Source organism: Pyrus communis, chromosome 11 (genome assembly GCF_041283825.1).
Source record: "Pyrus communis isolate YQ-2024b chromosome 11, ASM4128382v1, whole genome shotgun sequence".
NCBI lineage: Eukaryota > Viridiplantae > Streptophyta > Magnoliopsida > Rosales > Rosaceae > Pyrus > Pyrus communis.
Window position 1 is genome coordinate 10,188,850 of NC_142575.1, and position 254,278 is coordinate 10,443,127.

Sequence of the window (254,278 nt, forward strand, 5' to 3'; positions counted from 1 at the left end):
ATGTCATTCTTTGAAATTGCATTTCAGAATCTTCAAAATTAATTCATATTTCAAGTTCATTCTTCCTTCCATCAGATCAACTTTATTCGAAAATTAAGTTTTTTATTTTCTCACTACAAAGATAGAGATTCAAGCTCTAAACTCTGAAAAATAGATTCAAGCTTGAGTGCATAGGAGTAAGTACATTATTCTGGCCAACCAACCCAATTCATGTTTGAGAAAAATAAAGTGAATTTAGCTTTAGACAATGTTTTGGTATTTGAAATGGAAGCGATTTTTGTCAAGGCCCAGATGCTAAGCTCGGATCCTCAATAAAAGCATTAGAAGTTAAGCCCAAAACAAGCTCATTGCTTAAATATTTTTTAATAAATACTATTATCTACACTAAGGGAAGAGTGATGTTTAACCTCACAATGAACTAGTAATAATATAGTTTAAATTCTCCTTTGACGAGAATCAAATCTAAGACCTCTCACTTACAAATGAAGAAAAATACCACTAAACCGTAGTACTAAGTAGCCTATTCCTTAAACATAAGCGTTACACTCTTCACAAATATGCACGTCTCTTTGAAAAATGTAAAACTACTCCTTATTTTTCAGGCTAACTACATTTTAAACCTCCAAGTTTGAAGTGGTTTTCTAAATGGCCCATGAGATATCAATTTTTTCACATTGCACTCTAAAGTTTTAAAATTGTATCAATTTATGTGATTTATCTAATGAATTACTTGAATTTTCATTAAATTGGCGAAATGCTGAGATGGAATCATAATTTAATTGATATGTAACCCAGGTTTCCACCATATTGACCATAAGTTGTACAGACGCTAATATTTTGGTTCACCTTCAAAGTTATGCTAAAATGGTTGAGTATTACTAGTTGACAAAATGTCAGTGTAGTCTAAGTTTAATTAGGGGCAAAAGAAAATGTTAATATCAAATGTGGGATGTGTATGAAAGTACCCGATTTAAAAATTTTAAATAAAATAAAATAAAAACGCAGAGCAAAGATGTACAGAATTCGAATTCATTGTCGGATAGAAGAGAAGTGAGAAGGCAAAGCAAAACAGGAACACAACTATACAAGTTTGTCATGTAAAATTCTATATAACTTGTTGATCAATCGAGAACGATTAATCGATTTATAAGTATAATTGTGTAAATAAAATGACTGATTAATTCTTCAATTACCAAAACCCTAATTCTCGACTTTGTTCTTGATCTGCGCTAATTTTTCAACCTAGAAACAGTAAATACTTATATATTTTGTGTGTTTGATAATTTTGCAGACAAGAGTCGTATTGTAGCCATAGAAGTAGAAAGCACTTTCGGGAATGAAAACGCTTTTCGTTACGATTTGTGAGGGAGAAAATTTTCGCCTCAAATTGAATTGACGAAAACCTACAGACACAAAAAAAAGAGACATACGGAGTTAGATTAACACCGCTATGGTGTTAGCCAAACGGCCTCCAATGCCTAAGTTAAAATGGCTATAGGAAGTAATAAGAGTGTGGTAAGAGTTCTTGATTACCAAAATAAAGTGGTTGACCTTTGGCTATTTAAAGAGAACTGAGGAGTTAACCCTACTCCAGGTTCATTAAACTTGTTAGCAAAGTGTCACCTGTAAGTTTGTGAGTGTCAGGGAGAATGACTTCTTGTTCTCGACAAACTTATAACCCAGGTTATGAGTTATCATGTTGAGAAAATCACGTTCTTACTTGGCTAAGATTAAGAGCATAATAACATGCAATTATACTCGATGAGCCTTATTATGTTTTGACAAGAGTTCAATACCAAGTAGGACTATATCGAAACCCTAATTAATATAAAATATCTGGGTATCAGTTGATAGGCCTGATATCAAGGATGAATGACTATATATTAGGAGGTCCCTGCACTCAAAGCACCTATCCCTTTCAAGCAAAACCTTATTCTAAGCTGGAACTTTTTGGCTGTTGAGGGTAGAAGACCCTCTTCTCATTTCCTGCAGTAATGGCGAGTTCTTCTTTAGGTAAGCATACTTCCTTCACGTATGCATGTTGTAATATATATATATATATATATATATATATATATATATATATAGATGTGTGTGTGCGTGTGTGTGTGTGTGGGGTTCTATGCATGTAGTGTTTTAACGGCTTACATGTGGTATCAGAGCACACATTGTTGTGTTTAGAATTGTTATAAGCACAAGAATATAATTAACAAGTTTTTTTTATCCTGATAAAAGACTTCCGCATTTTTAAACTGATATAATTGTTGCCTATTACAAATATACACCATGTTATTAAACTAACATCTTAAACACACATATATTTATATGTATACATATACATGTTCTGCAAAAAATTTCTTCAGGAAAGCGAAGGAGTATCTCCAGACCTTGGAGAACCAAAACCAAATGATTTGTTGTCACTAAATGACTTGACAGACAAATCTATTTTGTGAATCATGATCAATTTCAACTCAAAAATGTTTGTATCATGTTTTTAATTTATCTGTTCAAGTTGAACATAATGATTAAACTGATGTTGAATATATATATTGAGATAATTGTAAAGAATTCTTATATTTAGTCATGTTTAAATTGGTGTATAAGTGAGATGCAAAATTAATATTGATGCAATTTTATCTGCTCAAAAGTGTTAAAATTGTGTCGCATATATGAAACTTTGTATTTCAGTTGTGCAAATCCTAATATAATCAGTCTTCGATCCAAATATGTGACTGAAATTATATGATTTTGATACCATTAATTGTTCATATTTTGGAATTTTAATGATGAACTTATGAGAATAAATAACGAACATTATGGTTGATGCAACTATGACTTCTCTTAACTTCTCCAACATTGAAACCCTAACTGGTTCCAACTATAAGAAGTGGAAAGAATACCTGGAGATAGCTCTTGGCATGATGGATTTTGACTTGGCCTTAAGAGAAGACAAACCTGCTGCAATAACTGATACAAGCACAGCAGAAGAAAGATTGAAGTTTGCTTAATGGGAAAAGGTAAACAGAATGACTCTTACGATTATGAGGACGGCCATGACAAGCAGTGTGAAAGGTGGCATTCCAAAGAGTGACAGTGCATAAGAATTTTTTGATGTAGTGGGAAACAAATTCAAGGAATCAGAGAAAGCTGAAACTAGAAATTTTCTCACAAAACTGACATCTATGAAGTTTGATGGTGTTGGTAGTGTGAGAGAACGCATTCTAAAAATGTCAAACATAGCACAAAAGCTGAAAAACTTGGAACATCCATTGATAAACCAGTTTTTAGTGCATATGGCGTTAAATTCCTTACCTGCATAGTAACACTCAAAAGAAAAAAAAAAACCTGGGACATCAATGATTTAATTTCCATGTGTGCAAAGAAAGAGTTGAGGCTGCGAACTGATAAAGTGGAGACTGTGAACCTTGTTCACACTGCAAAGGGCAAACATGTTGTAGTTGATCAGTCATATGTAGCTGTTGGTAAGCATAAGAAAAACTCAAAATTTTCTTCTTTTAAAAATACTAACCCCCTTAAACGATCTCAAAAGTTTAAAGTCACTCCTGAAGCATCAAAGCCATCGTTATTTCTGCAAAGAAGTTGGTCACCTAAGGAAAGATTGCACTGGTTTTAAAAATTGGCTTGTTAAGAAAGGTAATGAAATCAATGTTTATGTTTGTTTTGAGTCAAATTTAATTTATGTTCCTTCTTTTAGTTGGTGGTTTGATATAGGTTGCTCAATTCACATTACAAATACCTTGAAGGGCTTCTCAAAACTGAGGGAGAGAAATAATGAAGTGTACAATGTTTTTGTTGGGAATGGGAGCAAAGTAGCAGTTGAGTCCATTGGCAGTGTTTCTTTCAAGCTTTCTTCTGGTTTCATTTTGTTTTTTAAGTCCAATACTCTAAGTTAGTTAAATATGGTTATACTTTTATTAGAGACAATGAAAGTGTAAGACTTTTCATTCGAATAAATTGGATACTTTGCTTCATTATGCTTCCCTTCATGTTGATATGTGGCAATTACAATGTGATTATTTACATGACTGCTTTACAGTTTGTCATATTAGTTCCAAGAGACTATTTCAAAATGGAAACTCTCCTACAATTTCGCATAAAAGACTTGGCCACAAATCCAACAAAAGATTCGTGATTTTAACAAAACAAAATCTCATACCAAATTTTGATTTTTAAAAGCTCCCAACTTGCATTGATTGTTTCAAAGGGAAAATGACCAATACCAGAAAATTAGGATCCACAAGAAGCAACCAACTTTTAGAGATAATACATACAGACATGTGTGGCCCCTTCCCAAACAAAATAATATGTGGAAATTCGTATTTTGTCACCTTCATTGACGATTTTTCAAGATATTGTTGTGTTCCCTACATCTGAAAAGTTTGTTGTTCTTGATTGTTTTAAAACATACAAAACTAAAGTTGAAAACCAACTTGAAAAGAACATTAAAATAGTGAGATTGGATAGGGGTGGTGAGTATTTTGGCAGGTTTACGAAGCCTGGACAACATAAGGGAGCCTTTGCATCTTACCTTGAAGCATTAGGAATTATTGCTCAATATACTACTCCAAGGACTCCACATCATAATGGAGTGGTAGAAATAAAAAATAGGACCTTGAAGGACATGATTCGATCCATGTTTTCAAGGTCTAAACTTCCAATTTTTCTGTGGGGAGAAGCACTCAAAATAGCCAACTATACACTATGTAGGGTTCCAAGCAAATATGTCAAAGTTATACCTTTTGAAGCTTGGACAGTAGGAGGCCAAGTTTCAATCACTTCCATGTCTAAGGATGTAGGGCTAAGGCACATTGTTACAACCTTCAAGAGAGGAAGTTGGATCCAAGAACTTTAAGTTGCCAGTTTATTGGATATGCTGACAAATCCAAAGGTTTTAAATTCTATTGTCCTGATTTTCACACTAGAATTCAAGAGACCAACAATGCAAAATTCATTGAAGATCTAGAAGAAGAAATAGTGCAACACAGCAACTCAATTTTTGAAGAAATTGGAAGTGATCTCGAACAGCCTCCTGCAACATATGATGCATCTTTTCTTGTGAATCAAGAAACTTAGTTTCACCCCCCCCCCCCCAATTGTTCTCCAAGATGTTCAGCCAATGAATACTACATTGTTTCCAGAACCAATTCATGATCGCAACCCTAAACAACAAGTTCCTGAGCACCAATAAACATATTTTGCCATTTGGTTTGTAGAAATAATCATTTTTCATTAACGACATCATATTGATCATATATCGATGTCACAAAGATGATATAATAACGACTTATCATTTATACAACAAAATGTCAAAATATGTTTGTTGCTACTAGTTTCCCAATGTCATATATGATGTATGTGCCTGCCTGACTATTTTGATAGTCCGTTTTAATATGTGGTCATGGAGGTGGCGATGTCAAATTTTGGATGTTTTAATTCTTTCAACCCTGAGTTCAATGAGTTTTGGCCCTTCTGGGATCTAGTTCAAATTGTGGATTTTTATGCCTCTATCTGGAAGGAATGTGTAATGCCTAGTTCTAAAACATGATGTGCACTTTGTTTGGAGGCCGAATTTTTCATTGTTTTATTTTCATGCAATAATGTAAATGTACAGAATTTTTCTTCTTCTTTGTGATACAACAGCCTCTGTACTCTGTTGGTTTATTTTGGAAGACAACTTCTTCTTATGATGATAATGTTTCGTTGTTTGAAACTTTCAGAGAACTTTCTTCGCAGATGCATGATTCTAAGAATTACTATTTATTCCATAACCATTGGTACTTTGGACCTTTGGAATACTAACTCTTACAAGGGTTGCAAGGTAAGAATTTACCTAAATCATAATATATATATATATATATGCATACATACATACATATATATATATATATATATATTTATATTGTTGATGTTCGCACTATGTATGCATTATGTGTGCATAGATACACTATTTAATTGGACCCCCTATGATGTGACTGTAGTAAAAGGCTACATGCGGCTAAATCTAGGCTCCCCAACACATATCTTGCTTCAAATCAGTACAAAGTAGCAAAGTGCGTTTCCAGCTACCTAGTGTTTTAATTGTTGTCATTTGTTTTGCTGCAATGGAAAATGGAATAATGGGATCGTTAGTATTTTTTTTTTTTCCATCTATGCTTTTGATATATGTTCAGGTCATAATTGTAGGATAACAAGCACGTTTTGGTTATCTTTATTTTTCTTGCATATTGTGTATGTCTGATCACGCGCATGTACTATGTCCTTCCTAGTATCCCTCGTGGAAAATTTGCTAATTTTATTCAAAATCATGTTGGGGAAGTTAGAATTCATACAGGCGATCCTATGTTTGTCTATTTCAACAACACTAAACCTCCCACTGGCGAGCAGGGCTACAATTCATTTTTGTTTCAGTCATAACAATACTCATCTTGATTCCAAATGTAGTTTTACTAACTCTTCTTCTTGCCCTGTTACATGGACCTTGAAGTTCAATGTTGATGATGAGTACTCAGTAGATGCAATGATATGTTACAATTAAGAATCTTAGTGAATTAGATACGTTTACTATTTAGCAATGTTTTAAAAATGCACCCTGACGTGTGTCTAGGCGGCTTTGGAGGCAGGGCGGGAGTGATAACACCTCTGCCCAATGGGAGTAGGCTAAAACTCACCTAGATGTGGTCGAGGTACACCTAAAGGCAGTTGACTGGTGTTCCCAGATCCATTAGCAACCTGAAATTGAAGTCGAAGGCTCTATTGGTTGGGCTTAGGGTTGCAATGTGTGGTGGCGTCTTCACAAAGAAGAAGAGGAAATTATTATGTTGTATTTCTAAAGACTCTAGCCCAAAATGGCATCGTTTTGGCCAAGTCTTTTTTTTTTTAAACCCACAACAGTTGCCTGTTCTTTTTTCAATAACCTACCACTATCTTTTTCTTTTAACAGCCCGTAGTGGTCCTTGTTTTTTTTATAACTCACAGCAGTCCCCAATTATTTAGGTGCAATAAGGTTTTGCCTCATGTGTTAAGACTTTCACCTAAGCAAGTTATCCATGAAATGCCTCGTCTATGCCTTCGCCTTTTAAAACATTTCTTCCTGGTTATTCAATAGACATTACTTTTATTGTAATTTGAGCCCATGTGTAGTGCAGGTGAGTATGAAGGATCCAAGCAGTGACATGCTTGACATTTACATGAAGAAGTTAGTTCCCGATTATCTTTTGCTTTTAGTTTTCTTGATTTTTATTGCCATAATTGAATAGGTGTCCCCTCTTTCGCGTATGCTTTTGGTATATTAAAAAAAGAGAAACAAAAAAAGATATACAACTTCTTATAGATGAAGGGGTTCTCACAAAGATTTATTGCATATCCTGTGTTTGTGACTGCAGATACCTTCTCCATGATAATATGCTTCTAAGAGAACTTATGGATTTTATTCAGGAGCATATTGAGGTGAAGGAAAGAAGACCTTGGAAAAAGGCTTTGTTTTTCTATTTCTGTTTCAACAAAAAATTTTTAGGTTGCAATTGACATAATGATATCCATCCATCTTGTTCCTAAATTGTTTTAATAACTCTAACTCTTCCAATATTATTACACAAAAGTACATTGGTGCCTATTGAATTTCAAGCTTTGTATATTGATCATAAACTTTACAAGAGAGAGAACAAAGCTCTTATAAAGAGCTGGAGAATAGATTACAAATTTAGTAGACATCAGCCACTACCTACTACATGGTTTCTGCCCTAAAGAACCTAACACAACAAGGGTTAAACAAATAACAATATACAAATAAGGAAATCCCAGATTTTAGGGAGAAACATTGACAAAAAGAGAAGTATGGTTGAACAAGAAGTGAGATGACAAGATAGAAGGTTGTTGCCATCACTTTAACCCATAACTTAGCTATAGTGATAATTACAACCCATACCTATGATTTACTTGTGATTTTGATTTATTCCACCACTCCCCCTCAAGCTTGGATCGAGGAGATTGATTGATCCAAGCTTGGACAAAAGACCTTGAAACACGGCAGTCGCCAATGGCTTAGTGAAGAGATCAGCAAATTGACGAGAACTCGGGGTGTAACGAGTTGGTATGATCTTTGATTGAACCTTTTCATGGATGTAATGGCAGTCAACCTCGATATGCTTGGTCCTCTCATGGAAAACAGGATTAGAAGCTATATGCATGGCTGTTTGGTTATCACACATAAGAGTTATTGGTTGAGAGCTAGGAAACCCTAAATCAGAAAGAAGGCCCTTGAGCCAGAATAATTCACAAGAAGTAGTTATCATAGCCCTATACTCGGCCTCAGCACTAGATCGAGCAATCACACTTTGTTTCTTACTTTTCCAACTTACCAAATTACCTTCAACAAAAATACAGAAACCAGTAGTTAACTTGCGATCCAAGGAGTTACCTGCCCAATCTGCATCAGTGTAACCAAGGACGTGAGTGTAAGCATTGTTTTGCATCAGAAGACCACGTCCCACAAAACCTTTCAAGTATCCCAGTATTCTCTTAACAACTTGTAAATGATCCATTGTTAGAGAATGCATAAATTGACTCACAAGGCTAACATCAAAGGCAATGGTTGGCCTTGTTATTGTAAGATAAATAAGTTTCCCAACTAACCTTTGGTAGTAACTGATGTCAGTGAGTGTTTCTCCATCCATGGTCATTTTGTGTTTGCAGTCAAGGGGTGTAGAGGCAGGCTTACAATCCACAATATCAGCTTCTTGAAACAAATCAAGAATATACTTCCGTTGATTCAAAAACATTCCTCCTTAGAAGTTGCCATTTCAATGCCAAGGAAATATTTGAGTGTTCCAAGATCTTTGATGGCAAACTTCTGCTTGAGGGTGTTCTTTAGTAACACAATTTCACTAGCATTATCACCAGTGACAATGAGATCATCCATATAAATAAGAACCACTAGGGTCCCACTAGGACGAATTCGAACAAAGAGAGATGAATCTGCATTGCTTCTCTTGAAGCCAACTTCTTCAAGAACTGAGCTCAACTTTGAATACCAAGCACGAGGGGATTGTTTTAATCCGTAAATGGATTTGTGCAGCTTGCAAACTAACTTGGGGTCACTGGATTGAGGATGACTAGGAAGAAGTTTCATGTAAATTTCTTCTTCAAGTTCACCATTCAGAAATGTATATTTGACATCCATTTGATATAGAGGCCATGCATGGTTAATTGCAACAGATAACAACACTCGAATTGTGTTCATCTTAGCTACAGGAGCAAAAGTCTCCTTGTAATCTATCCCAAAAGTTTGAGTAAAACCATAAGCTACTAGTCTAGCCTTGCGTCTTTCCAAGGTGCCATCAGAATGGAACTTGGTTTTGTAAACTCATCTACTTCTCACTACCTTTTTTCCTGGTGGTAGCTTGATAACACTCGAAGTTTTATTGTCATCCAAGGCTTTCAACTCTTCCTTCATAGCTTTCTTCCACTCATCTTGCTACATTGCCTCCTGAAAACTTCTTGGTTCAAAAGCATTTGATATGGAATTAAGAAATGCAGCAAGCTTTGGTGCCACCCTTTAGTATGAAAGGTACTCAGCAACATGATACCTTGCATTGTAAGTTACATAATCCAGCAGCCTTGAATGAGGGTGACAATCATAAGAAGGGTTTTTTCTTCCTTGAGGCTAGACAAGTGATGGTTCTGGTTCATCAAGAGATGAGTGGGATGTAGGTGCCTGAATTGATGGTTCCAGTAAGGTTTCTTCTTCATGACTTGGAGAATTCTCATGTTCTCTGTCAGTGGACATGAATATATTTTCCTCACTGGTTGTTGGACTTGGTAAAGGGAACATTTCAAAGGCATTCTCCCCCTGACTCAAACCCTCCGCTGATTGTTTAAAGAAAGGTGTAGTTTCGTCAAACTTTACATCCCTTGAGACAATGATTTTCCTTGAAGATGGATTGTAACACTTGTAACCTTTTTGTGTTGAAGAACATCCCAAGAAAACATATTTGCTAGCTCTTGGATCAAGCTTGTCATGGTGTATTGAAGCAACATGAACATAACAAGTACAACCAAAAATTTTCAAATGAGACAAGTCAATCTTTCTTCCTTCAGGGTGATTTTTTATCCAACACCCTACTAGGCAGTCTATTGATCAAATAGGTAGTAGAAAAGCACCCCTTGAGACCAAACCTTCTTGGTAACATTCATATGTAACATTAAGGCTTTAGTCTTCTCAAGTAAATCCCTATGCTTCCTCTCGGCCACTCCATTTTGTTGAGGAGTGCCAACACAACTTGTTTGATGAAATATCCCATGGGAACTTAAGTATTGAGACATGTTATTTGACATGTACTTAGTGCCATTGTTAGACCTTAAGGTGTGAATATGACAACCAAAATGAGTTGTTACAAGTTTATGAAAATCTTTAAACACATTCATGACTTCACTCTTGCACTTTAAAATGTATAACCAAGTAATCCTTGAATAATCATCCGCAAATGTTACAAAATATTTATAACCATCAAAACATTCAATTGTAGGTCCCCAGATATCTGAATGAACAAGTTCAAACAATTTACTAGCTTTAGACACTGAGGAATTGAAGGGTAACCTAGTAGATTTGGAGAAGTGACAAGTATCACACTCCAAACTACTTTTACACATTGTGGGAAACAAAATGGACAAAACATGGTTTGAGGGATGAGCAAGACGATGATGCCAAAGTAGTTATTCCTAAGAAGGGCTTGAGCTGACTTGAAGACTCTTAGGTTTTGGAAGATCTCTTGAAAGATAATACAACCCATTTAGGAAGAAACCTTCACCAATCTTCCTCTTGGTGACTATATCTTGAAAGATGACCTGATCAGAAGAAAAAAATGCATGACAATTTAGTTGTCTTGCGATTTTTCATACTGATAAAAGGTGAAATGGAAAGGAATAAACATACAAAGTTGTTGACTCTACTTGATCAGAGATCAACTTAATTTTCTCTTTTCCAACAATTGAGACACCCTTACCATTTACTACTGACACTTGTGAATAGTTTTTCATTTTTTCGAAGTCATGTAAATGTGAGATTTATTTGTCATATGGTATGTGGCTCCTGAGTCTATTATCCAATAATCTTGCACAAGACTAACATTTAAAGCAGTGGAGAAAGCTTTCAATATACCTGGAATCTGTTTACTTAAGCCTTCATGATCAGAATCAGTAAGAAACCCAGTAAATTTGCTCAGCAAGGCAGTAGGTTTTTCAATTTCAGTTCCAATTGTGTTCTCTAGATCTCCACTTCTTTGTCTTCCTTGTAAATAGACAGCAAACTCGTTGATCAAGTTCACTGGATTGGAAGTGAAGTCAAGCAAAACTTTACCTTGAGGAAGAAGAAGCAGCTAAAGCTACATGATTAGCTTTGTACAAGGGTGGTTGTGAGTTTCTCTGGAACCCCTTGTTCTTCTAGAAGTTTGGCTTGAGCTCAGGATGTAGAATCCAATATTTATCAATAGTGTGTCCACCATAGTTGCAATGTTTGCACTTCATGTCAAACCTTCTACCCTTGTCTCTTCTATCATCCGAGAACTTGTGGTTTGAAAAATATGCCTTAGACTCAAGTAAGCTATTTTTGGTTTCAAGATTCATCACTTTCCTTCGAGTTTCTTCACGTTGAATAATGGCACATACACTTGAGAAGAAAGGCAACTCACTGTCGGAATGTGACTAAGTAGATCTTCATAGTCTGAGCTAAGACTAGCCAAGAGTTGAAAAATCTTATCTTCTTCAGCTCTTTTCAAAAGCACGGAAACATCTGTGGTGTGAGGCCTGTATACATCAAGCTCATTTCACATACTCTTGATATCACCCAAGTGTTGAACAAAGCCTTACTTTCTTGTTGCAAACCTGCAAGCTCCCTTTTCAGTTGAAATATCCGACCAGCATTGTTTTGATTTCCATACATATCGCAGACATTTTTTCAGAGATGGGAAGAAGACTCTGAGTAGCTAAAGATCGCAGCTAGCTTCCTCTCCATGGAGTTGAGAAGCCACGACATGACAAGTTAATCCTTGCATAGCCATGTCTCATATAAATGCGATGAGATTTCAGGTGCCTAAATGGTTCCATTCATTTAACCATGCTTTGATCTTCCACCGAGAGCAAGTAAAACTGCTCGAGACCATGGAAGATAGTTAAACTCAATCAGCAAAACTGAACTGAGTCTTTGATTTGGATTAACTTCTACTTCGGTAGAATTTGAAGTGGGTGAAACACTAGAGCTCGCAGTGTCAGGACTGGGAGGATTTTCCTCATCCATTTGAACCAGCTATGGAAAACAAAGAGGTTAAAGAAGATATGCAGAGACAGGCCACTGTGGTCACTGCTCTGATACCATATTGAATTTCAAGCTTTGTATATTGATCATAAACTTTACAGGAGAGAGAACAAAGCTCTTACAAAGAGCCGAAGAACAAATTACAAATATAGTGGATATCAACCACTACCTACCACATGGTTTCTGCCATAAAGAACCGAACACAACAAGGGCTAAACAAATAACAATATACAAGCAAGGAAATCCCAAATTTTAGGGAGAAACATTGACAAAAAGAGAAGTATGGTTGAACAAGAAGTGAGATGACAAGATGGAAGGTTGTAGCTATCTCTTTAACCCATAATTTAGTTATAGTGATGATTACAACCCATACTTGTGATTTTGATCTATTCCAACAATGCATGTAACCGATAAGGAAATGATGACGGATTTCCTAACATCACCTACACTGGACAAGAGAAATGAGGCTGGACAAATTAAGAGCTAGGAGTCAGTGATGTGACCTACTTAAAGGATAGTGTATAGTTCAGGACTTACTTATACCGAGACTAATGACATTGCGTTGGACTTTAAATGCATCGAGTTGAAATGTTTTTATCCTGTTATTATTTGTCTAACTTTTCGATAATATTATCTGAACTATTTTCAGTTTACATCAAGTGGATTTGAACTCGGGTTTAAGAAAGCAGGCACAATGGCGTAGCCAACTGTCCTAAACCACTTTGCTAAACTTGCTCCTTATTTTTATATAAGTTGGACCATGTGCTAATAGTTGGCCTCACCTTAAAATTCACACTAAAAAGGTCTTGAAAGAGTCGTGAGTAGTCAAACATTCCTATCACCTAATGTAAATAATCAAATAATCATACAATTACATTAATGCACTCCTGAATCTGATCGTATATATCCTAAGAAAGTAATTTACAGCACAGATCATTCATTCACACTATTTTAAAGTTCCTAGTTGTATGGATTCTCCATTCATTCCTCCTCAACTGAAAAATCAGGCTCCGCTGGCTTCTGCAATGAGCCAACGACCCCAGAATGCTTATTGGCACCACGTCTGGTGCTTGCAGCGAGCCTTGCAGCGTAAGTAACCAAGTCCGACACAGGTGGAAGTTTTGCAGGCTCATTTTCTGTGTGGTTTTCTTTAGCCTTGAGTTCGGCTGCTTCCCTTCTTTTCTTACATCGACGCCATGCTGCCTGTATAAAACATGCAGACCATAATCTCCATTGATGTGAATAGAACCGGAACTTGTGTCTAAGTTGCTTGCTGTGAAGTCTTCTGAACTGGGATGCTACGAATTTCAAGTCCTCTGCTACTAGAGCAAATGCTTCTACTTCAGAGATGGATTTGACTGTGCGCGTTGAAGATGGCAGGATGACACTTGGACGAGGGTCCAAAGCCCATGTCAGCAGTTCCTCGCCACAGAAGTCACCCGGGCCAATACCGCATGAGTTGAAAAATCCAGTTCGACCACCATTTGTGGTGTAAGAATCAAGGTGGCCTCGAATTATGAAGAGCATTTCATTGACAGGGTCTCCTTCGCGGACTAGAAATGTGCCTTCGGTACACAAGGCAGGTTTAAGCCTCTCACATATTGCATCCAGCATCCTTTCATCCATTTGATCGAACAAAGGAACCTGTTCACCAAATAAAAAAAAAATACACAAAAATTCGTAATGGTTACAATTACGATTATGCAGTAGTATAAAAAAAATTTATTTGTAGTTACAGATTATCACTTACTCGTCGAACAAGGTCAAGGCAAAGGTGGCGCTTGATGTCCCTTCGAAGATCCATGGGTAGGCCTTTGAGAAGAGCTTCCTCATCAACTCCTCGAGTAGCCAACCACTTGTATTGATCATACTTCCGTACAGACTGTCTTAGCTCTGGAGGCAGTTGCCTATGACGCATCCATTGTTCTGTGTCAGTTCTCTTTATCCTCCACTCTTCTAGTCTCACAGTTGTGGATTGGAGGTATGTCTGCAATTATAAAGGGTGATCGAAACTTTAAAATATGAACTTCGAAAAATATAATGAGTTGTTTAGTAAAAGCCAATTTAAAGTACTGAGAAGTCACTGATCAACGACTTACTTGCATATTACCAATCAGCAATGCGAAGAGAACCAGACCAAGAGTCGCGATAATTATAGCAAACATTATCTCTCCAACGTAAGTACTTGTTGAAAGATTTTGTCCCAAAGAACTGCACAAATTTCAACTAAAATTACTTATCCAGAAAACCTAAGCTTTTCATGCACTAAACATTGTTAATCCCTTCGCAAACACATCTGATGAAGAAGATTTAAAAAAAGTTACAGATATAGGTTGCTCAAAATTCTACAAAGAACATAAGTTGGTAATCTACTTATCTTAAATTATCAATCAGAAATGAGTGAACGCACATCATAAACAGATATTTGTAGAAACAATAGCTTACCTGAGGTTTCTTAGACCCCACCAGAGACAGTAAAAGTATTTGTTGAAGAACGAAGAGGTTGTAACATCATATGTCACCGCATCACCATATATACCAAACTTATAATCATCTGGAGTACAGAGATTTGTGATATTACTCGACTGATACCAGGACTTCCTGTTAGGGTCTTGAGCCCAACGACAGTCAAAGTAATCATATCTGCAAGACGTATTTGCAAGACCACAAACACTTCTCCAACAAGATTCTTGCCGCTCAATTGAAAGAAGGTACCAACAAGCTCCTAAAACCTTTTCACAGAGAAAAATAAAAAATCAGCAAGGCACATCAGTTTTACATTTTGCTTACATATTTAATTGTTCAATGTACAAGAAAGGTGAGAAACCATCAAATGTCTGTTCGACAGTCAGGACGATGAGCGTGCCAGTTTAATTCAATACAAGAATAGGAATTGAGGAATTTTGATTTTGGTCGTTATAAGTAGAGTAATGACAGATGATCGTTTCAGGTTTCGACAAATCATTTAAGTCTTGGACCAAAAATAAACAATCTGTTTCCGAAATACTTTTAACTGCAACACATTTTGCAAAAACCATGTAGGTTTGTAATTATTCCTTCTTTTGTGTTTCTATATGCTGGAGAAAGATAAGGTTTAGTGAAAATCATTAGGTTTAGCCACTCGGTCTACCCATTCACTATATGCCATAAAGTGTTACTTGTGATCAAGCTGTAGATGCACAACTATCTATCTTTTTCAAAGTTCCGAAAAGAGAAGCAACAAGCTTTTTTATACTTACATGACTTGCCAACATGTATAGCATCAGATTATATGCAGCCCCTGCCCAAGCTGTCTCTGTCACAACGCCAGTGGCCTTAACTATTTGTGATGAGAGCGGATATATAAGAAAGAGCCTTGGTATGTATTGAAAGATTATGATGAATCGAAGGACGTTTTTTGTGTTTGTCACTGTCGAACCGCTAAGGGTTGGGATTACAATCCAAATCAGGACCTTAAAAAAAAAAAAAAAAAATTTAGGACTAAATTTAGTGCATATTAGATTTGTCTCAATAGGGCTAGTACAAGAAGTGTTCAAGTAACATACCTGAGGAAGGGGCAGGGCAGCAATGAGGTCTATCCAGAAATCCAGGCGTAGGTACCTCAATGCGATCTTTGAAGGTTCTATTACAAGCTCTCCTCTCCCAAATACACGAGAGGAAGGTGCAATATAAGCTTTACGAAAGTTAATAAAAATTTGGATTATGTAAAAAACATCAGCCACTGATCGAACAAATGTCAGAACAACTTCAAGTGGTTCTCCAATACTAATGCAGAATTCATCTCTCGCCGATGGCAAGTAAAAGAATAGAGGGTCCACGAACAAAGAAACTAAACAAGTTACTAAGAAAATCTTGTTCCAACGGCGAACAGTCTGTCCTCGAGGATCTAATATTTTCTTCTGCACTCTCTCATAGTCCTCGGAAAAGACCCTGGACAGAACTTTAGCCTTTAACGATTTTCCAGTCTTCCGGGACACCTCCTTTTCGAAGGGCTCTGCTACTTGTGCCCCATCAATCTTATACTTAAGCTTTGCCACACCAACCCCATTGACTGAAGGTAGCTTTGCTAGTTCAACATCATCTTGAAATCTGAAAATTTCAAAATTCATATGTGAATGAAAAAAATTTTAAAAAAAATTAGAAGCCAGCTTATCATGCTAAGATCTATGATTAGACTACAAAACTCATAACAAAAACAGAAATCCAATTGCAAAATATCGTTTAGAACACAATAACGTAAACTAAGATGACCTAAAATAATATTTGCTTGAAACCGAAACAGAAATCGGAAAAAAGATGTACCTTATAGATTTTGAATTACCATAACCCATGATAATCTTCTAAGAATACCACTTTGTCTTCAGTTAACAGAATTAATCTGTAGTAAAACACACTGGATAATCGAACATATATTAGGCCATGAATCAACTGTATCCAAATATCAAGGCTCTTCAAAATAAAAACCGAAAATGACACGGCATGAACTCAAAGCCACAAGAACAGGGAAGATGTTGCAGCCATGGAAACTCATTCACCAGGAATCATGTGAAACATGTGAAATAAAGATGTCAACTTGGAGATGAAGCTGTAAAGACTCTAACCCCCAAAGTGCAAGTCAAACATGTGACTTATACTGCATTCAGATTTTTGTGCATACGCATTGAGGAGGGGAAAAAAAGATTATTCTATGATTAATAAAAAATAAAAATAATTAGGCCTCCTAAAATTCCTTTATAAATATTGTGTTGAAGCAATTGAATGTGTCAGAATTGTAGAGCGCCCTGAACTTGCAAAAACTAAATAGAAATATTAAACCAAAATAAATTAAAACAAGTAAATACAGTTGAAAACTAAACACCCTATCAATATTCAAATCAAGATTAAATAAATAAATAAATGCAACAGGTTCAGCATTCTGGGAATCTGGCAAATAATTTTTACTAAAATATTATGCAAAACTAAAACTCACAAGAATCTTGAGAGAGAGAGAGAGAGAAACTTACAAGCTTTTCTGTCTTCCATGGCCAAGCTTCAATAAACTATGAAATCACTCTTTCAGGATTCTTACCGATTTCAGCTCAAAACCCAATTGGTATTACTCCAAAAAAAATATTGGGCAAAGAAAATAATAAGAAATGAGCTCAAAAATGGAAAATCTAAAATATGGGTGCTGAGTTTTTAGACTTGAAAAGCCCCAGCGTTGTTCTTCCCGCATAGAATACTTTTGGAATTTTGAGAAAATGACTGAAGTATTAACCTATTTAAGCAAAGAAATAATTATTTTAATTTTCATTAGCGTATTGGATTCCAAAATATAAAAATAGGGTTAGTAGTATATTTTCCATTGCCAATGGATACAAGACAGCCAGAGATCAAGAGAAGGTTGAGAAAAGACAGGAAGATGCTTCCGTTGCCTTGTTTATGCAATTTTGTTTTTAATCTAATGGTCAGATGTTGCTGTAGTTTTACTATATTATTACTCGTCTTTTTTGTAAAGATCCCGGGAGGAGTTGACTACGCTAGATATGCATGCTTTTGGAATCTTGACACGTGTTCTTCCTGTGTCTTGTAGCGTGGTTTTTAAGTTGGGATTGAGGGGAGTATTTACCTTTAGACCGTTGAATATGTTATTAAACTCCTAATCTGAATTATTTAGATGAGATTGTGAATATACAATTGCATGATTTGGGAAATACTTTAAAATGAGATAATTTCTTAATCTTAGAACAGAAATAGAACAAACCGGTCATGCACAAGCCATGCACACCATGCACAAAACTGAAATTACTAAAATACCCACATAAATACTACAAATCATCAGCCCATTGCATCAATGTTCTCATTTGGAAGAGAGGATGTCGAAGAGCTCTGTGAGTTCTGGGTTTCTGAGTTGAGCTCTGATTTCGAAGAGAGGGAAGTCCAAAGAGAGGCGAGAAGAGCTGGGTTTTAGGTTGACCTCATACCTTTGATTTCGAGGAAAGGGATGGGAGAGAAAGGTGAAAAGAGTGAGCTGGGTTTTGCACCATATTTTCTATTTTGGCTGGAAAGTTCCATTTTTTTCCCGACGACTAAAGGTTTGGCAGACATAGCAAAGTAGGGTGTTTAGTTTCAAGTTCCTTCATCAATGATTTATAGAATAAATGAGTTGTTTGTAAGATGAATTAATACTTAGAAGTTAAATTAGGGTTTGTGTTTCATGTTAGGGCATATGGGTTGTGGAATAAATTTCAAGTTTGGATGTGCTACAAAACTAGGATGGAATAATTTCTAGTTAAGTGTTCAATTGCAGAAATTTGTGAAAATTTTTCTATAATGTGCATGTGTTGTGCATATGGTGTGCATGTCTACATCTTAATATAAGAAGCGAGACTATTCACTAGTTATGATGCACGTATGTTGTGCCCTGAAATTTAGCGAGTATGACCACAACCTAGTTGGCTTCAGTGAACGAAATGAAGAAAAAATTTAGAGGACATTAAGGGTCATGCGTGTCCATGAAATAACGACAATGAGCATCATGGCTTCCACGTGCACGGTTAAGCGGTGGTTGATATACATAACAAGACTTTTCAAACTGCCACTATAACCTTATATACGTAACAATTATGTTTTAATTGTATCCACTATACCAATATGTTGCCGTTTAAGTTTCTCTCATTCTGTGCATATCATGTGCATGTATTGTACATATCATGTGCATGTGGTGTGCATATATTGTATATGGTGCAATTTACATCTTTGATACTCTTCGCATTAACGTAACTTGCTACTTTTTCCTTTGATTCAAAGGTAGGCCCTGTAAATATGAAAAAAGCGAAGGAGTTCGTGAAACAATTTCCTTTGATTTAGTTGGGTTCTTTCGTGCCCATGCAAGCTGCAATTTTCAAATCTTTGAAATATTTGAACCCAATCAAATTTGATACCAAATTCAAACTAATGAATCTTAGATTCTTTATATAAAGTTTAGGGTCATTTTTCTAATTTCGAAGAGAGAGCTGTGAGCTATAGGTTTTTGGATTGAGCTCAGATCTATGAGTATAACATGCGCATGTCGTGTACATACAGTGTATGAGCGAACTTAATACGAAAAGAACGAACGAGTACGCGAAACAATTTCGTCCATATCCTTCTCTTTTCCTTCTTTCCACTCTAATTTCTCTCTTTTCCCTCAAATTTATCTCTTCTCCAAAAGGCAACTAACCTTTAATACATTTTTTTTTTTTCATTTAATTGCAACAAAAACCAAAACCTATTTTAGTGCTTGTAAATTTGGATCGAGAGAGGGAGCAAAGGGAGGGAGAGGACAGAAGAAATGAAAACCCACATATAAATAAGAGAAATGATAAAATAAATAAATAATCAAACATCAAAATTTGAGGATTTGAGTCTCCTCCAAGAAACACTAAACCAATCACTTCAACTCCAAAAATCCATCAATCAAAAAGTAAAATTAAGCAAACCCAGTTCACAAAACCTACAAATGAAAAGGTAAAAAATCGAAGAAGATGGATGGGTTAGAGAAAGAGCTCTTGTGCATATTCGAAATGTTGAGAGAGAGAAAGAAAGAGAGAGAGCTTGGATGAAGAAGATGGGTGGGTTAAGGTTCTTTGAACTGAATTGGGCGAGAGAGATTCTCTCTCTCTCTCCTCTCTGTTTCTCTCTCTACAAAATGAGAAATGAGGGTTGGAATTTCTACACAACCGATTTATATGGGAGGACAATTTGGTCATTTCAAGGTGTAAGAAAAATTATATTTATGTCCGATTATTGTGCATAACGTGTGCATATTAAAAATGTCCTATTTATGTCCTAAGATTAAGAAATTATCCTATATCTGGGTATTTCCTATTAATTTAACATAACAAGTTGAGCTTTGTACAATAACAATGGACGGAGAAAAAGGAACTGATTACACTTTGAACTCCTTGGTTCAAGACTAGTAACAGTTTGATTCGCATATTTTAAAGACAAAATTAATAACCCTTAAAAGTTATAAGTTGTTACAACCTTTATTTGTTTGTTCATCTAATTATCAAGGTAACGGTATTTTTAGACGTCGTTACGTGAAAATCAATGAGGGTGTTTTTAATGACTTGAGCTCAAGATTGGTGAGTCACATGATTCATTTGTGAACAATTTATACATCTAGGAGGTTAGAGTTTTCTTTGACAAAAAGTTCATATTGTTTGTATTTATGGCATTCATGAATCCACGTGCCAAAAATTAGCGCCAGTAAAAGTAAAAAATAAGTTCAACGAGTGTCACATCATAAAATAGGAGTTAACTTGATAGTTAACCCGGCAAAGAGTCCAATAGTCTAATAATTTGTAGCTTTAAGAATAGATGTTGCCAATTTCAAAAAGATACAATCAAACTGTTGCTGATCACATATCACATAGATGCAACATATGAATGTGGAGAAATTTTAATTCGAAATATCGAGAATTAATCCATAGCAATCGAGTTAAGAGTATTCATGGAGAAACAAAATAATTGTTAAGAGTATTCATGGAGAAAAAAAAAATATTTAATTGTTACTGTCATTGTATTTTCTAATTATGAAAAAGATCTTAAGTTCGATTCTAATGCACTATCTGCTATGGAAAAAACATGAAATAAAAGTCTCTATGACTAAATCAAGTGAGTATTGAAAAACCTCATGGATGTCTCACCATAGTCTAAAAAGAAAAATAGAAATGCACTTCAAATTTCATTTATGTTTGCATTCAACAACACACAACTTTATCCAAGAGTTGTATTAGTACCAATTGCCAGCTTGTTTGACAATAAAGAGAAAAACCCTCCACTTCTTAGTGCTCTATGAATCTATATTTTCTTGTATATATTTGTCCCATGGCCCACGCGGCATTACGTACGGCACCGAAATATTTAAGATTTGAGGTTGGAATGAGGATTTTCTTTCAATTCTCTTTACCAGGATTTTGGAAATCTTTCAATTATATCTGTTTATTATACATTGTTTGATCAGTTTTCGTCAAGAATTATTATATTTTATTTTAAATAAAAATTTTACAATGATTTCTACTGCATGATAAACAATAAACGAATATGCTTAAAGGATCTTTAATATCTTTACAAACAATATCCGAAGTGGATGCTCATTCTTAAGGTTGATGAATATATGGCCCCCTTGACCCACTTGACGGTGACCCATTTATTGACTTTTTGACATTCGGCTTTCAATTTTATGAACTTGGACTAAATCAATTCAAAGAATCCGCCCTTAATTTCTACATTGTGAGGAAAAAAGTTGAGGCTTCGATGGCTTTGTGTGTCCTTTACGGGAGCAACTTGTATGAGATGCGTATATAGTCAAATTAACATTTTGTGGAATCATACAAAGATAACAAACAAAAAAAATTATATTATTTGTAAAAAATCCCACTATAACAGTGTATTTTTACCATATGCAAGTCCTTGTCTTTACGTGCCCAGCCACCAACCACAATTGACTTTGGCACTTTTGTTAATTTTTCAGGCTATATCAATCCCATCAATTATATATAGTTAATCAGTATTGCTTTATTTTTATTTTGTTTTTTATTATTATTTTTTTTGCTTTATTTTTATTATTATTATTTTTTGTTTTGTTTTGTTTTAACTAGTTAAGAAAATAAGATTGACTCTAGGGAAAGAGAACTGCATTTGGGTTTGGTTGGTGGTACAAATACGTACGTACTCGACTCGTCTCTAAATCCTAAACCCTCATCCATTTATAGTATGGAATGAAAGTAACAGATGGTCAGAAGCCGCAACGAAACTACCATAGGAAAGCCCATACCTGTTAGCAACATAGAAAGAAATCTATTCCTGGATAGCAATAGTAGTGGTCAAGTTCTAGTAATTAAGCCCAAAAATCAAGGGTATGTATTGAGGAAAACCGCCCCTGTTACTTATTGAGTGGATAACTAGGGTTTAAGGCAGACACTGATTTAGGCAAATTGATTTGAGCAATATGCTCCATCACCACCCCCCCCCCCCCCCCCCCCCCCCCCCCCCCCCCAAAAGGACCAAACCAAAAACCTTTCTTCCTCGCGTTGCAGTGATCAAGTCTTTGATAAAAATCAAAGATGATTAGTAAAGATGATACTCCTCGCCACAAATGATGGTCAAATATCTACATCAATCTCTAGGAAATTGGCTTGCCTCATATATTACAAGATACAACCTTTCTCGGTAAGCAAGTTTTTGTTCCAACATCACGCGTGCTTGACCATCCAATATCCTTCAACAATACTTGGAATTAACTTTAATTTTGCATTGCAAAACATGTCACTTCCATTCACAAACTTAGCCTTTGACAAAATAAGATAACACAAACACACATCTAGTATTATAATATCGTAAGGTGTATTTTCATGTGGATAATAAATAATATATATAAGTGATCGATATATGTAAATTTCACTCGTACCTACTTAAGGCAAAAGAAATAATATACGTTTTTACACAGTGTAGTACCGTTAAGTTTCACAAACAGTGTAGTAAGTTTCATAAACAGTGTAGTACCGTAGTACCATTAAGTTTCATAAATAATGTAGTACCGTTAAGGTTCATAAACAGTGTAGTATTGTTAAGTTTCATAAACAATGTCATAAGTTTCATAAATAGTGTTGTACTGTTAAGTTTTATAAACAGTGTAGTAAGTTTCATAAATAGTATGTGTGAGGACGCACGGGTCTTGAGCGCTAGTTTTATTTTTTAATTTTTTTTTAAATATTAAAATTATGTCTTTTTCATTAAAATTTAAGTTCTTTTATCCTTTTTATTCAAATTTAAGAGTTTTTCATTAAAATTTAAGTCTTTTTTATTAAATAAAGTTATAACATGATTTTTAGTTAAAATAAATTTAGTCCAAACTCTTTTCATAAAAATTTCCTTAGAACTATGCTAAAAATATTTTTATTTTTTCAGTCGTTTTTCAGGTTTTAAATCACCACAGCATAACTCGATAATTAAATTTAATATTAAATATAAATGGGTAGAAGCGCGAGACCAGGTTACTATTATTGAGCCAATGGTAAGTGGAAAGGCGGATATCAGGCCAGCCCACAACTTGGCCACGTCTTCCTGTCCTTGACTGTATATTATACATTGCGGGAGGGGTATATTCATAAATTCAAACAACTCTTTGGGTTAATTTAAAAAGGTAAAAATATTTGTTTAATGACGGATGAACAATTCCTTAATAAATAATAAATAAATAAAAATAAGATTATCAAGACTAATCCGACAAGCCAGCTAGATCTCGACCCCTCCCACATGCTGGCATGTAGCAGAAGGCCCTGCACCTTACCACCCAACATTGGAATTAAACATGCTTTTGTTTTTATTTTTAATAAATTAAGATGTATTTATTATTTAATTTCATGTGGCCAATCGTGATTTCGGTATTAACCGACAATGATAAATGATAAATATGTCTATGGATCTTGCGAACATTGAAAGTACAGTAAGTACAAATTTGAAAAAGTATGGGACTACAATAAAGCAAGTTATGTTAATATTTGCTCTTATTTGTTTATTTTCTTGGGATAGATGATGAGATTAGTTAATCCATCACATTGATGTGTTTAAAGCTAGCTAATAAGGTGCATCAAATCATTATTAAAATATGTTAGCACATGCATGACACTATCACACTAATTAAGTCGCGTTAAGGAACTCAAGGGACTAATAGTTTAAGGGATTATGAACACTTATTATTAGGTAAGTCGCGTTAAGGAACGCGAGGGACTAATAGTTCAAGGGATTATGAACACTTATTATTAGGGATGTAATATCTACACATCCTATTTTATTTCTCACACATCTTTTGAATTTTTGACCGTCAGATCGGATGAATTGAAGAAGATCAACGAACAGAAACTATCAAAGGGTGTGTGAGAAGTAAAATACCCTGTTATTATACCTAATCACGGTTTAAGTTTCACACCTCTTGATATCACTTGTATAAAAACTTATTAAAGAAAAAATCTAGCTTAAAGGGATAAGGGTGCATTACTGCATTATTATATGGTTTGACCTATCTCTTTTTCGGTAATTCATATGGTTTCAAATTTTGTACCAAATTAAACAGAAACCAGGTGAGTATTGGACACCAATGAATCTGAATTTTGTGTCAAATATAACTTACATGTAATATTGCTGACATGTAAAATATTTATTATGAAAGTCTGATGTAGAAAATGTCAAGGGACGTACATCAAAAATTAAAAATCAATGAGGTTTGAGTCAATGAATATTAGTGGTTAAGAACCAAAACCGAATTTCTCAGTTCAAAAACGCGGTTAGGTTCATTTAAAACATCTTTCATGTATATGTGTCACTCGAATAAAAATGTACTTTTTGATTAAGAGGTTTAAATCAAGAGCTACATCCATGTTTTTGGTTTTTTTTTTTTTTTAACAAACGATATTATCTACACTTAGGGGGTGGGATGTGGGTTAAGCTCCATACACTTAGGAGCTGGGCTAGTCATGATAATGTGGTTCAAATTCGTCTTTGGCGAGAATCAAACATAAAGCTTCTCATGTATAAGTGAAAAGAAATACTACTAAATCGTAGTACTAAGGTACAAAGATACATCCATATTAGAATGGTTGCTTATCCAATTCCGAAGGTTATCCTTGTAGAGGAACTAACATACTAATATCATAATTTTCCCTTAATCATTATTTTAGTTATTTCTACTTTTGTCCGTTTTGTTAAAAGAGATATCAAGCTTGAGTCCCTTTCTTATAATATAAAAGAAAGACACATTGACTTTATTTATGGATTGATAAAGCAATAATCTATTCATTGCACAAATCAAAATACTAGCATCGGAAGTCGTCGTGTTTTCTTGATCATCTAGTAATTAATGATACATGATCATACACTATGGAATTTAATATAAAAAAAATTGAAAATAAAACATTAAAAGCGTATCTATTTATTTCCCGCTCTTGATTCAAACCCCTAAATTAGTGATCATATATTTTTTGATCACCAAATGACGAAGAGAACATTTTGACGGTGACCGTGAACAAGCCTTGTGCTTACATTAATCAATCATAACTACTCATTGGGTGTACATGTCCTTCATGTTGGAATGCCCATTCGTTAATGAACAGACTGGAACTGAACAGCAATGGACCCCAAACAAAGGACTGGAGTCTCCACCGCAGACGTGTGCCCGACCCGCTGGAACTGAAGAACCAATATAACATAAAACATGCACGGTTAATCGTTTATCTTTTTGCTTGAGATTTTGTTTAAAGTGATCAGTATTTAAGCGGATATTTCATATGGTTACTCGACATGTCATAGAATAAGTATAGGGTCATAAAAAAACATATCATTTCTCCACTTATTTTATGACATATGGAGTATCGCTTGAATACCCAACACTTGAAAAAATCTCTCCGGCCCTTAATTTTCAACCACAAAATCTTCATTTTTTTTTCAATTGTTGCATAATAATTTGTACTAAATTATTGGATTGGGTCACTGGTTTTGTAACAATAAGTGCAAACTAAAGTTTTTGTTGATTTAAATTCCGATGAGGAAGCAATTGATCAATCAGATACTGGTTTTGTTTTGGGCTGTTGGAAGTATAGGGTTTTGTAACGCCTTTAGTAAACCCAACATAAAGAGGGAGTTGTTAGACATGCCTTCCAGTTCTCCCTACTGAAAGAGAGAGGAGTGCTTGATGACAATTTTTTCGATGTCAAGAATTTAAGACATGTTTGGAGAAAAAAGGGAGAAAAGATATGTAGTAAAGGTCAAATTTAGGATTACTGAACAATTTTGCTTGCAACTTACAAGCAAAACTAACGATAAAAAATCGACAAAAAATTATCCAACTCTTCCAAGATAGAGAATCAAGTCCTTGCAAAGTTGCAAGCCTCCATTCTTCCAAGGTAGAATTACCGGTTACATCCCTCCACGCATGCCCTCATGTTTCTTCCAAGGTCGAATTAGTCCCTTTCAAGCATGCCCTCATGATCACCGCAAGCTTTGCACAGGCATCCAGGCATATTTGCATTCCCTACTTGCAAAAACTATGTTAGTATCGTAAGCTGCATCCATCTTTGTCAAACCGTATCAGAAATATGTTACCCCTCAGACTGGCCTATTGAAATGAGCTTCCTACGGATTTTAGTGTATTCCGAGGATATTAGTGAATCAAGTGTCAAAGAGTTGCGTGAAATCGACCTAGAAAACATATTTTGACAGTATAACCACCCCGTTGACAAGAGTTTTGTCAACTAAAAATATCGAAACTGACATGTAGCATGCAACAGCCAACCAAACAAGATCTTAAAGATGAACTTGCATGATTGCTTAGTGCTACTTTTTACCATTCTCCCAGCTAGAAATAACGATCAGAAGTTCTTTGATCAAACAACATATGATACTACAAAGAATAAATCAGCTATCTGTCGTACCTCATTCACTTTTGGGGTTGACCATTCCCCAGTAATAGTTAGTTGAGTGACCTCGTAGCGAGAAGGCATACAAGTCAGCATTAAGCTTCCATCTTGGTAGCTTTCCTCCTCCAAAATAGGATCGATGACAAGGTTCTTTCCGAGACAAGACTGAACACCAAAAACAGAATAACCATAAGTGACGACAATCGAAGTGGACGGAAACAACTTTGATATGGACGTCACTACAACACACTTCATTTGTAAACCTAAAGACAAACCTATGAACTTCCATAAATTTGTGCTAAATGACAGCTGATAGCACAACATACTATTTACAGCCTCCGTGCCATAAACATTTTAGTGGCAAATTATTTTTCTTACACGCATGAGTGTAAGAGTCAGTTTAGCAGACTTCAAACCGTCTAGTACCAGAAAGAAGAAAACATCTTCCAAGAAACCAAGAAATTAATGCTTAATAAGGCCAAGGTATATACTCGCCAGCAATTTAGTATGTTAGATATCTAACAAAGTGACAGATGCCAACTTGATATTTAAGCAGATAATGCCATAAATATAAATCATAAGAATTCTTCTCCAAAATAAATACTTACAGTACTGTACTATATGAACATAAACAAAAGGGGAAAACTTAGCAGTAATCTTGCTATTTAGTGGAATAGCCATAAGAATAGAATAAATACAAAGTGATGATCAGGGATCGAATTTTGTGATCAGTACTGTGCCACGTGCTCAAGTTTTACAATTCTCAATTCTTCCATATTCTGTACCGGGCAATTTGTGCATAAATATGATGATTGCGCAATAGTAAATGAAATTAAAAATAAAAACAAATGTTGAGCAAGGTAAGAGATTCAGTAACAAAATATTTTTGATTTAAACTTGATTATGAAGAAAAAGTATAGAAGGCCCCATGTCTAGGCCAGGTGCATACCACAGAAACCGAAGCAACAAGGTCATACATCATTATCCCAGCATCTGCTAGGGCAAGGCTAGCACATGATATGATTACAGGAAAATCACCTGCAACCAAAATGAAAAAGCTTATAATCATGCACAACAAACTGAACGGCACAAATGAAGACACAACCAAATGATCAGTGGCAGAAATGCACCGATGATATAACAACGTAAAAATCATTCTTATATCTCGATTCTGGTCGCAAATGACCTGTCTATAATTCTAATTGCTTATCAATTATACATCTTTATCAACATAATGACACTATCAAACTCATACAAGCAGTCAATTACATGTCAGCTCGTGAGCTAAGTAAGAGGTAATTTCAAACAATTATAATTTTTCCCCAAGCAAAAACCTTAGTGTGCCAAACTTGAGTCCAAGGCACTGAAAACCGCAAGTCATGGCCAGCACCTTTACATTCAAATGGTGAGATTCTTTTATGTAGGAGAAATAAACAAAAAAAAGTACACGCATTCAGAAGTTTACATGTTATTGACATACACATAAACATCTACATTGACGTAGCAGGAGTATAATCTTATTTGTTCCACTTCAAATTCTCTACTCTGTTATTTCTGTTCATTCCTTTTCTACATATTAATTATAATTTGTCCTCAACCTAAACATACAATGGCAGAAAGAACAGAAGTTTAAATGTTAAAAACCAATCGAAAACTTACTGCCTCCAGATTCCAACACCAATGCAAAAACATCCACAGTAGTCTTGGGGAAAGTTTCCAATATTATTGCACCCTCTAAAGCTTTATGAAGCATTGAAGAAAATTCTTTGTGGTCCGACCCCTAGAAAATCAGGAGTTCAAATATTAGTAAAGTGGTTTAAAAAAGAGTGGTTGAAAAGAGGATTAGAAGATACATTAACACAAACATATATACCTGTCCACGAACTGGGGTAGCAAAAGTTGTATAGCTGACATCGCAATTTAAGCGTCCTATATCACTGTACATCATTGCCTTCTTACTCTCTCTTGGCCCAAATCTAAACCAACCAAGACAAATAAAATATCACACACGATTCATCGTCTCTCTTTGCATTTTAAATCATATCGTGTTGCACTTACTCTCATGAAAAAAAAGAAGTAAAAACAGTGAACTTATGATAGAAATGTAATTAGTAGAGCTAAAAGCCAGCCAGATTATGTATTTATAAATTAGATACACTCACACAGAAACAATGACCTTGGTATTTCCAAACTCTGCATAAGCTGATCCTGAAGCACAATTTACAGCACCAGTCTTGAAAACTGTAGATTACCAACTTGTTAGAGGAGTCCTATTCTGTTTCTCTCCTAATCCACATGACTCGGGCAGACTACACATGCGCTTGTCGTAGCTTCAGCAAATCAAACAGGCATCCATCCCACATTACATCAAATTCAAACATGTCAAAAAATTTCATGTCTTTCAAGGTAGCCAACATACATTTGTACCTCCCCATTCAGTCAAAGAACCGAAGAGTATTTGGAACCCCGAAAATGGATTAACACGAATGAATATCACAACCAATCAATACAACAGAGCCAACAAAATCCCAACAGCATCGAGCAGTATACCGAAAGAAAGAAGACACTGTACAGATTGATTATTCAAGTTAAACCAAACTAAACCACATTCATTAAAAAGTAAAATCCCGCTTAAGCTGATTAACCAATTCAATAACTCCATATTTGGACATGCAAAAGCAATAAAACAACAACAACCCACAACAGAAAATCCATGAAAATCATCCACAAAATTAAAAATAAACGAGTAAAGGAATTAAGTTTATGTGAAAAAAAGGGGGAAGTAATAAAAGGCTTACATGCAGGTCGGCATTGGTGGAATTCACGGCCGTCGGAGCGGACCCAATCAACGTCGTCGTTTCCGAAAATTAGGGATTTGGTCTTCTGGGTCGTCGGAGACGGCGCGTAAGTGCTTGGGGTTGCTCCTCCTTTCCCGGCCATTCTCGTGTTACTGTGCGCGCTGCCACTTCGAGCCTTTTCGTTTGTCCTTCTCCTCAAACGGTACGTTTTGATCTCTGTGGTTGGTTTACCAGTGGGTGGGTCGGACTTTGCCCCTGTTTATTACTCTTTAGGGCTTTTATTAAGGCCTATTAGAGGAATTGAATATGCACCTAAACCTGCGGTTTTTCTTCGGGGCAACCCAAGACACCTGACGTAGGGTTCATCAAGTTCACAGCCATGCCCACCCACGAATGATGCCACCCACACCCACACACACTCTCTCATTCCCCACAACTCTTTCTGGTAATATTTTTGCTTACTACCCTCAAGTGATTGTAAGTTCAATATCACCACTCTATCTATAATTGTTCAATGAGTTTAAATTTTGAGATCAGTGTAGTAAATAGACACAAATCTCAAAATTTAAACTCAACCATAAAGAATAAATAGGACGGTGAACATTACCACTACTTGAACGTAGTAAGCAAAAATGCACTTCTCTCACCCACCCCCACACCGCCCCCCCCCGCGGGAACCCCCCCCCCCCCCCCCCCCCCCCAAAAACCAGTGATGTAACCTAAGCAACCCCATATTCTCAAACGGCTGCCCATTCGCCTAAACGCAAAGTCTACAATCATTTGCAAGTTGCAGCCAATCCAATCGCCACTATTTTTTTAGGCAGTTGGGGTTGGCTGATGGATGGTTATGTGACATTCAAATCTAACTGTCATTAATCTGTCATTAATTGGTACCAAAGAGTGCGTTTATTTCACCTTCTTAGGTGAGAGTGTGTGAACTTCGGGACTCATTAAGCAATCTCTAATAAAGAAGGTTAAAGGTTCAAAAGTAAAAAAAAATGGCCTAATTTGTCAAAAAATTCATCTTCAACTAATGGCTGAACTATAATTCTATAGAGCCCACTAGGCTATTATTTGGCCAAATAGGCATCAAGCTAGCCAAATGTAACCCTCTGGTGCCTAGCTTCTTAGTTGCAATAATTGATTCAAACTCAACGGCTAGATTTGAAAGCATCCAATAATAGTTTAATTAAATGAACCAATAAATTTAAAATATAAAGTTAAAATAGTAAATTATCAACGGGGCTATGTTTAGTCCTTTCAGTTGGAAACAGTATATGAATATGACCTGACATTGTTCATTTAAAAATAATTTTTTACAGGATTACAATCTACACAAATATTCTTAAAAAATTAGACCCTCTAATTCGATCTCCAAAGATGTTTGAATGTACAAAGTGTATGTTTTATCAAGGATGTAGAGGATTGATTTAATCAAATGAGTTCACAAAGTATGTTTTGTGATGAACTACCATTTTTTTTTTTTTTTTGTGGTATCCAAACTATTGTCACAAAAGGCAAGTGACCACTTACCACAGTGGTGGAAAGATGTTGAGTTATTGCATGACGGCGTGGGTTCAAACCCTGTTGATGGCTAATCTAACATCTAATCTAACAAAATTTATTGTTTGACATAATAAAAACCCATTGTCACAAAAGTGATAATTGTTGTGTCAATGGTTATTTTTTGTGGTATCCGAGTCTAGTTCATTTTTTGTGGTATCTGAGCCATTGTCACAAACGAGTACAGTGCTTATTTTTTGTGATTAAAAAGAAACCGAACACAGTAAAAATGGTAAAGTTTATTAGTTACAAATTAGTAGAGAAATAAAACTAAATAAAAAAAATAGAGATTCATGAACACCTATAGCCACATTGGAATAGTTTAGATCTAGCAAATATTTCAGTCTACCAATTACACAAAACAGTTCATAATTTCATACAAAGTAGGGTCATAAGAAAATGTAGCACTATGGTGGAGGCGGGCCAGGCTCAAACAGTGGAGGGCAGCAGCATTTAAATATACCACAGCAGCACAGAATCCACAAACTGCATAATCAAAACCAAAATTTAAAACAAAAAATGCAGTAGCATTGTATATGCAGAAATTCTCCAATGCGGATAAATTAATCTTGCGGGATGCGACCATTTGTATTGGGTTGGCAGCTGGTTTATGCTCAAATTCCGCTAGATTTATCCCGCATTAGAGAAAATAACTCCCATTCTACATGATGTAGACCAACAATTTTGAAGTGAAAAGATCTTACCAGAATTCCAAGCATCCTGGTTGGTGATAGGGAGGAGGAGCAGTGGCTAGCAGCGGCGTGCTTGGTGGCGGCGGATCCATATCTGTAGAGGGTATTGGCAGGTGATGAGGAACTACGAAGTCCAAAGAAAAACGTTATACATATGTATATGATCCAACAAACCATGCTACCTATCGCCAAGTCAGACATTCTTCCAACTACCATTCAAAGGAAAAACTTCCAAGTCATTTGCATAATGTTTGCTCAACTAACACCACTTGGCAGTTAAATTCAAAAATGGATGTGCATCTGAACAACTACTACTCTCTAAACTTAAGAGAACCACGAAAAACATTGCATAGTACAAAAAGCACCAGCGGGTGGCTTCGTCGCAGCAATCCATCATTTTGAAGGCCAGAAAGACTTACTAATTGGAATCATTAAACTGTCTAGTCTAGAACTTTTTCAAGGAAATTGACACAATTTATCACATTGAATAATTTGTTCTAATTGTGCTTTATCAATGAAACTATTGCCATTTCAAATATATATATATATATATATATATATATATAATAAATAAAAAGAAAAAGAAAAAGAAAAAAAAGAAAGAGTTGTTATAAAAATATATTTCATCTTTTGGGACAGTGACCCACATAAGCAAGTAACTCTTAGCATTGATGTAAAGTATTAGAAGTTTATAACATTAGATTTCTCTCATTATGGATATATATATATATATATATATACACATATATATATATATAATAGAGAGAGAGAGATGAAGCCTTTAAGGGAAGGTATTCTTATTTTTATAAATAAATATATATATAGAGAGAGAGAGAGAGAGAGAGAGAGAGAGAGAGAGAGAGAGAGAGAGAGAGAGAGAGAGAGAGAGAGAGAGAGAGAGAGAGAGAGAGAGAGAGAGAGAGAGAGAGAGAGAGAAGCCTTTAAATGGATCCCTATTTTTTTTTAATAAAAATGAGGATTAGTTATGGGGTCCACATCACATCGAACTTTAATGATCTGAACCGTCTATTTTTCAAGTTGTATCTCATAGATCATCCTTGCAAAATATTAGCCAAATCGAAAATATTTAAGACATCTAATTGAGTTCAAAAAAATTAACGCATACTTTGTTATATAAAAAAAAATAAAATTTTATCTTGATAATTAAATGGGCAAATGATTTCTAATTTGAATTGAATTTTTGCAAGAATAATCTATGAATCGGGACTTACAAAATAGACGGTTCAGATCGTTGAAGTTTGATGTGAAGTAGACTCTATACCTAATCCCTATCTTTTGAAGAAAAAAAATGAGAATCCATTTACATAAAGGACCTGTATATATATATATATATATTTAATTGCTTGGGGGCAGTAGCTCATGCTCACGTCCCTTAAGGCAACTTAAATCTAAAGGGAAATTTAAATGATGACCTTTAAGATTAGAAAACTAGAATTCACTAGAAAGTAATAAAAAAATTCTCACAATTTATGATTGAATACATGAAAGAAAAGAACCCTAAGACCACATAAATATGGTTATATACCCTACATCAAGTAAATAAGAGGTGTAATTTATGGTTAGCATTTTGAGCTGTTACTTGGCCAGACTGCAACAATTATGTGCAACTGTATGCCACGGGAATAGAAAAATGTCTAGTGACCATGTGAGAGCAGTTATGGGTTTGACTTCTTATCTTTTACAAGACTATATTTTACGCTACTTTAATTTATAGAAATGTGCCTTCAAACATAGGTGCAGACATACAGGCAAACTATCATAGCTAACTGGCATAATCAGCCCGCATTTGTGGCCAGACGACTGTTATCTCAAGCATTACATATGTTTTCTTCTTGAAAGTTTTAACAAAAAGCCTACGGTACTATTTATTTTAACGAAAAACCACATTTTTACACTAAAATGTCAATCTTAGTACTATTCACTTTACCCTTTATTTTGTCCTTATCATCAAAACTCAAAATTTTCAAGCCCTTTTCATTGATTTTCCTTTTCTTCTTTGCGTTGCTCCGGGATAAATGAGATATTAGGGAACCAGCTCCTTGGTAAGAAAAATAATTGCTGGTTATATGAAAATATGCAGGAGCAAAAATGCTTTAAAAACTATCTTTTTGCATTTACTGAATTACAAGTAGCATACCATCCTTTTCATCTCCTAACATATTTTGAAGCTATGATTTCTGTACAACAACCAAACAAATACACAACTATGATTTTCTTCAAAGAAAAAAGTATAGAGGAACAAATCTTCAGAAACCCGCTGCTTCCTCGTGATTTCTTTGAGCAACCAACCACAAACAAGTATCTGAAATAAGCTTAGCATCTGGTTTCCTTCCTATCCGTTTGCTTCAAGTTTGCTCTGGTCATGGGGGCTTACCATTTGTTACGCAAAAAGACTCCAACCTGGGCTCAGTTAAATCCACTGTCTCAATATCGTTGGCACGACAACTCCTGGCATTTGAAGTCAAGAGGATCAATCTCTCCATATTATCTGAAACAGAATGCGTGTCTCTTTCAGCACATAGGTTACGGTCAATGTCCAGTGGCAGTGAACACCGAACTGAACCTTTACTGGATTTCGCTCGCCTTATCTCCTCAGCATCTTTATGGCCATCCATGCCTATGTGCTGTCCAGAAGAATACTCAGATCAAGTCTTTATACGCATTGCTCAAATCATACAATATGACCTCCAGACGACATATGAAAAGTTAAAAAATGACATCAACCACATAGGTGCGTAAAAGCAAGATTTCGATGTACGATAATTACCTGAAAAAGATTTACAGAAAAGTTTTTCCTTTTAGATCTCTCTGGTGAAATAGTTGAAAGGATTTGGACAACCTCACTCATGTTTGGTCTAGCATCAGGATCCAACAGTAGACATTCTTTTGCCAAGTAAGCCATTATCTGCATCTCCTCTTCTGGAAAGTTTCCATTTAAATCTGGATCCGCCAACTCTGTGATTACTCGCCTACTATCCAGTAAACGAGGCATAGCCTACAACAAAGACAAAAACGTTCACATGCTACATCAATTTTTATTAACCCATAGATGTATTTCTGAACTGCTTATCTACAATAAATTCATGTTAATCAGCAGCACCATGGTAATAAAACGGAAATTCATGCAAAATAAATGATGGATATGTGTTCCTAGTAATAAAGTTGGCAATTTTCTATACCCATATGACAAGGCTTTCTTCTCCCTTAGTGGTTGATTTATGGATGGGCTTCCGACCAGTGATAAGCTCAAGAAGAACTACGCCAAAACTGAAAACGTCTGACTCAAGAGATGCTCTTCCAGCAATAGCATATTCCGGTGCAAAATAACCAAAAGTCCCCTGCATTCTTGCTGGAGAACTAGATGTGCTAGGGACACCATCAGCTTTTAAACGTTTCGCCATACCAAGATCAGTTATCTGCACATATATAACAAATATAAGAAATATAAGAAATGCGTGCGAAATATCAGCTTCAAACTAGGCTATCTTTCAGTTCCAAAAGAGAAATGTAAACCGTGTTCGTGGCCAAATATCCGCTTCAAACTAGCCTATTATTATTTCCCTTGTTTCAAATAATAACATCTTACTTTTGCTTGCCAATTTTCATCCAGAAGAATGTTTGTGGATTTGACATCTCGATGCAGAATTCTTGGAGCAGCTGCTTCATGGAGATATTCCAAACCCCTTGCAGCTCCAATGGCAATTGAAACTCGAGTGACCCAATCCATGTTTTTGCCTTCATCCCCATCCAAACAATCTCTCAGGTTACCGTTATCCATGTACTCAAATATCAATAACCTCTCAACATTTTTTCCATGGGTTTCAAAGCAGTAGCCAAGCAAAGGCACCACATTAAAATGATTAAGTCTGGCTAACATTTCAATCTGAGAAAAGAACAGATTGATTAAGTTATTTCTTCTGTTAAGAAACAAATAAAAAGGATGTTGATGTATATCGACAAACGCACAGAAAGATGAGGTATTACCTCTGTTAAAAAGACAGAGTCCATGTCTGGCCCTTTCAAAGCTTTTAGACGCTTAACTGCCACAACTTCGCCGTCATTGAGCTGGCCACGATAGACATAGCTGCTTCCACCAAGTCCTATTAGATTGGAATCTGAAAACTTATTGGTTGCACTTTCCAGTTCAAAATATGAAAATTGAACAATTGCTCCAGGTGTAGCTCGGGGTTTGCTCCTCAATATGCAAGAGGTAAAGCAGCCTGTTAAATGAAACAGAATAGTTATAGCAGTTCCTGTACGGAGAAAAATATACAAAAAAAAGTTATCAGGTTTAAAGGAGTACTATGAAATGAACAGGCTGAAAAGATGAGCTGGTTTTTATAGACTAAGAAACAAACTCTGCTAAAACACTCCGTAGATCAAATTACCTGTGCCTTTACTGATGGGGGAATCCATATTTATTTTGGTCTCAAACAATGAGGAACTCTTATAGCTAATTAAGTTGGAAGCACTATTGCAACTTGATTCCTTATCAGGCGAAAATATTGGCGCTTGAATAGAGCACTTAGCCCTTCGGCAGAAGTAGCATGCCACCGAGGAAATAAAAGCCAGGGTTGTGAGTATGACACATGCTAAAAGAATAATCACAACAACTTTGCTCGAAAAATGATTTTTTGAAGGCTGTGCTGCATTGAGAGATCCTGTTAAGAAGAAACACAGAACAAGTCACAATCAAATGACTTCAGAATTCAGATAAAGAATTAATGTTGAAGATATAACAAAGTCTATCTAACTTGTAAATCAAAGATATAACAAAATGTCAGATGTATGTAAAAAAACATATCTGGAAATTCTTTGTGGGATAAATTATGGGTGCGTCAATACATATACGTCAAAGATGGGATGTCCGTAAACAGGATTCTCACAGTAAATCAAAATCCATGGTTCCATAAAGCAATCAGCTTTAAAAAACAACATGATTTATCATTGTTCTATGTAAAGTGGATCGGTTGACTGATTTGTGTGTGTGTGTGTGTGTGTGTGTAAGAGAGAGAGAGAGAGAGAGAGAGAGAGAGAGAGAGAGAGAGAGAGAGAGAAAGTACCATAAGTGCAGTTGCAGGCTGTAAAACAATTAGGATCATGACCGTCAGCTGCGACTTTAGGAAGCCCATTGGCAGCACATATGCATGTCCATGTAGTATTACTTCCAGCATCTGAATCAGAGGCATTCAGTTTATATTGTCATACATCATGTAGTATATACAAGAAAAATGGGTACAAAAGAATATTCCAGTCACAAAATAAGGGATAGTTCTTAATCAATGCAATGAACGCACAAACATACAAGGATTTAACTGAAGCATTTTTTATATATGAATTTTATAGAGCTTCCACCTAAACATTGAGTGAACAACATTTAAAGAATATGCGTAAAAAAAATGAGCAAGTGCATTCAAGAATATATTTGACTTAATATTGTAATATCTATTGACCAGAAACTGTTATTTCAATCCGTTCTGTCCGATATTTTTTTTAGAAGAAACTATAACAGTTTATTAAAAAAGAAAAGTGAAATACACAGAAGTGGATAAGAAATCCACCAAGAACAGAACAAGAAAATCTCTCAAGAGGATCTGATTACAAGTAGGAAAACCTCAACCAAAATCACTTTACAACTGCTACCATATCCCACAGTATGTGAGAAAGAGAGTAATTCTTAAAATCATTCGAAACTGAAGCCCAGAGGGCTGCCCAATATCTTACTCTTCCCCATAGATCTGCTACCCCCACACCAGTATAATCCTCAAAAATTCTTTTGTTACGCTCCAACCAAATGTTCCAAAAAACTGCCGACACCAGACAACCCCACAAAGCTTTAGCTTTCCTCCCAATTCCTAGAGCCTCAAAATTGGTGCTTAGAAGCTCGAAACAACCCTTTGGAATGACCCAACTAACTCTATAAATATAAACAGAAACAAATATAAAGAGATGACGAAAGGAACAACTGTTAAAAGTTTATCGGCAAATAATGGTGTATCAAAAGAAGTGTAAAGCTTTTGGGTGATTGTAGCATTAAGATCAGCAGCATACCCTGACTGCAATTACAGGATGCTGAACAGTAAGGTTCTAGAGTGTAGCTCACGTTTCCTTGATATGAGCATCTACATGTCCAGTCAGTCGCATTCCATGAACCGGAAACCTCATCTGCTACGACAAATCATGAAAAGAAGATTTCCATATATTATTTAAATCATACTGAGACTACGAAGAAGTTTGATGGGTAACCCTTCTAATATGGAAGCTCAAGACTCTATAAAAGGGGAACAATATGTGCAGGTTATTTGGATGTTGGAAAAATATAAGTTTCGCATATCACCAAGCAACATACTTAATTCCAGATTTGAAGGCAAGCAAGGCGTGTCTTGGATTTCCCATATTGCAATATCAATAAATCTTTTCATAAACATATCGGCAATGAGAAATCAATACTAACCGCAAACACCTTGCCGAATCACGATCAAGGTTATGACACAGGCAAGGGCAACCTTCACTTGGAACTTCATTTATCCTAACCTGAACAGTATAACAACAGCATATTGAATCCATAACGAAAATGAATATTACATAAGTAAAATAATAAAAACTGATTTGGATACACTTTCTACTCCTGATGGCAAACATAGCGCAACAATTATGTAAGAATCAAGTAAATGTTTTCCCTAAAATGCTGTGAAATACAAAAAGAAATAAGTGACTTCATAACAACGTATTGTTAGAAAACTAACGTCATAGAGATCTCGATATAAAACAAACTGGAAATATATCGTATTAAAAAAAACCTTCATTGGGTTAGTAAGAAACTTCAGACTTCTGTGGTCTCAATCCTTAAGCCTACACTGATTATTGATGTAGATTATATCAATTCAGGCATAAACACAATTTACAGAGCCAAATAGCTTATCAAAACAATTTAATAAAACTTTCTTTTTCTTACAAGAAAAAAAATTCCCTAGTGATAACACTATGAAGTTTTATTTTAGATAAATAAGTTGAGTGGAACAAGCACAAAGGTGTAAACAACTAACCGTCCCACCCGTTTGATTCAAATCCTTTACAGTGCAGATAGTAAGTTCCAAAAGACTCAAGGAAAAGGAAAAGAAAATTAAAATCAGATGTAATACTCTCATAAATCCGGAATCAAACAATAGAAAGTTAGGCAAGCATGTAGAAGAAAATATGACAGGCAGGTGTTGTTAAATTCATGGTTGGCCAACAAATTGGAAGCTAACTGTTAGAGAAACCAGTCCAGATTCATCACCTTGATTTCTCCACCATGGTTTTCTGCACTTGTAATTATCATTACCCTAATTATAAATAATAGCACAATTAAGCACTAGACTTAATACATTTAATCATCATTGTATATAACCTAGGATTGTAAACTCAATCATTTAATCATCATTGTATATAACCTAGGATTGTAAATGCAACCCACTTTGCTGTGCATTCAAGCAAAATATTTAGTACAACATGAAGTTCGACTATGTGGTATTGTCAACACACAATTTTGGCGAAAACAAGTTTACAAAATTATTGTTGACCCATGGTTACGGATTGTTATACCCAGTCTCATAATTACACACAACTAAAAACACAAATGAAGAAGTGACCATTAAAACAACCACATTGGCTTAGTCATTAAAATCTGTAACTGTGGTCGAGTTGCATCAAATAAGAAAAGACTGTAAAATTCAAGGCTTGCCAGTTGGGGATCAAGTGGAAATTGGCCCAACAAATGAGCGCCTGCCCCCGTCTATCATCAATGCATTACTGCTTTTAGCAGTCCCACATTCTTTAAACTATTTAAACTGCCTCCCCAAACAGCATACAAGAACTTCAAAAGCAAAAGATTCCTACAAACAAAAATATACTTTCTTCCCAGTAACTCCACAAGACTTTACAACAAGTGACATTGCTTCCAAACAGATAGAAAGTATAAAGCTTTTAGAGAATTAAGGAAAATCAGCACACCTGAATAAGTAAAGAACCGCAGCAGAAACAGAAATAGGAACTTTACCTTGACTTACAAAATACAAAGTGAAAAGTAACAAGCATTGAGCTCAAATTACTCAAAACAATCGCAACTCCCTCCTTCAGAGTTCAAACATGAGTACAAGTACACAAACTGGAGCACAGCAAACCCAATATAACAAAGACCAGAAAGGTCTAACATACGCAATCCCGTCACAAATGATGGAGTAAATCTAGAAAATGGACAATGCCGAAAGGACATGTGACACAAATAGCGTGGAAAGAGACAAATGGGGCTCATGAAAACATGGATTGGAAAATGGTAAACTCAAAACAAACCCATCAGCCACCTCTCTGAAAGCTGCCATTTTCCATATCAGAAAGTGACCCCTCAGCTGCACCTAAAATCTAATCCAATATTACCGAACGAAACCCCACAATCTGTTTACTTTTCACAACCGTGGCTCAATACTCAAATATTAACTGGCCTTTCTAAAATTTTTCAAATGGGAAATTTTCAGACACCCCAACGGTTGAAAATTTAAAAAAGCTTTCCTATTTTTGTATTCACATTGGGAAGTAACGGTTATAATTCATCAAAGACTTTTACTTAGCTTCAAAGACAGACAATCAGACATACACGTACTGCTGCTCGGTCCGTAAAGCGAGCAAAGATTGAGCTCACACTGGGCCTTACCAATCTGTCGGCTGTGGAAAGTGGGCCCAATATTGGGGTCATAGTGGGCCCTGCTTATTCAGCCAACGTGAATGGGTGAAAGGATGACATAATAAAACCACGGTTGAGAAAATACTACACAAACCCTACTCACCAACCAAACTTTTCCAAGAGACCTATACTTTTTTTTTTTTTTTTTTTGGTTGACAACGGGTGCATAAGCCGATAAGAAAAGGAAGATTACAATAGAATATCACGAGGCTACGAGACCTCAATTATATGTGCAATTAGTAACCGATGACAAGAAGGAGGAGCTTGCTCAGAAAACACTGGACCCAAACTGCAAAAGACCTGTACTTTTTTGTCAAAATTATAGTCACCAACCGAGCCTATTATATTAGCTTTCATCATTTGTTAAATTAAATTAAATCAAGTTTCTAAATTTCTAAATTCGTGTATACAACAAATGAAATTCAAAATTTTAGGATTTGATTTGTTGGGGAATCTTCTACTACTTTGTTGTTTCAAAATTAAAAACTTTGTTCCAAAAAGATCAAAGTTGTTTTCTTTGTGACAAAGAAGTATTTATCCTTCGGAATTCGAACTTGGCTGCAAAGATACGGATACTGCTATACTGCTATAACCAACTAACCTAACCCAACGACAGTGTAGAAAAAATCAAACCTTAGAAAATGGGAGGCAAAGTAGGGACGTGGCATCCACTTCATCTATGAAGTTAATAGATTTCTTAGTAGTAACATATACTTAATTACTAAAACACCCAAGAGAATGATCTTAAATACATTTGTGTCCAATAACCAGAGTTAATTCCCTCTTCCGCCACAAGCTGAAATGGGTCCACCGGATCCGTGCAGAAAGGAAAAAAAAAATCGAAAAGCAAAAATGGCATGGCATTCAATTAACAAACGCAGGAAGTGATTTTTACCTTGCGAAAGAAGTGATTCTGAAATACGGCGGCTTCTGCGATTTTGTGGTGCCTCCTTTGGTGCTAAAGAAGTCGGAAAATGGCGTCTGAAGAAGCGCTTTTGAGAAACCGAATCCACTTTCTGAGCTCAGGCATATCGGATCTGATAATCCAACGATGATATAGGAGAAATGTAGAGAGAGAGAGAGAGAGAGTGAATGACAGTCAGAGCGTCTCCATTTTTAAGTGCTCAATTTTTAAGTGCGAGAAGAAGCTGCCGTTGGATGCCGCTGCTTCTTCAGCTGAAGATAGACAGTGAGAGTGTGAAAGTGAAAGTGGGAAGGTTTTGCAGAGAGAGGCCCATAATAATGAGCTGCGCTGAGGTAGCTCGGTCTCGCTTTCCGAGGTGGTCCCACTTCATTATACATTTCGTGAGAGCATTTTTTTCTTGTAATCCTAAACTTTTGTGTATGTTCACTGTACATTTAATTATGTATTACGTGTTCTCTAACTAATTTTGGTTACTTTTTTTATTCAAATTAAAAAAAGTAACTTATAATCTGAAAGTTAACTAGAATTAGGTGAAATGACATATGACAAATGATTAGGTATATGACTATCAAGGTTCTAAAAAACGCTAAACGCTAATTTGATGGCGGGCTAGGACTTAGCATCTAGGCGGAAGCCTTAGGAAGATTTAAGTATATTTATTATATACCGTATAATTATGTTTTATTTATACTTATAAAAATACATAATTGTATTGAGATACATATATTACAAAATAAAATGACATAGATTATAAAATATTAGAGCATATTGAAAACATGTGAAACAAACATATAATGAGTGTTCATCCAAGTATTCAACAAGTCTCATACATTTTATTGAAAAAAAAATAGAATGTCAAATGAAAATTATTGATTTTTTGTCTAAGTGAGAGTCGTGACGTAGGTGGGTCTAGGCGGGCTAGGTGGACGCCTAAGTAGATCTAGGCACACACATAAGCAGGTCTAGGCACCCTTTCTTAATTTTCAAATGCCTAGGAATTAATTAGGGCGTCGCCATAACAGTGATGGTAAGCATACACCATAATTAGGGTGGTGAGCAAAAATGCTCTAAATGTATGTCCTTAGGGTGGCATTTCATGTACATCGGTGGAGCATTTTTAGAGGCTTTTCAGTGTGACGATCATAATCCACATAGTTATAGCTAGGAAAAATATTAGGAAGATCGTATTTAGGAGTTCTACTTTCATGCTATGGAACATTAAAACCCACAATAAAAGTAATATTTCAAAGAAATCAGTTCACCTAATACTCATAGTATTTAATGCTATGAAGCATGAAAAAAAAAATTCTCATATTTAGGTGCCATTTGATTAACTATTTCGTTTTTATTTTTCAATTTTTTTTTTCAATTTTTTTTTTTGAATGAAATCTTGTTTGGTAACTAATTTTAATTTTCAGAAAATGAAAGTTGAAAACTACTTTATTTGGTTTTCAAAAATTGGCTAAAAGTTTTCACTTTTCGATTTTTCAATTTGAAAAATGAAAGTAATTACCAAACAAGATTTCAATTTTCGAAAATGTAAAAACTAAAAAACTAAAAACTAAAAATTAAAAATGATTATCAAATAGACCTTTAGTATGATATATTAATCATCTTTCTAATAAAGGTACGATGTATTATATTATGAATTTTAAAAAAGTAATTTTAATTTAGATGTAGTCTATCAAATATAATCTTCTTAGCATCACCCTCTAACAAGTCATTTGAGATGTCGTAATTTAAGATGTCATAATGATTAATTTGGCCTATTTTCCAACAGAAATAAGGTTGTCAAAGGAAATAAACCCTGGACGAAAGATGACAAAAATTTTAGATATTCCGACCAAAAGTTGATGATAGGAGTACTCACTATTTATAAGATTCGAACCTAAAATTTTTTATTTATATATGAAAAAAAATATCATTAGACCGTAATACTAATTGCATCATATACCCGAAATTTGAGTATGAAGAGAAGAAAAGAAAAAAAAAAGCATATAAAATGTTCAAACGGCTTTTTAGGGTATAGTTATTTCAAATACATATCAAATGTATTGCATCTAGTTATTCAATCCAAATAAAAGTACCCTCATGTTTTATAGTTTATGTTGCAAATTATAAAATCCAAATCCACTTTCAAATCCCTCCACCCAACCAGAGGTTTCAATTACTTCACTCAATTGAACATGTGACATCCCGTCCCGGAACTTTCGAAACGCACGTGTGAATTCACGATATTGCCCCTAGTTCGTTTTTGGCACGTTGTGGGTTGTTTGTGTGGGGTGGCAGGTGTTGGACAACTCACACACACACTGCTACACTCTCCCTCTCCCTCTGCCTCTGTCCCGTGTCTCCCTCTCTCTCTTCCTTTCTTCTTCTTCTCCCTTCGACGTACGGACAAACATAAAAAACACTCAAACCACCACAGATCGAAAGAAGCAACTACACCATTCGACTCGTGAGGTCGAGGCGAGCTCAGCCATACCGTTTTCAGGTGAGAAACACATCGTTTTCACGTCGATTCGACGACGTCCGTTTAGAGTACTGTTCATGCAAAAATTATACATTGAGTTTTTGGGCTTTTGAAGCTTGTAGATGTGTTTGTGAGGTCCCAAGGAGCCTCGGAGTGCTTCGTTGGACAAAATTGGACGTCGGGATCGTCCTGTTCGAAGTTGGCCGGGTTTGGAGAATTTGCACAGGTATAATCTCTTAGTTTTAGCCCTTAAAACTTGTTGGGACATGTTCTACTAGTCTAGGGCTTTCATTTGGTCCAAGAATCACGAAAAACGGATGAAAAATGAGCGAGAAAACCTAAGTTGCAGGTTTTCCCAGTTTCCGGCGCCGGCGACGTCGCCGGCGATCGAATGAAGAAGGCGACGGAATATTCCGTCAATTCTGACGGAATATTCCTAACGCCGTTAACGGATTCGGTTAGATTTAACGGAATATTCCGTCAATTTGATGGAATATTCCTGACGGCGTCTGTTGACACCGTCAGTGTGCCTGGCACGTGGCCGCGCGTGGGGGGCGCGTAGGTCCGTGCCTGTGCTGGCGCGTGGGGGCGCGTGTGGGGTCCAAAAATTTTTCTAAAAATTTGGTTGTGATCCTGAGGTTGTGTAGAGCACGTTGGTATATTCATTTGTCCATTTTGAGCAATGTATGAGAAGTTATTACGGGAAACGGGTTATGTGCTTTAAAGTTAACGTTTTTATAGTTGTTTCGCATTTAGGTGACACGTACCCAGAGGACGAGCGTGCACACGCGAGACAGGGGGGCTACGACCCTTCTACATACCAGTGAGTGGGCTTTTGTTTTCCGTATATACCTATATACATATTAATTCCCAGAAATTAGTATAAATGCTTCGTTATATGCCATTTCTTTTATATAATTGGTGGTCATGCATGAGTAGTGGCATATACGTTTAATTACATATTCAATTATGCATATGTCATATATATTTATATGTTGGTGCTGTGGAGGCATAGGTAAGTGCCAGGTAAGCGTTATTTAACGATTGCATTAAATAGTGGTTAGAGATGCTTAGAGAGCTCATAACCTGCACCCCCGGTGTTAGTGCTCCCGCCCAGAGTAGGGCACAGTCCTTCACGTGATGTTCACCTCCCGCACCACACGCTCAGCTTGGATCCAAGTTAGGTGCATAGGCCTGTCGTACAGACCACATTAGGTGGTTCCGACTCGTAGGTGACCCGCGACTATTCGCACAGCCTTCACGTGATCGTAGCACTAGAGCGTATATATATGCATTACACCCAGGCCTGTCGTACAGACCACTTTAGGTGGTTCCGACTCGTGGGCAGGTTCAGTTTTAGAGTTGAGATTTGAGCTCTAGATGCAGCCGTACAGGTCACGTTAGGTGACTCCGGCTGCCAGATGTTATGATGTTGATATGATTTGTACCTGGGCACTTACATTCATATTGTGGCTTTGGCATGGCATATCTTGAGCATGTTTGGCATACCCTTGAGCATGTTGTGCAAGTTTATACATACGTACATATGTTTATTTTCTGGGAGGTATACAGGTTTTACGGCGAGGGGTTAGTTGGTATTTTTGCTAAATGGTTTTCAAAGAGCTTGTTTTTGCCCACTCACGCTTTTGTTTTGCGCCCCTCCAGGTTCTAGTTGCTTAGCCGTTGCGGTGGTTTCCCTTGAGAGCTTTTCGGCGTTCTGACAGACACTCCACATTGTAGGGTCGCCTTCGGGCGTACTACTGTTATCGTTTTATTTGGACTGCTATAGACCTGCTCTGAATTTATATCGCACTTACTAGCACTTATTCTAGTACTTGTATGCTAGTTTTTAATTATTCGTACTTTTATTTCTACTTTACTAGCTTCCGCACGTGCACATGGTTACGTCACCTTGGTGTGACGGCCAGCACGCTCCGATCTCGGTCGGGGTGTGTCAGAACAAGTTAGAAAGAAGATTTGTTAATTATTGGTTCAAAATTTAAAAGCTATAATAACTTGGTGAAAAGAATGAGGAGTAGATATACCATTGTCATAAATTCTTCAAGTGAATAATTCACCCCAAAGTATCCCACAATTACAAGGCTATACCCCTTCTAATGAAACCATTTAAAAAAAAAAAAAAAAATCCCCTTCACATGTACATCACGCAAGGTCGCACCACATAGCCCCTAACTCCCACCTGCTCATTTTTCACAATTGATCTGAGCCCCAATTACTCACATTTACCCAGTTCTTATTCATATACATGAGATAACAACCAAATATACTCCCCCAAAGTTAAATCACCCAATATTCATCGGTCTCCCAGTCATATCCCTGACTCCCCGAACCACAAAGCAAACGAATAAGAACGAAACAAAAAGGTCTATTGATGAAGAACATACGTAAGGTGAAGCGAATGCTACTTTTGAGGATTATCGCGGCTAGATTTGGCCGGAAATGACTGAGCACTGCTGAGGGCTCGTCGTGGTGATGGGTTCCCTAACAACATGGTTTGTGAACGTGTCACCATGTCTGTCATCGATGGGGTTTGGTAAGATTGCACAAGGCTAGTGCTATCTGTGGAATCACCTCGAGCAGTTGCCCTCTGCCATGAGTGCGAGCTCAATCCTGATAAAACGTATGCTCTTCCTGATTCCTCATATGCACGACGGTTTCCCATCCTTTCTTGCATCTCCTTCAACTCAGCGGAAAGTGAGACACACAGGCGGTCACCAGCTCGTGCAGAGGCAGTTTCAGACAATGCCCTACGACAGCTTTCCAGGAGGGAGACTGCACCAACCAAATCACCGTTCTCAGCAGCCACTCTAGCCTCGGCCATTGCTTCTGCTGCATGAAGCCTATTCAACTGCCTGTCTACTTCCATTGACACTATTAGTTGTCCTACTACTTCAGGCCTTTGGATCGTGACTTCACTGCCTTCTTCCAAATTCACCAAATCTTTCGTTATGGGATCTCTGTAAACACATCTAACCTTTACCAGCGACATGTCATTACCGGACACATCATCAGGAATATTGATTGTCACTAAAAAATCCCTTTCCTCTTCAGCATACAGGTCGCCAACATCAATAGAACCCATTCTTGCAGCAGCAGTCATGCTGGTTCTGTAACTCCCTGCCTTTATTGAACCAAGTTGCAAACTCGGGTGAATGCACTCAATTCTGACCTTTAGTTCTTGCACTACCACACTTAAAAGGCCGCCAATACACTGTGCAAATGCATCCTGAATCACACTCTCAGCTTCTATGAAAGAAAATGTCCCACCAGAAGTTTCCGAGATTGAATGCATCGAGGCAGCATCATGATCTGCACCAAATCCAAATGCATGAACTGGAATCTGCAAGCCAGCTGCATTATTGCGACGGATAGAGATTGGGATAAGTGATTGGTAATCTGTTCGTGGATGGATCCCACTAGGACTATTGACAGTGTATGTATCCTGCCCATCAGATAGTAGTATGATACTGCAAACTGGGTTCTTCCACTTGCGGTCTACTAACACCTTGGTACCTTTCCGAAGAGCCTCAGCAATGTTTGTTCCACCATTTGAAACCAGAGAGTTTACAGCCTGCAATGCATGTTGCCTCCCAGCATCAGTCATCCGACGAAGGGGAAAAAGCCGGCGGGCTGTAGAGGAGAAGGCAATTACAGACAGCCGATCAGATGGACCAAGGTTCTGTACCACAAACCCCATTGCCCGTTTCATCAAAGCAAGCTTTGTACCTGCCATGCTTCCACTGACATCAAGCACTGTCACAAGATCTACTGGAGCACGAGAATTTTGAGATACTGGTGTCTGATTTCTGCTGCTAATATGTCTTTCACTTGTAAGAGGAGCCTTAAGATGGATTAGAACAGTGAAGTTATCATGAGAGGCTGATCTTTGAACAGCCATAACTTCAGGATATGTTTTGACCTCTATTGTTCCAATAGAATTGTTATCATAAGCATCTTCGACAGATGCACTTGTGTTGGAAATCTCAGGTTGTTGATCTAAGCTTTCATCATCGTCAAATATAACTGGTTCGGGAGTGTGAAAGAGTGAAGAAACCGGTCGGCTTGCATCCAGGCGTGGGGGAGGAATTTGTCGTAAAACAGCCATCCATGCATCATCTTGGGGCCAACCAACAGGGTTAATTCTAGAAGCACTGCATGAAAGATCAGGAGCGGGGTTCTGAAAGGGGATTTCTTTCCACTTTGCTCTGCATACTGGACAAATTTGGTTTCCATGTTTTACATTAGAAGTAATACAGTGGAAGTGGAAAGAGTGGGAGCACTCTGCAGTGAAAATGGCATGGCCCTGTCCTGTCTTCATGGTCGTCAAGCATATTGCACAGGTCCTCTACAGTCAAGAACAACCTAGTTAGAACAATTTAGGCTGGTACCACATTCAGAAATACCAACGGAAAATGTCAAAAAGGCACACAGGAAAAATTTACTAAAGTTACGGAAGCATGCACTTCCGTCAATAAAAGTGATCCTTAAATTGACCACAGAAGGCACCTCATATAACCTAACAATGAAGGAGAAATGTAGGATAAATTCTAAAAACCAACTCTAGTTTATTTCCTGATTAACATCTCATTCAGAACACATAAAAATAAATTTATATCAGAAAGGCGTAATAATTTCGCAAACTAGGGTTTCACAGAATTGGCTAGAAAAATACTTAAATGCTGCAGTGCTTGATTTTTTTTTTTTCATCTGGATCATACTATGTTTCATATATCTTTCTTCACAATATATTACAACTGATTAGAAATCTCTTCTTCAAGAATTCCATTCATCATGTAGTTATTGCAGTTTATAAAGAAAACAATCCATGCAGAACTTTATATTTTTAAAAGTTAATCACTTGCTGAAAAGACTGTATTTCCACAAGTCTCAAAATCAAGATTAAGGAACGATTTGATTTTACACATAAAACTTGATGGGATAACTTTTATTAGATTTACTTGAACATAAGCTTCTACATGTGGGCTTGAAACCGATAACTCTACAAGAAAATTATTAAGCTATCACTGCAAGCTATGAAGATCAGTAATTTAAGTACCTAAAAAATGAATGTGCAATATGGATTTACAAGAATTATACATGCATGTCCGTGTCTAAGTGAACAATGAGCAGGCACTTTTCCAATCAAATAATAATAACAAAATAAGCACCCATTTAAACATCTAGATTTCGTTTTGGGGACATGAATTCTTAGTTTTCAGGTACCATGGATTATTAAAACAGTACCTCACAGCTTTAACTCAAAATCCACTATTGGCATTTGGATACTTGAATCCAAATCCAACACTTTAATTTAGAGAATCTTAACCTTGGCTTATAATATCATTCAGAATTCTTTGATGCATGTGAATATCTGGAAGGGTCAACACTACACAGTTTCATATTAAAGCCTTAACCATGCACCCCCACTTGTGCATAAAAAGATGAATTAGATTTCACCATATCTACAGTACAGTAACAGTCGGCAATTTCGAGATACTTTTATCCAATTAATAAACCCTTTTTTTGGGTCAATAATACAATTAATTAACTATGATCAAAGGGGTCCCTAGTTTAATCAGCTTGCCTACAAAAGAAACAAGTCAATGACAAATGATCAAAAAAAATGGTGGTGGAGGACACAACGGGAAATTCCATCGATCAAGGGGATGATTCTTCAAAACAAAGAATAATAAAGCAAACTGCAGACTAATAAACCATTCAAGTTGGTAAGAAAAAAAAAAAATTGAAGCTCATCAAAAGAAGAATGATGAACTGCTTCTCTCAATTCCCTCTTCAATTCGGAATAAGATTCTCTCCCCTCCTATTCTCATCTTCTTCCCTTCCCTCCTCTCACACTTTGATTTTTTGTCTTTTTGTCTATAGAAAATCAATATAAAATATTGACGTGATTTAATAGTAACCATTGAAGCATGAACTTTAAAAAAGATTAAGAGAGAAGAGAATATTCAATTATCCTTTGGTTGCTTTTGCTGATGCTCATTGCAGGAAAGCTCACCTCAACCAAGGGGTCCACAATCTTGAGAGAGAGAGAGAGAGAGAGGTGTGTGTGTCTGTATGCGGAATAGTGCACTTATGCTGACCAGACAAAGCACTTCCCCTTGGAGGAAGGGAAAGGTACAGGAGGGACTCAGTGAGTGAAGTGGGTTCCTTTTCTGATGAAATGTTAGCCAAAAGAAGGGGATTAGTCCACTTTCTCTATCCCCACAACCACAACCCTTCCTCATCTCTCTCTCTCCGCAAATAGCTGAAAACAACCTGACAACCAATACCCCATGTTCACAAATCTCACATTATCACCACCACCCCCACCCCACCAACCCCACCAGCATCACCAACATATACCCCACACCATGAGATACACAAAAGAAATAAGAAAAAAAATTCAATCATGATCAGGAGTTAGCATCACCAGTAAATTATTATAAAAGTATCATAAATATGTTTTACTTATACGATCTTTTTTTTTACATAATATTTGTTTGTGAAAGTGATATTGGGAGACTGGAATTCAAAATCGAGGCTTCGAGTACAAGAGATGCTGTTCTTAACCAACCTAACAAATATCATGTTGCTTATACCTTCTCCTTTTATAGAGTGCATGTAAATAAACGAAATTACTGGTCAAAGAAAACATTTAGTTAATTTCATTCACTGTTCACGAAGAATCTACCATGGATATTCAACAAATAGCAAACAGACATCTAGACACCAAATGGAACAACAAATCAAACCCAAATGATAAAATTTCACAAAAATCGAACAAAGTTGCAAAGATTGGCATAAACAACAACAACTTCAATAGCCAAAAGCTCAACATGCAAATGAATTTTTCATAGAAAACAGAAAAATTCCAAACCTTGGAGGACTTGGTTCCAGTTTTGGGCAACCGAAGACCGGAAGACGACGGTGTGGGCGTGGTGGCTCGGCAGTCGGAGCCAGCACCCATCGGAGAAAGCAGAGAGGAGGACGAAACGGCGTCGGATAATACAGATGCGGCAGCATCGTTCGATGCGGATGGCGGCTCCTCTCTGGTTTGAGGAACATAGAGACATGTGTTCAACCCAAGAGCAAGCTTAGCTTTCCTCCATTTGCTTCCCATTCTTTTCAAATTTTAACTTCTGGGTTTTTTTTTTTCTCAGCTCAAAATCTCTGTGAAGATCCAAACTTTTTTTCAGATCTTGAATCTGTGACCCATGCCCATGATATAAGGTGAAGAAGTGTGGAGGTTGTGTGTCATGTTGTGGCGGTTTTGCGCTCAACAACAAGAAATGGAATATTAAAGAGGCAATAAGTGTTTGACAGGTTTGAGAGGAAATGATTTTATAGGACCATGTAGAAATTGAAAGGGAGAGAAACTAGTAATTTTTAGTAAGTAACTTTAACGAAAAATTTTCAGTACGATTTACTTTAACAAAAAATCATATTTTTATATTAAAAAATTAATTTTAGTATTATTTATTTTACCTTTGATTTTATCCTTATTGTTAAAACTCAAAGTTTTTAAATTATTTTAATTAGTTTTTCTAATTTTTAATGTATCTAAAATTCAGTCACATAAAGTTATTATTTTATTTAAAATCTCATGTTATTATTTATTTTTTGAAGAGGTGACTAGTTGATGGTTTCACCACAACAATTTATTCTTTCGAAATAGATAAACTCAGATATTTTAGCTTGTCCTGATCAATTTTGGGTAGACTTACTAAGACATTTTAATCTCTTCTCGCCACCATCAAATAAACTTACAAAGTCTCATATTGTAAGACATGTATTTTTTTTTTAATATACTTTAAATATATAACATATCAATCATGTTGTTTATTTTTATTATTAAATATAAATATATTATTTACTTTATTATAACACGTATTATATCATTTATAGACTATCTAACTTGGGATTTCGATTACGATAAATGTTTCTTTAGAGAAATGGGGTGTTTATTGGGTTGGATTGACCTTTATGATGGGTGGATGGGTTTGGTATATAGGTGGGCGGAGAAAGGTTAAGATATTGGAGTGGTCAAGAGAGGCTCCACAGCAGCCGTTTTTTTTTAATCAGTTGAGGGAAGGTGAAACACGAGTTAACTTGCACGAATACACACACAATACAAGGGAAGGAGCCTCACACAAGCAACGCCTAATAAATCCAACTACTTTTTGGATGGAGGATCCAAAATAATTTGACAATAAAGGTTTTTTTTTGTTCTTTTCAAAATTTGGAAAATCAACCTCTCCTCATTTAACAGAATCAGACGGCAGAATTGTTGTTATAAATTAACACTGTTAATTAGTAATAGAGGTCACAAAGATTACACAAAATAATTGTAGAAGATTTAATCTCAAATTCGTCCACCCATATCATGCTAAGTTTGTCACATAAAGTTAGGACGTATGAGTGAACGAGTTATAGAAGAGCTACATAGGTACTAATTGTTTGATTTTGCTTGGTGTTTTGTTGAAACGCTTGTGTTCTTGTGTTTGTTTGATTGTGCTTGATGTTTTGTTGCTTTCTTGTGGTGGGTATTTTTGTTCGTATCATTGTAATCTGTTGGTAACAAGGTTCATAAAAGAACATTTAATAAAAAATTTCACCCGCATCATCCTTTCTCAATATTTAAAATCGAACTCAGATGTAAGGATAAATGTTATAAATTACTCGAGTCATAAGATACTTATACTTTCAATATGGCGGTTTCATGTGCATATAATTTACGTGGAAAATTTTCGATCATCTATCTCAAATGCACCTATGAGGAGCAATTATGAATCAATTCCAAATTTTCCAACCTAAAAATGGAGGCGCATGCAATGCAAGTGAACGAAAGCATTTTATAAAAATAATATCCATTTTTCATTTCCTTTGTAATGAATTTCTATATATTTTTTGTTTGTTGGAAAATTCCGAACTGTTCCTTTGTATAAATTGAATGAGTTGTGACTCTACTGAATTACACACACACACACACATACAGAGTTCGGTGACATCAATTTTTTATATTATTTTTTATAAATGTTTATATGTGACTCATTTCGTAATGTATTTTAACGATCCGAATCGTCTATCTTTAAGGTCTTCCGTCAAAGATCATGTTTACCAAAAGTCACATAAATCTGAAACTATATGACTGTTGATTAAGGGTTTAGGGTTTTTTGTAGAACCGTATTTGTCAATTTTTTTCACTACAAATAAATGTCTTATTGGTTTTAGATTTGTCCATATTTTTGCAAGGATGATCTATGAATGATGTTTAAAAAGATAAGACGATCCAAATTGTTGAAATTCGCAGACTAAGTCTCACAAAAACCTATATAAAAGGTTGTGTAAAAAATTAGTGTCAGGGATCTGCCAATCGTTGAAATTCGTAGAAAAAATCTTACAAAAACCTATATAAAAAGTTTTGTAAAAAAAATTGTGTCCCGAATCCGGTGCATATATATGCGATATGTAGTGTTATACGTAGGGAAGTTCTTATCCGTCTTTGTTGACTGCAGTCTAAGTTACCAAAATGATTTAGTACTCCTTTTATTGAATTCAAAGAAAGAGCACAAGCACCACATACTTTAGTCACAAATGCTACGAGGGCGAGATAATCGGTCTAATATTTTAGTTAATGAATCCCATACTTGTTATATTCTTATTCTCCCAAATCTTTTCAACAGATGTTTCTAATTTTATTTTAATGCAAAATTTTTTCTCAAGGCTACCCCACATCGCATATGGTTCAACAACAGAACCGTCTAATTGTCATCAGGACGGAGCTAAAAGTTTTTTTAGTAGGAATAACCCAAAAAGTAACAAAGAAAAACTTTATTATAATATAGTTTATACCCAGTGTGATAATAGAGATGATTTCAAATGATAATGTATCACGATTCTAATGTTACAATCATTTTAGTAGTAGAAAGTGGCAAAGTGATAAGAAAAATATTTATACATGAGAGGCGGGAGATCGTTTTTTTTTTTTTTTTTTTTAAAGAAAACTTCATTTTAATCCTTAAAAAAAATGAGTTTTAGGCTATAACCTTGTGTAAAATTAAAATCCAATTTTAGTCTCTAGTACATTTAATCATCTCATTTATTAGGTTTATTTATTAGTTTTATTTATCTTTTTATTTTTATTTTAATGTATTAATTACATTTAAATTTACTTTTTATTTCATCCATCATAATATATTTTAATGTCTACATTTAGGCAACTAATTTTTTTATAATATATATTCCGATAACAATTTTGTATGTTCTTCATTTAGGTACATTAATATATTTGAAAATTTCGGTATATCCATCAATACAAACATATAGGTACATTCAATATAATGCATTTCAGTACATACATTTTGGTACACACATTTGAGTATTGACTTTTAGGTACATTAATTCAATATACTATATTTCGGTACTTACATTTCGGTACGTACATTTTGGTACATACATTTTTGTATTGACATTTAGGTACATTAATTCAATATAATACATTTTGGTACATACATTTAGGTTCATTATAATATATTTCAGTACAATCATGTAGGTACAAATATTTCGGTACAAAAAAATCAATTTTATATATTTCAGCTATCGCATCCCGGCCCGGGTCCCCACCACATCCCGGGTTCGACTCCATCGTAGCACGATATTGTCCACTTTGGGCCCCGACCACGCCCTCACGGTTTTGTTTCTAGAAACTCACACGAGAACTTCCTAGTGGGTCACCCAACCTAGGATTGCTTTCGTGTGAACTCACTTAACTTCGGAGTTCTGATGGAACCCGAAGCCAATAAGCTCCCAAAAAGCCTTGTGCTAGGTAGAGATGAGAATATACATATAAGACTGACACTCCCCTAGGCAATGTGGGATCTTACAATCCACCCCCTTTAGGGGCCCGATGTTCTCGTCAGCCAGCACACTTCTTACCAAGGATTGGCTCTGATACCAAATTGTCACATCCCCGCCCGGGTCCCCACCACATCCCTAGCTCGACTCCATCGTAGCACGATATTGTCCGCTTTGGGTCCCGACCACGCCCTTACGGTATTGTTTCTGGGAACTCATATGTGAACTTCCTAGTGAGTCACCCAACCTGGGATTGCTCTCGCGTAAACTCGCTTAACTTCGGAGTTCCGATGGAACCCGAAGCCAATGAGCTCCCAAAAGGCCTCGTGCTAGGTAGAGATAGGAATATACATATAAGGCTTACATGATCCACTCCCCTGGGCAATGTGGGATCTTACATCGGCAGAGTCATTTCTGTACAATTATGTATTTATATATTTTTGTATCACAATTTTCTTTTAATATTTTCTCATTTATGTTCATTTATAATTAAAAGAACTAAATATGTGCATATTAATAAAATTAAACTTTAATGTGGAGAGATTAAATAAAAATGCACATTGAATAACAAAAATTGAATATAAATTTTGATAAAAGTACACTTGAAGGGATTAAATTGAATATGTAATCTAACATCAGGTTTTTTTTTTTTTTTTTTTTTTTAAATTTTAATTTTGCAAGGACTAATGTTCAAAAACCGCCTTTTTTCCAGTGTGAATGACCAAACAAAAGCACTTTTACTCTATAATATTTGATATTGGGTAGAAGTAGTATGAAGGTATGCTTGATATTGAATACGCATCTTTTCTTCAAAAATGACGCGTGTATATCTATATAACTACAGTCTGCAACTTCACAAACGAATTACTTGAGTGAGGACATCTATCTCAGTAAGCCTTCATTGGCTTCATCTGTGATTGTTATCCTAAGATCCTATAAAAAAGAATTCAAAATTCAAAATTGTTTCCTCAACTACAATAAGCAAAACAATACAGGTCATAAGATAAAAATGAAACAAAAATATGAGCAATCATATGGCTAAATAATTTTCGATTTGACCAATTTTTGCAGCGATAGTCTAATGTTTAGAAAACATACTTTATCCTTTGATACTTGCATTGGATAAGCGGACACATTATATTCGACTCATAATAAGCTCATTAAAAACTCACGTATACATCTTTGAAGTTTCAACCTTCCAGAATTATTATTTTTTCAATAATTATTTATTCTAGTGATATCCGGCCGTCTCCACTTTGTTATAGGTGGTCATAGTGTCAATTCTACAAACAATAATCATCTATATTGTTACCCTGCAAAATTCTAATAATAATAATCAAAATTGTATATTGTTTGCTCAACTAAACTTTGCAAAACAAGCCGTCAGATAAAAAGGAAATGAAAAATATGAATAATTAAATAATCATATAACTAAACAATTTCTAATACGACCAATTTTTTTTCATCGATTCTCAAATGGTTAAAGACACATATGGTTTACTTCTTTGTAACTTGCACGGCATAAGCAAACACATTAATTCGGCTCATAATAAGTTCATAGAAAAAGTCATATTTATACAACTTTGATGTTCCAACCTTTTCGTATTAAAAATTTGTTTGTTCTAATGATCTAGTCTCTGGCTTTGTTAGAGGAAATCACGACTTCAATTCTAAAAGCCAAGTTTTTAGAACACATTGTAAATAAAAAACCATCAAAATTCAAATTTGTTAATGCTATTTTTTTTTTCAAACTTTATTATGGTCGTTTGATTGGAGGTATTATTCTATCGAACATAAAATATTTCCCGCACGGCCAGAATGAAAATCGTTGAATTAAGTAAAATGTTTTTCTTCTATTTTTTGGCTGTCTGACTCATGCATGTATAGTTAAATACCAAATCCATATATTCCACAAGCTCACAAAGCCGGCAGCATGCACGTTGGATTTACTTGTGGATTAGCTGTGATCTTGTGGGAGACGAGTGGTTCTGTCAAACTGCACCTAATGTGCTTTGATGGTTTCATGAAAATTACAAGTAACTTAATTTCCACTTGATTAAAAAGCTTCATAGGTCCCATTAGTCAAAGCACTTAATCAACATCATGCCCATTGTGCCGTCGGCATACAGTGATATGGACCAAAACCACCAAGTCATTTTCTATAACTTACACCATTCAAACATCCTTTCGTGGAGTTGGTACTAATTTTATTCTTACTAGCTGCATGGAATACTGCATTGTCCTTATTGTTTCAAAGAATCCGGGCCATTGGTCAAAGACATAACTATCGTTTGAAAAATTGGAAGGCTACATACGGCAGCCTCCCTCTACCCTAGGGTAAACAGCCCCATCGCAAGTACATGCACCCTATAGTCCAAGAAAATTTTGTCATTCACTGATCGATCTTAATTCACAAGTAAAGAAAAAGTACAATAACTAATGTTAAATGACAACCTATCTTTAGATTAAGATTGAATGATGGATAGTCATGTAAGAATTATTGTGAGTATTAGTGATTTATCAATTAAATCACTTTTGAGTAACTTATTTAAGTGACTTAATACTCGAGTGACTTGCAGTCCAATATGGTTTGAATAATAGAGTCTTAAGTTTTAGTGACCGATTACGTAATCTTTATTTGGTAAGACTTATTACAGTAAGAAAACAATTTGATTTAATAGTGATTTGATGTATCTCTCTATTAACTATAATAGGCGGTTTTGGAGGAACCCTAATCAGTGTATAAAGGATTGTCTTTGCTCTCACAATATTCATATAGCAAGAAAATATAGTTTGGAGAGAGTAGAAGACATTCTTATACATGCGAGCGCTAATTCCTCTTGTACAAATAAGTTAATTGTAATTAGTTTATTGTTGTTTGGTTCATTGTATATGTGATCCTAATATCTTCTTGTTGTAATTTCAAAACATATCTTACATGTCATAACTTTCCCAGACCATGGACTGTAGGAGAACGTGACTCTTATGTGATATGTCATATATGATCAAGTAAGCTACAGACAAAGCCACACTTCAATCTCGTACCTCAACTATTCCTAACAATCCATGTAAAATTTAAAGGAATTTATAAAAATAATTGCATTTGTTAGTACAATTGAGTATACATGGGAAATAATGGAACCAAATTCACGCACCGCCATTAAGGGTAGAGATTCACAAATTCTTTACTTGTTAAATAGTAAAAAATCGTAAGTAGCCAAAGACCAAAAAGGGGGTGGTGTCCATCAAAAGCTCTCCGACGATCATGTTAGTAAGCAATATTATGAGACTGAAGCAGTAGGTAGGAGAATAAGTGTGTGATAATTGAGTTACAAGAGATGAGCCCTAGATGGGTGTCTTTATGCTAGTCAAGTTAAAGACCTTTTAGGATATAGAATCCATATTAAACCGGGAGAATCACAAGGGATATTTAGGAAGTAGATATTGCATCCTCTTAGGAGTAATTATTTGCGGTGCACTCCAAGTCTTAGATTGTAAGAACTTTAAGAATATAGGAAAGATGCTGACTTTTTGCTAGATTAAGTTTCTGCATCTTGCGAAACAAGCATGCATGGTCAATCTTAGTGAAGTCATCGAACTTCGCCCACTACTCCAAAACAAGATGATGGTGGCATCGCTGCTTTTATTTAGCAATGCTAAGAAGCTGTTGAGTTCATGACTGGACTTCAGAGGTATTCGTATCCTGATCTGCCTTATTCCGGCCTTGGAAAATCATGGTCCCACAATTGCCCTAACTATGTATTTGAAAACGGCTTGTTTTCTTTGAGAATAGTCATCCAAAGACCATGCATTTCGGACTAAGTCAGAAGACATACCATTTTAATTCCTTTGATGCATAGAATCTTGAGCCTTATGGATGCTACAAAGCAATCGAGACATTCCGTATTTAGACATGTTGCCTTGACAAACGTGTCATCAATGTCGCGATGATGGATATGTCTTATTTGCGTGTGCACGAAGAAAGATGAGCTGTCTGTAGTTTTCCCCATTAATTCCAATCATCGACTCAGATGAAAGGATCCAATGTGAGATTCGGGTTCTTGCAATTTTTCCTTTGAATGAATTAATCTTTTGCATGTTGATTGTTCTTTGACGAAGTAGTTCTACTTAGATTTTTAAGCCTATTAAAGTATAATACTTTGGATTTCTCATCCTTTGCTTCTATGTTGTGGAATATGGTTTAGTCCGCCAATCTTTCCGAACTAAGGTAACTTTTGAGTGATGAGTATTGAGGCGAAACATAAGTTTGTAGGTCCAGAACAAAGCTTGAAATCCTTCCAGGTAAAGTTAATTACCTTCAAAACTAAGTGTTTGTAAAGATTATCGCTGTGATAGTCGAAGTAACACCTCACTTCACCACTGAGTACTAAGCCCATGAGAAATCTTTTGCTCAGACTTGCTTTAATGCCTTGATCGAACTAAGATTGAGAAATCGTCAAATCATACCTGGAATGCCCTACAGATTTCATGTGTCTTCTGTCAGATTTGTTTAATCATAAATTCATTTGTTTGTTCACCTTGCCCCGTTACGGGTTTGACGATTTTAGAGGTTGCAATGTGCTACCGAGAGGGGGATTACATCACAATCCAAATTGCATGTCCATCCAGTATATCTTAGACAAAAGTTCGTTAGGTATTTAGTTGTTCACATGTGGGTCAGAAACACCTTTAGAATAAAATTCCTCTTGAGGATTTTCTAGTTAGCATGCCACATTCGGACCTGCTCAAACACATGGTATCGCATAACATACTTGACTTAGTATGTTGGTCTGGGATATAAGTAATCGCCCTTAGGGTCGAAGTTTAGAGCCACCACTCAGATGAATTCTAGATTGCTTTTTCGATTATTCCCTCGAATGACGTAAAGTCAGGTTTGAATGTTATAACGCATAACTTTTAGATTGTAAAAACTTTATGAAGGTCAAATGGTGCATTGTATTTTTAGGTTAAGGGGCCATGTCCCCGTGCCCATATCCCGCATATTGTAACTGTGCTTAATACGACTTGAGCCTCTAAGCGGCTAACTAAACACTACGGAATGGGTTAAAGGAGAAACGCACAATTTACACTAATTTTCTTTCATCCAATTTCCAAGAAATCCCACATCTGACATTATCACTTTTAATATTCGGTCTTGCAATTATGTGATGTTTCAAAGTTGTATGTTATTTGAGATTTTAGGGTATCTCCAACACTGCAAAAAGGAAAGAATGAACAAACATGTGAAAGTTGTAGCATAATCAAACTCTGAAATTCTTATTCATAAAAGAATGGTGAATTGATAAGGGGGTGTGGTTGAATCAGAATAGGATTTCCTACATATCTCCGAAAAGGAGAATCAAATCATTGGTGTAGTTCTAGTTCAATGATACTACAACGTAAGTTCTACATTGAGAATCATCTTCGACGAATAGCCTATGGTGAGGCATTATGAGATGAGTCATCTATGGACTTGTCGTTGCCCAGACTACGCCATTCGAATTAGTTGTGGTTGAAAAGTTAGTATGATTATCTGCCATGAAGCCTTGTAGTCTTTCTGCAATTTATCAACATACATATAGATATTCAGCAGAGTCTCTTAAATTTATTCCTTGGAAAATGAGGTCTAGTGATTGGAGCTTCATCGTTCCCTGGGATGGTTGTAGCATGAGGGGTTTGGTAACTTGCTCAAGAGTTGTTAAGATGTCGGGAATTGAGTTATATCCAAAGGGAGCAAAAGAAGCGTTAGGGAATGTATCATCTCCTGTTGCCATGTTGATGTTAGCGTTGACCAAGCTCTCTTGTGTAATGCTTGTGGTTGAGTGATTTGTCGGGAGGAATATAAGTTTACTCTCAATGAATGCACAAATTGTTGGAACCAAATTCATGCACCGCTGTGAATGGTGGAGATTTATAGATCCGTTTACTTGCAAAACAGTAAACAACTGTAAGTAGTCGACAACCCAGGGGGATGGGGGTGTGTGTGTCGGCAAAAGCTCTTTCTTATGGTCAAGTTAGTAAGCAATGTTATGAGACTCAAGCAGTAAGCAAGACAATAAGTGTGCAGTAATTGTGCTAACAAAGATGAACCCTAGATAGGTGTCTTTATACCAGTCGAGGTAAACACCTTTTAGGATAGAGAATCCTTATTGAACCTGGAGTATCCCAGAGGATATATAGGAAGTAGATATTGCTTATTCTCAAGAGTGTGATTACTTGGAGTGCATGCCAATCTTTAGATTATAAAGACTCAAAGAATATAGAAAACTTGCTAATTCCTTGCTGGATTAGGGTTCCATATCTTGCGGAACAAGTATGGTCAATTTCAGCGAAGTCGTCAAACTTCACCCACAACTCTGAAACAGGATGATTGTGGCATCACTGCTCCATTTATCTAGCTTCGACATGAAGTTGTTAAGTTCACGACCAAACTTTTAAGGTATTCGTATTTCGATACCCCTTACTCCGCCTTTGAAAATTCATGGTCCCATAGGAAAAAAAAAGGATAAAAATGTGTTATTTGAGAGATGAAAGAAGAAACAACGAATGAAAACAAAATTCAAAAGCGAAAATAACTTCAAGCATAACTTTTTAGTTTTTTTGTGTTTAACTTTCATTCTATGTGTCATTCTTTGTATCTTTCTTTTATTTTTCTCCCACTATCCTTCATTCACTCTTCTTATTCAATCATTTTCTCTGTGTACTTCTCTCCTATCACGACACAAAAATATACCAAAAATTAAAAACCAAAATCGAAATAATTATCAAACAATCTTAAACTAATGACATCGTGGACAATTACACGATACTCCACCATTGATACGAGCAGTGAGATAGGAAAAAGAAAGGTGAGTGTACGTTACAGCAAAGTTTCTTTCCTACCAAATGATCACTGCCGTCATAGGGTTTCCTCCAATGTTGGTTTAGGTTTGTCTCTTCACTCTTTGATTAATCAAAATTAATGCTTCTACTTATCCATAGCTTAGCTGGAAAATGATGTCATTATCATTTGAATTAAAATTAAGCATCATGTCTATTTCATATTACTCATGAATAATGTGTAATGTATTCAAATCTTGATGACGGGGTTTGAATTGGAAAAAAATAAAATAAAAAAAATTGGAAAGAACAAAAATCAAGTCCAATGGCGGAATGGGTTATTCAATCACAAAGTCCAAAAACCGCAATAATTGACTATTACTTTAGAAGATTAAGCCCTATCGCTTTCTGAAAACCATAATACTAATTAATCCTTAGATTAATATAATATTAGTCACTGATGGGTTTCTCTGCATTCTGGTTCGACAAAAAGCCCATAAACTCACTGTAATGAATCATTAGTTGACTTGAATAATTAAACGATGAGATTTTGCATATTTGCAATGAAAACTTTGGTTAAGATAAGATAAGATGTAGATTGATGTACTTAAGAAATGGATTGTCATCAGCCTTGCTGAATCTTGATGGGATAAAACTTTCGAGAAAATCCGTCGGTTATTTATTCGTCTCTCTTAATGATGTGACTTAGGATTGTGCCTTCATAGAGATGACATGTATTATATTTATAGGACAGTCCCATGAAGTATTTCTTCTTGTTTATGGGATTCTCCTCCATTATTCACTAGTATTGATATTGGGGTCTAACTGCTCATAATCTAAACTACTTGTTAACACAAAATTTTTTATTAATTAAAAAAAGGTGAAAAGATAATTTGATGTTCTATCATAAAATAAAATTATGGATGATAATGCAATTTTGCACAGACAAATTTTTTTTTTCTGCCCTCATCCACATGTGAGCGTACAATATGTTTAATTTTAAATTAAAAAATTAAAATTTATACATCTTCCACGTTCTCTCTCTCTCTCTCTCTCATTTTTCTCAAACTTCTCTCTTTCATAAATTATTAAAAGAAGGTGAAAATACAATTTGATGTTATATCATAAAATAAAATTTTGGATAGTAATGCAATTTTGCACAAACAAATTTTTTTTTTCTGCCCTCATCCACATGTGAGCATACAATATGTTTAATTTTAAATTAAAAAATTAAAATTAAAACATCTTCCACGTTTTCTCTCTCTTATTTTTCTCAAACTTGTCTCTTTCATAAATTATATATATTTACACACACAATGTATGTACTTCATCTAGTTTTATTTAAAAATAATAATAATAATTTTCACGCGCTCATTTTTTATGTGCATAATCTAATTTTTTGTCCTTTTTTATCTACTTATAGAGAAAAAGGTGACGAGTCTATCACACTTTTGCTCCGCCTAAAAAAGACAAACAAACAATTTATAATGATTAATCTATGCTGTTGCAAATATGAATGACCCACGTGAATAAAGTTTTACTATTCAAAGAAGACTTTGCATCTTAAGCTTGTAGGGTAAACAGTGTTAGGCTTTCATTTTTCTATATGTTGTAGCTTTCTTTGATCCTAATGGTCATACATAAACTATGTACTCAATTATGTTTGGAGAAAATCCTATATAATGAGGTCATATTTTGACATTCTGATCATCGCTTTTCACTTTTCCTCACAGATAAAAAGATCAAAAGCAGAAAGTAATAACTCAAGTTTCTCTTACCTCTCCTCTCCTATGTTCATTTTTTTATTAGAAAAAAAAAGAAAAAGACGAACCTTGAAAAACTTGATTTTGTGACAACACTTACAGAATTACCTTACATGGGTCGTAGATGCCAAGATTCATCTCGAGGCAGGAAATCTTAGGGGCACTATTAAAAAAGGAAACATTGCATCCTCCCAAGGTCAAGTGAAAGCCATGAATTTTATTCGTCAGCACATCCATGAAGGATTAAAGAGCGAATACCTGACGGTTCATGAACCACTGACTCTTTGAAATGCCTTAATCGATTGATATAATCACCCAAAATAGTGATTATCCTAAGAGCTCGTTATGACTGGACAAATTTGCGAATTTAGGATTTTAAGTTAGTCACTGGGTATAAATTTTTGCCATGTTTAGAATCAACTTCAAAATGAAACTTTGTGAGGATAATGTCACTGAAGCATACATGCTGGAAAAAAAAAATAGTACTTTTCATGCCTCTAATTTGCTCATGCAACAACAATATAGCGAGCACGGTTTTATAGAGTACAGTTAGTTGATATCAGTACAGTACTCTTCGTGGTTGAACAGAACAATGAGCTCTCGATGAAAAATCTTCAGTCCCAATCAACTAGAACGCAATCATTCTCAAAAGTGAATGTTGCTTCCCTTGGAAAAAAAAATACCACATCCTCTCATGGTAGTAACTACAGACGAGGACGTGGCCATACACAAAGTCAATAGAATGGAAAAGGGTAAACCCCAGGATTTTCATAGTTATAACTAGGGTCCAAAGAATGATTTAGTCTCAAGCTTTAAGAATGTAATCGCTATAAAGGAAAACCTTGTATGAATCAAACTTGTAGATCTTTACCATGCATCACTCAAAGGAAAGTATGTCAAGACTAATTTCATCAACCAGGCTGATCAGGTGGATATACATGGTTTAATGTTCGATTTATTTGGTCAAATGGACACAATCCCATTTGGATGTTTGTTACTTCATTGTGGAAATGAGAAATAAAGTTTATGGGTCTGATTAAATCAATTTTGTGTTTTACATTATCTAACCTTTTGGTTTGAAGCTTGTAAAAGTGACATTGCAGTTTCCTTTATTATAAATAAAGTGTTGAGTTTTTCCTGAGCACGATTTGTTGTGTTTTTTTTTTTTTTTTTTTTTTTTGTTGAACAAAATATAGTATCTATACTAAGAAGCGGAGGAGTGGGCTAAGTCTTATACTGGGCTAGCCATAGTAATGTGATTCAAATTCGCCTTTGGGGAGAATCGAACTTAAGACCTCTCACTTACAAATGAAGAAGAATACCACTAGTCCGTAATACTAAATGGTAGAAATTTGTTTAGTTTTAAATATATACGTTGAAACAATACTACATTGAAACGAGAAAGGCAGATAATGTGGAATCTATGCATTATCTCTAATGATACCCTGAAGGGTACATTATATTGGAGAAGTTGCGAGGTTTATCGAGTGGATTGTATTATCTCTACTAATTAATAAAACACTCATTGTCAACCAAAATCCTATAAAATTACCAGTTTAATCCTCTAATTAAATTAGAACATGAATAAGAAATATGAGGTAGAAATGTAATTTCACACAACCAAATTTTGCTGTTTTTTTTCCAAAGCCTCATCTACATGTAATCATAACATATCTCTAATTTTAAAAAAAAAAAAAAAAAAAAAACTTCCCATTCCCACATTCTTTATCACTCTCTTCCTCTCTCCTTCTATTTCAAAAACAAAAATAAAAAATTTTCTCACACACTTTGTGTGTTCCCATATGCTAGTACATACATAAAGATAACTAAAGCACATAATGTCGTGAACCAGAAGTTCATTAGTCCAAAAATTTACATGCTTTTGTATGACCCTTGGCTTATCCAGGATCCACCATGATGCATGATTATTACCAACTCTAATGGGCAACCGTTATTGAACAGACATATTACTGTATCAAATGATAACCTTTGCATGGCTTGTAATTAAACCATCTCAATCAGATTGATGTTGAATCCCATCATTTTTTCAAAGAATTCAAGGAGATAATTGTGGGCCTATTCAACTATCTTGTGGACCATTTCGATATTTCATGGTTTTTATTGATGCATCTACTTGATGGTCACGTGTTTGCCTCTTGTCTATTCGAAATGTAGCTTTTGCGAGACTTTTTGCTCAAATAATCAAATTAAGAGCACATTTCTCAGATCATCATATTAAGTCATTTCAACTTGATAATGCAAAAGTAAAAAGTACGAGTTTTCCTCGCCTCTCTTCTTTATGTTCATTTCCCCTTGTCTAACACAAGTAAATAAACTAAACAAAGTATTACATTGTTCCCGTTCCACTTCATTCTCTAACAAAGGTTCGAACATTTTGTCTATTTATAACATATTCAAAATTGAATATCAAAACTAGGACTTTTAGTCGCAGCTAGCTAGCCTTGATTTTGAAACTATTCCATATTGTAAATTTACAATATAGTGTATATAGTGTAGTGTCTGCATACTGGTCACATTTTATAACAAATTCTCTTCCTATGGATCCCTTTTATTTGGGTCTTTGCAGCTTTGCCTAATATTGTTGCCGGCTTCCACATAAACGGAAAGACTTCTTTTAATTGACATGAATGCTTCAGAGGAATTGACTGATTTTTTATTTTTCAATCATTCGAAGGAGTACTAGCAAATTTTTCGTTTGAACATTCTCTTTTTATCTTTTTGGCTTTTATTTTCATCTTGTAATGATGGAAAGCAAACCGAACAGTTTATTTTCGACGTCACATTTTAAAGATCAATTCTGTTCAAAATCAACCAAATTTAAAATTAATGGTAATCCAACAAATAAACGAACATGTTATTCATCCAAACACTAAAAATTTGATGACGTTCATCTAATAGTTAAATGAATTCTAATTTGATTCACTCTGTTTTTGTAGTGTTGATATTTAGAGAGTGAACAGATAAGATAGAACTAGAAAATTGGACTAAAGAGTTCGGTAACATCCCCGTTTGTTAATACTTAGTCACTGTGGCATAAAACTTGTATCGGCTTTGTTCATGTGGTGCTCTGCAGAACACAATGATGTTAGCTAGATATTCTTCCCTTCAGTGGCTTAATTTAGATTTTGGACATATCCAGTAGGATCTTGTCAGCCTTTGAAGACTTTAAGCAATGCGAATCGTTTTCAGTTGGCCCCATTAAAGATAAGTCATTGTCATTATGGTCCTTAGATATGGAGCCATGAATTGAAGGCCATTAATTGTTTGTTGTTATGCCCCAGACAATAGCCATTCATAAGTCACAACCCACTCTACTTGAAGAGAAATTTTTCAGTGTGATCGGTACTTGAAGTGGTACACCATATGTTATTATATAAATGGTATAGGATATGTATGTTAAAAAGTTAATAACTTAAAAAATAAAATTTCTCATCACTTATATAAAAACACGTAGTGTACTATCCGTGTTACAATCACGATAAAAAAATTTCTCCTACTGGGCCATGCCTTCACTGATGGATAGAACACAATATCGAACACCAATGATATTCTTTCACTTCGGTTTAGCTAAGTGGGGTTGGCATGTCCGTAAACGAAGGTAAAAACTTATTTGGAGTGTTCTTGATGCATGACACATGATAATGTGAGTACGAGAACAACTTGATTCAAGAGGAAGAATTTGTTTTCTTTAGAGTTTATATAGTCTATATATAAATGTCCATACACTTCTCATTACATAAATTAGTAAACATAAAGTACTGTTACAATCATACTAAAAATTTCTCAAAAAGGGTTGAAAAATAAAACATTGATCATCAAATTTGTACACAGTTATATTTTAACTGTTCTTCCTATCTCTTTTTGTTTTTGGTCAATAACTTCTTGTCACTCAATTGTTACTACATTGTGATTCATGTCAGTTTTTTCCTTCAAAGAAAACAGCTTGAAATTAGTTCAATTTTTTTTTTGGTCAAAATTACAGTAAGAACGCAGTATAAAATTGTGTAAAACCCTCCTCGTCACTATTAAAACTGTGTAATGTGTATGTATAGTAGGGTCACAGATGAGATTGCTCATGACTTGTTCAACCAAAACCAAAGATATATGCTCATCTTTAACACAACCTGATGGAAACTAAAGGGTGTGTTGCTCGATCATTGAATGAGTCATGTCAGCAAATGACATATTTGCCTCTAGAGTAAGCTCCAAAAACTTGAAAATTCAGAAAAATGTTGGATATTTTTTAATTATTCCTCATTAAAGAATTTAATTACTTTATATAGACACATTAAGTTACAAAGGCTGGATTGTAATTTTCGTCTTAGACCTCAGTTATTGAACCGGCCCCGTAACTTTGGTAAGAAGAATAATGAAACACAAAATATTTGAATCAACTAGCTCATAGTTTGGTCCGTGAAAAAAAAGGAAATCCTCTGGAATTCGAATTCTCTGCTTAGTTCTATCAAATTTTTCTCAACGATAAAAGAACAAAAAGAATAAAGACACAACATTATGTTTGACTATCTTCTTCAGTTTAATGTGCTCCAATAAATGACGTACAATTGGTGCTTACATATGTGTGACCACTAAAACGATGTTCATATTATTCAAACTAATTCAAGAAAGAAAACGTAAGAATTTTGATAGAAAATTATGTGCCCATTAATGGTATAATTGAAACCATTACACACACGCAATTACAGCACACAAACGTACAGTTCTCTCTCTCTCGCGTACACATAAGTCATACAATCAATGGAATTCTAGCTTAGCTAGAGACTAGGGCTCCTTGTTTGTTAAGTAATGGGGGTTTTAGCTAGTTGACTCTGACTCTTCTTGTTCGTTTGATGAAAAGAAATAAGATCAATGACGGATCGACGTTGATGGTGCCCTAGCGTTGATCACTTTTCTACGCTGCATGCATTTTTCCAGTATTCTTTTGCTTTTAGCTGGTTACTCTGCACATGTCATATGTGGACTTGAACATTGAGAGTAAATATTGTTCTACACTTTCATATACACTTCCATTTGTATCCCAACTTAATCACCTACAGTTGACATATCTATTTGGTTTTGTTACAAAAGGCATTGGTATAGTTAAGAGTAAAACCATTTAGGACTATCAGATATTTTACTTCTCTCCTTCTCTCGCTCACCTTTAAAAACTTATCGACAATATGGCCGACTCCTCCTTTGGTTGGGGTCAGTGGTAGCCAAAACCTTTCAATTCTCAGTCCTCTTCTCTCATTCCCCAACCTTTTCTCCTTTTTCTTACCTTATCTTACCTTGCTATGTCTATTTTTCGCGGTTGTAGTTGGTCTGAGCCTCTGTCTCAGTGTTCTCTTAGCTTTGTTTCAGTTTACCCTGAACTTATCACATATTTGTCATTTTTCTCTCTAAGTATCGTTCCTCATCACATATCCTCTACCATCTACCTCTGCTATTCTACTCTTTGGATGTTTCCTTCAAGGATGTTATCTGGCAGCACTCCTTGGTGGTTAGTTGCTTTTAAAGTGTTTTTTGCACTATTTGGTACGATTATGGTAGCGCTTATAGCGCGGATGGCGTGTCTATCCACATCGTCTGTTGATCCATTTGGTTCATTTGTCCTTCTTTTAGGTGGTGGCAACTGTCCGGTGGTGGTGCAGCTAATATGGTGGAGGCAGCTGTTTTCTTTTATCAGTTCTCCGGTTTTTTGGCTTTTGTATTGCTATGGACTGCCTCTTTTGAGCCCACTTTATTGTAATTTCTTTATGTAGACTTGGGCTTTGTTTGACTGTTTTGGATTCTCTTTTTGGATGGTTTTTACCTTTTTATTATCTTTCTCTTTTAATGAAATTTAATTAATTGACAAAAAAAAAAAAAAAAGTGAAACAATTTAATATAAACTATAATTTAATATTTTCTCAAATTTTTTATATGAGATGCATTCTTCAGTTTCACTGCTTAAATCAGGTTTAGAAATATATATAAATTTCAGCGATACCTAGCGGTTTGGGATGAGATCAGATAAATGGTTGAGTTTTACGTGAGAAAGATTAGTGTATTGTTGTATGCACCTGTGTGAGCACTCGATCGGCAACGTAACATGCATACATGGCCTTAAGAAGGAAGGAAAGTGTCTTTATAAATGGCGGATGTCGCATTGTTGCAACTGCCTCTCACATTGTGGGTGTTGAACCTATAAAAATTTAAAGATCCCACATCATTTATGTGAAAGCTGGCACAATGCATCTTAAGTTTTAACAAGGGGTAGAGCCCGCCTCCATAAGTTCATATTTGGCATATATGTGACGTACCAAGAAACTTTTGGGGAAAATACGTAAGATTCTGTTATACAATTGAAAATGTATCTTATTCATCTATATTTATTCATTGTGTATATTTTTATAACGTGATGAGAGATGTAGATATAAAAAAATGTTTCTTCGATTGCACATAAAAATCTCCAAATGTTAAATCCAAGGACCGTTCGAATATGGTCAATTGGCTATTAATCAACTGAACATAAGAGGGGATGTTCCCTGGGAAAGCCTTCTTTTCTACCTTTCCTGTTGACTTGCTCTAGAAAGTCTAGTAAATTTAAGGGCGGGAGATCAAAAAAGCCTTGAGTACCCCACACAAAGGATTCTTGATGGCTTCTGGTTTCTGTCCAATAACCATGATTAAGTGTTATTCTCTCTCTCTTTTTTTTTTTTTTTTTTTCAAGGGAATCAAATATATATGGAAGTATTTGTGGCCTTAAAAGGAGTAAAAAGCTCCACTGTCCCAGGTCACCAATTCACGTTCGTTTGTGGGAACAACTTTTGCATGTGAAAGATACTGCCTTTTTTTGTCATTTGATAAGAGAACAATTTAAATGAAACGATTATATTGTCATTGTAGTTTCATATATGTCAAATATGCGACATTATATATAGAAGAAAAAAAACTTATACATATTGCTGAATATATCGTTAGCATGCACGTTGATGGTGTACTCGTAAGTTCCTACTCTTATATGGGGTGAAAAATGAAGTGGCTGCTAGGGAAAGTATATGTCATGGCTTGTATTTTAATTATTAATGCATGTTTGACGGCAAGTGGGTTTTGTCCAAATGTTCAATCCGAGTAGTTGAGGTGCATAATAATTAAGCTGGTTTTCCTTGAATAGTAATTTTATTTACCTTTCAAAGTGCTTGAATGTCTACCATTTGAGTGGAGGAAATCAAAATGTTTGAAATTCTCACCTACAATGTAACTGTACATTTGGAAGTGATGGCAGGGTGTCATGCATAAGCTACATATATAAGGCAACTAAGCCTACTAAGGAAGCAAATACCAATTATGAGTGGACAAAACAGATCCACTTCTTGAGAATAACTATCTTCCCTGTATAGGTTTATGATTGAAACTGTTTGAAATTTCAACCTTCATTTGAAGATGATCTCATGTGGAGGATTAAATAATTTGTGATTCAAATTTTTATTTTTTTATTTTTATTTTTGTTTTATTTTTTTGAGATGTTTTTCAAACAAAGATTAAAAAGATTAAATATTTTCTATTATCTGATTTATTCAATAAAGATGCGCAATTTACAAGTAGTGATGTTTACCTCGTAAGGAGATTCAAGTATTATGCAATTGTTATTGCCTAGTTGTCGAAATAAAGTGTTAATTTAGTATCCGAAAAGTAGATGAACTGATGAAATAGTGAAAGGTATTACAATTTAGTGTAGAACTAAGGAAGAGTTTAAGGTATTATGGGGTATGCTGAAAATAACTCGAATCCGTCCTATTTTATTCTTCTTTGTCTCTCCCTCAAGTGACCTATCATATGGGAGGCAATGAATACAAAAGTCTTTCTTGTAAAGGCAGTTCTTCACGTAAATTACTTTGAATAGGTAAATCAATCATTTATCTTTGTAGATCCAACATTAATCCTCTCATACTTACTAATTGGTGTACTTGGGATGCATTTCTCTAGTTCCCAAAAAGGACATCATATGGACTGGATTAAAAGGGTTGGTCATCCTAAAATTAGGATTCATTCCTTTTTGCAAATATTCACTTGTAGTATACCATATCTCAATAGATTGGCGTAATTTTTCTATTGCGTGTACATTTTCATAATGGCATTAGTACGTAGTAAATGAAAGGGATGATATAACCCTAGCTATTGAGAGAGTAAGGACCGGACCTAAAGTATTCCAAATTACGCTTGAGTGCTAGGGTTAAATCAAATAAAAGAACAAACAGGATTAGGGATCTTTCAGTTTAAATCAATTCTAAGAAAACTTTTAGCTAAAATTCAACCAAAATAATTTTATAAATACCACCATAATGCAAATTAATTACATGATTGTCATTCAATCCTACAACGTTTTTAGACCAGCCAACTTTTCCTAGGACCAGTTGATCAAATTTCTAGCGACTGGCTGATCACACTGGCAGAGCTACAACCACGACTACAACGGGCTATAGCCTATAGGGAGGAGTTTTACAAACTACAGCTATAATAATCTATATATGAGCTTATTGTTGCTTATTGTAGGTATAATAGCCCACCCAACTTTTGCCAAAGCTATTATTTAATATGTTTTTTTTAGTACAACGATATATTTTACACTAAGGGGAGGGGGAGTTCGGTTAAGCCACACAATGGGCAACCTAATTTGGTATCGAATTCGCTATCCACGAGTTTTGAACCTAAGACCTGTCACTCACAAATGAAGAGGAATACCATCAAACCGTAGTACTGAGTGACAATATGTTTTCTTTTTGTACAAATATTATCTACACTAAAGGGGAGGGAGGTGAGATTAGCCTCACAATGGGCTTGCAATAATGCGGTTCAAATTTGCTTTTGGTGAAAATCGAATCTTAGACCTCTCACTTAAAGTAAAGAGAAATACCACTAGACCGTAGTACTAAGTGGCTTAATATGTTTCTTAATTCATAAATAATACTTCTATTACCTTATATATTGTTTTACTATTTTTAGGCTAAAGGTAAAAATGGTAAATTAATACGTAATTAGGTTTTCCTACTCCCCATGCATTTTACCTTATTCATTGAAAATAAAAAGTCCCCTCTACTCTCTTCGACAAAGCTGCGTTGCTTTCCCAAGAAAAGAAAAACTATAAATCACCGTCAAATTATTTTCTAGTTCAACACTGGGTAAGTTCCTCATCTCCTCATTTAACTTATTTCTTGATTCAATTGTTAGGTTAATTATTTCTTTGGTCCTTGAATTTGTTTATTAGTGTTAAAGATTTTGAGAATAGTCCATGTTTCATGGTTTTTGTATTTGTAACTAATAAAAAGAGCTTGGCATCAATATTAATTCTAATAATATTCCATTAAGGATTAAAGGGCACAACTTGAATTTAAAATATATGTAGCTCAGGTGAATTTAATTTGTACAGTATTAGCCTAGGAAATCGTGGTGTGAAATTTTATAACTGTTTATATGAAGTTAATAATATTGATTACGTTCGTATAATAAAATTGAAAAAATCATAGACCCGTATGAGAGTCTGATGGATGTGCATGTAGACGTAGTATGAGTCTTTACAATTTAACTAATTCTTGAATAGTCTAGTCTGGCAGATGGTGAAACGTGGAAATAATTTGATAAATCCATCCTAATTTTGTCATGGAGCCAAAAATGTCAAATTAAGACTTGCTTCTAATGGCTTCAATCTGTTTGGAAATTTTTTGCATGAGTACAACACTTGGGTGGTGGTCATTCTTCTTTATAACTTGCCCTGGAGGTGCACTAAAAAAGAATTTATGATCACGAGTCTTTTAATAACCGGGTCCAGATCACCTAGTAGTTCAATTGATCTTTATTTGTGACCGTTGATAGATTTATGGAAAAATGGTCTACGAACGTATGACAAGTCCACTGGGGAAATGTTCACTCTGTGATCTGGAATTATGTAGACAATTAATGATTTTCTAGCTTATAATATGTTGTCAGGATGAGGAAGCGGAAAAGTATACCGACTGTGATTAAAGGTTCACTGATGTAATATTATTGTGTACTAAATAAAGTATACTATTAATTTTATTTAAGTTCACAATTAAACAAGTAAACTTTTGCCCCGACGGAATTTCGACAAATTCGTCGGGTTAAGTAATCTTTCTTGAAGGAATTATAGAAACTCATTGAGTACACATTTCAAGGGTTTAGAATATCAATTCTTCGAGCAAAGTTAAAGAGTTTTGTCGAGCAAGTGTTTAAGGACATTTTTATATACCCAATTCCCTTGAGGATTTTCACAGTCGGCGAAACTAATTTGAAAATCCAACCATCAATGTAGTTGGTATATACTACGAGATTGTATAGGCAAAAATCACAAATAACAAACTTTCAGGTAACCGGAAGAAATTCTTCGACGGTTAGAAATGAAAAATCAAAATTTAACGGCTATTTTAGCTTCGGTCTTGATGATAGATCATCAATTTAAAATATTTACAATAGTAGTTACCATAAAATTGTACGTGTGATTTTTTTATGAGAATTTGTGATTTATATTATGAATGTGTAATTTATGTTGTGATTTTGTGAATTGTATGTGTGAATTTTTACAAGAATTTAGGTTGGAAAATTGGGGAGATTGGGGAGGGACGGGTTTGGGAGGGTGGGGGGACGAGTTTAGGAGGGTGGGAGGCAGTGGCGGATCTAGGAAAAATATTTCGGGGAGTCACATGTAAAAGTTTACAAGCTTTTCTTAGACGCATAATAACCTTAAAAATTAAACCATAGTTCCATCATTCATAACTTATAGAACAAATAACAATAGTCCCCGATGCGTTGTCAATGGAAGAAAAAACATTGCTCTCAATATAAACCACTATGCTATGACTCAACTATTGATCTCCTATTCGGTAATGCAATGGAGTCTTCACAATATTCATAGCGGAAAAAGTTCTCTCCACTGAAGCAGTAACAACAGGTAGAAACAAAGCCAATGTAATTAGCAAATACACATAATTATATACTCTAGTCCTCCCCGTCTCCACCAATTTTTTTGCAAGACTACCAATTCCTTTCAATTGAGAAAATTCACTACTCAAACGCATATCAAGAATATAATGCCCAAGTTGATCTTCAAGTGCCAAGAGTTGACAAGTAATAAATTCATTCGGATAAAAGTGAGCAAAACAAATTAGCTTTTTTTTCATCAAAAGCCGAGAATGAATCATTCGGGCTCAAACTGACCAAACAAAGAAGCAACTTTGTATTTACCTCATCAAAGCGAGTATTTAATTCCACAAGTTGCTTATCAATGATAGCAACAAAGAGCTCCACATGATAATGATGGAAGTTTGTGATTCTTTGAGCTCCATGCCGTGATCTCCCTTGAGTAACATATCCATCATCCATGCTAGGAATCTCAATATCATGCTTGTCACAAAATGAAGACATTTGATCAAGCAAAAGATGAAATCCATTCTCTCTCATGTTTTGTAGTTGTTGCTTACATACCTTGACTAAAGTCATAGCATTCACAATCTCTTGATCTTTCTTTTGTAATTCTTGTGACAAATCATTTGTAACCCCCAATATAGATTTCATTAAGAATAGGTGAAACACAAATTCAAAAGATTGCATATCTCCCAATGACCTATTTTTTTCTCCTACATTATCCATGGAACTATCATCAACAATCATTTCAAGCACTTTCACCACGGAACCAAACATGGAAATGATACTAATCAAGGTACCATAATGTGAGTTCCAACATGTGTCACCAGCAAACTTGAGACTAGTTTCTTGATTTAAACCCCGGCCCGTTATAAGACAATCGTTTTCAAAAGCTTCCATATGATTATTTTGTAATTGCTCTCTAAGTGCATCACGATGCTTACAAGATGCTCTAACAATAGTAGCCACACTATTTTCCAATGTGAAAAAAGTGACAATATCAACATTTCCCTTTGCCACTGCAACAAGAGCTAATTGAAGTTGATATGCAAAACAATGAACATAAAAAGCACAAGGATTTTTTCTTAATATCCTTGACTTAATACCATTTAACTCACCTTTCATGTTACTAGCTCCATCATAACCTTGTCCTGGTGGCATGGAAATACTCAAGGTCCAAAACTATATATGTTGTTTTGACAAAGTAATATTTATTAAAAAAATAATAAGAAGAGCCATTCTTCTTTCAGACATTTTATCAAACAGTTGGAGGGCATGTATGAAACCAACTCTAATCTTTAAAAGGGCAGCACCTAAGGTATCCATGGACATTCACTGAAGTTCGGAGGGTCAGCACCCAAGTTATCTATGGACGTTCACCGAAGTTGGGAGGGGGGGTCAGCTGACCCCTCATGTACCTCAATGCATCAGCCTCTGGTGGGGGAAGGGGGCTTGGGAGGTGGGGGACGGTTTGAGGTGTTGACGGGTTTGGGAGGGTGGGGGGATAGGTTGAGGAGGGGATGAGTTGGTGGGGGATGCTAGGAGGATAGGTGGGGTGGGGAATGGATGGGTTTGGGCGAGAGTAAGTTGGACGATTACAAAATTTTGGAAAATATTAATTACAATTTTTAGATATATTATAAATTAGTAGGAAATATTAGAAAATTTTAAGAAATATAATATATTTTTTTATCTATATATATAAAGTGAGCATATATTATAAATTTGTACGAATTATTAGAAATTTTTAGGAAAGTTCGGAATTTTGAAATTGTTTGCAATTTTCCTACAGATATCGAGATCGTGTAATATCCGCATAAGGTTCGAAGGAAGAGTCAAGGTTGAATACAACCCACGACATTTGTGTGCACACCCCGAAGTCCATGCAAGGTTGAGTTATGCAATAGGAGCCATAATCCGCATGAGGTGCCCCATGACAATCTTTAGATGGAGAAACATCTCCTCCGAGGTGAATCATGTGTTGATGGAAGAACTCTCGGTAAAGGTGTTTTTTAAATTTAGTATTTTTAGCAATCTTAATTATTTGAGATAATTACTTATTTAATTAATGTATTTATAAAAATACACTTGTTCTTTGTCTATCTCAGAACAACTTCGAGATCAACTTGGAAGTATCAAAATACATAACCCGGCTGTGAAATGAACGGCTCATGGAGTAGAAGTACGAGTTGTGCAACCACTCCAAGACTTTAGAAATTCATGATCAAGCTTTGACCCATCCGCTCTATTGTTTGGAGTATAGAATGGACGAGTATATGCATTTGGTAGTGTAAATGCAAGAAACTCCAAGACACGGCAAGAGTATATGTTTGCTTAAGTTTTGATGGGGAGAGAGGGCAAGAGACTAGTGATATTTATAAGCGCTGTGTATATGCATTTGGTAGTGTAAATGCAAGAAACTACTTTGCATCTGTACTTCTGTTTTTGTTTTTCGGTCTCATTATCAGCAGCGAAATATAGGCCCAAAAGACACTGACAATTGTCTCGTGTTAATAGTCGACAAACAGTTTAATTTTAAATTCAGTTAGACACTGACACTGACAATGGTCCCGTTGTCAACCAGAAACAAAGGGGAATTTTTTGTTGTTGGTGAAATACCTCGCTCACCCTTTCCTGATTCGACAAGGAGAGCTTCTTATTAAGTTCAGATTCCGAAACCCTAGTTACTTCCAATTCCTTTCTCTCCAAGTAACTTAGCAACCCTCCATCCTATTCCTATTCGTAATAAGATTGTTCTATTCCTACTCCTATACACAGCGCTTATAAATATCACTAGTCTCTTGCCCTCTCTCCCCATCAAAACTTAAGCAAACATATACAGAAACAAGAACCAGTACTTCACTTTTCTTTTTGTGCTTGCAATGGCCGGACACCTTGTGCCTTATGCTTTCTGCTTCCAACCCACGGACCAACAGATCATCAGTTTCTTTCTCTACAAGATAGCGGTTAAGCGTCAGCTGTTACCGCCACCACACGACGAGTATGTGCATGAGGAGGACCTCTTTGACTTCAAAGAACCATGGGAGATTTGGGAAGAATATGGAGGAGATCAAGACTTGTATTTCTTCTGCGAGCTCAAGAAGACCGGTTTGCGCATCCATCGCAAGATTGGGGAAGGCACTTGGAAAGGAACATGATCTGGTTTACAATGAGAACGGAAACCTTAACCCTATTGGGAGGAAGAAAATGTTCCGGTAGGAGAATCGAGGGTCGGAAGCACAGCAACTGTTAATGGATTAAGCACAGCAACCCTAACCCTAACCCTACTTCTGTCATTCACTTTATGACGCATTTAGTTTCCTATTTCTTTAATCTCTTGTTAATTCTACTTCTATTTTTTTGTCTCACTATCCGCAAACTGTTTGGAAGTGTAGTCTACAAACAGTTTACGGATCATTTGACGCATAAACAGAAGGGACATATTGCTCTTTTGTCACGGAAGCACAGCAACTGCATGAAACTCATCGCCTTCAAAAGCCAAAGCAAGATTGCCACCAGATTGAAGTTATTCGACGGTCGACCAAATACATCGAGCAAGGAACAAGGCCTTGCATGGTGGCAATTTCCACTCGTTTGCACAATTTCTGAGTTGGATAACAACTTCTACAACGGGTTGCCTTCGAATCTATCCGGCGCTTGGACTAGGGGCTCAAGGACGTAGAGATGGCCATTGCGGCGTGCTGCTCGGAACTTCAGTATCTTGCGAACCCGTGACCACGTACGTGCAAAGTACTGAACAACACAACCAGGATGTGAATCCGTAACGGAGAAATTTGAAAAAATACCAAAATCTAGACCTTGTATAGAATTATAACCACTATTTTAAGCTTATCATAATTATACCCAGACTTTGATATAAAGTACTAATATACTCTTAATTACTAAAATCCTTTACAAAACGAAAACATCATCTGCTTTTCTTTCGTGTTCTCGATCATCGCTGCTGACATACCTCCCTTTCTCTCGAGTTCTCCCTTACGGAACTTGAAACCCTAAATTCCAATGCCAACTTAAGGTTGAATTGAATTGCATTGCAGATCAGAGTGACTGCCCAAATTCGAAACAAATTAAACAGAACCCTAGAAAATCAAACCGAACCCCAAATTTGCCAGCATCATCCAAACAATTTCTTTTCTGGGGACGACTTTGATACAGAGACAGATACATTCAGGACATGGTTTTGGTTATTACACATTTGGGTTTAAGGTTTTGGTTATTTCTCCAAATTTCCCAATACTACATGCATAAATAAAGAGCTTTGCATAAATGACCTAAACCTTAAACCCAAATAGTAATGTTCATTGCAACAGATTAAGTCTTACGAAAAATGAAAGCAAGTAACAAAGGATTTAGGAAATAAGCATGCTAATCAACTAAGGTGAGATGTAAAAAAATGTGATACTTTTGTCGACAACGTTGTACAAACTCATTTGGCCCTTGACACCAATTTACGCTGCAGCGCGGAACAGAGTACGAACAAACTACATAGTTTGATTTACATTACCATCGTTAGAACACCAGGCATCTCAAGATGTACAGCTATGAACTCCTAGCAGCAAGGACAGCATTACGACACACCTGCCTCACCCTAGGGCATGTCAAAAGTCACAACCCCCGTGCATAACCCAGAGGAGAAAAGAGACATGGTAAAATGAGTTTCTAAAAATATAGGAACTGGTATCTTATAACTGGTTAGTCATCATCTGATAAACAAACTATGTCAGTGGGTCCACCTGTATTTACCGGGTTCACACGAGCACTTCCTGTAACGGGAGGATTAGAAAGGTTCAATGGGTCACGGTTTGGGACCAAATTTGGGAGTGAGGGCGAACTACCTGTTGGACTTGCACCAGACCGAGAGTTCATACTCATAAGCAACCCCACAGCAGATAAACTACGAAGAGCTGACAGATCCCCTGGACTTTTAGGCTGATGGGCCCTATTATGAGGAACAGATGGCTGTCCAGGGGCTGGAGAACGTGGAATATGAGGAAGTGAGGGAGATGTTGCGGGGGAGTGGCTATGTGACTGTTGATTAGACATGGACGTTGAAGGTCTAAATGGTTGGAGATGTGGAGCTGGGGCACGAATCGTACCTCCACCTTGGGAGTTTCCTGTGGAGGAGATGGAACTGATGTGCGGAAGTCTTGCTGGGATGCTTGGAATAGGAGAAGTTGAAAGAGGAACAGTCTGCTGAGGCGGAGCTATATAAAGTGGATTTGTCGCAGGTGCAGGTAGGTTGGGTAAGGGGGCAGTTGAAGTCTGCAGGTTAGCTGCCGGAGTGCTGGCCAAGGATGAACCACCAACTGGAGAATTTCTTTGTGTATCATGCATAGATAGCTGAACCAGCTGCTGAACGAAACTGGAATTCACAACACTGGAATTCCCATCTGCCAGATAAATAGGAATAAGGAGCGTAAGAGCAATGACAAAAAAGCACATAATCTGCAAGGATGGGGAAGTCAGAGCCCCTTCCACCAAAAAAATATAAACTTTATACATTTAGAACAAATAGGCAGATTCAGTTTGCCAGAGTAGGCATAGTTTATGCTAAAGGTGGTTTCGTAACCTATCATATTGAAACTATTTATACAGACAAGTTGAATTTTCCCCCTCGTCTCTCCCCACCCCAACCTTTTCTTTTCTCTCTATTCTCCCTTTTCTGAGAGATGATCCTTTTTTATGAATCCTTTAACCTTACTCCTCACTGATTGTTCATTTAACATGCCATTTTTCTTCTTTTTGTACCTTCCCCTAGTTAAGTATTAATGACAGACCTAGCTTACGTTCAGAACCAAGCTATCCCTGAGTCCAAAATCCTCATCTACTACGGCTTTGCACTCCCACCAAGCAACCCATGGAATCTGAAGCTTGAAGTTTAAAATCTAAAATTTTTACCATCCCTCCTTAATCTCGGAAGGTCCAAACCTTGAGGTTACTCTAGGAAGGTCCAAACCTTAAGGTTACTTCTCAAAGAATAAATTTCACAATCTTTGAAAGTCTAAAGGGGGTGGCTGACTTTTAATTAGGTTCACTTGTAGCCGTCGTGGTTATATGAAACTGATATATTATGAAACTGAAAATTGAACGAAACAAAATCCAATGAAGATCCTTGATCTTCCACGGAAAATGAAAATACCATCCAAACTACATAATTGGTATGAATGATAAAACAGATATCTCAAAAGTTGCAATTCAGAAGTTTTCCTACCTTGCTGCACTCCAGATGCACCTGATGCCCGAAGATCCATGCATTTAGACCGGAAAGCCTCAGCCAAAATCTTATTCATTAAAACTTTGTGGTGTATCGAATCCAATTCCTTCTTTTTAAGGAGAAATTCAGCCTCAACCTCCTGAGATCTAAGTTCATATTTTCGTTGAATTTCAGCAACAGCCTCCTCTATTTCCTTGTCGCAATCACCCTTCAGTCGTAGCTTCTGTTCAAGACAAAAATGACCTCAGCAGAAATTTTTGCTTTGAAGAATAGATAAACAACAATATATTAACTTCAAAACTGACCGCATCTTCATGAGACTTAAGCATATGATCTGTTTGTTTATTCAATCTTTCCAATTCATATTGAAGCGGGTCAGTGTATGAAGGCAGATGTGCTAGAGATCCCCCCTGGGGTGCAGCATTTATAGGAAGACTATTAAATGCAGAAGTAACAGGTGTAGCCCTTGTGTCTGAAAATGACAGTTCAAATTCACTCGTAGAGGATGTGACAGGCCACAAAACAGTTTGATTTGAAAGATCAGAAATGTTCTCAACAAAATGCATTGAAGCATGAGAAATTTGGTTAGAGGTACGGTCTTCACTAGGTCGAATTTCGACTCCACCAGCTGAAGATAACTCAGGAGGGCTATTATCAGGTGTATTATAGGATGGCTGTTGCACTACAGTCTCAATGTCTGGCAATTCACGATTAGACAAATTGGAAGCTACAGTCGGAGCAGATTCGGGTGCTGTATTTTCAACTTGTTGGCAAGTATTCTGCTGTTCACTGGCTTCTGCATCTTCTTGCTCTGCATCAGATGTTTCTATCAGAGTACCTTTGTCTTGGTATGCCTGGCCAGGTAAGCATTTGTCAGTATGTGAAGGCTAAATCACTCCCTCTCTGATTTTATGGGAGAACAAATTTATTATTGAACAATGAATATGATTACCTCCTCCTAACATGAAAAAACCAAGTCAAAACATAATCATACAATAGTGGATCACTTACATGATGTTGTAAATATAAAATTTTCATCGGAAAATTACAAATCTAAGCTTGTCATAATTCTCAAGATAAAACAAGGTGACTACCATATAGATTGACAAATTCCAACAAGCAAATACCTGATCTAGTGTCGCTGAACCACCAGGAACCAAGGCCACAGGATGCACTCCAGGTGAATTTACCAGGGGCATTTCCTGATCAGAGCTTCCATTGGTCACAGTATCAACTCCATTCTGCTGGTAAGCCCCTGGTGCACTATCAGACGCTATAAGATCCACTTCACTGGTTTCTTTTTCAGTGGCTTTTTCACAGATTTGTTCATCAGATGAAGGTGGAACCAGAGAAGCAAGATTCCCTTGCCCATCATCTGAACTGACAGACTGCAGCACTGACAAATCAACCTCTTTATTTGGCATGTGTACTGTCACTTCATGGATTTGTTCTTCAAAGGTAGGTGACACAGGCAGAACATTGTGGAGACCATGACTTGAACTGACAGGCTCATATTCTGTTGATTTTTCAGGGATTTCTTCTTCAGATGAAGGTGGATTCACAGAGACATGATATTCCAGTCTATCACTGGAACTGCCAGTCTCAAGCACTCCTGAATCGACCTCTTTCTCTGGTATGGTTACCATCACTTTATGGCTTTGTCCTTCAGATGGAGGTGGCCTCACAGAAACGTCATGCAAATCATGACTGGAACTGACAGTCTCATGTTCTGTCACTTTTTCAAGCATCTGTCCTCCAGCCAGTAGATCCACATAGACAAGATTCCCTAGTGCATCATTCGAACTGACAGTCTTAAACACTCCTGATTCAACCTCTTTATCTGGCATGGTTCGCTTCCCTACATGGTTTTCTTCCGGTGAAGGTTCCCTCACAGAAACGACGTTTTGCAAGCTATGACTCGAACAGGCAGTCTCCAGCAATCCCAATGGAGCCTCTTTGTCAGGCATGTTTAATGCAGCCCCATCAGAAGGCAGATTTGAGGGATGTGGTCGGCGTGGACTATCAGTTGAACAGACTGCTCTGGCCACATCCAGTCTGACCTCCCCATGATATATGGGTGATGTGTCTGCACTGGGTATCCGTTCTTGAAATGGAAGACTGGAGGTGACAACTTTCTGAAAGCCATCAGTAGAACAGGCAACTTCTGGAACATCCAGCTCCCCATTACCTGCAGCACCTCCATCAGTAATTTGCGCTTTGGCACAAGGATTCACAGATACCACACTCTCTTGAACATCACTTGAACTTTCAGATTTGTTTTTAGTTTTACCCATGAAATCAGTACATGAAGCTGCCACAGAAGTCATATCTAACGCACCAAGTGGCCTAGCAGGGGTCTCCTCAGTTCTAATGGGAACAGTATGTGCTACAGCTTCAGCAGGAACACTTTGTGGAGTTGGAGATGGTGCTTTAATTCCTCCTGTCCCACTATGCAGAATACTGTCAAAGTCATGTACTCTAAAAGTGGCAAAATCTTCATGATCTTCACTACTTTGACATTCACTAGTTCTTGAGCATTCCAACCAAGGCTTAAGTGTATTTGAGGGTGATCTATCCAACAATTCAGCACGAGCCCAGGATTGTACTTCCTCTACCCATCGTTTCCCTATCTCCCTCAATTTAGTCCTTGCTTCCAACTGTGAGGCCTCAAGATGCTCAAGACGTAGGTCAAGCTGGTTGTTATTTTCTTCTATATTCTTTTCCAACATCTTAAGCTTATCTGTCCTCATTGATGTACTATTCTGAAAACAAGATCGAACAACAATTGTCTCTGCTTTAAGCTCTCTTTCTAGACGCCCCTTTTCTTCCTCATAAGTTCTCAAAACTTCATTATTATCTTTGCTTTGCTTCTCTATAAGTTTTTTCAACTTCTTCTGGAGCGTTTTCTGAATTTCTTTAATACTTTTTGAGACATCTTCTTGTGCAAAATATTCTTGACTTGGTGCCGGTGGTAAGTCTTTAATGTCTGATTTGACATGCTGCAAGTTAGAAGTTATTGGCTGTGAAGCCTTTGCATCTGAATTCTTCAAAACATCTTCACTTGATAAATTAGAAAACTTTGGAGATTCCACAGCCTTAAAAGCCCCTATACTGTGTAAAAATGTTCTTTTCAGACACCGCAACATCGAATAAACATACTCTGCCTCCTCCTTTTTGCAATTGAAGTTAAGATGCTGCTTTGCAAGTGCAAGAGATTCTTTGTGGTCAACTTTCTGCTTCAGAAATGAAGCTGCAAGCCAACACTGGAATATAGATATCAGAAAGTCGATTAAAAAATGTTAAAGTAACACCAAGGAACATGCACATGTAACCAAGCACTGATGCACACATAAAAGTAAGGATGTTCCCCAACCTGGCATCACACAGAAAAATAAGGAGAGGTAGTACTTAATATGTGGTCGAAGTTACAGTCATAGTTACAGCTACGGACATTGTGAAGGAAATGCTTGAGAATTGTGGAGTACTGAGTTTAATTGGAAAATCACAAGAAAATACCATGTGGATTTCGAGTATAGTTGTATGTAACTAAGCTCAATACTTCACAATTCTCCAACACCCCCGTTCTCGTTTGATATTTCCAAACTTCCCCAAATTAACTTAAGAATTGTGGAGTATTAAGCTTAGTTGAAAAATAAAACAAGAATACCAGATATATGGCTTTTAAACACAATTATTTCTTTCAAAAATTAAGCTGTGAGTAACGATAGCATTTTTCTTGACTCAAGAAATTCTTAATATCACCTAATGGGACGAAAACATGAACCAGTTTTGACAATTTAGTGATATTCAAACTACATTGTCTTCATAGAAGTATATCCATCCTTAGTTTACTTTTTACAAGAAACTTAACCTTTCAACCCATAATAATAGTGACATTTCATGGTGGTAAGCAAATCAAGTGCACTGCAGAAGCATCACCATCACTCGAACATGTTTAGGGTAGAATTTGATAAGGTCAAGCTAGGCAGAGTGCAGCACCATCATACAATGCATAATTTATTTGTAAAACTAAACCGAGGATTTATAAAAGTTACCTTATGTCTAGGCAAAGGAAAACAAAATTTATTCTTTCATCAATGAGTCACTATAACATATTCAGTGCCAACATATGAACATTTCAGGGTAAAAGGAAAAGCATGAATACCAAGTCTATACTTCAAAAATCATTCACAACCAGTAAGATATATGATTATTGAAGGAAAGTAATATTAAAGAACTTTGCAATTCAACATGCCAACAACAAATAAGAGAAGGTTAGGCTATATAAGTGCATGAAAGAGCAAGGCAATTCTAACCAGAGATATCTGAAATGCATGCAATATTGTCGCTGGTTCTCTATTAACACGGTGATTACTGATTACATATTCCAGAAACAGTTTGGCCATAACCCTGACAGCATCCTGCAGTGAGTAACCAAGATATCATTAAACGAGATTACCATATTTTCCTGGGGTGTATTAATGGAAATACCAGTTAATAACAGCAGCACATATGAACAAAAACATGAAAGCAAAAGGTTGTAGACAAAAATCAAATCCATACTGAGACTTGTAAGATTCCACATAGTCTTAATATATCTGGCTTCAGAAGTTCATGGAGACTGTTCTGGGCATCACACAATTTTCTTCTCTCCTCAGACTCGAGCGTGTTATGTTCCGGATTATTCACATTATCTGAAGTGGAATCATGAATTTCATCAGTTACTTTATTTGCACAGGCAGTTGACCGGTGAAAAGAATGAAGCAAATTCTCTGCTGCAGCCCCAGAAATTCCTGCAAAAGATGTTTTAAGAAACTAGAAATGGGATCCAACAATTCTACAGAACCATGACATTGCATCATAATTCTTGGAGAAATGCCATGACAAAATGAAACAATTCACAATATCAGTCATTTACCTTCCTTGCATCCAGGAACTGATTTCACCTCTGATCCAGGCTTCGGATAGGGTGCATCATCATTACCAATTACCACCTTCCCGCGTTTTTTTACAATTTCTGGTTTCTTCAGTAACTCATCAAAAGGTTGTACTCGTTTCCGATTCCTTTGAGACAAACCAGAACAATATTTCCACTGAGGATGCTTTCCTTCCAACAGTTTTGTCCAAAAACTAAGAGGCTGTCCTTCGCCAGTATATTCATTTTTCATCTCACTAAGCAACGGAACCTCTGAACTGTATGCTCCTCCAGTTTGTTGAACTCTTAAAATCTTAGAGTAATTACATGAGCCACTGTTCTCGCCATCCTGAGGAAGTATGGAGAAGAGCTCCTGGACGACATCTTTCAGAAGTGATTCTTCAGACAAGATATTTCTAGTAGGCGCTGGGTTGTTGCAGCCATGTAACTCGTCTAGTTTATCAAGTTGATAAGGTGCCCCCCATAGAAGCATACTACTGCTCACATTCTGTATGTCACTATCAAGAATCTTCCCTTGTTTTGCACAAACCAGAACTTTCTCCTCCACCGTACAAGTTGAATATAAGCGAAATACTTTTATACGTTCAAACTGGGAATCAAGCGATATCTTTTGCAGGGCTTTTATATCATTATGTGGAATCCAGTCACTACCAAATATGATGACAGTATCAACTGATGACAGTTTGATGTTGGGGAGACAGGCACGAGCCTCCAGTAAGAACACAAATCTACCAAACTCCTTATTGTTGAACATGTTCATAGCAGCATCTTTCTTAGAACGAAGGACACCACATTCGACACGTTCATAGGAATTTTCACCATATCTTAGACGCAGGAAATCATCCAAAATATCTCCGAGAGAAAAAGCTTTTCCTGAACCACCAATTGACTGGTAAAAGAAGGGACAAAACCAAAAAGGAAGATGAGAAGAAAGAATAATAAACCAAAGAGAAGGATAAAACTAGATCCCTGTCTACAAATAAAACTCCTCAAGGAAAGAGAGACAAATTTATACAAACTTTATATGATTTAAAGTGTCCTCAAAATACATCAAGTATCTCAGAAATTTTTGCTGTGTTAGTATTTGCACACTAACGAGTCACGAGTTTAATGACAGCAGAACAAAGGACCTACTATAACACTCTTAACAAAAGAAAAAGAAAAAGATATCTTGTCCATATATCTGTTGTCTATCATTGATTTTTCTGGCCCTTGGATAAATTAAGGAAGCTCAGTAAATTCATACTTTATGGATTGCTTGATATTGCAGGGCTGGTCAGGTTCACATCCTCATTCATCTTTAATACTTTATTTGGAGAGAAAAAGTGCATCTAGAGGCACATGGCAGAGAGAACACATATAATCAAATCCAAATGCGGAAGCCGGAGCCAGTTGCGAGCTAGAGATCATCTACTTATTCTTGGACGGTGGCTTTGAGCTTGTCACTCAAGCTGTGTGAGGACGGAAATGTTGTTTGCTAGCTGATTTTTTGGGTGGTTTGTTAAGTGAAGTAAAAATAATTATTGAATACTACAGAAGTACAAATTGTTGCTAGCTGATTTTTTGGGTGGTTTCTTAAGCAAAGTAAAAATAATTATTGAACAATGTTCAGGATGTTTTGTTTTGGGCGATCTTTTCTGATTGAAGTGCTGCAGTGGTTTCAAGGGAATAAATATTGTTTCTTATATATATATCAATGTTTTAAAAGGTGAAGGCGAAACCAAGGTGTTTCATGGATTGCCTCACCTAGGCGATAGCCTCGCGGTACCTAAAATTATTATAATACTCATATATTATATATTATACTTTGTAAAACAATCAAGCAATCATGCCAAGCAATCAAATATTTGACTATTATTATTATTTCTCTAGTTCGCATTGCAAAGTCATAAGAAACTATTAGAAACTAAGTTCACCAAGGCTCCTGAGGCGTTTAGGCTAGTCTATAGCCCACTCCCGCCGGGCAGAGGCATTTTCTTTATAGCCCCGCCCCAAAAACAGCCTAGGCGAGTCTTAACAACTAGTTTTTTAAAACACAGATAAATATATATATATACATACATATATATATATATATATACTTATATAATTTAGTGTGTGCGTCTGTTTATATATATCATGTGATTTTTCTATAAGAAGCAAACGTTATTTAAGCTAAAAACAAAACAAAATGAGTGACCAAGTAGTCTGCTTCTGAGAAAAAACATAAATCACAGTTCTCTTCTTTTTCTTTTTTTTTAGAAAGCATAAAACACAATTACAAAGCACAGGCTTTCGAATTTGACCAAAGAACAGAAAAAGAGATCTCTATAAATTCCAAATCTACAGATGCCCACAAAGAATCCCAAAAGCGCACCTTTCCCATAAGAATACCACCTCCACACCCACAACATTCTCAAAAATCTTCTTATTCTTTGCCACCTACAAACTTGTTGCTTTTCAGATAATAACGCATTACAAGACATCGAAATGGACAACATAAATGTGCTTCCTCAATTAACCGAGCCAACAAAGAAAAATCCGCTGGAAAGTGCAACAACAAATGATCCAACCAAAATGCATCATATGCTCAAAAACTCAAATATAGGAAGCTAATCCTCAATCAACAAATTATCTTATTCCACATGTTTAAAGGATGGGAACAACCTCCCAAAGAAGTCAAGACCAAAACTACCACATTCAATATATATATATATATATATAAAACAAATAATACTAAGATTCTAAGAACAGCAGTTCTAATAAGGATTATACTACCACAAATCGCGTACCTGGAACAGGATAAGTACTCTTAAATTTTGATTCTTTATCTCCTTAAGCATCATGTCAAGAAGCTGAAGCTTGCCACTTGCTTTGATCCCTACATCCAAATACTCAACTGCTTGAAGGTCTTTAGTAAGCAAGGCTTGTAAGGGTGGGTGCACAATGTAGGGATGATCACAGCACTGTCAACAAATGCCATACAAGCGACTTAATTAGAAACTAGTAGGGTGGTGGAGGATGGAGAAGAAAATATGCAAACCATAGGAAAGTCACTTGCTTTGAATACCCATTGCACAAAGCACAAGGAACTTCAAACAAATGCAAATAATATCTTCCTTTGTTTTAAGTTAACAAGCACAAATTAAAAATAAAAAACAACAATAATTATAAGAAAACAAAATCCAACGAACTTAATAGAAAAGAAAGTTGAAACTAACAAATGAAAACATGTCATTACAGATCTTTTCTAATTCCAATATGTGTATTATGTAATATGTATACGATATACAAACAACTTGAATTATAAATCACCAAATTAAATGAAACTAAAATTACTAAATTTCCATAAGATAACTATATTATTAGTGTTAACTTTTTAAAGGTGCAAAAACCACATCTTTTATATTACCCAAACAGAATCAACATAATGAAGGGATAACTCAATAATATAATATAATAAATATATATATATATATATATATATATATATATTTATGTATGTATGTATGTATGTACAACAAGGACCATATCCACGCCAACATAGTAAAGATAGAAACATCAAAATGAGATGATGGGATGGTGTTATCAAACCAAATAAAAAGTATGACAATCTATGACAACATGGAATTCAAAAGTTACAGTAGATGATGAAAAGACACAGAAGTCATGCAATGATTAACCATCATACTAGAGAAAAGTGCAACCAGCCAACCTTCCGAGCAGCTAGAGTTGCATCATAGAGTGCTTTTTTTGATAAAGTTATATCTGCTCCAACACGATCGTTCTTTGCCAATGAGAGAACTAATGTGGAGTTTGACAGTAAATTTTCACAGTACTGCTCTAGCTGGACAGTTGATATCTGTACAGGAACCCAAAACTCCCTAAACCTGGGAGAGTCAGGTTCGCATCCATGAGAAATATACCTTGAAAGCCTGTCCTTTAATTTAACAATAATATCACTGCAACTGCTTAGGAAGTGATCACCAGTTTGTGAATTGCTTTCAGAATCAAGGAGACACAACAAACAGAGGTACTCAGCACTGCTCTCCTGCAATATTTAGCCTTGCATAAGCCAGCCAGTAGAAAGCAATCTCCACCACCACCCAAAAAATAAAAAGAAAAAAACTAACATAGAGCACAATAAAATACAAACCTTAAGTACTCCACTGACCAGGAGAAGCCACTTACGGGTACGTAGCATCTTCATCTGCACCAACTGTGTAGAGATTGCAGGGTGGTGGCACGCATCAATTATGATAGTTTCCCATCGTATGTGTTCGAATACATTTTTATCCTGCAGAATAAAAAGACAGTTTAACAACTAAGTCACTATTGTCTAAGGGATCCTACAATCAGCGAAAAAGATACCTCAATAATAGCCTCTGGTGAGGTAACAAGTACTTGAAAAATGCCACCAGCCTCATCAAACTCTATTGACCTAATAATTCTCCGTAAATCTTTATTTCCACTGTAAACCACAACATTCATAGATGGTGCCAAACGGGAGAACTCATTCTCCCAATAACAAAGTGTAGAAGGAGTTGAGATGATCAGAAAAGGCCGATAGGCATCAGACTGCAAAGATCGAATAAATGCAATCACCTTCGCAATTCGTTCCTGCAAAAACACAATTTTTAATAAGAAGTTCACAACTTCATAAAACATTACCAGGTCTAGGATTTAGTCTAAAAACTAGATGTTTTCTCTTTAGTTCCCATTAAGCACCAGCTTGCTGCTAATATACGAGCGTAAAGAAGATAGTAAATCATTCTAAAGTCCCTAATCAAACCCTTTTCAGTTAAAAGAACAATAACATATTTCAGAGTAGGAAAATTAAAATGTAAACCTGTTTACCGTAATCATATGTCAGAAAATTATGTGAAAATCCTTATCTTTCTATACCCAACCCTTTCCTATAATTTGGAAGGTTTAGATTACCTCTTAATGTAAAAATACTTTAACAGTTGTTCACGGTAGCTGATACAAGGGACTTGATTCAGAGGAGAACTGAAGTGTCTTCTTCTCCCATGGTGTAATGGAGGGAGTGAATGTGCTGATCATCTATTCCTCCAATGACCAATTGCATAGTTCTTGTTGGTGAGAAAGACAAGGCTTTTGGTGGGGGGAAGAAGGCAAAAGCTTTAGGAAGTTGAAGTGTGCTAACAGTGCCATAGTGATTTGTATGGAAAGAAACAAAAATGAGTTTTGAAAACTATCGTAGGGAGGTGGTTGAGATTTTATGTACCAGAGTGGTTTCACCTGACTTTTGGAATATCCCCTTATCCTTAATTTTAGCATATTGGAAAGCCGTTTTAATTATTTAGAGATGTAAAATACGCCGTGCTAGCACGAGCATGACACCAACCCAACACAAATAAAACAGGCTCGACACAATTGTTAAAGAGTCTTAGAGAGTTATTAAGAGTAATGCTATTCATACCATGTTTTTGTACCACATTTCTATACCACCTTAGGTGGCATCTGATGTGGACAGCCACATCATTTGAAAAATTTGCAAAACCCAAGGAAAGGAAGGAGAAAGACTCCTCATATATCACAATCATCATTTAATTAATTAGTTTTTCTTAATTATTAGTTTATTAAATAATGAAGTAAATTTAAAAATCTGATTAATTCAAATGAAGTGGCTGTCCGCATCAAATGCCACCTAAGGTGGTATGAAAATGTGGTACAAAAATATGGTATGAATAGCATTACTCAGTTATTAAACACATTTTTCTCTTTGATCAATAATATTGTTCTATTTTCATTTATGATTTGATGAAGTGGACATCTTTCTGTTGTACTTTTAAACGCAAGAGGAAGCAAATTGTAACAAAAGTACCAAATATCAACGTCATAGGTGAAAGCGAGAAGTAAACAATCTCAAAATAAGAACACAAGGGATTAATGTGGTTCAGTGTACAGCCTACATCCACGGCAAAGCACGGCGAGGAATTTCACTAAACAATCAGAGATTACAAAAGAGTTTAAACTCTCACAACCTAAATCCCACAAATTATAAACCCTAAACCAAACGAGTAGAGAACCCAAAACAAAAGGAGGGGATTCTCCCAAATTGTTCTCTAACTCTTAAACTCACAAATTGACTCTCACCAAATTGCAAAACAAATAAGCCTTGAATTTGCCACTCATGACTCCAAACAGTGACCTCCACCAAAAACCCACTGAGAGAAAACTCTCCAAGCTAATGTTGAGGCACACCAAATAAACTAACTCTAAGGTCCCGACTCCCATTTATAGTGCATAGGACTTGGGTTACAATGAGAATCCTAATCCTAATTGGAAGTAAATCCAAATCCTAATCAAATAGGTAATTAACAAAATCTCTCCACCAAACAAGTAAGCCAACCAAGAGGTCAAATCCAAACCCAAATAGGCCACCAAAACGAAATAGGTAACGCAAGCCTAATTTCTGCATCATCCTAATTTTGAGACGTAAATCACAACACTTTCCACCACTGTGGTCCTCTATTTTGCTTAACAGTAAAATTTGTTTCTCAAGAAAGCAAACAAGTAGAACAGATCAACTGTATGTGAATAATATATATATGAACATCGAATCATAAACCCCACGTCAAGATAATGTTAATGGTGAACCAAAATGTTATCTAAACAGCTGTGTAAAGTAAACTAAGCTTACCTTATCATCAACAACAACAGCATTCTCACCCTTGTGCCACAGCTCACGTAGCTTGTTAATGTTCTCTAGACATGAATTATCAAATCTGGATGAATCTCCAGCTAGCAGTTCTGATAAATTCACTGTTAAACACTTTTTGCTTTCAAGTATCTGCAGATAATGCTAGCATTAGCAACAGAAGAATCGTATGGTCATAAGCATACTCATATGAACAAAATGCAGACTCAAAAAGTTCCCTTCAAGGATAATCAATTTTATAAAAGACAAAAGTACTCTATATACTCAAAATCTTAAATGACAGTGAACAAGCAGAAAACACATGAAATCAAGACAGCCCACCCTTGGAACTTTGAAAACACATAGCATCCTTTAAAGCGCACACAGAGAGGACAGATCGTTATCCATTATGATCAATCACAGAGAAGCCTTTTGTACTCGAAGAAAAATGATAAAGAAGCCCTCCACCAATCAAAGAAGGAAACGATCTTACACTTCAAATTTTGGAGATTCCATTATCGGTTTCAACCATGCTTAAGACTAGACAACCAGTAAGTTCCTTCTCACTTCCCAATTACAAATTAATTCAAAACAAATAAGATAGATTTAGAGCTCATTGGTAAACAAGTAAAACGTGGAGGAAACTGACACCTTCAACATACTAATCCAAACAGAAATGCATTTAAATCTAGAACCAGGTTTCATATATTTCATCATATAATTCATGCCTTTGGCACCTTATCCGTTTCAGAGGACTTCTTCACCCTCTGCCGGCACCTTTCATAATCTCTTATAAGGCCCTGACCCTCAGGTGAATCAAAGGATGCAGCATTCTCTAACTCCCAAGTAGCATCATCATAACCAAGACCGTGCCATTTCACAAGCCATTCATACTGACAAAATAAGTTATCACCAATATGTTCCCCAAGATAGTTTTCACGCTGCTTAGGAGACATTAATGATCTCCTTTGTAGCAGCTGATGTGGAACTGTCCACTCTTTCCTCCACCTTGTGACCTGAAGAACATTAATTAACAAAAAGAAACTGCTTAATATAAGAAGAATTATTTATCTTAGAACTCCCCAACAGCAGCTGGTGTGCAATGGTCGCTTTTGACTTAAGGTTAAGGGTAAAGAAAAATCATCTAACAAAGCTATAGAGTATGATCTAAATTCTGAAGAAAAAGAAATTTAATCCATGCAAAGGCATCTCAATCCCATGAATAAATGTCAGATTCCCTTTTTTGGGGTGTTTCACATTTTCCATTGATAGACATAACAAGTATAACAGAACACGTCCACCAAAACAGAAGTTGAAAAAACGGACCTGGTTATTTCGGTTGAACATTGCCACAAGGGTAGGAGCTTCAAGAAGAACTCTACTTCTTGGTACCCATTGGTTGTGAATATGGGCAAGACCTTTGTATTTAACAAAGAACTCCTCCCTCTTTTGCAATCCTACAGGTCAACCAGGAAAAACAAAGGACCAGATATTTGTTATTAAGAATAGTCATCATAAATATAACGATCACAACACAAAATAAAAACTTAAGAAAATAATCCAAAACACAGATGAAGCTTAAGTCTCATAATTTCTGCATACCATCAACATCAGATACCTCTACTTCTCTAGCATCCCAGATTGACTCTATTCCCTCTGACAGCGAATATATACCAGATTCTAACTTTTTTCTAACACACATGGGACAGTACCAAAGTCCAAGAGGAACATCATCCATAGGAGGATCTAGACAAGAAAGATGGTAGCTTGTCCTGCATCCTCTTCCATTACAGCACCTGAAATTGAATACAAATTCTAAGAACAAAAAACACATTATAGAAGCAAATGCCAATGAAGCTTAAAGAAAAAAAGTTCCATATTGTCGTGTTCATTTATGTGCAAGTACAACCACATACAGAGTACAACCATTACATATGCCTCATTCTAAAAAGTGCAGTGTCGGCAAACGTGAAGGACTTTAGGCCAGCTAGTCTGGTGTCCAGCAAACATAAAGGACTTTAGGCTGGTTAGTCGGGTGTCCAGCTTTACAAAAAATTATTGTAAAAATGTTGGCCTCATGATTAGGAAAAGTGCTGAGTGATACAATCTCGTGCGCTTAAGGTGGGCTTCAGTGAAAGAGGCAGATTTTGGATGCTGTACGAGTGAAGAGGTTGAAGAAGTGGAAAAAACGAAAGTACGCTGCGTCGAAAAGCTCCATCAGAAAGGCCTTCCGCTGCATGTTATAGAGTCATAGACCAATTGATGCAGTAACTTTAGTGGGGTGATTGGTCTTACTAACTTCGATTCTGTGTATATTCTGTGGGTGCTGCCTTTTTGGCTCTATTTGTATCTGGATGAAGGTTGGTGCCTTCTCCCCAGATTCTTTGTACTTTGTAATCAGTTTTCAGATTTAATAATTATCGTTTCTCCTAAATGAAAGGAAAAAATAGATTTTCCATATCATTTAATACTAAAGACACTTGCAATAATCAAAATGTCACAAGAAAAGGTTACCCACAAGAGCTTCCCACCGAGAGAACAGATGAGGCATGTATTTTGGTCACCATTTGTTTGAAATTCTACAGAAAAGTCCTTTTGCTGCATGCCATTAAGCTTTTCAGGAACATATGTCGCACTATCAGCTATGAGTTCTCCTCTATACGGATGCACCTTTTGAGAGAAATAAAAAAGAAAAAAACCACTACAAGATCAACAGCTGATATAACAAACATAAAATGAAACTAAAACCATAAGGTTTTAAGCTAGGTAATGTGCGCTAACTAGAAATTTGACAAGCAAAAGTAATTTGGGGGATCAAAATCAAATAACCGACTAAAAGACACTATTATTCACATCCCCCAAACATTATTAATGATCCAAGCAAAATAACATAAACAGTAAAACAGCGAACAAAAATTTATAAGTACAATCTCCACAGCATAACAGACATGATCCCATAAAATGTTCCATTTCAACCATCTGAAGACAATATCTGTGGGAAAAATAAAAATAATGACATACAAACAAGTCATTAGGAACATAAGAAATTTTTTTTTTTTTTTATAACAAAATAAACTAGCAGTATTTCAGACTCAACTCCTCAAAATTTCCCCTTCAAATTTCTACAAGGTTACTACTGTCAAAACCGTCATTAACAATAACTAATTTCCTTAACACCAAAAAACGAATTCCAAGTCGGCTTCATAATTCATTGTCCTCTACTAACTTACAATGTTTGTATAGCAGCAAAACTAATTGCTATATCCAATATAATGTTCCTTTTGACATCGTAGCCACATTTAATTAACTATTATAATCACATCAGCTCTGCATGCAGCAAGAGATAAGAGATCCTCTACAAACCATATCAAAAAAATGACACCAAACATGGAAACACCTCCCCACGAAATGAAACAAGACACATCACCAGAAAGAAGAGAGAGATTAAAGCGAACCACAGTACAACTACCATAATATAAGCACTGGAAACCAACAAAAAATGTGGCAGGCCATAAAGAGAAATATGTTCATTCTCTGAGAGAAACAAACTCAAATAAGATGGAACTCAACAATGGATTTTGAAAGCAGTAAAAGAGCAAGAAGGTTGTGCCAACCTCAGTTGCTGATGTACTATATAACTCCTGATTTAATTTTGTGCTGCAAGAGTAAATCTCCAGCTTCGTTGGATCATTTTCCACCCTGAAAATATCACATGAGATACAGTCACACTTTCAAAATCAGAGTGCTATAAGAGTACCATGATTGCTCAACATTTACAAAATCTAAGACAATAGCTCATGAGATACAGTCAAAACTTTCAAAATCAGAATGTTATAAGAGTACCATGATTGCTCAACATTTACAAAATCTAAGACAATAGCTAAGTATATATACTCATAAAAATATCACACACCACGTAAAAATGGTTCTGTGATCAGCCTGTGTTTAAAAGATGAGATTCCATTTCAGTTGACCCTTATAACCAGTAGCCAACAGCAATTCGTTGCAAAGTACCATCAAGTGGGGATTAAGGAAAATGAAGTTACATTTAGCAAAAAAGTATAACCTCGAAACTTCAATCAGCAGTAATGTAGGAGACAGCAATAAATCAAGGGACACAAGAAGCGATCTTGACAGATAAACCCAAACAAATTAAGACACCGCACTCATTCTCACGTCCAAACACCTCAGTTGCCCTTTCAGGCAGCCACAAAGAGGGGAGAAAAATAAGTGGAAAATTTTCTGTCTGCACAGCTCCTGCCTATAGTGCAAGAATCACCTAGCCCACAACAAATGTATCCCCAGGTAAAAAATTTATAAAATATATAATATTCAAACGGAAGTCAGATTCAACTCAAGTTTAACCAATGGTTCAAAGACATTCTAAAAGGGGAATGTGATTCGCCACTCCTTGCATTAGCTTTATAGTTGATACGTACTCACGAGCCAATTCTTTACTGCAATTAATTTAGATAGAAAACTGAATTTGTTTGTGGTTGGTTTCCATCTGTAATTTGGCCAGTATAACATGATAGAACTTTAGTTCCTTTACAGATTTCAGACAAGAGTTTACAAGCAACACTTATGCAGACAATGACATACACAACAGCGTCCAAAATACTCCAGATCTCTGCCTATATTATTGTCCTGAGTCTCCTGATTCTCACTGAGTCTCTTTCTTAGTACCTTTTTCCTTAGCTTTCTCGGAAGAGGATCAACTAATGCTTCAAACCCATTATTATCATCACAGCAGCTAAAAGTATTGCCACACTTGTGGGTTTACTCCTCTTTACCAATTATTTTTACCTAACTTGTCTTCCATCCAATTTTAGAAGTAAACAAACTATAGGAAGGAACCCAAAGAGATACAAACAATAGGAGGAGCTTGCTTTCCATGCTTTTATATTCTGAAAAGAGACTTTTTACAAACAGGGGACAAGGAGTCTACTTCCATACCAAGTCAAAATAACACATTTTACATCATTTGTCAGAGCTTTTGGTCTCCTTTATCTTTTTTCTTTTCTTCCCAAACAAATTTTTTAAAGCAAACCCAGAAAGAAAGATGGCAAAAAGAAGACCCAATTCTCTGATCTTAGACCATGAACAGAACAACTTGAGAGGGATTCAAGATTACATCTCGCAAAGGGAGGAAACAAACCATAAACTTTAACCAGTTTTGTAGCAAATACTGAAAGCAAAAAACAGTGTAGCAAGAGATATTCTCTCTATAAAATGTGTGCTATCTCTCTCTTAAATCTTTCTTCAGAATCTTATATTCCTGCAATATGTCTGGGAAATTAGGAATGCGAGGCCTTTGAAAGAGAGGAACGGTGAAGTCTGATGAGCTCAAGTGTTAATGAGCTCTTTTTGTCAAAATATTGAGAGTTTTGCTCAAACTCCACTTTATTATGCAAGTTATAAATTCAACAGCAACCAAACAATATTTTAACACTGTTAGTTGTTGTAGTTGTTTCATGATTACACTTTACGTGTTAGTTGACTCCTTTCTAGAGGAGGATATGTGCAACCATATCTAAACTTGAAGTAGCTGGGTTGTAAATTCCAGAAATACAGATTCTAAAGTGGAAAGATGGTAAGTGTAATAAATGTGAAAGGGTGTTTTAATACTCTGGGCCTCCGAGGAAATCAGTGGACTAACACAGACTAAATTAATTCAATGGCCAGTAGATATAATTTCTTTTGGAAACCAGCACCAACAGATAAGAAGAAAATACGATTATTTTGTGCAAAGGAATACCTTTGTCGTTTCAAACATGCACCGCAAGTTCCAACAGAAGCATCCGTTGTGGACCCAGATGGCAATGAGGAGACAGCATCAGCAATCAAGGTGCAGACATCTTTACTTCCATTAACTGCAGAAGAATCAGAACCCTCATCCTTCACGTTCCTTTTTCTCTTTGAGAGTGTAACACAATGACCCGTTTTCGAGCTCATGTGGAGATCATCTATACTTCCATTGACTGTAGGACCTATCAACTCTGGCATCTTCAATTGTTCCTCACCAGGGCAATACACACGTACCCTTGCAGGTGCATCACTGATCTCTTTCGTCATGGCATTATGGGACGATGCCAGTGGTTGTTGACCACAAATTTCTAAGCCATCGCCATTTCCAAACTCAGAAGCTTCCTCCATGCAGCTAGGCCTTGGGCTTGAGTGGGACAAGCCCCCTCCCTGATTATCTTCCACTGTTTCGTTTGAAAATTTATTTTCAGTGGAATCAGATCCCACTGCTTCAATGCCTTTACCAAGCCCATCAACCGTGCCTCGACAATCATTGCCGCCTCCCTCAGAAACTTTATTCTGCCTGCTCTGCTCCTCGCTATGTCCTAATATTCAAGAAGAAAAGAATGAGCAATGTATTGAATAATCAATACTACCGTTTAAAACACAAACAACAACGAAAAAGAAAACATGAACAATAAATTAATCACTCTTGGGAGAAAAGCCAAAACTCAGTTACCTTGTGCTCTAAGCTTCTTTCTTTGTTTCATGAAAAATGCCTTATAAGCTTGAGCATTTCTTATTTTGTTCTTCACAGAGCCAGATCCTACACTTTTGCTAACTTCTCGAGTTGCCTCTGTCAATTCTTTTACATTCTTCTCTTTTTGTTCCCTTTTCCGCTTCATCAATGATGAACCTGAGCTTTTCTCTGATTTTTTAGACCCAGAAGAATTTGATGAGTGATTCTTGACTCTATCAGAAATCCTCGGTGGAGTTGGAGTCAACTTCTTCTCAAATCTCTCGGATTTCTTCTTGAATGGAGGAGTTTCAGAAAATTTTTTATCGAGTCTTTCAGACTTCCTAGTAATAGAAGGGCTCAAAGTTATGTTTTTCTTCAACGATGTTTCTCTAGCAGACCTCCTTAATCCAGATGTATCCGATGCTCCAGAACCTGAAGTACTTGATCCTTTACTACTGATTTGCCTCCCTTTTGACTTACTATCCTCTTCATCCTTCATTTTCCGACTAGATCGTGTATCATGTGCCATAATTATACCTGTATATCAATGGAAAAATGTCCAGATATTTTTGAGTGAGGACATCTGTAAAGCACAATAGTGTGACATCAAACAGGAATATCTAACATCTACACCATCAAACAGTATTTTAGGTTAGAGTATATTAATACTTACTGAACATATAAACACCACTAGAAGTTCCTCTTTATTGGTGAGAAACACAATTTAATAAAAAAAAGTGAGAGACTAATCGACGGATAGTAAACCAAAAGAAAACAATAGATACTTTGAACCTCATTGGATAACCTTAGACAACCTGAAAGGCCTACATTATCACAATTATAACTTTAGAATTGACGCATGTCCTAACAAAGCATTTCTTGAACCCTGAATATTTGGAAAAGCACAACTTTAAATGTCGGAGACTTCTAAAATGCTGATAAAATATGTACCATAACTGCAAAAATGTGAGCACTTCATCTCTTCTTCCATCTCCTCTCATAAACCCTAAATGGCCTAACCAGTGATATCATCAAACCGGCCTCCCCACCAGTTTCTATATCAACCACTCAGTGTACTATTGCAATTACCTAACAGGCAATGATGGTATTCTCTCTGCGGCAATGTCAATCAGTTCAGATTCCAGAGGAGAAGGTACAGCACTTTGCCATTCCCTTAAGCTAGGCAACACATAAAGCTATCAATGCGCCTTGACCCGAAATAGAAAGCACTCCAGAAAGGCTGATCACAGCTGCTAAAGCAAAAGCACGCACGCCACTATGCCAGTCCCTTAAGCTAGGCAATACATAAAGCTGACAATGCACCTTGAACCGAAATAAAAAACACTTCAAAAAGGATGATCACAGCTACTTAAGCAAAAGCACGCATTCGCCTGACGTGTGACCGTATGTTCATACCCAAATCACACCAATCTCATGTGTGAACTAAGCACATTAATCCCCAACTCGCTCTAGCCTATCGCTTACCAAACAACAGCTAATATAAGAGGTCAAATTCAAAAGAAGCAGATTCAGATCCTAATAGTACAATGCCATAGCTCATGACCCTATAAACGCATATCTCCTGCCTCAAACTACACCAACCCAGAAATTCCCCACCTTTAACACCTTGATTTTTCATATCAAACCATATAATCCAAACCAAAACCCCAAACCCTAACAAGAACAATTTCAGTTCCAATTTCAATCCAAAACTAGTACACAATTAAGCAAAATTTCCACAAAAATTAGAACAATATCGAGAGATTTTGACTGACCTGCATGAAAATCTTAGGCCATAAATTTTTTTGTCCTAGGATGAGAATGCTAGGGCTTTTACTTCAGTCCTCGCACGGAAATCATGGCCCGCGAGAAATTTTCGGAGGAAAATGAGGGACGCAAAGGGCAGGAGAAATGCTGAGGCGTGAAGCTTTTGAGATTCTATTGCTACAGTGTGATGTTGCGTGCTGCTGCATTGTGGGGGATGAAAACGTCATTTGAATTGTTTTCATTTATGACCATTTTGCCCTTCAGAAGTAGATATGACATTCATATCGTATTTTCCATGTTTGTATCATTTTCACAACATATCCGATACCTTAACGGGTTATGTCGTGTAACACCCGTTAAAGTAAACAGGTAATATGACCAGACCCCAAATCGAACCGTTAATATTATCAGGTATTATAATCCAATCCGTTATCCGTTAAGGAAAATATATTTTAAATTAATAAATAATGAAAATGAACAACATAATTTCACCCAAAAAAAATTGAAAACATAATACTAAATTTGTATATGTACATCACATTGGCACATAAATATTACTTCAAAACATAAGAACAACATTTGTCTTTTAAGTATTACATGCCCCAAAATAAGAGTTTAATGAAAAAACATTAATACATTGTTACAAAATACCAAATGTTCAAGAATGTGCAAAATGAAAGGAGTTGTGTTTCGAGGTTGAGGAAACCTTGCATGTTTTTTACAATAAAACCATTCAATTTTCATAGGGAACTGATATTTGTTTATTTGAACTGCCTTAAAAATACTATTCATGAGGGTTTGTATAGTTTTTAAAATTTGAAACAGTGATGTACTGTCCTCACAGTTTAGATGATGCGATTACGAGTGTTTGCATATTATTTCACATATTTTGCACTTGTAAATTAATTATTATATTTTTTTAATGTGTTTGCTATTTTTAAATTACTTGATATTTTTACTTTTAATGTATTTTATAATTTTTTTAATCTCACTCCTTGCCTATAGTATAATAAAACTTAAATTTTTTTAAATTTATATAGAATAATAAAACAATAATACATATTTTAATATAAAATATATACATATACACTATAGCTATTGTATTTTATAGTAAGCTTTTTTAAGTAGTTTAAAACATTAAAATCATCAAAATAACTTTTTTCTCAACGTGTGGAAACGGGTTATCGCGTGTCACTCTCGTGTAAACCTATTAAGGACCCATTATTAACATGTTTTTATCGTGTGACCCGATTAGTTATTGTGTCGACTCGAACCCCGTTATTTTCGTGTCATTTACGTGTCGCGCTAACAGGTTGTGTAAGAAATTGTCAGGTATATTCTCAAGTTCCAATGGGTGGTTCCATTTTTGTGTTTTAGTATAGGGGTACAAAGGTACAATTTTTGAAATAAATAGAAAAATAACACAATAAGTTGAAAGAACTGTTATTGGCAATCCAAAATTTTCATTTTGCACTCCTTTCAAGTGTTTTTTTTTTCTTTCTATAGAAAATACGTAGTGTAAAATGAGAATTTTGAAGTGCCAATAACAATTCCCTAAATTAAAAGATTGTTGTGAAGATATTTTATATGATATAATTATGTAAATATGTAGTAGATTTGGTATAGAATCCTACGAAATCTATAATTGTGTGAGTTCATAGTAGATTTGGTATAGAACCTAACTTTTACACTTTTGAATTATAAACTTTGCTTAAATTGTGTTCGCATTATTATACATTACTACTTGTGAATTTGATGATTTTGTGAAAAAAAAAGAAAAAAAAAAAACCTAAAATCGTAGTCAAGCTGCAGTTGGAAGTCGCTGCTCAGCCAAGTCGTCAAGCCAATGAAGCTAGCAACTCATGGCGACAACACCCATAGAAACAGCGTCGTTGACGTTTTTTTTTCTCGCCTCATCTACACTTCGATGGAACCAAAGCCCAACTCTTGAAGCACTCGTGTTCACCATGTTTTCTTGTGAATGGTTAGACGACGACCTAAATTAGGTCGAAGCTATGGTAGTTCGAATCAACGACGATTTCATGAACTGGTTCCGTTAAAACCTGACTGATCTTGAAACCCCACAATTATGTGGCCATAAGTTTGCCTAAAACCACCCTCCCTGATGAGGATGACGGTCTCAATCTTAACTCTTGACCTTACTACCCCATAAACCACCTATAATGGCGAGTCTAGTTTTTTCGGCGAAAGAAGAATACACCCAACTTCGACTGTAGTGTGCCGAGTGAGACACACCCAACTTCAGCTGAGGTATATCGAAGAAAACTCTAATTCCTCGATTGGGGAATACCGAGTAAGCCATTCAAATTTGGTTGGTGCTTACCAAACGAACCCGAGGCATGTGCCTCCTAAAACGGGTTAACCATCGGGTTCTGCCTGACCTAAGCCCAAATTGGGCATGTTTCCCTTTTTACCACAAAGTCGTGGCTTGTAGCCACTCTAGCTTACAGTATAACAACAACAATAACCCATGTTGCTTTTTTAGTTAGGTTATCTTAGCTCGTTTTTACTATTTTGGACAGTAGCCCAGCAAATAAAATAAAAAAGTTTTAGGGCATGTAGCCCATGTCAGCCCCAAAAACTATATTTGGACTGAGACTCTCCATGCATAGTAAGGGTGAGCAGTTGAACCTGAAAACCGAAACCGAAACACAAACGAAATACCGCACCGAACAGTTTAGTTTTAGGGTTTCAAAACAGTTTCGGTTTGAAACCAAACTGAATGAAGAAAAAACGGTTTGGTTTCGGTTCCGGCCATCTAAAATAGAATCGAAACCGCATAACTTTATTAAATATTAAATTCTAATTGGTTATTTCATTGAGTCTATACATTTAGTATGGACTCAACCACATCATAACATGGCCACATAAACTCTTTCTTTTCTTTCTTTTAGTCTATACTATTTCTCATTTGCTGCTCAACTTTATTGATTCTTCATCTAACTCTCTATCTCGGTCTCCATTCTCCAGAAATTCACAAATCGCATCATTCCATTTGAGTCTTCAAACTATATTCGCGAATCAATTCGAACCTTCCTCTTCATTTTAACTCTCCACACTTTTCAGTCTAACTCCGGAAATTCGCAACCCCAAACTCTCTCTCTCTCTCTCTTGGTCTCCCCTTCGCTTCATTCCAGCTCCTAGCCTCTGAAGTTCACAATGCTAATATGGTAAGAACTATGATTTATAACTTGTTTTATTTAAATTTACTCATATATTTGAGATTAATTTTAGTTTTAGGTTTAGGGTTGGGTTTTGAATCAAAAGGGGATTTGGTTTTTCGTTGGTTAGTCTTTAATTTTTCTTTGTTCATGAACATCAAAATGTCAGAATGTTGTTGATTGGTATTCCCATAAAATCCTAAAAATAATTGCACTTATATGTTAGGGGAATTTTATTTTTACTTGGATCAAATGTAATATGAGTGAATATATGACTACGAAATGATAAATGTGAATTGCAAAAGAATATAAAGTTAGAATATTTTTGTCCATTGGTGTTGATGTTAATTGTTGATTTCAAAGTGAGCCACTAATTAGTTAGCAAGATAGCATGTGTTTGCCGCTAATCAAAATGAATTAGGGGAGAGATTCTACACATCCATAAATAATTTGTACTTGCTATTAATTGTTGCTTGCTTTTAATGGTTGGTTGTTGCTTCTTGCTTGTGTATAAATAATTTCTATACATCCATTACCATACATATGCTACTGATCATTTACGTTGCTTGTTGTTGTTGATGTTAATTGTTGTTAGTTGTTGTGCTTGCTGTTAAATATTTCTTTTAACTGTTGTTAATTGTTGTTGTTGCTTACTTTCATTTTATGTTGGCTTTTTAGTTAAAACGGTCCATTAGATTTGTATAACACATCACTTTGGTTCCTGAGATTGAAAATCAATAGAAATGGTCCCTCAGATTGTCCACCATCCATTATTTGGTCCTTCCGTTATAAACTCCGTTAAATATCCCAGAGCTCTTGGCCAAAAGTTTGGGCAATTTTCAAAGCTTTATAACTTAATCGTTTCTTAACCAAATTCGATCCATAATATGTCAAAATGACGATAGAAAAGTGTAGAGCAAGATTATACCTATTTGGAAGCCCAATGGTTACCAAAGATGGCCGGAAAAAAGCCTGAAATGTGACTGGTCCGCAGGAAAACTGGAAAACTCGCGCCGAAATTGCGTAAACTTTAGACCTTCATAACTTCTTCAATACTCAACAAAATTGAGTGATTCAAAAACAAAAATCATACTTCTCAGTGAGATGAAGAGAATGATACCTTTCCCGATGGCTAAATCGTCATGGTTTGACCGGAAAACGGCTCAAAAGTGGTTTTCTTGGTCTCGAAAAGGTACCATTCTCTTCATCTCGTTGAGAAGTATGATTTTCATTTTTGAATCACTTAATTTCGTTGAGTATTGAAGAAGTTATGAATGTTTAAAGTTTATCTAGTTTACAGCGATGTTTTCCAGTTTTTCCTCGGACCAGTCACCTTTCAGGCTTTTTTTCGGCCATCTCCAACAACCATTGGGCTTCTAAATAGATATAATCTTGTTCTACACTTTTTTATCTTCATTTTAATATATTATGGGTCGAATTTAGTTAAGAAACGATTGAGTTACGAAGCTTTGAAAATTACCCAAACTTCCAGCCAAAAGCTCTGGAACACTTAACGAAGTTTTTAACGGAATAACCAAAATAATGGATGGTGGACAATCTCAAGGACCATTTCTATTGATTTTCAATCTCAGGGACCAAAGTGATGTGTTATGCAAATCTCAGCGACCATTTTGGCTGAAAAGCCTTTTATGTTTCAGTCAAGATTTGAAGAATCCAGCAAACATAGTTGGGTTGCTCATTCTTCTACAGGTGACTCCTTTGAGAAGCCAAAGGATAAGGCAATAGAAATTGACCTAGAAAATGAAGAAAAAGTTGAAAGTGACCCAGAAAATGATGGAAATGAATCTGAAGGTGAAGATGATGCACAAGTAAGTAACTCTGATTCAAGAAAACGTAGTTGGGTTTGGGAGCATTTTATAGCATACTATGTGACGAAAAAAGTGAAGACAATCAATGACAAAGGGGAGGAAGTTTGGGTGGATAAAAAGCTTAGGAAAGCTAAATGTAATTATTGCCCAAAAAAGAACAATGATGGTGAATATGCAGTTGAACCGAGAGTAAATGGCACCTCAACTATGCAACACCACATTGAAAAATGTTATAAATTTTATCAGGGGAACAAATGTAAAAAGCAAAAGTGTTAATCGGGGATAAAATTAAAGGTAACAATCTAGTCGCTATTGGCTTTTCACAAGCTAGTGTATTAGAAGCATGTGTTAAGATGGTAGTCATATATGAGATGTCATTTAGTACCGTTGATAAGATGGGGTTTCGGCTTTTTTGTGTTGTTGGTGTTCCATTGTTTAATGTGCCTTCTAGAAGAACACTTGTTAGAACTTTTCTCAACATGTATAAAGAATGGAAGACTTCTCTGAAGAAAAACTTAAGTGGGCACATAATTTGTCTCACCACCGACACTTGGACAAGCACACTAAACATTAATTATGTGGTTCTTACTGCACACTTCATTGATGATGAATGGAATATGCACATAAGGATCATAAAATTTTGTGTTATTCCTAACCACTATGGAACCATAATTGCAAAGTTAATTGAAAATTGCTTGTTGGAATAGGGGATAGATAAAGTTATGACAATTACAGTGAACAACGCTTCCGCAAATAAAGTTGCTTTTGATCAACTTATGGCAAAAATGAATAGATGGGAAAATTCACAAACTATTTTAGGTGGCAAGTATTTACTTGTATGATGCATCGCTCACATAACCAACATAATTGTGAGTAGGGTTCTAGAAAACGTTAGGCGCTAGTCGGGCTGCGGCCTAGACGGATTTAGATAAATTTTTTGTATATCTTGTAAATAAGTGCATATTGACACTTACAAAAAATTATACTTGTATGAAATCCATGGATAAGATAATAAAATAATGATAAAATGCAAAAATAGTATCCAACAAGTTCAAAATTTAAAAACACATTAAGCATATATGTCATATAACCATAGTGAAGAGTATTGTAGGATGACACATGTCAACAAGTTCACAATTTTAAACCACTTAGACTTAGATAGGATTTTTTATTTTATTTTTTAATTTCATTAAAAAAAAAACTGCCTAGCCCCACCAAGTCCTGCCTAGCCCACCTAGGCACCTCCTAGCCCGCCTAGAGCCCATCCGATTTTTCCCACTGATTTGCAAGAAAACGCATCGGCTCATCACTGCCCAGTGCCTAGGCCCTTTTTTAGAACATTGATTGTGAGTCATATGATGAAAAGGCTAAATAATGGTCTTTTAGCTATATGAAATTGTGTGAGGCTTGTGAGGAGCTCTCAACAAAGATTGGAGTTTTTTAGGCAAGCCGTGAATTTGGTGAAATTGACGTGCAAAGCAACGGTTTGCCTTGATTGTCCTATTTGGTGGAATTCTACATTTGTTATGTTGGATGTTGCCTTGAAGTTTAAGAAGGTCTTTGCTACTATGCCGAAGGATCTAGAAAGTTCATTTGTAGCTTACTTTAAGGAAGTTGAAGATGAAAAAGATGAAGATGGGGTGATTATTGCTTGCCAAACTAATGGGAGGAAAAGGGTTGGACCACCTACGGAAGAAGATTGGTTCAAGGCAGAAGTTTTTGTTAAGTTTTTATGGATGTTCTATGAGGTGACTTTGAGGGTGAGTGCTTCTACACATCCCACGGTTCATACCGGCTTCCATGATGTCATAAAAATAAAGACCGCTATAAATAATTTGGATCCCCAAGCCAATATGCAAGTCAGTCTACCTTCGGAGCAATTATTGAAGGCAATGGCTTACAACATGAGATCAAAATATGAAAAACTATTTTAACTCATACCATGAATTAAACCCTCTAATTGTGATTGGACTTGTTTTAGATCCTAGGTTGAAGTTGAGGCATGTCACACAACTCTTTAAAAAGAAACTTTCTGATTTTGAGGCACAATTGAAAACTAATGAAGTAAAACATCTATTGCATGCCCTTTATGATGCATATGTCCCAAATGTTGAAGGTGGAAAACACATAAAGAAAGACCCTTCACAAGCACAACATTCTGCTTCATCTGATGGGGCGTCAATGGAAGATGATCTTGTTGATGAATGGATGCATTTTGTTGAAGAAAGTGATGAGAAAGTGGTGAGAGATGAGGTGGACTCTTATTTATTGGATCATTTGGTACAAATTACAAAAGAGGAGTCCACAAAGTATTTTAACATTCTCTTATGGTGGAAGATGAATGGTACTAAGTATCCTATATTGGCTACCATTGCAAAAAATATTCTTGCTATTCAAGTCTCTACCGTGGCATCAGAAAGTGTTTTTAGCACCGGGGATCGAGTAATTTCATATTCTAGGAGTTCTTTAACTCCTAAATCGGTAGAGGCCTTGATATGCATGCAAAATTAGTTGAGGGCGATAACATTATTACTTTGGAGGATGATGCACCTTCAGTTGAGCACATTGAGTTCTATGAAAGTATTGAATCGGGTAAGTATATCATGTCAAGTTAAAAAACTTTCTTAATTTTCTTTTTCAATATATTTTGTTACTTTTGTAGGCTTTTTAAAATTTATAACTAATGTGATTTATATTGTTTATATTTTGTATTATTTACAGTTGGCCAAATCAACTTCAAGCCTCGCCGCTCTTACTATTAATCCACAACCACAAGGTTCAAGCCAATAAAAAGGTTCTAGTTCACAAGGATGAATGGTTTCCCATCTATTGGTTTTAAATTTACAACGTGCAAGGCCTTCCCAAGTATCGGCTGCCCAAGCCCGTTCACGAGTTCAAAGACCTCCTAAACCTTCGGCTAGTAAGTGTGCAAAAAGAAATGGAAAGGCAAAGGTTTGAAACTTGAATGATGCAAAGTAAGTTGAAACACCAAAACTTTTTTATTGAATTAGATGAACAATTAATTTTTTGGGTTGTACTAATGTCATAACGCATTTTGATGTTGAATTTTGTTTGAAGTTTGAACTTTAATTTTAAATAGTAAACTTAACAATTCAATTGGGTTGTACTAAAGTAGCACCATAAGGCATTTTGATTTTTAATGTTGAACTTTATTTCAAGTTAAATTTTAATATTGTCATCAAGTTGAATTATTCTGTTGTGGTCCTTGTAAATGTGAATTCTGTTGTCATTGACTCGTTGCCTAGGGAAGCATAGTTGAGTGTAATAATGTATGTTGTATGCATGATTGATTGTAATTGAAGCCATGCTTGATTGAATTTTAGTATTGTATGCATGCTTGACCAATGCAGTAATAGAAGACATGCAATTCTTTTAATGAATCTAGGGGTATTCAATCAGGATTTTAAGTAATTCTCTGAAATTCAATGTGTATGCAGTTAGAATTTTAAGATAGTTTATTAAAATCCTTAGAAATCCAGGTTATTCAATTAGGATTTTAAAGAAGTTTATAACATTTCAAGTGTATTTAATTAGAAATTGATTTTAAAGAATTTGAGAAAGTTGAGGAATTGGAGGGAATTAGAGAGATTTCATAGTATATTTTACGCATCCACAAATCTCACATCTCCCCATGAGATTTCGAGGGAATTAAATCAAAATTTTATATGGAATCTCTACAAATCAATTAAACTCCATAAAAATTCATGGATTTATAAATCTATTAAATCTCTCAAATTCTCAATTGAATACACCCCCCTAAGTATTCACAAATCTCACTAGTCCCCTGAGATTTCGAGGGAATTGAATTAAAATTTTATATGGAATCTCTACAAATCAATTAAATTCCATCAAAATCCATGGGTTTAGAAGGTTCTAGTCGAACCTTGGCGAGTATGTTCGGTACTTTCTAACTGAAGTTGGATGAGCATATTTAATAGGCATTTGTCAAAGTAGAACATGTCATTCAGCACATCCCTAACGTAGCAGCGCATGCCTTTCGGTAGGCTCTAGCTGAAACTGGGTCACACCATTTGGTAGACGCCATCTGAAGTTGGATCTATATAGTTAGGTACCTTTCAGCCGAGTCACTGGGGTACTTCTCTCACTATTGTGATTTTCAACGAGTAACGTGGTATTAATCAAATATGAGAATTTGGTAAACTTTCGCTACATTGTTGCTTCATGAGTAAGTTAGAGACATTGAAGGAAGAGAAAAATCTTCTTCGCTAAAAATTCAATCAGATTCTATAAACTTCATAATTGTACCTATTCATGAATGTAAAGGTTTCAATAATGTTTTGCTTCAAGCAAGATCATCTCTAATAATTAAAAGGTCAGTAGAGAAAGTCAATGAGCCATAGAATCCTCTTAACAAGGTACCTCCGTTTTTTATGCTTCAAGCATAAGTTTTTTAATGCTTCAAGCATAAGTTTTTTAATGCAGAGCATGGCGGTGGCTAATTCAGCTCTTCCACGCCATTGTTGGCTTCAATGGATTCTCAACTTCTTGATAGTCAAGTAGAGCTTCACGTCTTGTACCCACATAAGTAGTTTATGTCGTGATTTGTGCTATGAGAAATAAACATGGATAAGCATCAAAGTTAGAACATCCGGATTCTAAGACATGATTTGGTCTAAACGGATTAATTATAGGTATCGTTTGGTATGCAGACGGGACGGGACGGAACGGAATGGGACGGGACAGGACGGAGCGGGAGCAAAGATGCCCTCGGATGGAAACAAGGAGGAAGAAGAAGGAGACGGAGAGGTTATAATTTTGTGTTCCACGGATGTGGAACGAGTCGTTCCAGGGGGGTGAGGTGGAACGAAAATTCACACAAAACTCGTCCCGTGGAACAGCTCGTTCCACCCGTTTTAGGCGCACCAAACGTGGGACGGAACGCCTTGTGGGTCAAATTAAAAGTATGGACTTCAAGTTCACTGTACCTACATTCTTAATGGCAATACAATATTACAAATATTATATATTATGCAATTCAATTGAAAAAAAAAAACAGTAAAATTGCAAACATATAATCCCAACTAAAGCCATTTAATTAATCAAGTAGATACTTTTGGAACCTATGTATTAGGGGTGGGCATGGTTCGGTTTGGTGCGGTTTTGAGTGAAACTAAAATCAAAACCGCAAGTTTTAGCGGTTTGGTTTGGTGCGGTTTTGAGGCCAAAACCGAAATGAAACCAAACCATTTGGTTAGGTTTGGTTTGGTTTTAAAAGATTTTTAAAATCAATTCTTAATTGAATACACTTGAAATGTTATAAACTTCTTTAAAAATCTTAATTGAGTACACCTGATTTCTAAGAATTTTAATAAACTATCTAAAATTCATTTTTCCGACCTAGTAGTTGTTGTCATTTGGGTTATTTTAATCTTTTTAACACTAAACTAACCCATTAAAACTTATATTTCCAAAAGAAATATACCCACGCCAATGAAAACGTACTCATGCCAAATGAAAACGTACCAACGTCAAATGAAAGCATATTTATGCTGAATAAAATGTACAACGCCAAATGACACGTACCAACGTCAAATGAAACGTACCAATATCAAATGAAAACGTATTTATGTTGAGTAAAACATACACAGGCCAAATGAAAACGTACCAACGTCAAATAAAACGTATTAAACGTCAAATGAAAATGTATTTATGCTGAATAAAACGTACACCTGCCAAATGCAAACGTATCATGCCAAAGTGTATCAGTTACAAAAATTGTTTTTTTTAGTAAATATTTTATCGTTCGGGTATTTGGTGAATTATTATTTTCTAAAAATTCTTTAACTTCTAGATAATGATAGAGAATAACTTTTCTTTTCATAAATAAGTATGGAAACACATGTGATCCTAAACTTCTAAAAGAAGCAAGTGGCCCTTTACAACAGTGATGAAAAAGTGTTGAGCCCTTACATGACAACGTTGGCTTGACAAAAAAATAAAAAAGTTCTAAAAGAAAAAATTAATAATGATAAGAGGATACTGCAATTAGTGATGAATAAACACATAGAACTCTTTCTTCGTAAAATATGAAATGAGTAAATACATAAATAAAAAAATGTCACTTTACTAAAAAAAATACGCGGCCAATTTTTAAAATTTTAAAATTTATTTATTTTTATTTTGAAATACGTGAATGATATGTATATTATTAAGAAAATATTAAATGTGAAATATGCATAGGTAGTGCATTATACATTGAACTTATAAAAAAACGTGAAATTTAACAAATCATTGAACATTTACAAAAATATTTTAGACCAAAACATACAAACGTGTATAATACAAGCGAATTTAAAAGCCATGAGACGGTTGGCCATTGATACATCTCTTTTAAGCGACCGGCGACCGCCCTAGGTACCTCCGGCAGCGTTGATAGCCTACTTCCATAGCAAAACTGAAGATGGCCTAATAGCCTACAATTTAGCCACCACCATGTTCAATTTGGCCACCAAGTATAATTTTTGACAAACCAACTGGAACGCGCCGAAGCTCAGGCAAAAGATAAGAGTACAAACTATAGAATTTATATTTTAAACTACATTCATTAGATCAAAAGGCATTTGATAATGTGCGTATACAAACTCCTAGCAGCTAGGTAACTGTTAGAACTTCTACCTGTGCTAATACCATGTCGCAGCCCCGCGCCATGCCCCATAGCAACAAGGACACATGGTGAAACTACGTTAATTAGAACCGGGAACCTGTATCCTGTAACTGATTAGTCATCGTCCGATAAACAAACTACGTCTGTGCGTCCAGCAGTATGTACTTGGTTGAAACATGTTCCGATGGTAGGAGCAGGACTAGAAAGGTGCAATTGGTCACGGTTTAAACCCAAATTCGGCAATGAGGGAAAAATACCAGGTGGGTTAGCACCAGATTGGCTGTTCATTAGTAACTCCAACGCGGATATATTACAACGAAGACCGGACAATCCTCCTGCAGTTTCAGGATGGTGAGCCCTATTATAAGGAAGAGATTGTTGTGTGGGGGTTGGAAGTCGTGGCACATGAGGAAGTGACTGGGACATTGCAGGAGGGTTGCTATGTGACTGCCAATTTGACATGGATGTTGAGGGTCTAAAAGGTTGGAGATGTGGAGCTGGGGCACGAATATCACCTCCACCTCGGGGGATTCCAGTGGAAGCGAAGGAACCAATGTGAGGCGGTCTTGCTGGAATGCTGGGATATTGAGCAGGCAAAAAAGGAAGAGTCTGTGTAGGTGGAACTGTACAATGCGGATTGGTTGCAGGTGCACGTGCAGGCGCAGGTGCAGGTGGGGTTGCCTGGAGGCTGCGTGTGAGTGCAATTGAAGTCGCCAGGCTAGCTGCAGGAAGGCTTGCCAAAGATGAACCGGCAACTGTAGAACTTCTTTGTGCATTTTGCTGCAAAGAGAGCTGGTGCAGCTGCTGGACGAAATTGGAATTGCCATCTGCCAGGGGAATAAAGGCGAGGAGCATAAGAGCAATGCAGAAAAGTAATTCATATATAGAATAAAGCGTGTGTTGATTCATGGACTGCATGATCCTTCATGGCATACAAGCGGATCAAGACATGTACATGTTTAAAATTTATAACATGCAAGAGGTTCAGATTACCTATATTTCAAATTCCACTTAAAGCTATAATTAAAATTCAGATTCCAAAAATAAAGCCTAAAGGGGGTGGTTAGCATTCTATTAGGTTTAGCAGTAGCCTGTACAAACTTTTTCTGAACACTTTGCAGATTTACATAAAACCTACAAACTTTATAATTAGACGAAGCTAATGTATTATGTAATTTGCAAAATGAAACAAAAAGCTAAAGAAACGCCCAATGATGATTCTTGGTCTTCCACGAGAAAAATACCATCCAAACCACACCTCTGGTATATGAAAAAAAGAAAGAGAGAAAATAAAAAACAACTCAAAAGGTATGATGCAGAAATTTCAAACCTTTCTGCACTCCAGATGCACTCGATGCCCTAATAAGATCCATGTATTTACAGAAAGCCCAGGAGAGAATCTTATTCCTTATAACCTGGTCACGGATTGCATCCTGTTCCTTCTTTTTACTGTGAAATTCAGCTTCAGTCTCCAGTAATCTAATTTCATACTTGCGACGAATTTCAGTAGTAGCCTCCTCTATCTCCTTTTCACAATCAGATTTCAGGCGCTGCTTCTGTTAAAAAAAAAAAAAAAAAAGGTCTTTCAGAAAAATATTTTGTTTAATAGAGGAAAAAAAAATTACAAAAAGATAATAACTTCGAAACCGACCATATCTTCATGAGACTTATGGTTTTGGTCTGTCTCTTTGTTCAATCTTTCCAATTCGTATTGGAGAGGGTCAGAGGATGAGGTCAGAGGCATCCCATATGCCATATGAGGTGCAGCATGTATAGGATGAGTATTAAATGCATAAGTAGCAGATGTAGCCCATGTGTCTGGCAAAAGCTGTCCAAATCCACTAGTAGGGATATTAACAGACCTATGCAATGTCAGAGGCTGCAAAAAAGTTTGATCTGAAAGATCAAGTAAGTTCGTAGCATTTTCATATGAACCCTGAGCAGTTTGGTCAATGGTATGATCTTCAATACTTGGCTGAATTTCAATTCCACCAACTGAAGATAACTCAAGAGGATTACAATCAGGTGTATTAGAGTATGGTGGCTGTGGCACTTGTACCACAGGCTCATTCTCCACAGCAAGATCAGAATGAACGTATGCTACTGTTGCAATTGATTGGGATACTGGAATTTCAACTGGTTGGGCGGTATTCTGCATTTCTCTAGCCTGTGCATCTCCACATTGAACTTCTCTCAATGTGGCTAACAGAGTACCTTTGTCTTGGTGTGCCTGGACAGGTTACAAATGTGTCAGTAAAAGCCAAACCACTTGCTCTTTTTTGTCTTTATTTCATTTATTAGAATCAACTTTATTAACAAACTTGAATACCATGTCCTCATAAAAACCAAGACAAAACTCACAGAATAATGAACAAAGTTCTTTTGTATAGATTTACAAAACCCATATAAATCTCAGAGATTTAACCTCATAATTCTCTGGATAGTATAAAAAAGGAGTGCAGACAATGTTCCCATACAAAGCACAATGTCATTTTGCAGCAAGAGAATAATGATCAAAACAAGGTGAATAGCGTACAGTGAGAATATCTAACAATTTTATACCTGATGTAGTGCCACTGAACAGGCATCCACCACGGCTGTCACAAGCTCCACTGCTGGTGAGTTTACCAGGGTATTTTTCCCAGAAGAGATTTCATTTGCTGCAATATCCACTCCATTCTGTTGGTTGACCCTAGTTGCACTATCAGATGCCACAGCGTTCAATTCACTGTTCTCCTTTTCTGTGGAATTTTCAGGGTTTTGTTCAACAAATGAAGGTGAATCCAGAGACTCAAGATTATGCAAACCATGACTTGAAATGACAGTATCATGTTTTGTGGTTTTTTCAGGGGTTTGTCCTTCAGATGAAGCTGGACCCACAGAGACAAGATTCCCCAGGTCATCCCTTGGAGAGACAGTCTCAAGAACTTCTGAACCAACCACTTTATCAGGAATATTTACTGTCACTGCCCGGAATTCTTCTTCAGATGAAGGTGGGCTCATAGACACAACATATTGCAAATCAGGACTTAAACTGACAGACTCATGTTCTGTTATGTTTTCATAGATTTGTTCTTCAGATGAACGTAGATCCACTGACACAAGGTTCTGTAGACCATCATTCAAACTGACAGGCACAAGGACACCCAGCTCTACATCTTTACGTGGCACGGTTACTGTCACTACGCGGGTTCGTTCTTCAGATGAAGGAGAGCTCAGAGACTCAAGATTATGCAAACCATTGCTTGAATTAACAATCCCATGTTTTGAGGCTTTTTCAGGGATTTGTTGTTCAGATGAAGGTGGATTGACAAAGGCTAAATCCTTCAAGACATCATTTGAACTGACAATCTCACGCCATCCCAAATCGACCACGTTATCTGAACTGGTTACCGTCACTGCATGGATTTGTTCTTCAGATGAAGGTGGGCTTGTAGAAACAACTTTATGCAAACCATTACTTGAACTGACACTCTCGTGCAATCCTGTTGGAGTCATCACTTTTCTAATGGGACCACTACATGCTACAGCTTCATCAGAATTCCCTTCTGGAGTTCCAGACAGTCCTATCACTCCCCTTGTCATGCTCGGCACAATCTTATCAAGATCATGCTCTCTTAGAGAGGCAAAATCATCCAGATCTTTGTTAACTCTAATTTGTTCACTTGTCTGTGAGCATTCCAACTCAGGCTCAGGTTTATTTGAAGATGATCTATTTGGCATTTTGAGCCGTGCCCAGGATCCCACTTTCTGTAACAATTGTTTCTGCTTATCCATCAACTTATACAATGCTTCCTGCTGCAGTGCCTCAAGACGCTCAAGATCTATGTCCACACGTTGTTGATGTTCTTCAATTTCCTTTTCCAACTTCTTGAGCTTATCTGATCTCATTGAAGTATTAATCTGGAAACAAGATTGAATAACGGCCAACTCTGTTTTGTGCTCTCTTTCTAGACACCCCTTTTCTTCCTCGTAATTTTTCCAAAACTCAATTTTCTCTTTTTTATGCTTCTCAGTAAGTTTTGTCATCTTCTTCTTGAACTTTTTACGAATTCCTTTGATACTTTTTGAAACATCTTTGTGTGCTACATATTCTGGATTCACAGTCAAGTCTTTGACCTCTGATTGGACCTTCTGCAAGTTAGAAGTCGTTGATTGTGTACCCTTTGCATTTAAATGGTGCTTCAGAGCACCTTTACCTGATAACTTAGCGAACTTTAGAGACTCTGCATCCTTAAAAGTCCCTGTATGTAGTAAAAAGGTTGTCTTCAAACACTGCAGCATTGAATAAAAAGAGTATGCCTCGTCCTTTGTGCAAGTAAAGTTAAGGTGCTGCTTTGCAAGCAAAAGTGATTCTTTGTGGTTGACTTTTTGCTTGAGAAATGAAGCTGCAGCCCAACACTGGATTTATAGATATCAGTAAGTCAGTTAAGAAAAGAAAAAAAAAAGTTATAAGTGGCATTTTGAACACAAACGTGCATGCAGAAGCCAAAGACAATAAAAAATTAAGGGTTGAGCGTTTACCATGCAGATGCAACCAATTTTGCAACAAAACCATAGACATGATGGATTTTAATGCTATCATTTATCACAGTTATTTTAAGCCAAAATCAAAGCATTGCTATTTTATCTTCAGTGAAAACACATCAGAGTAAAGGGAAACCAGGAAGACAGAGCAAAATCCAACCATACAGGATCTTTCATGACCATATCAGTAAAAATCAATACCAGAATGAAATATGAGAGTTGCAGCAAGTAACATAAAGGAAAGCATGCATCTAAGAAATTTCCAGTTCAGCATGCCAATAACAAAAAGAATTGCACTTTGCTTAAGAGCACCCAAAAAAAAGGCCAAAAGACTGAAACACAAGTGCATGAAAGATGAAGACAATTCTAACCAGAGATATCTGAAATGCCTGCAGTATTGTTGCTGGTTTTGTATCTACTCTGTGATTACTCATTACATATTCAAGAAGCATTCTGACCGTATCCTTCAGATCTTCCTGCATTTTACTGAGAAGTTAATGGAATGGAAAACTGTGTTTTACTGAGAAGTTAATGGAATATTGAGTAAAGAAAAGCCACACAGAAGAACACAAATAGAAAGTAAATGTCAGAATAGAGAAAATCAAATTCATACAGAAAGTTGTAGGATTTCACATAATTTTGACATCCGTGGCTTCAAAAGCAGATGGAGACTCTTCTGGCCATCACACAATTTTCTTCTCTCCTCAGATTCAAACAGGTTACTCTCCGGTTTTTCTAATCCATTTTTATCCACATTATGAGAAGTAGAGGCACAATTTTCATCCGTTACTGTATTTTCACAACCAGTTGTCCTGGTAGAAGAATCAGGCACAATATCTGCTGGAGTTACAGAAGCTCCTGCAATATTAGAGATGCTTTCAGAAGCAAAAAGTGGTAACTCAGAAATCGACAACCTAACCCTAACATTCCACTAAGCCATAACTCTTGGGAAAATAAATACCATGAAAAAATGAAATTACTTTACAACATCAGCCATTTACCTTTCTTACATCCAGGACTGGATTTTCCCTCTGATCCTGGTTTTAGATGGGGTGAATCATCATTTCTATTTACAACTGTCCTGCGCTTTTTCACAACTTTACCACTTTCAACTTGCTGTATCGCTGACAACACATCAAGCTGTTGTTCCCTTTTCCGTTTCCCCTGAGACAAACCGGAACAAGATGTCCACTGTTTGGACTCTCCCTCCACCACCTTTTTCTGAAACCTAAGGTGTTGCTCTTCATCCTTAGGCTGACTTTCCCGCTTTCCGCTACACAACACCTTCAACAACTAACAAAAGTTTCATAATGAAAACAACAAAAAAATTTAAGTACAACAAACACGAAAATGGCCGGTAAGCAAATTCCGTCCCTCCAACTACACACCAACAGACTACCACAAAACTAAAGCCGGTAAGCAAATTTTGTCCCTTCAACTACATACCAACAGCCTATCACAAAACTAAACCAATTCAAAGGTTGATGAAAATCATTTGGGTTAATCTAAAAGCAGACAAAATCACAACTTAGCGCATGATAATACCTTTTCGCAATTGCCTTTGCTTTCATTTACTGCAAAACAACCACAAATTACAATAAAAACAGATACATTATTATAAGAAAATCACAATTAGGGCCAAAACTAGAAACGAGAGAAACCGGCCAGTTACCTGCTGCATTATCCTTCTTTCCATTTTTCAGAAACATTGCCTTGTAACTTTTATAATCCAGTATCTTCTTTCCCACTACATTCTGCTTCTGGCTCTTCCCTACTTCCCTATTCCGCAGCTCCATTAACGACGACGCCGAGCTTTTACCGTCAGACAATTTCGAACCAGACGAAGTCGACGAGTGGTTCTTCGCCCTCGGCGACCGCCGCAGCGGGCTCTGCATCGACTTCTTCATCTCAAATCTCTCGGATTTCCTCTTCGCTGGCGGAGGAGTCTTCGCCATTTTAGTTTTGCAACCCAAATTTCCGCAAACGTTAGCAACGCGGAAGAATTTGGCGCCCAATTTCAATTTTCCGGCAGTAATCGGAGAATGCTAGGGTTTCTACTTTCGAATTTCCGGCGAGAAAGTGAGATATTTTCCGAGAAAATTCGAGGGATGTGAAAGAAAAAGGAGAGGCGGCCCGGTTGGTTTTCTGCTTTTTTGATTTTTTTGGTGACAGAATTAATCATTCATAGAGGGAGTGCGAGAGTGTGCCGTACAGACTGGCAGACTGCCAGTGCCAGTTGTCTTAACTTGGAGAGGACGAAACCGTAATTTAAATTTTTGTCCTTTGACCCTTTTGCCCCGTCGGATTTAACCAAACAAATTTGGGCTGAAATGCAAAAGAGGACACAATTGCCTTTTAAATGGTCAAAAGTCCAATTGGCACAATGTACTATGAACGATGTACTATTTGTGTCATTTCATCGTATATTGTGTGATCATTTATCATGTACTATTTGTGTTTAATTTTAAATAATAAAATTTAAAATAATTTCTGTCCGCACGATGTACGATGAACGAACAAAATACGTGGATTCGCAGAATTCTCACAAAAATGATCTTTATTCACATGGAAGGGTTGGCTATTATTGTACAATTTTGTTCTAATAGAGTAATATTATATATACGTTTCTCATCGCATGACATTTTGAATGTTAAATTGGGATGTTGTGTGACTGTGAACCATTTTGTTTAGGTTGTTTTTCTAATGCACAATACGGTGTAGTCGGGTTGTGTTTATCTCTTGTCGTGTTCATGTAACAACACATATTGACCAACACGTATATCGATTAAATGGTAATACTATAATAATATAAAATAAATTCATATTATTAAATAAGAACGTTACGTTACTGTGGCGGTTTACTCTCCCAAATTCCCAATGCACATTAGGGTGTAGCCATTCATATATTGTCGCGTTTATGACGTCACACATATTGACCAACACGTAAATCGAGTAAATAAAATACTATAATAGTATAAAATAAATTCATATTATTAAATCAGGATGTTACGATACTGTGACAGGTTGCTTTCCCAAATTTCCAATGCACATTAAGGTGTAGCTAGGTTGTGTTCATCTCTTATCGTGTTTATGTCATCACACATATTGACCAAACACGTATATCAATTAAATAATAATACAAAGACTCATACTATTAAATTATGGTCGTTTCGTGACTGTGATAGATTGTTTTCCCAACACACAATAGGGTGCAGCCGAGTTGTGTTCAATTACCTATTTATATCTATTATTGTGTTCATGTCGTCACAACCCATGTCATTGATTTTTTATTCAAAACGATGTAGCATTGAATGATACAAGAAATAAATAGCTTAGATTGAAAATAAAAGAATTAAACAGTGGTGAAATTAAATATTGAAAAAATTATCAGTTTATTTACACATATTATATAAAATAGTGTTGACAATTTTCTAGTTGTGTCAATTATATGCAGGTTGTCAGATCCCAGTTCGGGGCGGATCACTTCCCGGGCCCGCTCCACCACCGTAGCACGATATTGTCCGCTTTGGACTCCGACCACGCCCTCACGGTTTTGTTTTTGGGAACTCACGAGCAACTTCCCAGTGGGTCACCCATCATGGGATTGCTCTAGCCCCCTTCTCGCTTAACTTCGGAGTTCTAATGGAACCCGAAGCCAGTGAGCTCCCAAAAGGCCTCGTGCTAGGTAGGGATGGGAATATACATTTAAGGATCACTCCCCTAGGCGATGTGGGATGTCACAATCCACCCCCCTTAGGGGCCCGACGTCCTCGTCGGCACACACGCGACCAGGGTTAGGCTCTGATACCAAATTGTCACATCCCGGCCCGGGGCGGATCACTTCCCAGGCCCACTCCACCACCGTAGCACGATATTGTCCGCTTTGGGCTCCGACCACGCCCTCACGGTTTTGTTTTTGGGAACTCAAAAGCAACTTCCCAGTGGGTCACTCATCATGGGATTGCTCTAGCCCCTTCTCGCTTAACTTCGGAGTTCCAATGGAACTCGAAGCCAGTGAGCTCCCAAAAGGCCTCGTGCTAGGTAGGGATGGAAATATACATTTAAGGATCACTCCCCTAGGCGATGTGGGATGTCACACAGGTCAGAACTTATATGTGTAAGAGTTTTAAGTCGTTTTAATACCTGTTTACAAAAGTTAAGCAAATAGCATTTTCAAAGGAGATGTCAAACATAACATGTCAAAATTTTACTTAATCGTTGATGTGGCCAATTGAGTATAGATCTTAAATCTTCTTCTCTCTCTTTTTTTTTTTTTGGCTAGATTTTTAGATCTTCTTCATTTTCAATAAATGTGTAATATTTTGGGCCACATAGTTACACTAACTATTAAAAAATAATTACAATTGATCTTAATTTTCATTTTATTCGTTGTCAATGAGACTAGTGTATTTAAAAATTAAATTAAAGGCATGTGACTCTATCTTTATTTGTTGCTAAAAAAGATAGCTAGAAAGTAACGAGTCAAATAACTCAGCTACTATATCATATATGACATCTCTCTTGGAAGACACCTTGATATCTTTTAGTCATAATTAGCATGTTTGACATCTCTTTATAGATAGTCTAAAACGCTTAAATAAGTGTGACGTGGCTCATAGGCTTTGCACCTACCGCACACAATAATCGACTGATTTTAAACTCTGCTCATGTTTGTAAACTACTCAACAAAATCTATTCACTTATTTCTCAACATGAGCAGAGATTAAAATCCGTCGATTATTGTGTGCGGTAGGGGCAAAGCCTTACTCAACAAAATCCATTCACTTATTTTTCAAAATGAAACATGGAAATACCAAAAGAAAAAAAGAAAAGAAAAAAAGAGGACATAGGGAGAGTGGAAGAGTGGAGAGGATAGTGCAAAGGGTATTTTTGAAAATATGACACTTGATTTAGTCTTCATTTTTCTTCCATTGATAAGGTAAATTCTTGGTTATTATGCAATCTTGTAGATTGAAAAGGAAAACTGAAAATACAAAGTAGAGTAGAATTCTTTCCCTTCGTATTACCATCATCTACTCTCTCTTTCTCTCACACTTTTTTTTTCTCTATGTAAATAATTCAAAATAAAATGTTGGTGTGTGTAACAACCCGTCTCGATTTTTATTTACGGATTTTGGAACGATGGGGTAGTTTGGTAATTTTGGTGGGGTTGATAGATATTTAAAATTGTTGTTTTTGGGTCTTGTCTGGTGTGCTCAAGTGGGGCCCACCTTTGGTTTTGTTCCCTTGGCCCAAACACTTCATCTTTCTCTTCTTTGTTCCCTCACTTTCTCTCTTTCTCTTAACTCCCCTGAGCTATCTCTTAGCTTTCACACCTCTCGGTGCACCATTGCACCACCACCACAGCCCACCTCACCGACGAGCCCTACCACCATCACACCAGTTTGTCATGCTTCTTTCCCCGAGGCCTGAACTGGAACTAACCCTCGGACGTCTCTCACACGCTCTCTCTATGTACGGCAAGGTTTGAGGCCTTCGAGCCGATTTCTAGCTAACTCCAGCCACTACTAGGGAAACCAAAGGTATAATCCTAATCTACACTTGGTTGTCTTCAATTTGGTGGGTAGATCGTATGTTAGGGTTGAGAATCAAAGTTGATCGGAGCTTGGGAAGTTTCAGCTTCTTTCTCCGTGAGAACCGATTTGAAAACCAGGTCGACCCGACCCGGTAGCCCTAAACCCAGATCCACAACCCTAGCCAGCCCAAACTTCTTAGGCCATAGAACCAGGCCCAAACTCTAAGCCCAATCTATAATTGTGACCCATTGAACCCAGCCCAGTTACAAGCCCAAACCCAAGGAAAACTGGCCCAACCCAGTTGTCTTAACCCAGATCCCTAGCCAGCAAGTGGGTAGCGTGTAAGCTTACACATGGGCGCTTGTCTTGGCCAATGCATGGAGCACACGCGCATCCACTGGAGGTATTGTGTTATGCCGTCATCCACGGCGGTGTCGGCAACTTTTCCAGCCAACTTTCCAACTACCCAAATCGGCGCGTAAAGGCGAATGCATCGGCGCATGAGGGTACCCAAGGTCCTCTGTTATGTTTTTTGACATCCTGAATCCGTTTATGACGTCCGTTTCCCAAAATTCAACCGTTTTAGTATAGTTTTATTAATTGGTGCCTTTATGTGCTTGGGTGTAATTGTGTATGGCATTTCCGTCCTCTTTTGTTTGCATGGCTCTTCGACGGCAAAGTATTTGTGAGTGGACCCCCTTCCAAAATGCATGTTTTACTATTAGAAATGCAAACATGAATAACATGATTTTATGACGACGTTTTATGAAACGTTTATGAGTAAATCAGTTTCATGCTTTATGACATGCTTTATCGACTTTACGTTCTTTGTGGTATATATGATTGATGACTATATACCTACTTATGAACGTGGTTTTACGATATGACGTTTTAGTTACTAAGCTCTGATTTAAGATAAATATACACACACACACACACATATTAGAAATATAATGTTAATGTTTTTATGTGCTTATTTAGTAGTTATTCATACGATCTGCCTATGGTCAAATGATATCATTATATGGCTTCGGTCGAGTGATGTAGGGCCTATAGGGTGAATGATATTGCTTACGAGCGAATGATACTGCCTACGAGCGAATGAAATCATTAATTGGCTTCAGTTGGGTGATGTAGGGCCTAAGGGCGAATGATATTGCCTACAGGCGAATGATATTTATATTGGCTTCGGCCGGAAGATACTTATATTTGGCTTCAGCCGGAAGATACTTATATTTGGCTTCGGCTGGGCGTAAGTTGGTGGCTTCGGCCATAAGATATTTATATATTGCCTATAGGCAAGAGATGTAGTGCCTTCGGGCGAATTGAAGATTTATTTTTATACAAGGTTCTAAAAAACGCTAGGCACTAGTCGGGCGGCGGGCTAGCGCCTAGGCTGTCCAAGCGGATTTAGGTAAATTTCTTGTATATCTTGTAAGTAAGTGCATATTGACACTTACAAAAAATTATACTTGTATGAAATTCATGAATACAATAATAAAGAAAAAAATAATAAAATGCAATACTAGTATCCAAAGTTCAAAATTTAAAAACACACATATATGTCATATTAGTTAAGATATTTTGAATGATTATATCTAATTTTCATAAAAATAAAAATCTCATGTGTTGTGTGAAGAGGTGCATGCATCTACATCCTCCCCAATTTCAAAAAGCACGTGGGGTGACCCTTACCCCTAACCCTAGTCCCCATCCCTCACATCAGTCAAGAAACCCATTTTTAAGTGTGGGGGAATTTGATAGGAGCATATTTAGGCGACTTACTTAGCTTGTTTTCGTGCATCTATGTTGTTAATTCATAATTGTTTTAGTAGTTTAAGCCATTTTCGTGTGTTTTTAGGTTCATATGGCTAAGGAAGCAAAAAGATGCATTTTGGAGCATTTTGGAGCAAAATTGGGCTTGGAATGGATAGCATATGCTTGGAGCCAAAGTGTTGGACGAATTTGAAAGCCTTGTATGCACTTTGGACATAAAACAAAGGGCCTAGCCCAATCAAACAATCCTTTGAGCCATGCAAAACCTCTAGCCCAATCAACAACCCTTAGCCACATGCATTCACATGCATCACAACCCCAAAACCATCAAGAAACACCATTCACACACACATGCACTTACTTTTTCATCATTGCACCACCATTCACACACACATGCACTTACTCTTTCATCATTGCACCACCAATTCAACACATGCATTTCCACCTTCCTACTTCATCATTTCATCCACATGCACCCTCAATCATAACAACCACATTCACTCTTAAACAATCACCCACATACACATGCATTTCCACCTTCCTACTTCATCATTTCATCCACATGCACTCTCAATCATAACAACCACATTCACTCTTAAACAATCACCCACATATTCTCCCATTCCCCCTATAAAAACCCATGCATTCATACACAAAAATCACATCTCATTTTCATACACAACACATCACAAACACATCCAATCTTCCCTCATTACCTTGAGCTACCATTCCCTTATAATCCAAACACCACTCCTCATCCATTTCCATAATTCCCCAATCCATTCAACACACCAACAACATCCCTTAGACCTTGTGCTACGACGAAGAGGAAGATAAGAGGGCCTAAACGTTCATACAATTCAAGTTTGAGTTGTTGGAATGTTTAGGTGTTTCTTTGATTCTCTTTGTTTTGTACCATGAGGAACTTCCTCTCGGCTTCATTCCATTAGATACACTCTCCCATTTCTTAAAGGATTTCGACATCAGTTTTGCTTCAAGGGTTCTTTCTTCTTAATCCTATGTTCACTCATGTTATATATTTTTATGTCAAACCTTTTGTAAACATGAAGTGTAACTAATCTCTCTCTAGGGATTCGATGTAGCCTTGCAAGATTGCCATGTAGTTAATTCGGAATTCTCATTTAATCTATCTATTTCTTGTTTCATTCTCCGATTTAATTGTGACTTAGTGTGTTGATTTTAATGCTTGATCATCATTTGAATTAACCACAGGTTGTTTAGCCAAGATTAAAGCACACATCATGCATAATCTTGGTAGATATGTGAATGAATGAAGGGAATGTTTTGCAAACATCCTGCCGAGTGTTCCCTTTGGTTTTGTGAAAGTTTCTTGTGCACTACATAGTCTTGATTAGGAACCAAAGTTGCACATCACAATTAGGCTCATGATTAGAGACATTTGATCAAATCCACACATCATATGGCTGATCATATCTAAGTGAAACAAACCCAAGAAATAAGTAGAGGGATGAGTATAATCTGACTTAACAAGCATGGACTTGGCTTAGCAATGGTGAAATCGAATCTCTAGCTTCATCTCCATTTGTGCTATCTCTTTTTATTAGCTGTTGATTCATTCATTTTGTGTTTACTTCATTTCCTTATGCTTTAATTTACAATCTGTCATTTAGTTTAATCAAAACCTAAATCCCCCTTTACCTTATTGTTCAATTTAGTTAGAAATCAATTTAGTTTATGCTTTAAAGCATTTTGAGTCTTTGGTTTGTCTTAGTGTTTTAAAGTTTAGTTTTGCATTCTTTGAGTCTAGTATAGTGTTTTAGATTGTGTTTTTAGCGTTTTTGAGTCAAATCCAAGTGATTAACAATCCCTCCTAATCCCCGGTCCAGAACGATCCCTACTTACATACTTACTACAATTTTCAAAAAGAGGGTTTAATTTGTGTGCGTATAATTCTCGCATCAATTTGGCATTGCTATGTTTTTTTTTTTTGAAAAATTGCTTATATAAAATTGTTGTGAATATATTAAATGATAAAAAATTTCAATGAATGAGCACTCTTCACTAAGCTTTGAAAAAAAAAACACATTTTTCAGAAGCATGATAGACTCTTCTGTTGTTTTACTATTGTTATTAACAGTAAATTTTTTAAAAATACTTTTTTGTTTGTTTTACCAAGCACATTTGATGTTCTAGACTTATTAATAAGTTGGTTTTCTTTGAAGCACCACAACCCTAAACTAGGCCTTAATACAATCACCATCTCTTTGGTCAAATTTGATCTTTTAATTTATATATATTTGTAGGAATTTGATCTGAACCATCATATAGTGATTTTATTAAATACATGATTTTATTGTAGCCAATCATGCAACGATTGTCACATACCTTTCCTAATTGAAACCTATTTTGTTCATTGAGGCTGGAACATTATGAAAATGTCCATGACAAGCTAAGTGGAAATCCTACATGGACATTTGAGTCCTTATCACTCTTTGTCCATTTTTCTACTCTTTCTAGGTAGTACGCGTCCTTCAGAACACGTGCGTGTGAACGATTTAAGCGCATTTTCTAATGATGAGCAAAATGATAATTTTGCACCCTTGAGATTCCAACAACAGTGGGTTGTTGGTAATGCGGGCTGCAGACTGTGATATTGATTGCCTATTCGTTGAACTTATTAGACAAGTAGGCATGTAGGCCCGTTCACACATGCAAACTCTCGATGTATTTGAGGCTATGAACGTTTGGGAGTAAGCGAAACAGAATTCAGAGTTACGATGAAGATCTACGAAACATTAGAGAATAAGGGCAAATTGGTAAATTCATAATTAATGAAAATATCTTGTTGCCACTTGCATTATTTTAATATTATTTTTTACCCCTAGGACCCACCACGTGACATTCCCCTCTTTCTCGTGCAACTCTCTTGGTATCTCTACCTTCTTTCCCGTCCAACTCTCATTTACATGTCATTGTCATTTCACTCTCTCTTTCCCTAACCTCTCCATTATCTCTCTAGGAGGCAGATTGTATGCCCTCCTATTTGGGTGCCTTTCTCATTTCCTCCTATTTGTACAGTCACGATTAAGCCACGTCAACATTTTTTATTCCTATTGCTTTGTTTTATTATCTTTATAAAAAAATCAATATAACTTAACTGTGATCGCACAAAATAGAAGATGATGGAAAAGGCACCTGGAGGGAGACAATCTGCCTCAATCTCTCTTTCTTTGTGCTCACTGCATATAGACACAATCGATGCCACACACAGAATAACCACTACCTTTACTCGCACACTCCAGCGAGCGTCAACACCCCCGCCAAAACAATTACCACGTCTCTTATACCCTTTTTTCCTTCTCGTCTCCTTTTCACTCTAAATTTATCTACTCTCTGTTTTTACAAATAAGCTGAGAGCTTCATCAAGTCTCATCCACCACAAACTTTGCCATCTCGATGAGTTCTAGTAGCCACTAAGGTCAGAAACGAGAGCAGAGCTCACTGGCGCGAACGTGGACCGAGGACGTCTTTGTTTTGAATTCGATTTTTTCCAGTGAAATTCTCCCATTCACGACTAAGGTAAACCTAGAAACTGACCCAAATTACCTTAGATTGTTGTTTTGTGTAAGATTCTGGTCTTGCATGTGAAAATGGGTATAATTTGGTGCAGTTTCAACTCAAGGAACTTTCCCTAGTCTTTTAGCAAGGGACACGTGATTTTCAGGCCGTTTTTAGGCCGCCTCCGACAATCTTTTGGTCGGACTTTATGTTTCTATTCCTTACTTCACGAACTTCGGTTTGATAGATTGCATGCTGATTTTGGTTCAGATTTAAGCTCAAATTGAGCTTTGGAAAGTTCTCTAGAAAACCGGCATTTTCGGCCTCGTTAGGGAAGGTCGGTACAAGCCGTACTCATTGCGCGTTGGCCTACGTGCGGAGATGCAGTGGCCAGTGCATGAGCACACGCACCTTCTACTAAAGGTACTCTGCTTTACCTCGGGCCACAGTAGCGACCACGCAGAATATGGCCAACTTTTCAACAACTTGACTAGACATGTGGCGGCGCGTGAGTGCCGTATGTGGCAGCGTATAGAGCAACCCGAGGTCCCTTTTTAGGTTTCTCGAATGTTGAATTCGAATCTGTCATCTATTTGTCAAATTCAATCGTTTTAATGTAGTTCTTTGAATAGTTGTATTTTGTACAAATATGTGAAGTACATTTATGCTTAGAATTTGCATTGGTATTTTCGTATTTAGGTGAAATTAAGGCTCTAAATGAATTTGAGTAAATTTATCATATATTATATAATTTATTTCAATTTACTATATAATACATGTAATAAATATTAAATAACATGTTATTTAAAAAATAAAAAAAATAAAAAAAAAGGAATATATGTATGAGGAGAGTTTTAAGTACATAAGGTGTGGTCTAAAAAAAAGATTCATAAGTATAACCTAGAAAAGAATAAAAAAAAAAGTAAAGAATACAAGAGGATTGGTTTTGGTGAAAAATGAGTCAGAAGAGAAGATGATGTGAGGCTTAAAAAATATATATAAAAGAAGGAAAACAAAAGATAGTGGTCCCACCATCTTAAAGACCGCGTCGTCTTCCTCGTGAACATCGAACGCAGAACGCAACCTCTACAACAATTTTTTTCCAAATTTCGGCACTCTGCATATACCTCGCCTAGTCCTCGCCCATCCCTACCTAGCTCCGCCTAGTACTGCCTAATCCCGTTCAGGCGTCTACCTAATATATTTCCAATTTTGTGATCGATTAGGAGCAAATCTGATCGGTATCCGACCATCCAGCGTCTAGGCCAATTTTTAGAACAGTGGGTGAAACGCGTCACAAAGACCTCCGAAACCTGCAATTAAGTTTTGACTCGATGACTTGATTACTCAATTGTGAATGGGTCTTTTTATTTTATGAATATTATGTAATAACATATATATATATATATATATATATATATATATATATATATATATATATATATATAGCTTCCTTAGCTTCCTTGCTAATTGTTTTATGCATAATTGATGTAACATGCGATGTTTAGCTTTGCAAGTAATCATAGTGTTCTTAAAATCGGTCTAGGTGGCCGCCTAAGCGCTCGACGGTGGCCCACCGCTGCTAGTAGGCTGCGCCTAGACGGCCGCCTGGGAGGGCTAGGTGGCTTCGGTGACCTCTGGGCGATTTTGTAACTTCAAAAACTATTGCTGCAAAGGTTGTGAATCTTTGGCATCTCGCTGCAATTTCATCGTGTTGCTGCGCCTTATCCCATTTCCGCGTGTGTAGAAAAAGAGTCGGCATCAAATATTTGACGAGAGATGAAGAAAGAGAGAGAGGGAGAGAGAGAAAGCTCTGTAAATTTGCAATTACATAGAAGAAGAAGTGCGACGACGCTATGTTGGCTAGGGTTAGAGTTAAGGGTTTTAAAGGTAGCTGATAGTTCTTTTAGAATTAGGGAATAAGTTATTTATTTATTTAATTTTATTTAATGTGAAATCAAAGGCCTAATCCTTTTTTTTAATGAAAACTGAAAAGTAAGGCCCAACAATGAGTAAAACAAATCAGGCTTAGAAAAAAACGTTACAAAACCAAGAGTATCCCTAAACTTTTGCGCACAAGTCATATTTTATATAAATATAAATAAATAAATATATAATAAATTTACTTAAATAATCTATGTGTCATTTTATTTTGTAATTTATATATCTCAGTACAATTATGTATTTTTTTAAAGTATAAATAGACACTTATTTATACGATTTTTACGTAAATCCCCCTAATCTGCCTAGGCCTTGCCTAGCTGCCTAGGCACTAGACCCCAGTCTGCCTAGGCACTAGACCCCAGTCTGCCGTCCGACTAGCGCCTAACATTTTTTACAACCTTGAGTAATCAATGTACACCTTATGCTTATTGTCTTATTTGTAAGCATAAACCTGTGGCATGACATCATTGCATCCTATCTGCTCATTATTACTTGATATGCACAGTGTTTATCAAATTACTGTACTAGTCTAAGCAAGGACCAACTTCACGTGTATGTTCACATTGCACCATTCACATTCACTTTGGAACCAGAGTTATGTGGCAAAGCTCTTGTGACTATAAGGATTTTTGAAAAAAGCTGACATAAATGAGGGTTCTTCTTATTGTGCCCTGACATCACTTGTATGATAAGGTTTTAACCCCGCTCACATATGCATTCTAGTATTAGTTACTATAAATTTTAAATTAGTAGCACTTTTGACATCACCATGACTTTATTACCTTCGACATAAATCATGAAGATTTGCTCAAAAACATGAAAATTTAAAATGAAGCTTTAGTGAATGCCATATCAAACCATAATACATGTATTAATCAAGAACTAATGATTAAATATTATACAACTTGTCCATCTTTTGTGCATATTAGAGACACGAGTCATTATCCAACTAATCATATTTCTTTTGTTGACTCTTATCTCACTAATCTACAATTCAAATAATCTTCACTGGTCCCAAAAGTATACTCACTTAACCTTAATGGACCATTTTTCTTCCTATTATTAGAAGCATTTTTGCCACTAGCTTTTTACAACCTAACAAGGTTTTAATGAGACACCTATCTTGGGCTGATCATACCCTTATGAGCATTCTACTTGTGTCCCGAAGACATTTAGTTTTGATTAAATGCAAACTTCTCACGTTTCTCCTTAGAACATGGGGTTTTCTCCCATAATGAGTTTTAAGATTTTGCCAGAGCGAGGTTTTGTGAGTTTTACCTTTTTATGCATTATTCCATTGATCTAAGACTTGCATTCGCTCATTGTGTCGATGACTTCATCAACTAAACTTACTTCATCACTAAATACCTGATGCACTATTTACTTGAGTATTTACACACTCAAGGGGGTGTTGCGGTCCTAATTAGGTTAGGAATGTAATTGTAAATTCTAGTAAATCCTTATTGGGTTCTACCATATCTTTTACACAGTATCCTACTTAAATTGTAATGCTTATTGGTAATGAATTTACCTTCTTACTATTATAAATAAAGGCACAACGGGGTAAGAAATCACACCTCACATCTCAGAAATCACAACCCATTCTCTCCATCTCTCTATAGTTCTGCAGTTAAGATAATAATTGTGTTAAATACATATAAATCTATTTCTTTTGTTGACTCTTATCTCACTAATCTACAATTCAAATAATCTTCACTGATCCCAGAAGTTAAAATTTAATATATAAAATATTTCATATGTGGATAACACCACACTAAAAAATGAGGAAAGGAAGAAATCATAGAATTTTGGGAAAAAATCGACTTTCATCCTTATACCTAAAAGCTAGTTAGGTTACATTTTCCTCTCCCTTGCCTTCATGAACGGAAGAGGTCAAAGATTTAGCCTTACATGATAGTCTCATAATTTAATAAGACCAACATCATGTGATAAAATGGATAGAAAATTAGGATCCGTCCCTACTCAATTATGTTCTTTGACTAAAACTTTATTGGTTTTTAATTTTTTATCAAAGTCCTTTGACTTTGCAGATTTCTTCTGCTTAGCATAATAATATTAACATATCAGCTATATAATTTTGGGTTTGACTACAATACTTACACGTATTTAATAGAATCACCATATCGACTGTCAGATGATGATATATTAATTACCTATATGTACATTAATTATTCCTGACCGTCATATAATGATTGTGTTAAATACATATCAATGTTATAGCCTAATTCTCACATACGTTAGGTTAATTTTTGTTTTTTATTTTTTTTAGTTTATTCGATCCGATAGTTAAAAATTGAGAAGATGTGTGAAAGATAAAAAGATGTTTATGAATAGTACCATCATTTTTTCAGTAAACATGAATTTGATTAAGAGAAGAGATATAGTGCGGGATGCCATATGCTAAGTCTGAAGCCAAGAGCGAATAAACCTTTGACATGTGGAAAAATGAATATTTTTGGCGTGGCGGAAATGAATGAAAAGACTACATTTGCTTGGTTGAAGTAGTTGATTTAGGGAGGTGTAGTTAAATGAGGATATGATAAGATTTTAATAGATTTTAAAATCAAAGTATAGTTAATTAGAATTGGGAAGAGGAACAACTTTCCAACCCAAAAATTTACCTTCATATAAACTCTCCGTGCCAACCGCACATCGACCTTGACGCTGAGACCTTTCTCCTATCTAATGTCATGTACAATCGAACTAGGTGACTTGTTCGGCATATCTTATTAAACTAGACATTAATACCCACGCGTTGCTGCAGAATGAAAATTATACGAAACTTTGTTTTAAAAATATAAAAGATTATGGCATAAAAGATTTAATATTATTTACATTGAGAACATTAAGAAAATTCTGACATACAATAAATTTAATCGATAGTAGTACTTGTATACCAAAAATAACGAAACATTAGGTTATTTACATGCAAAAAAATATTAGGGAATATTGTTTCATTTACATTGCTAATAGATGACAAAGATTGTTTACTGGAACACCAAAAGTCTCCTTGCAGTCCTCTTCATTGCCAAGAAAGCAGCCTATGCAAAGAAAACAAAATACATGCAATGAATTTGCACATCAACAAATTTATATTGTAAAGGATATAAAGGCAGATATGAAATAATAACCCTATCGGTAGAATGAAACTCAAATACATGTGGAACGGACAATTTCATTTTTCCCTAAAATCTCACACAAAGGCACATCAATGGCAAACACATGAATATATGATCAACGGCCAACAATTGAATATATATGATCAATGACAATATATATAAGAAAAGACCAATAAATGAAAAGGAAAAACAACTGAAGTCAAAATAGCTATCTAATAAATTATTTAGCACCATCACAGAAAACAAATTTTGCATAAAAATAGATTAACAGAATACTCATAACATAAAATCATAAAATTAGTATACATCTTTCAACATATATCACCGATTGGCTATAAATACAGATTTTTTCCAGCAAAATATGGAACAAAATAGAGCTAAACATTCAAAATTTTCTCCATTTTCTCATCAGCCAAACAAATATTAATACAACCCCCAAACTAATCACAATAGTATTGTATTTTGACCACAATAGTATCATAATCCATATGATAAGTTAAACCGATTATGATAAATTATTTTTATCTATTTCTAAAAGTTATCACAATAGTATTTTATTTCACACGTTTATATTTGATATCTTATATAACAATTAGATAAGTATTGGTTTTCTATGATGTCTTCAAATCAAATACAGACATAATTACTCAAAATCCTAAAACCAAATAGCTCTTGATATCATACTCGAGTAAATAATATAATTAATTGTTATTATGTCTTGAAATTATCAAGAATACCGGAGAACTCACCAGAAAACCAAATCCTTTCTAGGTATTCTCCCTTCCCCTTGGCACCATGTTTCTATTTCAACGGCATCATTCATGTACCACAAATCCACATTTAAGTTTCAATTTCCAGATTAGAAATCAAAACTCAAACTGTGATATGAGAGAACACCCACCAAGCTGGATATTTGAAGATTTTGATGTGCACGACAAACCCAAATTCATTCGAATCAACACAAATTGAGATAAAAAAAAAATCATGCAAAATCAAGATAAAACTCACATGAAATTGTTGTAGGATGCAGAGTGTGATTTGCAGTAGCGTTCGTCCCTCTGCACAATTTTGAGTTCGCTCTCATTAAATTTAGACAATCTTCTGATTAAGCTGCAAGTACTGCTATCACAATGAGAAGCACAATTCCAAATATTACCAAGAGCAAGCAACTCTGTGGTAAAATTGAGAAAGGAAAAAGTCCAAATGAATAAAAACTATCAATTTGAGAGAAACAAATGAAAAAAGTGCAAAAGAAATGTTAACTTGGCTTTGTTTTGTTAGTCAAACATCCGCAGACTATCCATATACATCCAAGCTCCCCAGATATATTATAAAAATTCAAAAATTTGATGGACTCAAATTTTCTTCAATCTCACTGAGCATAAAAAATCCAACAAATGAGAATATGCATGTTTGTTTATGGATGTATACATCTGTTTATACATGTACTGATACTATAGAGAGAGAGAGAAAAAGAGTAAGAAACTGGAGATTTTTGCAACCAGTAAGAGGTCTTAGGCATACCTATTAGCAGTTGATCAGAATCCAGTCGGCATCATCGGAAGGCTAAGGGCCTGTTTGGTACTCTACTTGAATTCAACTTTTTAAACTCAAAAACAATTTTCAAGTTTTAGGCCTTAAAAATTTGTTTGGTAGAACTATTTTCAAAAACTAAACTCATAGTCTATTCTCTAAAAACTTAAAAAGTGAGTTTTTAGAGTTTTTAAACTTAAACTCGCTCATTTCTTTTCACTCCTTCCTCCCTTCTCACTCCAAATCTATCTCTCTATCTTTTCTTTTCTCTCTCCCTTTTTTTTTTACATTTTTCGTCTCTCCTCCAATCCGCTCTCTTCATTCTCTTGGTTCTTTCTCTCACTCATCTTCCTCTCTATCTCATCCGATCCTCTCTTTTCTTTCTCTTTCCTTCAATCATCTCTTACTTTATTTCCTTCTCTCTCCTCTTTCTCTAGGGGTGGAAAAAATTCCCGAAAATCCCGAACCGAACCGAAAAAATCCCGATCCCAAACCAAAAATTTCCCAAATCGAAATTCCCGAAATTTTCGGGATGCTATCCCGAACCAATCCCAAAATTTCGGTATGGGATTCGGGATTGGCTTCTCGATATTTCGGGAATCCCATACCAAACCGAAAATATATAATATTAATTATTATATATATATTTATACATATATATATTATTCTTTTATAATTGATGCTAGTAGTTTCTAATTCATGCTCAGCAACCTAGAATGCCCTACACCTTGCATATTTTTCATGTTCTGTTTGATATTCATGTGGATTTTATTATTGTTGCTGTCATGGCTGATGATTTCAGAAGGCTTGATTCTTTTGTCTCTCAACAGATTGCAAAAAGAGTTTAATTAATTTGAATTTTGACTATGATAAAAGAGTTAAGCATGCCAGTGTTCAATTAAATGGTAGTGTGAATGAAATGAAATTCCTAGTTCATGAATGTGTTCTTGAATTATATATTTGAAGAACAATTCATAATTTCATATTTCAATTTGGGATTCCCGATTTGTCCCAAAATCCCGAAAATATTTCGGGATTCCCGAAATTTGGGATTCCCGAAAATTTGGTTTGGGATTAGTCTTCAAATTCCCGTCCCGAAAAATTTCGGTTTGGGATTCAGGATACTAGTTTCGGTATGGTATCCCATACCGAACCACCCCTATCTTTCTCCCTCTCTTGCAACCCCCTCTTTTTAGAACTCTTTGTCTAGTTTAAGTTGTAAGATTTAAAATTTTTAAATCGCCAACCAATCAAGTTTTTGAGTCTTAAAAAAAATTGTTTTCAAGAAATGTTTTGAGAAATAATAAAAATTTTCAAATAAGATACCAAACAAGCCCTAAGTTTTTCTAGGTTTCAGAGGAGGAGGACAACTTTGAGACCATTCATATGAGATTTAAGTGACGCTGCTGCGAAGGTGAGTTGAAGAGTCTATGAACAGATTGATTGAGCTAGGGTCTAGGTTTTGGGTTTGCCCTTGAATATCGGGACGATCTGGACAAATTTGGGTTTTAGGGTTCTAGGGATTTGAGTGAACTAAAATTGATGTGGATGAACAATTTTTGGTTTTGATTCGCAATAGAGCAAGAATGAAGCGGTGGAGGAGGAACGAATGAAGTTGTGAGAAAATTTAGATGAGCAGTTTTTGGTTTCGATTCGCAATGGAGGAAAAATGAAGCGGTCGAGGAGGCATGAATGAAACTAAGTAAATATGCTTATGGATGGAACTGTTTGGAAAACTGTAGACTGATCTGAAGAGGCAAGGCATTTTCACATGTGTAACACACTTCCACAATCAATAACACATAACATTTCTATGAACCAACGATGCACAACATTAATCAACCAATGCGATAGAAATAAAATCCATTCATAAACTATACTTTATAAAATTTATAAATAAACTAGTTGGAAATCCTAAAGTAATCACACCAACATCTACCGTCTTGTCTAAATTGGTTCTCAAAGATTCTCAAATATTTCGTTCACGAATATGCTGAAAACTAGTCCTAGAGCAACATAGTTCGGCCGTAGCCTACACTCTTAAGTTTCAGCATTCTAGATCGACCTAAAAGAACTGTTAAGATTTATAGGGATCTAGTTCCCGACCAACTCAATGGAATTGAATAGAAAGAGAGATTTTGGACTACTCAACGGAATCCAACTCTAGAATGCTTATGGTCCCCCAATGAGGATTAACCAAGCAGGATCACAGGCACGCATCCAATAGTGTGGTCCCCCATTGTGGATAAACCAAGCAGAGTCACGCCTACAATGCGTATGGTCCCTCAATGCGAATTGACCTAGCAAGACCATATGCATGCATCAAATGGTGGGGTCCCTCAATGTAGATTAATCAAGTAGGAACACCCATAAGCACCATGTAACCAAGTAAGCAGTGACCCTCCAATGCGGATTATCGAAGTAGAGTCACCCTTAGAATGCATATGGTCCCTAATGCGGACTAACCAAGTAGGACCATAGGTATGCATCCAATAGTGTGGTCCCACAATGTGGATTAACCAAGTAGGACCACCTATGGAAAACAACGTAACGAAATAGGCAGCGACCCTCCAATGTGGATTAACCAAGAAGAGTCACTCCTATAATGCGTATGGTCCTCCAATGTAGATTAACCAAGCAGAACCATAGACATGTGTCAAATGGTGTGGTCCCCAATACGGATTAACCAAGCAGGACCACCCATGTACCACATTGCTACATGATTTCGTTATAGTTAGAAAGATACCATGCTACATCTTATTTGTGTGCCACAGGTACTGTTCAAGCAGTTGGGATTTCTGCCATCTTCAATAAGGAAAATTGCAGCTTCTGGGACATGAGAAAGGAAGAAAAAATAAAATGTTGGACTCTATAATGTGTATTTGCTTAATGGTAATCTGTGGTGCAACTATAAATAATAGTGGTACCTTGTGGTGCAATTATAAAATTATAGCAGAAGTATAAACCTGCAATTCAAGTCTATGCACCTGGTAGAATTTAAAATGTTTACCTATTAATCGTCTACCATTAAGTTGTTAAACTCCAATTCCACCAAACCGAACTCTACTACTCCCTCTGGCATCAAATGAAAGCTGCATATGAAATCAACGTCGTATAGCATTATAACGTTTAACCATATTGATGATGTTGAAGTGAATAACTAAAATGAAGAGTAAACATAGGCATACAATAGATTTAGAAGTATCAATATTAAAGAACAGTGCTTTTCTGTTGGCTTTTAGTATATAATAATATGCTAAGTTGTCCGACCAACTCATAGTAAAGTGAGATTCTAGTATTGGAGTTTATGAGTGGTCGTACACATCTACTTGATTCAACTGGTGGACACAAAAATTTCTTAAATGACAGGGTTGTGTTTCTCAATTTTACGTTATAGTATCAATAAGAATTCACTAATTTTTTAACATGCGGACAGATTGTACCACATGATTGTTTAGAGTTTAACCTTCATCTTACTCTCTAAACTGGTCAAATTTAACAAAAAATAAAATGAAGAAAATTGAATTGAAAAATTGCAACTACAACTATTAGAGGATCTTTGATTGCAAAAAACACATAGAAAAAAACATGTCAAGGTGTTCCCATCTGATCATCGCTATTCTAGCCGGCCATTAGTGGCATTTTCTGGATATTTTTTTCCTTAATTATGCTTTTCACCTTGCATATTGGCCGGACATGCAAATATTAAAACACAAATAGCCATCATTCATTGCTAGCTCTCTCATCAGCAATCAACTAATTAATTAACTAATCCCATCTCAACCAAATCATTTCTTCCTCTCCTTTTCTTAAACCACCTAACAGAATTAAATTTACAATTTCTGATATCAGAAAACCATGGTTTACCTCTGCCTTCTAATCTTGGTTTCCCTAAGTTCAAGCTATGCTCAGCAGTTCTATGACCAATCATATTGCGGTGTTGAGGCTAGCAATTCAGGCTCAAGATACATTTGCAATATGTTCCAAAATTCTTGCCAAACATTCTTGGTCTACAGAGCCAACCCGAATTTTCAAACTGTTTCGAATGTCTCAGACTTGTTTCGAATGGATTCTGATCAACTGCTTGGACTCAACAATCTCACATCTCCTTCTGAGGAACTGAAATCAGGTAGGGAAGTTATTATTCCCATTAAATGTTCTTGCTCAGGTCAATATTTTCAGGCAAGTTTCAGCTACACGGTTTTGCAAAACACGTCATACTCCGAGGTTGCTTGTGGGGTTTTCGAAGGCTTGCTCAAGTCATTTACACTCAGGGAGGAAAATATGTCCCAAGAAAACAAGCTTATGGTTGGCACTGAGCTTCATGTGCCTCTAAGATGTGCTTGTCCTGATAAGTTAGCTAGCAGTAGTGGAGTGAAGTACCTTGTGACCTACCCTCTCATAGAAGGTGACGGGCCAATCATCTTGAGCCAGAAGTTTGGCATCTCTCCTGAAGATTTTTTATCAGTGAATCATTTAGCAACTGATGAAACTGTGTTTCCGAATACAACTGTTTTAGTTCCCTTGAGAGCAGCTCCAGTGTTAAACTTCAACATCCAATATTCACCCCCTCCAGCTCCTGCTTTTCTTCCCACAATTTCTGTGGAAAAATCTAATAGAAATGCAAAACTGATCAAGAAATTGTATGTAGCCGGGGCTGTTATTGGGTTTTCTCTGCTACTGGCAGCTTTAATTGCATTTGTAATTTTGTATAGAAGGGCCTTAAGGAAATGGAAGAGAGAGAAGATCATGTCCTTTACTGCTTTAAGCTCTCCAATTTCATGTTCAACTGTCAGAAGCCCGTTTAAATCCGGTCAGACAGGCAGAAGCTCTCCGATTTCATCATGTTTATCGCCTGATATTCTTGCTGGATTGAAGTACTCATTGTTCAATTATAGCATAGAAGAACTGAGAAGAGCAACAAGGGATTTCAATGAAGAAAACAAGATTGGTTCTCAAGCGTACAGGGGAATAATAAATAATGTTGAAGTGATGATCAAGCAGATGAGATTTGAGGACACGAGTCATGTTATTGACGTGCATTCGAAGGTCAACCACATCAATATCTTGAACTTAGAGGCGGTTTCTTACGGCGAAAATCACATGTCATGGTCTTATCTAGTTTTTGAGTTTCCGAGCAATGGCTGCTTGAGGGGCTGCTTGTCTAGTCCATCTAGTCCTCTCAAGTGGCATTGGCGAACACAAATAGCTTTCGATATTGCAACTGGACTGCACTACTTACACTGTTGTACTTTCCCTTCTTGTGCTCACCTAGACATAAACACTAGAAACATTTTTGTGACAGCAAATTGGAGGGCAAAGCTTTCGAACATTGGAACCATATCGGCTGAGGGATTTTCGGAAGGAAATGACAAGGGATGGGTTGCACCAGAGTACCTTCTACACGGATCAGCTTCTGAGAAGGTGGATATTTTTGCATTTGGAGTTGTTTTGCTTGAGCTCATCTCAGCAAGAGAGGACATTGATGGGAAGTCGTTTAAAGAGTCCATCAAATTTTTGGGAGAAGGTGCTAGCGAAGGCGGTTTCCTCGAACAACTTCGGAGCTTCATGGATCCACAGTTGGAGGATTATCCTCTTGCAGAGGCCTTATGCTTAGCTGTTTTAGCGAAGGCCTGTGTGGGGGACGATCCTCTCCATCGGCCATCCATCGATGACATCATGAAAGTCCTCGCGAGAATGGTATGATCGAGAACTTGATCGATAATGAAGAACCACGTACGTTACCGATCAGGGTATAAAAATTGTCCATCAAGTAATGTAATGGTCTAAAATATGTAATTAACTAGCTTGATATATGCTTTCTCGTGCTTCTGATTAAACTCACCTCTACATAATTATACATACATACATACATACATATATGTATACACACACACACACATACACTCGTTGAATAGGTTTTCTACATTGATCATATGTTTTAGTTTATGGAAGTTACTTTTCTGCGTCATTAATTTTTTGTTCATGTTTTAGTTTTGTGATATTCCGTCCCTAAAATTATTATTTTATTTTATTCTTGACGTATTTTAAAGATTTGATTGAAACTAGTTCGTTAATTCTTCAAATTTGAGAAAAACAAAGTGAGGGGTACTTTAGTCATTTTCAATTTTCTTGACCTTTATGGTCAACTCTTGAATTGGTTAGGTAGAGTTTGATTCCATGAGCACGTAGGCGTAAACGGATCTTATTTCTGAGTCAGAACAGAGAAGTTTGAGTTGTTTGAAGTTGGTGGCATTTTGGTACCAAAATGCTATAAATGGAAGTGAAACCTCCAGAAAAGGGGAAGGTTTTCTGAAAAATGGGAAAGGGCTGCTGCTCACCCGTTTTAGGGGCTAATTTGACCCGTTAACCCACAAAATTGATCCGCTTGTATCTCCTTCATCCGAGCTCCATTTTGGATGATCTTAGTGTCCATGGAAAGCTCTTGACGAACCCTACATCTCTGTAGTGTTAGATTTCCCATTTTCTTTTCCATCTTTGTAGTTCGAAGCCACAAAGCCCATGACTTTTTCGGCGGTTTTATCATTTTTTCAGTGATTCCGGCAACCATTTCCTTCGAGTGAGGTATGAAACTTCATCTACTCTTCATAATCTTTGAGTTGGTATGCTTAGTTCATGCTTTCGTATTATAGAGTTGGGTGTTTAGAACCCTAGAAATCCGGTTTTCTCCGGTGAATTTGGACGGTTTCCGGTTAGAAATTATCATCGGCCTAGTTGTGAAAAGTATTTCTCTTGTTGAGCTCTAGCTACCACGTAAATTTGAGCTCATCTAGTTAATGTTGAAAATTTGGGATTTCTAAACCATCCATCTTAACTACCACCACGTGTGGTAGTGCGTGGGATCGTTCACGAGTGTTGTCTAGATTTCAAATACCTTCTAGTGACCCTGTGAACCTACGTCTAGCTCGGTTTCCAAAAATTCAATTGTTTGGTGTGGTGATCAAATTGGACCACCACTTGTTTGTGTGATTGACGACAATCCGACCGTTGGATCATAATGAAATTTTAGTATGTTATTCTAGAAGCATAATGTGGACTTTGACAAGTTATGGATTATAAATCCGATGTGCGGATCTTCAAGATCAAATTACGTAGAGTGGTGGACCTTATCGTTGACCGAGAGTTGAATTGTGGTAAACATGTCTCGATACGTTCTAAATAATAAAATAAGTACTATGGGAGACTTAAGTGAAGTCTAGTGGGCCTACATTGGTTAGAGAATGACTTGAACATATGTGATATGGTTATTACCTTGATTTCTTATATTGGTACCATCTGTGAATATGACTTGGTTTTATAATGTGATTTTTATTGAAATGTGATTATATATATATATATATATATATATATATATATATTTAGCCATAGACCTATTTTCATTAAACATGATTTGGCTTGTGTATTGATGATGATCTTGATATGTGATTTGACGTGCATATTTGAAAGGTGGTTGATTTGCATAGATGGTATGATATGATGAAATGTGAGTGACTTTAATATATGTGAATATAACATGGTTTTATAATTATGTTTCTTATAAATTGTTAATTTTTATATTTAGCCATCGAGGTAGTTTTATGAAGTGGGATTTGACGTACATATTGGAAATATGGTTTGTTTTGCATGATTGGCTTGATTTGATGAAAGGTGAGGGTTGGTGGTGGACCGTTACCCCATTGTCATGGGATTTGTTGCTTCGAAACGTGTTTCATCCCTCGTTTCATTATTTCATTTCTTGTTTCGTTGAGCCTTTATAACTTGAGTAACTTGATTTATGTGTTATTTCATTGATTGGTGGTTATGCATTGTACTCTGCGATTCCGTTGAGTGATGGTCCGGAATCGTATCCTGGTTTGGATTCATTGAGTGATGGTCCGGAATCGTATCCTGGTTTGGATTCATTGAGTGATGGTCCGGAATCGTATCTTGGTTTGGGTTCCGTTGAGTGATGGTCTGGAATCCCTCTTACTCCGCAATTCCGTTGAGTGATGGTCCGGAATCGTATCTTGGTTTGGGTTTCATTAAGTGATGGTCCGGAATCCCTCTTACTCCGTGATTCCGTTGAGTGATGGTCCTGGATCGTATCCACCTTGGGTTTCATTGAGTTTGGATTGAGATAGCTTTAAAGATGTAGGCTTCAGCCGAACTGTATCGCTCTAACCCTACTTTTCATTGTGTGTATGAGAATATGGTTGTGAGATGTTGTGATTGTTTCAGGTAAACCGTTGGATGTCTTGGTGACTCCCTCGGAGTTTTCAAAAGTTTGGTATTGATTTCTTATGAATGATTTATATTCAAGGTTTATAAATTGTGGATGGCTGGTTTTATTATTGTCACTCACCCAAGCCGCGCAACTTATCTGAGTGCACCAATCCCATAATGTAGGCATTGACTTTACATATGACAGGTCAGGGTAGATTAAGAGAAACCGCTTGATATTTTGGTTCCATTGAGTGGTCTGGAACCCGATGTTGTTGGATTCCGTTGAGTGGTCCGGAATCCGTGCTCTTGTTCATTCCGTAAGGTGATCTTAGAATCCTAAATTCTAGTAGATGGGAATTACCCACAATAGATATTGTGAAAATAAATTAGAATTACCATGTTTATTACTCATAATCTAAGTGGGGAATTATATAGAGTTTCTTGGTTAATTCGTGAAATGTTTTGTTATCGCATTGCTTGATGAACGTAATTAAATGCTAAGATTGTACATCTTGATTCACGAATTGATTAATTGATGAGATTGTGGAGTGACGTTGGATATGAGTGTTGTTATTATGATTATTTTAGTTGATTAATATTTCTGGAGAATAATGTTGTGCTTTGTTAATTCTTTAACATGTTACACGCTATGAAATGTGATTTTATGTGGGAACGTGATGATTTATGTGATGGATGAAGTGGAAATGTTATTCGTCTCGTGGGATTATTATGTTGGATATCATTGTTATTGTTATGACTGACTTGTTGACAAATATGGCGAGAGAATATGATTGTGCTTCATCGTTTGTTCTTTGAAAGATTGCATGATATTCATTGTGATATTTTGTTAGGACATAACGACTTATGTGATGAATGTTTGAGTGTACTGAAGCAATGAACTACAAATGGCTTGATCCCTATTTAGGGTACGTAGGCAGTCTAACGAGGATGTTAGATGCAACCATAAAGTCTACGAAGAATAATTATGCAGTCGGATCTTAAGTTATGTTTTACCTTTTTCCAGAGGCGGGGTATGTTAGAGACGAGTATTTGGTGACGTCACGTGTCAATCATGAACGTATGTTGGGATCGGTGACAACTTTATAATTCGTAAAAGTGTCTACAAGATGTTGCAGGTATTTAAAATATTTTGAAAATATATACTATTAAAAAACAGAGGTTATAGAAGTTAGATTTATAAAATTCAAAGGGTTACATTCATTTGCATATTGAACAAATTAATTACAATATATTAAACTATTTTTATTTTTTTTACAAAACATGAGAAATAAAGAATTTGTAGAAAGTTCTGTTTTCAAATTATTTGGAACTTTAACACCGTTCAGAAGTTCCAACCGATCATCAGTTATACCTTGAGATTTCATTTCTTGTACGCACTAAACTCATTCACCACAAATGTTTAGTGCAAGGTTACAATAGTAAATTTAATATTGTACAACAGATTACAATAGTAAATTTAATATTGTACAACAGATTCAAAGTATAATAGGATAACAATCTTCCATTTAAGGTTTCTTTTTTCGAAAACAATGTCCGAAATTCTTTAATGCAAATGGTCTCAGCGTTTGTTCCTTACAAAAAGCTGATAATATACCTTGCTATAATCACACCTTGGGAGAAGGTTTGGTTAGAAAAACCCAGAAAAAAATTCTTGGTTACGTTACGTTACGTTATAAACTTACATCCTTCAGATTGGATTTGGTTTTGCACATAAGAGTAATTTTGTAAACATTTCCAAGGACAAATCTCCATTTAATTTCGGGGAAAGTATACCCAATTGTGCAAAACATTAACCCTAAATCTCATAATGTTTAGCTTAAACGAAGTATTCACATCCTATAAATACATGGAACTCAGTAGTACAACCCAAAACAGCAAAAAAAGAAAACATAGAAAACCAAAATTACAGAAAATGATTCAAAACTTTCCTTCGCTTCACATTTTTTCAGCAACCAAACAAAACACAGACAACAAAAATTAAGAAAATGATCAATTGGGAGCTAAATTAACAGAAATTGAAAAGAGGAAGAGGCTTAGAGATCACGGTTATTACCCAAATTTGGCTAAATTCGACCTACCAATTCCAATTTGTACAACCTCAAATAACTATTCCCAAGACGAATCTTAAACATGCAACACAAACATAAATTAAGTATCTAAAATTTCAAAATTGGGGATAATTCGAATATGGACCAAACCTAAAATAGTTTACCTTAGTGTTAGCAATTGATTACACGTTTTGCAGAGCAAATTATGCAAAATTCAATTTCCCTTAAGGGTAAAGAAATTCAATGACCTCCCTCTAGTGGTAGGGTTAAACCATTAGGGTGTGTTGCATCAGACTAATTTTAATTGGACTGACTTAGGCCATCTGCAATCGAAAGGTCCAGAGGGCCAAAAATAGCCCAAAAACCGTCTCCAACCGAGGGCCAGGCCAAAGAGCTCATGGCCCCCACTTGACAAAAAAGGGCCAAAAGGCCAACCGGCCGGCCCAAAGCAGCCAACCAGTCGGGCTCCCATTCAAACCCCAACGGCTAGCTAACGTTAGCGTGACGCTAGCTAGCAACGGCTAGCTGATGTCATGCTGACTTGAGTTACCGTTGGTTTTTTTTTTCTTTTTTTTTGGGCCAAAATATTTTTAAAAAATTCTAAAAAAATCTCATTTTTCCTATAAATACCTAAGCCATTACTACACCATTCCTCACAAATTTTTCACCATTTCAATTCTCACATTTCTTACCTCTTCCAATAATATTTCCTTCAATTTTTTCAATAATTTTCAAATGGCCTCATCTGCAATAAAAGGTAGGGCTTGGACCTGAAAAAAAGATGAAGCTCTTTGCAGGGCTTATAGATGGGTGTCGGAAGATAGTGTGAGGGGGAGTTCTCAAACAAGTGAAGGTGTTTGGACTTGTATGTCCAAAAAATACTTGGAGTTCTACGAAGACACCAATCCACCGAATACTCAAAACCACGAGAGTTGTTCTTCAAGATGGAAGAAACATCTTTAGCCAAGTTTGAACAAATGGCATCAAGCACTGTTAGCAACCGCAAGTAGACATGAAAACAGCGCTAATTACTACGACGAAGTAAGTGTTTTCATAATTTATTTTAAATATTTAATTATATTACATTTAATTTCATAAATTAATTTCCTTTAATTTTTGTAATTATATTTAATTATATTACATTTAATTTCATCAGTTAATCTCCTTTAATTTTTATAATTATATTTTCTAGGTACGCCAAGCGGAGGAATTGTATATGGAGGGCAGCTCAAAACCCTTTCAGTTTCACGATTGTTGGAAAATTTGTAAAGGATGAGTGTTATTTGAAGATCCACCTCAACATAGATTAGGTCCTACACCGATGTTCGGAACTACATCCTCAGCTATAGATATGGATGAAGATGGATCTCCTACCATTCAACAAACAAGGGTAGAAAATCCGTCTTCGGGTGAAGGTTTCATACCTAGGGCTATGGGATGAAACAAGGCCCGAAGGTTGAAGGAAAAGGGCAAGGCAACGAATGATTACGCCAACAAGAAGTGGCAGCCTCATTGCGATTAATAGTGGAGCAAAATGCCTTTGCCGCGGAAGAAAGGAACTATAGGCATAAAGAACGGGTCAAACAAACACAAGAAGAGATGAATGATAAGAATATGGAAAGGAACACTTCGAATTACATTTCAATGAGTAAGGCCTATTTTGATAGAAAAAAAAAAAAATTATGACCTGGCGGCAGTTGTTTACCTCCGACTATATTCCTACAATGGCGGATGATGAAGATAATGATGATTTTAGATATTAAATTTAAGTTGTTGTAGTTTTTAAATTTAAGTTGTTGTAGTTTTTAAATTTTAGTTGTAGTTTTTAAATATAAGTTGTAATTTTTAAATTTAAGTTGTTGTAATTTTTAAATTTAAATAATAAATTATGTTTGGCCCTATGGCCCCCAGTTGGTGACGGTTTTTTGTGACAGTGCTAAAACAAGCCCTATGACCCTAGTTGGTGACGGTTTTTTGTGACAGTGCTAAAACAAGCCCTATGGCCCTTTGACCTTCGGTTGGAGATAGTAAGAAATATGGTCATGCACTGTGCATTAAAATATTAATTTCTCGGAGGACCAGATGGCTAAAACAAGTCATCTGGCCAACCTTCGGTTGGAGATGACCTTAGTGAATTGTTTGGTACAATATCAGACTAAGAAGTAGATAATTAACAAATTATAATATTATATTATTTCATCAATATCTATTAAAATTCTATCATTAATTCTCTCTTGTTTTTTTTTTTTTTTTTTCCCACTAGAAATCTCTTCCTTTCTCGAAAGCCAATTCCCCACCATTGCAGACTTGCAGAGATCAAACGAAAAACCAACTCACAATTCCACAATTGCATATCAAATCGAAAGCCAATTCCAGAAATCAAAACCCATTTCAAATTCAAAACCTAGTTCAGAATCAAAATCCAAATCACATCAGCAACCCAAGCCGCTGCCCCCGACGGAGAACACGCATCGGCAACCCCAAGCTGCTGTCGTCCCAATCCAAGGCATGCAACAAGTAGTTTTGGTTCCTGATATGAAGGGGAGACGATAGGTGGTGACGGCGAGGTCCGGTTAGTTGCCATTTGGCCGGAAACAACTCGCCGGACTTCGGCATCGAACCCGTAACTGCGTAGAGCCGCGCAGAGGAGAGCAAGGGAAGGAGAGCGGGAGAAGGAAAAAAAAACGGAGAGAGCGATGGAATGGAAAATGATAAAATATACAGAAAGCAGGATTAAAGTGGGAATAACAGAAATTAATCATGGAAAAAATTGGAATTACACTGTGCTTATGTGAATGGTCAGATTCCATTAGGTCACTGCTCACATCACATATTTACATATTGTCTGAAGAAACTTATTTTAAACATTTTAGATGCATTATCCTTTTTTGATGACGCTGACAACTTGTTCCTTTCACTCGATACTAAATTCCAAACGTTTCCTGGACCAACTGTTCTACTAGAAGGTTTTCCAGCTTCCCATGTTCTTTCCGATATCAAGAATATATGAATCCCACCAATGTGAGGTCTTATGTAACACTATATGATTTTGGAAGAGCATGTTATTCACATGATCGACCCAATTGACACTAAATTTCACATTACTCAATAGTTGTTCATGTGTTAGAACTGAAGTGCGGACATGTGTGACTAATTTGTTGTTGAGGAGTAGTTCATGAAGGCTATTGCAGGATTGGTTGCGAATTAAAGATGTTGATATTGAATATAAATCTGTAAAGCCCTTTATTCAATGAATTGAATACCGTACATTAAATAATTATACTTTATGTATGAAAAAAACTAGTGAACTTTAACGAAAAACTTCTGGTAATATTCACTTTAACGAAAAATCATATTTTTTACACTAAAAAGTCAATCCTGCTACTATTCATTTTACCATTTATTTTATCCTTATAGTTAAAATTCAAAATTTTCAAACCCTTTTAATTAGTTTTCCTAAAAAATTAATATAACATGGTCCAAGCCCCCAACTAAAAAAAATGGGAAAACCCTTTACTTAGAGAATAAATGGGAAAATGGTGTACACTATAAACATACATATAGAGTAATCCTAGTGATTACAACTCCTTTATTTAGACTAGACCCTGCATATCTCCTCCTCCTCCTCCTCCTCCTCCAGGTTTCAAGACCTGCTGTAAGTGAAAGGTGGTGATACTTTAAAGCTATATAATTCTAGCTAGATTCAATTCTTTTCCTCTACTGTTTGTCTATAAAGTTGCACTATCCGCCTGTTTCTGGGTTGTACTGGTCTTGCATTAGTGTCTGAGTCCTGCAAGATTTTCAACACAAGTACATCTAATCAAAATAACATCGAATTTTCAATGTTTATGCATAATTTTTTTTTTTTTTTACATGAAATTTTGAAATAGTTTCATGATTGAACTTACATCATGAACAGCTACTCGGAGTGATTTCACTTGTTCTTCTGAGACAGTGCTCACCTGATGAGTTAAAACTTAAGTGAGATTTAGAACGAACAGAAACTTTGTAGACACCAGAACGTATTATCAAATTTTAGGGTTTATAAAATAAGAGAAAAGAACCTCTCGAGCAATGGTCCAGATAACATTTTGTGTGCAAGGGGGAGTTGTAAGTGAGCCAATATATCTGTAATACTTTGTGCTGCTTGTTTTCATTTGCCTTGGATCAACCATACCAACCACTTCTTCCTCGTCAGTGGTATCAGAGACGTCTGCTAAATAATCCATGATCTAAACACAAAAAGGAATAATAAGTACAGCAAGCATAAGAGAGAAGAATGAAAGTATATAATTTCGACGACATTTACCGACCATATCTCTCACATAGGAGGATCCATGTGAAACCCTAATCATGCAATTGAGTTATATTTATGCGAGCGATGGTGTTGGAAATGTAGTCAGTATAAAGTAGGGTCACTCCAAGTGAGGGTTTTAAATATTTTACCGATGACAAAAATGGATCAGGAGCTCCAATCCTATAAAGAATTCCAGTCACAGCAATATTTCCAGTTGCGCTCTCATGAACCAAATGCACCTCTAAATCAAACCTCTTTCCATTGATGGTGTGTTCTGAAGACGCGTGCCAGTGGCATTGTTTCAGTTTATACAAAGTTCCGTTTAATAGTATAAATCCTGCATCAGTTTCCCATTTCAACTGCATTGACAAATCATCGAACAAGCGATTAATATTCGTAAGAATACTTTTTCCTCACAGACTTAATGGAAAATTAAACCTCAACAACCCCAAATTTACGTGCACCTTTCTTGGTACTTTGAAGTGTAAGGTAATACTAATTGTGTTAGGAGAATTTTTCAAATTTGATCTCTAGTTTTTTATCTTTATCTTACCATCATATCATGCCCCCTATTCTTAAGAGTGGCATTGCAAGGCCTGTAGTTACTCATAAGTATCCCCAAATGTGACACTAGTTCGACTCTGTCATCTGACAGATCAATCGGAGACTGCATCGATCCCTTGCTGCACATGCTCCATTCTTGGCGTATCTCTCCCCATCGAAGCGGTCCCTTCTCACTGTCTTCCTCATAATTAAACTCCCTCTGATCTTCTGCATCATCAAGAATATTAACAAAAATGAGAAGTAATTTTCAAAATCCCATAACGGCACTACCAATGGCCGGAAACGTGACTTAAAATTGTAGGAGGGGCCATACATTATTTAATAAGGATAAGAGTGCGTAACATTGATGAACATGGACTACCTTAAACAGAAAATTTACTAGGAAATCAAAAATTCAATTGGAGCCTTTGTCATTCTTAACCATGTATATTTAATATGCATGTTGATATATATATATATATATATATATATAAAGCTAGAAAAACTGTTTAAAAATGGCTGAAAGCAATATCCTATTTTAATTTAGAAAATGCATTACTTTAACTACCCAAATTAAAGAAAGCTTAATGAAACTCTTAAGAGAACAATATGCTCTACTTCGATTCTAATAGTGGAAGTATTGAGCATATATAATAAAGATATTACAAATAATTTATACCAACTTCTTCAGATGTTGCATGGCGAGAATTCAGCAATACCAAGGCAATAAGGAAACTGTAAAATAATATTGGGGTGGGAAACTTCTCCATTTTTTAGCTTCGAGCTGCACTTGGAGCCTATGGGGAATAGGAACAGTTGCTTCCATATTTATACGCATCAGCCTGTAGTATGATGCGTAAAGACTTTCAAATAATGAAGCCTTTCGCAATCATGACTTTCAAATAAAATTTCTTCTGTGGCTACAAAATTTCTCAGGTAGTTATGCAGTTTCAATGGAATCAGCTAGAAGTCATTCATGGGATTTGCCAGTCAATAGAGAATTCCTTATTAATTATATGAAAGTAGAATTTAGAAGAAGACCCGAAAAAATGGTGGTGTTTTTCGTCCTTCATCTCCAAAATTTTCTACAAAGTAGACTCCATTTGATACACGTCATTGCTGAGGATTCTTTGATACAACTATTAGTGTAGAGTTTATACATGTAGAGTGCTGGGTGGATCTATGTGTCATGCAAAAATGCTACTTTTACCATATATTTGTATCATCTTTCTAATAAGGATGAAACATACATAAGTTGACAGGTTCAACTTCTATTAGAAAGAAAGATGATACAAAATTAAAATGATACAAATAAATAATAAGTGTAACATTCGTATCATAAGTTTAAACACTCTAACTTTTCTTGGAGGTTGGGTTAATTGACGAGTTTGTTTAATATTTGTTTGGTGGTTGGTGGCTGGTGGCTTGAAGGCAATTTTGGGGGTTTTATCAAATTTTTGTTGTATTTGTGAAGGTTCCCACCAAAAGGGCCTAGAACATGTTGACTAAAAAAAAGGTCTAAACACGTGTGCAAAACTTGTAGTTGAGGGAAGGTAGGTGATTTTTCACACCTTTTTTTTTTTTTTTAATTTCTTAAAAAAAAATTATTTGTAAGCATTATATTGAATAAATTAAATTAAACATAAGTATGTAAGAAGCCAAAAATTATGTGTATTTATTATTTTCCCAAAGAAAATATATAATAAAAAGAATTGAACGATAATCTAGAGAAAAACCACAGCTGCAGAATCCACCAAACAGATAAGTAGTACAATACGCAGCCTGTTGTCAATACTCACACCACCACAAACCCAACAAATATAGTAACATGAAAGGACGGTTTTGTACACTGACCCACGAAGAAACGGCCCGAAAAGATTTTTCAATGTGACCGGTACACGGGTTGGTATATTACATATCACTATACAAATGGTGGGACATATGTACTAAAAAATTAATAACTTAAAAAATAAAATTCACCACTTCTATTAAAACAGGTGGTGTAACACTTGTGTTCCCGTCATAATGAAAATTTTCTCCTAACGTGATAGTACTGTACTATCTAATAATTTATCTAAGATTTCAATACCCAACCATCTCTTGCACCTTGCATCCTTCATTCCAATCCTTCCTCAAAAACACTTCCTCTAACTTTATTTTTACCCTCAATTTGAAGAATGTTGTGATTTTCGCATGTGCTTGTGACCTTCTTTACCAGATGACGACTCTTTGTTACTAATATGCAACTCTTATACGCAATTACAGGAGACTAATTCTTCCCCAAATCCGCCCATGTTAGTCCCTTTTTGTCTAGATGTGAAGGGTTCTATGGCACCCCAACTTCAATTCGTGGTAGGAATTATGATTTAGAGTTATGGTTCAATTCAGGGTTTCGGTGATTTTGGCCCAAGGGCACTCATGTACGGGTGATGCTTGATTTGGTGCTATGAGTTTCTTTAGCTGATTATACAGATTTCGTCCAATTTAATTTAGCTCTTCTAAGTTGTTTTTACAATTATGTTAAGATTTGTGTCTTTTGCGCGTTATTTTAATGAATGTCATTGTTGCTTAAAATAAAATAAAATTTCAACCACATACTTCTTTTTCCAATGGTGAAAGAGGTTCGAATTTTTATTTCCTGACTCCCATTAATCAAAAACTACACTTTTATTGATTTATTAATGAAAAAAAAATTAAGGGATGTCTAACGAATGTAAAATCAGTGTTGTAGACCTATACGTAACTTTGTTGTTTGTGAAGTAAATTTTGTGTATATATATGATCCGATAACAATTGTGCCTATAAACTCTGTTCCTGTTAAAATATTCTTACATATTTGAAAGTTCTATAACAACTTTGATTAGGACTTTTAAACCAGTAGCAATGTCCTTTTTTTTTTTTTTTCTTTTTTCAAAAAGGGACAAGCTGGTTACTTCGTAATGACAATCCACTATTCTAGAGGTCGAGAAAACTCATAGAGACATTTCAATCTCTTCCTAGACACCATCATGCGATTCACTACTACCATAAATCGAACCCAGAACGTGTCATGTGAAATACGAATATGGAATTCATCTCCAACCACTAAGTCATCTTGTCCCTAAATAAATAGTTGAATTATAGTCAGATTTTGTATTATATTCTATATATGCAGCTCCCCCGAAAGGGCAAAAAGAGAAGTCCAACTGCAATTCTCCCATGTTTTATGTTGAATTGAAAAATGTTTCCATAAATGGAATGGTTGAGATACGGTGGCTGTCCAAGATATTTGGAAGGGAAAGAAATGTCAAATTTGAGGAAAAATAAAACTCATGACGCAAAGTATTATATGTTAATGGAAGTCTTGTTCTGCCACTAAACGTATAATGTATATTGGAAGCTAAAGTCTAGAAAGGAAGATCGAAGATGATGAAGAGGAACTCAATGCCAGAAAAAATGAAACTTGAATCAAATTTTACTAAAGTATTTAACATATATATGGTAAGCTTTATTTAGGTTACTTTCCTCCTTAAAGATACATAGAATGCTAATGTAAAAAAAAAAAAAAAAAAAAATACCATGCAACTCTTTTTATTTTTACCTTGATAGAAAATCGAATACTACATCTATCTTAATCTAAATTCATTACCTCACCACTTTAATTAAATTATGCATATTAAACCGTGTAACACACTTGAAATCATTTTGTATTCTTTTAGGACTGCAAAATTGAAAACAATACTCTTATGTTTTTCATATTTATTCTGAAAATTTACCTTACCTATGTCAAAAAGAAGTTGAAAGTTTGAATGCCCCAACTTTCCAGGGATCAAAACTAAATTTGTTTCCCCACAAGAATCAGACGATTTCAACACAATTAGTGGCTGGACAAACGTTATAGCCGCCTAACCATGGACCCACAAATGATACAGCCCAAGCTACCGTTTACCTCATTTTTTCTCATAATCACTTTTTCGCCTCCAATGCCTATGCAAGCATTTAATGAAACAAGAATGCTCTGCAATGAGTCCATTTGGTCTATATTTCAGTGTTTGTTATTTGAGACTTTACTGCAATCTCAAACTAGGATACCCCAGTGTTGTGATTTATAACTTAAAATTAGAGTGTTGGATGCAAATCTGGAAGCGGCAATTGATTGAACGATGACAAAAGCAGAGAAGAAGAATTTTAAGAGTTCTGGGCGATCAATCAAAGGTGGAAGCTGTTGGAATATGCTCGAAAAGCAATTGACATGGCATCATGTAATTGGCTATTTGTGGCAACCCAATGTCAAGTCATTGACGACAAGGGCAAGTGAGAACATCCGTTAATCAAGCACATAACCTAATAGCGAATTGGGAAGTTTGTTATTGATTAGGATGAGTCAAAGAATTATGTTAAATTGTAGAGACGGGATCGTGAAGAAGTTTCAATCTTGAGATATGTACCCTATAGATCTTAAGTTCTAAATTATGTTCCTAGCCATAGGGTGATTGAATGCACTATCGATCACCCATAAAGGTTGATTTAATATCATATTCAGTAGTGCATCTCATAGTAAGCACGTAATGGCATGAAATAGACACAAAGGTAACCATTTATGAGATCGAGTTCACTAATCATTGACCAACCATAGAAGTGTACGAATGAAAGATTATCTACTTGCCAATCGTACAACACTTTTGGGCTATGGATGCACTAGTTCTTAGACATGAGACATCATTACTTATCTTGTGTTGATGAATATGATCTTTGGCCTCACATTGAAGCTCGTGGAGCCTTATAGTGAAAGGTTTGAGATCGTGTGCATTAATGCAAAGATATATGAATGTAGAACAAGGAATTTCTCACCTTCTAGGAAATCATGGAGGTAAATAATCATGTAGCCCTTAACGATCTATCTCTAGAAGTCTTACATCAAGGTAATCATATTTATAAAAGTTTGATAATAGTTTCATGCTCTGAAATATATGATCTAAATATAGTAGACAAAGGAACTAAATTCATTGTAACCATAACTTAGGTTCAAAATATGTGTTGTATGAATTCAAACATATCCTAACTAATCTGGGTAGCCGTAGGCCATTGCTAGATGTTACTATTCGGTTTGTGAATATTCCTACAAGGTTGAATTAGAATTGTTTCTAATTATGTAAAATTAGATTAATCAAATTAGCCACTGCTAGCTTTAGTTGGAATCTACAAGGTCACACACAATAGAATAATACCGAATGGTAACATTGGTGTAGACTAAATTTGATATAAATTGTTTGGGCTTACTATTGTTAGTTATTTGAACTAAAATAAAACAAGGAAGTCCATTCTGAAGAAAATATCAAAATAAATAAATAAATAAAATAAAAGCGAATCGGGCTAAAGCCCAGTGACGAAGGAGGTGCGGAAAGCCCAATTAAAGGTCTCCAAGGGCTTGCGGCACATATGTGTGGTGGAGGATTAATTTGTAATCCTATTGGCTTATGGAATTGTTCTCTATATAAGCCTAGGGAGTCTTTAGACCTAATGTGAGAATACAATTCAAAATTCGCAAGGAGAAATTAGATAAAGGGGAATTAGTTTTTTCAATTCAGAGATATTGAAAAATAAACCACAACACCCACTCCCTTTGCCGCCACACCACTTGAGGAGAAGATATTAGCAGATTGTCGTCTTCCTGATTCACCAATCAGAAATTCATTCGTGTGGACACTGGTAGAGGGAAAACACTTGGGAGTCTCAACATCATTGAATTCTTTCGTTTGTAAAATCTAAAGGTTGAAATTCTTCGCTTTCACCTACAACATTAAACTTGGTACTTTGTTGGAACTCGCTTCTGCTTACACATAAAAGTACAATAAGTGGTATCAGAACCTAGTTTCAGCATGGGTTTTGTTTGTCGGTTATTATGAAGGTTTCTGCATTGTCAGCGAAATTTGATATTTAAAAATTTTCGATGGGAGGATGATTTTAAGAGTTTGAATACTAAATCCTTTGGATGTCTTTGAGGCAACATTCATTCGGTTCACATTTTCGGTTCGTTTTTTCAAGCTTTGCATAGATTTTTTGGCTCTTATTTTCTAGTTTATATAATGGATTTTTTGGAGAAAGCTGGAGAAAAATTCATGTTTTGATGCCATTTGGAATTACTGAGTCATGGCGGATATCAATTTCGAAAGAATTTGGTGATCACTTGGCGTTTGTATTTGTTATCCCAATTTGTATTTGATTTGGAAGTCTGCTAATTTCTTGCCGAGATGGAGATTGTTGTGATTTACGACTCAAAATTAGAATGTTGGATACAAATATGGAAGTGGCAATCAATTCAACTATGACAGAAGCAGAGAATAAGTGTTGAAGAGTTCTGGGTGATCAATCAAAGTTGACAGTGGATCAATCGAAAATAGACAAAAAAATCCTCTCGCATTTCATGTTTAGTTTTTGTCTTTAATTTTAATAAAGGCATTTTCGTCTCTTGTAGCTAAAAATCCACGTGTCAGTTCTAGAATTTTTTATATTAATTTTTTGCTCCACAAATATAAGTAAAAGACTCATTACCTATAAACGAATGTGCCGACTTGTGTACACATTGTTCACAATAAAAACGATGAAATGTTTAGGATGATAATTAAATGGTAAAACTATTTCTTATTGAGTGATAATTAAATGTTCACATAAATTCAACATTTTGTTTCCAATTAAAAAAAAACACTGTTATCTTTAATATGGAGGAGAAGTCCCAAAAGGCAAAGCGAGATTTGAAGAGAAGGATATGAGAGGTCGTGAAAAAAAAATGGCGGATGCAATCAACACACTAGCTCTAGTTGCTGCTTTGTTAAAATTAGAAGAAAAAACAAGACAAAAATTTGAAAATTAGAAGGAAAGTGAAGAGCCACGCCCACCTCGTCCAATTTGACGGCAACCATCCTTCACCGTATTGGTGTCTCATCCCGAACCTAATATTTTCTTTTCTCCATTTTAATTGAACCCACTAATAAACAAACTCAACCTCAACCCAAATCATCCTTACCAGTCTAGAATCGACAATCGATTCGACCGAGAATGTAGCTCATTTTCCTCGTTCCCATTGAAATGGGCCATGTCAAGGGCCCTCTCTTCCTCCAAATTTCTAGATAGAAAAAGTTGGCTGGCGGTGGGAAGGGGGTTGCCATTGAATGGGGTCGGGTGGCGTGGTTTTGAATTTCAATTTTTGTTTTCTATGGGAAAATATTTGAAAAAATGTATCAAGGACATTCTAGGAATAATTGTGGGTGTAAAGAGAGTATTATGTGTTTTTAACTTTTTATGGTAGATGAGAATATAAGGTGGGTAAAAAGATAGCATTGAGGGGTGGGAGTATTAGCACTCTTCTTATTTTGTTGAATTTGTGCTTTGATGACTTAAATGAGAATCTTGAAATATAAACAGTACCAATTGCTGAACCAGACGGTGAGTAACCCCAACAATCCTTTTCGGTATTCATAAAAAGGATTCCTCTTAGGAAACGGATTGAATGATTTGCAAATACAAGTATCAATTTCATTTTCTTTATAATTTTTAAGAATGATTTAACAAATCAAAAGTGGCAGAGTCTAGTGATATTTTTCTTCACTTAGAAATGATAGGTATTAGATTCGAATATCGTGGATGACAAATTCGATGCCAAATTAGGCTTAACCGAACTCTTCCTCCCTTTAATGTAAAAATATCGATATACCCAAAAAATATAAAAAAATCAAAAGCAAATCAAAGAACATAAACGAGTACACAGTAAAATATTAAAGAGTGGAAATCATTTCTACCATAAAATTATTCATTTGAGGTTGAGTCCATTAGTTTGGCATGCCCAACAAATGTGTGTAATTCCAAACTCAAAAACCCAATTACCCGATAAAACCCATTTAAGATTTTCTTCATTGGCAAGGGAAGAGAAATAATCTAAAAAGTCCCCAAAGGTCCATTGAGAATTCGGCATGCAGTGGATTATTTATATACGTACAAAAATTTAACACTTCCTTGTTTGTTACTATGTTTTTCTGATCATTTGCTAGGACGCACACAACTCTCATAGTTCATGTCCCAATATATTTTCACAACCTGTCGATATTTCAAATTTCAATAGTGATGAAAACATTCTACCACATAATGGAACTGTTATTTAGAACCCTCACTCCATCCAAATTCTATCCAGGCTCCTCTCTCTTAGCTCTGTCACAATTTATCCTCCCCTCCTAAACCTAATACTTCATTGCCAATCTTTAGTTTCTTTTCTAACACGGCCTACCAAAATGGGAGCCTAGCAGAGCTATACCTTTTCCTTATTTTCCGTTACTTATGTGTCGTAAATTACCCCACATAATCACGTACCACTTGACCTCCAAGTTGCCGCCGCAGCTGATCCTCTTGTTGCTGCAATTGTTGCTGCTGCTGGGCACTTTCTACCCCATGTCTGAGACCCAATGTGAGGGACACGGCTCCAAGTCCCCCAGCCTCAAACCCTCCTCGCTGGTACGGGACAAAACCCATCAATCCTCCGTCCATGCTTGATGGAACTTGGCACTCCAATCTAGACCTCTTCATCTCCTGATTTTGCTGCTCTGCATCTCCTGAGCACTCTAATTGCCTATCGGGCATCATATTCATGCTTAGTTGATGATCATTGTTTGGCCTGCTGCTGGTGCCTTCATTTGCAGAATTTCCATCCTTATTGATAGGATCTTGGCCAGCTTCGTGGGAGCCTCCTCTAGTTTCGAGCATATGTATTTCTTCAACCATGGGCTTCCAAACGCGCACTCGGGCGTTTATGAACCAGTTTGACACCTGCATTATGGTTCATAATTATGTCATTATCAGCATAACCCGTATGCAAATTACTTGATATACAAGGAAGAAGTAAGCACACAACTCATTATGAATTACCAGTGTAAATATGCGCTAAACATCTATAAATGAACCATAGCAGTATACACTATAATGTACAAACCCTAAATGTAAGTACTTATAAATGTATGTCGGTCTTGAAATGGCCATAAGATAACTACTTTCCAGACCTACATACATCTAAAAAAGGCCATGTTGATCCCCAACTAAGTCTCGTATCTGTGAACATGACCGACATGAGACTATCTACTAATTTGCTTTAATTTTCTTACAGGCTACCTATTTATTTAATTCAAATCTTGCTAACTGCATATTCAATTTGATTAACTAAACAGCAAAAATCAACTTGATTAAGACAGGACAATTAGATATTAAGTAGGTGACCCTACCTGATTTCGAGATAGACCCGTTTGAGTAGCTAACATGTGCTTATCTGTGTCCGTGGGATACCTAAAAAAAAGGAGAAAGTTAACACACGAAAATAAAAGACCGATTGTGTGTGTGAATGTGTGTGTGTGTGTGTGTGTGTGAGAGAGAGAGAGAGAGATGGGTACGTACGGGTGAAGAAAATGCTCAAAGAGCCAAGCTCGTAGAATGGCTACTGAACGTTCAGGTAGGCCTCTCTGGGGTCTCCAGACGTGTTGTTGGGGTTCAGAGAAACCCGCAAGAGACCCACCGCCAGACGACGTATGTTTTTGAAAACCTAGGCCCATGTACTTTAGCTTGGCCAAATTTTTTTCACCTTTACTACTGCATCCAGCAGTAACAGCAGCAGTTACAGCGGATGACATATTTTCCTCTCCCAAAGCCTTCCTTATGTGCTTGAGCTGGTCCTTGATGGAATTTGTAAGACACCTGAAGTGTCTTGCGACTGTGTTTAGAGCCATGGATATGTAAGGTGTAGCAGAACTTAGACCGGCAACTGATTCGAAGGAAGCAACCACCATTTGCATTTGTTGATGATATTGCTTGTACCTTCTGCTAACCTTCAACTCCACAACAGAGTTACCAAAAGGGAATTCAAATCAGTTGATAATTTCTTACAAATCAATAACATATATCCACTAAGTTTACTTAATGGTACAAAATTACATGTACCACTTTAGCGATCACATTATTAGCCCCCTGTATTTGGGTTCTACAAGACATGGTTAATAATATGATAATTCACAACTGTGTTACCAATAATATTACTGATGGACGAACAATGATTCACAATGAAAAGAAACATTCCAAATTCATTGAGACAAAAAGTTTTGAATTTTCTGAGTATTAAAGTACGAAAAATAATAGTAATAGGATGATAGCTAACCAACTTGAAAATTATGTCAGCAATCAGAAAGGGTGTTTCTTTTTAACCAAATAATGTGGTTGTCGTCCATTTCAAGAAGACAACTTGGTTTTCAACTTTACTAGGAAGTGACTGGACAAGAAGTGGTATCAACTGTTAACTGGAAATCAAGCTAATTCCCAGGGCCCTACACATGCAGTGAAGATAATGAGTGTGTTAACCCATTGATAATTATGATTTGGACATTAGGGAAAACAGTCCAATTTGGGAAGCGATTTATGTAGAGTCTTCTTCTTTACTTGCACATTCTTATTTATTTGTGATCTTTGGATTGAATAATCTAGAAGGAGAAAATGACATAAATAAATAGAAGTGTGCAAAGGGAGAAAAAGGATGCAAATATCTTTTCCCTTCAATTTAGTGGATCTAATAAAGATGTGCGCAGGTGATCCCAAATTTTTGTTTTCCTGATTAAAATTTATTCAATATACATTTTCTTACAAACACATGCATCTTTTTTATTTAGGTGTCCTACGTGCTGCATGTGAAGCCTACATCAACATGTAATTATATATACAGAAAAAAAGCGATTAACCATGAAAATGAAGACTTGAGAGTTCAATCTACCAAAGTACAACATATTAGAAACACCTCGCAAAAGGAAAATTTATCTTCATGGTACTTTTACTATTAAAACATGATAAATCAAAGTGCATGAGCATAAAACCTAGAGAAAACGAAAACTGGTAAAAATAAAAATGGGGGAAGTCAAGCATTTAGAAGATATATAGTACAACTCACTTTCTCATCATGCTTAGGCAAAAACACATAATACCGTTGTCTATTAAAATCATCTGGTTGTTAATTGTGAGCATAATTTTTATTTGGGTATTTACATGCAACAAACCGTATTTAAGCATGTCAAGTGAACATGACATATTTCCTCTCCTAAGACATATCAAGTATATGACTTCAAAATGAGGCCTTCAGAATGTCAACAAAGACTAGCTATACTTCCAACAATTAACTCAAAACCTCACTAGCTAATTTCAACAATCAACGTTTTCAAGCTCATTACTGAATATAGAGAAGCATTAATTAGAGAGCAACATGGGTAACTTATACTTTGATATGCATCATCAATTGGAGATGTATATAACCAAAAGGAAACAACAAACTCAAGCAACATAAAATGGTCAGAATATAATATATAAGTCCATAATATCTTCCCTCGCAAACCTTGAATAGGGGAAGAGAAATGCTATCATAATATACAGCTATTCTTGTACTGAAAATGGCGATAGAACTCAAGCCAGATAGGAGACTTAAATCCAAGTATGAGTTATACTTCACATGCATACAATTTTGATCACCTATTAACTTGCTAATATGACATTAATGTTCATCAATCATTGGGTTACAATCCAACAGTTGATATTCAAATGCCAACAAATGCCATTTGGATATTGATCTAATGGTACGTGAGCAAGAACTTGCATGCTTATAGCCATCAGCACGTAAGTTGCCAAATCTCACAATTATGGCACAAAGATGACATTCTCTGGCTAATATTTAAGTCATCAGGAACCGTAAGTGTTACAATATAATCCTGAATTAAAGACTGGTAAATTATATAATGGGGGGTCAATGTCCATCAAATCAACATGACTTGTAAAACTCTAATCATGTCATAATCGCGTACCGACGATAGCCATTATGTATGCATCACCAACCCTCCACACAACATCCCCCCCCCCCCCCCCCACCACAAAAAACAAACGCAAGCTAGATCTAGCTGCACTAGGCAAAGTGCACAGAACCAGTGGTCAATTTCTTAGGGATGAAAAATAGAAAGCATGTTAATCAATTAAGTACTCTAAACCTCTTAAAAGCCAATTATCAAGGAAACAAAGTCTATAAAAATTGCTTTTTCATATATTAACTATCTCATTTTAAAATGTCCAAAAGAATGTTGCACATCATAACCTATATCATAAGAATTCCTTTCCCTATGATCTATAATATTAAAAAAACAGAAAAAAAAATTCTTATTTTTCAACGGACGTTAACACTCCAAAAAAATCATTCTGCACTTCAAGAATGTACAAATATAAGGAAAAAACACACCTGAAAAAAGTGCAGAATGACTGTTAAGTCACTCATGCATATAAGGGTTTAACTGAATCCATTTAAAAAATACATAGCATGCATGAAGTTCTTCCAATGCAACTCATAACCAATCAAGTACTACCTCCTCATTTTACCGCATTATTATCAAGATCCAATGTTGCATACTACTCATTGAAAAGGTGAAAAATTAATTAGAAGGGAGACATCTAAAACATCACTAACCTCCTCCTGCATATATAGGAGCTTTGCTTTCTTTTGTTGGTACTTCGGCCGAAAGGACTCAGAAGATATGCTTGCAGCTCCACCATCACTGTTAATTTCGTTTGAACCGTAAAACGTAGAGAAAGATGCACCAGAGTTGTTCCTCTTAGCCACTACTTCAGTTTCGATTGCACTAACAGCTTCAGTGCATATTGAAACCGAGGCCGAAGCACTTACATCTCCGGACATCCTCTCAGATGCCTCACTTGTTTTTAGTAGCTTTGAATCACTAACCCTACAGAATTCATCCAGTAGCTGTTGGGCGGGTTTCAAGAACTTTGAACTCTTCAAAATCGTTGCATATCCAGTGAAAGGACCAAGAGGACCGGTGTTCCGATAAACGCTAGTATTAGAAGTCCCCACAATGTCCTGAAGTGATTTACCACAAGCTTTGCTAATAACAGATGGCTTTGTTATGGAACACAAGTATCCGCCAGAGGATTTCCCCATTTTTGAATTTTGAAGATCCTTAAGTGCATGATCATCATGATCATCAGTGCTTACATGTAAATCTTGAGACCCAATTAATTGAGCCACAGGCAGTTTATTAGATGGTGGATTTGATGAGAGTGATAGCGACAGCCCTTGTTGGTTGGAATCACTACTCATACCGGTCCTCATTTCTTCATCAACACTCTTTGCAATACTAAATTCTAGTCCACCACCACTACTCCGATGGCAGTTCTCGATAGGCTGCCGATCCATCCAAGAATTACTACCATTATTGAACCGCAGTGTGTTTGGTGGGTTACTGTAGCTTGGAACGCGAACAAGTTCATTTTCAATAAATCTTTGGTGGACAGTTGAAGCCATTTCTAGCTGATCCTGCTGCCTCCCTTGAGAAGCTGAAGTAACAACATCTTGGAGAGTATTAACGTAATTCAGCGAAGGAGACGAAAAATGCATTGTTCCTCCTCCCAAATGCTCTTGGGCAACATGATGAATAGAAATTTGATCAGCAGATGGGTTGGCTAAACTAGACTGCACTACATCCCGATATCCACTTGTGTAAGTATTCACCCAATCTAAGCTTTGAGGTTGATTAAGAGTACTTCTCCAATTACCAAAATTCTGACTCTCACTGGCGGGTTGAGCTGCACCTAGATCTTGATCATGACATGCCATTGTGTCTCTGTGAGCTGACAACGGAACGTTTGCATTGATCGAAAAATTAAGCATTTCAGATGAAAACATTGTTGGATCGTACAGCAAATTCGCATTCCTCACATTTCGAACTTGCACAATATCTGGGTTTAGTCCTGGGTGGAGTGGTAACTTCCCAGAATTGTTGGGTAAATTGTCGAGATGGTGAGATGGGCTTGAAGTTTGATGAACTCTCAACTTATCTCTCCGGCTTTGCTGTGCAACATGTGATTCTTGCCTAAAGCCACTCATCTCCATCCACTAAAATTCACCAAGATCACTACTTTTTTCCCCTTAATTATTATAAAGCATTCCAACTCGAAAAATTGCTCCAATATTATTGGTTTCCTCAACAAAAATGAAAGCACACATGCATGTCTTCTAGCATCCGCATCAATCAAGCTGAAAAAACCATTTCCAAGCACTGTAATAAATCCAAGAAAATAATGCATGACTTCCCCAAGAAAATAGTGAATAAAAAGGAGCAAAATATAAAAGAAAATAAATAAAAGTTTACCTTGAGTAGTTGTCAGGGATAAACTTTGAACTTGCGGAGACTTTCCCACAAACAGTGGTTTTGCTGTTAAGCTTTGAACTCTGTCGGCAGCAAAACCTTGAATCACAAACCTGCATACAATTAACCACCACTCATTCAAAAGTCGAGTAAGATAAAGATAAAAGCCTGCATTTAAAAATCATACGTAAAAAAAAAAAAAAAATTAAAAAAAAAAAAAATTACTCAACAAAATCGCCATACAGTACAACGTCTTCTTTCCCATGAAACCCTAATTCCATATCGCTTAAAAATGAAAACTATTTTTTACCATTTCATCACTTCAACAAAAGAAAATAATAACTTAGATCCAGAAAATGGAGTTTTTAGCGCCAACCCTACTCGCAGCCTTATCCATATAAGTGTTGAGTGCGCTACAATTCACACAAAAACAGTTGCTTCCTTAATTATATATTAGTAATTAATCACACGATGGTAACTATTCACTTGCTACAAACAATTACAAATAATTCATGGGAGTGAAAAACAAAGAAAGAGAAGTAGATCATCTTCATGACACAGTACTAGATGAATGAAGAAGAACTGCAGTTGGCAAATTAAACACTTTATAGATAGAAAAGAAAAGGTTGAACCAAAGTTCGTTAATTAATTAAGCAACTACTAAAAACCTGTGGAGTTTTTTGCTTCTTGGATCTTCTCAGACCGACCTAGTAGAGCTTGGATCCTGTTCTTTGTCTCCGGTGGAGTTTTTGAAGTTTGGAGGTGAGAGCACAATTATTGTGGAGGCAAAAATAGTTGGGGTTAAAAGGCCCTTGACGTTGAGGGCAGAGAGAGAGAGAGAGAGAAGGGGAGGGAGGCAAGGAGGCAGTAGTACTGAGGTAATTGTACTAGTTCTCAGCCGACGCAGCCGTTGGATTTAGCGGCGAGAGGATCGGACGGAGAGAAAATTCGCGTCCGTGAATGGTTTCACGAATATTGTATTCGGAAGAAAGGGTCCCATGAACCGAAACTTCACCCACTTTTTCTAGTGGAGTTGGAGAGGTAAAAAAAAATGGAAACATGTGGTGGTCCTAGGAAACACTCCATATTACAGACGTACCATTGCCCTAAAATAGTTTTCATTTTTATTTTATTTTATTTTATATTTATCTATCTCTATTAATTAATAAAACACTCGTTATCAACCAAAATCTTATGAAATTATAATAACAGAATATGAATAAAAAATATAGGGCATAAATCTAATTTCACATAACCAAATTTTTTTTTTTTTTTAAGTCTTACCTTCATGTAATCCTAACATATCTTTAATTAATTAAATAAATAAATAAATTTCTCACTCCCACATTTTCCATCACTCTCTTCCTCTCTCTTTCTATTTCAAAAACAAAAATAAAAATATTTCTCACACACTTTGTGTGTGTTCATATGCTAATTTCTACTAATTAATAAAACACTCATTGTCAACCAAAATCATATGAAATTACCAGTTTAACACTCTAATTAAAACAAAACATGAATAAGAAATATGGGGCAGAAATGTAATTTCACACAATCAAATTTTGCTGTTTTTTTTTTCAAAACCCCACCTACATGTAATCCTAACATATCTCTAATTTAAAAAATTAAAAAAAACTTCTCACTCCCACATTCTCTATCACTCTCTTTTTCTCTCTTTCTATCTCAAAAACAAAAAAAAATGCGTAAATTACATAAAACTATCTTAACTATTGGATCACTCACAGTTTCATACCCATCTTTAAAAAATGTCAATGTCATACCTCATCTTATGAATTTATGACAATTTCATACATTTCATCAGTTTGTCTGTCAATTCTTCCGTTAAATAGTGACGTGGTTTAAAAAAATTAATAAAATATTAAAAACTCAAAAAATAAAATCATTTAATTATTATTTTTTTGCATGGGGACCCACCCCTTATCCCTTCACCCTTTCTTCCCCCTCCCGTCTTCCCACAACCCAAACCCAGATCCTCCCCGCCCCAACATCTCCCTCCCTCCCTCACCACCCCAACCCGCCACCACCAACACCGCCACCAATTCCACCCTCTGTTTCTCTCGAGAACCTCTCATATTCTCCTTGAATTTTCGTCCCCGTGAGTGAAAACGGTTCGGGTCAGATAACCTGTGTCCGAGCAATCGGCTAAGTTGCAGAGAAAGAGAGGATGGTGGCCTCTGGAGCACGGGTATATGAGAATTTGAGAAAAAGGGCATAAAATTGCGAGCTTTATTTCGAAGCTCCAAAAACCTGCTTAGGTGAAGACTCGACTAACGATCTGGTCATCGAGAATCGATAAAATCAGGTGATGAAGCTTCGCTTTAATGGTGGAGATCGAGGACTGCTGCGTTGGCTTGTGACCGTTTGATGGCGACCATGAACGAGTTCGAAACGGCGCGGGTTGTCGACGAGTTGGGTTAAGGAAACCCGGTCAAGCAAGGCGTTGAGGTAGAACTCCATAGCGAGAGCTTGGAGAAGTAAGTTTGTGGCTGGTGGCGGTGGCGAGTAAGGGTGGTGGGTTTGGGTGCAGCAGCAGGTGTTGTAGGAGCTGGTGCATCAAATAGCAGTGGTGGGGGGGGAGGGAGATGTTGGGGCGGGTGGGATATGGGTTTGGGATGGTTTTGGTTTTGGGTTAAGGAAAGACAAGAGGAGGAAGAAAGGGTGAGGGGATAAGGAGGGGTCCCCATGCAAAAAAAAAAAAAAAAAAAAAATTATTTTTATAGTTTTTAATATTTAATTAATATTTATTTATTTTTTTAAGTCACGTCACTATTTAACGGAAGAATTGACAGACAAACTAACGGAAGGTATGCAATTGTCACAAATTCGTAAGATAAGGTATGAAATTGACATTTTTTAAAGAGGGATGTGAAACTATGACTGACCCAATAGTTGAGGTAGTTTTATGTAATTTACCTATAAAAATTTTCTCACATACTTTGTGTGTGCTTTTATGCTAATACTATTATCAAGAAAACACACACAAAGTGTGTGCTCTTTGCTCAGTTTTGATACATAATATTTATATAAGAAACACAAAATAGTAATTATGTAATATTAAAAAAAATATACATTTATTAAGAGAAATTGTTCACATGCACAAAGTGTGTGCTCTTTGTTAGGAACATTTTACCCGTTTATAGATTTTGCTTAAATAATTTTTCTAGTATTCTCTACTCTGAGCAATTATTATTTATTCACCATTTATGAGCGTATTGTCAAATCATGGGTTTTCAAACAGATTTTCTAATGTATTAATATGTTGTTTTCGTAATAAAAATATTTTGATGTAGAAATTATAAAAAATCGGATTAAAAATAGAGATGTTTAATAAAATATTTCCGATACTATTTACTTTTAACAAAAAATCATATTTATACATTTTTTTGGCACTATTTACTATATCTTTAAAAAGGACTTTTCATAAAAAGAGCAGTTTTTTTTAGACTTTTCGTTAGTTTTCCTTTAAAAATATGGAGTATCTGTTTATTATTTTTTCACTACTACAATAAAATGTCATTTGCACACATCATATTAATTAACTCTACAAATTTTCTTATTTATAAATGTCGTTATAAGAAAATTTGAACACGTTCCATAATTCCTTTTGGAAAAAAAAATACTATCATAATTAGTTCTACGAATTAATAGCTATTTAAAATTCAAGGTACCTAAATATACGTATATATGTTAATTAGTACTATGGTTTAGTAGTATTCCTCTTTATTTGTAAGTAAGAGGTTTGAGGGTCGATTCCCGTCGAAGGCGAAATTGAACCACATTATTAAGGCAAAACTATTGTAAGGCATAGCTCACTCCCCCGCCCTCTTATTGTAGATACTATTGTTTGTTAAAAAAAATATAGGTACATATATATATAAAAAATTAAAAAAAAAAACTTATAGTTCTACAAATGTAGGTACATAACTATATTAAACATAAACCAAAAGCTCAGATTATAAGGAAATTTAATTTTCTTAAGCAACAATTAGGCTATAAATGACCTAATCAATTGAAACTTAAATTCTTCGAAATGAAAAAAAGTCAATATTTATCAGCAAAAACGTAGGGCATTTAATTCAAATGACAAAATCAAATATCCAATCTTGCATCCGGTTATTGAGTCATTGACACACACACCAACAAAAAAAAAAAAAAAATCCCATACCTCCAGTTTTAATGAGAGATTGATATTTTCGAAGATCTTAATCTAATTATGGGTGCAACCTCCTCATATATTATGACAATTGACTTTTTAGGCATAATGCTAAATTTGAATTTTTTTTTTTTAACAACCGATATTATCAATACTAAAATGAGGGATGGATCCAGCTTCACAATAGGCTAGCAATAATATAATTCAAACTCGCATTTGACAAGACTTGAACTTAAGATCTCTCACTTACAAGTGAATAAGAATACTATTAAACCATAATACTAAACGTTGAAAATATCTCCAAAATTTGAATTTTTTAAGTTTTGAAGATATTTTCAACATTTTGTTATATTTGTATTTTGCTTCTAATTATATTTTTTTTATTGCAAGCCTAGGATTGTGGTAGACTATAAAACCAACTTTATGCAGCGTTAGGGTTGTTATCTTTCATAGATTTAATCATAAACTCTAAAACCTTTATCGTGCTTTTCCATTGATTTCAGTTTTTTAATTGTTAGGGTTGCCGTTTTATTTCTTCTTGTTGTCACGCTTCCTCATGTTGTATTAGAGTTGAGATTTTCTATGGTGATCATGAGAGATACAAACCTCTCTCTAACGTTGATTATAGGAGGAAATCCTTTCTTCAAACAAACATTTTGTTGATGCCCAATTAGACATTAAATATGTTCGCAACACCAAAAACACAAAAGTTTGGTAGTCCAACATGACTTATAACCCTAATTTTGAATTTTAAACTCAACTCGTTCGCCTAAGTTTAAAAAATTTATAACCTCATAATTATAAGTTATATATAGTGTCCGTCTGATAACAAGTTTATTTTAGTTTTCATTTTTGTATAGAGGAAAACAAAGATGAGTAAGAGTTGAGAAAAGATGGCAAAAGAGATTTTGAAAAAATATGTTAAAAAAAGAGGCGCAAAATAAATAAATAAACCAAAGGATTCTTACACCATTTCTCTAATTGCAAATTCAGAGTTTATTTATGCTTTTTGATTGAATAAAACACAGGAAAATTAAGAGACAATTTTAAACAGTAGAAGAACAACAATAGCATGCAAAAATCACTTTCCAAAACTAAGGACTATTTTGAATGGCTTTTACTTTATACTTTTGTTTGTTATTCATTGATATTTTTTTTTAGCTCCCTCCCACCACTTTTTTTCATTCATTATTTATCCTATATACTTTTTCATATTTTTCAAGCACGAAAAGCGCGCAATGTAAAACTTAAGAACAAAATGAAAAATAAACCAAACCCTAAAATTGAATATATTGCGTAAGTGCAATTGGCTCTTTACCACAATGATGGAAATAAGCTAAGTTCTTGTATGACGGTCTGAGTTCGAACTCATTCGATGGTTAATTTAACAAAATTTATCGTTTGAAAAATAAATATATGCATTGCATAAGTGTTTTTTTTTTTTTTTTTTAACAAACTATATTATCTACACTAAGGAGGATGAGGTGAGTTTAGCCTTACAATCGCTATCAATAATGTTGTTCAAACTCGCCTTGGACGAGAGTTGAATCTAATATCTCTCACTTACAAATGAGTAGAATACTACTTGATCATAGTATTAAGTGGTATAAGTGTTTTAAATAAGCACGTTTATCAACGATTAAATAATAATCTAATTATCAATTTCCATATTATTCAATTTACAAAATTTAATCTACAAATTTAATATTTTTAACATTATTCTATTTCATAAGCTGAATCCCTATCTTACTCATTGGGCCCTCTACTTCATGTAAGATGACTGGACCCACGTAGCATCTTACGTGTAAGCCACCGATGGGGCGGACATAGAGCACACTGTACAGAGCAACTGGAGATTACGTCACCTGCGGATTGTACCCCTTCTGGGGCCCGATCAGGGTGATCTGATGGCCTCGACAGGCCAGCTTAAATTGATTGTCGACCGTCAGATATCTTTTGCTTGGCGACAATGCTTTATTACCGATTACCGATACGAAAGACTTAACTCACTCGCTCAGCTTTTCATACGGAAAGCCTGTTCTTCTCTCTCTCCTCACTCTCCATCTTGACTCTCGGACTCTCAGTTAACATGCACCTCGTTTATTACCACAGCAATTCCTCCACCGTTGATGTAAATCCAGACAATGATTTGCATGGTTTCGTTATTTGTATTACACCGATGACGTATTACTCTAGTTAGGAGAACAAATTATAATTATATTTTTAACGTAAGTTTGATTTCTACATTTTTTTTAAAGAATAATTATTTTAAAATAGTATTTGTAATTTTTATTTGACGTTGCAATTGCATCTTTGAAGTGTCATGTAACGGTAAATTAATTCATTTGAATTGATCTCGTATATTTGACTGTTGTGGGAGGATGATCGCTTAAATAGTACGTGTAAACTGTTACTATGTCAAGTAACTTAAATATATAATGTTGTGTGTATATATATCTACATAACGTTATTTTGACGGTAAACTTATTTTGTAAAAAGAACTTTAACGAAAAGTTTATGTTATTATTTATTTTAATGAAAAATCATATTTTTATATTAAAAAAAATCAATTCTGATACTATTTATTTTATTATTTATTTTATTCTTATTTTTAAAATTTAAAAATTTAAAATTATTTTTATTAGTTTTTTTTTGTATGAAGCTTGTTCCAATGTTGGAGGAGAATTGCAAATGTAGAGAAAGAATCCATGTGGGTAAGACAAAAGGTAGTGTAGACGTGGGGGCTAGGTGATAAAGATGTTCCTCGGTGGGAGCGAAAGTGGTGGGAGGCGTTTGATTAAGATCGAACGGCAGAGAAGAGGTTTAAAAGGGTGAAGTGATATGATGTTGTTGGTATTGGTGCTGGGGAGTACTGTGACAGTCCAATCAAAAGTAAAGACTGTGGGGTTTCAGGTTAGGGTGTAGCTGGATGACCCACGTGGTCGTAGGGGGAGTAGCGAACAGAAGAATATCAGATGGCAGGCCGAGTTCAGCTCAGCCTGTGAGAAATTCAAGAGATATTTAGATCATTTCTTTGGAGTTCACGAGGCACAAATATCATAGGAATTATTAGTTTGATAATAATATTATCTGGTAATATTAATGAAATTAAATTTATAAATTAAATAATATGAACTTTAATTATTAGATTACTATTTAAGTATCGTTTAACATGCTTGTTTTTTTTAGTGACACATTATTTAGTTGGAGTAATGCTTAGGAAATTAAATTTCTAAACCAAATTTGCAAACCAAATGATGTGTCATCAATAAGAAATAAACACATTATTCACATTTAAGTAACAATTCAATCATCAACAAATATATCATTTGATTTACCAAATTTAGTTTAAAATTTTGGTTATCCTAATATTATATTTTGATTTACAGATGTGATTTATATGATTTAAAATTTTGATATCCTAACATTATCCATATCGTCCTATTTTGGTTTTCGTGGGCTGAAGTTGGAGAAAACACAAAATTTAATGACCAATTAATCGAGTTAAAAACTTTAAGATCAAGTTTGATGGGTAGAGTTTTTTTTTTTTGTTTTTTTTTTTTTTAGCACATCGATTTTTTGACACTAAGAGAAGAGGAAGTTCGGCTAAGCCACACAATAGACAACCTAATTTGGTATCGAATTCTTCATCCATGAGATTCAAATTTAAAACCTCTCACTTTAAAGTGGAGAGGAATACTACCAGATCATAATTCTAATTGGTTGATGAGTAGTGTTAAAACTTCAATTTTCAATTAAGAAAATTTAACGCATATTTGATACTCTACTTGAATCCAACTTTTAAAACTGAAAAACAATTTTCAAGTTTTAGACCTTAAAAACTTGTTTGTATGACTATTTTTAAAAACTGAACTCAAGACTAACTAAAAAAATATAATTTATTCCCTAAAAACATAAAAAGTGAGTTTTTAAACTTAAACTCACTCATTTATTTTTTCTCCCTCTTCTGCTCTCACTCCAAATCTTTCTCTCTCTCTCTCTCTCTCTCTCTCTCTATTTTCTTCTTTCTCTCTCCTTTTTTTTTTATAACATTTTTCGTCTCTACTCTAATCCGCTCTCTTTATTTTCTCGATTATTTCTCACTCATCTTCCTCTTTATTTTGTCTGATCCTCTTTCTTCTTTCTCTTTCCTTCAATCAACTCTTACTTTCTTTCCTCCTCTCTCCTCTTTCTCTCTCTCTTGTGACCCTTTCTTTTTAGATCTCTTTATTTAGTTTAAGTCGGAAAATTTAAAAACTTTAAATCGCAAGCCAATCAAATTTTTAAGTTCTAAAGAAAATTGTTTTAAAGAAGTGTTTTGAGAAATAATAAAAAAATTTAAATAAGATACCAAACAGGCCCTTAGGTTTTAACTTAAAAATAACTTTTTTCTTCTAATATTTTTGGCTAAATTTTAGGCCTAAATTATTAAAGAATGATTTTAGTCAAATTTTTTCCGGTAATTTTTTTTTAAAAATAAAATTTGCATTGATTCTTTTATTTTCATAAATATTTTTATTTAAATATTTTTATTTAAATATTTAAGTTCCCATAAATAATAAAAAATCATCAAACTTACCTCATTCTTACTTATAAACAACACATGAAGAACATAGAAAACCACACAACCTATCCTTTTTTTTTTTTTTTTTGAACAAACGATATTATATATACTAAGGGAGACGAATGTAGTTTAAGCCTCATAATGGGCTAGCAATAATGTGGTTCGAATTCGCCTTTAACAATAATCGAACCTAAGACCTCTCACTTACAAGTGAAAATGAATATTACTAGACCATAGTCCAAAGTGGCAACTTATCCTATTCTTAATCACAAATACATAGGTGGATAGAAAGAAAAAAGAAAAAAAAAAAGAAGGAAGAATTGTATGTCAAAAGTGAAATTTTGTGTAGATGTTTGAACAAATACACAAGTATTATATAGTTTTAGAGTAATTGTTTATTTAAATAATTTTTTTAATTGTTTAGCCGTTGTATTTAATTTTTTGTTGTTGGATTTTTTTTTTTTACCGTTAGATTTACTCATATTTGATTATTCCGTTAGACTTAATGTATTATCAATTTAATTTTTAAGAAAAAATTGAATCTGGATAGTTAAATCAACCAACGATCCAACCACGTGGGTCGTCTGATGAAAAATATAGCAGGTGGGTCCTTTTGCAAGTGATCATAGCGTCAGCAGCTGGGTCTCAACACTAGGTCTCAGCCATTATCCTCGACTCATTTTTTGGACTAAATTTAAATCAAAAATAAGTTTTAACCCAAAATATGTTATTAGTCCAATGATTGGAGAAGCTTTGGGGGATTTAAAACTTAAATTTTGAGTTGTAACCCATTGGAGTTGTTCTAATTTGCTCCTAGAAAAGGTTTAAATCACACGAAAAAGGTACGAGAACCACCTTGACCTAGCTAGAGTTTTTTCTAATTCTTTTACTGCTTTTTAATTTTGACTAGAAACGCGTTCGTGTAGAACATGCCAGCATGGGACGTTGTCTAGTTGGTAACTAGTCTATGTGAGTATATATCAATCGGAAAATATTCGAATTTATTATAAATTATTCTGTTATAACTTCTGGCTGTCAGTATTGTTGGTTTCTCAATGTCTGTAGGGTTATTCATACACATTACTGGATATGTGATTTCATCCACCCTGTAATATGTATCAATCGGAAAATATTCGAACTTTTGGTAGGAATTGTGAATTATGAAGAAAACGTTACAAAAGGAACAATGTCTGACTGACTATAGCTGGCGATTGATTCATGACTTCTTCACTATATCACGTCAAATACAGAAACCCTACCATTTCTTCTTTTTGAAAGCTACAGAAATCCTACCTTGCATTCCATGCTGCATTGGTCTATCTGCTGCTGCTGCTTCTTCTTCTTTTTTCTTTTTGAAATAGTGCTGTATTACTTCACTCTCCATATTCCAAGAGATCATTGAGTTTCCTCTAGTTATTAATGAGTTCGTTTTACGGGGTCTCCATCTTTTCATAGCTTTGCAGCATTGGGTATAAAGTGTAATCATGTTTGAAATTAGCCAATCACATGACTGTTTTCACGCCTCCCTCCTCCCCACTTAAAAGTTTTGTCTCCCACTGGACGAGTGAAGAAGACACTTATACATCGTGTAGTGTAGTGTATATATCTTCAACACTCGCTAGGAACTTTTCCTTTTTAAAATTAAAGATATAGGTTTTTCTTGGGCAAAAATGTTTTCGGTCTACAGTTTAGGGGATGTAAAGTGTGCAAATAATGAACAAGGTTTGTAGAATGCTTTCCGAAGTACCAATTTTGTACATAAGTAAAATCAATAATGTGAAATCAAAATTAGGAATTTTAAAATATAAAAAATATTATGTTTCTAAATTATAAAAGTAAAAAAAAATATAAATTTTTATACAATTATATATTTAAACGAAAGAGAGAGGATCCTCGCTAGATTCTCTTTGTGAGGATCCTAAGGATTCTCTAATCACATCCGTTCATCGTACATCGTGCTGTCAGTTTTTATTAGGTACTGTTTATATTCAATTTTAAATAAAAAAATTTACAATGATTTTTGACCGCACGATATATGATGAACGTATGTGATTGGAGGATCCCTAGGATCCTCACAAAGAGGATCCGACGAAGATCCTCTTGGTAAACGAAAAGGGTTGAAGATGTGCAATGTTTTAGTTATAATAATAATTTAATACCAAATTTGTCATGTATAAGAGTCGAACTTGAGAATCTGACTCACATGCGTAGTAACCATTATAATCAAATTTACATGCGCCACTTGTTCATTGGTTTATGTTAGATATAGTTGTTATGATTGGAAAAAGATCATCTCCGGATCTCTTCCACCAAGGTCACCAGATTAAATAATACAAACCCTTAAAATTTGATCCAACGGTTAGAAACATGGGCTCATTTAAAAGTTATAATACATTTAGCCGTTGGATCAAATTTCAAGGGTCCAGATTACTTGATCCGGTGGTCTTGATGGAAGAGATCCGGAGAAGATCTCTTTTCCGTTATGATGTGATGAATTAGTTAGACAAGGATGAGTAGGATTGCCGCATAAATATTAGCAGTTATCTGTGTAAAGTAGACTAGGCAATTTCTTACAAGAACGTTAACACAACACGAAAATAACAGGTTTCAAATCAACACGATAACTAATCGGGTAGTTATCGTGTCACACTATAAGAATCTGTTAATAATGAGTTCTTAACAAGTTTACACAAGGGTAACCTGTTTTGACACGTTAAAATTTTTTTTTTAATAATTTTAAACTACTAAAAAAACTTACTGTAAAATTGTAGACATCGAAATTTCAGTAAAATAAATGTTGACCAATGCATTAAAATTACAACCTCCACTCATTTCACCTATATCATTCACTTACTTCACATACAACCTCCACTCATTTCACCTACATCATCCACTTACTTCACCTCCAACATCCACTTACTTCACCAACAACCTCCACTCACTTCACCTACATCATCCACTTACTTCACCAAGAAAATTCGTAGTGGTGATTCATTCTCAAAGCCTATAAATAGGCTTTTCCATCAAGGTATCAAGGATCCTAAAATCAACCAATTCACAAATACATTTCTCTACTCCCACAATGGAAGAGAATACTCCCCACACATCCAAAATCCTTGAAGCTTTGAAACTCTAAAGCTCTCAAGCATCCAACCCCCAAATTCCCAAGAATCCCGAAGAATGGAGAAAGCACTCTACGTTCTTCGTCAAATCCTTGAGGCAATCGTTCATCCAATATCAAGCCCCGAATGCCCTTGAAGATCCATTCATCCAAGATCAAGCCCCGACGGCCCTTGGATCAACAAACAACTGTTCTTCAAGATTAAGCCTCGAAGGCCTTTGAAGATCCGTTCAACAACTGTTCATCCAATATCAAGCCCCGACGGCCCTTGGATCAACAAACAAATCCACACATCTATTATTCAAGAACAAGCCCAAAAGCCCTTGAAGAAAGTGTTCATTCGTTCATCCTAAGATCAAGCCCCAACAACCCTTTGGATCAACAACATCAACAAATCCACACATCCAACCGTTCTTCAAGATCAAGGCCAAAAGCCCTTGAAAATCCGCTCATCCATCAACCTTCAAGATCATCCCCGACGGCCCTTGAAGAACTTCCATCAACTCAAGATCAAGCCCCAACGGCCCTTGAAGAAAGTGTTCATCGTTCATCATCCGTTCATCCCAAGATCAAGCCCCAACGGCCCTTTGGATCAACAACATCAACAAATCCATACATCAAACTATTCTTTAAGATCAAGCCCAAAAGCCTTTGAAGATCTACTCATCCATCAACCTTCAAGATCAAACCCAAAAGCCCTTGAAGAAATCTACACAACCATTCTTCATGATCAAGCCCCAACGGCTCTTGAAGAAAGTGTTCATCGTTCATCATCCGTTCATCCCAAGATCAAGCCCCAACGGCCCTTTGGATCAACAACATCAACAAATCTACACATCCAACCATTCTTCAAGATCAAGCCCAAAAGCCCTTGAAGATCCGCTCATCCATCAACCTTCAAGATCAAGCCCGACGACCCTTGAAGAAGCTCCCACTTGTTCATCCTAAGATCAAGCCCCAACGCCCTTTTGGATCAACAACTTCAAGATCAAGCCCAAAAACCCTCGACGATCTGTTCATCCCTGTTCTTCAAGATAAAGCCTCGATGGCCCTTGAAGAAACTTCGAACTGTTCATTTAAGATCAAGCCTCGACAGCCCTTGGATCAACAACACATCAACAAACCAACATCTTACAGAGATCGAATCAGAGGACCAAATTACAAAGAGATTGTAACCCCAAAATCATTAATACAAAATATTATTTTTGTACACGTGTTCTTGTCTCGTTCGTCGTCAGAAATTTCCATGTTCACAAATTTGGCACGTCCAGTGGGACAATCTCTACCTCTCATCTCTGTCTCCGTTCAAGATATTCAAACATAGTCCATGGCTTCAAACAAAGAACAAGTCATGACCATCGGCGCTACCTCTATTGAAAAACAGCTAGTTCAAATGAAGGAAACAATTGCAAGGCTGATAAAGAATGCGGAGGAGAAAAACTTGCAAACTGCCAGACTCATCAACCGTCTAGAGGCGTAGCATGGCGTCAAAGTGAAACCAAGCTCTTTTCCAATTAAGAGGACCGAAGAAGGCTTTAACCCAAATGCCTACGAACTTATGTCGAAGGCTGGGCATGACTTTGCTTCCTCTTCAAATCTTGGAAAGAAGGTTTCAAACACCGTCAACGACAAAGATCGTGACCTCACCGAGACTCAAAAAAAGTTGAAGGACCATGATTACGGAGTTGACAACAACAAAGCTGGACTTGGCTTCACACCAAATGCATCTGTGAAGATTTCAAGCAAAGCGAAGAACGCTAGCGCTCAACACATCAGCGTGAGCATTGAACAAAATCAAGAGGAGCCTAAACCTCTCATTCGAGTGTCAGTCTTCGATAGGCTGAATCATTCAAAACCCAGAATTTCGGCACTTGATCGCATTGGTGGGTACGACCGAACTTCCGTGTTCAAACGACTTAACACACCAACACCCCAAAGCTCTGTTTTTGAAGGGTTGTCAAAACCTAAGAAACAAAGCAGCAAGGCTAGCTCTCCTCCCCAATGATCGGCTTTGGAAAAACTTGAAGAAACCAAGAAGCCTTCTAGAAAGAGGATGACAACGCCAAAGGAAGAAAAGCTCGACGGTCTAGCATGAAAAGACGACGTTCGAAGCTCGATTCCTTCAAGGATGAAGCGCCAAACAACCTTGGAGGTCAACACAAAAGGACCACTGAAGGTAAGGAGGTGCATCATCGTCCACACTGGCAAATCTTCATGTTTTCAAACCTAAGAGGACGGCACTGAAGATGAAATCCCTAAGAAAGACGTCACTTCTGGCTTTTTCGACTCAAAGTCTTCACCTCGACCGTTAGGGGCATGCTTCAAGTCAAGTGAAATTGAAGGATGGACTCATGTCATTCCGAAGAAACTGCACAAGAAGCATACATCTTCTCCACAAGTGCACAAATCAGAAATGAGGCAAAGTAGCTTTCGCCAACCTCCAAAGCAATGTGAAGAAACCAAGAAGCCTTCTAGAAAGAGTTCTTGTGTTAAACCAGACGCTATTTGTAGTCTTGAAATCAATAAAATTTGAGCAACATATTGAATGTAGCCAGTTTTGCAGGGTGAACCACTTATATACCTTGCGTCCTTGTCATTTTAGTTTCTATCCCAACCCCACCAATGGCTTACTGTTTTAATTTGTTAACCTACAAGTTTTGAGCATTAACAAGGATGCTTAGTGTTTTTCTCAGAGGCGTGAGAGGGGTTTCGCATAGAGTAAGAGTTTTCACGTAGAGCATTTAAGTTTTTTGTTGAGTTGAAGGAGGATTTTCTCGTTGTAGAAGCTCTTCTATTTATAGGAGTGGATTCTGTGATGATCAAGTCTACCTAGTGGTATAATTTTGATAATGTTCCAATTCTTCAGCATATTCTTTAAATATACTCGAAATTATTCTCGGCTGAAACTCTATTGCCGCCAAGCCTCATTGTCTTTGACTAGAAATATGAACCTAGATGGATTATGCAATTGATTCAACCTTTATTTGGAAACCATTCCTGATCTTTAATGTTTCTCTCATCCAAAAATTTAGAGTACATAGGCTAAGAGCGTGCAAATTGGGTCCAAACATATCACGTGATAAAATAGATAATTATGAGGTATAATAAGCATATAATTCTTTATTACAGTTCATAAATTGAACATAACATTTTTGGGGATGCAAGTTGGATTGGAGAATCCAATTCAACCAACAAACTTCCATTCCCAATTTGAAAATTTCCAAAATCGAACATTTTTGAAGAGTTGGATCACAATTAGAATATATCTAGATTTTCTAAAAATTTGAAATTCTGATCCAATTTTAGTTGAAGTTTTACAAACTTATTCCAACGCAAAATTTTCAATGCATTATGAATTTATTATTATATTTAAAATCAAAGTTTTATATTTGCAGTGGCGGAAAACAATCATATTCATACTGATCTCTCTCGATCCTCTTTTTTCCTATTAATTAACAATTTAACCCCCTAACGTTGTTGTTTGTGAAAAAATAAAATCGAATTTTATAATTTCATCGCATTCTTTGTAAGGCTATAAACTCATTAACATACCTATATACAACGAAATTAATTAAAAATATACACAAATACATTACCCAAAAAAACACACACGCATTGAATTGCTGCATTCATCCAAAATTCCGAGACAAGATCAGCTTCATATAAAAATTCACATATTTTGAAACTGTGGGTAAAAAGTTATATTATGAAATGATTTGGATTCAAATTGAAAACTTGGTTTTGATCTGATCCATCAGAAAATTGGCCCTAGACATTTCATAACAATTTTTTCTCGTGTGACAAAAAATCCATGTGAATGAGACACCAAATTCAGTTAAATTCTCTAACATGAGATATTCAATCACTATATTCTCAAATTAACAAATTGGCAGGAAAAAAATAATATGTCACACCAAAACACATAATAAGTAGTTTGCTAGGTGGTAGCCCTCATTAAAAGTTTTAGGTACGATGTGACATCGGCCATGGTCACTTGCCAAGAAACTCTATACCTAAGAAGCAAGGAGAAGATGAAAATTCATAAATGCAAGGATGAATGATTCCCATGTCACACTGACCATTCATGTGCTTGATAATATTTGAAAGCATCCATCTATTCGATACATGTGAGAGAGAGAGAGAGAGAGAGAGAGAGAGAGAGAGAGCAGTGGGACATCTCTAAATTAGAAAATCTATGTTCCTATTCGTATATGGTTGTAGAAAAGCACAGGAGGGAGGGAGGGAGAGAAGGAGGAAGGGGGGCGCGGGGGGGTGGGCGGGGTGGTGGGGAAGGCAATGCAAAAACCAAGAAAAAAATCACATCAAAATACATCATTAGTCTCTTTAAAGGGAAAAAGGGTACTATCAAGTGAGGAGGAAAGGGACCCTAGGGCATGTGATATTGTAGCAAAAAAACATAAAATCAAGGAAACACTGAAAAATAATTAAAGAGGAAAGAAACACTATGTTTGGAAAGGCTTAGGCCCTGTGTATGTGTAGGTGTGAACCGTGTGATTGTTGTACATCCGAAAAGGATGAATCGTTTTGCTAAATTGGGTAAATGCAGGCATGATAAAAAATAAGTGTGCATTGGCCTTTTGTGCCTACTTTTAACTCTTGAGTTTACCATGGTGACAAAGTTACCCAAGTGCATGATTGCGGGGCACTATAAAAAATTAAAAAGTGAGGTTGGGTGAAATTAAAGTTGGCCGTAATTGTTCACAACAGTGTGAGTTTATTCTAGTCTTTTTCTTGATAAATAATAAGATAATTTCCACGAAATTTATTTAAATTATGAGAAGCTGAGGAGATAAGGTGATCAACTTAGTAGGCTCACGCAAGTACACCACAAGTATTACTAATATTGTCTTAACTTAATTATCCATTACTATTAGAAGTGAAAACTCTTATCCATTAATCGTATATTATTTTGTTATATGACTACTGTGAAATCGTATTCTCCAACAGTAAGAACGTTTGAATCCGACATGCAATAAGTTGAAGAAGAAGATTATATCCACCATGAAGATCCACCACGTACGAGTTTATTCTTGTCGTTAATATAGGAGATTTTAAGGTCGGAAAAGAAACAAAAGGTCTCTAACTATGTATGCCTAGCTAATTACATATGCACAAAAGAAAACAAGCAATTCTTGATTATTTTGTTTTCACTTTTATGTAATAGATAGGTTTGCTAAGAAGAGGCGGGGTGAAACTAAATCTTGGTTATTTTGTTTCGACTCTTATCATCTCATCGTTGAGTTTAGTTTTACTCAGGATTCATACTTGGACACGCAACTAGCACAACCCAAAATTTTCTTCTCTTCATTCGAGCTCAAATTAGTTTTGGGGCCAAGAAAGCTTCGCATCCGCTTACTATTTAATTGAGGATTTGGGCTTTTCCTGATTCAACTCTTTAAATCTCTATATATTCCTCCGGCAAAATCTCTTATGCGCATGGCCAAATGCTCAGCTTATGTGCACTGCCACACGGGCAAACGCTAGCTGCACGATCGAAAATAAACAGCTTTGAATCAAATGGGTCTCACGTGCTGCTTGTAGAGATTTTTCCCATTTTACACGGATGGTTCTTATTTTGCGACGGATCAACCCAAATCCGACCTAGAAAATACTCAAAATAACGAAAAGCAAAACAACAAAGTTGGATTATGGAGAACAATCTACAGGTAAAAAATGAGCTGAACATCGCACCATAGATCTTACCAATCCGTTGCACCATGTTCATCTTCTTCCCCGGAAATATCATATTCCGCTGAAAATCTAAACCCTAGACACTAAAATTGGTCTCGAGGCGACACTTGTGGTTTTTTCGTGCCATTCTTTGCTCAAGTTGAGGTCCAAGAATCTTTTGCCATCTCTCCGCTCAAGTTGGGGTCCATAAATAAAAAAGTTCATGTAAGCGTTTTAGCTTATTCAAATGGTAAAATTGTCAATGTCCAATATCATGTTCAATGTTGTTAGGGTTTACTCTATTTGAAGAATCTAAAGTTAGTGATAATTATGAAATTTATAATCAGGATATGGCAACGAAAATAGAGCTTTACGACCTGAGTCTAAGGCTTATTAGGCATGGATTAACAACAATTCAAAGTTGGATACATGTTTGAAGGACTTACATAAATAAGTTCGGTGATGACATGAAAAATAAGTTCCGAGAGACATGCTTCGGCCACTTATTGGATTTGAGTAGTTTAAGTTTTAGTTGTCAAATTGTCCATGCAATGATCTTCCGTTGAGTAGCAAATAAGGTGGTAAGTTACATCACTGGTCTGAGCAATGTTATTGGCAAGGGCAATGTTGCAAATTTTACCGAACATGATTTTGCTCTGATTACCGAGCTGCAATGTACATGACAGAGTGCCGGACATAAGAGTGCCAAATAATTGCGATTTTTGTAACTGAAGAAGTACTTTCTTAGAAGTATTCATGGTGTCTGGACAATTACTGAAAAAAGCATTCAATAAATACCACGATATGATTTGCTGCAATTAGGTCTTTTATTCATGCTACATTTTGTGATTTTGGGGATTGATCCAAGCGTAAAGGTAAATGACCTTTACTTGCATCTAGCCGATAATTTGATGGTGTTCAATGAATATCCTCGGGAAAGTTTGTCGTTTGAGCACACCCGGGGTGCCCTTTTATTTGCTCCCAAGAGCACGAATGATGACGGTGATGACGGAGACAACAATTATGATGCAAAGTCTATTGCTAATGGCGGTAGTGAGTACGGTAGTGATGAAGAAGACAAGGGGTAAAGGCAAGGCCAATGCAGTACAAAAGACAAGTCAGGAAAGAACAAAGAGCAAGGTCAAAGTCCAAGTTAATGTTAAGAAGAGGGAAAGGCAGAGGCTAGGGATGGGCATATGGGTCTTTGGACTCGTGAATTCGGACAGTATTATTTGGCCTGATATAAAACTATCTGATTCTTGTTTAACTTTTAAAACTGTCTAAGTTGGATCCGACTTGTGTAAAACTGAGTCCAAAGCCAAGTTCATATTTCTTATGTGTGTGTAAGTCGGCCCTGACCGTTTAAGAGTTCATTTTATTAGTGGTTCACAATGAAACATATGATTGATAATTTTATTTATGTTCAATCCTAAGAAGTAAAACAACGATCAAACTTCTTCAAACAAAGAGTCTTAAGAATCTTTTTATAACATTTGTTGGTATTGGTTTTGTTAGAAGTAATTCTTTCGTAGTAGGAACACATAAAGATTGTTTTATATTGTTGTTTTGTTATACGACATATGATTGAAAACGGATCCATTTGACCCATAGAAACTAGACCATATCAAACGGATCCAAATGAGCTGGTTCTACTAATAAAATATATAAACCCGAACCAGCTTGGGAAGTCGAATTCGGATCTACCAAAAATAGACATGACTCGACTTGCGCCTACCCTGACTTAGCTTCATAGAAAGTAGCGAAACGATTATTGCTACAACCAATTCTTTGTGCTCTCATGAGCGATTATTAATCGTTAATATGTTGTAAGACTAGTTTATGTCAACGACAGACAGTCATTTAAATACAGAACACCGACAAATGTAGTTTGCCTGATGAGAGCAGAGGCAAAGGGTGAGGGTGGAAGGAAAAAGCAAAAACTGGTTGGAGTTTAACCATACTGACCTAAATATCATATTGATAGTTGAGTATTGACGAGATCATGAGCTATATATGCACATCAAAATTGACGTCAATATGAAGAAGCTCTGAGTATCTTGTGGCTACCTAAGGACACGATATAAGTTGTTCGTAGTAATTAAGGATGCGTTTACTAATCCGTAATCAACTTGAGAGGAATTGAATCGAGGAGGAATTGAAATGAGATGAAATCAGAATTAGATTCCTGTTGAAGATGTTTACTAAACTGTCTAAAATCAGATTGAGAATGATGTAGATTTTAGAATAGCTGTTTACTAATTTACTTGAATCGGAATAAAAAACAATTTAATTACTAAAATACCCTTGTATATAAACAAAAATTTAATTTTATTCAATTATTTTGTATATCTAAACTAATACAATTATTTACCCTAAAAAAATTAAGAAATATTTATTAATTAAACTACTCAAACTTGTGTGCCTCACACCGCATACTATTTACCATAAAAGAAAATCAATATAAATTGTTCTCCAGCAAAACGAAGAATACGACAGGGCTCTGGGCTTTTGCTTCACAGATCCTGCGATTTATGTGATTTCATCATGAATCTTTGCTTCCCTTTCATTATTTTAGGTCTTCTCTCTCAAATTCCATGCGAAATCTGCATCTCATTCATCTTCTCCAGTGCGGCCTGAAGTTTTTGCTCCAAATTCATTTCCGTCAAACCCTAACTTTGCTTCAATAAACATTGGCAACATGGTTCAGATCAAACTGAAGCGCAATAATTACCTATTGTGGAAGTCTTGCCAGTCGGAGTCTGGTCCAACGACGATCCCAGTCTGTGATGGCAGTGGCATTGGGGAAGCTTTGCTGGTCCAAAATCAGAAATAGAGGGACAGAAGCAGGTTGAAGGAGGAGAAGATAAGGGTCTTTTGGGTAGAAAAACTTGATTCCGGATGAAAGCTTTGTCCTGGAATTCAAATACTAGCTATTGTTCAGTAGTCTGATTATGGGAATATCAGGAATCGGATTGCTGATTTTGAGTGGACCCCGCATAAATTTTTGTTCCCAAATGCATAGTAAACATTGGAATCCTTTCAATCAGGAATGATTTCCTTTCATTTCATTCCAATCTGGTCGGTAAACACGCCATGAATATTGTCCTTTACTGTTGACTACAAATAGAAGAATTTTTTCATAGGGACCGAAACACGGATGATATATCACGTGTTTTTATGGAAGTGGTGAAATTTTTTTTTTTTTAAGTTCTTAACTTTTTAAAACACATATCCCACCATTCGTAGAGTGACACCTGATGTACCACCCCATATTTTGGTCACATTGATAAATCTTTCTACAAATAGATGCATATATGGGGACTTCGTGAATGCATTGCGAGGAAAACATAATCCTTTGTGAATAAGAAGACCGTTTAAGAGACTACCAGTCGTTCATGTTGAGCTTTTGAATACCAAGTGGCACGACCTAAACTGGTCATAATAGTTAAATGTTGTGACAAACATACAAGTTATTCTCATATGGCATTGCCACAAACATGATACACAGTCCCAAATAAAAAAGCAAATCAACCTGTTCATCGGAGCATCTCTAATCATGTTCTTTATTTTCAGGTCAAATTTTAGCTAAAGGGGCTAGCAAGTTATTTTAACTCCAAACATACTCTTTTATTTAATGTTAGGAGATCCTTTCTCACTCCCTTCCCTTTAATATATAGTGTGATTGGAGATGAAATATTCTGACTTCTCCGTATAATTTGATTAGAAGCTCATTTAGGGAGTCCATTGTAGATGCTCATATGAATTTAGGATGAAATCAGAATAATTTTTCATCTTGATAACTAAAATTTTAATTATAGTGTTTAAAAGCATATAGGCAGCTTAGATAGGTTGCACATAACTGCACAAGAAAGAGACTGACTCATATTCCTCCACCCTCATAAGTTCACACCTCACCGTGACAAGTTCTCTTACGTGCCTTTCAAGTTTAAAGCCTCCAACATGAATCTCATGAAGAACTTGAGACTCCGGCTTTTCGACTCCTCAAAATGTGAAAAAAACAGAGCGGAAGGTGTTGGCGATTAAGATACCCCAAGTAACGAATAACAAACAGGAGATTGATAACACGAGGAACACGATTGTTGATACCATCACGCAGTTTGGTCAAGAATCAGCTACTGCTGGTAATTGGATCGAATGTCTGATAAGAAAAGAAATTCTGGAGGCGTGCGAGTTGGTCGACGGCTTTTGTACTTTAGTCGTGGATATGGTCTCAATTATTGAAAATGAGAAGAAATGCCCAGATACTTTAAAACAAGCTATTAGTAGTTTAATATTGGCTTCGTAGCCAAAATAGTTTATGAGATTGTCATAACTTCTCATTTTGATCCCTGAGATTGTCCACCATCAATCATTTTAGTACTTCTGTGAAAAAATCTTCATTAAATTGAATAAACCACAGTTTAAGTAGAGGGGTTGATTTGACAAAATATCCTTAATTTACCAAAAATTTTCTTTTAGTTAGATACGAAAAATCAACTTAAATAACTAACCAAAACTCTAAAGTAAACAAAATAAATCAAATCGCGAAAATACTCTAATTGAACAATGAAATTCAGATGAAGAAGCAAGATCCCACAATATTATTTAAGTTTAACATAGACTAAATGATCAAGCAATTGGCACCGGCGAACTCTTTTTATAGGATTCATTTAAAGCTTACGAGAAATAAGGAAATTGGCAAAGCCATCGCTGCAAGCCTGCAAAGATCTTGATTGTATGCAGAACAGAAACCTATTACCAGGCAATGCATACGTATACAGTACTTCAAGGCGTTATGTGTCTATTGCCACTTAGAAACAGTTCAAAACAAGGTTTAGACACTTTATAGGCACATCATGAACTAGTGTAATGGACTATGAAGTGTGAGTCTTTGGCAAGGGGTACGTATAGGGGGCTTCAAAGCGTACGTGTCTATTGCCATTGAGACACAGTTAAAGTGTATCCAAAACAGGGTTTAGATACTTTATAGGCACATTATAAACTAGTGTAATGGACTATGAACGTGTGCGCATAGGGTATATATACAGTGCTTCAAAGCGTATAGGTCTATTGCCACTTAGACACAGTTAAAGTGTGTAAAAAACAAGGCTTAGACACTTTACAGGCACATCATAAACTAGTGTAATGGAATATGAATATGGATAAATCTTCAGCGGGAAAACGTTACGCTAATATATATAAATTACATACTAAGAGTCTAAGAGCGGAAAATTCTTACTCAATTAATATTCGAGCTCGGTGCCTAATAATCCAAAAAAGCGACAGCATAAAGTTAGAAAACTAGAACCTAATTTGAAGCCTTTGAGCATTCATATATCCATCACTTTAGTATATAGAGCATGATACGTCATATAATTTGACGTATAGCCCTTAGGCCGGCCTTAGAGACAGTAGTTACATGCCAAGACAGAAAAGTAAATTCAACAAGACCATAAAAATTGAACACAGGAGTAATTTAATCGATATGCCAATATTTTTACTCAAATTAGAAAAAAGACTACACATATCATTCTCTTCCGTTTGGATGGTTGTGGATGTAATGAACTCATAGATATACATTTTACGGTTTGACGTCTGTCGTGGTTGTAATTGTTTCTTTGGTTACAACGAAAGAATAGGATCTCTTTTATTCTTGGTAAATGACTTTTAACGAGGGAAAAGATTTTTATTCGAGGGGGATCCAATACTATAAAGATATATAATTTTTATTTTTCAGCAGCCAAAGTAAATAACATTAAATCAATGCTTTAATTTAATTTTAACCATTGCTTTAAAGTGCAGGTGTTTAAGCAATGCATTTTATGTCTTGTAAGATAGCGTAAGTCTTGAAGAGTTGAAGCGTAAGTATTTCTAGTATTAAATAATAATAAGTAAATACAAAACAATAAAAATGAACTACTTAATGTCAACCAAGCATACTAATTAATCCCCAAACTCTTTTTTTTTAAGGGAATTTTAACGAAAAGTCTGCGGGACTGTTTACTTTAATGAAAAATCATATTTTTACACTAAAAAGTCAAACCTAGTACTATTCACTTTATCCTTTATTTTGTCCTTATCGTTAAAACTCAAAGTTTTCAAACCATTTTCATTAGTTTTTATTTTTATTTTTTTTATTTTAATCTTTTCTTCTTCCTTTACATTTTCTTGTTTTCTTTATTATGATGATAATAAACATCTTTACAATTCCTAGTTCAAAAACAGAGAAAAGATGAGAGAGCTTGTGTTGCGGAGATGGAGGTAGAGTCTGGGAGTCTGGGAATCAGGGAGCTGGTGTCTAATGGGTAGCTTTGGGACTTGATCTTCTATCTTGTATTTATATGTTGAATGTCAGTTCAAACTTCTACACCCATTTTGTGTGTGGCATTTATCATTGATTGACACGTATTAAGTTTATGACATAAAATTAATAAAAATTATGAACACGTATCAATAAAATTAATTATTTTTAATTTTATTGTCATAAATCTAATATGTGTCAATCAATAATAAAAATTACAGAAAGATCACATACTAAATGAATGCAGAAAATTTGAACTCAGCCTGCTTTTGTAAACTTACATTGGTCATAACCTCAATTAATTGCTGAGGTGGGCTATTGCATGACTTTAGGCTTGGCTTCCTTTAAATGGCTTGGGCTACAGCCCAAGGGAGCCGTCACATGGGTCCGTCCATGCTTTTAATTTTCTCGTTGTCCCATTTCCCTCGCATGCATGCTAAGTAAAATTTTAATTGTGATCTTATTGAATATAACACTGTTTATATAGGTGCATGATTGGTTGACAAAAAAGAGAGTTAATATATATAGGTTGTTGTCATTCACCAACAAGTAGATTCTAAAAGTCAGACTAGGATACAAATATTAACACACTATAAAATTATTAACTCTGCTGATGAATAACACATGATCCAATCGAAACAGTCTTGACATAAAATTCAAATTACAGTAATTATAAGAATGATAATTTGATGGAGCTGTCAACTAGTTTACTTGATAATCTGAAGCTAGTCCTTGGCGGCTGCAGTCTACTGCACAAATAAGGATCGAATTAATAATTAACTTCATCCTAAAAAACTTGCATTCAAAATATAAAAAAGGAGCAATTAGTGGATTGTCTTGATTACTGCGTCTTGGGTTCAAACACTTCATGTCCTTCTTAGTATAAATTAGTGTAGAATATCGTTTGTATTCAAAATAGAAAGATCCTAAAAGTTAGTGGGTTAGACCAATTTAATTGTAAGCCTGCATCTCACATTGTTGTAGCTACCAAAAGTATTGTACAAAACATAATAGGAGTTCGGATCGTTATCTGTTCACCAATACCTTTGTGTGGTTGCAATAATCTTCTCCAAGCTCTTAGGCTATGTTTAGTTTCGATGAGTACTTTTTAGTATGTACAAGGGACTGAGATAGGTTAGTAAGAAATGAATTACAATATATTAGAAAGAAGGAATGAGAAATATATGAGGAATTCGTAAATGACTCATTCCAAGTAATGATTTGTGAATCCCTCTCACATGCCTTTGTGGTTCTCATGAAATGCCTTTAATCCTCTCTACCTATCTAATCTTTTGTAGTTTACTCCTTGTTTACTTGACCTCAATCCCTTGGAACTTGAAAATCCATCCCTCAAGGTAAGTAGCTAGGTAAACTCTATCTATATGGATGCTAGCAAGTCAAATAGGTAACATTTTACAATAAGGGCTAATATTTTACTGTTTGACAGGATGCTGTTCTAATTAAACTACTCTAAAATGAGGAACGGAATTCGAATTTAAATGCTAAAAAGACACCTTGACAAATTGACCTAACCACTTATGCAATAAGAACTAACCATTTGAATCATGATAAATAAGAGATGATTAATTAAGATCATCAGAGTTAATGTAAATTGCGTGTGCATTCGATATTTATGAAATGCTTGGGAGACCCACAACTATGTGTGATCCAATATGGAAAGGGAGATTCAAAATATTTATACAATTGGAAACATAAACATTAGATTAAATTAGGAGCTACTTGATGCAGAGCCGGCCCTGAGGGTGTGCAAAAGGTGCCACCGCATAGGGTCCTCGATTTAGAAGGGCCCTCAAATTTTCATTACATGTATACAAATGTATATAAAATAGATTAGAAGCAAAAGACAATCTTATCTGCGGTTCTAGTGCTAGCAGTTTAGCTCTTGTTCCTTATAGCCCATGTGTGGGGTTCAAATCCTTGTGATAATGCTTGGCTATTTTAAGCTTTTGCAAATTAGTAAACTTAAAAAAGGAGATAACAAAAACGCATCCAACGTGTATCGAACTCAAGACCTTTAAATGTAAGGAAAATAACCTGGCTGATCAAACAACTTATTTTTTTTGCAATAACTTTTAATATTTTAGATTTATAGATGAAAAAATTGAAAAAAAAGAAAAAGAAATATAACATTAAAAAAAAAAAAAAAAATGAAAGGCCTCCATCTAAGTTTTGCACAGGACCCCTAAATACTCAGGGCCGGACTTGACTTGATGCAATATCATATCCCTTTCATATTGTTCGTTTGTATACACACAAGAAGAACGTATCAAAGTACGATAACTAGATCAAATCGTCAAACTGATGTGGGGTGTGTGTGTGTATATATATATATATATATATATCATTACGTAATATTAATTAGATGTATGCGTGGCCCAAGAGACAAGTTTTTCATAAAATATACAGGTACTCGTATTAAGTATACAAGTTTATGTCATATTCTTTATGAACGTATCAAGGTATATCCAAAACTCATTGGCGAGTACTATACTGAAATTCTAAACATTCCTCTCAGACGAACGGCTAAAGAGTAAATGGATACCTTACCTGAAGTTCACTATATAAGCGCATCCAATCTGCGTCCTCAGATTACCCCAACAGCTATTTAATACTTCAGATTAACTCGAATGGCGAGTACTTTAGGGTTAATGTTGATTTCTCTTTCCGTCATCTTAATCAATATCATCTCCCTTCCTCTCCCATCAATGGCTATTTCTTCATGCAATGGCCCATGCAAAACTCCCGACGGCTGTACTGGCAAGCTCACGTGCATTAACCGCAAGTGCAACGATGACCCCGATGTTGGAACCCACATATGCGGTGGAGGCGGAGGAGGAGGCAGTTGTAAGTCGTCAGGAACTCTCAATTACAAGGCAAATCCTTCCCCCAATTCAAATGCTCGCCGCCAGTGACATCATCCACGAGCGCCAAACTCACGCTTAACGATTTCAGTGAAGGCGGGGGCACCTCAGAGTGTGATGGGAAATTCCACCCGAACAGTGAGCGCGTGGTGGCACTTTCCACTGGGTGGTATGATATGTTGGAAAAATTAGGGTCTAATTGCTATATTAAATCACATGGAAAATCACATGGAAAATCAAGAAATAATTTATGCAATTATATATTAAAGTAATGCATGCACATGAGTAATTAATGTTAAACGAACATAACATAATGGATTAGAAAACCTGAAAATATGATTGAGGCAAGTGTTAGACACTTTGTCCTTAATATAAGTTTACGCCTCACTACGGTGCTCATGGTTGATCGGCGCATGTCTCCCAAGATACAATGACCACGTCCTTGTAATAGTAGCACTCCAAATCACAAGGCTCCATGAACCACGATTGTGTTGAAAACCCTCTCATATGGACTTAATAAGACTCTCTAATATTTAATGCACTATATATATGAATGTAAACAATGGAAAAAAGAAGAAGTTATAATTGCTATCTCAGTGATTATAAGGGGATTCCCTGTTTATAGAATGTGAGATACCTCTTTGGATGTGACTATTCATGAAAAGTCAAAAATTGCAACACTTCATTTAAGTAGACATATCTTTCTACCAAAAGGCTCCACTTTCTAATTTCCATTCAATTAATAAATTTAATATAATAATAATATTATTAAATTTTCCAACAATCCCCCACATGAATGGAAATTGACTCAATACCACGTAAATGACAATGCATACACTAGAGAGAGAATTCAGTAGGAAAAGTACTGCATCGGGATAGGTGGCTTTTGACTTTGAACCTTCGGTAGTGAATTACTATCATATTTACTTGGCTAATTAGTGAACGCGATGTCTTGAACTGCTCAGCCGTTTGTGTAAACCAAGACAATAATAATCACACAATACCCTTCCAGACACCCCGTGGTTGCTCGATTGTGTTCATTTTGGCCCTGAACAATTCTTGGTTTCTCATGAGTGCTTTTAGAGAACTAAGCCCTTAAAAAAATTCTCACAGGAACGGCCCCATTCCTCACTCAAGATAGATGACTTCCCATTAAGAGTATCCTGCAATACTCCACTTGTTATTTCCAAGTATAGGAATCATTAAAAGCAAAGCTTATCCTAAATACGCTGCAGATAGCACTGTTTCATCATAGGACATGGGTAGGAGATTATCTCCATAGTGCTCCCATTGAATTATCCACAATTCGGTTGTCCCTTTGAACCTAGATCTTGGGATCTCCAGTCAGCTAGGTTGGGTTGCCATTATGGCGATTCTTAAGATGTAGGCTTTGAACCCATTCCCCTCAATGATACAACTTACTCTCTAATCAAACCTTTAATTAATTGGATCCACTAGGTTGATGACTATCACTTATGGTGCGCACTTCCATTTATGAAATTATATTTCATTCGAGAGTAGTTGTTTTCCAACGTTAAGTCATTCAAAACATATGTTAGGACTCAAAAAGTAATTTGCTAATACTCGGGTACATTCCCCCATATTTTAAGGTATTTGTTAGAAGATCTCCAACCTTTCAATACCTTAAAACTTCAATTATAAGCGTAATCGTTATCTCTTTCTAGAAGCAAATTACTTTTAAATTCTTTTTAAGTACATTCCATTTCTCAAAATAGCTAAGCCACCCACACAATTCCGTTACATTGTGGTTGCTTTTCAATTGCTATCAATTACTCCTTCATCATACTTAAGAAGTAGGAACCAGTGAAGATATTTTCTCTTTATCTATTCTTCACTTCTAGGCTTTCAAGCCTCACAAGTCCTTTCTATGAGAAGCACTCTATTCACATTCAACTAGGTATTTAGACCAGTTTCCAAGTGTTTAGCAATCCCTCCTAATCCCCGGTCTAGAACGATCCCTACTTACATCTTTACTACAATTTGACAAAAAGAGGGTTTAATTTGTGTGCTTAATTATTTCGCATCAAATTTTTGAAATTTGGCCATGGGTGTTTTGTCCACTAAAGCTCCACCCGCTGAGGCATCTAGCATTTGACGTTCAATTGGTAGAAGCCCTTCGTAGAAATATTGGAGAAGAAGCTCCTCCTTCATCTAGTGCTGTGGACATGAAGCAACAAGGGTTTTGTTTCGTTTTGTTTAGTTTAGTTGTTTTGTTTTGCTCGAGGACTAGCAAAAGTTAAGTGTGGGGGAATTTGATAGGAGCATATTCATGCGACTTAATTAGCTTGTTCTCTTGCATTTATGTTGTGTTTATTTAGTTATGTTAGGATTCGCTAAATGGTTCCAATAGAACCCGCACGTCAAACGAATCCTCCGTAAAAGAGGAGGGGGTTGATGGTCCAGATGGTCCGGAATCGGTAATGATTCCATTCCCAAGAATTAAGAGAGACCCGATGGAAAGAGATAAACAAGTCCTTTTGTTTCTTGAAATTAAACAAGAACCATAGTCAGAAATTTATCACAACGTGATATCCGGTTTGGATACTTCACTTCTTAAAATGAGAACCAAACTTCTAATTTCCAAAAGGTACCAGCCACTCTTTTGGTAAAGAACCAAAAGTCACTGAATCAGCCGTATATATTAATTACAAAACCTGGCCGGAGTGCTTTCTTTTGGAAGAGACAGTCTTGTTCAATTTGAACAGATACAATCCTATATATATATATAAAATACACGTCTGTTCAAACTCATGTGTCTATTAGGGTTACTTACAACGGGAAAATGGAACCCATATATATAATACGTTTGTTCAAATCCATAGACCTTTCTCTTCACACCATATGCCCCTTTAGTTAGAGAAGCTACTACAATTGAAATAATCATTTCAACAAAACACACATGCAAAACAATTTCAAAGAAATAAGCATCAGATCAAAATAGGTCAACGCAATCAAAAGCCATTCTCATGCATGCAACCTACCAAGAAGCGTTACGCTTCATTTGCACAAGAAAAACCACATATAAATTGATATATAGACGTTAGAAAACCATGTTCAGTTAGATAAACTCATAGCAACGTGAGACAACATACATGCATAAAATAAGCAAAACTCAGAAAACCAAATATACACAAATGAAACTTATTAGAATCCAAACTGCCACTCAAAATCCGAAATGGCACCATCACGGTGATGGAATGGTTACCCTTTGGAAAAGGGCCAAATGATCCATACGAAGTGATCATGTATTTTCGTCATAGTCTATGCATCTGCATGTGCACTTTGGAAGATACATGATTGTTCTGGACAAACTAAATCCAAAATTTATTATGCATCTGTTTGAAATCTCACTGGGATCAATGATCCGTTTCCTTATAGTTTGGAAGGGTCATGTTTGTCAGTGGAGGCTCTCCAGAGAACCCTTTCATGAAGTTAGATATAGTGAATTTCTTTTCCAGACAAAAAATCAACCCATCAAGTATAGGGATTCATTCCAACACATTCTTATACAATTCACAATTCACAATATACAAAGTAAATGTATGTAATCGTTTCCCGATTGGCATGTCAACCACTTGGAAATCTGTCAATTAATTTGTCAAACACTCGATCGACAATCATTTGAAAGTTGTGAATTCATGAAGTCGTAAATATATAATATATTTACGACTTCATGAATTCACAAGGTTAGTCGTAAACAAAACACTCCCAAAGCATTACTTACTTTACAAACTGAAACTTAATGCACGGCAAAGAAGTAACCAACTAGGCAAGAATACAAACAAACAGTTTTGCAAGAAACCAAGACTACATACCAGACTATTCTACCACAAAAATTAATCTATAGGACAAAAACATGATAGAATAAATCTGAAACAAAGTTCATGCCATTAGGATCAACCTTTACTTTGTCACGGAAGCATATTATTCTCAAAACAAAAATAGCAATCAAACTAATCTTGTCTTAAGATTGTTGGAAAAATTAGGGTCTAATTGCTATATTAAATCACATGGAAAATCAAGAAATAATTTATGCAATTATATATTAAAGTAATGCATGCACATGAGTAATTAATGTTAAACGAACATAACATAATGGATTAGAAAAACCTGAAAATATGGTCGAGGCAAGTGTTAGACACTTTGTCCTTAAAACAAGTTTACGCCCCACTGCAGTGCTCATGGTTGATTGACGCATGTCTCCCAAGATACAATGACCACGTCCTTGTAATAGTAGCACTCCAAATCACAAGGCTCCATGAACCACGATTGTGTTGAAAACCCTCTCATATGGACTTAATAAGACTCTCTAATATTTAATGCACTATATATATGAATGTAAACAATGGAAAAAAAAGAAGTTATAATTGCTATCTCAATGATTATAAGGGGATTCCTTATTTATAGAATGTGAGATACCTATTTGGAAAACATATGACTATTCATGAAGAGTTAAAAGTTGCAACACTTCATTTAAATAGACATATCTTTCTACTAAAAGACTCTACTTTCTAATTTCTATTCAATTAATAAATTTAATATAATAATAATATTATTAAAATTTCCAACATGATAAAGGGTCGAGATGCGGAAGGTTGATAAGAATTACGCTTAGTAATGGGAGGAGTGTGACGGCAAAAGTGGTGGACGAGTGTGATTCGGTAAATGGATGTGACAGTGAGCATGCTGGTCAACCACCGTGTAAAAACAACATTGTTGATGGCTCTGCAGCTGTTTGGAATGTTTTGGGATTGAACCAAGATTTAGAAATCGTGGACGTGACTTGGTCCTTGGCCTAAATAATTAAGGTGGTGTACTTGACTAAGCAAAAGTAATTGAATAAATAAAGACTATGTTCTATGTGATTGTCCATGATGCCAAAAGAAGTATGCTAAGTATTCTTTGGAACATGGATTTGTACGGATAACATTCCCTGTCCTATGGTGTTGTGAATTTATTTATATATTTTTCTGTTTTTTGCTGCTTTATTACATAGTTTGTACTGGAAAAATTAGAGTTTAATTGTTATATTTCTCACATACAAAATACAAGAAATTATTCATGCAATTAAATACTAAATCAATTATAAACTATTAAGCAAACACATTACTAATGCATATGAATATGTGTTAGAAAAACTTGAAACTTGAGATCGAGTTTAGTATTTTATATTATGTCCTTATGATAAGATTGTCCCTCATTAGTGCTTCAAAAATTGTATTGACAAATATCACTCAAAATACAACGATCCTTCACTTAACAGAAACGTCACTCAAATCCACAAAGTATGGTGAACCAAATAGTTTTCTCTCAATAAACACTCTATTTAAGTATGAGTACTAACTGTTATCTGAAAAATAGAATTAATAAACACCATATGTTGATGTATTTTGACTTGCCTTTTCATAAACTGACGTGCCTATTCTAAGAAGATAACCGGCCCAACCCTTTTGTTAAAAGTATGTGTCCCTTCCAAATTAATTGGTTCATACTTTTTGGATGAAACTGGTGACCTATGGTTAATTCTCATTCACTTAATAAAAATTAATATTAATATTTTATAATAATACTAAATTTAGTATTAATATTAACTTTTCAACAATTTCCAGAAATTCGTCAAAATTTAAATGAAAAATATGCACACACATGAGAGAGCTCAGTTGGAAAGATACCGCATAGGGGGCTTTTGGCTTTAGATGTTCCTTATTATTGTTTTACGAGTAACACTAGTTAAATTAATTTTTTTAAAATAAAATTTATAAATTATATGATATATAATCAATAAGAAATAAGCACACACACATGAGAGAGCTCAGTTGGAAAGATAACGCATAGGGGGCTTTTGGCTTTAGACGTTCCTTATTATTGTTTTACGAGTAACACTAGGTAAATTAAATTTTTTAAATCAAATTTATAAATTATATGATATATAATCAATAAGAAATAACCACGCCTTATAATTTATAAATTTTGATTTCTCTAACATTACCCTTATTTTATAGGCATATAGCTATAGACATTCACACTATGATATTCCGAAGCCATGCCGTTCTTGAAATGTTAGTAACCAAAAAGTCTTTGTACAGAACAGAACAATGGCTACACCCTTGCAACCACACGTACGTGATAATTATTGTAAGATCCAAACCAGTCATATTTTTGTTAGAATATGAGTGTGATTCATACGGTTTGGTAATAATCCTTATTGTTTCAGATTGCTATAAAGAAGTCTTAATATGTTTATGAGAGTTAATTCGACTTTGGTTTGGATTGAAACTATGTGTTGATAAGCTTAAGAATAGAACTCATACTTGTACAAGGATTTGGTCTTGTATTCCTTGTAGGATTATTATAGGGTAATCCAGATTTTGTAGTATAAAAACCACAAGCCTCTACTCTCACAAGACACGCTCTTATTGTTCCAATTACCTATAACTTGGAGAGCATTGAGTTTTGCAGAGAGGAGAAGGAATTGTGTAGATTCGTCCATGGCTTCTTCATCCATGAACATATGTGTTAAGCTTAGAAATACAGCAACTTTTCAAATCAATTTCATATCTTAGAAATAAATGGGACATGCAGTCTTGTGTGTTATGTAACTTATTTAGACAGGCTGACAGAGTTGAAAAGCTTGCTGAAATTATACAAAGATTGGAGCAAGGTGATCTAAAGCTTAGAGTTTGGGCTTTGGAATCTGAGAGGGCATTCCAGCGGGTTGCAACTGTCCAGGAGACTGTTGGGAATGTGAGTTGAACTTACTCATGACCTAATGGCATACCCACATGGGAAAGAATTCGTCAAACAATTTGCAGGTACTTGTTGCAGATATTACTTCGGTATTTGCATATACATAGTATATTTGGAGTGATGATTGTGATTTAGTTGGTTAAATTTTATGTTCTTGGCTAGTTTGTCATAGAGCTTGTATGGTTGCTCTCACAATTTTCACACACAAATTAACCAGATGTCAAATATATGGAAGTTATATGTTGAACATCGGAGTTCGGTCTTCATTTGTATCCACAAGGCATATTTGCAATTCTCCTTTGCGCACAAATAGTGAAAGCAAATAGCATCTGAAAGATAACATATTTAAATGCACCTTGACCACTAGTATTATTGACCACAAGTATTGTCCATGGTGGGTTAGTATATTTACAACGTTGAACTTTACGTGTGGTCATGCACTTCTATTTTACAATGGATTAAGATTTGTCTGTAATAAAAAAATGTTACTCACTATGTACTTAATTTGATAAATTTTGATGACTAAACGATATCTAATTCGAATGATTTTTTGTACATATGATCTTCAAATGAAGATTAAAAAATTGAACGGTTCCGATTATGAAATTTATGTTATACATTATTCACAAGGAGTGAGATATGTGCATTTCCCTATGGAGAATGCAAGTAATTTAACGTGAGAGGAAATACATATAAGTATTGCTTTACTTTTTAATATAACAATATAGAAAATAAGTTGATTGTGAACTCGTCACTCTTAAGATTCAAACTTAAAATATTTCACTTATAAGTAGAAAAGAATTATCTTAAATCGTAATACTAAGTGGCTGTTAGCTTATGGATTTGTAGCTTATGTTGCATGGCATTACATTTCCCGTTTTGGTTGTCTGTTGTTAATTTATGTAAACGTCTTACGTGGTAGTTTTTGGGACTACGCCTCATTGCTTAGTGCAAGTGACAAACGATACCTCACATGGACCATGCCTATTTGCAAATTATTACAAACGACTCCGACAAGAATACCGAGTTCGATCAAGTCCAACAATGACACCATGCATGCCCTACTCACATCAATTTATATTTTCTTAATTGACAATATTTTTCTTATATTTTGTAAAATCTTATTGTAAAATTTCTGTTTACTTTTAATAGTAAGCGTGCTAAATCGAAATAGTTAACTTGAATAGTACAAATAGTTCAATCTCTAAACATGATCCCTCAAAATCGTGTAATCCATCCTAATTTTATATTGACTTCTACCTTTTTTTAAGATATATATATTAATGCCACAATGAAAGTTATAGATAAAAATGAATCACGAACGGTTACCTTTGAATAAGTTTGTCGAATACTAGAGAATTGAGAAAAACTTTTGAATTTTGATTAATAATGTGAAGAATACAAACCTAAAGCCAAAATGACCTATTTATAATGTAATTTAACCCTAAAAAGCCTAGGACTCCAAATAAAAAAGGAATTAAATAAATAACAAGATAACAACAAGATCTTAAAATATTAAAACCTGAATTAAACACATTAAACGACATAATACACATCAAAATTTTGACTAGCATTATTGCAAAGAAATTTGTCTTGCAGATCTTGTCGTCTTCAAACCCATATATTATGGGCTCAAAACATACACGCCAAATGAAAGTATGGTTAACTGAACAGCTTGAAAAGTCTAGAACATCCACTTTTAGAATATGGTAGTAACAAATAATCTTTTAACTAGTGAATTACCAATTCTCCAATCAATTTTTTTTTTTAATTAAATGATGTTTCATTCTTTCAACTTTCCTGCATCTAAAATAACACAAATTCTGTCCTCCGTCACACCTTTACTTGAAAAAAAAATCAACCTCAAGTTCTCTTCAAATAAATATCCATTTTTTAGGGTAGAGTAGTCGTACATCTTAAACAAACATTTTATCTTGTGAGTTATGGGCATAAACTTCACCATTGTTAGACAGAAAATAACTTGACCTGGAATTTTTTGAAAATAACAATTGATCACCCATGAAAATTGTAAACGTGAGCGATTTTAAAAGGGGCATGTATAGATTACGTGAATGTTAGGTGTCCTTTATTAGGAAGGATATATTTTCTGTTCTTTATTGTTTCCTTGTAGTACAAAGACTCTATATGTATATATCTTTGATTATGTAATATAATGAGAATTAAGCCGTAAAAGTTCTATTTGGCACCCGAGTCAGGTTTGCTGTAACATTAACCGTAAAAAAAAAAAAAAAAAATCTGCTGCTACTACTGTGATCTTTCTGCAAAAGCTGTACCTGCTCTTGCCGTGTACCGTGTAGAAGTTGCAAGGGTTGTTCTTGCTTCCTGCTGTGCTGTGCCGAGCTTTCTTTGCTACTGCGTGGTGTCAGTGAGTCGAGATCGCGAGTGCTGAGGAAAACTTGAGACTAAAGTTGGAGGGTGGTGCGCATGGTCCAACCAACAACCCAGTTTTGAGTCCAGTATTAATTCAGAATGATGCTTCAGTCGTACCTAATACTGTGAAACTTAATGGATCAAACTACCCTCTTTGGTTCAAGGTCTTGGACATGCATATTGCTGGGCGTCGTAAAAAAAGGTTCATGACTGGAAGCATCAATGAACCTAGGTAGTGCCGAGTATGAAAGGTGGCAGACGAGGAATGCAATCGTGAAGGGGTGGTTGATCAACTCTATGGATCCTACGATCATGAGTTTTTTTAATTCATCTTCGCATGGCTAAAGAAGTATGGGAAGAGCTTGCTCACACGTATTATGATGGGTTTGATATTTCATAGATTTATGAGTTGAAGGTGAAATCATCCCAACTTCGTCAGGAGGGACGTCCTATTGGTGTATACAATGCTGACCTCAAAGCCGTTTGGCAAGAGTTGAATCAACGCCGACCAATCAAGATGGAATGTGCCATTTAAAGACACCTTGAGAAGAAATTTAATTGGACCGTGTGTATGCCTTCCTTGTAGGTTTGAATGATATATTTGATAAGGTACGTAGTGGTATTTTATGAACTCTACCCTTACCATTTGTCGAGGAGGTGTTTTCTGTTGTTATGTGTGAAGTACAATGGCATGCCACCATGATGGGTGGGAGTACCGTGAGCAACCAAGGAGGGGCGTCATCTGTGGCCAAGGTGTCTCGGCCACCTGTGGTTTCCCGTCCACCATCATCTTCCAATTCATCTTCGAATTCTTGTCCCTTTACCCTAGAAAACAAAGATGATTTAAAGTGTACATTCTGTGGTCAAACCCGTCATACTGAAGATACATGTTTTTCAAAGCATGGGGCCCAAGTAGTTTCCGAAGTTGAAGAAATGCTTGCGTGCTAAAGAACGAGCAAATAATGGAACCAGTAGCGGCCGTGCCTCCCTTGCTACTGCCGTACCACCCACCAAGGAGGCCGAGCTTAGTTTTGGGGATCCAAGTCAAATGTTGTTGACTCGTACTAATCCTAGTGACTCGTCATCCAACACAGGTACTATAGGGTGTGTTCTTTTAGCCTTAGACACTGAGCATCATGCAGATTGGATTCAGGACTCTCACTACTACAATATTAGCTTTAGGTGTCGAATGATGGTGGCGGTTTAATAAGTCATTATGTCGGATAAAAGATATCCGACACATCATTCAGTTAGTGTCGGATAACAATGAAATCTTGTCGGTTATATCCGATATAAATTCCTGGCGGATATTTAGTGTCGGCTGCAACCGCCATAAAATTATTATAACCGCCAACATTTTTGAATTCTTTTTTAAAAAAAAAAAATTTTTAACATATTTTGGCGGTTTTTAAGTTAATGGTGGCGGTTATAACCGACAGAAATTGACTATTTTTTTCATTCATGACCCTAAAGTTTAATGAACCCAATTCCCACGAGCCATAAATTTTCTGAGAGAATAATAACAATAGACTTAAGCTCAATCATTTTTGTAATAAGGATTATGCTCCCTCACAGGCAAGCAACAAGATACAAAGAAATTCAAACAATTTTTTTCAATGCATCACAAAGCACATTGTCTGGCATATAAACACACATGAAGATCTGATGTACTCTATCATATCTGATTTTATTATTTTAAAATGTTATATTGATTAAAAATAAATAAATAAATAAACACATGTTTTTAATATTTTTTTTCACTCATGGCCTTGTCGGATGTAGCCGGCATGAACAAAGCAAAATTTTGGACGGTTGCCAGAATAATCTCTGAATGTTTTTTTTTTTTTTTTTTTTTTTTTTGCGATTTTGTACACATGCTATCTCGGAGTATATACAAACATATTTGACGGTTGGATCGTTGAAACTAGTTTCTTAGATTCTTAGAATGCATATCCTATCAAATTGATAGATTTAACAAACACTTAAGAGTTAATGTTATACTTCTATTAAATATAAAATAAGATTTATCCACTAGTGTAAATATTTTAAATTGAAGATTGAATTCATTCATTGCATTCTTATAGGGTCGAGGAGTGTAGCCGTAAAAAATCATCAAAATCAGAGCTAAAATAACCATTAAATTGTGATTTTATTTATAACCATCGAAAACTTTTGTTCTGTTACCTAATCTCTGAATGTTTGATTTTTGCGATTTTTTATGTATGCCATCTCGAAGTGTGTACAAACAAGTTTGACGGTTGGATCGTTCAAAAATGTTTTGTAGAGTGCGTATCGCATCAAAACGGTAGATTAAACAAACACTTAGAGTTAATGTTATACTTCCCCATCAAGTATAAAATAAGATTTTGTGGTATCTACTAGTGTAAATATTTTAAATTGAAGATCGAATTCATTCAAGCATTCTTATAGGGTTGAGGTGTGTAGCTGTAAAAAATCATCAAAATCGGAGCTAAAATAACCGTTAAATTGTGATTTTTCGTTTATAATCGTCGAAAACTTTTGTTCTGTTACCTAATCTCTGGATGTTTGTTTTTTGTGATTTTTTACGTATGCGATCTCGGAGTGTGTACAAACAAGTTTGATAGTTGAATCATTGAAAAACGTTTCATAGACTGCGTATTGCATCAAAACGGTAGATTAAACAAACACTTTTAATGTTATTCTTCCCCATCAAGCATAAAATAAGATTTTGTGGTATCCACTAGTGTAAATATTTTAAATTAAAGATCAAATTTATTCGTTACATTCTTATAGGGTTGAGGAGTCTAGCTGTAAAAAAATCATGAAAATCAGAGATAAAATAACTGCTAAATTTTTATTTATGTTTTTCAAGTATTGATTAGATAATATTTAGTTTGTGTGATGACATTTTCATTGTACAATTATCTTTTTCTTTCTTTATCACATATTTTACATGGGTTATTATAATTAGTTTGTATGATGACATTTTCATTGTACAATTATCTTTTTCTTTCTTTATCACATATTTTACATGGGCTATTATCTATTAAACCAGACAATTATTTATTTAATTTTTAAAAACATATTCTATTTAAATACATTTTATTTATTTATTAAACCAAACAATTATTATTTTATTTTTTAAAATTGTAACAAAATTTTGGTGGGGAATTTAAAATTTTGAGAGGGAATTTTGCCGCCATTTTTTTTCTGTCAGTTATAACCGACAGTAATGAAAATTTTCCAAAATAAAACCCCTCCATCTTTTCCTTGCATCGGTGCCTTCTCCCTTCCCCCTTCCTTCCCCCTTTTCTCCTCTCCTCATTTCCTTCTCCTTCTCTTCTCCCCTTCTCTTTCTCACTTCAATCACCAGTATGTTTTAAATAGAAATTATAAACTTCTTAACTTTCCTAAATAGAAATATCAAAGCATGAGAAACTCCCGCATACATAGGAAGAAAGGCAGCAACATAAAGGAGAGACCTTGTCAATTCCTCATCGAGATGAATCAAGAGCACAACTGTAGTAGTGAGCCTGAGCGGAAGAGATTGATAGAAGAATTTATTGTTTGCGCTGCACAATATCTTGAAGACACACAAAACCCTGATGGTTTATGGTATGCTCTGTGCATTTGAAGGTTTAAAATTTGTTCCAAACATTTCTTTGACACTTCAACATTTGAAACCATTTTGGTGGGGCTTTTGTCTTCCTTGTGCTGTTGCTTCTTATCTTCATAACTATCTCAACTTCTCTACTATAGGTTTGTTAAGATAATAGGGATTATGGGCACCATTCAGATTAATACTGAGGAGCTAACATCGGCTAATCCTCTATTTACTTTGGTAAAAAGAAAATGAAATTAATTACATATGGGAAGTCATTACAGGTATAGAGTTTGGGGAATTTGCTTCACATATGGTGCATGGTTTGTGCTTAAAGGTTTGGCAGTTGCTGGAAAAACTTATTACAATTGTCCGGCTATGCGCAATGGTGTTCGCTTTCTACTTACAAACCAAGGAGATGATGGCGGATGGGGAGAGAGCTACCTTTCATGCCCAAACAAGGTAACTAGGATTTCATGCCCAAACAATGGTGTTTGGTTATCTTGGCAAGTTAACATAGTGAAAAAAAACTATGAATTTTGTGTCTTCTATAAGCAGCAATAATGGCTTGGTTCTTTAATGTTATGCAGAAATTAATACATTTGAAAGGGAAAGAAATGATTCAGAAAGTGGGTTATATTTTTTTTTATTATTAATATATTTTTTGTCAGTTTTATCCGACAGAGAATGCTATTATTAATCATTATTAATAAATTATTTCTCGGTTATATCCGACACAAGTTCTGTCAGTTTTAGAGTATTTTCTATCAGTTTTATCCTACAGAGAATGCTTTTATTTATTCATTATTAATATATTCTCTGTCGGTTATATCTGACACAATTTCTGTCGGTTTTAGAGTATTTTCTGTCTGAAAATTCATTTTCTGACGCTGGCAATTCTGTCACTTATTATATCCGCCCATGCATCCATTTTCTATTGGATTTTGCTTAATATCCGACAGTAATATACGTTTCTTGTTAGTTATCATAGCGACACTAATAAATGGTTTCGTAGTAGTGTTTGGTGCAACTGATCATATGACATATGACATATGATAAGAATTTGTTTTAGTACATGACAACATCTTATAGAAAGTGTGTAACAACTGCTAATGGTTCCATTACCCCTGTTCTTGGAGCATGCACCGTGTAGCTCACCCCCTCTTTGTCTCTACACCGTTGCTTACTTGTTCCCTCTTTATCACATCATTTACTCTCTATACCGTAGGTTACTGAACAACTTGATTGTGTCGTACTAATGTATTTGTCCTTTTGTCTACTTTAGGATATTCAGACCAAGGAGATAATTGGGCGTGGCACTAAGAGAGAGGGGTTGTACAATGTGGATGACGTCGTCCCTGGCAGAGCTAATGCAGTTCGAGGGTCTCGTGCTAGTAATTTACAAGAAGTATGGTTATTGCATCGTCAGTTAGGCTATGCATCTTTTGGATATTTAAGGCATATGTTGCCTAGTTCATTTCATGAAATAAGTGAATTAGACTTACACTGTGAATTATGAATTCTTGCTAAAAGTCATCGTGCTCATTTCCTCCTAGTATGAATAAAAGATCTTTTCCGTTTGATCTTGTCCACTCTGATGTTTGGGGGTTGTCTCCAGTTGTTAGTTCATCTGGAATTAAATGGTTTGTTACGTTCATTGATGATTGCACCCATATGAGTTGGTTATATGTGTTAAAAAATAAAAGTGATGTTGCTATGATGTTCCGTTCTTTCTCTCAGATGATTAAAACACAATATTCTTCTGTTATTAAAGTTCTCCACTATGACAATATAGGTGAATATATTAATTTGGAGTTATATGAGTTTCTTCGTGATCAAGGAATCCTTCATGAAGCAACGTGCTCTCATACCACACAACAAAATGGGGTTGCTAAAAGAAAGAATTGTCACATTCTGGAAATTGCTCGTGCCTTGCTCCTTGGTGCGGCCATGCCTAAATTTTTTTGGCTTGAAGCAGTCACTTATACCATGTATGTGATCAATCGTATGCCATCCCAAGTTGTTGGGTTTCAAACACCTCTTTAAGTTCTCACTCAACATGCTCTAGTGGTGTCCACGAACGCCTTCACCCCTCGAGTATTTGGGTGTGTTGCATATGTTCATATTCAGAAAATTCATCATAGTAGGTTGATTCGTGTGCTATTCGGTGTGTATTTTTTGGTTTTGTATCTCACCAAAAAGGGTATAAGTGTTTTCATCCTGAAACTCGGCATATGTATGTGATAATGGACGTTATTTTTTTCGAATCTGAATATTTCTATAGTCCGTCCATTCCAACTTCAGATCACCAGTGGTAGAGCACTATTAGTGATCTTGATTGGTTAGATGTGGGAGAACGTGTGGTTCTCGAACAAAGTGTTTCAGGGGTAGAGGAACAGGAAAACTGAACTGTTGCCACGGCGAACAGTAAAGCAGGCTTTCAGCCTTCAATTGCCGATGATATTATTGCAAGGCTTCGGCCAGCTCCTGCCAAGAACATGGAAGAGTCTCACCTAGCTCCTACCGAGAGTAGTGTTGATCTTCAACTAGTCCCTGCCGAGAATATCGATGACCATTAACTATCTGCTGCTGAACCGAGTAGTGCCCAACCACGGTAGAGTCTTATTGAGCCTATTAGTACATTGCCCTCTCTCTAGCTCCACAGTGCCATCTAATAGATCTCCCATGAGTATACCTGAGGTAAGTATACTAGATGATTATGCAACCAATCTTAATAATGTTGTAAGTACATATAAGTTACCACCAAGGTAAAATTGAGTTGTGCCTCCTGACAGGTTTTCTCCAAAATAAAAAGTGAAGTACCTCATAACCAACTACATATTATGCCAGAATCTTGCACCTGGACGTCAAGCTATGGTGAATATTATGAAATCTATTCAAGTTCCAACCCGAGTGGAGGAAGCTCGGAATAATCCAAAGTGGGCAAAGGCAATGGATGAAGAGATGTTGGTGCTACAGAAAAACAATACATGGAAAGTGATGGAGCTACCCAAGGGAAAAAAGCCTGTTGGATGTTGTTGAGTGTTTACAATTAAATACAAGGCTGACAGATCAATTGATAGATATAAGGCAAGGTTGGTAGCAAAAGGATATACTCAAACGTATGATGTGAATTACCAAGATACTTTTTCTCTAGTGGCCAAGGTGAATATGGTACGTGTTCTTATTTCTTCAACTGCAAATATGGATTGGCCATTAAAACAGTTTGACGTGAAAAATGCTTTTCTTCATGGTTATTTGGAAGAAGAAGTGTATATGGATTTTCTTCCGGGATATGATCCTAGTGGGAAAACCAGAGTATGCCAACTACATAAGTCACTCTATGGGCTTAAGCAGTCACCATGTGCATGGTTTAATAGGTTTACTCAAGCTATGAAGAACAATGGGTCTTGTCAGTCATTCTGATCACACGTTATTCGTGAAACATAAGCAGGACAAAGTGATTGCATTGATTATCTATGTAGATGATATGATTATAATAGGAGATGATTATGAGGAAGTTTTAAAGTTGCAAAGAAACCTTTCTACCGAGTTCAAGATGAAAAACTTAGGGGATTTGAAGTATTTTCTTCGAGTTGAAGTTGCTCGCTCATCCAAAGGTATCTTCTTGTCTCAACGTAAATATGTTCTGGATTTATTAAAGGAGACTGATATGCTAGGGTGTAAGCCTATGGACACTCCTGTTGTGGAAAAACATCATCTGGGGTTGTATCCGAATAAAAAACCGGTGCATAAAGGCAGATATCAGAGACTTGTAGGGAGATTGATTTATTTGGCTCATACTCGTCTGGATATTGCCTATGTTGTGAGTGTTGTGATGCACTCACCTAGTGTGGATCACATGGCTGCGGTCATGCGTTTTTTAGCATATTTAAAGTCTGCACCAGGAAAAGGAATATTGTATGGAAGACATGGGCGTTTGAAGATCGAAGCTTTTACTAATGTAGATTGGGCAGTTGATGTGACTGATAGGCGTTCCACTCCTGGGTATTTCACATTTGTTGGAGAAAATTTGGTTACATGGTGAAGTAAGAAACATAAAGCGGTATCTCGATCATCATCTGAAGCCGAGTACAGAGGTATGGCTCAGGGGGTTTGTGAGATTCTTTGGTTATGTAGACTTATTTGGGGTCTTAGGTTCAAGCCAAAGGAGACTATGAAATTATATTGTGATAATAATAAGTTAGCAAGAGACATAGCATACAATCTGGTACAAAATGATAGAACAAAGCATGTGGAAGTTGATTGACATTTTATTAACAAGAAGCTTGAGAAGAAGATTGTATCTATACTGTTTGTAAATTCTGAGGAGCAACTCGCGGATGTCCTTACTCATGCTGTGTGTAGTAGAACATTTAGCGACTCACTTGGCAAGTTGGGCATGTGTGATATCTATGCACCAACTTGAGGGAGAGTGTAAACGTGAGCTATTTTAAAAGGGGCATGCATAGATTATGTGTCCTTGATTAGGAAGGATATATTTTGTGTCCTTTATTGTTTCCTTGTAGTACAAGAACTGTATATCAATATATCTTTGATTATGTAATACAATAAGAATTGAGCTGTAAAAATTCTATTGAAAATCAAATCGTGTACCTCTAGGTCATGGAACCAAGTATCCTCGTATTTTGGGGTATGATCATCACAAACTACATAAATACACTTGGCATGAGCGTCTCGATACTCGTATTGTAACTTGGTTGAAACTTCATTTGAAACTCACTTGGTTGAACTACCATAGAATGTTGGTGCATTTGATTTGATGCAGGCTCGACGAAATTTATTTGTCTCCTACAACGATGTCAACTTCTTCTGTGAAGATATATTTTGACCTTCATATAGGACTATTTGTGAGCCATAAACCTTCTCGTCAACAAGGAGATCAACAGGCAACTCGTCCTCTGTATCAGATTCTAATATTGATTGTTCTCCCTCAATATATTCGGGGCGCTCTATGACATCCGTAAGCCGTTGATGTTCTTCATCACGACCTCACATTTCAGATTCTTTTGAAATCATGTTTGGAGCTTGATTCCTTATAGTTGAATAATTGTCAAAATTATCTATACGGGGGTTTTCAACACCTTTTCACTTTTTGCATTTTATTATGTTACCGTTTGAATAATTAGCATTCGTAATCGGAGCTAAAATTGTGCCATGATTAATTGCTTCATCTTCCACCAAGATCTAATTCGATCTTTGCCTTGCCACCCTCGACTTTCTTAAAATTCATCTCACTAATTAGTATCACGACCCTTAAGTTTGAATGAAGCCTATTTCACCTTCTTTTTCTTTCGATAATCTCTTTTACAATAAAATAGTGCTACAATTCCCAAATCCAGTCCAAAAACTTATCGATGGCTGGGATTCCATCAAAATAAGTGACTTTTGAATAAAATTCTTCAACCGAAGTACAAACCAGATTGTTGATGCATTCTTCCATGACCACAACTTTTCGACTCACATATGCAAAACTTGTGAGGGGAGTGATAACTTTGCCATCGTTATTCATGGAACTGGGCTCTACGGCTCCGATGTCAACTGGCACAACGAAAATTATAGATAAAAAAGATCACAAGTGGTCACCCTTGAATAAATTTTTGGAACACTTAAAAATTTGAGAAACATGCTTGAATTTTAATTAATAATGTGAAAATTACAAACCTAAGGCCAACATGACCTATTTATAATGTCACTTAATCCTAAAGTCCTTAGGAATCCAAATAGGAAAGGAATTAAACAAATAACAAAATAAAAAAAAAGATCTCAAAACGTTACAACCGAATTAAACACATTTAATGACATAATTTGTCCCAATCACCAGTAGAAAAAATCATTTGATCGACCAAATTTTAGGCAACGAAAGGAAACTCGTCGCGCAAAACAGGTTAACACGACAAATATACAATTTCGTCGCGCAAAGGTTCGCAGAAAAACGCGCGAATGCCTGTATTTTGGTGTCAAAAAACAGATACGGTGTGTGTCACTTTGCTCAACCAATGTTTCGTTGTGCAAAGGTTCACACATTTACTAGACTGTCAGTTGTTTAGTCAAAGTGTTGAATTCGGTATTTACTCCATGGTTTTGCACGATTCCTTTAAATTGACAGTTTCACTTAGTCTCAACACAATTTAATCCGAAAACTCTTTACTTTCACTGAATTATTATTCCAATTTTTGTTTGTTTTTTTGTATGCGATGGTAAACTCTAGTGGTCATTCATCAAAAAGAGTTCAAGGTGAAGGTCTTGAGAAAGGTAATACGTACTAAATTTTATTGGTTGTGTAAATTAATTAAATATTTAAGTAGACTAATATAAGTTTTTATTTTGTTGGTAGACAAGAAAAAGAAGAGAGCTGCGACATGCGTTCGATACACTTCTTCTGCTAGGAGCCGCTACTGAATCACTTACGCAGAATTAGTAGGATATGAAAAGTTGGATATGGTGAACAAGTTTAGGGCCGACGTCAGGGTATTGGTGCGTGACAGATGCGGAGTGAATTAGGAGTCTTGGAGAGACGTCTCCGAGGAGATAAAGACAATGACACGCCTGACCCTGATATTCACCAAACACCAGGGTAGGCACGTACTGGCCGACAGGTGACGAAGCCATATTAGGATGCCTGAGAACTAGAAACAATTAATTGACATAAATAAAACTTGTAAATTTAGCTATAATGAATATGCAATTGTAGAACGTTTTTAGCGCATACAACTAATCCGAGGCACTAAAAAGGAATAACATAAATTGAATGAACAAAAAGGATGGGTCCTACACAGAAAGGACTTGAAGATGCCGATGTGGGAGTGCCTTGACGCTGGGATTGTACGCCTCGATTCTAAGTCATGAAGGGGTGCAAAACAAAACATGAGTGTACCAAGTTGATGTATAAGTAATACAAAAACAGTTAATCTTTAAAGTACTAACCCCCAAGTTTAGAAAACTCATATATCATAATAAGTAATAGGTTTTTCCGAAAACCCTAGCATGCCACAAAACCTTTCATAAGACATATATCGTATATAGGGTGCTTAGTAGTAGTAGTACAAGGCATACACACACACACACACATATATCTTCATTCGCCTGAAGGCACTACATCTCCTGGCCGAAGCCACCAACCTATGCCCGTAGGCAGTATCATTTGCCCATAGGCCTTAAATCACCTGACCGAAGCCAATTAATAATTTCATTCGCCCGTAGGCACGACCATTCGCCCGTAGGCAGTTCGTATGAATAACCACTAAGTAAGCACATAAAAACATTAACATAATATTTCCAATATATATATATATATAAATATATATATATCTCAAATCGGAGCTCAGTAACTAATCTGTCATATCATAAAACCACGTTCATAAGTAGGTATATAGTCATCAATCATATATACCACAAAGAACGTAAAGTCGATAAAGCATAATATATCATAAAGTGTATATCCAATTTACTCATAAACATTTCATAAAACGTAACCAACAAATCATGATTTTCATGTATGTATTTCTAATAGTAAAATATACATTTTATAAGGGGTCCACTCATAGATACTTTGTCGTCGAAGAGCCGTGCAAGCTAAAGAAGACGGAAATACCATAAACAATTGCACCTAAGCACATAAAGGGTCCAATTAATAAAACTCTACTGTAAAGATTGAATTTCAGAAAATGGACGTCATAAACTGATTTAGGATGTCAAAAAACATAAGGAGGGACCTTGGGTACCCCCACGCGCCGATTTGGGTCGCCGGAAAGTTGGCCGGAAAAGTCATTGGCGCTGTTGTGGTCATTACCGTCCACGGTGGCGAAGTATAGTACCTCTCGTGAAGGCTCGTGTACTCCACGCACCGGCTAAGACATGCACCCGTGCACCCCCACGCATAGGCCTACGCTTCACTCACACGCTGGTCAGGGTTCTGGGTTACAAGGTTGGGTCTGGGGTCATTGGCCCAAAGATTTGGGCTGGGTAGCTAGAACTGGACTTGGGTTCTATGGGTTTGGGCTCATATTGGGTTACGAGTTTTGGGCTATCGGGTTGGATCGACCTGATTTTTAGACCGGATTCACGAAGAAGGAAGCCGGAGCTTCCGAAGCTCCAATCAACCCTGATTCTCAACCATGACCTACGATTTACTTACCAAAATGGAGACAAACAAGTGTAGATTAAGGTGATACCTTTGGTTTCCCTGGTCATGGTCGGAGTTGGTCGGAAAACGGTCTGGAAATCATAGCATTCTCACGGGAATGTGGGGAAAACTCCCCGAGTCGTTTTATGCATCCAACGGCCACCAAAACAACTCAAAATTGTCCCAAACTCACATATAAACACTATACAAGAGATTCTAGGGGTTTGCCTACATCAAGGGTTAGTCGGAGAAGGAGGTGCACAATGGCGCAACCACGATGCAATGAGATATGACAAGGTTGATGGTGTCCTTCCTTCATTCTATGCTTCGTGGAACTCGCAGGGTTAAAGGGTGAAGGTGGTGAGTGGTGTTGTCGTCGTTGTAAAGGTGTATGCGTGCGTGGTGCTCAGGGGAAATGAGAGGATGCAACGAAAGAGGGAGGGAGAGAGAGATAGATCCAAGAGTTGTCACGGGGAGGAGGGAAGAGAAAGGATGAAACGTTAGGCCGGGGGGACAAAAACCAAAAGGTAGGCCCCTTTAGGCACACCAAATAAGACCCAAACAGCAACCCATTCAAAATATCTAGCCCAATCTAGAGAAAATTACCAATATACCCTTTCAATAAAAAATCTGTAAAATTATTCAGGATGAGTTATAACAATTTACCCTTGTTAAGAAAATTTCATCCCAAAATTTGAAATAACGTACCATACATAAATACTCGAAAATAGGAAATGATATATGTATAGAGAAGAAATCAAGTCAGAGTGGTTGCATCAAAGAGAATATGCCACACCGTCGCGAGTGGGTTGCAAAAATCGTCTTTCATGCCTCCAAACTCCTACTTTCTTCCCACATCAGCAGAATCGTAGAAACATATTTTATAAAGATATAAAGTCAAAATTGTATAATAATGTAAGGTCAAGAATAGATAAGTATAAAACGATAACGTCAAAATAGGTACATACTAACATAGAGATCGAAAACTAGTATTGAACTTAAAACTGAAAGTGGAAAAGACTCAACTAAACATTTGTAAGGTCAAAAATACAAATCTACTACTATAATAAGGTAAGTTAAAATAATTGTACTGAAAATTAAAGTCGAAGGTGAAAGTGGATCTCACCCAAGCATTCATAACGTCCCGTACTTCGAGAACAGGTGTGTGTCTTTGGGTCAAGCCCCAACAATAACTAAACAGTAACAACTATCGTAGATGGGTCTACTTGTCCACTTGCTTAACGAACCCAACGAATAAGTTATCGATATTACAGTTGGCCACCCATGATATCGACAACACATTGTTATCTCGATAAGCAAGTAGTAATTTTCGATCGTCACGCAAGGACTTACGCGACAAAATGTTTGTTGCTACAACCTTTGCGGGATGAGAGTTTGCAATTATGAAATTTACGTAAATATAGATACTAAAGATCTATGTTTACGTAAACTTCTTAATTATAATTAATTACGTATTTTATCGCTATAAATTTTGCATGAAGAAACTTAGTCGCATAGAATTTATGCGACGATCTCCCACAAACACGCTTGTGTGACGAACGTTTCGTCGCGCAAAGGGTGTAAAAAAACGCGGTTAAGTTTACCGCCATATTTCGAATCTATATGTTTTGCACGACGAATTGTTCGTCGCGTAAGATGATAAAAAAATGGGTATATTTGGTGTCATATTTCGAACCTATATGTTTTGCGTGATGACTTGTTCATCGCGCAAATTCTTCATCTTTATAATCAGATTCCTCAGGTGCGGAGGCAGAAACTGCAAATTTTGCAGCTGCTGCCTCTGCCATCCTTCCTTACTACTGTATTCAATAAGTGTTTCCGTTATATATTTCAAAAATTTGTTGTGAATTTAAACTAACGCCATTAAATTTGTTGTGTATAGGGTTGGTGTGCATGACAAAATTAGAGGTATATTGTTTGGTTTTTTAATTAGGAGTTATTTGAATTTACAACAAATTAGATGTGAATAATTAATAAGGGTTGTTAATTTGTATGTTAATTAGAGGTGTATTGTTCCTATTTGGTTTTTGGAAGAAAACCAAAAGTGTACGTCTCGTACAAAATTGTTTTGTGTTGTACTGAGTTACTAGTAATTAACTCTGTACGCGTATTTTCAATAAAAGCTTAGTCTCCCATTCGAGGATTAGTTAGATTTAATGCATGGATGCGAAAGCATGACTGCGGTCCAGTTGATTCTTGAATTGTCCCATTATTTGGACATTTTGGGAATGCCTAGTTATGGGCCGTAGTTTATGGTTGAAGGATTAAGTTTCGATTGTGGGAATTTCGATCACATCTTTTTACGTTCTTCGAGTGCCAGATAGGTATTTTGATATCTATGTCAGCGACTTGAAGAACTGGAGGGAGATGCTGCTGGAATTTTCCCACATTGAAATCTAATCCAATGAAGTTGTAAATTGCATCACATAACTATGAATTCCCAAATGGGATTAGGGCCCTAATCGGAGGCATAAGGTGACAATATCTCGTTGGAGTTGTGTATTGATTTCAATTTTATTGTGCTTGCAGATATTATGGACAGACAGTGGATACAGAATCCAAACAGATGTGCACCCACGTACTTGGATGGAATAAATGAGTTTATTGAGTTCGTATCAAGAATTCAGTGTCCATGTAGGAGGTGTAACAACACCTTAAAGGAGATTTTTGAAAAATGTTCGATTCCACTTACTAAGAAATGGGATGACAGACACATATACGACTTAGAATCACCATGGGGAACAATTAGACTATGCCTCATCGTCAAATGTGATGCGAATGAAAAATGTGGATCCTAACGAACAAGTTACGAATATTATAAATGACACTTTTCCATTTCCCTCAATTAATACGTATGAAGGAGGGGATGATGACGTGCCTGAATCGATGGACAATGAAGCTTTCGAACAATATGAAAAACTGTTAAAAAGTGTGCACCAAGAATTATACCTGGGATGTGAAGACTATTCAGTGTTCATGACCATTGTGGAGTTGATGCATGGCAAAATAAAGTATTGAATTTCCAACCAGTGCTTAGACTATTTGTTGGGGGTTATCAAGAGAAGCTGCCAAAGGATAATAGTTTGCCGAAAGATCATAAAAGTACGCAAAAGGTGTTGAATGGTCTGGGATTGAGTTATAAAAAAATTCATGCTTGCAAAAATATTTGTATATTATTCTATAAGGAGAATAAAGCGTTGGACAAATGCCTGGTGTGTAATGAGTCGAGGTTCAAAATGACATTGCAAATAGATCGACGAATATTCCATAGAAAGTTATACGTTATTTGCCACTAAAGCTGAGGTTGCAACAATTGTATATGTCAACGCATACTGCAAGTGACATGAGATGGCATAAAGAAAGTTGGGTGGATGATGACGTGATGAGGTATCCAGCAGATGGAGAGGCATGGAAAGATTTCGATCTGATGTAACCTGATTTTACAGCTGAGACTCGTAACGTTAGGTTGGGACTTGCCACTGATGGATTCAATCCTTTCGGGGTTCTAAACATATACCACAACACTTGGCCAATATTTTCTTTCCTTATAATTTTCCACCTTGGAAATGCATGAAGAAAAAATATATGATGATTACTTTTTGATCACCAAGGATCCCAACAAGTCTATTGATGTTTATTTGTGGTCGTTGGTTGATAAGCTAAAATATTTATGGGAAAATGGTGTCCACGTGTTTGATAAGTCTATTGAGAAGATGTTCACAATGTGGGGCAGCAGTGACATGGACAGTAAACGATTTTCCAGCATATGTCATGGTTTTTGGGTGGAGACAAAAGGTTATTTTGCATTGTCCAATTTGTAAGGATGACATCATATTTGGTTGGCATGCCAGAAATGTTTGCTATCTTGGCCATTGTAGATGGTTGCCTTGGGATTATGAGTGGCGTGAGAAAGACAAAGAGTTCGACAACAAAATAGAGCCTCGGCTCAGACCCAGAGAGTGGTCCAGTGACCAAATTTTAAAAAGCTTAACTGTTTGGATTTCGGTCCTTTTGGGAAAATTGTAACTAGGCCTCGACCAACAACTCATCTGGATTAGACCCACAAATCTATATTTTTTGAGCTCTCGTACTGGTCCAAGCTAAAACTGAGACACAACCTCAATGTGATGCATGTTGCGAAAAATATTTTTGACACATTGGTAGGCACAATTCTAGATATTGAGGGCAAGACGAAAGACACTGTTAAAGCTTGTCTCGATCTAGAGCGAATGGGAATACGACCCCGTTTATGGATGAATAGGGATGGCGACATAGCAAGAAGGTTCATTGCTTTTTTTTTTTTTCACTCAAACCAAAAGACAAAAGAATTTTTGAAGTTTCTATCTTCAGTCAAGTATCCAGATGGGTATGCTTCAAATATTGGCCATTGCGTGAAAGTTGAAGGCGGAAAAATTTCAGGACTAAGGAGTCATGATTGCCATGTCATTCGGCAATGTCTACTTCCAGTTGGTATTCGGCACCTATTGCCTAATGATGTTGTGAAGCTAATTATATTGTTGTCTGTATTTTTTTTCCCAATTGAATACAAGGTCGTTGTGAAAATCAGACATTAATCAGTTGCACCAAGATATTGTCTAAGTCCTCTGCGAGTTCGAACAAATATTTCCTCCAGCTTTCTTCACAAGTATGATCCACGTTATGGTTCACTTGCCAGATAAGACATTGCTTGCTGGATCAGTTTGCTATCGATGGATGTATCCAATAGAAAGGTATAAACTCATTATTCAAATGTTTATTCAACATCATACAACGTGTTTATCTAATTTATTTGCTAACAGTGTTTGTATTTTTCCAGGCTTCTCAGCAACCTAAAAAAAGGTGTACGAAATAGGGCCAAGCCCGAAGGATCTATTATAGAGGCTTGGGTTGCATATGAGTCCCTTATATTTTGTGGAATGTATCTAAAAGATGTTCAGACGACTTTTAATCGTCTTCAGTGCAATAATGATGAAGGTTGTGAAGGGAGAAATTTTCTGTTTTTGCCCAAGTCGCACGACCCTTTGGCGAGCCTGTTCGAGGGGAGGCATTTACCAAAAAAGATATGGAGGGTTCGCATTGGTTCATGCTAAACAATTGTGATGAGACAATGATTCACCTAGATGAGCATGAACAAATGATGAAGCGGGATTATCTTTCACATCTATATGTGAAGAAGCATCGTGAATTGTTTCCTCAGTGGTTTCTCGAATATGTAAATTTTTTGCATTTGTATTGATCTTGTTGTAGTAATTTCATCAATATATTCGAAGTGGCTATAACCAAAAGTTATTTTTTGCTATCTTGTTAGGTAAATTAGTTAAAAACATCCAATTCACCCGCTTACACTGAAGAGTTATATAACTTGGCATTTGGTCATATTCGAGCAGAATTGTACTCCGGTTGCCATGTTAACGGCGTCCAATTTTTTGGGGCTGAGTGTGATGACAAGTTGTGTATGCAAAACAATGGTGTCCATGTCTCAGGTGGTGGCAAAAGTATAGAAATTGAGTTTTAAGGCAATTATCCAGTGTCGTACAAGTGCTGTACAAAGACCGTTACCAAATTATCGTTTTTAAATGCCGATGGTTTGATACAAACCCACATAGGCAGGGAAGTGTTAAAAAGGACCATGGCTTACTCTCAGTCAACACTAAGTACTTCTTTTTTTTTTGTTGCTTTTATTCCAAGGGGTTCTAAATTGGCCGAGATAGACGTTTTTAAGGATGTTTATGTTCAACTCGAAGATGAACTTGCCGAGCATCTGCACTTAAGTACTTCTATTCAATTTCCTATTTCACGTTCTCATTCTATCTTATTGTCATAGTCGACGATGGTGGAGAAGAGCCAGCCCATTCTTCAGGAGTCTGCCTCCCAGCTTCCCCCGAACACTCCTATCGAGTCCGCGGTTCTGCCCTAGAATGCGGGGTTTCAAATCATGACCGAGACCTTGGATGCGACCTTCGTGTGGACGCTAGGGAAGTATTGTCCAGGGATGGGGCAGGCTCATCAGTGCGCTACTGAGGCCTCATCATCATTGCAACCACAGGGCCCCAGCGTCATTGAACTGACGCATGAAGTGGTTGACCTGAGTAGTAAGCTCGCGTTGATTGTTGAGGCCCTCAACTCGAATGGCATCCGCCTTCCACTCAGCGTTGCGGTCCCCTCCACCTCCAAGCCACATAACCCGTTGACCTCTAAGCCTGTCCACCAGCCCGACCGTTATCCTCCCCAACACATCAACTCGAAACCTATCTAGTAGCCCGACTTCCAGACTGGTTTCTAGCCCGACCCGCACCCTGACCCGCAGACGACCCCATTTAATGACCAAATAGATTATATGTGTCTTTTTTTCTTAGTTTTAAACTTTTTACTTGTATGTACATTTTTATTTGATATATAAATGTCTTTTTTTCCCCTCCATTCATTATAGTTGCAATTTTAATAAAAAAAAAGTAATTATTATTTAAAAAAATTATGTAACCAGAACCCAAAAAAAAAAAAAAAAAAAAAAAAAAGAAAAAAGGAAAACAATTAAATTAACCAAAAAAAAAAAAAATTTTTTTTTTTGTGCAACTTCATGTTCGTTGCATAAAGTAGTATCAACATTTTTTTATTTTTTAAGTTAAAATTAATTAAAAACATTGACACCGCGTAACAAATGCTTGGTTGCATAAATTTTTTGTGAACTAGTGTCCTATATCAAGTATTCATTGTGCAAACTTGCTAGCTACCAAATCTACCGTCCAATGTATTGTATCCCGTCCAGCTTATTTTGTTGCATCAGGTTACGCACGACAAAATCATTTCGTTCCCTTAAATTCTGCGCGACAACGTCTCTGTCGTCGCGCATGTTCATTCTTGCGTAACAAAATTTTTGTTGTCGTCGCACAAAGTCTGTTTTCACCACCCTTGCACGACGAACTTTTTGTAGCATAAATTCCAATGCAATGCTATGCCGCTTTACGTGACGAATTGCCCTTCGTCTCGAAAAGTGTTAAATGTTGTAGTGAATTATGATTGGGCTCATTGGGGATCAATGGGTCTTCTAGATTTTGTCGTTTTTTTTTCAAATCCAAATGTTACGAGCCCAAAACTGACGGGCCAAACCAAAGTAGCATTAATTCGAACAACCTGAAAACTCCAAAACATTCACTTTCGGATATGGCATCAACAAATAATCTTTTAACCAGTAACATTCACTTTCGGATATGACATCATCAAATAATCTTTTAACTCGTGAGTTACCAAATCTCCAATCACTTTTCTTAATTAAATAACACTTCCTTCTTTTAACTTTCCTGAGAATAACACCAGTTATGTCCTCTGTCAATTAAACAAAGTGTAAGAGAATTTTCTAGTCATGTATTGTTCACCACACATTTCGCTATATATAACAGGAGTACAAATTGGTAGTTACATGAAACTAACTCTAATACTTAAAATATAACACGAAAACAATCTGTCTCAAGTTCAAACAAAGATATCATGCATGATTAGCTTGTCAAGCATGTTGAAAAACATTCTACTCGAGTTTGCCTCAATTTTCACAAAGGGAAACACAATGATCTCGACATTCAACTTCTCTCTAACAAAATGACCATAGATCTAAGCATGATCATGTTGTCGGTGTTGTGCTCTAAATGCCAACTTCATGGTATTGGATATTATATAAAACTCCATATTAATTAATTAAATATTAGGACAAAATATAATTCATAATACACTATGAATGAGTCCATAGGATTTAAGGTATGGAAGCAATGTCTTAAATGAGGTTGAGGTAGGGAGACCATGTATTTGATAGTCACTTAGTCCTTAAATAAAGTTATTAGCCGTTTGGGAAGTCAATTGGACATTGACTACCTAAAAAATTCGCTGTATATTGCATTAAGGCTAGTATGGTCTCGTGCTATGCATGTTGCACACATATTGCTCGTTTGTTGAACAAGTTCACTGAACACCGACTGCCTAAGAAGCTCCCTTAAATCCACTTGAAGATCCATATCGGAAATCTTTGGTCAGAGTAACTGTTGATCAAGCTATGTATGTAAGAACTCCTTCAACACGAGATGCATCATGATGATCATATAGATATCTATATGTGATTTGACATAATTCCATATTACATAAATCTTGATCAAGATATGGATGATAGAAGAACATAATTGCATCATAACTACAATCAAGGTTCAAAAGAGTATCATCACCAGTCCACGTATATTTCTACTAATTTCACTTATGGGTTTAATCAGGAGAGGTCACACACCTATGGTAGTTCTAGCAACGTTAACCACAATGATGGTTAGATATAATTAATTGCTAATTATATTAGATTAATTATTTGGGCATATTGGACATGTTTTAGATAAATATGTTTTAGGCTTCATTTAATTGAAAATTTAACTTTCCCCCTCCAAACTCATTTTTTCTAGCCTCTAGCCCATCATATAATATTTATCCAAATAAAACCTAATGTTTGGAATCCAACTAAGCCACTTACCGAATTAAGTTTGTGTGTCCGGTTTTATATTTTTTGGATCCCTAATATACCCCATCTAAGCCAGCATGGAAAGTTCTTGTAATTTTGTTTTAATTCATCACGTGCATTGAATTTGCCAAGGTCTTGTAGCCATGACATATGGTTCTAGATGGAGGAATTAATTTGGATTTTTTTATTTTATTTTGACAATAAATTTCAATTTGAATATACCTAATTTAGTGTTTATTTTCAACACTATCGATTGTTTAATTTTATGAAAATAATTTACCTACTATGAAAATTAATTTTATGAAAACAATATCTATTGTTTAATTTTATCAAAAATAATTTACGTACAATATAATTACATGAAAATTAATGTGCCTACTTTTTAAATTTGTAACAAAATAATTTACCTACTGTGAAAATTAATTTTATGAAAACAATATCTATTGCTTAATTTTATGAAAATAATTTACTATAGTATAATTACATGAAAATAATTTACCTACTATGAAATTCATTTTTTGAAATCAATATCTGTTATCTAATTTTATGAAAATAATTTACCTACAGTATAATTACATTAAAATAATTTATCTACTATGAAAATTAATTTTTTGAAAATAATATCTATTGTTTAATTTTATAAAATAATTTACCTATTGTATAATTACATGAAAAAATTTACCTACTATGAAAAATAATTTTTTTTTGAAAACAATATCTATTGTTATTTTATGAAAATAATTTACCAACTGGATAATTACATGAAAATTAATGTGCCTACTTTTTAATTTTGTAACTAATTTACCTACTTTTTTTTTTTTTTTTATGATATTAGTATACATAAATGTAGAATATATGTCCGTATATATTTGATCTAATTAGGCTTTAGATTGGAGGAGTTCACACAAAATTAAAGATATATTAAACAAATTAAATGTGACATCCCACATCGCCCAAGGGAGTGATACTTATATGTATATTCCCATCCCTACCTAGCACGAGGCCTTTTGGGAGCTCACTGGCTTCGAGTTCTGTAGGAACTCCGAAGTTAAGCGAGAAGGGGGCTAGAGCAATCCCATGATGGGTGACCCACTAGGAAGTTGCTCGTGAGTTCCCAAAAACAAAACCGTGAGGGAATGGTAAGCCCAAAGCGGACAATATTGTGCTACGTTGGTGGAGCAGGCCTGGGAAGTGATCCGCCCTGGGCCGGGATGTGACATTGGTATCAGAGCCTAACCCTGGCCGTGGTGTGCCGACGAGGACGTCGGGCCCCTAAGGGGGGTGGATTGTGACATCCCACATCGCCCAGGGGAGTGATCCTTATATGTATATTCCCATCCCTACCTAGCACGAGGCCTTTTGGGAGCTCACTGGCTTCGGGTTCCGTAGGAACTCCGAAGTTAAGCGAGAAGGGGGCTAGAGCAATCCCATGATGGGTGACCCACTGGGAAGTTGCTCGTGAGTTCCCAAAAACAAAACCGTGAGGGAATGGTAAGCCCAAAGCGGACAATATCGTGCTACGGTGGTGGAGCGGGCCTGGGAAGTGATCCGCCTCGGGCCAGGATGTGACATTAAATGTCTAAAAGAAACGTATAAGAGATTTGGTGGCATGATTTTGTAAATAAACACAAATTCATGGACATCTTTTATCCAACATGACATCATATTTAAAATTTGAGTTTTATTTAGAAGTTATAATATATGTGAGTTTTTGTCTAGAATTTAAGAGTTGCAAAGGCTTAAATCTAAAAAACCCTTTATTTGATTAAAAGAGATTCAAGTAACAACACAATAGGGCAAGTGAATGGTTTGGGCATGGAACAACCCTACTAGGTGCGGCATAGGGTGTATATAAGTACACCTTTTTTCTCTCATATGCTAAATGTAATCAAATCTCCCCTTGGAGAAAACCTTGCGTGCGCCCAACCCTATTGATCTAAGTGGGAGATTTTGCCAACACATTTAAATCAATCACTCCGTTATCCGTACTAGTTTATCTAAGTGGATACTCTCAGATGTTCAATAGTTGGGGAGCTTCGCGTGATCAATCATTAAACGGAAGAACTCAAGGACAACGATAATCCTACTAAGTGATGTACATGTGGCTAAGGATCCATGTAAGTAAATCTCTTTGCCATCTTTCTTTATTTATTTATTGATTGCAACTAACCAGATATATAATTGGGATAACATATGGTATCATATTCATTATTTTTTTGTTGGCGTTTAATTATTCAATTAAATTTATTATCACAATACAAGTTTATAGTTTCCTTTGGTTCAAATCAAGATCTCTTCCTTTCTCAACTAAAGTAACTCACATACTCCATTAGACATAACTCGAGACTCATATTTAGCAGTACTTCATCGAGTCACCGCCTTTTGTTTCTTACTCCTCCACGTGGTGACATTAGCTCAAATAAAAGTGAAGCACCCATATGCCAAATATCGACCAATAATTGATCCATCTAACTTTCAACTTTCAAGTGATCACATTTGATCAGGAGCAAACTTCAGATATCTCAAAGTATAGGTTGCAAAATCCATCTGAGCTTCACTTGGCAAATACATGAATTTAATTCTCTAAATAAGTTGCCGTAAGTTGGGGGTTTGAGTTTCGTATTTTTGTACATGTTTTATGTCTCTAAAGAATAGAATTCAAAATTCCTTTCTAGGTACAAAAGTCAAAAAAAAAAAAAATAAAAAAAAAATAAAAAGAAAGAAAGAAAAAAAAAAACCTAATGAAAAATGCTTCAAAATTTTGAATCTTAATCAAAATCACTTTAATAACTTTACTTAATGATTAGGACAGAAAACAACATGTTGACTCATGACGTGGGCACCATCATCTACACCAAGTGCCCCTTGATCGCTGACTCGTGAATGAAGCCAACCCCCAAGTGCATAACGAGATGATAAGACAGATTTCAGTAAGTATAGAATTTTCTCAATGTATTATTATTTTATTTTACTTTACTTATTTAATGTTTTCTAACTAAGACATTTGTTTTTGTTTTGTTTATTTTAAACCAACTTCAAGATCAACATAGAGGACACGGGGACTGGCGAGTACATAACTAGGCGTGGAAGGAGCAATACAAGGAGTAAAAGTATGAGTTGCACTACTACTACAAGACTTGTGAATCTCCTATGCAGCTTTAATCGATCCATCCAAGGAGTTTCAAGAGAGGATTGGCGAGTGAAAGTGGTAGTGCACTCATTTTCAAAGCCTGGTATTTTTGGTAAATTTTATTTATATTTTAATTCCAATTCCAATTTTTATTTATTTATTTATTATTTTTTAATTTACAACGTAAATTGGCGGCAAATAAAGATCACCGGGAAAGGAAGTGTAGCTTCATCACTCTGGTTCTTGGTCCCTATCTTATCGGGTTGAAGAACGGTGAGCGAAGGGTTCACATTTCCTGAAAATGGAGGCTTTGGGGGATATGCATGCCAATTACGGCACTAGGTTGTTGACAACATTTACGTAACTATTTCGTTCTACATTATAAATTCCAATTTCATTACACTATAATAATAATAATAATAATAATAATAATAATGATCGATAATCTTAATTGGTTTATCTTTTTTTTTTTTGTAGACTTCTATGACGTAGAAGAAGAACGAGTACCTCGCCAACTTGTCCTAGCAGTAATCACACTCGCCAATAACAGGTGTCACTACATTGATGATACAAGATTGGCCGATAGAATGCAAAGAATTTTGCGACTTAGGAGCAGGTTGGGTTTGGGACCTTAGGGGGTCTTCTTCTTCATCTCGTTCTTATCCTCCAACCAGGACGTCTTACAAACTGTAGCAGTTGGAGATGGGGCCATCGCATGAAAGAGAAGAAGCTGCATGCCAAAGAGAAAGAGTTACTCGCGAGCGAGCGAGAAGCTGCACGCCAGCGAGAGGAAATGCTTTGACAATACATTGCTGGGACAACCTAAACAATGTCAACTTCTAGCATTCACTTTCCCGACCCTTCAAGCGACCTTCGGGCCCCATTCCACCAGCCGCCTTAGCTAAGTAGTTATACTTAATTAGTTTAGTTTTTATTTTACATACAATTGTACGAATATTTTATTTTTAATATATAATTAAATAATTTTTAAAATTTGTAATTAATTTTAGTCTTTTAGAATAATATAAAGTAGAATTATTGTTATTTAAATTTTTTTTTGATTTTGAATATTTTAAAAAATTAAAAGGCTTAACCTGATGAATATATTCATTGAGCGAACTTTTATTGTATTTTTTATTTTTTATTTTTGTTTAAAATAGGTGCCCAAGAAAATTCGGTCAAGCTAAATTTTTAAAATTATTTAATTTTCGAGAGACGTGACAACAATAGCACAAGATTTATTCATCGAGTAAAGTCGATCAATGCTCATTTACTCGAAAACTTTGTTTCGTTGAGTCAATGTTGTTTGCCTGATGAATGCTTATTTTTTGTCGGGTAAACCTTTGAGCGATGAATTTTGCGCAACCAACTTTTTCCGAAAAAGATTTGTCGCCTAAAGTTTTAGTCGACGAAACCTTATTTGAGCCTACAAAATTAATTCGTCTAGCAAATGATTTTTTGTAGTCAAATAAAATATTTAAAATAATAATAAAATAGGGCCTAAAGTGCGTTGTTCTAAAAATCCCCGTCTAGGCACTAGGCAGCTGGCCATTACCTTGATTGACCCCTATGTGTTCGAAAATTAAAAAAGGACACCTAGACATGCTTAGGTGCCCGCCTAGACCGCTTTGGTGCCTGCCTCGACCACCTAGGCACCCATCTAGCTCGCAACTCTCATTTAGATAGAAAATAGATAACTTTAATTTGGCAATATATTTTTTTTCCCATAAATTGTAAGAGACTTGTTAATACTTAGATGAACACACATATATTGTATACTTGTTCCCCATGTTTACATTATGTTCTAATAGTTTATAATCTATATGTTATTCTATTTAGCAGTTTATGTATCCAACAAAATTATGTATTTTTAAGTATAAGCAAACATTTATTTATACAATATACAATAAATTTACTTAAATCTACCTAGTTTGTATAGGCACTAGGCCTCAGACTGGCGCCTGACTAGCACCTAACATCTTTTAGAATCTTGCCTAAAAATAATAGATGTTTCATCACTTAAAGAAGACTTTTGTGGATAGTAACCCTGCACATCCATAAGAAATCTAATGCGGCATGGTCAAGCTTGGAGTTTAACCCATGCAGAATAGATTTTTCATTGTTACAGTGGGCCAAAGGTTTCCTAAGAAATCTCACCCCAAAAGAAAAGAATTGTGTTGCATAATTACTAGAGTAGATGAAATTTTCAAAGTATGTGCGATCTGAGACTAGTAGCCATTTAGGGGTAATATTGTAAAGGACAAAACTTAGAATTCTTAAGTTTTGTTATTTCAGTTTTATTTTGCATAGTTGGCTAGTTAGGGTGAGTTGTCAATACAAGATTGTTAATATCTTGTATATAAATACTTGTGTGTAATTAAGTAATGAAAATACAGTTTCCAATATGGTATTCACCGCCAATGTCAACAGACCTTGATGATCCTCTTCGTTTCCCACTTGCCGACCTCTAAAACCTTTTCTAAACCCTAGCTTGCATCAATGGCAGCTGCTTCTCCTTCCTCTGATTCTACCTCTCAAGTTCATCCTGAGCCTCCAGTCACGAATATGTGCCCTAATTCTTCTGCACCATCATTAATTTTCTTCGATCACGATCCAAAACATTGGATCCATGGTTCTAATCAAGCTCACCATCACCAGCTATCTCACTTGGAGTGCTCCCTTCGCTCCGATTTTCATCCTCTACAACCTCACCAGGATCATTGACGGCTCTGTGACTGTTCCTCCTAAATTTATTCACGATTCATCTGGAAATTGCACCTTCATACTCAATCCTGAGTTTGTGACCTAGTATAAGAATGATCAAAACATCTTGACACAGATTGATTCTACTTTCTCTGATTGTTTGATTCCATACACTTTTGGTGTTAATTCTGCTCGGGAGCTCTGGTCTAAGCTTGAATCTAGGATTGCGACAACTTCACAGTCACACATTCACGAGCTCCGTTCTTGTCTTCATAACATCACCAAAGGTGAATCCACTGCTGCAATCTATCTCCAGCAAATCAAAGAGATTACTGATGCTCTTGCAAGTGTTGGTGCTCCAGTTGATGATTCTGAACTCATCTCTGTTACCTTGCATGGATTGCATCTTGATTACAATTCATTTGTTGATGCAGTTCAATTCTGTCTCGGATCAACAAATCTTGATGAACTTCATGGCCTTCTTCTCAGTAAGGAAGTTCAGCTCAACAATCGCAAAAAATCGTCCTCGGCTATAATTCAAGCCTTTCATTCCTTTGCTAGAATTTTTCCTACACCAATTGATTCTCCAATTTCTCAAGCATATATTGCTCAGCATACATGTAATTTCAACTCAAACTAAGGCTGTGGTGTGGATCGTAATTTCTCAAACCCTAGGAATTCGTACAATCAGTGGAACTTCTCTAATTTCAGGAGCAACAACAATAATTAGAGAAATTTCTCTCGTAATAATAATAAGAGGTATAACAATCATGGTTGATCTAATTTCATCAACTCTGGCAAAAGGAATTCATGTCAAATTTGTCGACAGTTTGATCATAAGGCTGTTGATTGTCCTCATCACATGAATCTTACCTATGGCAACAAGAATTCTCAATCTGCTTATTGTGCTACAAAAATCCTGCACTGCTCCATCTTGGATTCTTGGATCTAGTGCGAGTTCTCATATGACCAACTGTTATGCTAATTTGTAGAATTCTGAAGCCTACAAAAGACCTGAGGAAGTATACATTGACGATGGCAATGGTTTGCCTATTCTCCACTTTGGTTCTTCTACTATTCCTACTTCATCTCATTGCTTTAATTTAAAGAACGTTTTACATGTTCTTGCATTAAAACAAGATTTGCTTTCTGCAAACCAATTCATTCTTGACAATTGGTGCTTCATTCCTCTATATCATTTTCACTTTATTATGAAGGATCTTTCTTTGGAGAAGATGTTTTTTAAAGGTTCTGTGCAAGATGGCTTTTATCCATTTCACACATCTTCCTCCATTGCTCAACTTGCTGGTGCTCAGTATGCTTTTATTGCAACATCTAAAACTTCTCCAGATGTATGACATCAGCGTTTAGGCCATCAATCTTTCAAAATCTTACATAAGATTATTTCTCAATCATGTATTTCAGTTTCTTTTAGCTTAATTAAGTCACTATGTTTAAGTTGTGCTTTGGGAAAATGTTCGAAATTGTCTTTCACTTCAATATTACAAGCAAAGCATTAGAGCTTTTGCACACTGATGTTTGGGTACCAGTACCCTTGCTCTCTGTAAATGGTTTCAGTTATTACGTAATATTTATGGATGATTACACCAAGTACTGTTGGTTTTTCCATCGTTAATACAATTCTGATGTACTTCATACTTTCATTACTTTCAAGTCAATGGTTGAAAATCTATTAAGTGCCAAGATTGTTGCCATTTGATCTGACTCTGGTGAAGAATTTACTAGTTCTCAGTTTTCTTAATTCTTGCAAAAACATGGAATATCTCATCAATTTAGCTATCCTTATGCGTCGAAACAGAGTGGTTATGTTGAAAGGAAGCACAGACATCTGGTAGATACTGCAAGAACTCTTTTTGCAACTTCTAAGGTTCCTTATGCATATTGGGTAGATGCCTTTTCTACAGTTGTTTACTTGATCAATCCTATGTCTACTACTACTAAATGTTCTCCTTGGGAGTCTCTATTTCTTAGATCACCAGAATATTCCACATTAAGGATTTTTGGGTGCATATGCTTTCCTTGGTTAAAGCCTTATATCTCTTGTAAGCTTGACCCTAAGAGTAAATCTTGTGTGTTTTTGAGATACAATTTGCAACGTAAGGGTTACAAATGTTTGGATTTTACTATAAGTAAGATCTATCTCTTAAGAAATGTTCTATTCGATAAGGTTCACTTCCTATTTCATCATCTTCAACCCAATTCAGCATTCTCCACGACTTCATAGGTTAACTCATCTATGCATTCGACTCCTACAACCTTAACTTTCACCACTCTTTCTCCTGCAACCAACCCTACAACCAACTCTGCCACCAACCCTGCAACCAACCATGTAACCAATCCTGAATCCAACATTGCATCTCATCCTACATCTAATATTATTCTTAATCCTACAACCACCTCTGAAATCACCCCTGCACTCAATCCTCCAAATTAATTCTAACTTTCACCCTATGCAAACTCGGTCCAAAACTAGCATTTATAAACCTAAAGCCTTTGCAGCCATTAAACATCCTATTCCAGCTCATATATCTCCAGAGTACATCCCATCTGCCTATCTCTAAGCCTCAAAACACCTTCAACCGAGACATGCTATGCAAGAACTTATTGCACTTCTCAACACTGGTACTTGGTCATTAGTTCCTTATATATCTTCACAGAATTTAGTAGGCTGCAAATGGGTATTTCGGATTAAAAAAAAAAAAAGAAAAAAAAAGCCTGATGGTTCTATAGACAGGTAGCCAAGGGATTCCATCAACATCAAGGCTTGAATTACACACAAACTTTTAGACAATTGCTAAACCAATTACAATTCGATTACTTCTCATAATGGCAGCTAAGTTCAATTGGTTTTTAAATCAATTAGATGTGAGCAATACTTTTTTGCATGGTAATCTTTCAGAATCTGTGTTCATGATCCAACCTCCTGGATTTGAGGATCCTTTTAAGCTCAATCATGTCTACAAGCTCCAAAAGTCCCTTTATGGTTTAAGAGAGGCTCCTCAAGCCTAGTATGAGAAGTTACACAAAGCTTTGTCCTCTCTTGGCTTTCATGGTTCTCAAAATGATCACTCATTATTTGTCAAGAAGTCACCTACATTGGTGTTTGTTCTGGTTTATGTAGATGATATTCTTGTCACTTGTCCCAACTCTTAAGCTTGCAAGGATACTATTTCTCAACTTAGTGCACTTTTTCCCATCAAGGATTTGGGTCCTCTCCATTATTTCCTTGGAATTGAAGTCAAAAGATCTACTTCTAGGATCTTTATTTCTCAAACCAAATATATTTTGGATCTTCTCAAGAAAGCTAACATGGATGGTGCAAAACCATGTATCACTCTTCTCAGCACTTCCTCTTTGGGTCATAATTCTCCATTGTTGCAGGATCCAACTGAATACAAGCCTCTAGTTGGTGGTCTTCAATACTTAACTTGGTCTAGGCCGAATTTGTCATTTGCAGTTAATTTGGTTTGCCAATTCATGCAACATCCCAGAGAATCACATTTTAAAGCAATTAGACGGATTATCAGGTACCTAAAGGGTACTCTTGACCTTGGTCTTTGGTTTCCACAGTCTTCAAAGCCTTTTAGCATCAATGCTTCCTCGGATGCCGATTGGGCTGGTTGCCATATAGATAGACGATCCACTGGAGGTTTTTGCATCTTTTTGGGACATTCTATCATAAGATGGAGTGCCAAGAAATAGCCAACAGTTGCTTGCTCCTTGACACAAGCTGAGCATAAGTCTCTTGCTAACACTGCTACTGAGATTACTTGGATCTGCAAGTTATTAACTGATGTTGGATTAGTTCTGCCTTGTCCTCCTAAGCTTTGGTGTGATAACATCTCAGCTATATCTCTTGCAAAGAATCCCATTTTTCATGCTCGGACCAAACCTATGGAAATCAATTACCACTACATTCGAGAGAAAGTTCTTTCCAAGGAAGTCTTTGTTCATTTCATCTGCACTCAAGATCAGATTGCAGACATCTGTACCAAGTCTTTGCCTAAGGCTCAATTTCTTCTTCTTAGAGACAAACTTTCACTCAAATTCTCTAAGTTTAGTTTGAGGGGGGATATTAGGGGTAATATTGTAAGGGACAAAACTTAGTATTCTTAAGTTTTGTTATTTCAGTTTTATTTTGCATATTTGGTTAATTAGGGTGAGCTGTCAATACAAGAGTGTTAGTATCTTGTATATAAATACTTGTGTGTAATCTTATTAATTAAGTAATGAAAATACAGTTTCTAATATAGCTGGCCAAACATAAGTCACAAAACAATATCTAGAGGAGCATTAATTGATATGCATAATTAACTATTTCGTTTGTCACTTTTCTTATATATGTCAGCCCTACCCATATATTATGTCCAAGACTTTGCGACGAGTGCCATAGTAAAATTCCAAAAATACAGCACGCGGGTTAGAGAAACAAAATGGACCTGATCAGCTTAAGTATTCACTACATATACATACACACATATACACATAATGATCAGTACTTAAATAGTATTCATAATATAGTGTTTTCAGTTAATTGAATGGCAAGTTTAAAGTTGTTTCTTTCTCTTCCTCTAATTTTCTACCTCCTCCTTCCCTCAACAACCACTGCATGTGATCCCTCAGGAACTGTGGTTTGCAAAGGCCGGTCATACCCGCAATTTACATGCTTGCCGACGGTGGCATCATACACAAGCGCCAAGCTCACACTCACTGATTTCAGCCGAGAGGGAGAAGGCGGAGATCGTTCAGAATGCGAAAATCAATTCCACGACAACAATGAGCTGGTCGTGGCACTATCCACGGGGTGGTATGATGGAGGATCCAGGTGTGGAAGGGTGATAGTAATTTCGGCAAGTAGTGCTACTACCGGGAGAAGTGTAGCGGCGAAAGTGGTAGACGAGTGTGATTCGGTCAGAGGATGTAATAAGGAGCATGCAGGTCTACCTCCATGTGGGAACAATATTGTCGATGCCTCTGCGGGTGTGTGGAATGCTTTGGGTCTAAACAAACGTCTAGGGGTTGTGGATGTTAGTTGGATCATGGCCGAATAATTACGAACCAAAATGTATATGACAGTGATACCACGTGGTATGTTGATATGGTATTATGAATCTATACAAATTGTTGATTTTCAAAGTGTGTTTGTATTGTATTTTAATGCATAAGAAACATTACAATGATACAGCACTATATAAGGAGGCTTGAGTAAAGTTCACACTTAATTACACTCCTTGATTTACGCCATAACAGAGCTTAGGAAAGAAAAACAAGAAGTAACCACGTTTTGGAGATTTCCTCAGCATTATCACCTGTAATTATTAAGTCATGAACATAAATCAACATAACCAAGTTTTGAACATATCCAATGCGAACAAACAATGATGAACCTGAATTGCTCCTTTGGAAACCAACACTGTTAAAAACGGAACTTAGCTTGGCATACCAAGCTTGAGGAGATTATTTTAGTCCATACATTAATTTGTGCAGTTTACAAACCAAATCAGCTACATTGCTTTGAGGATGACTTGGTAGCAATTTCGTATAGACTTCCTCAAACATTTGAGTGAATCCACAAGCCACCAGAATTTCTTTATGCCTCTCTATTGATCCATTTGAATTAAATATTATCTTATAGATCCATTTACAACCCACTGCTTTTCTTTTTTCTTTTCGAAGTTTGGTAATGCTCTAGGTTTTGTGTTGATTGAGAGCTTTAAGTTCTTCTCTCATTGCCTCTTTCCACACGTCCTGGCTGTTGGTCTCTAGAAAACTTTGAGGCTCACTATAACTTGAAATGTTGCTGAGGAATGTAGCGTGAGAATGAGTCACTTTTTGGTATGACACAAAGTTGGACATTGAATACTTGGGTTTGTAGGCGACAAAATCCTGAAACCTTGTGGGATGATGTCTATCACACACAAGATTACGTCGGGGTGCTGCAGGAAGTGTCTCATAAATAATTCTTGGGCCTCACTTTTAAGGTTGTCACCCTCATCATTGATTGTAGCATTAAAATGTGTGTCTTCATTGTCACTTTTAGTGAAGGATGAGCCATTGTTGATAGGGATGGAAACACCATTTGTTGAAGTATCAGGTGCAATGAGCTTAGTTATTGGTGGAGAAAACAAATTTAGGATACTATTGACCCTAAAAACTACCAAGCCTACGTGGCGCGCAGACTGAGTAATTAATAAGCTAACTACGTCCTTTGATTGTGTGCGGGGTGTACCAACTCGTCAGCCGAGCTCGGCCGAGGAGTAAAATGTATTGATGTCGCGTTGAGCGCACTGCTAACTTCTTGATCTTGCGATTACGGCCGAGGAAGGAACACGTCTCAGCCTTTGGGTTCTCGAGCCTGAAGACAAGGCTGCTAGTTCTGTAAAGTTCAATATCAAATTCGGCTTTCAATGTGCCAAATGTAGTAACCTGTAACACCTCACTTCGCCGAGAAGGCTAATGAGATGACCTCTGCCAATAAGGATTCGAAAATCCATCTCGACCGAGACTTGGATATATAACCAGTCGGCCTCGACGCAGTGCTGTTTATCCAAACTGAAGGTGCTCCGTGGTCGACTGATTCTACGGCAACAGTGCTGTTTATCTAAACTGAAGATGTGTTGGCGGAAAAAAAATCTCAAGGTTGTTGAGAGGTTTTGTGTAGAGCGAGAATTTGCGCATGGCAGTTTTGTGTGTTGAATTGGAGGAGACTTAGAATGACGCACCCCCTTCTTATTTATAGCAGCCAATCTCGTCACGGCCGAATCAGAACTCTACTCGGATTAAGATTCTTTATCCTAATCCAACCAAGTCTCGACCAATCCTTCCTCCATTAGGACTTTGAACCAAACTCTTTATCTGGCCACATTTATTTCTCAAATCTCAGCATCCTCATCCCATTGAGACTCCTTGTTATGCTAGGATTCGACTTTCCATCAGTCTGCCTCATACTAAGACTCAGCCAATCTCAACTAATGACCCATTAGAATTCGCGATAATTCTATAACCATACTATCGGGCCGAGAACAACTCCTAACTTGGCCCACACCAATATTTTGGGCCCAAACAGATACAACTGCATGTCCTTGACTTGTATCTTCAAGAGACTTGCTGTAATAGGGGTTAGCTTTATGGAATCGAACATCTTTGGACACAATCAATTTTCTCAGTTGAGGATTAAGTACTTACAGCCGTTTGTGTTGATGAGTAACCGAGAAAAGTACATCTAACAATACTAGGTCTAATTTATCTCGGTGATAAGATTGTACATGAACAAAGTACAAAACAAATGCATCCAAAGGCTCTAAGGGGTAATGGATCAATTTTTCTTACCTATTGATAAGGTAGGCAGTTGCCATGACTCCTTAGGATCAAAATCTCTTTGGCACATTCATTTGTAGCATTAATGCTCTAGTCTTTTCAAGTCACAAATTTTTCTTTCATCTATACCACTTTGTTGAGGTGTGCCAACACAACTTGCTTGATGCATGATGCCATGATTTCTCAAATATTCTATCATGATATGGGACATGTATTCGGTGCCATTGTCAGACCTGAAGGCTTAAATTTGAGAAGAGAAATGGTTTTTAACAAGATAATGAAAATCCTTGAACACTTCTATACTTCATTCTTAGAGTTCAAATGATATAACCATATAACTCTAGAGAAATTATCTACAAAGGTTACAAAGTACTTATAACCATCAAAAGATTCACTAGTTGGTCCCCATACATCTGAGTGTTTGTCTTGAATTAAATAGGACTTGGCTTGGAATCCTCTGGGACTACTCTTTGATATGTAATAGAGGCCATCTAAATAAATCCCTTCACCAATCATCTTTTTGGTGACACAATCCTGAAAAATCACATTGTGAGGAGAAAAAAATGGCTAAACAATTCAAGGTATTGGTGATTTTTCCCTTGTAAAGAAGTTGGAATGGAAAGGAAGGGACATACAAAGCCATAGACTTAATTTTATCTGATATTAAATTGATTTTCTCTCTTCCTAAAACCCTAGCCCCCTCACCATTTGCCATTGAAACTTGGGAGGGTTTTGATAGTTTTTCAAACTTGCAATGTCCTTCTTTAGTTGAAAAATACGTGCAGCATTGTTCTAGTTCCTGTACATTTTCTTGACAACATTCCCTAGCTGGAATGATGATTTAGACTAGCCAAAAATCTCAACCATTTTACGCTCCATGGAGTTTAGAAGTCACGATACAATCAACTGATCTTTGCTACGCGAATATTCATAGGTTGAAGATAAGGCATCAGGAACTTCAACACTTCCATTTATGAACCCTAGCTTCAACCTTCCTCCTAGCCAAGAGAAATTGCTCTCGACCAAGGCAAGTAGTTAAACTTATTCAACATGACTAAGCTTTACCTTTGATTTGGGTTGACATCAAACTCAGACAGGTTAAAGGAAGAATGAACCTATGAGCTTTCAGCCTTAAACCCAAAAGGATTGTCTTCAGCCATTTTGAAGGGTAAAGACAAACAAACAAACTATAGTATAGTAGGAGCAGGTTAATTTCCCTGCTCGGATATATGTTGATTTTCAAAGTGTGTTTATATTGTATTTTCATTCATAAGAATCATTACACTCATTGATGTACACCATAGCAGATGGCATAAAGAAGATAAACAAAAGCTCTTTGAATTAAGGAGTTGACAACTAATCTAACACTCCTATATAAGTATTGCTAGACACAAGCAAAGTGTAGCCGACTATTAACCACCTAGAGAACAACAATGCCCGGAAGGAAGACAGCTAAGCAGTTGACCAAACCCTAATAACCCAGTTTTACATTGAAACTCTAATATTCTGAGAACCCTAATTAACCACTGGATTTCCAATACAAATTATAACGTGTACTAAATGTAGGGTTGCTGTATTTTATAGCAAGGTAAAACTACTATTTCTAAATTCTTGTGCTTGTTTTATCAGTCTATGAATGTCTTATATGTGTTGCTTTGAAAGTTTTCAGAATTGCATGACTAACAATTTTAACTGGTATTTACTCACTACTGGAAAAAATAACTTAGGAGACAAACAAGAATCGTCCCCCAAAAACACTCGTCACGAAACTATCCACCCGACGAACTTCCATTGGGTAAAATCGTCGTGTCAATACTGTCGTAAATACCTTCTCCCGACGAGATAAACGTCCGTTGGTTAAAAACTTTTCGCCCGACGAATGTTGCGACAACAATCCGGTGGACAATATTGCATTGACCGCGGTTTGACGATGGAACACTTTTCAAACGACGAAAGGTCGATGATCGTGTAAAACCTAATCTTAAATTTCAATCAATTATGTAAGAATTGGCCGTACAAATTTTCATTGGTTAAGTTCTTTTATCCCGACGGCGACGGTCATCAGATAAGCAGAAAAAAATTAACATTTAATATATTGCCTCTGTTTTCATCGATATAACACAATTCTAGCCGACGACATAGTTGGTCGGGCAAGACTTAATTAAATTTTTAAAAAATAAACAAACTAATTAATCAAACATTAACAAAAATTATTTTATTAATTTAAAAAAAAACATTATTTAATTAATATTAAAATATTAAACAATTTTTTTAGTTAAAGTAATAGCCACTCCCATTGGTCCCTTCTATTTTGAAATTCATCGGGCATATAGTTCAAAGCTTCTTCATGACTTCCGTAATCAATATAGTAGGTGCGTAGCTCGAACAACCACTCTTTGAATTTTATTGTCCACAGCTGATCAACAAAATAAAACATAAGTGGTTTATCAAGGTCAATATCGAACTCGGTTTGAAATAGACAAAAAAAAAAAAATAATAATAATAAATTAGTAATTATATATAGTAACTAAAATTAATAAAATATTATATGAAAAAATAAAACACTAACTGAGAGTTCTTCCACTAGGTCGTGCTTCGCATTGCAGGGGACGTACTTCTATTCTAGAACGAGTGTTGTGCCTAAAAATCTATTTTAAAAAAAAAAAAAAGTGTTGTAGGCACAATTTACTGAACAATTATGGAAGCCATAGAGAAAGAGAAATGTGCGGCAATAATAGAGAGAAGAGAGAGATGTGTAGTTGTGAGGTGTGTTCTATTCCACCCCATTGTGCCTTTATTAATAGTAATAGGGAAGGTTAATTCCTTACCCTTTAGGATTACAACTCTTAATATGTAATCTACTCCTAATAGGAATATAAGAGATATTCCAAGATATACTAGGATGTACACAATCACATTCCTAATCTAATAGGACTGCAACACTCCTCCTTGAGTGTGTAAATACTCAAGTAAATGGCGCATCAGGTCTTTAGTGATGAAGCAAGTATAGTTAATGAAGTCGTCGGCACAATGAGCAAATACGAGTCTCAATTCAATGGAAGAATGCATAAAAAGTAAAACTCACAAAACCTCGCTATGGTAAACCCCAAGGTGGGATAAAACTCGTAGACTAAGCATTAAGTCAAAACTATATGTCTTTGGGACACAAGTAGAAGAGCTCACAAGGGTATGATTAGCCCAGGATGGTGCCTCGTTAAAACCTAGTTAGGTAGCAAAAACCCAGTGGGAAAAATGCTCATAATCGTGGGGAAAAAGAGTACATTAAGATTAAGTGAGTAAACTTATGGATACTCCCCCTGAGTTTGACATAACTTCCAAATGAGAACTACAAGCATTGAATATGATTTAGGCATACCAATTCCTCAGACAAGCTTCTGAAAGGTTGACTTCTGCAGTGATGTCGTGTAAAGGTCGGTAAGGTTGTTTGGGATCTGCTTGCATGACTTCAATCTCCTGATGTTTTGCTGATGTCAATGTGGACGCAATAAGTCTTGGCGTTGACTTCGTTGATGTATCATAGCTTGGTCGGATGGATATATGCGACATAATCTTCATGGATCATTGTTGGGACTCAACGATGGATGAAAACACAGCAAGTACTTTGAATATGCTCAACAAGAACTTCTAACCATGTCTCACTTGTGGCGTAGTGAAGTGAGGTAAGTCTTGGAACGATTCAAAGATTTCGTAACTAAGGTCATATTGTGGACCTGCAAGATATTGCGATATCCCTGACGGTAAAGACATAACCATTTGGGGATTTTGCCTTGTGTGGGTTTGATAAGTAACCTGCATTAGTATAACAACAAGGCAAGCATCATTTCGAGGATCATGGGGTTGGATCCGCTCGAGGTGCGTTGGGATTTGCTCTCGTAGTACCTTCAGGGTATGTCTTTAATAACAATTCAGTGGTTGCATTTAGGCGCAATTCTGCATCTTTACCAAGATCAATAGTTAAGGAGATGTCCTATCTAAATACAATGAGCTAAGTACAACGAAGTGCAAAGTTGAACTTTAGATATGGAATTTCGGATTCCATAACCTCTTCAAGGATCTCATTTGCATATAACGTATGGACGATCAAAGGTATACTCAAAGGTGACACAGTCAGGGTATAGTTCAACTAGTAGACCAAAATACTGTCAGAACAATGCTTCAACTTCAAGTAAAAGCATAAACAAGTTTTCCCAAGATCCTTCATCTCAAATTCCATCTTCAGGGGCGAGGCAATTTTCTCAAGCTCTTCTGGAGTCTTAGTAAGGTTCGTGTCAACGACATAAACTATAACTCTAGCAATTTGGAATAAGACTTCATAGTTTAACACGCAAGGGCATAATTCATATCCTTGACTGATCAAATAATCACTTAGACGGGTATACCACATCCGTCGGATTGTAAGTGAACACCTCAAACAAGTTAAGAGGGTGTTTCGTGGTTTGGAATTATTTGAACCAGTCTATGTAATTCTTCGGGAACTTACATGTAAATCTCTGTATCAATATCCTCGTGGTTTGGAATTATTTGCACCGTAAGGCGTGCACCATATCGCATTATTTCATTCATCTCATAATGCTTCCTTTCCCATTTGTAACATAATAGGGTTACCTTGGGCAGTGTAAGAATGACAGGTCCAAACACACGTTGGTAAGGAATTTGACCTGGATTGTAATTTCGATTGTCCAATCAGTTCTACGTTGCCACTTAATCAACGAAACACAGTTCAATATCGTTGCTTTTCATTTATGTCGATAGCTATCATATAAGTGAAAACATCATTGATGGTAATCTCATTTCAATTCCATTTAGCTCATCCAAACTAGTATACTGGACCAAGAACTTTAAGTCTCGGGAGTAATCCGAATTAATCTCATGAGATGGAAATGATTTGAGACAGCGATCAAGTATGGATTCATTATTGTGCCGTGTCTTCATCTTCTAGGGAAGTGAATCCTACGAATCAAATGATATGTCGTGCTCCAGGCTAAGACAAATTGATTGGCTATCCGTCGGGGTACCGGACCGCCTAACAGGGGCGTCCAAATCGTCCAACAGGGGCGACACACCCTCCAGGGATGTTGACTCGATGTCCGTTAAGTACGTCTTTCATTGCAGGCATGTTTGCAGCTGGTATATGATCTCGTCACTTTAGCTAGATTAGAGGAATGCGTCTGGAGCAATATTCTGAAAGCTAGAATTCCTCGCACTTGCTTATCACACTTGTGTGGTATGGGGATCGAGATGAGACATAGTGGGTAACGTCCATGCAACTTTGTGTCGTTCTATAGGAACGTTGATGTTCTTATCTCCCCCTAACGATGGGAAGACTGTTTCATTAAAGTGACAACCCGCAAATAAGTGGTGAAGATATCACATGCAAGGGCTCGAAAAGAGCTAGTGTGAAGGAGAATCATGATCGACAAAAGATACACAACTTTCTTTGAGGACCAATGGTGGTATGTTGCAGCGGCGCAACTTGGCACATGGAATACACACCCAAATGCGTAAATACAAAAATCGTCAGGTTTGTACCCAATAACCAACTGTAACGTCATATAGGTAGGGTGGAAATGGGCCTCAAGGCTAACCAACATAACTACGTACAATGATTGCATAGCTCTAGGAAAAAACCGAAAACTTGGTACGTTCACCAAAATTCAAGCGATCATTTAAATTGAGCTTTATGATCACGAGACGATGCTATTTGGGGTGAACATGGGAATTCGATGTTCAATTATAAACCTAAAACTACATGCAATACTTTATCGAAAATCGTCGATATATACTCTCTGCATTATCCAGTTTTCCAAACTTTATGGGATAAGTAAAGTGGTGAACCCTTAATCTGCCAAAAGGTTTAGCAGTAATGTGTGTGGACAAATATGTGACTAGTTTGTTAATTCATCAACCAAAACCATAAGTATTTATATGATCCGCATTTTGGTTGGATTAGTCCACATATATTCCTTTGAATCCACTGTGAAAGGAAAGTCGTGTCGTATCTTTGTGAGGAATGATATAGAAAATCAATTTCCCTAATGAGAGTGTGCTTGTAGGCACAATATCCTTACTTCAGATAAGGAGATGTGTTGTAGCATCATTGTTCGACCTAAGTGTCCCAAAAGGTCGTGCCAAAGCAAGTAAACTGCTCAATCACCAGGCTTCAGGCCAGCCACATGTGGTGTATTCCCAGTTGGGAGACAACCCATTGCCCCCAAATTAAAGCTCTAGGCTCATTTTTGGAGGTTGTGCAAAGATATTTCACTCTATTTTCTTTAGTGCTTTCATTTATGATCATTGTCATCTCGAATATCCTTAAAACTCAACGTCAGGGAGAATTTAAGGTCCCTTAAATGGTGATGCAATGCCATTCATACAACGAGGAGTGTGCCAATGCTCTTAATCAGGTTAGATACACTTGAAGTCGTTGTTAGAGATGTGATTTAGGTGTAAAGTTAGTGTGTGTAGTACGCATTCATCCAGACAACTAACTTTCCCACATTCCTACCTAATCACGTGTTTAATTGAATTGGTCACATAAACTTGAATCCAAGAACATGGAAAAATGTTCACAAAGTAAATGGTTTACTAAGGGATTTGGCCAACAAGGTCATCCATGTCAAAATTCTGCTCTTCCAATAATGTTTGGTGGAGCAAAATTAGTCTCACATATTGACTACTAGAATGGTACTCCTCAACAACATTGGTAGGGGCACGAACAGGTGTATAACCAATGATCTATTCAATCGATACGGAAGTAGATTCTGCAAGGTTGAGGTTTGGGAATATTATCTCTTATTCTTGAAGTTTTAGGTCTTAGGTACCAAGGATCATGCTTCGAGCATGATGCCACACCTTGGCAGGCCCTGATTCTACCATATATTTATGGTAATAATCAGATCCGAGAATTTAGTAAACTTCCGCTTTCTACACTACTGCTTCAGAAGTGAGTTAGAAACATGGAATGACGAGAAAAATATTCTCTAGTCAAAATTCGATCAAATTTATAAACTTCATAATTGTACTTATTCATAGACGTAATCATGGTGTGCTTCAGGAAATGTCATTCATGATTAAACAGTCCGTAGGAGCAAGCCAAAGAGCCATGGAATCCTGGTTCAGGAAGTATTTCCGTTTTTAATGCTTTGGGCATAAGTCTTCGAATGAAGATCATGGTGGAGGCTTATTCAGCTCTTCCTTGCCATTGTTGGTTTCAATGATGTCTCCGCTTCTTGATAGTCAAGTGGAGATTCACGTCTTGTACCCCACATTAAGTGGTTTCAATTAGAAACGTCCAAATAAGGGAAATTGAACTTGTTACGGTTTGACAATCCACTAAATTAGAGGGAATAAGATTGTGATTGATGCTATGGGAATGAATCATCCATAAGCATCAAAGTTAGAACATTCGAGTTCTAAGGCATGGTTTTCATGAAAAACGTCGGGTTTTCATGGGTGTATTGTTTTATGAAAACTTCGGATTTCAAAGGCACTAAATTCGAAACTACATGTTCAATTTATTTTATGAACGTTTAGTTCATAAAAGAGAGGTTCCTGGAAGAATACATAATGCAATATACAACTAAGTGTAGTGGATTTGAGGTTCTTTGGGAACTCAAGTGTGAGAGCTTCGTTACTACGAAAGTATGTCACGGTTCAAAGTATAAAAATAAATTATTGAATTGTTAATGTCCAAAAGTGATCTTTAGGTCAATAATTTTGGATTCATTATCAGATTAATGGACTGCAGGTCACTTTTAATTAATTCAATAGATCGGGCCATACAGGGTCGATTGTAGAAGAAATAATATTAACATACGTGTTAAAATTATTTAGAATGCTAAAATAATAGCATTGGGTCGAAAAATTACCCCCCAAAAAAATAATTGGGCACTGGTTGGGTGCCTTGAGTAAAAGGCATGGCCCAAAAAGGCCTCGGGTGTGAACTTCAAGTCACAAGGTGAGGGAGAAACCCCAGCCGCAGTTGGGTTTCAATTTTTGGACCAAGGGAAAGCATGGGACAAGGCCCAACATGAGCTGGCCTTGGGTTTGGCGCGAGGAAACCCAGTCGCAATAGATTGGTTGTCATGCAAGGCAGGTTGGGGTGCTGCAAGGCCCAACAAGCTATGCGGCTTGCTGATGTGGACTAAAGGCCAGGGCTGCAGGCCCTTTGCTGCTGCACAAGCCCAACAACCATAAGGTTGCGGCATGCAGGTGAGGGGACTCAGCCAAACAAGGCTGGTTTCAGCGTTTTGGGCTCGGGGCTTCAGGCCCTACTAAAGTGAAGTTCAGGCCATGGCCTGGTTACTATGTCCATAGTGATGGTGCGGTGGTGTGCCGTACCATATCCCATTCCCCTTTCTTTCAAAAATCCCTTAGGGTTTAGGAAACCCTAAAATTGATTCTAATTTAATTTTATACATTAACTCACATATTCCACATAACAATTTAATTGTGCAATGCATGAAACAAATATATATTGTCAAATATATGAACATATACAATATATATATATCGGAAGGAAAATATAAATGTAGGGGGTTCATGCATCATGGGGAATGTTTTCATGCTTCATGGTCATTTCAAATATCTTACTTTATTTTAAGCGTACCTGATTGGCAGAAAACAACAACAGCCTTTGAATTTGTAGAAGATCCTTCTCAGAAAGCCAGAATTGCATATCCAATGCGTTGTATCACGTTCAACATAGAAAAATTAAATTGAATCAATAGCATGTAGGTCAATTCAAAATAATAAATTAATCATAAAAAGAATGATTAAAACATAATACTCCCTTGATTGAAGATCAAACTCTCTTTAGCGCAGCATCAAGAGCGTGCTGATAACGTGTTGTAGGCATAATTTATTGAACAATTATGGAGGCCACAGAGAGAAAGAGAGAGAAAGGTGCGGCAATAGTAGAGAGAAGAGATAGATGTGTAATTGTGAGGTGTGTTCTATTCCACCTCATTGTGCCTTTATTTATAGTAGTAAGGAAAGTTAATTCCTTACCCTTTAGGATTACAACTCTTAATAGGTAATCTACTCCTAATAGGAATATAAGAGATATTCCAAGATATACTAGGATTTACACAATCACGTTTCTAATCTAATAGGACCGCAACAAAAGGTTTGTACTTTTCTAAATATACCTCCTATGTTTAGAAAAATTTATAATATACACACCAAATTATGATATTATAACACAATTTATCATTAACCTTAAGAATACTTTAACGTTCACCTCCCTGTCCTTCTTCCCAAACCCAAACTCATCCCCCTCCCTACCCTACCCATCCCCAAACCCTTTCTCCCCCCATTCCCCATCTCCCTCCCCACCCGCCCTTTTCCATTCCCTATCTCCCTCCTCACCCACCCCCTCCCAACTGTATCCCTCCCCAAACATGTCCCCTTCCTCTTCCACATTACTACCCACACATCTAACAACCACCCACACCCATTAAATCAAAAAAATTTCAAGTAGTAAAACAAATTATCAAAAAACACAGTAACAAATATACACTGTATATTAATTTAGAATATAAAATAAGAACGAACAATGTAATTCCAAAATATAACAACTGCAAAATTATTAAGCCCGAATGATGCCAAATACATCATTCTTGATCTCACGCAGCCTAAGAAGATGGCTAAAATTGGCTCACGACTAAGCTCGAAGGAAAAAAAATGAGCTCACGGCCTTCCTTAGGGAAAACCGTGATGTTTTCGCATGATCACCCTCTGACATGCCCAGTATTGATCATAAGATAGCCTACCACAAGCTACATGTCGACCCTACTGCCAAACCAGTGATCCAGAAAAGAAGACACTTCACTCCAAAACGAGTAGCGATCATAAAGACGAAGATCGACAAGCTATTAGAGGCAGGATTCGTGGAGAAAGTGGTGCATTCAGCATGGCTAGCCAACATCGTGTTGGTAATGAAGAAAGAGACTCACAAATGGAGAGTATGCGTAGACTACACTAACCTCAACAAGGCTTGCCCGAAAGATCTGTTCCCTATCCCCCGAATTGACTTACTAGTGGACTCAACCGCAGGGAACCAGTTGCTCAGCTTCTTAGACTTACATTTAGGCTACAAACATATCGCCATGTTCAAGCCTGAAAAGGAGAAAACCGAGTTTGTGATCGAGTGAGGCACCTCCTTCTACAAGGTTATGCCTTTTGGCCTCAAGAACACAGGAGCTACCTATCAAAGGTTAGTAAACATGATGTTCAAGAAGTAGATTGAGGTTACCATGGAGGTCTACGTCGACGACATCATGGTAAAAGAAAAGCAGTGGTTAAACCACCACAAAACTTGGCAGAGACATTCAGTATCCTCAGAGAATATAAGATGAAGCTCAACTTTGCCAAATGCACATTTAGAGTCTCTTTAGGCCTATTCTTAAGGTACCTCGTAAACTAGCAAGGAATCGAGGCACATCCCAAATAGATAAAAACAATCTTAGAGATAAAGTCTGCCACCATTTTGACGGAGATACAAAGTCTAACCGGACGAGCAGCTGTACTCAACCATTTCCTCTCGTGATCAACCGACCGATGCAAGCTTTTTTTTAAGGCCATCAAGAAGGCGTATAGAGACAAGTGGGACGACGAGTGTGAAAAAATGTTTCAAGACTTGAAAAGATATCTGACATACCATTTGCTATTATCTAAGCCAGAAGTAGCTGAAGATTTATACATCTACTTAGTAGTCTCAGAAGTAGTAGTAAACTTTGCCCAACTGCCAATATTTTACATTTATAAAAGCTCTTAAACAAGATACTCGAGGATTGAAAAGTTAATTTTAGTGCTAATTGTTGCATCTCAGAAGCTCAGACCATATTTGCAGGCACATACAGTCATCGTCATGACTCAATATCCCCTACAATCTATCTTACATGGTCGAGACGCTTCTCAACGAGTGATGAAGTGGGAGTTGGACCTTGGCCAATACGGCTTGGTTTACCGACCCCGCACGACGATAAAAGCTCAAGCCTTGGCAGACTTCGTAGTAAAGTTCATTCCCAACTTGGAAGATGCAACATCACAGCCCAAAAATACCCCCGAAGCAACCGAGTATGCCCCGGCCAAACCTGCCCCATCTGCAGACGATTTTTGGCATCTACATGTCGACAGCTTCTCCAACTTCAAGGGAGCAGAGGCAACCTTGGTTCTAGTAACACGTGACAGCTCAATACTCGAGCAGGTAATCGTTTTAGGTTTCAAGACATCAAACAACGAAGCAGAGTATGAGGCCTTATTGGTAGGCCTCCTAATGGCACATGATCTAGCTCGCAATCTATTCTGATTCTCAGCTCATCACAAGTTAGACTACTGGGGAGTATGCAACAAAGCATCCAAGAATGACACGCTCATGCAGATGCCGTGGCAGCCTTGGGTTCGCTTTGGATTATCAGTTTAGATGCTCAATCTCGATCGAGTAATTGGGAAAACCGAGCACGGAAATAAAAAAACAAGCAGCTGAGGTGTTATAAGTTAATAAAACCCTAAGTTGGTAAAATCCCATCATCAACTACCTAATCAATGGGACACTCCTTGCAAAAAGATTGGAAGCTAAGAAGCTCCAAATAAAGGCAGCATGCTACTATATGTGGAACAACGTTCTCGTCCGAAGATCATTTTCAGGGCCATATCTCAGCTGCCTAGCACATCCCGACAACTTGAAAGTTCTAAGCTCAATCCACAAAGGAGTTTGTGGAAACCACTCAGGAGGCCAATCCTTAGCACAAAAGGTCTTCAACGTTGGCTACTGTTAGCCCACCATTGTTTAAAAGTGCAACAACCACCAACATTCCAAACCTATACCCGCACTGTCTGCCAGTGAGCTTCACCCACAAACAAGCCTATAACCATTCATGTAGTGGGCAATTGACCTGGTAGGGCCCATGCTGCCTGCTACTAGGGCTTGGGCATGATGATTGTGGCTACCGACTACCTTACCAAATGAGTAAAAGCCAAGCCCATGACCAGCACTACTTAATCAGACATAGAGCGCTCCATATGGAAGAGCATCATTTGCCAATTTGGCATCCCACAATCTATTATGACCGACAATGGCTTTCAATTCGTGGGCAAAAACTTGGCAAAGTTCTTCTAGAAATATGACATCAAGCAACACATAACTACGCCTAGATATCCCCAAGGCAACATGCAGGCAGAGGCATCCAACAAGACAATTATGGACTGCCTTAACAAATCACTCACGGACGAGCAGGGAAACTGGCTAAAAGAACTTCTCGATGTTCTATGGGCGTATCACACAACCAAACAACGAGTAACCAGCGACATTCCTTTCTCCTTGGTATTTGGTTCAAAAACAATTACCCTTCATAATGTCATCATGCTGAGCATCAACACTACACTGCCAACTTTGGAGTAGAACAGAAATGAGATGGCCACAGATTTGGCAGAAGAAGGGCGCGAAAAAGTTATCACCCGCATTGCAGCCAACCATCAGTATATCATTTCCAGTTATAACAAAAAGGCAAAGATCTTGCAATTTCAGCCTAGATATCTAGTCCTGAGAAAAGCCTTCATCACTGCCCAAATAAAAGGCATAAAAAAGATTAATCTTATTTGGGAAGGTTTGTACAAGGCCAATAAAGTAGGCGGCAATGGTAGTTACATCGTCACCACCATAAACGACAAGGATATGGACAAGCAGTGGAATGCCTACAACTTGAGAAAATACTACGCAAAACCTCCTGCTTCACCTTAGGCTCTGCTCGGACGGAATAAAGCTCGAAGACCTAAGCAGCTCGACGAGCATTACCTCGCAAGCCGATGACTATCCAATTGTTATGCAATTTCTACTTTTCAGCTAAGTTTGATATCTTTTCTCTCATTTTTCAATGAAGATTTCTGAAGTTATTCATCACTTAACTTGATCGTGTATCTGCAACAACTATCTACTCCTACTCTCATTGAAAATCACGCCCAACCAAGGACTTATTGTAGGAATTGCGCCCCCTAAGGACTTACCATGCACTCCGAACATCCAGTCATGGATGGATCGAGCAGCCCTAGTCCAACTGGGAGCCCGATGGTCTATGTCGGTATCTCTAGAATTAGCCACAATGGTTTTTTTCAAGGCTTAGTTATCTGAATGATTTTAGGCCTTTAGCTTAATCCATGGGGACCCTGGCCTCAGAGATGAAGGAGGCACGCAGCACAACTCGCTTTATGGACGGTTGCCCATAAAGATAGATCGCAATACAATATATTTTATATGACCAACTGCTAGAAACCTTGGCTGAGCATCCTATATGTGACCAACTAGCGATCTTCATGTTATAAAATAGTATTCCTTTTACCCGTAAGAGGGACATCCATTTCGAGCATGCACAATGTGACCAGTTAGCATTCGCAGCTGAGCATCCCTGGTACAACACATAGGTGATCTCTGCGAGGATATGGAGTTCTAGCTTTGGCTGCATGCACGAGGTTCACGTGGTTAAGCATCCTTGATGTGACTAAATAGCGTACGCAACTGAGCATCTTATATGTGACCAACTTGCGTTTTCTACATATCCCTAGAATCCTAAAGCCATTGCCAATTCAACGAGCAACCTACGATTTTCGGAAGATTACCTACGATACAGCCTCGAGTAGTTAACTGCTTAAACCTATAAAACCGCATAATCTTGTGAAAGATTAATAGTTAGCGCACATATACACTGCCTAGCGCAGAATAACCCCTGGGTTCACACTGATTCCTAAAGTACTGTGCTACTTGCTACGCAGCCTACAAAATTAGTTACATAAAGTGCAAATCAATTTTTTTAACCACTGCCCACGAAATTACATAAAACCATGCACTTTTGATGCGAAATGGTAGAGAATTTCATGTTTGACCAACCTTTAGTATGTTGTGATGCATGCTATGTAGCTCAAATGATTAAAGAAATGATGACCAACTAAGTAAATTATGGTCATAGGCAACAACGCAAGACAAAGCTCAGTAGTTCAACGCCCTAGAAGATCAAAGTTAACAACTGAACGGTCATGCATACTCGTCTGCTTTTGTGAGTAAGGCACTTGGCTATTGACCATTTGGCTAACAGCTTTGTAGAGGTCCTAAGCCTAGATTAGCAGTCACATAGACCATGCAAACCCTTCTACTTATTAAAAAATAGCACACTTCCCTAACGACCTTATGGTTATAGATATAATGGACCACCGATATGATACATGCAACTACATAGGTCATTCAACCCTACAAGTTAGAAGTTTCGAAAGATGCCTCAAGCAAGTGAAGGTCATACTAGACAACTCAAATTTGGTGCTTAAAGCAATGGGGATGGGCTTAACTACTTTGTTCAAAGTAGCCTACTCAATTGTTTATTCTACGGCTAAAGCTTGAAGTAAAGGTCAACAGAGTTCAAGCAAAATAAAAGGCAGAGTAAGAAAGGAAAAGAAAGTCAATCCTAAAATCTATCTAAAAAGGCTACTCTTCTGCAGCTTGGACATCTTCAACAGCCACATCACTTCTAGTAGCATCAACCTTCCACATTTCATCTACATCTGTCTTATCCTGGGCAGCACTGTCATCAGCCGCCTTTACCTGGGTGGCACCATTTTTGGTTACTCTTACCTGGGCAACCTGATCTTTAGCTGCTCCACCAATGGCGATCTCAAATAAAAACTTAAGCAAACCCTCTGCAAAAATAGGAAAAAGCTTGAGGTCCTTGTTAGAAAAAAATTAAGTTATCTTGACCTTGAGCAAGAGCTTAAGATTGGATTTCTCACTCTTCAGCTAATTATTCTCCTCAATCAGGTCAGTACGAGCACTCTGCAATTCATCTAGTTCTTTCTTTAGGTTCTTGCTAATAAATAGCTTTCCTTGCAGCTCCATTTCCTTGGACTCAAGTTTACTGGTAGCCTTCTTGAGCTGAACCACATCATTATGCATCGCTAGCAGCTCTACGTTTTGCATCATGGGAAAACCGAAGTTCTGAAATGGCTCATTCGAGGTCCTATACTAGCATCACTTGGACATTGATCTCTTGGTGAGCTTTTAAATCACTGATCTCTTGGTGAACAATCTCAAGCTGCAAAGCAGTGAAGGTAAAGACATCAAATCTCTTCAAAAAGGCAAGTTTAAACTCCAACTCTTTAACTTTCTCGGTAACTAAGCAAGCTTCTGCTACTAGCCGGCTTGGCGTCATCCTACTCTATACGCGTGTACTCGGCTGCCAGGATCACAAATCTTTGCATCATAGTGAGCAGGGAACCCCTCATTGAATGAACTTCACGCTTCACAAGGAAACTGGAGTCAATAACCTTGCTAATTCCATCGACGAACTTGGCACATGCTTCCATGCCCTTATGCAGATCAGGCTTTAACAATGCTTGGATCTCGAAAAAAACTCTCATAAGGCTGGTTTGGCAATCTTTTCACAGTTGCTCATATGGGTAGATGCTTCATTCTTAATAAGAAAGGCGGGCCTTGGTAGTGGAATCACCATCATCGCTCTTCTCCACTGCACGTTTCTCTGGAATCGAATTAAACTTAGACACTGAAGGTTATCTCAGAACAAACCCAAGCATAGAGGGCATGGCTAAACTCCTCCGCTACCTAATCTTGTCGGCGATTGTTCTGGCAACCCTCGAAGGAATGGGCTTCATAGGCTCAAATCCAGCAGCTTCTTTCTTCTCCTTAGAAGAAGCCAAATTAATCACGAGATTTCCAATAGTGGATGAACCCTCGCGAGCAGTGGAAGAAGTCTTCGGCTTCTTCTCAGTAGGCATATCCCCAGTAGATGTAGAAGTCTTCGACTTCTTTCTTCTGCCTTCTTCAGTAGCAGGCTTCACAGTAACAATCGGACAAGCTAGCGCTTCATTCTTGATCTTTCTGATCTCCTCCTTTGTCGATAGTCCACCTTTCTCATGTCAAAGAAGACTGAGCAGCCAGTGGTACTTGAAATATTCAACAAGGATACCCAAAGCGATGTACACCTTCTTCATATCTAGAGATATCTTGGGAGTTAAGCTAAATTTTGAATCTACATAAATAGAGGGTGATAATTTAGAAAACAGCTAAACAAAATAATAAAGCAACTTAGAGACTAAGCAGCCCACTTACCATCAATGAAAGTAGTTGAAACGCGCAGCTCAAGCCAATAGTCGGATTCCCACTCTCTGTTGATTTCTAGGGTCTCATTGGCCTAGTCAATATCACATTTGCTCGAATGATCAAAGAGCCTACAACGGATCCTCAGCTCCCAACATCATTGACGTAGCCTATGTCAAAGAAAATACCAAAACTCGTTTGCAGTCAGGCCCAAGTCAAAGAACCAGCTCAAGTTGTGGAACCCCACCATCACTAGGACTGCATTCAGAGAACACTGAGCAGGAGCAAAATTCATGGAGCATAGGAAAGGTGAACCTAGCATAAAGTAGTAGTTGTGAAACTTGATAGCTTTCCTAGACCCACACAGCTCATAGCTGCTACCTTCCTTGGCCCGCTTCAAGTGAATCCCAGAAGAAATTGCGTGTTTGAACATCTCGAGGAAGTCTTTGAACTACTCATCTGAACCTATCTTAAAATGAGCAGCCTTAAAGTAGCCTAGCTTACTTGCAGATCTACCCTGGCAATACAACGGTGGAATAAATTCATCATTCTTGCGGCTAGAGGAAGACATGTTCGAAAAAATCCTACAATGGTGCAAGGAAAAATTGTTAGAAAGCAACTCAAAGAAGAAACAAAAAAAAATAAAAAATAAAAAAGAAGGCCACAAAACCCAGCGCTTTGCGCTAAACCCCATGGCCCTGCACCTCACCAACTCGCGAACCTAGAACCGTAAGAGCCTAGTAGCCACGCCATATCTACCTATGTAGCTTTGGATTCCTACACCTCATGCCCTTTCCTACAAGCAGCCTAGCAGATGTGGGGGCTTTTGTGGAACTAAAAATAATCCCAAAAATCATGGAGCTAACACATGGATTATTTTCCCAGAAAGACAAGACTGCCCCTATTAAATAAGTAGGGAGCATTCTCATTCACCACGCGCAGCTAAGGTAAAGCAGGCTGAGAACCACGATTGCTCAAGGCACCCCTGCCCGTAGAAAAGTCAAAGGTATTTATGATAGAATAATTCTTTATTCCTATCATAAATACATTCCTAGTAAGAGAAGACCTTTTTCAAGTAAGTAATCCTAATTATTTATTTAGGATATTTATTTACCTATTCCAAGATATTATTTACAGAAGTATCTTGGAATATTCCCACTTAAACACAACCCTAAAGGGTTGGCCACCAATAAACCCTAGAGGGTTGACCCCCTATTTTTTTCTTTCCTATAAATACCCACTTTATCTCCAAAATTCAAGAAGCCTTTTGCTATACAAAAAAAGTCAAACACTCATTCTCTCAAAGTTTCTAACTTAAGCATCGGAGGTCCTTTGACCAAAAAACCCCTACTCCTCCTGGATGCGTGACACTTTTGGTCTTTAACCAAATGTGTTGATTGTTTTGCAAGTGCAGTTTTGTTAATCAAAAGAAAGCAGAAATTTGCATCGACAGAGGTCTCATCTATGCATCCCAAATAATAGGTTATTTTGCTTCCTACCCCAACGATCTTATATGGCCCTTCCCAATTTACCCATAGCTTGCATTTTCCTGGAATTTTGGTGTTTTTGAAGACTTCTCTTAAGATCAAATCCCCTACTTGTAGACTTCTGGGTTTGACATCTTTGTTGTAGGATGATCGAATCTGCTGCTGGTAAACGGCCAATTGGACTTGGGTATATTCTTGACGTAAAGTCGAGGTCGGATTTGAAGATTCCTACGTTTTCCAAAGTGGTTCATTCTTCGGCATGCAGATTTGGCATAGTGGTGACTTGGACTAGGTTGACGGCTTCTATTCTGTAAGCCATGGAGAATGGTCTTTCTCCCTTAACATTGCGAAGTATTGTTCGATATACCCATAAGATTGATAGAATTAAAAGCACACCACAAAGTAGCACACAAATGTCCTATTGATTTTCCTTATTAACACTAAGATTTGTCAATTGTAGTATATGAAAATAAGGGTCTTTCTCGCAGAAGATTGTTTTATCTAACTACTTAAAGTGTCACAAAAACTGTGTTGCTGTCCCTACTGACCAGTCACCGAAAAATAATTATTAGACTGACTTACACTTATCTAAAGTCTACGAAATTTTATATGAAGACACTAGACACACAGAGCTACACTCACACAAATATTTGGGATTTTTGGAGTTGATTTGCTATTTAAATTAAATCAAACAAAAACAGAACAGAAACAGATTTTTAAGTAGTTCACAAATTAAGAAAAACGAGTTAGGGGAATTGCTATCCATCACCAAATAATCATGCAAAAATGTTATGTTTCATTCAAATTCCTTTCATTTTCGGATGAAGATGCTCAAGTTGGCTCAATGTTAGAACTCAACCTATTACTCTTTCTTATGTAGTATGTTAAGAGAATGGCGTTTTCAACTTAACTTAGTCCCTAACATGCAATCTAGAATGGTGTGTTCATAGATTTAACAAGTAGAAATCATTAAGAACGAAAAGAGTTTTGAGTCATCACAAGGCATCATAAGTACTAGCGTTGTCTTACTTATCCTAGAAATTAATTCACATGTTAATCGCAATTAACAAGTACTACTTTAGAACATATGTAGGTCCTCATTTGACAAGGGCAGGCACACACATATTCATAGCATTAGAATCCTAGATATGCTTACTAAGTATGTATCCGTAGAAAACACATAAAGAATTCATCAATGAGACAAGTAGTGAACTAATTTTCATCCATTCATAAAAATAATTCAAACGAAATGTCATAACAAAATTGCAATCATATTAGGGGCTTCAAAACATCCCCTAACTACTAAAAATTAGTTACACATAATTCTCAAATTAAACCAAAAGAAAGACATGAGTTTGAGAAGATAAAACCGAAAGAAGAGAATGCCAAGATTTCCTCCTTCCTTTCCTTCCTTCCCCAACGCAGCAGCCTTGCCTTTTTTCCTTGCTTTCCTTCCTTTTTTTTCTATCTTTTTTTCCACCTTTTTTTTTCCCTCTTTTGCCACTGAAACCTACATCCTTTTTCTTCTTACTTGCTGCCCCAGTTTCTTCTCCATAACTTACCCCACTAACAACCATTTAGTGATGACAATAAGTGAGAGGAAATGATAAAACAATTGTAACTCTTTGGGCAGCCTTTATGCCCATTACTCTCACTTAATTTTCCATTTCCTCTAATATTTGAATAAGTGTTAGCTGGCTTGTTCTTGGCTGCATCAGTTTTGGCTGTTAGTTTTATTGGATTTATTGCTTTCAATGCTTTCTTGTCAGTTACAAACAGCTCAGCCTCTTGGGAACCTTTCAATGTTAAAACGGCCATAACTTCTTCTAGAAAAATGATATTAACAATCTGCGAAATGCTCCAGAAAACAAACATCTGTAGCTTTCCAAGCATATAAGGCTCATTCTCTAATTCATTCTAAGCTGTCCGCAACTTGCTTCCAAAGTCAGCTGACCTGCACAGGCAGTTTTGACGAATTTGTTACTTAAAATTCCACTTGTGCTATTTTTCTTTTCTTTACTTGACAAATCCTACAAAACACAAAAAAAAAGTAAATAGCTCAAAAATATAAGGAACTAACTAATAAAAGACAAAGTGAATTTGATGTAAAATATATATAGATATGAGCTTATCAAAGATCCCGGGCAGCTCTTCTGGCCACTTCCTTTTCTTTTCCACCCTTCTCTTCAAGCATTGCAAGATAATCTTGTTCAAGGATCCTGCTTGCCAATTACATTGTGGATATCTAGGAGTGGAAGTGAGATGAAAGATTCCAAGCTTCTTGTACAAGTCTGTGACTTCATAACTATGTTTGGAAGGTAATTTTTTCCAAATCAACATTACCAAGGGGTTTTTTGTCGATATCACATACTCGCAAACTTATTCATATTCCGCTCTATCACTTATTTTCTCTAAAGGTTAATTTATTTTGTAAATATTTAGAAGATTAAGATTTTATTCCATGAATAAGGAAGCAAAGGATGAAAAGGAGAAAAGATTCATACAAACACATGTTTATTATCAAAGTCCCAAGAAAAGGGCACAAAAAAGTACAACTGTTTGTTGGGGTGAGGGGGACAAACCTTCACCACTAACATGAAAATTTTCCTATGAAGACTATGACGCAAGCTTGGCCAGGATCATCAACTTTGATGAAGTTCAATCGTCACCGGCATCCACTCATAAAAGAAGACAAAGACGGCTCTAACAAAGAACCCTCTAAAGAATCTCCATACTTTGTTGAGATTGAACCTGTGCGTGAAAACGGAGATGAGGATATCACATGGGGATGAATGTTATGGAACAAACTGCAAGAAACAAGGGAGATTATTATGGGATTCTAGTTTAATTTTCGCTTGCTATTGATATGGTGGAAGTAAGTTTCTAATTTGGAGATTTAAGTATTGAAGGTTCAAAGAATGACCTGGTTTGAAAAGAGGATTGAAGCATACGATGAGGCTCCATGATGCAAACTGAATGGAAGAAATAACGAAGTGTGAAGAGTCTTATCCGTGAATGAGCTATTTAAAGATCAAGCGCTAGGCAATCTCACCGTTGAATACAAAGAGTCCTTGCCTCAAGATTGATAGATACAGAGATCGAAGCTACTCGGAGAAATGAAGGGTCGTCTATTGCAAAATGTGCCCATGTGAAATGCATAATTGTTGCTATCTTTGTATAGTAACATTTGAGACCACACGTTTGAATCTGAAGTGTGTTCGCTACTCAACAAAGAATCGGATCAAACAAAGGAATATGACTAAATGGTATGTATTCCAGCTGGAAAGGCATGGTTTTTGGGTAACTATCCATCCTCAAGGGGAACAGGTCACTTTTTAGATAAATAGTTAGGGGCATTATGGAACCATGATTTTTCAAGGTCGGAGTAAGGTTGATCGGATTACAATTATCTCAAAAGTCCTATCATGGACTTAATAACTTCGAGCGGAGTTGGATCAGACGGAGCATTAGTGCCACCATCACTTTGTTCGGGGCAATAGGCGAAGTCCAAGCAATTGTGCTGGAATGACTATGCTAGTTTGGTATTGATGTGTGACATCCCACATCGCCCAGGGGAGTGATCCTTAAATGTATATTCCCATCTCTACCTAGCATGAGGCCTTTTGGGAGCTCACTGCTTCGGGTTCCATAGGAACTCCGAAGTTGAGTGAGAAAGTGCCTAGAGCAATCCCATGATGGGTGACCCACTGGGAAGTTGCTCATGAGTTCCCAAAAACAAAACCGTGAGGGAATGGTAAGCCCAAAGCGGACAATATCGTGCTATGGTGGTGGAGTGGGCCCGGGAAGTGATCCGTCCCATGCCGGGATGTGATAATTGATATCAAAGCCAATCTCTGGCCGGAAGTGTGCCAACAAGGACGTCGGGCCCCTAAGGGGGGTGGATTGTGACATCCCACATCGCCCAGGGGAGTGATCTTTAAATGTATATTCCCATCTCTACCTAGCACGAGGCCTTTTGGG

The 254,278-nt window shown here is 36.3% G+C and overlaps 10 protein-coding genes, 3 long non-coding RNA genes and 3 pseudogenes across 34 annotated transcripts; 6 read left to right on the forward strand and 10 right to left on the reverse strand.

Annotated features, from left to right (window-relative positions):
* Positions 1-2,831: 2,831 nt before the first annotated feature.
* LOC148692875 (uncharacterized) lies at positions 2,832-3,634 on the forward strand (annotated as a pseudogene).
* A 9,516-nt stretch (positions 3,635-13,150) lies between these two features.
* On the reverse strand, positions 13,151-17,770 carry LOC137742196 (protein CNGC15b). The gene is made up of 8 exons (XM_068481988.2): positions 17,332-17,770; positions 16,631-16,721; positions 15,874-16,417; positions 15,568-15,780; positions 14,774-15,060; positions 14,428-14,539; positions 14,079-14,315; positions 13,151-13,972 (listed from the first exon to the last, which is right to left on the reverse strand). The coding sequence occupies exons 2-8, from the start codon at positions 16,657-16,659 to the stop codon at positions 13,310-13,312; spliced, it is 2,085 nt and encodes a 694-aa protein (XP_068338089.2). The 5' UTR covers positions 16,660-16,721; positions 17,332-17,770; the 3' UTR covers positions 13,151-13,309.
* Positions 17,771-26,104: 8,334 nt separating this feature from the next.
* Positions 26,105-29,827, reverse strand: LOC137743399 (exosome complex component RRP41-like). Its single transcript, XM_068483282.2, has 7 exons — positions 29,565-29,827; positions 28,929-29,007; positions 28,640-28,742; positions 28,426-28,546; positions 27,716-27,804; positions 26,782-26,931; positions 26,105-26,381 (listed from the first exon to the last, which is right to left on the reverse strand). Exons 1-7 carry the CDS (start codon positions 29,704-29,706, stop codon positions 26,289-26,291), a joined length of 777 nt encoding a protein of 258 aa, XP_068339383.1. The 5' UTR covers positions 29,707-29,827; the 3' UTR covers positions 26,105-26,288.
* Positions 29,828-31,343: 1,516 nt separating this feature from the next.
* Positions 31,344-31,968, reverse strand: LOC137741456 (uncharacterized). The gene is made up of 2 exons (XR_011069299.2): positions 31,832-31,968; positions 31,344-31,613 (listed from the first exon to the last, which is right to left on the reverse strand). It is a non-coding gene; the product is annotated as an uncharacterized LOC137741456 (long non-coding RNA).
* Positions 31,969-33,929: 1,961 nt separating this feature from the next.
* Positions 33,930-41,857, reverse strand: LOC137743398 (receptor-like serine/threonine-protein kinase NCRK). 14 transcript variants are annotated; one of them, XM_088680046.1, is made up of 11 exons: positions 41,455-41,743; positions 39,120-39,165; positions 38,295-38,374; positions 37,892-38,005; positions 36,904-37,014; positions 36,229-36,501; positions 35,825-36,060; positions 35,427-35,723; positions 35,020-35,256; positions 34,608-34,835; positions 33,930-34,464 (listed from the first exon to the last, which is right to left on the reverse strand). In XM_088680046.1, exons 3-11 carry the CDS (start codon positions 38,362-38,364, stop codon positions 34,201-34,203), a joined length of 1,830 nt encoding a protein of 609 aa, XP_088536172.1. In that variant the 5' UTR covers positions 38,365-38,374; positions 39,120-39,165; positions 41,455-41,743; the 3' UTR covers positions 33,930-34,200. The 14 variants fall into 14 exon arrangements, with proteins under 14 accessions (XP_088536172.1, XP_088536164.1, XP_088536167.1 ...); XM_088680038.1 differs by having other exon boundaries at positions 35,825-36,093; positions 37,892-38,008; positions 41,455-41,579; XM_088680041.1 differs by having other exon boundaries at positions 35,825-36,093; positions 41,455-41,578.
* Positions 41,858-45,977: 4,120 nt separating this feature from the next.
* Positions 45,978-51,295, reverse strand: LOC137742515 (E3 ubiquitin-protein ligase WAV3). Of its 2 annotated transcripts, none has more exons than XM_068482402.2 (2): positions 50,856-51,295; positions 45,978-48,323 (listed from the first exon to the last, which is right to left on the reverse strand). In XM_068482402.2, exons 1-2 carry the CDS (start codon positions 51,096-51,098, stop codon positions 46,380-46,382), a joined length of 2,187 nt encoding a protein of 728 aa, XP_068338503.2. In that variant the 5' UTR covers positions 51,099-51,295; the 3' UTR covers positions 45,978-46,379. The 2 variants fall into 2 exon arrangements, with proteins under 2 accessions (XP_068338503.2, XP_088535859.1); XM_088679733.1 differs by lacking the exon at positions 50,856-51,295 and adding an exon at positions 49,995-50,263.
* Positions 51,296-68,223: 16,928 nt separating this feature from the next.
* LOC148692876 (uncharacterized) lies at positions 68,224-69,254 on the forward strand. The gene is made up of 2 exons (XR_015953129.1): positions 68,224-68,932; positions 69,055-69,254. It is a non-coding gene; the product is annotated as an uncharacterized LOC148692876 (long non-coding RNA).
* A 5,081-nt stretch (positions 69,255-74,335) lies between these two features.
* On the reverse strand, positions 74,336-75,510 carry LOC148692877 (uncharacterized). Its single transcript, XM_088680249.1, has 4 exons — positions 75,468-75,510; positions 74,911-75,380; positions 74,671-74,829; positions 74,336-74,359 (listed from the first exon to the last, which is right to left on the reverse strand). Exons 1-4 carry the CDS (start codon positions 75,508-75,510, stop codon positions 74,336-74,338), a joined length of 696 nt encoding a protein of 231 aa, XP_088536375.1.
* Positions 75,511-78,718: 3,208 nt separating this feature from the next.
* Positions 78,719-100,603, reverse strand: LOC137741860 (uncharacterized). 5 transcript variants are annotated; one of them, XM_068481568.2, is made up of 20 exons: positions 100,423-100,603; positions 98,648-99,184; positions 97,922-98,513; positions 95,778-95,862; positions 94,682-94,833; positions 93,766-93,959; positions 93,490-93,620; positions 92,901-93,179; positions 92,167-92,316; positions 89,871-90,119; positions 89,656-89,796; positions 89,215-89,550; positions 88,292-88,465; positions 85,503-86,409; positions 85,148-85,377; positions 84,901-85,005; positions 81,712-83,847; positions 80,890-81,438; positions 80,582-80,807; positions 78,719-79,760 (listed from the first exon to the last, which is right to left on the reverse strand). In XM_068481568.2, the coding sequence occupies exons 2-20, from the start codon at positions 99,174-99,176 to the stop codon at positions 79,063-79,065; spliced, it is 7,863 nt and encodes a 2,620-aa protein (XP_068337669.2). In that variant the 5' UTR covers positions 99,177-99,184; positions 100,423-100,603; the 3' UTR covers positions 78,719-79,062. The 5 variants fall into 5 exon arrangements, with proteins under 5 accessions (XP_068337669.2, XP_088535029.1, XP_088535027.1 ...); XM_088678903.1 differs by having other exon boundaries at positions 85,148-85,278; positions 92,892-93,179; positions 100,423-100,595; XM_088678901.1 differs by having other exon boundaries at positions 92,892-93,179; positions 100,423-100,595.
* A 4,401-nt stretch (positions 100,604-105,004) lies between these two features.
* Positions 105,005-105,835, forward strand: LOC148692878 (uncharacterized). The gene is made up of 2 exons (XR_015953160.1): positions 105,005-105,408; positions 105,478-105,835. It is a non-coding gene; the product is annotated as an uncharacterized LOC148692878 (long non-coding RNA).
* A 6,154-nt stretch (positions 105,836-111,989) lies between these two features.
* LOC137743459 (uncharacterized) lies at positions 111,990-118,804 on the reverse strand. 2 transcript variants are annotated; one of them, XM_068483354.2, is made up of 9 exons: positions 118,271-118,804; positions 118,144-118,172; positions 117,600-117,882; positions 117,212-117,456; positions 116,970-117,074; positions 114,634-116,472; positions 113,723-114,301; positions 113,402-113,627; positions 111,990-112,898 (listed from the first exon to the last, which is right to left on the reverse strand). In XM_068483354.2, exons 1-9 carry the CDS (start codon positions 118,551-118,553, stop codon positions 112,186-112,188), a joined length of 4,302 nt encoding a protein of 1,433 aa, XP_068339455.2. In that variant the 5' UTR covers positions 118,554-118,804; the 3' UTR covers positions 111,990-112,185. The 2 variants fall into 2 exon arrangements, with proteins under 2 accessions (XP_068339455.2, XP_068339454.2); XM_068483353.2 differs by having other exon boundaries at positions 117,600-117,891; positions 118,271-118,695.
* A 19,047-nt stretch (positions 118,805-137,851) lies between these two features.
* On the forward strand, positions 137,852-139,930 carry LOC137741613 (lysM domain receptor-like kinase 4). Its single transcript, XM_068481310.2, has one exon. The coding sequence runs from the start codon at positions 137,927-137,929 to the stop codon at positions 139,772-139,774; it is 1,848 nt and encodes a 615-aa protein (XP_068337411.2). The 5' UTR covers positions 137,852-137,926; the 3' UTR covers positions 139,775-139,930.
* Positions 139,931-147,852: 7,922 nt separating this feature from the next.
* On the reverse strand, positions 147,853-150,084 carry LOC137741415 (alpha carbonic anhydrase 7-like). Its single transcript, XM_068481133.2, has 6 exons — positions 149,880-150,084; positions 149,211-149,428; positions 148,807-149,016; positions 148,425-148,592; positions 148,269-148,322; positions 147,853-148,150 (listed from the first exon to the last, which is right to left on the reverse strand). The coding sequence occupies exons 1-6, from the start codon at positions 149,968-149,970 to the stop codon at positions 148,064-148,066; spliced, it is 828 nt and encodes a 275-aa protein (XP_068337234.2). The 5' UTR covers positions 149,971-150,084; the 3' UTR covers positions 147,853-148,063.
* Positions 150,085-157,260: 7,176 nt separating this feature from the next.
* Positions 157,261-164,390, reverse strand: LOC137743513 (uncharacterized). 3 transcript variants are annotated; one of them, XM_068483421.2, is made up of 6 exons: positions 164,061-164,390; positions 163,396-163,505; positions 161,697-163,302; positions 158,612-159,039; positions 158,443-158,503; positions 157,261-157,993 (listed from the first exon to the last, which is right to left on the reverse strand). In XM_068483421.2, exons 3-6 carry the CDS (start codon positions 163,134-163,136, stop codon positions 157,520-157,522), a joined length of 2,403 nt encoding a protein of 800 aa, XP_068339522.2. In that variant the 5' UTR covers positions 163,137-163,302; positions 163,396-163,505; positions 164,061-164,390; the 3' UTR covers positions 157,261-157,519. The 3 variants fall into 3 exon arrangements, with proteins under 3 accessions (XP_068339522.2, XP_068339520.2, XP_068339521.2); XM_068483419.2 differs by having other exon boundaries at positions 158,612-159,045; XM_068483420.2 differs by having other exon boundaries at positions 158,612-159,045; positions 161,697-163,280; positions 164,061-164,198.
* Positions 164,391-189,891: 25,501 nt separating this feature from the next.
* LOC137743862 (kiwellin-like) lies at positions 189,892-194,945 on the forward strand (annotated as a pseudogene).
* Positions 194,946-229,914: 34,969 nt separating this feature from the next.
* LOC137743056 (kiwellin pseudogene) lies at positions 229,915-230,427 on the forward strand (annotated as a pseudogene).
* The last annotated feature ends 23,851 nt before the right edge of the window (positions 230,428-254,278 follow it).

Bases quoted from the DNA above. Each gene is read 5' to 3' on its own strand.
- LOC137741415 (XM_068481133.2), bottom strand. From the start codon at position 149,970: ATGGAGAAGTTTCCCACCCCAATATTATTTTACAGTTTCCTTATTGCC. The intron at 149,017-149,210 runs GTAAGATAAAGA...TTGTCAATGCAG, and splicing joins ATAGGGGGCATGATATGATG to TTGAAATGGGAAACTGATGC. The intron at 148,593-148,806 runs GTAAAATATTTA...TTTTGTGTTTAG, and splicing joins CTGATCCATTTTTGTCATCG to ATCATGGATTATTTAGCAGA.
- LOC137742515 (XM_068482402.2), bottom strand. From the start codon at position 51,098: ATGGGAAGCAAATGGAGGAAAGCTAAGCTTGCTCTTGGGTTGAACACA. The intron at 48,324-50,855 runs GTTTGGAATTTT...TCTTGACTGTAG, and splicing joins CTGGAACCAAGTCCTCCAAG to AGGACCTGTGCAATATGCTT.
- LOC137743398 (XM_088680035.1), bottom strand. From the start codon at position 38,364: ATGAAGTTCCAAGTGAAGGTTGCCCTTGCCTGTGTCATAACCTTGATC. The intron at 35,724-35,824 runs GTAATACCTCAT...TTCTTTTCTCAG, and splicing joins ACTCTGTCTTTTTAACAGAG to ATTGAAATGTTAGCCAGACT. The intron at 35,257-35,426 runs GTAAGATGTTAT...ATATATGTGCAG, and splicing joins ATGAAAATTGGCAAGCAAAA to ATAACTGATCTTGGTATGGC.
- LOC137743399 (XM_068483282.2), bottom strand. From the start codon at position 29,706: ATGGCCGGGAAAGGAGGAGCAACCCCAAGCACTTACGCGCCGTCTCCG. The intron at 28,547-28,639 runs GTATATATGTTT...CTGATTTTCTAG, and splicing joins CTACCCCAGTTCGTGGACAG to GGGTCGGACCACAAAGAATT. The intron at 26,382-26,781 runs GTACGACAGATA...TTTTGCAAGTAG, and splicing joins CAACCCCAAAAGTGAATGAG to GGAATGCAAATATGCCTGGA.
- LOC137743459 (XM_068483353.2), bottom strand. From the start codon at position 118,553: ATGGCGAAGACTCCTCCGCCAGCGAAGAGGAAATCCGAGAGATTTGAG. The intron at 116,473-116,969 runs GTTAGAATTGTC...CTATAAATCCAG, and splicing joins AGGCATTTCAGATATCTCTG to TGTTGGGCTGCAGCTTCATT. The intron at 114,302-114,633 runs GTATAAAATTGT...TAACCTGTCCAG, and splicing joins GTTCAGTGGCACTACATCAG to GCACACCAAGACAAAGGTAC.
- LOC137741860 (XM_088678901.1), bottom strand. From the start codon at position 99,176: ATGGCACATGATACACGATCTAGTCGGAAAATGAAGGATGAAGAGGAT. The intron at 85,378-85,502 runs GTAAATGACTGA...CATCTTTTGCAG, and splicing joins AGTTCCTGGATGCAAGGAAG to GAATTTCTGGGGCTGCAGCA. The intron at 81,439-81,711 runs GTATTTGCTTGT...TTACCTGGCCAG, and splicing joins GTTCAGCGACACTAGATCAG to GCATACCAAGACAAAGGTAC.
- LOC137743513 (XM_068483419.2), bottom strand. From the start codon at position 163,136: ATGGAGATGAGTGGCTTTAGGCAAGAATCACATGTTGCACAGCAAAGC. The intron at 159,046-161,696 runs GTTAGTGATGTT...TCTGTTGTGGAG, and splicing joins TCCTATATATGCAGGAGGAG to TTGAAGGTTAGCAGAAGGTA. The intron at 157,994-158,442 runs GTAGGGTCACCT...ACCATAATGCAG, and splicing joins CGGGTCTATCTCGAAATCAG to GTGTCAAACTGGTTCATAAA.
- LOC148692877 (XM_088680249.1), bottom strand. From the start codon at position 75,510: ATGCCACCAGGACAAGGTTATGATGGAGCTAGTAACATGAAAG. The intron at 75,381-75,467 runs GTGAGTTAAATG...AACTTCAATTAG, and splicing joins TGGAGCTAGTAACATGAAAG to CTCTTGTTGCAGTGGCAAAG. The intron at 74,830-74,910 runs GTATGTAAGCAA...TTTTGTGACAAG, and splicing joins ATGCTATGACTTTAGTCAAG to CATGATATTGAGATTCCTAG.
- LOC137741613 (XM_068481310.2), top strand. From the start codon at position 137,927: ATGGTTTACCTCTGCCTTCTAATCTTGGTTTCCCTAAGTTCAAGCTAT.
- LOC137742196 (XM_068481988.2), bottom strand. From the start codon at position 16,659: ATGGGTTATGGTAATTCAAAATCTATAAG. The intron at 16,418-16,630 runs GTACATCTTTTT...TGAAATTTTCAG, and splicing joins GGTAATTCAAAATCTATAAG to ATTTCAAGATGATGTTGAAC. The intron at 14,316-14,427 runs GTAAGTCGTTGA...TTATAATTGCAG, and splicing joins TGCTGATTGGTAATATGCAA to ACATACCTCCAATCCACAAC.